The sequence below is a fragment of the Geotrypetes seraphini genome, chromosome 3 (genome assembly GCF_902459505.1).
Source record: "Geotrypetes seraphini chromosome 3, aGeoSer1.1, whole genome shotgun sequence".
Classification (NCBI taxonomy): Eukaryota; Metazoa; Chordata; class Amphibia; order Gymnophiona; family Dermophiidae; genus Geotrypetes; species Geotrypetes seraphini.
In genome coordinates, this window is record NC_047086.1 from 67,415,267 (window position 1) to 67,703,624 (window position 288,358).

The window sequence follows — 288,358 nt, forward strand, 5'->3', positions numbered from 1 at the left end:
TCCCGCGCCTCATCTGGAAGCCTTCCCTCTGACGTTGCGACGTCATAGAAAAGGCTTCTGGTTCAGGCTGCGTGTGGGAGCCTTTTCCCACGGCATTGTGCACTGTAGCACTCAGGGAGCCGGCCCGAAGACGCCGCGTTGATCACACCATGGACCGGTGGCCGATGAACACTGTCTTGGGCCCAATGGACATGCCGGCCCTGTGGACCGGCAGAAAATTTCTGTGGACGGACCGGCGGTTGAAGAACACTGCTCTTAAAGGTACCTGTCCTTTATGTAGTAGAATAGCCCATAGCACCAATTTTTAAAAAGTTTAAGCACCATGTATAAAATCTGCCCCATATCATGTAAACCAGGGCTGCCCAAGTCTAGTCCTCGAGATCTACTGGCAGGCCAGGTTTTCAGGATATCCACAATGAACATGCATGAGAGAGATTTGCATACCAAGAAGGCAGTGCAGGCAAATCTCTCTCATGCATATTAATTGTGGATATCCTGAAAACCTGGCCTGCCAGTAGATCTCGAGGACTGGACTTGGGCAGCCCTGATACAGTAAATGCTGTTTTTCCTTTTCTTTTTTGTAGTCCATGCCTTTATAGCTATACCTTTATATCCTTGAGCAATTCTTAAAAAAAAGATTATTTCTGTGCATACAATTCTGATTTACACCAGGTGGTGATGAAAGGTTCTCAGCCCAACCAAGAAGAGAATGGTTAAGACTAAGAATGTTATAATGCCCCTGTATCTTTCCATGGTGCGACCTCATTTGGAGTATTGCATTCAATTCTGGTCTCCTTATCTCAAGAAAGATATAGTGGTGTTAGAAAAGGTTCAAAGAAGAGCAATCAAGATGATAAAGGGGATGGAACTCCTCTCATATGAGGAAAGACTAAAACGGTTAGGGCTCTTCAGCTTGGAAAAGAGACGGCTGAGGGGAGATATGATTGAAGTCTACAAAATTCTGAGTGGAGTAGAACGGGTAACAAAAATCTTATGCACGAATACAGGATGTCCGGGGCTGTACTTGAAGAAACCCCCCAGGAGTACTGGTCGACAAGACGATGAAGCCAGCTGTGCAATGCTGGGAATGATTAAGAAGGGGATCACGAACAGATCAGAGAGGGTTGTCATGCCACTGTACCGGGCCATGGTTCGCCCTCACCTAGAGTACTGCGTCCAGCACTGGTCGCCATACATGAAGAAGGACACAGTACTACACAAAAGGTACTACAGAAGAGCAACTAAAATGGTAAAGGGGCTGGAGGAGTTGCCGTACAGTGAAAGGTTAGAGAAACTGGGCCTCTTCTCCCTTGAAAAGAGGAGACTGAGAGGGGACATGATAGAAACATTCAAGATACTGATGGGAATAGACTTAGTAGATAAAGACAGGATGTTCACCCTTTCCAAGGTAGGGAGAACGAGAGGGCACTCTCTAAAGTTAAAAGGGGATAGATTCCGTACAAACGTAAGGAAGTTCTTCACCCAGAGAGTGGTAGAAAATTGGAACGCTCTTCCGGAGGCTGATATAGGGGAAACACTCTCCAGGGATTTAAGACAAAGTTGGACGGGTTCCTGTTGAACCAGAATGTAAACATGTAGGGCTGGTCTCAGGGCACTGGTCTTTGACCCAGCAGCGGCAAATTCTTATGTTCTTATGACTAGGGGACACTCGATGAAGTTACAGGGAAATACTTTGAAAACCAATAGGAAGAAATTTTTTTTCACTCAGAGAATAGTTAAGCTCTGGAACGCATTGCCAGAGGATGTGGTAAGATCAGATAGTGTAGCTAGTTTTAAGAAAGGTTTGGACAAGTTCCTGGAGGAAAAGTCCATAGTCTGTTATTGAGAAAGACACGTGGGAAGCCACGGCTTGCCCTGTATTCGCAGAACCCAATATTGCTACTCATTGTGTTTTGGCCAGATACTAATGACCTGGATTGGCACTGTGAGAACAGGCTACTGGGCTTGATGGACCATTGGTCTGACCCAGTAAGGGTATTCTTATGTTCTTAGAATGATAGGGATATGGTTCAATCAATGATGTGAAACAATGTCCAAAACATAGAATTTTGTTTATACAAATGGGCACTTAAATGAAATAAGATAACACTCTTTTCAGCTACTGTGGCAAAATAACGCTCAGAAGTTGGTTGGGCCGAGAACTTTTCAGAACCGCTCATATTCAAAACAAGTTTATTAAATTTTTTTCTATGGGGAACTTTGAAAGGGAGTTCCAGTGAGAAACATGCACAAAGAAAGACTCTAAAAACAGGGAAATATGCATGTCATCTGCAGTGCACATATGTTTTCCCCATGAAGAAAAGATCCTGGATTATGCCAAGTCTGGTAAAGTGTTGAAGAGGGATTTCATTTTGAAATCTCCATATACATGGTGCCCACAAAAATACTCCTTAATTTTAAATGGTTACAAAACCAAAATTTATTGAAATATTCTTTCACCTTTGAGGCTACAGTTCATCAACTCATATGGTACATACACTCGATGGGTGCCCCACTTGTTACTCGGTAAACATCGATGCGATAATCGAGCTCAGACCAGACTCTCCAAAGCATATCTGGTGTGATCGCATTTATAGCTTCAGTAATGCAGATTATCCATTGTTGTGGGTAGTGGAGGTAGGTACACTCTGTCTTTCATGTACCCCCAAAAGAAAAAGTCACAAACAGTAAAGTCCGGTGATCTCGGGGGCCACTTGAGGAACACCTGGTCATTTTGTCACATTGCATTGTCTGAATGTTGTAACTTCTGCACCAATTGTAGCTTATAAGGGTGAAAGTGCAAGCGATTGTGTAAGGTCTTGTTAATCATAATTTTGGGGACTTGTATTTGCTGTCATTTATAAACATATTCCAATAAGTTTTGATTTTGTAACCATTTAAAATCAAGGAGTATTTTTGTGGGTACCCTGTATTATTTGCCTTGCATCTGCAAAATGTCTACCCCAATTATTTTGTTAAAATATCTTTATTGTAAGTTTCATAGTTCAACCTCATTATAAATAAGTAGAATAGAATAACAAGAACAAACATCAGAAATGAATGCAGCATCTTGAGAATCTGAAATTTAGCAACATCCAAATCAACAAAGTCATTAAGGGTTTCAATTTGTTTTTCCCAATACATAAGTGATCACAATGTCCAGCAATTGCCCTTTCAGACTTTGAAGTTACACAAACTGAGTTCCGCCCAGCTATTAAACTGGAAACCAAAATTATCTTTCCAGTTTTGTGAGATGAGCTTGTCAGGCAATGTTGACAATGGTTTGATTTTTCACTCCGTCAAAAATGACAAAGACTAGGGGACACTCAATGAAGTTACATGGAAATACTTTTAAAACCAATAGGAGGAAATATTTTTTCATTTAGAGAATAGTTAAAATCTGGAACGTGTTACCAGAGGTTGTGGTAAGAGCGGATTGCGTAACTTGTTGTAAGAAAGGTTTGGACAAGTTCCTGGAGGAAAAGTCCATAGTCTGTTATTAAGACATGGGGGAAGCCTCTGGTTCGGTAGCCTGGGATATTGCTACTCCTTGGGTTTTGGCCAGGTACTGGTGACCTGGATTGGCCACCGTGAGATCGGGCTACTGGGCTTGATGGATCATTGGTCTGACCCAGTATGGCTATTATTACGTTCTTAACAAGTACACCTTTTGCTGCATTAAGGGTTTATGAACTTCTAGTTCTCTCCATGGCAAAAGCTCAGTAATTTCTAGGATCATATAGTCACATGCCCAAACATCTGACCCCAAAATTTAAGTTAGATCATTAAAACATCATATGAGATAGGGTCTCAGTCTGACATTTGGAAAATCAAAAAGCAGCTGTATGGGTTTAACCTAATTTGAATAATTTAACAGGTGGCCACAAGGATGTGTTAAATGGAGAAAAGAAGGCTGATGAAAATATAAGTGTGATTCAGTTCCAGAATAAATTCCAGTGGTCAATGTCTATCCCAGTCTATAATATACGAGGGGCCGCTGAAGAGTTCTCAGCTCAACCAAGAAGAGAATGATGTGGAGCTATGAAACTTACAAATTATTCCACATTCTTCTTGACACTTTTCATTTCATTTCATATCAAGTTTCAAGGCTCCACATCATTCTTTTCTTGGTTGAGCTGAGAACTCTTCAGCGGCCCCTCGTAATGGGCTGCACACAGAGATCTATAGCACTTTGTATCTTCAGGCTCACAAATTCATTTGAAAGTAAAGCTCTCCGTGGAATTTTGCTTAGAGAAATCCACAGCAGAAACATCCCAAGATGGAAACAAGCCCTGTTCCACACAGCCTCAGCATCCACACCTCACCCACTGTATTCATTCAATCTCTATACCATTCTCCCAAGGGAGCTCTGAACTGTTACATGAATTTATTCATGTACTCAAGTATTTTTCCCCATCTGTCCCAGAGGGCTCACAATCTATCTAATGTACCTAGGGCAATGGAGGGGTGGGGGGTGGATTAAGCGACTTGCCTACTAAATATGATAACACACCTTAATAAAAAGGACCTCTAATATACCACTTTTCCTGAGAGATTTCAGCCTTTCCTTGTTCAATAATGGTTTTTATTGTTGAATGACTAGCCATATAAGTCAAAAGTCTTATAAAATGAAAACTTTACAAAAGGATATTCTATAATTTGACCTGTTTTGCACCTCCAGGACTTCATAATTCATTGGAAACCTCTACAGTACAGATTAAAATGCTTCGCTTATCAGTTACAAACTAATAAAGTTGACCAAAAGGTACCGACTGCTCTCTGTATCTTCTTTGTCTAAAATGTCATTTTATTTTCTCACCTTCTCAGACAGCCAGCAAGGAATTGTTGAATTCTAGATCACACTTAGGGCACCTTTTTTAAGCTAACCTATGGAATGAAAATGATGTTGATTGGCTTTCAAGGTGACTGCTCATCTGTCTCCCTTGCCCCGATAAGGTAGACATTTTATTTTTGTTCCCATCTTCACCTAGTAATGAAATAGTGCTGCAGTCAAAATGAAAGCCAACTGGAGTGAGAGACCTGAGCAGAGGATGTGATAAGTCAAAGCATGTGTCTCAGCTGGTGAATGCAGGCACCCTGAAGAAAAGGCAAATATGAAAAAAAAAAAAAAAAAGGTTTGTCTTCTAGTAATGGTGCATAACACTTTTCCTTTGATCATGCATACTGTGCATCTGTCTTGGCTTTGCTGTGCTAGAACAGACATGCATAGGCCGAATAAAATAAAGCCACTGTAACTTATTCACAAAAAGTTGCATTTACATTTTTCAGAGGGAATAACATTTTGAATTATAAACAGTACTTAGAGTTTAAAGTATCTTTTACAGTACAATTTACCAGGTAGCATTAAAACATGTTCATTGAGTGAGACTTGCTAAGCTCAATGTCTCACTGTCTCTTAATTACTTGCATGTTTATTTTATTTTTTGGAAAATCCATATAGAGAAAAGTTGAAACACATATTACAAAAACTAAATGCAACAAGAAAAGGTGGACAGTCATCAGTCCTTGCTATCCGTCGCTTTGGCAGTGAGGCTGGGGCACAAGATCATGCAGTACTAGAGTTCCCTTTTATTGTTAGGTTTGAGAGATAAAGAAGGCTACAACATGGCGTTAAAAGGCATGAGCAGAGCCTGAGACTGGGGAACAGGGTATGGGTTTTATCCCCCTTCTGATGTTGCTGCTGTCATTCAGCGTGAGACAAGTGGCCATAGGTTGGTGGGCAACCATGGTACATGTCATGGGAAAAGAGACAGGCTTTTGGGATGAAGATAAAGGAAAGGTTTGAAACTGATATCCACATGCTATTGAAGAGTCAGAAGGTGAAAGCTACTCAATGGTATGACCAGGCCTACATGAGTTTTATAGAAGAGCGGAAGTGTGTAGTGGGAATTAGCTGCCAATGTTTCTAGTAGAAAAAAAAAAAATCTTTCCATACTGGAGCACATGCATAAACATTTGTAAACAAAATAACCTCTGGTGTTTTTTTCACTTACCAAGTCCTTAAATTTCTTAGAAAAACAACTAATTAATGTTTGACAACTAGATATTTACAGTCATGTCAAATTTGATAAGTTCCGCACTCACAAATATGTTCATCTATTTGATTTATTTATGAAGTTTCCAAACTTTTGCATGAACCTTCCCAACTTATTTTCATGCGGCTGCAAAGAGCGATAAACTGAAGTAGAGTTGTAATTAGGCATGTGATTGGGCCGTACAAAATTATGCCCCAAAGTCCTGCTTTTCAGCTCCGATGGCTGTGAGTTGCTATTCTGCATATTGCTGGCCTCCGTATTGCCATCCAGCTTACAGAATGGTTCGAAGCGACTGTAAATTCTTCTATCACTGAATTGCGATCTTGCTAGAGCCTCCTTTAGGTTTGCAGTTTCTGGTTTGGTTGTTATATACATTTCCCTTTGTGGCATTCCTCTTTGTAGAATTCCCCTATGTGACATATCTCTTTGTATCATCCCCCTTTGTGATACTTCCCTTTGTGGCATTCCCCTTTGTTGAGCAGTAGAAGCAAATGGAGTTCCATAACCTGTGTGTACTTTAGTTTCTCTAGCATCTTGGTACTGAATTTGTTCAGTATTAAATCTTGGTGTAGAGGAATCTCCAATACTTTCAACATTACATATAGTGGGACTTTTACTGTCATCATCGTTGGATTTCACAGACTTGGCTGGGCTGGTACATACATTTTCTTTACTCTTATTTAAACTAATTTGTGATATACCTAACATTGATTTCTCTTTTTTGGGCGACCCATCATTCTTGCTTCCAGATTTTGCAGGGCTTTGCTTCTCTTCATCTTCAGATACCAAAGTATCTGAGCTACTACACATCCTATAAAAAGCAGGGGCTTTGTGTTTTGACAAGCTCTCTTTTTTTTCTGGTGAAAGATTAAGTAGTGACCGCAACTTTTTGGATCCCTTTTTAAGAAAATTTGGAGAACCCTTGCTTTCTTTCTTTGAAGACCAATCATTATTAGGATCCTCCTTGTTAGAATCATCCAGAGAATCATTGGATGTAGTCCTTGTTGGAGTGGCAATCTGAGATTCATTTTGCATGTTTTGATCTGCATTTGTTAAATGGTTATGCATGTTGTTGACTTTCTGATCATCTGGCTTCTCTGCTATTTGTCTTGCAGTACTCCTACCCAATGAACTATATGTGTAATTAGATGGTTGTCTGTTGGGAACATACTCTACAGCAACTTTAGAGTGTTCGTACAGAGGTAAACTGCGTCTCTTAAATATACTTTCATTTTGCTGGCTTTTAACATTATCTGTGTGATTGTTAGCACATAAGGATGTGTATAAATAATTGGTTGGCTGATGGTTGGTGCTATAATTTAAAACAGGCTTAGGACCTTCTGGAATTTGCAAACTGTGCCTTTTAGTTAATTCTGGTTGCAATTCATGGCCTCCATGACCTGGGTTAAACCTTGAATTTGAGCTGTCTCTTGGATTTATTGACCTGGGTGTTAGACTTCCTTGAGAATCAACAATAGTTGAATGTGTAGATCCTGTGTTACAACTGTTTGCTTCCTTTTGCTCAGGTAATGTTGGTTTAAACATTAATGATGAACGAAGCCGTGAATGAGCATAAAATGGATTAACTCTAGTACTTTCACTTCCTTCATAGGATTCGTATTTGTCATCTAAAATCTCTCCACCTGAATCAGCAGGAAAATCAGAATTATCATTTAAGTAAGATTCAATCCGCCAATTACGGAGGAATGACTTGGTAGTGCGTTCAAGGGTAGGCATCTTTTGCTGCAGAAAGCGAATGTGGTTGTCTGTACCATGGAAAGACCGCCGCACATTAGAGTTTCTTTCTCCTAAATTTGATACCCGATAAACAAATCGATCTGTTAAGTTTTGGCTGGATCCATTGTAAATGGCCGAATAGCCTCCTCTTGAAGATGATCCAACACTGGGAATACTTGGCTGCATTTTCCAGTTATTAGAATGATTGCTGCCCATCCTCTGATTCAAGGCTCGGTTGAGCAACATGTATGGAGAGGGTTCTGGATTCTCTCCTGCAGCATAACTGTGTCTCTTCCAATGTCCACTTTTCTCACTTAGCTGATGCTGGTGGATTTTATTTTGTATATTAAAACCTGGTAGAAGGTGAGACTTGTATGGTAGGTTTTTGGAACTGTACCTATCCTCATCATGTATTCCATATCTTCCTCGAGAATGTAAGTAAGTAGAATCTAAATTGTGCAGTTTTTCTTGTCTGCCAAATAAACTGTGTTGACTGGAAGCAGAGATTAAAGAAGTTAATGAGTGTTGATAGGTACCATTTTCCCATGGAATCTTTCGATTTTTCCCTATAAGTAATTCATCTTTTCCAAACATGCTGGGAACACTAGAGCGTGCATACAGAGTCCTAAACTCTTCATCAAAGGATTCCACCAACTGTCCACTGATTACTTGAACCATACTAAGGTTGACCTTCTCAAATGACCACATAAAACTAAAACAGAAAAGAGAAAAAACATTTATTTGTAGGTAAAATATATATAGTGATAAAAGATATTTGTTATCTCTGTAAAGATAAAAAAGGTCATTTTTATCCACAAATCAGTTTTTTAAATATTCCAATATTAATTTATTTCTAGTTCAGTTATGAGATTACTTAAGTTTTATTACATTGTCACAATCATTAGGGGATATTAAGATCCGTGTATGTTGTGAACCATTTTGCAAAAAGAGAGATGCAAGACAGTAGATAAATAAATTATAACAAAAAGTTGTTTTTCCTCAAAATGTTAGCAACATTAGGGGCCCTTTTACTAAGCTGTGCTAAAAAGTGACCTGCACATTGACTAGTACGTGGGTTTCCTGCATGCTGAGGCCACTTTTAGTGTGATGTAAAATGACCACATTTTCTATTTCCTCAATTAATGGCCATGCACTAATTTCCCAATTAGCACATGGCCCTTAGCACGTGTGCCCTTACCAACATCTACTTTCTAGGTGGAAAGGGATCTTGCACTAACCACATGCTAATTGGTTAGCATTTGGAAATGTAGCTAAAAATTTTTTTATTTTTTTTTTAATTAAAGTATTTTTAATACTTGGGAAGCTTAAACAGATCCAAAACTACTATGGGATGCCTGAGAATACCATGTGGTAATGGATTTTAACCTGTGGTAATCACATGTTAGTAAATTTAGTTTAAAAAAAAAAAAAGCCCCTTAGTGAAGAATCTTAACATAACTTACTTGAATTTTCGATAACATAATTCTACTTTATTTATGCATCTCCAAATGCAAACTTCAAGTTCATGGATCCTAAACTTGGTCATCGAGAGTCACAACCCAGTTGGGTGTTCAGAATTTCCAGGAGGATATCTATTTGAATAAAGTGCTTACAAGGCACACAAATAGATTTCAAGCATATTCTGAAAATCCAACTGGCCATAATCCTCAAGGGCTGAATTTGGACACTCTTGTTCTAGTTATATAAACTGCTCATTTTAACTGCAATTGTCCGACGTACCAATTCATTTTGAATAATATGAATAATTGCATTTGATCTACATTTGGTATTTATTTTTGCACTGGGTTCAAAGTGGATTACAGTTATTAAAAAATACATTTCATTATGTTATATCAAATATCTAATACATATCTGTTTCTAAAACTCATACACAACACAATAGAATGCTCTATAAAACACTATATTCATAATACAGCAGTCAGCAATTTAAAGGTACTTATTGCTTTGGGCAGGATATTCAATGCTGGGTCCACTGATCCCTCTAAGCTGAATGGGAGTTCTCCAACCGCATTGTTGCCAGTGTAGGGTGGTACTTAAGTTTTCCACCAAGAACGTCAGGCAGGTTTTACGGATTCCTCTATAGCTTGCCCATCCCTCACTATTGAAAATTTAATAGTGAAACAGCACCACCTACTGGCAGGCTGTAGGTGCAGGACTCCCACTCTGGGAACAGTAGCTGGGTCTAATCTGAGAACTAGCATTGAATATTTGGGTCTTAGTCAGCCGCCAGGATTTATTCTGATACCAGAATAACTGGCTGGATAAAGTTAGTACAGCCTTTTTTCTTTCTTAATTAATTAATTAATTTATTCATTCATTTCTCCCAAGGAAGCCCAGAACAGTTTACATGAATTTATTCAAGTACTCAAGCATTTTTCCCTGTCTGTTCCGGCAGGCTCACAATCTATCTAATGTACCTGAGACAATGGGGGGATTATGTGACTTGCCCATGGTCACAAAGAGCAGCGTGGATTTGAACCCACAACCCCAGGGTTAATGGTCTAAAAATTGCTCAGATTCTATTTATTTATTAGGATTTATTAACTGCCTTTATGAAGTAATTCACCCAAGGTTTTTAAAAAATATATATATTTTTTATTGAAATTTATATTAAAATACATAAAAAAAGAAAAAGAAAATACACCCATCCTATTCCCTCCCAGTAGGTTATTATCATCACTCTAAAATTTAAAACATAATTAACTAATAATATAAAATTCAGCTGTCATTACTAGATGTCTGTAAGATCAGGGCTAGCCACACCCATAAATCATTAGAAGGATTAAAACATCCATGATGTTTATCTGTCAGTTCCAATGTTTACAAAGAAATTAATTTCACTCGCCAATCCTGTATGGTAGGAACTATTGACCATTTCAATGCTATCACACATTTAGCTGCAGCAAAGCAGAGACGCTTAATTCGTCTTTGCCATTGGCACCCCTTGCTATTGTAAAGGCCTAATAGACATATCTTTAGGTCTAGTTGTACAGAAAAGCGCAGCAAGATTTTTTAAATCAGGTACTCTTAAGTATTTTCTCCTTCTGTCCTAGCAAGTTCACAATCTAACTATGGTACCTGAGACAAAGGAGGGTTTAGTGACTTGCCCAGAGTCCCAAGGAGCAGCACTGGGATTGAACCCACAACCTCAGGGTGCTAAGGCAGCAGCTCTAGCCACTAAGCCACTCTCCACTCTGCTAGGCCACTACTCTAACCTACTAACCAGATAGTTTTGCAGTGATTTCCCTGGAATTTCATTGGCACGATCTGGCTATGTGCTGCTGGAAATCCATGGAAGTAATATAATGGGTACACCTCATGTCAAACTGATTGACAGGTGAAATAAGATAAGGATTGACCAATCAGCATTCACTTCTGGGTTAAGCCCCAACCACATCATGCCCACTCTCTGCCCAAACCCCACCCACTTTCAACAAAACCCCACCCATACCACACCCAATTTTTCCTAGGCCCCACCAATACCACACCCACTCCTACACATAAGAACATAAGAAACGCCTTCACCGAATCGGACCTTTGGTCCATCTAGTCCGGCGACCTGCACACGCGGAGGCCAAGCCAGATGTTCCCAGATGAAGACCTTGTTTACCCGTATCCCTCAATGTGATTTGCAAGAAGGTTTGCATCTAACTTGCCCTTGAAACCCAGAATGGTGGTCTCCATCACAACCTCCTCCGGGAGAGCTTTCCAAGCGTCCACCACTCGCTGTGTGAAACAGAACTTCCTGGTATTTGTCCTGGGCCTGTTGCCTCTCAATTTCAGTCCATGACCTTTTGTCTGATTCACATTTGACAACGTGAATAACGATGCTTCCTGCTCTATTTTGTCGAATCCTTTTAGTATTTTAAAAGTCTCTATCATATCCCCTCGCAGTCTTCTCTTTTCAAGGGTGAATAAGCCCAGTTTTCTGAGGCGTTCTTTGTAGCTCAAATTTTCCATACCTTTTACTAGCTTTGTGGCTCGCCTCTGCACCCTCTCCAGCAGGGTCATATCCTTCTTTAGGTAGGGAGACCAGTGCTGGACACAGTACTCCAGGTGTGGTCTGACCATTGCTCTATAAAGCGGCATTATGACGTCCGCCGATCTACTCGTGATTCCCTTCTTTATCATGCCCAACATCCTGTTTGCCTTCTTCACCCCCGCTGCACACTGCACCGACGGCTTCAGGGACCTGTCAATCAGTATCCCCAGGTCCCTTTCTTGTTCGCTCTTGCCCAATGTTACACCTAACATTTTGTATTCACGTTCCTTGCTTTTCCTGCCCAGGTGCCCCTCACACTCCACACCCATGCCCTGCCCCCTCCCATAGGAATGAATGGTTGTGGCTACACCCATGCCCCGCCCCTGTCCACATCACCGGAAATGCACTTTCTGATGACATCACCGGAAATGGGTGTGTATGACCCCGGAAATGCACTTTCTGATGATGTCAGTGGAAATGGGTGTGACTAACATACCGGAAGTGCACATTCTGATGACGTAGGTGGAAACAGGGTAAATGAAGTGCCGGAAATGCACTTTTCTGACAACATCAGCGGAAACAGGGTTAATGAAGTGCTGGAAATGCACTTTTCTGATGAGATGGAAATGCATTTTCTGATGATGTTAGCGGAAACAGATTTAGTCGAACACCCCCTACCTCTACCCCACCCCAGAAATGATGTGGCCAGAAAAAAAAATATGGCTTTTATTTTAACAGCCTTTTAGTTAAAAGACAAGTTTTAAGATCTAATTGTTAGAGCAGTGGATGCAGTGCACTAGCAGCTCAGAAAAGAAAAAAGGCATCTAAAGCTGCCTTTTTATTCTTTCCATTTTTTTATTTTTTTTAAAAAGAGACACTTCAATAGGAAACCTTAATGTTTGTGGGAAGGGTAATACCCCGATTGTCATGGTGACAACTGATAAGCTGGTTAATCATAAAGGTTCTTGCAGCCTCTGATAAAGCCAAGGGGGGAAGGGGGAGGTGTGTTTAAACCTGTCTGAATATGTCCCTTCTTACTGGTGTTGTCATATTGAGGTATGCCTTAGCTCTTTAACAAGCAGAAATAAAAATTCTGAAAAAACAAACAAACTCCAACTGTCCCTAACTATCTATGTTAAAGCTAAAGGAAAATTTGAGAAAGGTTACAAGCAAACATAGACGGATGAGATATTTATAATAAAAGATGTTTTAAACAGGAGTCAGAGAACAACATACAAGATACAGGATTATGATAGTGAAGGTTCTTTTTATCCTGAAGAATTGCTAAAAGTTTCCCCTGCCCTGTTCATGTTTTAAATATTGGCTCACAAACCTTTAGTTCAATCTATCTCAAAAAATACTCCTGAAACCAGTAGCAAAGTGAGAGTGGGAAATGTATGGGGCGGTGGTGCCCCTATCACCCTCTTCTTTGCCCCTCTGCCCTTTGCCCTCTCACCTTGCCATGCCTGCGCATACCCCTTCACTTTCCCCATACCTCTTTAACTTTCTCGGTGCGAGCAGCATCTCCAATTTGCTGCTGGCGCTAGCCTCATTTCTCGCTCTGACATAACTTCCTGTCCCCGCAACCAGGAAGTGATGTCAGAGGGAGCAACAAGGCCAGTGCGAGCAGCAGGTTGGAGCCCTGTCTCCGGTCCTCCCTACCCCACCATACCATTAATGGAGCAGGAAGGATGCTCAATCCTTCCTGCTCCAATGCCTTCTCACCCACCCAAAAATAAATGGCAGGAGGGATGCCAACTCCCTCCTGCCATCCCACCTTACTCACAAAGGAAATCCCTGATTGGCCAATCCGGGACTTTCTTAGGTACTCACTAAGGAAGTCCCTGATTGGTTGAGGTGCCTCAGGCCCCTCCCAAGGGAGGAGCCTGAAGCGCCTCAGACAATCAGGGCCTTAGGCCCTGCCCTGTGCATCACATGATACACCGGGGCAGGGCCTAAGGCAGGGGTGTCAAAGTCCCTCCTCGAGGGCCGGAATCCAGTCGGGTTTTCTGGATTTCCCCAATGAATATGCATTGAAAGCAGTGCATGCAAATAGATCTCATGCAGATTCATTGGGGAAATCCTGAAAACCCGACTGGATTCTGGCCCTCGAGGACCGACTTTGACACCTGTGGCCTAAGGCATCAGACTCGTCGCGAGAGGCATTGGAGCAGGAGGAATTTAGCACCCCTCCTGCTCCATTAAAGGTACAAGGAGGGGGTGAGGAATGGGGAGGGAGCATCCGGGGGTGGTGGCAGGAGGAAGTTGGCATCCCTCCTGCCATTTGTTTTTGGGTGGGTGGGGAAGCATTGGAGAAGGAAGGATTGAGCACTCTTCCTACTCCATTAATGGTATGGGGGGGGCAAGGGGGACCGGAGACGGGATGTCCCTTATGTGACAGGAGGGAGTTGGCATCCCTCCTGCAGTTTGTTTTGGGGGGCATCAGTGCGGGGGGGGGGGGGGCGAGTTAAAACTATGGGCTGGCAGCGTTTTTTAGAATATATAAAAAAAGGAAGAATTCCTTTTTTATGTATTCTGCAAAAACACATTGCCAGCCCGTAGTTTTAAAGGGCAGGAGAGTCCGTAAGAAGTGAAGCGACTGGTCCTCAGCAGTTGCTTTACTTCAAATTGGCAAGCCCAATTGGTATTCCTTTTTCTGTTTAGTGAATTTCATCCCTGCCTATTTTGCATGCCGTTTCCCCTCATTTGCATGCATGGATCAGGTGCGGATTGCAGGAGAGGTTAGTGAATCGGGTCGGAGGGAAATCGGGTTGCAAAGGGATCGCAATCGGTTTGCTTAGTGAATCTGACCCTAGCTTAACATCTCAGCATTTAGGCCAGGATTCTATAAATGACATCTTAAATTAGGTACCAGTAGGTGACCTACTGACGCCTAACTTAAGTTGAAAACACCGTTTAAAACTGATTGAAAGTAAATTTTTAAAAAATGTAGGCACCTATGGAGGCATTTTATGACACCTAATGACACTGTAGACATGGCATCGTAAAGTGCCTCCTTAGGTGCGATTCACATCAAAGGTAGGTGCTGGAAATGTAGGCCTTGAAAACCATGTCCTACATTTCCAGCACCTACCTTTGCTGAAGGCACATTTCTATAAATGGTACCATCCCATGATTGATACATGATCGACGGCCGCTTTTAAGGTGGCCGCCAACAATAGTGTCATTTATAGAATCCAGGCCTTATTGAATCTTCCCCACTGTGGCTGAAATTCTACCGATTATGATGTTATAAATTTTCTAGCTGGGGGGGGGGAAAGAGGAAGAGGAGTAAGGGGGGTTTGTTGCGTTATATTAGATACCTGACTTTATAACGGCCTAGTGGTCAGAACTGTTGTAGATTCAATCCAAGCCTGTTCCTTGTAACTCTGGGCAAGTCACTTAGGCCTAGATTCTACAAACAGCACAGTTCTCAATCAACTGCTAAGTGCCATGTATAAAATCATGCCTAGCAGCGCCTAAGCAGATATCGGCATCATTCCATTAGGCCAGCTTTTCACTCACCTAATGATGCCTAACTCAACCACGTCTATTCTCCATCCATAGCCACACCTACTTTTTCAGATAGGTGTCCTTAGGTGTGGGAGAGTGCCTCCACTTAGGCTTTGCTAGGCATCTTAAGAGTTCAATGTCAAACTCTTAAATTGTTTCATTTTTTTTTTAACTGTTGATTTTCAAACTTTGACAGTGCAAAACCATTAATTGAACATAAAGCACTGCATAAAACACACTATTAATTACACAAGTAATACATAAAACATTCATTTTATTAATTGGCTGTGTCAATTACCATACCGATTAAGCAAATTTTTAAAAAATCAGCATGGATTCCAAATTTAGGCGTTGCTAGGCAGGGCACCTAGCAGTGCCTACTGTAGGCATTCTTTATAGATTATGGCCCTTAATCCCTCTATTGTCCCAGGTACCACAGTTACATTGTGAGCCTGCCAGGATAGATAGGGGAAATACTTAAGAGTACCTGATTACTATTAACTGTATTGAAAACTGCTTTGGGTGAATCTCCTCATGAAAAAGGTGGCCAATTAGGTCCTATTCTTTAAACAGCACTGAAGTTGGAGTGCTGTTTACAGAATACTGCTCTGCACTGCTTTGTTCCAACACTCACTTTCCAGTGTCATTTATAGAATTTATCTCAGAATATACACTCTTATTGATGGATGACATTCATTTTAAATGGCAGCCCAGTCCTACTAAACAGTAGGTAAAACATTTAGATTTGCCTTGCGTCGACCTCAGCTTCCTTGTGATGTCACTTCCTGGTCACAGGACCAGAGCATGATGTCAGAAGGGTACTGAGGCATGTGCAAGCAGTAGGTGGAAAATGATGCTCATGCTGGTGAACATTTCAAGTGATACATGGGGGCACTCAAGTGGCGGAGAAGAGTATGGGGGGGGGCGCTCAAACAGCAGGGAAGAGTTGAGGGGCACCCAAGCAGCAGGGAAGAGTGGGGGACGCACAGCACAGAAATGCCAGATGACCCCACCCCAGGTGCCAAACTCCCTTGTTATACCAGTGGATCCTTCCTTAACTCCATTTCAAAATTTAATTTGTTTTGAACTTCCCATGTATGAAACTATTTTCCACTAATATTTAAAATAGGTTTTAAGTCTTGAAATTATTGTATGCATGAGAGAAAAGGAATTGAATTTTAACTAAAATCAGTTAAAATATCTTAAACTAATTGATTGGTCTTACCTGTATGTACCAAACATGACTTTCTGACAATCAACTAGGAGAAATTTTTGTTCCATTTTTCCACAGAATTTTGCACCCGATTTGGTAAAGTACTCTTGTCCTTTCACTGTCCTTACTCTCATATTCTGTTGTGGAAACAAAAGTATGTAAGCAAATAATCAGTATTTTCTTGACCAGTAAATATTACATAAGTATATAAGCATTGCCATACTGGGACAGACAGAAGCCATTAAGCCCAGAATCCTGTTTCAAACAGTGGCCAATCCAGGTCAGAAATACCTGACAATATCCCCCCCAAATAAAACAGATTTTATGCTGCTTATCAAACAAATTTTAAACCCTGCTAAGCTAACTGCTTTTACCATATTTTCTGGCAATGAATTCCAGAGTTTAATTACACAATGAGTGAAGAAATATTTGTTTTGAATGTAATACTTAGTAGCTTCATTGCATACCCACTAGTCCAGCGGCCACCAACATGTGGCCCTGGGGTAGCTTGTAACTCCTGAAGTTCTCTACTAAGACCCTCAAAGAGTTGGCTAAAAAGTGAAAGTACTGCCAATTTGTTAAGTTCAATCTTGTTCACTCAAACAGTGAATTACAAGGATTGCTGTAGGTCAGCCATGGATGAAGGTTGTCATAGGGCAGGTACATATATACAGTACATCTAGGCTTAGGACAGTTCAAAGGTCCGGATTCATATTTAGATGCACACATAGGGCCTGATTCTGTATACGGCACCCGGCCTCAGCAACCGCCTAAGCAGCTTTTGAGAATCGCACACAGGCGTTCTATATAGAATCCCCCAGCAGAAGGTATGCCCACTCCCTCCTGCCGCTGGCACCATCATCCCCCAAACCCTACCAAACACTCCCCGACTCTACTCCGACACCCCCAAGATCCCCCTGACACTCTCCGACTGCAACCGGACAACTCTCTAACAGCCCAAAGAACCCCCTGCCACCCCTGATCCCACCCCTACCCCTCAACGCCCCCCCATACCTTTATCTGATGGCCGGCAAGAGAGATGCCCACTCCCTCCTGCTGGCAGGCACTCCAATGCAAAATGGGCCTTAGCGCGCGCTAAATTGCCACACGCGCTAGACGCTAACACCTCCATTGAGCTGGCGTTAGTTTCTCCGCATAGCGCAGGGGTAGCGTGCGCTAGTCTTCAGCATGCACTAAAAACGCTAGCGCACCTTAGTAAAAGGAGCCCTATGTGTGTAGATATGAAAAATGAAAGGAAAAATCGTATCACAATTAGTATTATCATTATTATAGTGGCAGGGCTTGGGTAGAGCTTTCCCCCCTCCCCCCCAAAAAAAGCATTCTGCTGCCTATGGCTAGTATAGGCTTAAATGTGTAAGCTTGCAATCTTTTGGTGGCCTTAAGAGCTTTGTTGTATTTAAACTGTGGCCCTTTACATGAAAAAGGTTGCAGATCACTGCCCTAGTCCTTGTATTTTTGGAAAGACTAAACAAGAGATATCTACTCATTCCACTCCACAGTATTTTATGGACCTCCATCATATCTCCCTTCAGCTGTCCCTTCTCCAAACTGACAAGCCTTAGCCTCTTTAGCCTTTCCTCACAGGGAAGTAATCCCATCTTCTTTATCATTTTCATTGCCCTTTTCTGTACCTTTTCTAATTCTGCTGTATCCTTTTTGCGATGCGGTAGTTAACAGAACTGTACACACTATTCGGGATGCAGTCATACCATGGAGCAATGAAGGCATTATAATATTCTCAGTTTTGTTGTCCATTCCTGTCCTAATAATGCCCAGCATTCTTTTTGCTTTCTTAGATTGCCGCTGCATACTGACCCCTTAATTGTATAAAAAGCACTAAAAAGTTGCACCTATAAATTTGGGCTTGCGCGATATAATTAAATAACAAGCTAATTAGCACCTATAATTAGGATCTTAACAAGTAATTATTGATGCTTAATAGTTTTAATTAAAATTTACATACATAAATTTAGGCGCAAGTCCAAAAAGCCAGTGCAGAAATAGAAGAGTCATGGACGGATCAGGACATTACTTGAATTTACACATATAGTTATAAAATAAGTGGGATCTGTGCTTAATTTAGGTACAAAGATTTGTACCCTGTTTCAGCTGGTGCAAATGGCCTTGACTAATATTAGGCATGGGTCCCAAGCATAAGCACTATTGTATACTGTAAAGTGCATTGTGTGATCACGCCAAACTGCATTTTACTGTTATTTGTTCGTTGTTAGCTGGGCAATTTTGGTGCTATACAGCTTCCCACTTTTATGTTTATATAGTTAAGTTTGCATTGAACACAACTGATATTGTATACTGGCATGATGGCTTGTTTGAATGGTAGTCTAAAAAAAAAAAAAAATATATATATATATATATATATATGAATGAATGAATATTCCCTTTGGAGGGATCAGTTAGGGCCTGGAATGTTAAGGCCATAGGAATCGGATGACTCCATAAGCATAGTCCCTTAGAGATAAATGCATTTGGCCAAACTTCTCTTCTCCTGTGGCATTAACACTATATATTTTGTGTACTAATATGTTAATACCACATATATGGTTATCAAAACTGAGTAAAATATCACACATACGCTTCAAGTATTGCACTGCTATTCCAATGTAAAAGGCACAGAAGTCATAATAGTTGTCTAAAAATAGAGAGGTCAAAAATGGTATTGGCATGAATCTCAGGATCATTGCAATGATTGCTAGGTTAGTCTGGATGCACCATACTGCAGGTATTCAGAGGCTTAATTCTGAATAGCAGCTCCACCCCCCTGACTAATCCGAAATTCATAAGGGCCTGTCCTTCAGCCCTTACCAAAGTATCTAGTGACCTGCTCAATGCCAGACCCAAGGGCCTATAAGCAATCCTTAATTTTTCTAAACCTGTCTCCTGCTTTTGTCACTCTTGATCATCACTTTGATATGCTGCCTTCACATGGATTGCAAGGCTCCGTTCCCATCACAATTTTAGCTATGCTCTGGTGGATCCTTTTAGCAGTGGTGTAGTAAGGGGGATGGGATACATCCCGGGCGCCATCTTGCAAAGGGCGCAGCACCCCTCCACCACCCCCTCTCCTCTCCTTGCCAAATGTGCCTGCCCCTTGCCTTTCTTGTACCTTTTTACTTCCCCTGCTCAAGGTTGCTGCCCGCATCGGCATCGACGCTCTCTCTCTGACATCGCTTCTAGAACTCACGCCTAGGAAGTGACATCAAAGGGCGAGCTGACACCAACCTGGGCATGCTGTTCACACTGGAGAAGGTTAAAAAGATACAGGGAAAGGGAAGGGAAGGGGATGCGCAAAGCAGGGGGACGGGGAAGAGGGCGATGGAGGGGCACCCTTGCTGTGCCACTGCCTCTTAGGCACCTAACTTAATTGACAAAATACCATTAACAGCCTCAATAACCAGTTAAAAATAAAATTTAATAGGGCAATAAGCACCTATCCAATTCAATAAATATAGGCGCTTATCGCAATGCACTTAGCAGCACCTAATGCCTAACTGGGTATTTCTCTGGGTGGAGCATGACTTAGGCACCACTAAGCAAAAATTCCCCAAAAACTTAGGGGTCTGAAATGTAGGTCTCTAAAACCCTCACCTACATTTCAGGTGCCTACGTTTTTACATAGACGCCGCTAGCCACAATTCTGTAAACATAGAATATGACGGCAGAAAAGGGCCGTTGGCCCAACACGTCTGCCTACTCAAAAGAACCCTCCCTCTAAGCAATTCCCTTAAGTGAGCCCACATGTTTATCCCATCGTTTCTTGAAGTCAAGCACATTGCTGGCCTCAACTACCTGACGTGGAAGGCCATTCCAACGATCCACCACCCTTCCTGATGTCACCATGAAATCTCCCACCCTTGAGTTTGAGCGGATGCCTTTTCGTTGCCGTAGGACCCATAAGAAAAAGGATATCTTCCTCCACCTCGGCACGGCCTGTAAGATATTTGAACGTTTCGATCATGTCTCCCCTCTCTCTGCTTTTTTCGAGAGAATATAATTGCAGCCTGCTTAGACGTTCTTCATATGAGAGCCTTGAGTCCTGAAACCATCTTAGTGGCCATTCGCTGAACCGATTCCATTCTTTTCACATCCTTTTGATAATATGGCCTCCATAACTGAACACAGTACTCCATATGAGGTCTCACCATGGACCTGTAGAATGGCATTATGACTTTAGGCTTTTGGCTGACAAAACTTCTTCAGATGCAATCCAGCATTTGTCTAGCCTTGGCCGAAGCTTTCTCCACTTGAGTGGCAGTCTTCATATCTTCGCTAATGATTACACCCAGGTCCTGTTCCGCGACAGTTCTTGTTAAGGTTTCACTATTCAGGGTGTATGTTCTGCTGGGATTACCGCTACCAAGGTGAATAACCTTACACTTTTGGGCATTGAAACTCAGTTGCCAAGTATTAGACCATTGTTCCAGTAAAAGTAGGTCCTGCCTCATAATGTCGGGCACTGTTGCGCTGTCAACCATGTTGCATAGCTTAGCGTCATCGGCGAATAGTGTAATTTTACCTCGAAGTCCCTGAGGCAGCTCTCGTACAAAGATATTAAACAGTATCGGACCCAAGACCGAGCCCTGCGGCACTCCACTGGTCACTTCCGACGTTTCTGAGGGGGTACCATTTACCACCACCCTCTGAAGTCTACCATTGAGCCAATCTTTAACCCATGCCGTCAATGTTTCTCCTAGTCCCATCGTTTTCATCTTATTCAATAACCTACGGAGTGGGACACTGTCTAAAGCCTTACTGAAGTCCAAATATATGATGTCCAGGAACTCTTCTTTGTCCAGTTGTTTCGTTACCCAGTCAAAGAAGCTTATCAGATTGGATTGACAAGACCTTCCCTTTGTGAATCCATGCTGGTGGGGATCCCTCAGCCTCTCGTCATCCAGAATCATATCCAATCTGTTTTTAATCAACGTTTCCATAAATTTACACACTATTGATGTGAGACTCACCAGCCTGTAAACCGGCCTGTAAACGGCGCCCAAGAGTGATTGACATGCAGCATTTTTAGGCGCCATTCGATTTAGGCATCATTCATAGACTCAGTCCTATGCCATCTTTCTGCTGATGACTCTCAGAGCTACTTTGCATCAGAAATTTCACCAGAGTACGAATAATTGGAAAAATTGGGATAGGCTGAATTATAGCTTTTGGTGGAACTCTTTGTGTCACATATTCAAATGGAAAAGATAATTGCCATGCAGCAGGGAAATTTTACAAAAATTCAGGTTAGTTGGGAGCCATTAGCAAGATACTGTAAAAATTGAAATTACTACATAGAATAAATATTAATTTTTTTCCCTTTTGTTCATACACATCCGGGGGAAGGTGGGGGAATATTTTATGATTTCTTTTGCTTATGAATAACTACTGTTGGGCATAAGGGAGGGGGGATATTTAATGCGAGTTAGAATTTGATGATATATTAAGTGCTGTTAAAGTATAAATGATTGTATTATACGTTACACTTATTGTGAGCTTTAAAAATGAATAAAGATTAATTAAAAAAAAAAAAGAAAATAAATTTCACCAGGAATCCATGCCCTAGTGTCAACCTGCTTGACTGACTTTGCTGCCTGAATGCGCCACTGCTATCTGAAAACTGAGCTTCTTTCCCCTAAACTCACCTCTCCTCTATCCCATTCTCTATTTTTCTAAATAATACTGTCATCCTCTGTCTCCTCGGCTTATAACCATGAAGTCATCCTTGATTCCTTTCTTTTTCTGATCACATCCAACAAACTGCCTAAATCTGTCATTTCTTTCTCTATAATTTGTTCCTTCATCTCTGAGCACAGTACCATTGTCTCTCACTTAGAGCAGAGTTTCTCAACTTCTTCAAGCTAATAACCCCCTAAGTCTAACAAATATCAACTGAGTACCCCTGCCAAAGCTCCACCCCAGACCTACATGAGCTCCGCCCCTGACCCCACCCCCATAATAATAGTACTAATTGTAATGCAATTTATTCCATTCATTTTTCATATACACACAATATAATCTTATTAACAATACATAATGATAACCACAAAATTAAAAAAATATATATATACACAGAGAAAATGTTAATTATCATTTATATTTGGGGGGTTTTCAAAGATGTTAAGGCAGATGACTTTAAAATATGCAATGTCACCTCAGTAACAACTTTAGAAAAATAGACAAATATAGTGCAAAATATAGACCGCAGATATAAATTCTCAAAACTGACACATTTAGATTACTAAATTGAAAATAAAATAATTTTTCCTACATTTGTTGTCTGGTGATTTCATTAGTCTCTGGTTGCACTTCCTTCTGACTGTGCATCCAATATTTTTTTTCTTTCTACCTTTTCTTTCTTTCTGCCTTCTACAGGCTTCCTCTCCTCCAGATTTCATTCCCTTCCCCAACCATCTCTCTCTGTCCCTCCATGAGTCCAACTTTTCTCCCTCTCTCTCTCTCTCACTGTCCTTCCATCATTCCCTCCCTTGCTGCAAATAAAGTGGAGAAAGAGAGAGAGAGAGAGATCCAGGGTGCATCTCTCCCTCTACTGCCACATCCAACATTTCACCTTCTCTCATCCCCTGGAAAATGTGCAGCATTTTTCACCACTGCCCCCATTTCCAACATTTCTCCTTTTGTCACCCCTCTCCAGGACCATGCCACATCTCTCCCTCCATCACTATGTCCAACATTCCTCCCCCTTGCATCCCCTTCAACCTGCCCCTCTGGTCCCTCTCCACCACCATATCCAACATTTCTCCTCATCCTTCTCTTCCCCATGCATCTCTACCTCACTCCTCTCTCTCATTGACCAATTTTCCTCTTTCTTTCTTTCCCCATGTGCCCATCTTTTTCCCCTCTCACTCACACACCCATGCTCAACAATTCTCCCTTTCTATTCCCTCCCTTCTTCCCTCCTGTTCCAATTTAGTGCCCCCTTCCTCCCTCCCTTGTGTCCCATGTTCATGCCTCCTCCCTTCCTTTTGTGTCCCGAGTTTGTGCCCCCCCTTTCTGTCTTCTAGCCTTTGTCCCAAATTCGTGCCCCTCCCATGTCCAAATGTGTTCCTTCCCCCCTCCATTCTCCCTTTGTCCCATGTTGATATCCCCTCTCTCCCTTACTTGCTCACTCCAGGGCTGAACTAATTCCCTTCAGAGCCATCCAGTAGGGCTGCTCCTTCCTACCTTCAGCAGCCAATCAGGCCCTAGGATCCTGTGGGTTGGGGAGGGGAGGGTTGTGTAGGGTAGGGGTGGGCCCGCCTCATTTGGACAGAGGCGGGCCTGCTGGCCAGATGGTGCAAGGACCCATCCGGCCAACATGCAGGTAAGTCCGAGGGGGGTTCTGGAGGGGTTTCATTGGGGGGTCCGGCAGAAGGGGTTGGGCACCCTCCTGCCAGCAATCTTCGGGGGGCCATTGGGGTGGTCCGGGGAAGGGGGTTGGGGTATTTTGTTTGGGGGGTCATTGGGGGGGTCCGGCTGGAGGGGTTGGGTCCCCTCTTGCCTGCGATCTTGGGGGGAGCGGGTTCTTTCGGCAGGAGGGGTTGGGCACCCTCCTGCCATGATCGTCGGGGGGAGGAGGGGAGACTGGCAGCCATAGCCATGGTCGCTATACTAATCGCGGCAGGGAGATCCCTTGCCGCGATTAAGTATAGCGGCCGCCTCTAAACAAACCCTATTCTGTAACCGGCGTCTTCAACATGGACGTCGGTTACAGAATCGGGTTTACTTTGGGCAGATTTTGTTCCGATCCTGTATAGGACGCCCGGGATGGATGTCCTATACAGAATCCGGGCCAACATGTCCAATTTATATAAAAATAGGGCAAATTATCTTCTGCTGGTGTTGCTACACTCATATAACATCTCTCCTCAGGTCACTTCATTGACCCCTTGTCCAATTAAGAATACAGTTCAAACCCCTCTTACTGACTTAAAGTGCACTCATTCTGCATTTTTCCTATGTTGTTTTAATAATTTTCAAAATAAATGCTTTCGCAAATCTCTTACTTGACCTGCCTGTCTGCCTTTAAAAGACTATACACACGGTTCAGCTGGGACTGTCTCTTATGTATTTGTGCTGCATATGTCTTGTAACTCTATAGAAATGATTAGTAGTCATTGTGATAGGATTTCCCTCCAGAGGTAAGTGACCAGCTTTCAAAGGACACCATCTGGACAAGTGGGACATAAAGAAGCAGAGCAGAACAGGAGCTTACGTAGCTTACAGTTTCAAAAACACATTAGCTCTGGCTTTTACATTAATGCACACTATTTATTGTAGATCCCATTTTAAATAATGAGACTTATTGTGGGAGGAATTGACGTTAATGTTATTAGCCTGCTAATGCAGTAGTGCACTTGATTAAATTTAAAGCAACATTTTGCATATGGGCTCTACATAAGTAATGGAACACTGAGATCAGGACACTCCCATTTCCCCCAGTGTTTTACAGAAGGTTCTGCTAAATGTGGAGCCTTTTGTAAAATATGTATAAGAAACTGCAAGAGTATATTTATGTGCCAGCATGTATAGCCAGCAATTTAGAAATTTATAAAAGCAGAAAAAAGCCTCATCATTTGCAGCTTTACACATGCTAGTGCCAGCATTTACATGCGTGTTAACCTGTAACACGTTCTGAGCTTTTGGGGGAGAACGGGATAGAAAATGAAAGAAAGAAATAAAATTCATAGGAGTGGGCTTCACAATATACTGTAAATGTGTGGAATTTTTGAGATAATATATAGAACCACCAAAATAAATCAAAATGATACTGGGGGTAATTTCTTTTTTTTCCTCTTTTTTTCTCTCTATTTATAGACAGGAACAAGCCTCAGAATACTGAGTGTTAGATTTTCACCCATTCAGGGTTCTCTTACTCACATTCAAATCACTGGCTTGAACCCATCCTCCCTACCATCTTTCAAACATTAAATATCATTTTATTTCTTCACTGGATGCCTGGAATGCGCTCCCGAGAGAGGTGGTGGAGAGTAAAACTGTGACTGAGTTCAAAGAAGCGTGGGATGAACACAGAAGATTTAGAATCAGAAAATAATATTAAAGATTGAACTAGGCCAGTTACTGGGCAGACTTGTACGGTCTGTGTCTGTGCATGGCCGTTTGGAGGAGGATGGGCAGGGGAGGACTTCAATGGCTGGGAGGGTGTAGATGGGCTGGAGTAAGTCTTAACAGAGATTTCGGCAGTTGGAACCCAAGCACAGTACCGGGTAAAGCTTTGGATTCTCGCCCAGAAATAGCTAAGAAGAAAAAAAAAAAAAAATTTAAATTGAATCAGGTTGGGCAGACTGGATGGACCATTCGGGTCTTTATCTGCCGTCATCTACTATGTTACTATGTTACTATGTTAAGATTACTGCTTAATACTTTCTCTTTGAAAGAGCCCTGAATAGGTAAAAAAATCTAATACTCAATATTCTGAGGCTTGTTCCTGTCTATAAATAAGAGAGACAAAAAAGAAATTACCCCAGTATCATTTTAGTTTATTTCGGTGGTTCTATATATTATATTCAAGTGATAGGTAACCATCAGGAATTTTTGAGATAAATACTTCCATTAAGTACTTTATAACTGTAATTCTGCATGGAACTGCCATTAAAGAATTTGATCCAGATTCTCGAACTGGCACCATTTTCGGCAGCCGCCTTAAAAGCGGCCGCCAATCGCATGTCAATCATGCATGGGTGCTGGATTCGGAATCGCACTAGCGTGAAAGATAGGTGCCAGACCTATAGGCTAGGGTTTTCCAGGCCTACATTTCCAGCACCATGAATCGTGCCTACTTAGGCGTTATAGGCATTGGCCACGCCTGCTTTGGCGTTCAGCAATTCCGGTGCCAATTTTCTAAGCACCGGTATGCACCTCAAATCTCAGTTAACAATGCCATTTGGATGGTGTTTTTAATGGAGGTATGGGCAGCTACCGGCACCTAGAAAATCGGTGCCGGTTCAAAAATCTGGTCCTCTGTGCTTAGCATCCATCATCCCAACACCTATATTTTGGTATTTCTTTAATCTAGCCCAGGGGTAGGCAATTCCAGTCCTCGAGAGCCGGAGCCAGGTCAGGTTTTCAGGGTATCCACAATGAATATGTATGAGATGGATTTGCATGCACTGCCTCCTTGAGATGCAAATCTATCTCATGCATATTTATTGTGGATATCCTGAAAATCTGACCTGGCTCCAGCTCTCGAGGACCAGAATTGCCTACCCCTGATTTTCCCCATTAGGAGCAAATCTGTAACTGGTTGCCTCCATTTAGGTACCCTGAGGCCATGCAGCAGGAGCCTGTTCTATAATGGAACATAGGCAGTAATCCTGTATACAGAATATAGGATAGTATCAAATAAAGTGATAGGCTCCGGAGTAATCTAAGGAAATACTTTTTTACAAAAGGGTGGTAGATGCATGGAACAGTCTCCCAGAAGAGGTGGTAGAGACAGAGACTGTGTCTGACTTCAAAAGGGCTTGGGATAGGCACGTGGGATCTCTCGGAGAGAGAAAGAGATAATGGTTACTGCGGATGGGCAGACTGGATGGGCCATTTGGCCTTTATCTGCCATCATGTTTCTATGTTTCTAAAGTATGATCTATGACTTGTGATCTACAGAGCTAAACTCCCCAAATAAACACATTGAAAAGTGCACTCAGTAAACACCCAGTGCAGATTTCCATTTCCTCCATTAGCTGACTCACGCGTATTATAATAACATAGTAGATAACAGCAGATAAAAATATGCCCTGTCCACTCTGTCAAATTCATGATCAATTCAAGATTGAACCAACAATCCGACAGCATTACTAACTAACAATAATTTATTGACTAAAATGTCCTTTCCTTCTCCGTTGAGTTATGCAGCGTCAGCACACATATATGATATAAAATTTGTATCCTTGATTCTGATGTCTTTTGAAGGTTGAACATGGCTGTTTGTGGTTTTCTTTTTACCCCCTGAAGAAGCCTAACTGGTGAAACAGAGATCCTTATCAGATGATAGTTGCCTTAGTTTGGACTATAACACTGTATTTCACCGTTGTACAAACTTTCAAGTATATTCAAGCATATTCATCTTAGAAAACAAAAGCCAAATTAAGTGACCTTGGGATCAATTTTTTGAATTTCTGTAGCAAATACAGACTCTATTGAGAGACCTTGTGAACTGACATCTTCTCCTGAAGATAAATGCTATGTTTGGTTCATTTTCTGTGGTATGAGTTTATTTGATTATGAAGAATGTTTGATCCATGATGGACTTGTACAATGATGGAAAGACAGTGTCCAAAATTTTCAGATATGTATGCAGTTTAATTTCTGAGCAAATTAAACACTAAGGCCCGGATTCTGAATAGGACGCCCGGGACAGGTGTCCTATACAGAATTGGGCCTACACCCACTCAAACTAAACCCCCTTCAATAACCGACGTCCATGTTACAGACGCTGGTTATAGAACTGGGTTACTTTACACACGGCTGCTACACTTATTGCGGCAAGCGTTTTTAATCTCCCACGTGATGTGTTTCAGCTTATGGGCTAGTTTCAGCTTATGGGCTAGGAGCATGCTTGCAGTGGAATCCGTGATTTTCTCCTCCAGGAGTATTATCTCCTCATGATGAAGCAATGTGTGTGAAATACGCAGCGTGTAGAGGATGAGGAACTATTTTGCACTTTGGACCCACTGACTTTGTTTTACACTTAGACCTTTCAACCAGGCTCAGCAACGTTGTTTTTTGTTGCCACCGGCAGGACTACCAATACAGAATGTGAAGTCATCACTAACCAGTTATCTGCAATAAGATAAGTTTTGTTCTATTATCTTTTTTTCCAACTGGTTTTTTGCTATAGGGCTATATATGTACTGTACTGTGATAGGTAGGAAGGGCTGGTGCCATGATGGTTTATCTATACTGATGCTGCCTGGCAAGTATAGCACACTGAGTACTTTAAGATTTTATTCTAGTTTAGTCTGTGTGAGATTTTCTTTTGGTTTATTTATAGTTCTTATATTGGAAAACAAGAAAAAACTGCAGACAAACATACAAGATGCAGGCTATGTTTATTGTATCAGTTATTGAATGCGGTTAATGTTACCACGTTTTGATAAACTAAGGGACCCGATGGTCCGTGTTTCGGTTAACACGCCTTCATCAGGGGTCCCAGGTTGACAAGGTATCAAATTAAACCACAAACAAAAATAAACATGAGCCTGTGTGAATCGTAGCTAATCGCTGACCAAAGGTCAGCGAAGCAAAAAAAAAGTTCTTATATTAGAAAATCTAAAATTGAAGTGACAGAAATATTTTTTCTCTTGCTCTTGTATTTTTTCTATTTTAGAATACAAACATAACCTGATCTGGTACCCACTTATAAATCTGCCATAAGCCTATAAATAGGCTACCACAAAATGTGTTTAAGCATTTTGCAGTATTTTGACTGTTAGCACACTCTAATTCTATATATGGTGCTCAAAATTGTATTTGCAGATTTGAGCATGCACCCAATTTGTGCATGCAATTTAATTGCCAAATAAGCCAATTAGCACTGATAATTGGGCATTAGTAATCAATTATCAGTGTTAGTTGGCATTAATTTAAATCTATGTGCACATCTTTAGGTACCAGGATCCACACGTATATTTTACACATGGATCAGAAAAGAGAACATGGCCATGGGAAGGGCATGGACAGATCAGGGGCATTCCTGGAATTTGCACACTGTGTTACAGAATAAGGAAGATTTGCGCCTAATTTAGGCGTGAGAATTTCCACCGAGTATTAATTGGTGTGAATTTTGTGCAAAGATCCAGGTGCTAAATGCCAAGCTCTGAGCTCTGTTTATGGATCTGAGCACCATTTATAGAATTGAGTCCTATGTGTTCATTAACTATTTTCCACAGACTTTCCCGCCACATTTCAAATTTGTGACCAACGAACGTTCCTGCCAAAATTCAAATTCATGATTAACAGTCCTCCCTGTTCTCAATCAGGTCAATGTGCCAACTATATATAAAACAAACTCACAGGCCTCACAGCATACCCTGTAGAAAGCCACAGCATAATGACTGAAACATTGGTTCTACCTACCCAAATATGGCAAGACCCAGAAAACAGCAACAATAATGACACCAGCCGCAGAAGTCTAAGAGAACATTCTTCCATAAAGTTTGTGTGCTAATCTTTAATTTATGTATCTTGCTGTTGTTTTTTTCTGGTGAACTCCAGACATGTCACAAACAACCTTACTTTATTTTCAAATAAAACATCAACTCAACAAATGCATGCTTCGGCCTAATGGCCTGCATCAGGTTTGTGCAAAAGTAAATGGATTGACATCCAATGGCTACTCCAACCTCACAAAGGTAGATCAAAAGAAATGTAATGTAAATATCGCAATAAAAAAAACGCCACCAATAGCGATCTACATACTTTTGCACAAACCGTTAAGACTCCTGATGCACACGTTGAGTCGATGTTTTATTTGAAAATAAAGGAAGGTGGTTTGTGAAATATCTGGAGTTCACCAATCTTTTGTTTGGACTTTTCCACTCCGTGCCCACATCATGTTTGTGGATTTGATTCTCCTGGGTTACTCTGTTGTTGTTTTTTCTTACATAATTACACTGATTTTTGCATCAGTATCCTGTCTCCTGTTTTGTTTATACCAATTAGATGGTAGATGAACTGTCACTAGACCAATTGGTGGGGACCCATGAGTTGCCTATGATGCATTTTAGGTACCCATTGTTATAGAATAGCAAGCAGCCGGTGACGGGTCATAAGCACGCCGGACAAACGGGTGCCGACAAATTGGAGCGGACAATTGAGCGCAAGACAGCAGTGCTACACAAAAACCTTATTTTAAAGAGCTCTGATGGGGGGATGTGGGGGGGAACACCCCTACTTTACTGAATACTGTTCGCGCTATGTTCGTGCTGCCGTGTTGAGGGGGTACTGGGGGGTGTAACCTCCACATTATACAGAAAACTTAACTTTTCCCCTAAAAGATAGGGAAAAAGTTGTTTCCTCTATAATGTGGGTTTATCAGCTACAATCAGTCCATCCTGAGGGTTTAAATGCCCGAATAGAATGGTCCACCTTCTTTTGAGTTTGAGTGTTTTTTGATTGGTGGCTGCATGTGGAGGGGGCGGAACTTTTGGCCTTTTTAAGAGCCGAGGTGAAGAGTCTCTCTGCGCCAGTTTTGATCGATGAAGTGGTGAGGATGTTTGAGAAGTATGGTGGGTCTGGAATATCTGGATGTGAAGCAATGATATGAACACCCCTGACGCAGCCATTTGATGCAAAACGGAGGGTTCCCCGTTGGGTGTAAGGACTGCCTGGCCTGGATTTGGAGGCCATTAGCAGCTAAGTTATTTTTTCTTGCTTTTGCTATGGATGTTATGAGCTGGACTATACTGCCTTTTGTTACATTCACCCACTGACTTTCATCTGTATTAGGTGTTCTGTTTGATACCACCTGGCAGGGTATTTTAGTTGCCTTGTTTTCTTGGACTATTTTTCAGCATTTACACATAAACAGCTTTTGTAGGAGTGGAGTGTTTTTGGCCAGATGAAGCTGAACTGAGGCCTTTTTCTCCACTTCATTTCTTTTTCCTTTTTCCCTTTCTCTTTGGGGAGTGTGAATGTTGTGGGTTGTAAGTAAGGCCTTGTAGTGTTGCTGGGTGTGTGTATCGTTTGTCCGTGTGGGGCTTGTTTTTGAGTGAATAAGGGGTTACAAACCCCCAAAACCACCCCCAACGGCAGTGCAAACAGTATTTAGTAAACTGGGGGTGCTCCCCCCACACACCCCCGTCGGAGCCCTTTAAAATAAGGTTTTGTGCGGCGCGCTGCTGTCTTGCGCTCAATTGTCTGCTCCAATTTGTCGGTGCCCGTTTGTCCGGCGCGCTTATGCCAGATTAGCACCCAAATCATAATTAATACCAATTAAGTACTTCTTAATGCCAATAATTAAATCATTGGAACCCATTAACTAATTATTTGGGGCACAGATCTGGGAACTCTTTATAGAATCTGAAGTAAGAGAAAGAAAGAAATAGCTATTGTAAATGATAATAAACAAAGAACCTTACCCTGAGCCTTTGCAACTGGATTCCTTGTTTTTCCATCATTTTAAAAAAGTGACTGAAGTTATAATCGTCAAGTAATAGGTAGACTGGAACCCCTCTGGTTGATGCCTCCATGAGTTCTTTGAATATATCCACATCAGTAAATATGTCCATAACAATGGCAATGACCTGTTTATAAAAGGAAGAGAAAGAAATGTTGTGAATCTGTATACTAGCGTGTTATATATTGGTAGATACTAATTCTTCTTAAAACAATATTTCATTTGATGATAAATATGTCTGTTTGCACATACATTCACTAATAGACCATGAATGATTTGGGTAATTCCACGTCAACTGGTCCAATTTCAAGGAGGATCCATAGTTGACATCTTCCGCAGATACAAAAGAATGGCCCAAATAAAGGGGCCCCTAACTCTGGACCTGGTTGAGATCATGCCCCCAAAACTTTGGATGTCTTCATGAGAGGTCCCAACGTATCCCTTGAAAACATTTCAGCAATTTCTGAGATGGTCGAGTGGGGAGTTCTGGACTACATGGAATGACCCATTTGTGATTTGTGAGGACCGCATGCTGCAGCGTGAAAGATTTTACTTTGGCATTTTGTCCAAATATTCAGGGAAATTCTAGAACTGAGAGCCAACTGCCTACTTTTAGGTGCCACCTGCACATGACAATATATAGAATATTGGCACTTTTGTACATTTACGAGCATAAGTGGCAGAAAAGTAAATAGTACTATTCTGTAAGGGGACACATAAGTGTCATAGCATGTACATGCAAGGGTGCATTCAAATGGGCAGAGCAGTGCTTACAGAATACTGTAAGTGATGCTCGCTCCATCCATATTTAGGTTCTCACTGTTATGTCAGCTCTATGGCTGGTGTAACTGTGGATGCCAATGCTATGGGCCAATTCTATGAAGGAATCTTGGTACCCAGATGCCATTACAAAGAACTGCCTTTCAGACTGCAGCATCAGGGCATTTAAAAGGAGGTGTTCCATTGTAAATTGCCCTCTGCCATACTGAGTCAGACAATGGTCTATCATGCTACCACTACGTGTCATTTTTAGAGTACTACTAGACATATGCAGTACTGTACACACTTTGGCCCTGATTCTATAATGTCCGCCTAAAGTTAGGCACTGATATCGATGCCTAACTTAATGATCAATAGGCTTAATTGGTGCCAATACTGGTACTCAACACCTCACAGTTGGTTTCAGTTGGTTTTAATTGAAAGGTGCCTAACTTGAAAAACTTGATTCTGTTAATTTGAACTACTGTTTTATTCTTTTAATGTTTTTATAGACTTTGTAAAATGATTGCATTGTATTTTTAATACAATTTTATTGTACACTGCTAAATACATTACATTACATTAATGGCTTCTATTCTGCCCGTACCTTGCAGTTCTGGGTAGATTACAAAAGAAACTAGCTGGACATTTCCAGGAAAATTACAATTTAGGGTTTTGGATTACAAAAAGATGACTGGACAGTTCCAGATAATTTACAGTTTGGGGAGCTGTTTACATGTTTGAGACTTTGAGGAGAAAGAAAATTATGGAGAGGGAGAGACTTTGAGGGGGAATTTGTAAGGAAGGAGGAGAACAGGGGGTAGAATTAAGACATCTGGATAAATATTTTGAATAGCAGGGTTTTAATTTCTTTTCGAAATGATTTGAAGTCGCTCGTTGTTAATAGCAAGTTGGAGATGGTGTGGTCAAGTTTCGCTGCTTGCGTCACAAGTAGATTGTCAAACATCTTCTTGCGCTGAGTGCCTTTGAATGGGGGAAAGGTAAATGGGGTCTGGGTTCTCCTTTGTCTAATAGTGAGGTTTTGATTTAGGTGGTTGTTTAGGTAAGTGGGGGCAGTGCCATTTATTGCTTTGAATAATACAGAAAATCAAATCTTAAAACCAATCTGATTCAATTCAATCGATTCTGTAAAAACTAGGCATCCAGCCCAAAGCGTCTACAATAAAAGTGGGTGTGGTTAGGTACGAATCATGGGTGTGTTTTCGAGTTAGGTGCCTCATGGTGAATTATGTGCCATTAGGCTCTGATATTGTCACCTAACTTTAGACGGAAAAAAAATCCTGGGGATGCCTAAATGTTAGGACACTGAGCACTGCCTAAACACACTTAGGTGATGCTAAGCATGAGTCTGTAAGAACATAAGAATTTGCCGCTGCTGGGTCAGACCAGTGGTCCATCGCGCCCAGCAGTCCGCTCATGCGGCGGCCCCCAGGTCAAAGACCAGTGCCCTAACTGAGACTAGCCCTCGCTGTGTTCGTTCTGGTTCAGCAGGAACGTGTCCAACTTTGTCTCGAATCCCTGGATTATGGGCAAATACATTTTAGAGAATCAGCACTGATACCTTTAGGACAGGGGTGTCCAATGTCGGTCCTCGAGGGCCGCAGTCCAGTCGGGTTTTCAGGATTTCCCCAATGAATATGCATAAGATCTATTTGCATGCACTGCTTTCAATGCATATTCATTGGGGAAATCCTGAAAACCCGACTAGACTGCGGCCCTCGAGGACCGACATTGGACACCCCTGCTTTAGGAGAACTTTATAGAATCAGAGCCTCTATGTCTCTAGTGGGCTCACAATCTAAGGTGGTTTCTTTGTACCTGGGGCAATGAACGGTTAAGAGCCCCTTTTAACAAGTTGTGGTAACTCATAAGGACTAATGCATGCTTGCCACATGATAATTTTGGGTTTTGTTTTTTTTTTAGTGCTGGGGGCAGGTCTGGAGTGGAGAGTGGGCATATTGCTGCTTGCTGATTAGCACTAGTTTAACACGTGAGCCCTTAGGGGCAAATTCTATGAGGCACCTAAGAAGAGAGGCACCTAAATAAACTTAACTAGTATATTGGCTTCAATTATAAGCTTTAACAAGCTCATAATTGAAAAAAAAAAAGAATTGGGCGATAGGTACCTATCACATGGCATGTTTAGGAATGGAGAAGGACTTAGGTACTGCTAGGCATTTTTCTCTAAAAGACTTAGGTGCCTATAATGTAGGTCTTTACAACCCTGGCCTATATTACAGGCGCCTAAGTCTTACATTAGGTTTGATTCTGTAAAGAGGCCCTAAGTGTGATTGACATGCAGTAGGCACCTATATTTTTACAGAATTTCCCCCTTTACTGCCTATATAATGGGTTGGAGATAGGGGATCATGCACTAATGGGAAAATAAGCACGTGGCCATTAGTAAGGAAAATAGGAAAATTGGTCATTTTACACCTGCAACTAAAATGGCCTTAACAAGAGTGAATGACTCGTGTAAGAGTATGCTAAAGCCGCATTTTACTGCAATTTGGCAAAAAGGTCCCTAAGTCACTAAGGAACTATGGTAGGAACTGAGCCCAGTTTCCTAGGATCTCAACTCCTAAAGTTACTCCTCTACTTCATGCCTGGTATATAATTTCTAACAGTGGCCAGCACAGGTCACAAATACCTTCCAGGATCACAAAAAATAAGACAGTTCTGTGCTATTTACCCTGACAAAAGCAATGGTTCTTTCCAGATCTACCTTAAAGAAATTTCTTCATATGTTTTCTAAAGCTAACTAGCTAACTACTCTAACAACATCCTCTGGCAGCAAATTTCAGATTCTAATTATACGCTGAGGCCCATATTCTTTACACGGCACCTTTAGTTAGGCACCGGTAGGCACGCTACTGGCGACTAACTTACTGTAAGTGGTAAAAGCCATTAAAAAAATAAAGTATCTTTAAAAAAATGTAGGTGCCTATCAGTGCCTAGAAAAGCAGCACCTTCATCGTGTCTACAGAAGCGCTTTACGATGCCTAACACCACTGTAGGCATGGCTAATGCCAGAAGTGGCATTAGGCATCGTAATGCATTTCCGTAGACACGATTCATGTGAAAGGCAGACGCCAGAAATGTAGGCCTAACAGTTAAGTTTCCAGTTTAATGAGGGCGGTTACAACCCCCCAAACTCCCCACAACGCCGCAGAGATCTGTATTAAGTAAAGTGGGGGGGGGGGGTTCCCCAACAAAAAACCCTATTGGAGCCCCTAAAAACACTCCTTTTCTTCAGCGCGCGCTTCCGTCTTGCGCTCAGTTGTCGGTGTGCGCCTTTGTCTTCGGCGGTTTTGTCTATGAACCACCTGGCCTACATTTCCAGTGCCTCCTTTCACGAACCCACAATTCTATAAGTGGCACTGTTGCGTGATCATTACACATTCGGCGGCCATTTTATAGGCAGCTGTTGACGATGGTGCCATTTATAGAATCTGGCCCTTAGTGAAAACATATTTTGCCTATTTGTTTAAAATATACTGTTTAGGGCCATTTTACAAAGCCACGGTAGAGATGTTGCCACAGGAAATGCACCGATGCACGTTCCATTCCTATAGCTTTGCAAAAGGAACCCTTAGTAACTTCATGGTGTACCCATTAGTCTTTGTACTGATTGAACAAGTATTTGAAAAGAGGCAGTTTGTTATGTTCAACCTTTGTTAGCTATTTCTGGAACTATCCTAGTGATCTAGGGTGGAAACAGAGTAGATAATTATCAACCAGAGGAGATGTTGTATGCAGGGATCAAAAACGGCTTTCCCCAAGCAGTTAAAACCTAAGAAGCTTTCAATTTAAACCAGTGACATAGATTTTTAAAGAAAATTTCATGGTTTAAAAAATAGAGCTATGGAGTTAGTGTCATCATTTTCTACTAAATTGATGTTGTTGTTTTTATATTTCATCTCATAGCTCACAATCTCAGGATTATTGAAACTTAGGGATGGGCAGCAAGTACTTTTTCTTTTGAAGTCATTTCCCATGTCATTTCCAGAAATGTTTGTTTTATTTGATTTTGTCTAGACATTTTGTAATCATTGGAGTAAAAGTAGTTGAGTCTGTATTCTTTTGAGAGTGTGCGCTATTTGCAAAGAGGGAACATTTTGGGGGTCTGTGTCGGTATAGGCCATTTGGTGGAGGATGGGCTGGGGAGGGCTTCAATGGCTGGGAGGGTGTAGATGGGCTGGAGTAGGTGTTAACGGAGATTTCGGCAGTAGGAACCCAAGCACAGTACCGGGTAGAGCTTTGGATTCTTGCCCAGAAATAGCTAAGAAGAAAAAATTAAAAAGTTTAAATTGAATCAGGTTGGGCAGACTGGATGGACCATTCGGGTCTTTATCTGCCGTCATCTACTATGTTACTATGTTTAAAGATTGCACACTCTTTTCCCCAATAGTGCATGCAAATACGCACAACTCGCACATGCACAGTGGCTTGAATGAGCCCACTATTAGGAAAAGAATATACCATCTTTCCAAACAGTACAAATGAGTGCTTACTTGTCAATTTGTATTTATTTATTTGGTTTTATATTCCGTCCTCTCAGGAGAGCTCAGAACGGATTACAAGTTTACATACATATTAAAGTGTATTTATACAAAGTGATGACAAACATGACATGGCAGGACATTATCTGACAAAGATGGCAAAAACCTAGTTAACAAAGCATGGTAAAATGTAACATGACAAAAAAGCATGATATGATGAGACGTAGCATGATGGGCATAGTATGGCAAACATAGGGGTCCTTTTACTAAGACGCACTGACTGATTTAACGCTAGCATTTAGAGCGTGCTAATCTTTAGAGCGTGCTAAATCGATTAGCGCGCCTTAGTAAAAGGACCCCATACAGTAGTATTATAAGCGTGGCTGACCTAGTATGACACGATAGTATGACACGTAACATGATAGAACCTAGCGCGGTAGGCATGGGATGGCAAACATTGTGTGGTAGACCTACAGTAGAATTTGTAGCTTGATAGATATAGTGTGGCAGATATACAGTAGTATGAAAGATACAATGAATAGAATAGCAGAGTGAGAGAGAAAAGGTGACAGTCTGTCAAAATTTGGCAAAGCATTGTATGACAAAACATGGCATGGTCAGACATAGGGCTCCTTTTACTAAGCTGCGTTAGGGCATTCACGTACGGAATAGCGCACGCTTCAATGCTGCGCGCGCCAGACGCTAATGCCAGGATTGAGCTGGCGTTAGTTCTAGCCGCGTAGAGCGGGGTTAGCGCGCACTAATCTGATGCATGCACTAAAAACGCTAGCGCACCCTAATAAAAGGAGCCCATAGTATATATAGTACAGTGGGATCTTGCACAGTGGAGACTATACATCACAGCATTATACAATGGGCAATATAAAGCACTAAATTTTGCTATTGCAGAGTTGAACAATATTAGAATTTAGAAAGCAATCGAAAACTGATTTTTTTTTTCCCAGCTGGCTCATAAAAATGACATTGAAAATTAATTTGTGGATAAAAATTATGATACAGTTTATACCATGTTACTGAAAATCTTTGTTGCATTTGATCTACATAGTGCTGACATTTTTTATCATTTGTATGTGTTTGTATTGTTTTAGATATTTGCATGTTTATTTTTAATTAATTTTTCATTTGTAATCTGACTATAGCATTAGAAGGCGTTTAATAATAATTAATAATTTCAACTTGGCAGCCCAATGACCCATCTAGTCTGCCCATCCGCAGTAACCATTATCTCTCTCTCTCTCCGAGAGATCCCACGTGCTTATCTCATGCCCTTTTGAATTCAGACACACTCTCTGTCTTCACCACCTCTTCTGGGAGACTGTTCCATGCATCTACCACCCTTTCTGTAAAAAAGTATTTCCTTACCCCATCTTTTACTAAGGTGCACTATGCTTTTTAGTATGCGTTAAATATTAGCGCATGCTAAACATGCACTATATGCTAACGCGTGCATCTTATCCTATGGATGTGTTAGCAGTTAGCGTGCATGTTAATTTAGCGCTAAAACTGTCAAAGAGGCAATAAGTCTATCCACACTCAGTATACATTTTACTATTGCACTAATTTTAAAAAAGGTGATATCTGATTATCATCCAGACTCCTGCACCTCATGACCAACATCTTCAACAACCCCACTCCTAATTAACATCACTACCCACTCCTCACCTCCAAATCCTCCCTGGCATTCTTCCTGGTGGGTTAGTGGCATGCAGGATTGATCCTCAGATATTCCTGCCCTATTGTTGTCCCAAGTTTAAAAAATGGCAGCTTTGGAAGTATTTTTGCAGTATTGCCACTAGGATTCAAGCTGACAAGGGTGCTATTTTTTTATTTGGAAGCCTGACAGATAGTAATGTGAGATTATTGCTAGGGATCAGAGTCATCATTTTGAATCTATGCTGACAACAGGGCAGGATTGATACTGCCTCATCACCAACCTAGTAGATGCTCCTTGGTAAGAGCAGTTTAAATATAGATATTTTTGGTACTATAATACAGATGCAGCTATGTTGTCTATTGCCAAATTCCAGAGTGACTAAGTTACTTCTCCAGGAGGTGGGGGGGGGGGGGGGGCTTTTTGGCCAGTCCTGGCTTTGAACTCCCAAAGGAGGGTGGAATTTGGAACCCCTAATTTTACCCATTGACATCAGTGCTGCAGGTCTCATTATGAATCAAGATAAGGTTGCCTGAAACCCAGAACTGGCCCACAATTTCCCTCTTGGAACGGGTAACTTGGCAGCTCTGAAATTTCAAGTCCTCCAACTCTGCCAGTGGAAAAGCCTAGAAGAAGTGAAAAAGTGAAACATAGGGCTGTTTTTATCAAGCCGTGCTAGCGGGGTTAATGCGCATGACTTTTCATCACGCGTTAACCCCTGAGCTGGCCAAAAACTACTTCCTGCTCAAGAGGAGGTGGTAGCAGCTAGCGCGGCCAGCGGTTTAGAGCGCACTATTACGCATGTTAAACTGCTTGATAAAAGGAGCCCATAATGTTAATAAGTAGAAAATAATGTGACAAGAGAGAATCTAATCTAATCTAAAGCATTTATAGACCGCTTAATCCCCAACAATTTGGTTCAAAGCAGTTCGCAATTAATGTACAACTATTAAAGAAGTGTCATAACTAGGGTTACCAGATGTCCAGACGTCTGGACAGCTTTTCAAAACCCGGCACTTTGTCTGGGTTTTCAAAAGCAGATTGCGTCAGGAGAGGGCATCCGCGCATGCAACGCAGTGATGTCACACGTACGCATGATAATAATAATAATAATAGTTTATATACCGCAGGACCGTGAAGTTCTATGCGATTTACAATGGTTAAAAGATGTTACAAATTGCATCGGCGCATGCGCGGATGCCCTCCCGACCAACGCGAACAGGTTGAGGGGCGAGGCTAAGGGCAAGGCAGGGGTGTGGCGTGGGTGTAATGGAGTGGGGATGGGTGGAACTGGGCTGGCCTGGGGACAGGTCTATGGGTCCGGATTTTATGTAAATAAAATCTGGTAACCTTAGTCATAACTACATATTCACAAACAAATTCAAAAATCATCCCCCCTCCCCCCCCATTTATCAAGTTGTGCTAGAGGTTTTTAGCACGGGCTGGCGAGATAAGTGCTCTGACACATAGGAATTCTATGAGCGTCGGAGCGCCAGCTGGCACATAAAACCTCTAGCATAGCTTGATAAAAGGTCCCTATGTTAGGTATTTTGAGACAAATACTGTATGTTTTCAAGAGTTTATGAAACACAAAGTAAGAAGATATTTGTTTCATGGATAACACAACTTTTCCAAATCTTCACAGCTTGCAAAATAAATGAAGATTCAAGAATTTTCTTGAAATGAGCAGTTTTAAATGAAGGAAAAAATGCAAAAGCTAATAATTTCTTATTCTGAAACTGCATCTGCCAGAAGGCAAAGTTCACAATAGTTCAAAACAGAGGAGCCAAGCCATTAAGAATTTTGGAAGTTAAAACAAGTTCATTTAAAAGCAGTCACAGGCTTACCGGTAAATAGAAAACCATGAAGACCTGTTAGCAGAAGTAAGACATGGTTTTTTGTTTGTTTTTTTGTTTAAATTATTGGTCACCATATTCTGTAGAAACTGGATTTTATTTCTGAAGTATAGCCAACACTCCAGCATAAATGGCATTGCAATAGTCTAATCAAAACAATATTACACATTGTACTAATAAAGCAAACTGTTTACTGTGTAAATATGAGTGAACTTGTTTAAGCTTTAAAAATATTTTTGCACAGATTATTAATCTGAGGTTCTGTCAAGAGTTCAGTATGATTTCCAACATTTTAGCTGGTCTTTCAATTGGCAAGGAACCAAAATGATCCTTTATGGTGGCATCAGAGGGAGAGCCGAGGCCGGCACAAACAGCGGGATAGAGATGCTACTCACGCCAGTGAAGAGTTAAACAGGGGGAGGAGAGGAGGAGAGATGATGGTGCTCCCACCAAGACGGTGCCAGGGATGTTCCACCCCCACCCCCACTCCCTCCCTTACCACACCAATGATTAAGGGAGTACTCTTTATAGAATCACACATAGCACAGCTTTCCAGGCCTATGTTTAGGGGCCAACTTATGCCTGCTAAAACCTGGTGCATAGAAACCACCTGTGTCAGTGCTTTGGGTGCTCTAGCACCACAATATTGAAATACTGAGCAAATACTGTATCAGGAGAAAAGTCATTTCCATCAGGTTTAGCATCACCAACCATTTTGAAAAGTTGGATCCTATCACCTAGCACCCAAGCTGGGTGTGTTGAGGTAGTATTCTACATGTGTAATTTTTGGTATGCCCCTGACAATCCCATGGTCAATGGTGTACCTAGCATATGTGATACCCGGAACATGATTTTTAGCAACAAGCCACACATCGCACAAGAAGAGTGTACCTAGGAAAAGGCAGCATCTTACCTACTGCAGTAGAACATAAATACACCCATTGTAAAACTAAACAAGCCAGGCTAGTACAGATTGATCCTGTACAGTCAGTGCTAACAGAGGACCATGTCTTTCTTACACACAGAAAACACTTTCACCCGGTATGGAATATGTAATCACAAACTAACTTTCCCCCCCCCCCCCCCTTTTACAAAACCGTAGCATGGTTTTAGCACCGGCCATCGTGGTAACTGCTCTGACACTCAGGAGCATCGGAGCTGTTACCGCTGTGGCCGGCGCTAAAAACCATACTATGGCTTTTGTAATGGGTGCGGGGGGGGGAGGGGGTTAAAATAGAAATATGTAGACAAAAGTTAAACTGAACTACCAAGAAGCTGGACTCTGCATACAATGCAACACAACAGAAACAGTGATGCATGTCCCCTAATATTGTTCAAAATATGAAGATAGCAGATGCAAATTTGAAACCCCCCCCCAGAAAAAAAGCAATCATCACTTTACAAATTAACAAATAACTCCCCCCCCCCCCCCTTTTTATGAAGCTTTGTTAGGTTTTTTATTGAAGGCTGTGGCAGTAGAAGCTCTGACGCTCTATGAGCGTCAGAGCTTTTACCGTCCTGGCCGGCAATAAAAAACCCTAACGTGGCTTCATAACCCCCCACCCCCACCCCATTTATGAAGCCGTGTTAGTCTTTTTTATCGCTGGCTGTAGCAGTAAAAGCTTTGGTGATCATAGAATTCCTTTGGGTGTCAGAGCTAATATTGCCTCGTCTTCATAAAAGGGGGCCCAAAGTGAGGGGGGAGGGGGGAATAAAACATAAATGGAAAATGAGATAATACCATTTTATTGGACTAATACATTTTTCAATTTGCTTTCAGAGGCCAAAACTCCTTTTCTTAGGTCGGTAAAGTATACCGCTGTTATGGTATCCTGTCTTGACCTGAGGAAGGGGTTTTTTGTCTCTGAATTAGAAAAAAAAATGTATTACAATTAGTCCAATAAAAGGATCGCCTTATTTACATTTTCTGTTTATAAATATTTATCAATACAGCTACAATATTACTTTATCCTAAAGCAAAAAAAATAAATAGAAATGCTTTTCCACCTTTGTCTTCTCTGGTTTCTGCTTTCCTCATCTTCTCATCACTCTCTTCCTTTCATCCACTGTCTGCCCTCTCTCTGCTCCTTATATATGGTATCTTCTCTTCTTCTATGCCCCTTCCAGAAACTATCTGCCTCTCCCTTCCATCTCTCCTTGCACCACCATTGGTCTGGCATCAATCATCTTCCCTTCCCTCCCCTCCCCCAATGGTCAGGCATCTCTCTTCTCTCCTTCCCTTCCCTCTCTCACACCCCCATGGTCTGGCATTTCACACTCTCCTTTCCTTTATTTAGGACTTGGATGTCTTGCAGGGATAATTAAACCTTATTGAAGACGTCTAGGGCATCATTTTGATGTTTGAAGTTAGATTTGTTTTAAAAGTGCATAAGTGCTAAAAAGGTACCCAAACTGACCAGAAGACTACTGGATGCATGAAGGCATGACCCCCCTCCCACTCCCCCAGTGTTCACGGACCCCCATCTCTCCCCCAAAGATGTGAAACAAACAGTACATACCAGCATCTATGGCAGCTGCAGATATGGGAAATCATAGTAGAGCAGCAAGCAGGTATCTGGAGTAGCCTGGTGGGTGGTGTAGTGAACCATAGAGAGAGAGGGATCTAGGTCCATATCCCACCCTACCCACTACATTTATGTTGGAAAGTGTGACGCTACCAAAACTCAACTAAAACCTACTGTACTGCCATATAGGTGACACTTGCAGCCATAAGGGCTATTGGGGTGGTAGACAGGTTTTGGGGGAGTATTGGAGGGCTCACTATACACTTTAAGGGGATTATGGTGAAATGTGTACTTGGCACCCTTTTTGTGATGTTCACAGTAATGCCCCCTAAGTGCCCTACACCTCTGTTGGCATGTCTGTGTGATCAAGTTATTAAAATGCTAGCCCCTCCCATATCCACATGGACTTGATTTGGACATTTTGGGCTCCTTTTACTAAGTTGCGATAGCAGTTTTAGTGCGCGCTTAATGTGCGCTGAATTGCCTCACGCGCTAGACCTTAAAGCCAGCATTGAGCTGGCATGTGTTCTAGCCACATAGCGCGGGTTTAGCGCATGCTAAAATCCTATGTGCGCTAAAAATGCTATTGTAGCTTAGTAAAAGGAGCCTTTTGTATTTTAGTGTTTTAATTTTTGAAAATGGCCAAAAAAGATAGACATCCTAAGGGCCAGAATGTCTAGATGAGCCATTTTTGGGAAAAATAAATAAATAAAAGGATAGACATCTTGCAGTTTTGAAAATGGTTGTTTTCCCAAGCTGACTTTTGGACGTCCTCGTGGAAACATCCAAAGTCAGACGTCCTATCGAAAATGCCCCTCTAAGTATTTAGGGACAATATTCATTGCTGGAAACAAGCACATAATGCAGTTTGAAAGTGTGCAGATGTGAGATATTCCTTTAATGGCTCCACCCTTTCCCATTTAATTAGAAGGGTGGTACAGAACTGAAAACATCCTGACACCCTGTTACTCACTCCACCTATGCAACTCTGCATCTCAAGAAAGTGTGAGTTCCAAACAAAACCTGCCACTGTTTTCCCATCCCACAAACCAGATAAATCCACATCCTGTATGCAATTTTCAAGCTGCATACACTGTGAGACAAAAAAAAAAATATTCATAGGAAAGACCTCAGAACTTTACAGTAAGCAGTCAAAACTTTAATAAAAACAGATTTCTTCAAGTTGCCAAAAAAAAAAAAAGATACAAATTGCACTAAACCATCATTTTCTAAATATAGGAAAAAAAATATTTAAAAAAAAGATTGAGATTCATCTTAAAGAATGGAAGTTTATTAAAAAAGGATTTATCCCCTCCTAGCCACAGAACGAGGACATCGTGTTTTAATACAACTACAGATTTTCTTAAAGGGAACTTTGTGGTCTGTAGTCTCTAAATTTCACAAAGCACATGATTCAACAAATAGTTTTGATGCCTAGCATATGTCATCTTTTTTCTCACTTTCCCTGGTTTTTTACAAAGCTACAGTAGAGGTTTCCACTGCAGGCAGCCATGGTAAATGCTCTAAGCCAGAATTCATACCTAGACTGCTTAAAACACCCAAATACAAAATGTCCAAATTAAGTCCATGTGAATGTGGGAGGGGCCAGCATTTTAATGGCTTGGTCACACAGACATGCCAACAGAGGTGTAGGGAACTTAGGGGGCACTATTGTGAACATCACAAAAAGGGTGCCAAGTACACATTTCACCATAATCCCCTTAAAGTGTATAGTGAGCCCTCCAATACTCCCCCAAAATCTGTCTACCACCCCAATAGCTCTTATGGCTGCAGGTCACCTATATGGCAGTACGGTAGGTTTTAGTTGAGTTTTGGTAGCCTCACACTTTCCAACATAAATGTAGTAGGTAGGGTGGGATATGGACCTTGATCCCTCTCTCTCTATGGTTCACTACACCACCCACCAGGCTACTCCAGATACCTGCTTGCTGCTCTACTATGATTTCCCCTACACACTTACCAGAACACTCCGATCTCAAAACCAACATAAGAACTTAAGCATTGCCTCTGCCGGGTCAGACCAGGGGTCCATCGTGCCCAGCAGTCCGCTCCCGCGGTGGCCCCCCAGGTCCTTGACCTTTAAGTTCCCACTACCTACGTTGTTTGTGCCCTAATCCTGAAGTACCCTGTAGTAACCCTCTATCTATACCCTGTAATCCTTTTCTCCTTCAAGAAGTCATCCAAGCCCTTTTTGAAACCCAACATTGTACTCTGTCCTATCACCTCTCATGGAAGTGCATTCCAGGTTTCCGCCACCCTCTGAGTGAAGAAGAACTTCCTAGCATTCGTCTTGAATCTGTCTCCTTTCAGTTTTTCTGAATGCCCTCTTGTTTTTGATGTCCCCGCTAGCCTGAAGAATCTGTCCCTCTCCACCTTCTCCATGCGTTTCATGATTTTATAAGTCTCTATCATGTCCCCTCTAAGTCTCCACTTTTCCAGGGTAAGAGCCCCAGATTCTCTAGCCTTTCGGTATATGCAATTTTCCATGCCCTTAATCATCTTTGTTGCTCTTCTCTGGACCCTCTCGAGCATCGCCACATCCTTCTTAAGGTGCGGCGACCAGTATTGGACGCAGTACTCCAGATGCGGGCCCACCATCGCTCGATACAGCAGCAGGATAACTTCTTTCGTTCTGGTAGTCATTTTTTGATAATGCCCAACATTCTGTTCGCCTTTGTTGAGGCCGCTGCACATTGTGCCACTGGCTTCATCGTAGTATCCACCAATACCCCCAAGTCCTTTTCTAGGTTGCCTTCCCCCAGTACCCTCCCTCCCATCGTATAGCTGTACATCAGGTTCCCTTTCCCTAGTAAAACCTTTTCTGTCTTCCTTGCGTATTTAATATTGTATTTCTCCCCTTAAGCCCATCATTTCCAGTCTGTCTATATTGCGCAATTATCTGTCTTGAACTGTATTGTAATGACTATTGTTTGTATATCCCTCCATTTCTTGATTTTATTACTGTAAGCTGCTTAGAAATTTGATAAGCGGGATAACACATTTTAATAAAACTTGAAACTTGAATTCCTATAAACTTCACAGCATTTACCTCACTGTTCTACGGTAGAAATCTCTACTGCGGCTTTGTAAAAGGAGCCCTCTGTAAACAATTTAGCTGGCAAGTGCTGCTGGTTCAAGAAACATCTGGGGGTGTTTTTTGTCAGAAATAGATTCAATTGATAAAGGTGTTAAGCTGTACTACCTGCTCAGCTACTGTTTGGAAATAGCGAGGCCATCTGAAAAAGCATTATGAATCAGCACTGGTAAATAACCATGACTCATTCTTAAGGATATTTTCTCATTCTCAATCTATAAACATTTTCTCACAGGTTTGTTTGTTGTTGTTTTTTTCAAAATACCATGGAGGGGCATTTTCGAAACGATTTCCACGTCAGAATAGGGTTGTCCAAGTCATAACATCCAAAATGGATATCCATCTTACAGGTAGTTTTGAACAGGAAATACCTCAAGATTGAATGAAAACACATGAGATGGATATCTCTGTGCTGGAGACATCCAACATGAACAGCCGTTTCACAAACTGGAACGTAGAAATTATGAATGACAACAAACAAGGACACCAGTATGGCAGCATTCTTAGCAAATAGCCACACAGACAGTCAGGAAGAGCAGAGGGGCAGCCTAGTGGTTAAGAACATAAGACCAGTGGTCCATCATGCCCAGCAGTCTGCTCACACGGCGGCCCTTGGTCTAAGACCAGCACCCTAACTGAGACTAGCCCTACCAGCGCACTTTCTTGTTCAGCAGAAACTTGTCTAACTTTGTCTTGAATCCTTAGAGGGTGTTTTCCCCTATAACAGCCTCTGGAAGAGTGTTCCAGCTTTCTATCACTCTCTGGGTGAAGAAGAACTTCCTTACGTTTGTACGGAATCTAACCTTTCAACTTTAGAGAGTGCCCTCTTGTTCTCCCTACCTTGGAGAGGGTGAACAACCTATCCTTATCTACTAAGCCTATCCCCTTCAGTACCTTGAATGTTTCGATCATGTCCCCTCTCAATCTCCTCTGTTCAAGGGAGAAGAGGCCCAGTTTCTTTAATCTTTCTCTGTACGGCAGCTCCTCCAGCCCCTTAACCATCTTAGTCGTTCTTCTCTGGACCCTTTCGAGTAGTACCGTGTGTTTCTTCATGTATGGCGACCAGTGCTGGACGCAGTACTCCAGGTGAGGGCGTACCATGACCCGGTACAGCGGCATGATAACCTTCTCTGATCTGTTTGTGATCCCCTTCTTTATCATTCCTAGCATTCTGTTTGCCCTTTTTGCTGCCGCCACATATTGTGTGTATATCTTCGGTAAATACAGATGCAAAACATGTGTTCAGTTTGTCAGCGATTGCTTTGTCCTCCTTTAGCGCTCTCTTTATTCCATGGTCATCCAACGGTCCCACCACTTCCTTTGTGGGTCGTTTCCCCTTAATATATCGAAAGAACGGCTTGAAGTTCTTCGCCTCCTTGGCTATTTTTTCCTCGTAGTCTCTTTTGGCCCCTTTTACCACCTTATGGCACCTGCGTTGATGTTGTTTGTGCTTGTTGCAGTTTCATCCGTTTTTGACCTTTTCCATTCCTTAAATGAAGTTTTCTTGTCTCTGATCGCTTCCTTCACCTCTACAGTGAGCCACGCCGGTTCTTTGTTCTTTTTCCTCTTGGATCCCTTGTTGATACGCGGTATATATAGATTTTGCACCTCGGTGACTGTGTCCTTAAAAAGGGACCAAGCTTGCTCTAGCGTTTTTACAGTGCTTATCCTCTTTTTAATCTTCTTCCCTACAATGAGCCTCATCCCTTTTCGGAAGTTCAGTGCCGTGGCTGTCGTTTTGGACCGATGTTTCTCCCCTGCGTCCAGATCAAAGCGGATCATATTGTGATCGCTGCTTCCCAGCATTCCTTCTACTTCTACATCTTGTGCTAGACCTCGCAGGCCATTTAGAATTAAGTCCAGAATTGCATTTTCTCTAGTATTTTCCTTGACAAATTGTTCCAGGAAGCAATCGCCTACAGCATCCAAGAACTTGGTCTCTCTAATGCAGCCGGAGGTGCCTAGGTTCCAGTCTATTCCCGGATAGTTGAAGTCACCCATGATAACTGTGTTGCCTCCCTTGCAGTTGCATTTAATCTCGTCTGTCATTTCTCCATCAATTTCTTTGGACTGCCCTGGGGGTCGGTAGTAGATGCCGATCTTCGTTTCCAGGCCATTTGTTCCTGGAATTTTGACCCATAGAGACTCTAACTTATCTGTCAGTTGTGGCGTTTTCTCTCCAGCAGATTCAATTTCCTCTTTGACGAATATGGCAACGCCCCCACCTTTTTGAGCCACTCTGTCTCTGCGGTATAGCTTGTATCCCGGTAGCACAGTGTCCCAGACGTTTTCCTCAGTCCACCATGTTTCCGTGATGCCTATGATGTCAACGTTATCTTTTTGTGCTATGGCTTCTAATTCACTCATCTTAATTGTAAGGCTCCTTGTGTTTGTGTACATACACTTGAGTTTGTAGCTTTTTCCTTTCTTGCATTTCCTTCCCTCTTGTGTCCTGTTCGATCTCTCTTGCCTGTAATCCGGTGAGTCATTCCCTCTATCTTCTTGCACGATATCCTCTGGGTATACCGGTTTCTGAACCATCGACTCTCTCTCTCTGTCGACTGTCGGCTTTCCCCTTCTTCCTAGTTTAAAAACGTGTCCACTTCTCTCTTGATGTTGCTTGCAAGTAGCCTCTTTAATGCAGTGGACTGTGAACCAAGGGGCTCAGGTGCACATCCCACGTTAACTTTTTTTTATTTTGTAATTGTCAGAAAAATACCTACTGTACCTGAATGTACACCACTTCAATTAGCTTTCAGGCTTGCAGGTGTCATATATATATTCAGGTACAGTAAATATTTTTCTTTTCCTATAGAGCTGACAATAAAAATAAATAAATGAGTTAACGTGGGATTTTAAACTAGGTCCTTTTGTTCACAGTCCACTGCACTAACTACTTAGGTTGCTCTTCAGACTTGCCTCCTGCTTTGTTAAGAATGCCCCAAATGCCTGATGATGTCATACAGCCTGATATCCCTTTTCAGTTGTACTTTTAGGTGAGAAGAAAGGGGGCAGCAACCACTGAGGGAACGAGGAGGAGCCAATCAGAGCACCTTTTTGTTTTCTGGATGTGACAAACAGGTCTAACTTTGGATTTCCCTCTTTTTAGACTTGGATGTTTCTTCCCATTCAATAATTGCTGTTGGGTGTCTTGGCTTTAGGCACTCCCTAATCTTACCCAAAACACACCTAAACATGTCCCCTTGCTATTTGGCCATACTGCAGTGCTGGTTGTTCATTTTTTAGCAAAATGGGCATTTGGGATGTTTCATGCACATGGACATCAATTTTAGCATTTTGAGATGTCCATATGCTTCAAAATGTCCTTAGCCTCACAGAATTATTAGCAGCAAGGAGAGGAGCGTGGGAGCCCTGCTCCCCCCCCCCCTCCCGACTCAGAAGAGCCGACTTTCTTTAAAAGAAGTCTCCGAACGGCGCGCAGCCGTGATCGTCATAAGCCTTCCTGCCCGTGAAGGTCCGATCCGGTCGGATCCGCCTGCTATTGCGCCTGACCCTTCCTTCAGCCCTTGAGGGTCACCGAAAAGACTCGCTGCCCCCTGTGACTTTACGAAACAGAGAAAAGGGGAAGCTTTCCTCCATCCTGCTCACCCTCCCACTTCTTTGTTCCAAGTTCCTCCTGCCCCGCCAAATTTGTATCTCATTTTACTTCATTGTATCTCATTGGATTCTATTAGCTGCTAAACTGTACTCCTTCCGAGGTCAGTACATATGGTTCAGCCGCCAAATTTGTGTTTCATTGTATTTCTTGGATTCTGTTAGACGCTGAACTAAAAGGAACATAGTCTCAGATAGTAATCCATTCTCATTGCTGGGATTCGGGTTTAACGCTCACCCCCTCTTGTGTTGTCCTCTAACCGCTCAGTTCCACTCCCAATAAACGTTAAAAAAAAAAAAAAAACCTGACACCTTTCCACACCCTCCTCCTGCATACTGCTTCTACCTGTCTCTGTGCTGTCGCTAAGTCTCTCCCCACTTAGCATTTTGTTCCACACACGATCCAAACAAGCTCTGCCTCTCAGCTTAAAAGGCTTCCCAAGTTTCATCATGAAGCCTCCCTTCTGGCTCCTCTTTCTCTTTCTCTGCTCTTCTCTCAAGATCTCCCTCTGCCTGATACCCCCCTCCCCCAACATACCAGACTCCCCAAATGTCACTATTACCTGCCCCGGCCTCAAAATTCCCACGCTGATGCGCACCAGAAGTCACTCTTACAAACAAAAACACCGCAAAGCCAACCTCGCCTCTTTAAAGCCTGTGCCCCCCGCCAACCTTCCCAACCACGCCCCTGACTCTCTAACCCCAGTCCCGTTACTTTACTGCAACGCCAGATCCGTATGCAACAAGACCCAAATTGTGAAAGACCTTCTCGCGGACTCTGATCCTGGATTCTTCTGCATCACAGAGTCCTGGATCACCAAAGACGATCTCTATACACAAAACGAGCTATGCCCTCAGGGTTACCAAGGCCTCTTTTCTCCTAGATTAAACCGAAAAGGAGGCGGCCTGGCACTCCTCTACAAATCTTTCTTTGATGTTCAGCTCCTCGAAAAAGGCAGCCATCATTCACTAGAATACATGTTAGCCTCAGTCAATGATGAGCTCCATCTTCACCCACTGGGTATCTTATTATTATATCGCCCACCCACCCCCTGGAGCAATTCCTCCGAGCTTGTTTACAAGACCATATCTAACGCGTTCCTCAAGTTCCAAAGACTACTGATCATCGGAGATATTAACCTCCACCTCGATGACTCCACCTGCAAGGATGCATCTGATTTCAACAATTTCCTCACATCCCTTGGCTTCTCCCCCCCTGTCCCCTCTCCAACCCATGATAGAGGCCACACACTAGACCTCATCAGCTTCCTCGATCTCACGGATTACAAAACTTCGACCGATGACACCCGTTGGGACCACGTTCCCTGGTCCGACCACTTCTTAGGAACCTTCTGCCTCCCCATCTTCATGTCACACCTTGGAACCTCACCCCATACCTCTAAGTCCATTACTTTCCGCAAGAAAATTTCAAGTGATCAGTTCTGGTCCAAATTCCTCAACAATCTCTCATCCAAGCCTAAGCCTTCAGATTCTGTAACCAACTGGCACAATTGGATTACTCTCTCAAAATCCACCTACCACTCTCATGCCCCGCTTTCCACCAAAACCGTCACCTACTCCCGTAAGGCCCCCTGGTACCTCCCACACCACAGGGTACTAAAACAAAAATGTCGATCCCTGGAACGCATCTGGAAAAAATCTAAATCCCCCACAGACAAACAAATCTGGAGAGTCAACATTAAACTTTACAACAACACTCTCAAAAGTGCTAGGAAAAACTTCTATGGCGACAAGATCTCCAGATCAAACAACCAGAACAGCATGCTGTTCAATATCTGGCGCTCCCTAATCCCCAACACCAACCCTTCCATACTCCCCTCCTCCCCATCAGCCGACCTACTAGCAAACTTCTTCAATGGAAAGGTCACCGCCTTAAGAAGCTCTTTCCCTCCCGTAGTCTCCTACAATTCTCTAGTGTTCGCCACCCCCATTCCTACTCCAAATGTCATCACCCCTGTCCCAGTCAATAGATCCTGGACTGCCTTTGAGCAAGTATCCGAATCGCAGGTTCTCAAGCTCTGCCAGAAATTGAAATCCTGCAACTGCACCTTGGATCCATTTCCATCCTATCTATTTGAGAAAATACCCGCACAGGCCATCTCATCTCTCACCAAACTCATAAATTCTGCCCTATTATCGGGCCTCTTCTCACCTGAAATGGGACACATTGCATTGACCCCCCTACTGAAGAAAGCTGACCTAGATCCCTCCATCCCATCCAATTACCGCCCAATAGCGAACATTCCGCTCCTAACCAAACTGCTTGAGTCCATTGTCTCCTCCCAACTCTCAGCCTACCTGGAAAGATTCTCTACCCTCCTACCCTATCAATACGGCTTCAGACCCAACTTCAGTACTGAAACCCTCCTGATTTCCCTAATCTCAAAGATCCAACAACTTCATTCTCACAAAAAATTTGCCGTTCTCCTTCAATTCGACCTCTCTGCAGCCTTCGACGTTGTCCATCATGACATTCTAATCTTCTTACTCTCCGAGATAGGCATTAGCTCCACAGTCCTTGACTGGTTCTCAAACTTCTTACGCTCTCGCTCTTACAACGTTACCAAGAATGGTACCTCATCCTCCCCGTGGAAACCGACATGTGGAGTCCCACAAGGCTCCCCCCTATCTCCTATCCTCTTCAACATTTATATGTCCTCCCTGAACCTCCTCCACCTTTCCCCCCTAGAAACACTCTACACTTACGCAGACGATATCCTGGTCCTCCTCGAGACCGACGCAAACCTCACCAATCTCGCAGCAAACATCTCTTCATGCATAACCAACCTTCAATCCTGGGCCCTCACTGTACAAATGAAACTGAATGAGTCCAAAACCAAACTACTTTGGCTTGGCCCTAAACTTGATCATCTACCCACTTCCATCCCACTGCCCACAGGCTCCTCTCTACAACTGGAGTTCTCTAGCAAAGTCCTGGGCATCACCATAGATTCCTCGCTATCCTTCAACGACCACCTCAATTCCCTGATAAAAAAATGCTTTTACAGCCTTCACATGCTGAGGAAAGTGAGGTCTTGCTTCCACCAAAAACACTTTGCCGTGCTCGTACAGTCCATCATCCTCTCCAGATTGGATTATTGCAATTCCATTTACCTTAGCTTAACAAAGAAAAGCCTCCACAGACTCCAACTAATCCAGAACACAGCGGCCAAACTTATCTTCTCAAAAAGTAAATTTGACCATGTCTCTCCGCTCCTGTCCAAGCTCCACTGGCTTCCTGTCATCTCCAGGGTCCACTTTAAATGTGCCTGCTTAACCTTCAAGATCCTCCACGGCATCCTTCCACCTCTTATTCCTCTATCCTGGAATTCCTCAAATCCATTCCTCACTAGATCCACGCAAAAACTAAAATTATCCCTCCCCTCCTTAAAAGGTATCTCCCTCGTTGGTAAACTCGGTTCCTCCCTCCACTTCAGAATCGCTCAGTTATGGAATAGTTTCCCTTCCCCTCTCCGCAACTTGAGCCCCCTTCTACCATTCCGTAAGCTTCTGAAGACCTGGCTCTTCTCCAAAATGTAACCTCCTCCCCTCCCTAGTATTATCACACCTAACCTCTCTTCTTACCTACTTCTATAAATCTATTGGAGTTCCGTTCCTTCCCTAACCATGTAAACCGTGTCGAGCTCCACCTGTGGAGATGTTGCGGTATATAAACCCAAGATTTAGTTTAGTTTAGTTTAGTTTAGAATTATGTATATTTCAATCTTTCCACAAGCCACCAAATAGCTGTCTCTAAATCAATGTATTGAAAATGTATTGTACTTTACAGTAGGCAGTATTCTTTCTATTTGTAGTCTACTCTAAATCTTTTTTAAAAATCTCAATCTGGAAAGAAATGAATTTATGTAATTATTTACATACTTTTCCCCCTCTTTTACATTACATTACATTACATTAGAGATTTCTATTCCGCCTGTGCCTTGCGGTTCTAGGCGGATTACAATATAGAAGATATCTGGGCATTTCCAGTAGAATTACATTACAGGAGAAGAGTGAATTACAGGTAACAGTAAAGAATTACAATACAATCAAGATCACAGATGATGTTACATAACTACTGAATCTAGTTACATCGTGTGGAGAGTAAAGAATTGCAATACATTCAAGATCGCAAAAGATGTTACATAACAAATGAATCAAGTTTCGTTGGGTAGAGAGTAGCATCAAATACCTAAAAGCGAAGGTGGTTACATAATGTTGTTGATTACATGACGTTGGTTACTTAATGTTGATGATATAGACTGTAGAGGTGTTTAGTTTGAGGGTTTTACAAAGGTGCGCTATGCTTTTTAGCGTATGATAAAGATTAGCATGCGCTAAATGCTAACGCGTGCATGTTATCCTATTGATGCATTAGCGGTTAGCACATGCATTGATTTAGTGCGCACTAAATCCACGCTAAAACGCTTAGCGTGCCTTTGTAAAAGAGGGCCTTTGTTCAGCAGTTTTGATCAAGGCATTCTGCTCCAAGGCATTTCGGTTGAATGTCCTGTTTACAGTTAATCAGACAAATTTTCTGGATAATTTTAAGAGAGAGAGTCGGGCAAAACAAGATGGCTCCTCACCTGGTATTTCTTCAAAACTATTATGTAGTCAAGAAACCCAATACGGATCCATGTTTGGACATAAACATGCCTTCTTCAGGGGTAAAACATAAAACACTTATAAAATGGGATTACTCATTAACTACAGTTGATGTCAATAAGAAATGGAATATGCCATCTAAATAAAATACCAATTCTACACCAGTATTTTAGGAAATGCTTTTGGCTGCTTTTCAGTTTCTGTACTCACATGGGATTTCTCCTTTGCCTTGCATTTTGAATATATGTAGGTATCTCTCAATCTCTCATGCATGTTCATTGTAGGTGTGCTGGGGGTCTATCTGGCAAATTAGTCCCTGGGGACTGGGTTGGAAACCACTGGGTTATACCACTGGGCTTGACATCCAAGGGTGCTCAGTTCAAATCCCACTGCTATTTCTTATGATCCTGGGCATGTCACTTAACCTTGACAGTAACCCACCTTGAGCAACTGCTAAAGAAATGTGAGCAAAATCCAAAATTATTAATAATACTTTGGGCTCTACCTGCTGAGATGAATGTTGAAATTCTTGAAAGAGTTTAATGGTAGATCTGAATAAAAATGCTGGGAAAGATCCCACCTATGAGCTCCTTTTACAAAGGCGCGCTAGCGGTTTAACGCTCAACCGCCGGACCTACTAGCCGCTACCGCCTCCTCTTGAGCAGGCGGTAGTTTTTGGCCAGCGCGGGGGTTAGCATGTGATGAAAAGTCACGCGTGTTAACCCCGCCAGCGCGCCTTTGTAAAAGGAGCCCTATGTCTGAGTGGAAGAGTCCCACTCACAAAATGTCAAATGTATCCAAAGGCAAGAAGTAGTTAAAACTTTCAGAAAAATCTGTATCTGACATGAATTACTCTGCTCAGAACTCAAAGAAAGAAAGAAGAAATAACCAAATTTAACCCTCTAAGGATAAGACCACTGAGTTGGATTTTTAAATACTTTTTTCTATTCTAAATTTTCATTATTAACACATACAGTAAGTATAAATAAAGAAAACCAGATTACAATGCTTCCGCAATACGGGAAAGGAATAAAAAGAAAATACTTTTCCACAAAGTTCACTAGTATGGAGAGAATCCCAGTAACATCAGAAAACCAAAGTTCAAAATAAAAAAAATAAAACTTAAGGCAAACTAAACACAGGGGTATATATATCCATTGCAGTCATTGGCACATTCTCTGCAGGAAGGCTATGTTCTACAGGATTAGATTCTTAAAGAGCAACTCTCCTCGCTGTTTATTATCTAACAAATAGCTTAATTGAGAAGGCTAATAGAATCTGTAAAATATGCTTTCTGAGAGCAAAACACATTCACAGGAAAAATGAACAACTCAAGATGTCCCTAAAGCAAGGGCTTCCTGTCACATTGCAAGAAACTTCTTTCTACAATTATGATATAATCCATATTTTCTGGCCCATAAATAATGTAGACTACTTCCTAAAATAGAGCCATAATTCAACCTTCTTATCTTGTGGGAAACCAAACAAGACCATTAAGGTTGACCTTTTAAATCTTTTTCCCCACTTATTTATTTATTTACTGGGATTTATTAACCACCTTTATGAGGAGATTCACTCGATGATTCCATGATGACTCCAGTACAGGAGAGAGGTCCAGGCTATCACATGAAGTGTTTCCAGATCTCCTATTTGTACCAATTGATACTCCCTCAGAATCCCTTCTGAAAGGCACATAAAACATCTTACAGATTTTTTTTTGTTGTTGAGGGAGGGGGGTGCTCTTCACTATTCACAAAATATGTGCTAGATATTTCATTAACACCTACCCCCCCCCCCCCTTTTATGAAGCCGCATTAGCATTTTTTTTATTGCTAGTCGCAGTAGTAAAAACTCCAACACTCATTGAATTCCTATGAACGTCGGAATAAAAAATGTTAACGTGGCTTCATAAAAGGGGGGTAAAAGTTCAAGTGATTGAACAAGCCAACAACCATAGATTCAAAACCTTAGCAAATTCTCCAGTTTTTCCAACCTTATATTGAATTAAGGTAGTATGACATATGTATAGCTGCACATGCTTCTTTTTGTCCAACTGCTTAACTCTTCAACTCAGCTCCACCACTCTTGTTTCATGTGACTGAATTTTGGAGTGTTTTTCAATAGGAAGAAAAGTTAACAAGAAAATAGATTGTTCCATGAAAGTATTTGCATTACACAAGCTATCAAAAGTCACTACAACTGGCTTAGTAATGAGAACTTTATTCTGCAGCCCCAAAACTGTGGCACTGACCTTCTCAGTAGGTCTCAAACCCATAACTGAACTCCATGGCGAAGATATTCCCTCTTCCCAAAGTCATCAATTCTCTCCAAATCTGACAGGTATTTCAGTCTCGTGGTTGGGATTCAGATGGGAGGGAGAAATGAAAAGGTCAGGGAGTGTGAGGTGGCGGCAGGGGGATGGGAGAGATAGAAAGATGCTGCACAGGGGATGGGAAGAAGGGAGGGATAGAAGCTGCAAGGGTTCTGCTGCACAGGGGGAGGGAGGGATAGAAAGATACTGCACAAGGTGATGGATGAGAGGGGAAGGAAAGATGCTGCACATGTGGAGGAGAGAAAGGAAATAGGAAGAATTGGGGTGGAGGAGAAGGGAGAGATTATCATTGTACATGAAAAAAAATAAGATCTACTCCGAAAATAAGACCTAGTGCCTTTTTTGTGCCCCAAATTAATATATACGTGTCTTATTTTCAGGGAAACACGGTAGCAAAAACAGAAAAATGGAGCTCCAGCATACACATCTGACCCATGTGATGCCATCTTAGATTCTCCTTCCTATACAATATGTGCTGAATGTTGAGTTCGGTCTCTTCAGTATAGATCTGTTAAGTATCGGTCATCAATAACATCTTTCTCCTTAAGATTTTTGTATTAAAGTGACATGTTTCTTTTTGCCAGGAGGATGGCTTCATGACTTCTCTGGCACGAGTGTGGTTTACAAGACGTTGATGTTTAACACTTTCTAACATTCATTGCCTTTATCTTACACTTCCTTCCTGCCAACTATTTTGTTTCTGCACAAAATATGGCAGTTTTGAAAAGGCAGATATCTACAGTATCTAAAAATGCAATAATTTTTCTAAATTTATTGCCAGCACTAAACTCAAGATCAAATTTGAAAAGTAATTCAAAATAAAATTCATTTCTTAAGACAAATTGTTAAACATATAAACTGATTTTTATAGCATTGATGCCTTCTATCCACACCTTATACTAATTACCCGGAGAATTAACAAATCTCTATGGAGTGATGTGTTAACTCTTAATAATTGACTGGCAATGATAAACGTTCTGGGACAATCATGTTAAAATTGCAAAAAAAAAAAAAAATGGTATTAGCAAATACAATGGCCCGCTGCTTTAAGCATTTGTTACTTAATTTGTACATTTGCACTTAATAGCTTTTGATGTCTACTATGAATCACTGAAAAATAAAAAGGGAAAGAAACAGAAAGAATTAAATATAATGACTCTGAAACATGAAAAACAGAAAGAATAAAATATAAAACAATTTATAAAGTATAATTCTGTGCTACATGTAGGAGGTGATTTGAGAACAGTTAGGCATCATTTATATTTGTGAAAAGCTGATTTACATATGTAAATAGGAATAAGTAACAACTTGAAAAGTGTATATGTGTATAAATAGTGCATTCTGAATTTTATAATAGAAATACATGTGGAGGGACATAATCAAAAGAAACATCTAAGTCCGTTTTCGTCCAAGTTGCAAGTCGTCCAAAGTACAAAAATAGCTTAGGACACATTTTCGAAAAATATGTCCAATTTTTTGTTCGTTTCGAAAATTGTCTAACTATACGTCCTGCTGATCTGATCGTCCAAGCCGCTAAATCGTCTATCTGTATACCATATTTTCGGCCAACTTTTTGTTCAAGTCAAAAACGCCTAGAACAAGCCCTGTTGGATGTGGGAGGGGTCTGAAAAATGATGGACTGAACACCCAAACATGGCACCTAAAAAGTGGGGTACCTTACAGGGCACTGCTGTGAAATTCACAAAACGGGTGCCATGTCATCATCTCACTACAGCACCCATATAGGTCATGGTGAGCCCCCCAAACCACCTCCAGAATCCCCTAGACCCACTTATCTACCACCCTAATAGCCCTTATGGCTGCAGGAGCCACTTATATGCCAGTAAAAAAGTTTTTTGGGGTGTATAGGGGAGAACATGATTCAGTATCAATGCAGTGATTACAGGGGCTTATGGGCATGGGCCTCCTCTCTATGGGTCCCTAATCCACCCCCAAGACGACTTAAGCTGCCTCTGTGCAGGACAACTAGGCTTTCCTATGCCAGGCTGCCAGGTGATGATGTTCTGGAGGCTGAATATTACAGGTGTGATTACGATTTTTATGGGGTGGGGGGAGGGTCGGTGATCACTGGGGTAGTGTGTAGGGGTCTGTATTGTGTGTTTGCAGTGCTTATCTGGTGACTTTAGGTGGGTTTTTGTGACTTAGACCATGTTTTAAATGGTCTAAGTCACAACGTCCAAGTTCCGTCTAGGCTCTGTTGTAAAACTTATACATGCTGTATGACTAAATCTAAGCCTGCCCATGTCCCGCACTCGGCATTCCTCCTGAAACGCCCCGTTTAGCTATGGTCGTTCTGCGGCACTATGAAGGCCTAGGTCGTTTAGAAATACATCCAAAACCCGGTTTGATTATCGGCACTTGGACGTTTTTGACTGATGATCGTCCAAGTGCCGAATTAGGCCGATTTTTTGGACGTTTTTCTCTTTCGATTATGAGCCCCATACTGTATATCCCAGAAAATTTCCACATTAAACTTGCTTTCGGTCATATGTAACTATAAGCTGTTGTCCCTTGAAGCAGAGCTTAGGAGAAAGGCTTGAGAGAAGGAGAGTTCTATCTTTCTGTGCTGAAAACCACCATGAGCTTGCAAAACTTACCCCCCTTTTTTTAAAAATAAAACCATAGTGTGGTTTTTAGCATCAGCTGTGGCGGTAACAGCTCCAACCCTCAAAGGAATTTTAGAAGCACTGGAGCTGTTATCGCTGTGACCAGCGCTAAAAATGCTAGTGCAGTTTTGTATAAAAAAAAAAAAAAAAAGGTGGGGTGGGGGTTAGTTTTGAATGATGACATTAATTAGTATACCTTGCATTAGAGAATGACACGGTGACAAAATTCATCACCGTTCCCGTCCCTGCGGATAACCGCGGGAAACCATCTTCATGTCATTCTTTAAGGAGAGAGGGAAGAATCAGAGTATGAATGGCCACAACCACTGACCTGCAAGCTTTGCTTTGAAGAATGCTGGTGTAGAAGGATTGAGGTTGAGATAGACACTACAGAATGACAGTCTCTGGTATCCAGAGCAGATATTGTGATGTCATAATGCCTCATTCCACCAGTGCCTAAGAGCCAATCACATCAGTGATGTCACAATGGCTTCATTATCCTTGGCTCACATAAGAATCAGAGTATGAATGGCCACAACCACTGACCTTCAAGCTTTGCTTTGAAGAATGCTGGTGTAGAAGGACTGAGGTTGAAACAGACACTACAGAATGACAATCTCTGGTATCCAGAGCAGATATTGTGATGTCATAATGCCTCATTCCACCAGTGCCTAAGAGCCAATCACATCAGTGATGTCACAATGGCTTCATTATCCTTGGCTCACATAAGAATCAGAGTATGAATGGCCACAACCACTGACCTTCAAGCTTTGCTTTGAAGAATGCTGGTGTAGAAGGACTGAGGTTGAGATAGACACTACAGAATGACAGTCTCTGGTATCCAGAGCAGATATTGTGATGTCATAATGCCTCATTCTACCAGTGCCTAAGAGCCAATCACATCAGTGATGTCACAATGGCTTCATTATCCTTGGCTCACATAAGAATCAGAGTATGAATGGCCACAACCACTGACCCGCATGCTTTGCTTTGAAGAATGCTGGTGTAGAAGGACCGAGGTTGAAATAGACACTAGAAAATGACATGGGATTATTTCCTGCGGTTATCCGCGGGGACGGGAACGGTGATGAATTTTGTCACCGTGTCATTCTCTACCTTGCATGTAAAGTTTTGCAAAGTGTCCCGCGTGCATGTGTAAGTGACAGTGCTTCCACACGAAGGGAGCGAAATCCTCCACCAACCCTAATAATTATCTCTACTTATTCAAGTGGAGGGCAATTCTCTATCAGAGCATCCACTGGAAGTACTGGCTATGGTGTTTATTTTAAACCTGTTCTATAAAGAAAAGCAGACTTCTATAACTTATGTAAAAGCTCACACCTAGATGTGGGCATGTAAGCATGTGAATGGATGCCACCTCATTTTGGATTAAGTTGTACTGGCTGCCGGATCATGTGAAAATCCAATTTCAATTGTTAATGTTTGATTTTAAAATTCTTTATGAATTTGCTCCCAACTGTCTCTAAAATATGGCATCATTATTAGTTGTAGACAACAACATGAGAACTTACATGTTTAGTTATATTTTATATTTCTTTTACAAATAGGTAGGAATTGCAAATCTTGCCAAGCATTTCTAACCCATCACTACCTTAGCTACTACTTTTGAATAATTTGCAGTCTGGTGATCATTCTTTTTGACGGCCCAAAATAAACTGAATTACAATAACCTAAATTTGCAAGGACTGCCACATGCTTTGTCAGCTAGGTACTTCAGCCAGGGGAGGGGGGTAGAAGTCCCCAGCTGACAAAGCTTCAATTGAAAGATAAGTGTATTAAAAAACTTTTTAAACCATTAAGTTAAATAGAATACAAGATAAATATAAAAAGAGAATAAAGTAAAATAAATATATACAGGATCAATGATGATTTCAGCAGCTTTTCCATACAAAATGTGAAGGATTACTGCTCTAAATTTCAATGATCCAAGAAGTTGCTATATGAATGGTTAAATGATTTATGAAGATCACACATAATTGTAGTACCTAGTTGGAATAACTGTTTAATTGTTTAATCATTAAATATAGTAGCCATAGAGAAGAACTTGATGCACAATTTGTGATATCATCAATATGGCAGAATGTCACTAAAAATAATAGGAATATGTGCTGCAGTACTGGACCATACTACTGAACCCACCACCTTGGGAAAATTGACGAAATGGCTTTAACTACTGAGCCACAGGAGATTGCTTTTAGGCAGAGGTTCCTGCATTGTGAGATGATACCTTGGGAATAAAATAAATTTCCCTCTGCATCCTGGAAACAACAGAGTGCAAATGGCAAATGGCAAAGTCTACAACCCATACTCTCTTATGATACCAAAAAGAAATTGTTAGGGTACTGGGACAGGGGTGGGGGGGTGGATTTCAACCTATGACCTGTGGAAGATGTGCCTTTAACCACTGAGCTACAGGAGCTTTCATTCAAGCAGAAGTTCCTATTATTTTTTGGTGACATTCTGCCATCTAGGTGCATATTTATGATGTCACAATGATGTCACAATTGTGAATCAGACATATCCACTTGCTCTGAACCACAGCTGTTGTGAATAAGGATTCTCTTCTTATTTTCATAACCTTTTGGGAATGAGGTTTTAGCATGCTATATATTTTTCATGTGCTTTGCTTAAGCAATGCATAATTAAACATCTTTTGACCTTAATATCAAACTGGAGTCCTCTATATCATCCAAAATAAAGCCCTATTCACCTATATGCAGATGCCTCCAGCACGCCTAAATGACGCCTAAGTTGCATCTACCTAAGTTGCACTTACCTAGCACCCAACTCACGCTCAAAAGTAGACCTGCTTTTGTAACGCCTACATTTTAGGCATTAGGTAGATGCGATTCTATAAATGGATGTCTATTTCAAAGCCACTCCCATGCCACGCCCATACCTATCCCGTTAGGTGCAGCTTTTTCCTATGGGAGTCCATGATATTGTAGACACCTATTTTGTGAATTGTGCCCAGCTTTTGGATGTCTAACTTCCAATTATTGCTTGTTAAAATCATTAATCGGGCTTATTATCAACTTATTTGGATACCTACGTCGATGGATGACAATATTATTATTAAGACTTAGCCAAAAGGAAGGATTTATAAACTATAAAGAGTTTTACCTCATGCAAAATTGTAATTTCTTTAATAAGACATTAACTTTTTTTTGAGGCCTTCCAAGTACCTACAAATCCAAAATGTGGCCCTGCAAAGGGTTTGAGTTTGAGACCACTGAGCTAACCTGATGAGGACTATTTAGTTGGCATTGTCAAATATAGTTGTGAGGAAAATTTGAACTCCCTTGATTCATCAACAAGCTGCATATAATCCATTAGAGATAGTAACACTATCTTTGTACAGAAATCTGTATGGAATCCAGATTAAAATGCATCTAATATACTGAATTCTTACAGAAAAATCTTGAACCTACTTCAGACTCAATTGCTGTAGCTGGAGGTAGAGGTTGTTTAATAATTTAAGGCGAGAGTGTGGCACAGTGGTTAAAGCTACAGCCTCAGCCCCCCTGAGGTTGTGGGTTCAAACCCATGCTGCTCCTTGTGACCCTGGGCAAGTCACTTAATCCCCACATTGCTCCAGGTACGTTAGATAGATTGTGAGCCTGCCGGGACAGAAAGGGAAAGCTACTTGAATAAATGCATGTAAACTGTTTTGAGCTCCCCTGGGAGAATGGTACAGAAAATTGAATGGATAAATATTGTTCACATTTAAATAAGTTTATTATTTTATGTTTTTGTACTTTAGCTCTGTGATAAAAGGTTTTAAAACACTTGTGAAGAGACCATAGGGAAAATAAATATTCATGATTGAGACAAGCTGGGTTAAAATTGGTTCAGAAGCCAAGCAAAGAAGGGATTCAAATAGACTGGATTATTCTATATTCACCAATTTCTTAATGGAGTAACCTGATCTAATGATATTAATAATCCAGGTGATTACCACAAAAATAAGGGTGTGCCAATATAAACTGAAGGCAAGCAATTTATAAAATTATGAAAAACTTTTATAGTCACCTTAGAAACATAATGGCAGATAAAGGCCACACGGCCCATCTAGTATGTCCATCCGCAGTAACCATTATCTCTTTCTCTCTCCAAGAGATCCCACGTACCTATCTCAGGCCCTTTTGAATTCAGACACTGTCTCTACCACTTCTTCCGGGAGACTGTTCCATGCATCTACCACACTTTCTGTAAAAAAGTATTTCCTTAGATTATTCCGGAACCTATCACCTCTTAACTTCATCCTATGCCCTCTCATTGCAGAGTTTTCTTGCAAATGAAAGAGACTCGACTCATGCGCATTTACATTACGTAGGTATTTAAACGTCTCCATCATATCTCTCCTCTCCCGCCTTTCCTCCAAAGTACACAGATTGAGATCTTTAAGTCTGTTCCCATATACCTTATAATGAAGATCACATACCACAAACTTCACTGGCTACTCCTGGAAGCAAGAGTGCAATTCAAGTTCGCCTGTTTCTGTTAAAATCTATCCTTGGCTCGGCCCCCCTTTACTTGGTATCCCATTTCAGCCTAGACCACCCATCCAAACTCACTCGTAGAACCCACCTGTTTAGCTATCCTACCCTAAAGGCCTGCCGCTACAAAAGATATCTAAATAGAACTCTTGCCTTCCAAGCAGGTCAGCCCAATGACTGGCTGGCCCACATCATCTCACGCACTTCATCCTACTTAAATTTCAGGAAATTACTAAAAACTAATCTTTTTACCCGAATCACACCCTAACCCTCTATGCCATTCCCTGGCCCCTTCTATCTCACCATGTCCTTTTACGCAGATCGTCTTGACCTTTTTCCCTGTACCATTTATTACCCTGATTGTACCTATCCTCGCTGATTGTACCATTCTTCGTCGATTGTACCACCGTTCGCTGATTGTTCTATTTTTCTCTGTTTGTACCATTTTCTCTGCCACCTATTTTCTCTGTTTGTACCATTGTACCAATTTTGCTGATTGTCCAGCCCTTCTTTGTTGTAAACCGCCTCGAACTACTATGGCTTTGGCGGTATATAAGAAATAAAATTATTATTATTATTATTTTAGTAGCCTTCCTCTGGACCGATTCCATCCTTTTTATATCTTTTTGAAGGGGCGGCCTCCAGAATTGTACACAGCATTCTAAATGAGGTCTCACCAGAGTCTTATACAGGGGCATCAATATCTCCTTTTTCTTACTGGCTATACCTTTCCCTATGCACCCTAGCATCCTTCTAGCTATCACCATTACCTTTTCCATCACACCCAAGTCCCGCTCTTCTGCATTTATATTTCAAACCAAATTTATACCACAATTTTAACCTTATAATTTATATAACACTGTTCCCCAATATGATATAGAATAATTTCAAAGATATTATTGTATGTGCTCATAAACAACAAGGAACTACACAGACCAAGATCAATGAACCGCACACCATTTAAATAGAATCTTCAAAAATAGCCAAAACTATCGTCTTCTTCAGAGTCAATAGTTCCCCTGTATTATACTGGAAAACAGACACAAGCAAGAATATTTCCTGCCTGGTATCCACTTATCCTCTTCTCTCTAAAAGGCTCTAAAAGAAGCATTATTTTTTAGGGATCCATTCATCAATGGCCCACTACCAGTGTAAGTGACTTTCAAATAGCCTTAGGTAGGACAGTGATGTCAGAGGAAAAATGATGGCATCGAAGTGTGAAGCTATTAGCTGAGTCCTGTAACTAGCTTCCTGGGTCTCCAGAATCTGGTCAACAAGAGAAATATACAGTATATTTGCTCAGAAAGGACTTATAGGGCTCCTTTTACAAAGGTGCGTTAGGGCCTTAATGCGTGGAATAGCGCATGCTAGATTGCCCCCATGCGCTAGACCTGAACGCCAGCATTGAGCTGGCATTAGTTATAGAAGCATAGCGCGGGTTATAGAAGCGTAGCATTGAGCTGGCGTTAGTTATAGAAGTGTAGCGCGGGTTTAGCGTGCGCTAAAATCCTGCATGCTCTAAAAACGCTAGCGCACCTTAGTAAAAGGAGCCCATAGTTTTTACTGCATTGTTAGTCTACCTCATGGCCCAGATAATAATTAATTCAGTATACCAAAGAAAAACAGCCATGTAAATAGCCAATATTGTGCTAGTAATTCTAGTTATTACTATTTGCCAGTTTCAGGTTTGCCATATAGCTTCCACGGAAGGTTTTGAAATATCGACTCCCCCTCTTAGCTTCCCAGCATTCAGTCCAACATACTCTTGCAGCATTCATAAATGAGAGTCTCTATTCCATTTGCTCTTTTATATGTGTTTTATTTTCTCCTGAGATTGCTTCTGTGCTTTTACTAAACAACTGGATAATCAATCTTGCAATAAGCTGTTTTCCTATCATGAGGACCTCATTAAAACTGTCTTCATTAAGTATGCTTCTTCATAAAGGCGGTTAATAAATCCCAATAAATATAAAAGATGTTCTAGTCCGCTTCAGCTTACATAGAACTAAGGGGCCATTTTACTAAGCTGCATTAGACTATGGGCTTGGCACATTTTAATGCGAGACTTTCTCACTTGCTAAGACCATTTCTAATGTGGCAGAATTGTAGGCATTTTTCAGTTTTTTTCAGGTGGTGCACTAATATTCGATTAGGGTGCATTACCTGAAAAAAAGTCAACACAGGGCCACTTATGAACACCACCTCCTAATTAGGATACACTAAGTGGTCCCATGTAAACACTGTGTTAACCAATTAGTACATACTAATACAAATATGCTAGCTGGTTAATGCTTCCACATTCATTCTTTACCCAAGACACACGCCCCCAACAAAAAATATTTTTAAAAAAGAGTTAAGAACAAAAGAACAGCCCTACTGGGTCAGACCAATGGTCCATTAAGCCCAGTAGCCTGTTCTCACGGTGGCCAATCTAGGTCACTATTACCTGGCCAAAACCCAAGGTGTAGCAATACTCCATGCTACTAATACAGGGCAAGCAGTGGCTTCCCCCATGTCTTTCTCAATAACAGACTATGGACTTTTCCTCCAGGAACGTGTCCAAACCTTTCTTAAAACCAGCTAAGCCATCCGCTCTTACCACCTTCACTGGCAACGCGTTCCAGAAATTAACTATTCTCTTAGTGAAAAAAATTTCCTCCTATTGGTTTTAAGAGTATTTCCCTGTAACTTCATCAAGTGTTCTCCCAGTTTTTGTAATTTTTGACGGAGTGAAAAATTGATCCACTTGTACCCCCCGTTCTACTCCACTCAGGATTTTGTAGACTTCAATCATATCTCCCCTCAGCTGTCTCTTTTCCAAGCTGAAGAGCCCTAACAATTTTAGTCTTTCCTCATACGAGAGGATGTATTGACAAACTACAACAAAACACTTCATCATGTTTTACGGTAAGCCTTGCTCAAAACACTGCAGCAAAATTGATGTTAGGAGCTCAAAATTTTATATGATACATCCCCCTTGTACATGCAAGGTCTTGTTGATCTACTGATAGAGCTGGCTTGAGGGAGTACTTGATCCTCCATTATCCAAAATGTAGTAAATTAGTTTATGAAACTGTTCATTCAGCTAACTACTAAATGGTGGAATTTATTGCCTAGGGAAATAAGATATCAGGATAATTACCGTATGTTGTTTTTAGAAAGATGTTAAAAATCCTTTTTATTTCATAGATACTTGTCTTAAATCTGATCATAAAATTTGATTTAGAAAATGTAAAAAAACACCTTTCATTTGGTAGATGATTACCTTAAATTAGATAAGTAAGGTGTTTTATTCGGGTTTGATTTATCATTCTTGATTTTTTTGGGGGGAGGGGAAGATTTAAGCCACATTGAACTATTATAGGCTAATGTGAGATATAAATGTCATTGAATATAAAATGTAAATGTAAAAATGTTAGCTCTTAATGCAGTTTAGTAAAAGAGTCCCTAAGTATGTATTAAACATACCATACTCTCAAATTTTCTTTCACTGACTGGAGTAAAATGAGAAACAGATTCATTGTTTCTTGCTTTGGACTCAATCAAAGTCAACAGACATCTCATGAAATCACATGGATTGGATTCATTTATACGAGGGGTCTCAAAGTCCCTCCTTGAGGGCCGCAATCCAGTCGGGTTTTCAGGATTTCCCCAATGCATATTCATTGGGGAAATCCTGAAAACCCGACTGGATTGCGGCCCTCAAGGAGGGCCTTTGAGATCCCTGATTTATACCATGACAGAGGAACTCACAGAAGTTGCTGGACTTAGTCTGCTCATGCCAGCAGCAGCAGGGTGTCAGCATAGCTATTGCTAGCAATCAGCATTTTTGGTTGCCCTAACTAATGTCAGCAAAGGCCTAAGGGAAATTATATCAATCTGGGATGTTGATGCAGATAGATCACATACAGTAAGCATCCAGGCAAACTGTTTCAAACAACCCTAATTCAATCAGTGCTTAGAGGACCTGGCAATAAAAAGGTGCTCTAAGAGGTGTTAAGCAGATGTGTTAATGTCTGAAGATATACAATGGGTCCAGGTGCACAGATAACTAAGATTAATCAGAAACTATTGTTAGAGGCATACTGGAAAGTTCATTTGACTCCAGTCTATTCTTCTCCAGTCTAGCACATCTCACTCCCCGTCTTGGTCAGTGAAACTAACTATTGTTTAGACAGTTTAATAAGGATGGGGATGCTTAACTTCAATAGATTCTATTGAAGTTCAATAGATTCTATATTTAGAATAAGTTTTCAAGCTATAAAAGGCTCCTCTTGCATCTTCCCCCTCTCTTGCTCTCTATCTTTGGAACCTGAAGCTCAGACCATCACCCCTCTCTCTTGCTCCTCTGGCCCCTTTTGCTCCTCTCTCTTGCTCTATCTCTGGAACCTGAAGCTTGGGACATCACCCTCCCCACCCCCCTTTCTCTCTTGATTCTAGTCCTGGTGGATCTTCTGTGAAGGTATTGAACTCAGGACCTGGCGTTTGTAAGGGCGCCTCACATAACCTCCAGCCATACATTGGGGGGCCTTGTCTATCCTTACACAGGGTTTGAATGCTTAAGAAGTTACTGATGCAACTGGAGAGTGTCATTTAAGAGGGAATCAAGGTATAGACTAGAGGTAGGGAAAATGGACTACATCAGTTCACAATAATGAGTCTTGATTCCCAGGGACTCCTGCAAGCAAATGGATTTCCACAAGGAAAGGATAATTGGACCAACACTAAGCTGGGGAGAGTGTGGTGCAGTGGTTAAAGCTACAATCCACACTGCTCTTTGTGACCCTAGTCAAGTCACTTAATCCCCCATTGCCCCAGGTACATTAGATAGATTGTGAGCCCACCAGGACAGACAGGGGAAAATGTTTGAGTATCTGAATAAACACATGTAAACCATTCTGAGCTCTCCTGGGAGAATGGGATAGAAAATTGAATAAATCAATAAAATAAAAACGCTTTGTAAGGAAAGGCATTTGCATACATTTTGCAAAGGCTCCTCTGAGTTCAGAGTTGAGCCACACTGTGCATGAAAAAAAACACACAAAGAAAAATTCCTACCACTAACCATTCTATGGAAGCTTGAACTAATTGTGCGTTAAGGGCTTAATGCCCTTTAATAAAAGGGCCTCTAAAGCTCTGGAATGTGTTAACAGAGGATGTAGTAAGAGCGGTTAGCGTAGCTGGTTTTAAGAAAGGTTTGGACAAGTTCCTGGAGGAAAAGTCCATAGTCTGTTATTGAGAAAGACATGGGGGTAGCCACTGCTTGCCCTGTATTAGTACATGGAATATTGCTACACCTTGGGTTTTGGCCAGGTACTAATGACCTGGATTGGCCACCATGAGAAAGGGCTACTGGGCTTGATGGACCATTAGTCTGACCCAGTAAGGCTATTCTTATGTTCTTTGCAAATAGTGAGCACTCTCCCAGAATAGCGTGCACTATTAACAGTATTCAGTCTTAGAAGAGCATGCACTGTTAACAATATTGCTCTTGTAATGAAAAAATACCAACCCCCCCAACAAACAAAATAAACATTCCTATAAACAAGAAAAGAAACAATATCACATGAAAATTTCTGAATTGCAAGCCCCTGGATGTCAAATTCTTTTCAATGAAGGAACTAGATGTCTTCTTTCCTTATATAGAATACTAGCAATAGCTGATATATAGTATACATGTACTCGTATATATGGGCAAAGGCGTAAGCACTTATATCAGCCATAGAGCTGGCATAAATGTATGTACCTATATTCCAGAGGTACAGTATGTGAGTAACATAGTATTCTACAAGCTTTGCTGAGGTGTATCCATTCCAGGTATGTATGTGTGTTGCATACACAACCCCTGTCAACTGATCTACATTTCCCTCCCTTCTCTCCCTCCTGCCCTCTGTGCACAGTCAGCAATTCTGACATCTCCCCCCTTCCCTTCCCTTTCTGGGCGTGCAAAGCTCTACAATTCCCTCTCTTTCCCCAGCATGCGTTAAAATCACCTCCAGTCTTTGCCCGGGCAGCACCAGAGGCTGCGGCACTCATAGGTTGTTTGTGGCCTGAACCAGGACTTTCTCTCTGAACCACTGCACTCCTGATGCAACTTCCTGTTTTTTGAAGGTGGGGAAGTTCAGAGAAAAAGTCCCAGTGCAGGCCTCAGGCAGCCTATGAGTGTTGCTGCTGCTGCTGCTGCCTGGGCTTAAAAAACCCCAAAAAACACACACACAGGTCACACAAAGCAATGTTCAGCAATCTAATAAATCGCAATTCATTTTGACTTCAGTACTAGACTGGACAGGCCATAGTAAACTAGGAATGGCAGGTATGAAATAATAATAGCATCTGTGATATTAAGGACAGCGTGTACCATTCTCTTCTTTGTTTTATTAACACATAAATCTAGTAGAATAATTACAGAAAGGCACAATGTTAGCTATATGGCCTATAAAGTAGGACAAATTCTCAAAGGAAATTAAGCAAAACAGGCAATTTACTTCCATAATATCATTTCATTTCTTTTGTTTCACTATTTCACCTGCCTTTACAAACATGCCCTGGGCAGAATACATAAAAACCATAAATAAAATAATATAGGCCCTCTTTTATTAAGCTGCGGTAGAGGTTTCTACCGTGGCCCAGGGCACTGAACGCTCTGACGCTGCTCCGACGCCCATAGGAATTCTATGAGTGTTGGAGCAGCGTTGGAGCTTTAGCGCTCTGGACCGCGGTAGAAACCTCTACTGCGGCTTAGTAAAAGGGGGGCTAGAAAAGTGTGAAACAATCCAACAACATGGTGACTGAGTTCAAAGAAGCATGAGATGAACACAGAGGATCTAGAATCAGAAAATAATATTAAATATTGAACTAAAGCCAGTACTGGACAGACTTGCACTGTGTGTGTCTGTATATGGCCATTTGGGGTAGGATGGGCTGGGGAGGGCTTCAATGGCTGGGAGGGTGTAGATGGGATAGAGTAGGTTTTGACGGAGATTTTGGTAGTTGAAACCCAAGCACAGTACCAGATAGAGCTTTGGATTGTTGCCCAGAAATAGCTAAGAAGAAAAAATTAAAAAAATTTAAATTGAATCAGGTTGGGCAGACTAAATGGACCATTCGGGTCTTTATCTGCCGTCATCTACTATGTTACTATGTAACACATTTGCAGCAACAGAAATATGAACAGCACAGTATATGCTATCATAAGTGAGATAACACTATTAAACCCTATATATTTTTAGTTTGCAACCAGGATATGTACTTTGGGGGCCGATGCAGAAAGCTTGCATTACGGATGTGTGCTGATGGCTAAGCACACGATTTCTAAAGCAAATGTAATACCTAATTTTTTGCTCACTGATGCTATAAACTAGTTATTCAAATTTGATGCAAACAGAACTTGGGAATTAAGCAGTAAGAGCATGCTGGATGCATGTACACTAGGTTCTGCATTAAGGGCAACTAGTAATTTGTATATGTTTGAATAAATAAAAAATATCACCAACATCTGTGCATGTATTGGAATGTTATTCTGTGCATAAGGATTGGCATTACAAAAGCTTCCATGCATAGACGTTTTGAAATTCTGATCTATATGCATAGAATAACCCTACCTGCACAAGCACAGATACAATCTTTTCTTCGGACACAAAATGCATCACATCTCCCTTCTAACACAGTAATGTAGTGGAGGGGCATTTTTGATAGTGTGTTTAAATCCAATTTGGACATCCTGAAAAATGTGTCCAAAATGCGGATGCTGAAAATGTCCATTTGCAAAACTGTTAGACATCCATCTGATTTTAGGAAAAAAATGGTCTATTTAGACATCTTGGCTGTCAGGACGTCCAACCTTAGGATGCCTAACCTTTTGACCATTTACAAAAACATCCAAGTTCTTATGTCCAAACCCAGGCCATTTAAATGTAGGCGGGGCCACCATTTATTCTACACTGACCATACAGACATGCAAGCAGAACAGTGAGTCACCTTAGAGGGCAGTGCTGTGAACATCACATAAAGGGTGCCAGGTGTACATCTCACCATAACCCCATTATAATGTATGGTGAGCCCTTCAAACGTCCTCCAAAACTCCCCCAAAACCTACTATACCCATCTGTTTACCACCCTTTAAAGTTCCAGATGGCACCTATATGGCAGTATAGTAGGGCTTTGGTGGCTTCACATTTTCCATCAAAAATGTAGTGGTTACAGTGGGATATGGGCCTGGGTCCACCTTTCTATGTATATGTGACAGGTTATTACTTAATCCCTCCAGTGGACCTCTGGTGAGTTTGGTTGCCTTTTTAGCAGATGCTTTTAAAACAGGTCTAGCTCCGGAAGTCTAAGTTGCATCCTGGATGTCTTAGAAAAGGCCCAATTGTCACCGCAAGACATCCAAGAGCTAAACCCGCCCAAAATCTGCCCATAGCACACCTCCAACATGCCTCCTTGAGCTATGGACACTCAGCAGACAAGGAGCCTAGCAAGACATCTAGAAAGTTGGTTTAAAAATTGACACTTCAACATTTCAGCGAGAAAAACATCCAAGTGCCAATTTATGCCATTTTAGGGATATCTTTGTGTTTTGAAAATGAGCCCCCATAGTAACATAGTAAATGACAGCAGAAAAACATCTGAATGGTCCATCCAGTCTGCCCACGAGTCACACTCCTTATCAATTCAGTGCTAAAAAGTTGTGGATACAGGTATGATCACAACAAAAAGAAGAAACAGGCATTACATCCTCACAGGTGCTACTGCAAGAGAGCGTGCACAGGACTAGCAACTTAAAGGTTAGCATTCAACAAAGGGGCCTAGCTCTGTTATGCCACAAGGTCAGCAATTCATAATGTTCAACTGAGAACTTTCCTACCTGGGCCACTCTTCTAGTTCCTTATCCATAACTTGTGGAGGCTTACCCTGAAGGATTATTCGTTCATTCTCTGAGCCTTCCTGTCTTGTTTCTGCCCTAGGTTTTTACTTCCCCCTGACTGGAATCAACCTATCGGACTATGCAGTCTAAAGCTTGAACTCTCTTAATGTGGTCCTGTGATGCAGTATACTTAAGGGGAACCATGATTATTTATTCCATATTATTTATTCCATGCATTCCATCACAGTGTCACTGGTAAATGTTGTATGAATAAGACCTTTTGAGTTACCTATTTGAGATCATGCATTGTTCAATTTGCTAATTAAAGAAAACCACTTTACACACATTCCTTTACAGCACAATACGAATTAATAAAAGCACTGAATGATTCTTTCAGGAGCTGATATCATAAAACTGCTATATTATCCTACTGTTTGTTAAGTTCACTTGAAAGAAAAATCAGCAAGGTTACATCCTATTACAGTAAGCCCTTCAAAAGAAGTTTACTTTCAAGTACTGTAATCCTTTGCTAATTTGAACAGTGGAACAGATTTTTAAAACAATTACATAGTCAAAAAGTTGCGGACAAAGGTATTGTTCAAAGCATTCTTTAGGATTTCATGTGAAATGATTATAAGCTATTATCATAATAAATCAATATTCCATCTGCAGGAAGAAGTATTCTAAAGGACAAAGACAGTGCTGTTGGCGGTGCTTGAGGTGAGCACGAGGCTTCCATTTACCTACTTTTAATTGATTTAACTAGAATACTTTCCATATGGAAATATGTAGGTAAAAAATTATGCATCAAATCTATACATGGTGCTCCTAGTTAGGGTCGTTAGGCACCTAACGGCGCCAGTTTTAATTGGTTTAATTGCCTTTAATCGGCATGATAATTGATCACACTGTTTAAAAGCAATTAAAATGTCATTAAAAAAAATAAAAGTTGGCACCTCCGCAACTGATGCTAGAACCACAACTACAGAGGCACCCACTGGCGCCTAAGGGTAAAATCAGCATGGTTAATGCCGGAAGTACCTTTAAGCATCACTAAGTGCCTCTGTAGTCGCGATTCTCGTCACAGACAGGCGCCGGAAATGTAGGCCTCAAAACTCCTGGCCTACATTTCCGGCGCCTTATCTGTGATGTAGCCTCAATTCGATGAAGAGCGCCATCGCATGATTGGCCCGTGATCGGCGCTGCTTTTCTGGGTAGCTGCCGATCACAGCGCTGTATATAGAATCCGTGTCTCCATGTGTATTAAGCCCCCCCCCGGTGGATTTTCCCAAAATAAATTTCACAGGCAAGTTTCCTTTCACAATTAATTTACAGACCCGTGAACACAAAACTGCATGCTGCTGGCCCCTACTACTAATGTGTTTCCCCGAAAATAAGCCCTACCCCCAAAATAAGCCCTAGTCACCAAAAGCCTAACCTGAATGTCCCTGGATTCACCAGCAAAAGCGCTTCCCCCTGCTCCCCCCTGCTGCTCAGCTGAACACCCGCTGACTCTCTCATCTTTCCATCTCTCCCTCCCATCAGAACCCCGCCAACCCTCCAACCACGAGACCTACAAAGAGCAGCATTGGCAGCACTCTAAACAGGCAGCTTTGCGTCCTTCTCCCGCCGGAGCATTCCCTCTGCTGCATCACTGATGATGTCATCAGTAATGTGGCGCATGGAAGGGTCCAGCGGGAGAAGGCCGCGAAGCAGTCTGTTAAGAGTGCTGCCGATGCTGCTCTTTGGAGGAAGGTATGTAGGTCTTGCAGTCGGCGGGGTTCGTATAGGAGGGAGAGATGGAAGGATGGGAGGGTCAGCAGGGGTTCGGCTGTGCTGCGGGGGCGGGCTGCTCAAGGGTTCTGCTGCATGGGAGGGATAGAAGCTGTGCAAGGCTTCTGCTGCAGGAGGGATGGGAGAGAGGAATACAAAAATGCTGCTGAGGGAAGGCTCAAGGGGATGGGTGAGAGGGGAGGAAAGATGCTGCACATGTGGGGGAGAGAAAGGAAAGAGGAAGAATTGGGGTGAAAGAGAGGAAGGGAGAGATGATCATGTACATGAAAAAAAGAAGCCCTACCCCGAAAATAAGACAGTGTCTTATATTAATTTTGGACCCCAAAAATGCCCTAGGGCTTATATTCATGGAAACACGGTATTTCTACTACTGATACTTATTTTTATAATGCTACCTGATGCATCCAGTGCTGAAACACATAAGAGAGAGTCTCTGCTTGAAAGAGTTTGCAATCTATTTAAGAAAGGCAAACAGGATAAATAAGAGGTTAGGGAATTGTATTTATTATGGGGCTGATTAAAATAATTTGGTATTGAATAGTTGAAGAAGGAGTTACAGTATGTTTTAAAAGCAATCTCAAAAAGGTGGGCTTTTATCCTGAATAGGGACAGAGACGGAGCATGACCTCCTGACTCAGGAAGTCTATTCCAGGCATACACTACTACAGCAAGATAAAATAAATAGAATCTGGAGTTGGCAGTGGAGGCAAGATAAAAAAGACTTACCCGAATTACAGCCTGCCTCCAGTTCCCCTCTAAGCCCTCCCCACAACACACACATGCAAACCAACACTCATCCCAATCCCCCCATTTCCTACCCTAGGACATACCTAGGGGTTTCCCTGGGAGTCTAGTAGAACGGGAAGGAATTGGCCCTCCTCCATTCCTGCCCTGACTGACTCCGAGTTTCAAAATGGTGCCAATGTCCCCTAGCATCAAAAACAACTAATCATATTTTTTTCATATCCCTCAAGTTCAATCCCAGCAATTTTCTTAAAGTTGTGATTGCTTGTGTTACTCTCCCTTACAGCATTAACTATGCATCAGAGAAGCAAAATTTCAATTGAAGAAATAATTGGCATGCTATTGAAAGATCTTCCAGAAAAGTATTATATAGATATAGATAGATATATATAGTCACTTGCTGATTGAAATATCCTGTAAAGGTTCTTTTCATAATTTTCCATTTATAGCAATAAGATTCTAGTGATGGTAAGACTGATTTTCATTAAGATGTCTACCAGGAATTCAAAAAGAGAAAAAAAAGTAAACCTAGAATGCAATCTTTTCCCAGGTCACAAACCTGGGAATTAAATGGAGAGGGCATGGTCAGAATATAAAGGAACCTGTGTCAATCAGAAACACAGGCACACACTGGAAGGACTTACAGGAAGTCATGATAACAAGCTGAATGGCAAAAAAAAAAAAAAAAAGGAAAGTAGGATAAGGGAGTAAAGTAGAAATCCTCATTTGAAACTATTTATTCATTTACAGCACTGTTCAACAATACAAGTGCATAATAAAACATTCAAACTTAAAGGTCAATGTTCAGTGCAATTTCACTGGGTTAGGGGCCGTCACTGATATTTTTGAAACCAGTGCGAAATGGGGTGGGAGTACAAGGAGGCTATTCCTATCTCATCTCGGTAGAGATCACTTGCAATAGTCTTAAGGGGTTGCAAGGAGTCGGGGGAGGGGAATATGAACGGGGCTTGGATGCAGTGGTTTGAAAGAGAGATCAGGGGATCAGAACCAAGGGAGAGCTTGGAAGTGAGATCAGGGAAATTGGTGGGGGTATTTTGAGGCAGGATGTAAACAGTGTCAGGGGATCTGCCATGTTGCAACAAGTGACAGCCTCCCTTAAGTGGGTCTCGGGCAATCTTCAGCTAAGTCCCAAATAAGGGCTCCTATTATTAAGGTGCGCTAGGGCTTTAACGCACGGAATAGCGCACGCTACATTGCCGCAAGTGCTAGATCTTAACGCCAGCATTGTGCTGGCGTTAGTTCTAGAAGCATAGCACGCAGTAATTTCCTGCGTGCGCAAAAAACGCTAGCGCACCTTAGTAAAAGGAGCCCTAAGTGTCTTATGCAGGTTTGGGGTAAATATTAGCTGGGTCCCGTGTGAGTACCATTGGCTAGCTCCTGTCCAGTCATGCATTCTGATTAGTTGAATAAGATATGTGGAATTGATCTCAGAAGGGTGTACAGCAAGCTTGAAATAGAAGAAAAATACAATATACAAGTTTTTTTGCTCTATGGCAAACCTTTAACAGCTAGAGTTACTAATGTGTATACCATGTTAACAATTCTTATTTATACTTGATTGCACACTTTGTTGGGAGAATTTGATTCTTTCCATGCTACAAATAATGTGCACAAAATAGAACCCAAAAATATATAGGGAGGAAAAATATATAACTGCTGCAAAACCTCCCCAACCCCAAGAAAACCAACTGACAAGGGGGAGAGACAAGAAGAAACCTCAATCTAAATTAATCAGCAAATTACACATAGTGTGAAACAGGAGAACCCTCAGTAACACAGCCACCCACTAAGGGAAAGGCTGTCACCGGCTGACACTCAGAAAGAGTGTAAACTGTGAAACATCCCCGGGTTCTTCCTGTAAGTGAGAATAAATCAAGTGCACCCCCAAAAAGTGCTACGTGTGAAAAAAGATTCTAGAAATCAAAAAAAACACACTATGAGGTTAAGAAATTCTTGTCTCTACTCCTTGCCAGGGGGGCCAAACAAGGAAGGAAAGTGTCCAAATCTGTCCAAATCAGAACCAAGCCAGTCAATAAATGGAAGTACTTAGCTTCTTTAGACTGTAGAACAGCCAGCCGATGTGTAACATCATCCGTCCAACGGGACTCCGTTTCGGGGGTGCACACCCCCTTCCTCAGGAACAACTGGACTGTAATAAGACTGGTGATTCCTCCGGCGTGGCTTGGAAAGTAAGGCAGAAAATGGCCTTTTTTTTTTTTTTATTTCTAGAATCTTTTTTCACACGTAGCACTTTTTGGGGGTGCACTTGATTTATTCTCACTTACAGGAAGAACCCGGGGATGTTTCACAGTTTACACTCTTTCTGAGTGTCAGCCGGTGACAGCCTTTCCCTTAGTGGGTGGCTGTGTTACTGAGGGTTCTCCTGTTTCACACTATGTGTAATTTGCTGATTAATTTAGATTGAGGTTTCTTCTTGTCTCTCCCCCTTGTCAGTTGGTTTTCTTGGGGTTGGGGAGGTTTTGCAACAAATAATGTGCAGCATAACAAAAAAAAAAAAAAAAAAAGAATAGCAATACCGGGTCAGATCTATGGTCCATCAAGTCCCATTTCCTGCTTCCAACAGTGGCCAATCCAGGTCACATGTACCTAGCGGAATCTCAAATAGTAGCAAGATTCCATGTCTATGTCAACAGCAGATTATAGACTTTTCCTCCAGGAACTTGTCAAACTGTTGTTACCACATCCTCTAGCAATGAGTTTCAAAGTTAAACTATCTATTGAGTGGAAATAATATTGTCTCCAATTTATTTTAAAATTATTATTACCATGTAACTTCATGGAGGAGTTCCCCTTGTGCTTGTCCATCATTTAGTTGAAGTTATACTACCTGAAAACCCCAAATACCTGGAAATACCACGAGCTTCAGTTCATGTCACATAAAACTCCCCGTATCTGAACATTTGTTGATGTTCTGTGTTTTATTTTCAGACCGAAGGTCCGTGAAGCCTAGTATCCTGTTTCCAACAATGGCCAACCAAGGTCCCAAGTACCTATAGATAGATCTCAAGTAATAAAACAGATTTTATGCTGCTTATCCTAAGAATAAGCAGTGGATTTCCCCAAGCCATCTCAATAATAGCCTTTGGACTTCCCTTTTGGGAATTTATCTAAACCTTTTTTAAACCCTGCTAAGCTAACTGATTTCACCACATTCTCCGGCACTAAATTCCAGAGTTTAATTACACGTTGTGTGAAGAAATATTTTCTCCAGTTTATTTTAAATCTACTACTTAGTAGCTTCATGGTATGCCCCCTAATGTGCCTAACTGTGGGCATGAGCATTTATACCTGCTAAAAGGGTGGTATAAATGCTGGTGCTGAACTGATGGCAAGACGCACAAATGTAGATATTCTATAATATCACGCCTAATTTCCTGGAAGACCCCTTCCCTACCCATGCCTCTCCCATGGCCACACCTCCTTTGGAGTTCCACACTATGCCATTTAGGCACATATGTTATAGAACAAGGTGTAGGGCAATTCCAAGCATAACTCCTAATTACTGCCAATTATGTGCTCATTAACACAAACAATTGATTATTAGCACCTGACAAATTAGGGCTCCTTTTACAAAGGTGTGCTAGTGTTTTTAGCACGCGCTACATGGAACATTCTAACGCCAGCTCTATGGAGGCATTAACGTCTAGTGCGCGCAGCATTGTAGTGCGCGCTAAATGCACACTAAAAACGCTAGTGCAGCTTCGTAAAAGGAGCCCTTAGTTTATGCATGGATCTGAAATCCAAGCCCAACATTGGATGGCCTATGCAGAATCCGGGGGATGTGCATATTTTCATTTTGAACATGTGCCTGTACATGCAGGGGAGAAGCATGGTTGAACTATTTATACATATGCTTTGTTTAAAAAAAAAAAAAAAAAAAATTACCCTCATAACCTGTCCAAACTTCAATCCACCCTTTAACTGCCAAAGTTCCAAAGCCTCAGGGTCATATTCACCAAGATGTTTCTTTGTAAATCATGCCTTGTGACTGAATATAGAGTTGGTTATCTGCGGAAAAAAAAATTCCTTTGCACATACAGACACAGCCGAGGCTTTGTACACAGACTACAGCAATCTCAGCTGTTTTAGCAGGAGCAGAAACCGTACAGCTCTGTACAAAACAAAAAGAAGATTCTTCTAAACTATGTCAAGCTACCCTCCAAAGTAAACACTATATCAAAGATCAGAAAAATGCTCAGCGCTGAAACCTCATCTAATCATAAAGAAAACAGCAACAGTTTTCTGTGTGGTAACTATAAAAATCACATGTAATGCATCATGTTCCCCTTTTTACTGCTGGAGAGCACAAAGGTTCTTTCTAAGTCTTTTCGATATTTATGGATCATGGCCACTTCTTTAACCAGAGTATAGGAAAGCATTCCGAGGGCTTGGAAATACAACCATACTTTGATATTTCCCAAAGTAAAATTGTGGTTTTATTCAGAATAGTATGTAGAAACATAGAAAATGACGGCAGAAAAGGGCCACGGCCCATCTAGTCTGCCCACACTAATGGCCCACCCTCTAACTACCTCCATGAAGAGATCCCACATGTAAGCCAGTGATTAATCAGCAAGGGTGAAAGTGTTTATCCTAGAATAATTTTTTCACTCTTTCTCCCTGCACTGTGATGTAGAAGAGTGGCACAAGTGGTAAAATCAGTGGGCCGAGAGCAAGTGACGCCACAGTTCAGATGCTACTGTTGCTCCTTGTCTCTAAAGGGAAATCACAATCCTCAGGTACATTGTTAGGAGTATGCTTAATAATGGACATTAGGGCTTCGAGTTAACACAGATTTTAGCACGTGTTAACTACAAATCTAAAACTTTTCTTTGTGGAGGGTATGCTAAGGTAGATGTTACCGTGCGGAAAAGGGGCCATGGCCTCCCCAAAAATTGGCGGTCATTGGTTGGTGCCCACCGTTTCCCACTGTTGTACTTTAAATCTTCGGAGCAGCCGCCGCGCAGCGTCAACGAGCAAGCCTGTCCTGGAACCCTTCATTCTACTTCTGGGAGCAGGCCTGCTTGTTGACGCTGCATGGCGAGCTGCCCCAAAGATTTAAAGTGCAATGACTGGAGGAGGTAGGGGGTGGAGTCAGGAGCTGGTGACTGGCCACGCTACAGGGTTCCACTGGGACTAGGGCAGAGCTCCTGGGGCCCTTCCAAACCAAGTAGTTCTTATTAGGTTTATCATATAGCTCCAGAAAAAGGAGGATGGATCGAGACGTCAAAGTTTTGCTTCCACTGAAAGCAACGGAAGTAAAACCTGGATGTCTCAATCTGTCCTCCTTTTTCTGGAGCCATATGGTTACCCTATTTATACTTGAAGCACTTAAGGGTTAAGTGGCTTGCTCGACATCATAGGAAGCAGCAGCAACGGTGTAGCGGAGGTGAGTGGCACCTGGGGCGCTGGTGCCCCTCCCCCGCCCTCCTCTCCAATCCCCACTTCTTCCTGACTCCCCTCTGCCGTGCGCGCGCCCCCCTTTCTTTCCCTCGTACCTTTTTAATTTTTGAAGGCGCGAGCAACCTCATGAACTTACTGCCCGCGTCATGTCGGCTATCCCTCTGACATCACTTCCTAGGTGCGGAGCCCGGAAGTGACATCAGAGAGAGGAGACACTGATGCGGGCAGCAAGTTTGCAAGTTAAATAGCTCTAAGTCAAATAGATGCTGGCACCGTCATCTCGAAGCTGGGACATTAGATCATTTGTTATTCTAGTGTCCATTGATTCTTGCTTTTTGGAAATCAATATGGGGGTCAAATAAATTGTATGTTGGAATATCCAGTGGTATTATCATATGATACTGTGCTATTTAGTATGTCAATGAGGGCTAAGAGCCAAATATCATCTAAGAACAATAGGCTTCTACTTGTTATGACAGGGGTTGCCATACAACAGATTAAGAGTAATTGGAAAAACTGGAAGAGACTTAATTACGGTTTCTGGTGGAACTCTTTATGTCACATTTATAAAATGGAGAAGATAATAGCTACACAGCAGGGGAATTTTAGAAAATTTCAGGAGATTTGGGAGCCATTAACAAAATATTGTAATGATTAAATATTATTTTTCCCCTTAAAAATGCACATCCAGGATGGGGGGAGGAGGGGAAGGGTTTTTTTTTATTTGAATATTAAATAAGGTATATAGGAATGGGGTTTATGGTAGGTTTTCTTGAATTTAAAGAATGTTATTGATTAGGGGGGAGGGGGAATAAATTCTGATATGGATTTTAACAGAATATTAAGTGTTGTATTTGAGTTTAAAATGTTATATATGCTATTACACTTATTGTAAATTTTTAAAAAATGAATAAAGAATTGGGAAAAAAAAGTTTGCAATGCTGCTCGTGCAGGGAAAATTAAAGAGGTACGAGGGAAGGGAAGGGGTGCACCCACGCACGCAAAGGGGGGGTCGGAAAGGAGCATCCCTACCAAGACCATGCTGGGGCGGACTGCCCCCCCCCCCCCTTTACTATGTCACTGCCTATTTGTACCTGAAGCACTCAAGGGTTAAGTGACTTGCTGAATATTATAGGAAGCAGCAGCAGTATTTGAACCCTGTCTTCAACCATTCTCGGTTCATTGCCCTAACCTTCGGGCTACTTCCTCCTCTCTGTAGTATAAGCAACTCTTGGTCTCAAGCTTTATGGATCAAGCTCATATTTTGCAAATCAAGGTGTAGGCTGCTTGAAAGACAATGTAAGGTATGAGGCTTTGATGGCTGTACCTTATAAATCAGCAGACAAAAAATTTCTAGTGAGACTGTGGTATAATAGCTAGATGTGTGTTGTGTTTTGTTTTTTTTTTTATTGGACAAGTTCGAGAGCTGTATATCAATTCAGGAATGCAGCAACTCTTGGGCTAATTGAGAACAGGGCTGAAAATATGGGGAGCCAGGATTCAAATCCTGCCGATCTGCTCGTGATTAATTCTCTTTCGCCTCGGGCATAGCCTTACAGTAGCCCTTTAGGGAAATACCTAAACACAATGCAGCTGCTACTGAAAAGGCATGAATTAAATCCAAATATCTAAAATGTGGCAACTGGTTTATGTTTTTGGCCATAAAAATCCATATAACATATTTTTCTCAAATGTCAGTCCTGAGTGTGGAATCATTTAAAAGGTGAGAAAGAGAGCAGTTGGATGGGGTGAGGGTTAAGACACAATTTTGGTCAACATGAGGTGCCATCCTTGCTGTCTCCTGGGTTGTGATCTCATCATTATGAAAAAATGTGACTGTCTTTAAAAAATCTTTAAAAAAACAACATAGAAACAGTCCTACAATTGTAGAAAGTTTAATAATGGATACTGAAATGTGCTCTTGGTGTTAAATTTGAATGGTTTTCTAAACCTACAGTTTTCAAATATTCACCTAATTGTCCATTTATATTAAATTAAATTAAAATATATTTCATTAGTTAATAGTCCTGGGTTTCTGCCAATCTCATCCTGGTGCATTATGGGACCTGCAGCACTGATCTCAAGGATAGAATCATGGACTACAAATACTACACTGCTTTGAAATGTAACTTTAAATCCAGGACTGGCTAAAAAGTCTCCCTTCTGGAATGGGTAATCTGGTCACCCTATTAGATAATAAACTGAGTCTAACACACTCATTCTTCATAGTTCTGACACAGGTTTGAAGGAATGGTAAGAAAACAAGCATTGCTATACTGGGACACACCAAAGGTCCATCAAGTCTGAATTCAAAAGGGCCTGAAATAAGCACATGGGATCTCTCAGAGAAAGAAAGTGATAATGGCTACCGCGGATGGGCAGACTAGATGGGCCATTTGGCCTTTATCTGACATCATGTTTCTATGTAAGCCCAGGGTCCTGTTTCCAACAGGTCCAAGTACTTAGCAAAATCCCAAAAGATTACCACATTTTTCGCTCCAAAAGACACACCCACCTGTAGAGAAGGAAAAACCCAGAAAATTTTTTTTTGAACCAAATGGTGTGCCCTGCACTCTGTCTCCCCTCTGGTGGCCTAGTGGTAGGGAACGTCAAGAGGTGGGCATGTCTAATGGTAAACATGCATAGTGGCAGCCAGCCAGCCCCCCCAGCCTCCCCCATACCTTTTTAAATCATCCCCCCCCCCAGTACTTTTAGATAATCCCCTAGGATTTTTAGATCAATCATCCCTCCAGTACTTTTAAATCATCCCCCCAGTACTTTTAGATAACCCCCCAGTATTTTTATATAATCCCCCCCCCCCCCAGTATTTTTAAATCATCCCCCCATACCTGGTGGTCCAGCATGTATCCCTTCCTTGCTAGCGGCGCACAGGTCAGGAGCACAGACATCAGCTGCAAGCTTTCCACGCTCCCGCTTGGGCCTGTGCTGTTTTCTAAATGGCATTGTCAGTTCTCGTGAGTACCGAGTGCGGGCGCAAACGGGAGCGCAGAAAGCTTGCTGCTGATGTATCTGCCAGGTATTTGTGACCTGGATTGGCTGCTGTTGGAAACAGGATACTGGGTCAGATGAACCATTGGTATAACCCAATATGACTATTCTTTTGTTCTTATAATTTTACTTGTCTGCAGTGTTTTGAGAAACTTCTAGTACACCCAGATATTTCTCATTAATTTTCCAGCTACTAAAAAAATACCACACCAAAATTGATTATTAAAATCTTCATTTAAAGAATTTTAACATTATTTTTTTGCTCTCTTCATCATGGAAATCTTTAATTATAGAGGCTATTTTAAATTCTATTTTAATAATTTTATCATCATTCTGTCATTAACATTCAATCACTTTCAGTTTAGGAAATGTTTACTCTTTGATATTTTGTGGAAACATAAATTGAATAATTATTGTTTGAACACAGTGATCCAAATAGTCTATCAACTAAATTTTACTAGTTTAATCCCAAATCTAAAGTTTGTATACCAATAATAAAATAATAAAACAGATAATTAAGCAAATTAATCACTGATTCCGGTGACTAATCAATGTTCAAGAACAATAACAAGTTCCATTTGTCTTCTGGTGCAATCTCTTTTTTTGCAAAGATTTTTTTCTTTTCTTTTTTTTTCATTTTGTAATTATGGGAAAGTCCATTGATTTATCTATTTCCATTTGTATATTTCAAATGCATTCTCTAAGGGTCTCTTCTATCAAGCCAAATAGCATGGACCAGCATGGTAAATGCACCGAACTCCATGGGAATTGAATGGGCTTTGGTGAATTTGCCATGTGGTACTCGTTACCATGAGTTGATAAGAGGACTTAAGTCTATAGCAGCATAATAATTTATGATTAGAAAACCCCCCCCCCCCCCCCCCCCCCGATTTTTCCATGTAATCTGCCTGATTGAGATTCATCCAGTTTGGGTAGATGCAAAGTCCTTAATGGAAACCAATATCAACTCCCCCCTCCCCCCCCCAATTCACCCTCCTCCTTGTATTTAACTACCTTCTCAATCTCTTCCTAACCTTATTCTCCACATCTGCCCCAACTACACCCAAAATTTGCCAGAGTGATTATCCCTACCAAATCCATCAGCTGCACATTTCTGCGATTCTTATGTTCTTATGAATCGCGCCTCTGGAGGCGCCTACTGGCAACTATCACCACTTCCAGTGTTATCCACGCCTATAGTGGTATTAGGTGCCAGAAGGTGCCTCCGGAGGCACGATTCTGGTGCCTTTTTTTAAGGTTTGACACTTTCTATGCAATAAAAGCAAAATTCAACACAGATTAATGGAGGAGTTATCCGTATGGGCTACCATTAAATCAATTTATTGATAAAGAAGGCTAAAAAAGAGTATGAAGAGAAACCTGGCACAGAGGCTAAAACTTACAGTAGCAACTTTTTCAGGTATATCAGAAAGCCTGTGAGGGAATCCATGGTACTGTTACATCATGAAGGGAGAGCAAAAGGGACACTAAGACAAAACAAGCCCATAGTAGAGAGACTGAATGAATTATTTGTTTCAGTCTTTACAGAAGATATGAAATCTACCTGAACCAGAAATGGTTTTCAAGGATGATAATGCAGAGGAAATTATAAAAATTTCAGTGAACCTGGAAGACGTACTGAGCCAAACTGACAAGTTAGAGTGATAAACCACCTGGTTCCAGATGATATACACCCCAGGGTACTGAAAGAACTCAAACATGAAATTGCTGATCTGCTGTTAGCGATCTGTAATCTGTTAAAATTGTCTATAGTACCTGAAGACTGGAGGATGGCCAATGCAATGCCAATTTTTTAAAGGGTTTCAGGGGTGATCTGGGAAATTACAAAGTGGTAAGCCTGACTTCAATTCTGGGGAAGATAGTGGAAACTATTATAAAGGATAAAATTATGGAACATATACACAAACATGGCTTAATGGGTCAGAGTCAGCATGGGTTCAGCTAAGGGAAGTCTTGTCTCACTAATTTGCTTCATTTCTTTCAAGGTGTGAATAAATATGTGGATAAAGATGAGTTGGTTGACGTAGTATACCTAGATCTTCAGAAAGCTTTTGACAAAGTTCTTCATGAGCCTCCAGAGAAAATTAAAGAGTCATTGGATAGAACACAATGTTTTGTTGTACATTAGGAATTGATTACCCCAAAAAGGGGGTGGAAATTTAAGCGAAGCGAAGATTCAAATTTGTTAAGCCGCTGCTGCCGCATCTTTAAACCCCCCCCCCCCACCGCTGCATCTTTTAAATCCTCCACCGCCACATCTTTTAAACCCGCCCGCCTGCTGCCATCGTACCTGGTGGTCCAGCGTATTTCCCAGCAAGCAGCGCATAGGCCAGAAGCACAGATATCAGGAGCAAGAACTGACTGCAGCCATTCAGAGATTAGCACAGGCCCAAGTGGGAGCATGGAGGGCTTGTTCCTGTTTTCTGCACTTCTGGCCTGTGCGTCACTGGCTGGGAAATAGAGAAAGCCGTCTAAGGAGAGAGGAATTTAAAAAGGTACCGGGGGTGGGTATGATTAAAGGTATGGAAGGGATGATTTTAAAAGATACTGGGGGGATACTTGGGGGGATTATTTAAGGTACTGGGGGGCATGTAGGGATATGGGGATGATTTAAGGAACATGGGGGGTATGGGGGGATGATTCAAGGTACCTGGAGGTATGTGAGAGGTAAGGGGCCTGCCTGCCTGTCACTAGGCCTGCCTGTCACTAGGCCACTAGGCCTGTCTGCTTGCCACTAGACTTGCCTGCTCTGTGCCCTGTCCCTGCCTGCCCTGTGATCTGTTCCGGCCTATCACTAGACCACCAGGGGGGGGGGGGGGGGACAGGGTACAGAGCCTGGCAAGGAGTGTGGGGTTGGGTGCAGAGCCTGTCAGGGAGAATTTGGTTCAGAATGTGTTTTTTTTGTTTGTTTTCCTCCTCTAAATCTAGGGTGCGTCTTATGGTCAGGTGTGTCTTATGGAGCGGAAAAATACGGTAGACAGAAAACAAAAAAAGGGCTAAAAGGCCATTTTTCTCAATTGAGGAGGGTGAATAGTAGAATACCACAGGGATCTGTACTGGGACAGGGCTATTTAATATATTTATAAATGATATGGAAACTGGAATGACAAATAAGGTGGTTAAATTTGCAGATGATACAAAATTCTTCAAAGTTGTTTAAACACATATGGACGTGAAAAATTTCAGGAAGACCTTAGGAAACTGGAAGAATGGGCATCCAAATGGCAGATGAAATTTAATGTGGACAAATGCAAAGTGATGAACATTGGGAAGAATAATCCAAATCACAGTTACTACATTCTAGAGTCCACCTTAGGGATCAGCACCCAAGAAAAAGATTTAGGTATCATCGTAGACAATACTCTAAAACTGTCCATCCAATTTGCGGTGGCAGCCAAAAAAAAAGCAAACAGGATGCTAGGAATTATTAGGAAAGGGATGGTAAATAAGACCAAGAATATTATGATGCATCTGTATTGCCCCTTACTTTGAGTATTGCATTCAATTCTGGTCACTGTATCAAAAAACAAAAAAAAACCAGAATTAGAAAAGGCTCAAAGAAGAGCAACCAAAAAAATAAAAGGGATGAAACTCCTTTTATATGAGGAAAGGCTAAAGATGTTATGGCTCTTCAGGAGAGATATGATTTAGGTCTCAAAATCCTGAGTGCTGTAGAATGGGTAAAAGTGAATCGATTTTTTACTCTTTCAAACATTACAAAAACTTGGGAATACTCAATGAAGCTACATGGAAATATGAGGAAACATTTTTTCACTCAAAGAATAGTTAAGCTTTGAAACTCGTTGCCAGAGGATGTGGTAACAGTGGTTGGCATAGACAGGTTTTAAAAAGATTTGGAGTAGTTATTGGAGGAAAAGTCCACAGTCTGCTATTGAGACAGACATGAGAGAAGCCACTGCTTGTCCTGGGATTGGTAGCATGGAATTTTGCTACCATCTGGGTTTCTGCCAGGTTTTATGATCTGGATTGGCCACTGTGGAAACAGAGTGCTAGGCTAGATGGACCACTGGTCTGACCCAGCATGGTTATTCTTATGTTCTCATGTTCTTACCACAAGTTGGGTTATTTTCCAAAAAATTCAAATTATTCAATATCTTACTTTAACCATCAAGTTCAAAGTGGAGTACAAGAAATAATCATAGGATTTAGAAAATACAATTAAGTGTTATCCTTTCAATATGAAAGAAAATCACCCTCAGTCCCTGTACAGTTTCATAAATCATAAAAACATTAACAAACTACTGTAGGGTTTATCCTAAAAATAGAGAAGAGAAGCTCCTCCAGTCCTACAATACAGTGTAAAGGATCATGCAGGTATTTTAACTCATCAAACATAACATTTTATCCTGCTAGCGCTAAATAAAATTAAGGGCTTGAAAACTCCAGTTCCAGTATATAAAAGAGAACAATTTATATATTAACTAAAAGCCTTTGAGAATACCCATGTTTTTATAGATTGTCTAATTTGCATACAATTTGAAATGGTTCTCAGTTAAAGTAGAAAGGAAGTTCATATTTCTGACCCTTAGCCACCAATATTCAACTTTTTGTTACTGACAAACAGTTGTGTTTTGTGGTTCTGTTTAACTGTATTCACAGTTAGCGCATTCCTCTTTTTTGAAAATGGTAAGTGTACCCACACCAATTGCCCAAGCGGTAGCATGTGGTAAAGGTACTGTATGCAAATTCCATAACCTGCCCAGGGAACGTGATTTTTGTGTGGGTATTTGAGCACCACTGTTTGAATGCTGACCTTTTTGCGTGCTGGACTTTTGGGCACTGCCATATTGGTGCCCGACTTTGGGGCATCCTTACAGGCCAATTGGGCAGGTAGAAGTCAGGTGCTATGGGTGGGGCAGTCCTTGGAGTATAAGGGAGGGCATAGCTGCCCCAGGAGGTACTTGTGAAAGAAGACAGAACAGAGAGCATCCTCCATCAAAGGCGGTGCTCCGATGACTGCAGGACATTGCCTATTCCATCTTCTCTCACAGGCTCCTTTTGGGGCAGCTATACTGTTACTTAAGCTTTGAGGACCACCCAGCCTATAGTATCCTGCCTCTTCAAGCCTATATAGCTCACAGTTCAGATCCTAGTGAATGTTTAGACTCCTCCTATTTGAAGTCCCAGAAGTCCAGTGCCAATGTGTATATGCACTCAAAGGGCAGTGCATGTATCATGGCACTTATTCCCTTGCACCCAGACAGTGGTGGTGTCCAAAAGTCCTGCTTCAAACTGCTTGGAGTTAATGCATTAATCGTCCAGTACAGTAACAGTTACCAAATTCATAAGATGATAGGATGCACTAATTTGCTAGCTATGGTTGCAATTCTTTAAATTGAACGGCAGGGGCCACGGGAGCCATGGCCTCCCCCCACCCCCACTCCCCAAAAAATTGGAGTGATCATTGTTCAAAGCAGGGACAGTCCTTCCTTCATTTGCAGCCCAAAAGACATCGCTGGCAGCAGCATATCACATACACTGCCCTGCTGCAGGCAACGTCATCTTCTCATTACTGCGGCCCAGCCACTCTGACATAACTTCTGTTTCATCAGAGGCAGACCCGCAGTAGAAAAGAGACACCAGTGGCAGGATAATCTATGTGATTGGCTGCCGCCAGTGATGTCCTTTGGGCTGCAAATGAAGGTAGATCATGGGACAGGGCAGAGAAGAGATGCAAGAAGACAGAGAGGGAGAGATGGATTGAAAGGGTGGGAAGGAGGAAGAAATGTCACACTCGAAGGAAGGAGGCTCATGGAACTCAAAGAGGTGCCTCCTGCAACAGAGGCTTAGTTCTACAAGATCCTCCATCTTCCATGGGGAGTAATTTGGCTCCCTGCTTTTCCTCATCATGTACTTTTTCACTCACAGATTCTCTCACTCATATACTCTCTTATTCTCTCACTCACACACTCTGGGGGTCATTGTCTCTCTTGCATACCCTTTCACACACTCTCACTTTATCTCTCTCACACTCTCTCTTACTAGCATTCTCTCACTCTCTTTCTCTGTCATTCTCACTCAGTCTTTTTTTTTTTTCTCTCCTCTCCAATCACAAACTCCTCACTACTCACAAAGAATCGTCATTACAAATGCAGGACTATATATAGACAAGCAGGATGTTGGGAACGTCCTGTTACTACCATGATGACATTTTGACATCACTGGGGACAACTAATGTAACATCTACTTTAGACAACTTCCAGGTCTTATAATAGAAATTGTAGGACGTCTATCTTGGGCGTTTTAAGGATTGTATAATCGGAACTTTTGGACAGCCAGTAGAATGGTTTTTATATGTCGATATTCATGATGTTTAGCTACTTGATTTTCAAAACGTACTATTTTTCTTGGTTGCCTTTTTGATTATGAACTCTATTATCGGATGTCCAACACTGGACATTCTGAGTCAGACTTAGACATCCTATTGAAAATACCCCTTCACATTGTTACATTGATAGGTTTATTGTTTTTTCTCATTATATTGGTAATAACATTTACCTTTTCCATATTTCCAAACAAATGATTATTTCTTGAATTGTATTTGAAAATTGCAATAAAATAAAATAGAAAAAAACCCTAAGAAAATATGATAGTGAAACAGCACCACCCACCCCCACTGGTAAGACTGTAGCTGAAAGACTCCTGCTTAGCTTGAAGTGAACAGGATCCCATTAGTTCTAAGACAAAATTACATTACATTATATATTTCTATTCCGCCATTACCTTGCGGTTCAATGAGGATTACAAAAATAGTTATAGAAGGAGGGTTACAAAGTTAGATCAAAGATCATTTCCAAGAGTGGGTCAGGTAGGATCAGGGATTAGGGAGAGGATGGTAAGAAGGAAGGTATTTGTGGTTTTAAGCCTTATTCAGGGATTTCTTGAAGAGTATAGTTTTTATTTCCTTTCTGAACATCTTGTAGTCTTGGGTTGTTATCAGTAGGTTGGAGATTTGGTTATCTAGTTTTGCTGCTTGAGTGGCTAGTAGGCCATCGTACAGTTTTTTCCGTTTTACTTCTTTGAATGGGGTATGTGTTTTTCTATGCCTGGTAGAGGTAGTTTGGATGAAGCGGTTGTTTAGGTAGATTGGGCTGTCTCCGTTTATAGTTTTAAATAGTATACAATAGAATTTAAATTGTATTCTTTCCGGGATTGGAAGCCAATGAGAATCGATGTATGCCTCTGTAATGTGGTCATGTTTCTTCAATGAGTAGATGAGTCTCACAGCTGTGTTTTGAATTGTTTGTAGTTGTTTAATCATTATTGCAGGGCAGGGGAGGTAGAGGATGTTGCAGTAGTCTAGTATACTTAGGATTAGAGATTGTACTAAGAGCTGAAATTGTGCTCTTTCGAAGAATTTTCGGACTTGTCTAAGGTTTCTCATAACTGCAAAAGATTTCTGTATTGTTTTGTTTATTTGTGGTTGCATGGTGCAGCCTCTGTCAATAGTCATACCTAGTAGTTTTAGGGTGGTTTGAATAGGTTAATTGATTGAGTTGATTTCTAAATTGGTTGTGGTTGGAACTTTGTTATTTTTCTAGGAGGATGAATTTAGTTTTGTCTGGGTTAAGTTTCAGTTTGTGGTCTTCCATCCAAGTCGTTACTGTAACTAGTGTTCGGTGTAGTGTGTGTCATTGCGAGCTTTGGTTGGTCGAAAGGTATGAGGATGGTGATATCATCTGCAAAGCTATAAGAGGTTAGGCCTTGTTTGTTCAGGTAAACACCGAGAGAGGCCGTATTTAGGTTGAAGAGAGTAGGGGATATTGGAGATCCTTGTGGTACGCCACAGGGGTTGGACCAAGGTTTGGATTTTTTTTTTTGTCTGATTTTACTTTGTATGTTCTGGATTTTAAGAAACCTTCAAACCATGAGTATGCCTATTAAGTCCAAAATTTGAAGTAAGATGCTATGGTCTACCAAGTCAAATGCAGCCGTCAGGTCTAGCTGTATGAGCAGCATTTTTTTTCCAGTGCTGAGGTGTTGTCTTACTGTGTCGATAAGGGAGCCTAGTAGTGACTCTGTGCTGAAGTTAGTTCTGAAGCCAGATTGCATAGGGTGGAGTGAGTTATGGTCTTCGAGATAGTTGGTGAGGAGTTTGGCTACTAGTCCTTCTGTTAGTTTGATATATAGAGGTATTGAGGCAATTGGTCTGTAGTTGGATGGTTGGTCTGTTGGTCCTTTTGGGTCTTTTAGGATTGGGGTGATGATGATTTCGCTGAGTTCCGTCAGGAAAATGCCGTCTGTGAGCATGGTTTGTATCTAATGTAGGAGTAGAGTACGGAACTTAGTGCTCGAGGATGTCAGGAGATATGGTGGGCAGTGGTTGAGTTCACAGGAAGCATGGTTGTACTTATTGTAGAGTTTGTTGAATTCGGCCCAATGTATCTTGGGGAATTGGGACCAAGTTCTGTCTGCAGCAGATGATTCATTTTCTGTGGGAAGTGTTGTGACATAAATTATGTGGGCTGGGGTACTATTGAGGGTAGCTCTGGTGTTTATAATTTTATTCTTGAAGTGTTCTGCTAGGAGGGTGGCTGAGGGGGAGGAGTTATTGTTAGTGGTCATATAGGGTTTGGTGTCAGTTAGCTCTTTTAATATTTGGAATAGTTTTTTGGTGTCTTGGACTTTTGTGCCTGTTAGGTTGGTGTAGTGTATTTTTCTCTTATCTTTTAATAGAAGTTTGTATTGTTTATTAATTTTTTTCCAGGCGGTTTTCGCATGATCTAGGTTGGTTTTTCTCCATTTTCTTTCCAGTTGTCTCCATTGTCTCTTGAGTAGGAGTAATTCGTCGTCGAACCCTTGGTCTGATCGTCTGCTGGTTCTGGTTTTGGTTCGTAGTGGGGCTTGTTCGTCAAGGATGTTATTGCTGAATTTTCCCCAGTGTGAAATGAAGTCTTTGGGGTTACATTCTTGGATTGTTTCATCTACTTTTGATCAGAATATGAGTTGCAGATAAGTACTAGCATAATTCAGGATACAAAATCAAGTAATCTTTCTGAACACTGTGAGATACAACAGTTGATGATCTGAGTGGGCAAAGTCTTGTCACTAATTATGCAAAAGTCATAAATTGGGTACCACAAAAAGCCATACTTACAGTAGAACCAATTCCTTAAAGGGGCCTAAATATGCCCCTAATATTTAAATTCCAGGTAGGAGTTGCTTTAAAATGAACCCAGATATTGAACTATGGGCCATACCTGGACTTTGGCATTAAATATCTGGGTAGAAGTCAGCTGACAGAAGTTAGCTAGGCACCACTGACTGTTAGGATGGTACCTAGATAAATATCTTGTGCGGACAGTTATCTGAGTACTAATGATGAATATCGGTGGTACCTGGACAACGTCTGGCTTAACCTTGGCTTTGCTCCTGGACAGCCCTGCGCTACTAGTGTTGGAGCTGTCAATAAAGATTTTCAGTGGCATTATCTGGCATTCAGTGGCATTATCTGGTACTCAATGGCATTATCTGGCAGTGACATTATCTGGCATTCAGTGGCATTAAGACTTACTTGCAATGAAACAGAATTAAATAACTATGAAGATGAAACTGCTAAAATATAAAAGTACATTACATTTCTAAATTTAAGAATGAAGTAGAACGTTTGCCAGTGTTTTGTGTTTGCGCAAGCATGCACACACATACACACACACACAAGTTTTTATGCTGTTTTCTCAGTAACCACTTTGAATTTCAACATGAGATTTAGGGCCTCTTCTAGCAAACTGCGCTAGCAGTTTTTAGCACAGAGAACCACGCTGAATGGCCCGCACTGCTCCCAACGCTCATAGGAACTCTATGAGCATCGGGAGCAGCATGGGCCATTCAGCGCGGCTAACCAGGCTACAAATGCTAGATAGAAGAGGCCCTTTATGTACTTATTTAGTCATCCTTACATATTACTATTAAGCAACATTTATGCCCCCTTTTTACCAAGCTGTGTAAGGGATTTTTTTTATCTCAGACCAGTGTAGTAAAAACTCCAATGCTCATAGAATTCCTATGAGCATCGGGTATTTTACTGCAGCAGTCTGTGATTTAAAAAAATCCCTTCTGTAGCTTGATAAAAAGGAGCCTTAATTATCTTAAACTATGTTGATGTTACTGACATTTTTCTGTTACTACCGAACAATTTTTTATGCATTAAAATGTTTGAGCTAAAACACAGTAAAATAATGTCATTCAAATCAAACAATTAACAAAGTGTCAGAATTTCTCAGTCAATGCAAATGCTCAAAGTGTTCACTTCTATCTTTAACATGGGTCTTCAGTTGCTTTTAGAAGTTCTTAACAGCCTTGTTGATCATTCCCTGAGGCAGTACTTCCTTGAGTTGATGAAGAATGATGTAGTGGCTAGAGCTACAGCCTCATTAACCTGAGCTTATGGGTTCAAATCTTGCAACAATCCTTGTAACAGAGATTTAATAGTAGCCATTCAGAATATATCCAAAAAGGGGAAGTTTTACTATAGGGTGATTTTAACATGTTGGATGTTGATTGAGGTATCCATTCCGGGATCTTCTAGAAGTAGAGAGGTCCTGGATTCTCTACAAGGAGAACTGTTCCAGCAGTTGGTAATGGAACCCATGAGGAATGGGGTCATACTGAACTTAATGCTTACAAAAGAGGACAGTGTTTCTGATGTTACAGTGAGTGATCATCTGGCATCCAGTGATCACTGCAAGGTACAGTTTAATATTAAGACGGGTATAAAGAGGGCTCATTCAAAAGTAAAGGTTTGAGATTTAAAAAAAAACTAATTTTGTTTGGATAGGGGATTACAACAAGGAAATTTTGTCTGGATAGGAACATCTGGAAGGAGCAGAAATGCAGTAGGCAAAACTGAAAGGACAGACCTTTTTCTGAGGCAAGTAAGTAAAAGTAAGAGGAAAAGAAGGCAGCTTTGGTTCTCAGAGAAGCTACATAAGCTACACAAGATCGCAGAAAGAGGAAGATGAGCAAAAATATCTGGAAAAGTTAAGAGAGGCTGGTCGAATAGTCAGGAAAGCAAAGATGCAAATTAATTTAGAAAATAGCTGACGTAGTAAAACGGAGAGACAAGACTGTTTTTTAAAACTATATCAGTGATAGGAAGAAGTGCAAAAGTGGCATTGTGACATTCAAAGGTGAAGAGGAGAAATATGTAGAAGATGATAAAGGAAAGGTTGACTTGCTTAACAAATATTTGGTCTGTATTCACAGCTGAAGTACTGGGAGTGAGATCAAAGAAGACAAATGTGAACAGGGATGGAGGAGTGGTAGACCCTTATCAATGTTCAGAAGGTTGTGTTCATGAGGAGCTAGCTAATTTTAAGGTAGGCAAAGTGATGGGGCCGGATGGTGTACATCCAAGAGTGCTGAAGGAACTTAGGGAAGTTCTGCAGACTCCATTGACTGACCTTTTCAATTCTTCTCTAGAGTTCGGTGTGGTAACGCAGGACTGGAGAAGGGCGGATGTGGTCCCTCTCTACAAAAGTGGAAGGAGGATGTAGGGAATTACAGGCTGGTAAGTCTGACTTCTATGGTAAGCAAATTAATAGAAACACTTTTATTGATTGATTGATTTTCAACTTAAATGCCAAGTATTACACTTGTACAGAAAGCAATATTAGCCTCAATACTTACATTACATTAAAGTAAAAAAACTTTAACAATCATTAAAACTAAGAAAAATAACCTAAGCTAACTTCTTATGTTCTTATGTTCTAATTATGCTCAAGTCCTCAAATGACATCCAAGATATTTAGAATTAGCGAGAAACTAAAGAAATACAAAAAGTATATATTAGAAGCATGCTAAAGGCTATAGAGCTGAGTACGGGGTTTCATATTTAAATCAACAGAGCTCAAGATTTTTCTCCCTCTAGATGGGAAAATGTTAAAAATGTTGTCAGTTGGTATGTTTCAAAGAAAACATATTTAATAGTACAGTAATACACAATATACTTACAAGGATGCCTCAAGTAAAAAGCAGCTCCCAAAGATATGACCCCAGGTCTCAAAAGAAGAAACGGAAACACTTTTAAAACAGAGAATGGTGAAGTTTCTGGAATCCGGTGGATTACAGGACAGGAGGCAACATGAATTCACTAGAGGTAAACCTTGTCAGACAAAGCTGATCAATTCCTTTGACTGGATGACCAGAGAATTGGATAGAGGGAGTGTGCTAGATGTGATGTATTTAGATTTTAGCCCTCAGGATGAGCCCCAAAGTGATGGGATTGGTCAAGAACTGGTTGAGTGGAAGATGACAGAGGATAGTGGTTAATGGAATTCGTTCTGAGGAAAGGGAAGTTACCAGTGGTGTGCCTCAAGGTTCTGTTCTTGGGCCTGTTTTTGTTAACATTTTTATAAGCGATATTGTTGAAGGGTTGAAAAGTAAGATTTGCTTCTTTGCAAATGATACCAAAATCTGCAATAGCGTAGACGCCCTGGATGGTGTGGATAAAATGAAGAAATACCTAGTAAAGCTTGAAGAATAGTCTGAAATTTGGCAGCTAAAATTTAATAGTTATAGTTTGGTGACGTATTGTCACTTCAAACTTGTATTTTAGTTAAAGTTTGTCCTTTGTTTTTACAAATTTGTGCACCGCCTAGAAGGCTGATTGGGCAGTATAAGAAAATTTTTTTTTTTAATCTATTTTATTCATTTTCACATCAAAGATCACAGAGAACACTTTGATACAGGCAACTAAATACATTCAAGAAATTATTATCAAGTCATAAATTCCAGTACAATGATCATAGTCCACATTAAAGGAGAGCGAAACCATACACAATCAAGGGTAGTTGAATTAAAGAAAAACTAAACTCGGTCATATTTGCATATGCCTCAAATGTACAGGGTTCTTTGGTTAATTATATTAGGGCCTAAGTGGTTGAAATTACAGAGGGGTCAGGAGCCTTAATGGCAGCCTTACCTTCCAAGAAATATTGCAATTGTTCTGGATCATAAAAAATATACTTGTTTGTTTGATAGGTAATACAACATTTACAAGGAAACCTAATTTGAAAGGTTGCTCCCAAAGCCAAAACTGACTGACGAAATGTCAGAAATTTTTTACGTCTAAGCTGCGTCCACTTTGAGACATCAGGATAAATTGCAATTTTGTGATTGTAAAATTCAACACTTTCAGTTCTATAATAGAGGCGGTGGAGAGCTTCTTTATCTTGTAAGAAAACAAAAGTTACTAGCAAAGTAGCTCTCGCTGAAATCTCAATCCGTGAAGATTCTAACATCCCAGTGAGGTCTAATTCTCCGGGATGAACAGTTGACTTGTCCTTATCCTCTTCAATTATATTAAGATAATATAGTTTTTGCAATGGTGGCATATTTGTCTCTGAAAATTTTAAAACTGAAGTCAAAAAGGAATGGAAAAGTTCTCTCGGTGATAGTATTCTAGATACAGGAAAATTTAAAAGTCTCAGGTTTAAATTTCTATTTGCATTTTCTAAGTTTTCAATTTTTCTGATCATTAAGTTTTTTCTTTCATTTGAGAATTTGATACAAGTTTTATTTCTGAGACTGTCTTCTCAATATTGTCCATTCTAGTTGCTTGTTGTTGAATTTTCCCTTCACAGTTTTTAATTTGAACTGCAGTTTGTTGAGTTGAGGAAATAAATTGGGAGCATACCTGATGAAGGCTCTCCATGGCTCCCCACAACGCCTCCATATCCACCACTTTGGGCTTAATCAGGGGTTTCAGAGGTTGAAGTGGAGAAGAGACTCCATTTCCCACACTTGTTGCTCCCTGAACGCCTCCTCCTCCCTCTGCCGTTTGTTGGTGACCCGGCATAGCTTGCATCACCTCCGGGGTCAAAGGCAGCATCATCGGGTCCAGCAGGGATTCACTCCCCGACGTCTCCCGTTGACCCGCAGGACTGCCCGACATCATCCCGGGATGGGGAGGGATCGCAGGACCCAGCGGGCTCAGCGAGAAGTCACTGTCCAGCTCCGAGGACTGCCCCCCTCGGAGCACGGATTCGCCCAGACCAAAGGGAACAGCAAAAGCTGTTATTGCTGTCTGGCGTGTTACCGACGAGGCAGAGGAAGCCGGGAGATCGCTCCTCTGTTTCCCCCTGCGTTTCGGCATTCCTTTAAAGCAAAGCCGGTAAGTCAATCTCGGGGAAAAAACTTAGAACGCCGATGGAAGGGGAGCCTCTCACAACACGTCTGTCCCTGACGCCATCTTGGTTCCTCTCTCCAGTATAAGAAATTTTAAATAAACTTGAAACTTGAATACTAAGAAACTCAAATTTGTGCATTTGGGCTGCAAAAACCTGAGGGAATGGTACATTTTAGGGGGTGAAGAAATGTGCTGACAGAAGAGGGGGACTTGGGTGTGACTGTACGTGATAATCTTAAGGTGACCAAACAGGTTGAAAAGGTGACGGTGAAAGCTAGAAGGATATTAGGGTGTATAGGGAAAGGTATGGCCAGTAGGAAAAAAGGAGGCATTGATGCACCTGTATAATACTCTGGTAAGACCTCATTTAGAATATTGTGTGCAATTGTGGAGATCAAACCTTCAAAAAGATATACAAAGAATGGAATTGGTCCAGAGGAAGGCAACTAAAATGGTGCATGGTCTTCATCATAAGGTGTATGGAGATAGACTTAAAGATCTCAGTATGTATACTTTGGAGGAAAGTTGGGAGAGGGGAGATATGATAGAGATGTTAAATACCTACGTGGCATAAAGGCGCATGAGTCGAGTCTCTTTAATTTGAAAAGAAGCTCTGAAATGAGAGGGCATAAGATGAAGCTAAGAGTTGATAGGCTCAAGAGTAATCTAAGAAAATACTTTTTTATAGAAAGGATGGAAGAAGCGTAGAACAGTCTCCCAGAAGAGGTGGTGGAGACAGAGACTGTGTCTGAATTCAAGAAAGCGTGCAATAGGCACGTGGGATCTCTTAGAGAGACGAAGAGCTAATGGTTAATGTGGATGGACAGACTGATTGGGCCATTTGGCCTTTATCTGCCATCATGTTTCTATGTTTCTATTGTACTGAGAGTTTGGGTGAAGCTTGTGATAAGCCCCCAATTTTGCTCACCAGACAAAAGTCTTTATCACTGTGATGTCATTAACAGTAAGCTGGCCGTCCTTTTCTTTTTCAAATAATGGTCACTGGTAGGTCACATTAAAACGTTTGTAACTTTGCCATGCTTAAAGATAGTGCACCCTCAACCCCCTCCCCAACCCTACTCTACTGCCATATAGGTGCCACCTGCAGCCATAAGGGCTATTGGGGTTGTAGACAGGTGGGTATAATGGGTTTGTGGGGTGTTTTGGGGGGTTTACCATAACCTATACGGGAGTTCTAGTGAGATGTTTATCTGGAATCCTTTTAGTGAAATTCAAAGCAGCGCCCTGTAAGGTGCCCCACTGCTCTGTTGCCATGTCTAGGTAATCAGTTCATTACAAGATTGGCCCCTCCCATGCCTAAATGGTCTTGTTCTGGACATTTGGGACTCAGACAAAATTTTGGTCAAAAATGTGGTATAAAGATAGACGTACTGGCGGTCTGGACATCCAGATAGACGATTTAAAAAAAAAATTCTAGATGTATTTTTTGAGAATGGGCATTTTCCCACTGCCGACTTTGGGCGTATAGCACCATACAATCAAATTGGACTTAGACACATGTTTTGATTATGCCCCTCCACATGTCTATCCTTCCCTGATTTCTTCTTAGGTGTTATTTGTACACTTTCTTTGCACACATATATATCCCCAAGCAATGTTATATGAACACACTTGAGCAAGCAAAATGCTGTTTTGCATGCTCAAACTACTTATAAAAAATATCTGTATTATGGTGCTCATTTTCGAAGCAGATGGACTACTCAAAATGAACCAAAAAACATATCCATCTGCTAAAATATCCAAATAACCAAATTTGGAAAGGAAGAATTTGGAAAATGTCCATTGCAGTTCATCCAAATAGCAAGGAAGCAAATTGGAGGTGTGTTTTGGGTGGGTCCAAAAATAGGACGTCTTTAGCATCTTTAGCGATAATGGAATGTGAAGAAACAGTCAAAGAAGAAAAGAAGGATGTTTTTTTATCTAGCCCTAATTCAATCATGGATGTCTTAATGTCTATTTTTGGACAAATCATGCCTGGCATTTTTAGCCTGCCTTTTTTGCCGTTCATACTTATTTTGTACGTTTCATTTTGGAATGCGGCTATTCATTTTGGATGTTTTCAGCACAAAAACGTCCTTCATACTTATTTTTGAACAGGAAATTCTGAGGTTTTTTCCTATTTGAAAAAGACTGAAATGGGAGGGTTGGACATTATGAATAGGCCATCCCAATTCTTTCAAAAATGCCCCTCCAAGTCTACTGTCCACTCCAGTGTCTAAAACCACATTCTACTACCCATGTAACGATAATCTAATCATGTTGAGTAAATGTACTCTGGAAATCTCCACTGGTACCCAACAATTTACTTTATAGTGATACTGTGTTGAGTGCTGGCAGAGCCCCAGGAAACCTATTTATTCTTCAGTGATATCACTCATAGAATCCTGAGTTCCCCCTGGAGCCAGTAAGTAGAGGGTTGAAATGTTACAAAGCCCTATAGCTGTAATGAGAAAATCCTCAAATTCCCTATTCTTTCAAAACTCTATCTACTAAGAACATCTATATAATAAAACCGTAGGCGGCGCATGCGCAGTCTTATCAGCGTGCTTCCATGATCCGTATGTCCGTGGCCGCCAAGACTGCAGCATGCCCCGCGCTTACTACGGCCCCACGCGCAGCTCAGTTTGGCACGGCGGTTTCCCCAGATAGGGGAAGCCGAAAAACTCAATCCCGCCTCATGGTCCTGCCGCCGCTCACGAATTCCCCCTCCCCAATCCTCCTGCAACAGCCGCTACCGCTCCTGTTCAAAGCGGCCTGCTGAGGTTCGCGGCCGCTGTAACGAACCTCGCAGGCCGCTCTCCACATGGTAGCACGTTCCCTCTGACGCAATCGCGTCAGAGGGAACATGCTACCGAGTTGGAGAGCGGCCTGCGAGGTTCGTTACAGCGGCCGTGAACCTCAGCAGGCCGCTTTGAACAGGAGCGGTTGCGGGAGGAGGAGGGGGGGGAGTTTTAACAGGAGGAGTCGCCGAAAAAAACCTTCAGCCGCAGCAGGCCAGCACACGGGAAGGGGGAGGGGCCGAACGGAGCAGGGCAGCTCAAGGTAAGAAGGGAATGGGGGGTGGGGGAAAATGTTTCTACTACTCAGCAGGGACCTGGAGGGGAAGGGAAAACCGCTGCTGCTTCTGCAAAGGAAAGTGGGGGGGGGGAGACACAGAAAGAAATACAGACAGACAAAGGAGGCTAGGGAGAGAGACAGACAGAAATAAAGACAGACAGGGGACCAGAGAGACACAGAAATAAAGACAGACAGGCAAAGGGTGCCAGGGAGAGAGAGAAAAAAATTGCAGGAGGGAGAAAGACAGAAAGAAAGGAAGAAAGAAACAGGAGCAGGGAGAGAGACATAAAGAAAGAAAGACAGACAGCCATATATTCTAGCACCCGTTAATGTAACGGGCTTAAACACTAGTAAGGATATAATAATATAAAAATTGCCATACTGAGACAGACCGAAGGTCCATCAAGCCCAGTATCCTGTTTCCAACAGTGGCCAACCCAGGTCCCAAGCACCTAGCTAGATCCCAAGTAGCAAAACAGATTCTATGCTGCTCATCCTAGGAATAAGCAGTGGATTTCCCTTTTAGGAAATTATCCAAACCTTTTTTAAACCCTGCTAAGCTAACTGATTTTACCACATTCTTCAGCAACAAATTCCAGAGTTTAATTATACATTGTGTGATGAAATATTTTCTCATGTTTGTTTTAAATCTACTACTTAGGGCTCCTTTTATTAAGCTGCGGTAGCGGTTTTAGTGCACGCTAGACGCTAACGCCTCCATTGAGCTGGCATTAGTTTTTCCACGTAGCGCGGGGGTTAGCGTGCACTAATCTGCAGCATGCACTAAAAATGCTACCACAGCTTAGTAAAAGGAGACCTTAGTACAGTGGTTCCCAAACCTGTCCTGGAAGACCCCCAGGCCAGTTGGGTTTTCAGGATAACCCTAATGAATATGCATGAGAGCGATCTGCATATAATGTGGGTGCCAGGCATGCAAATCTGCTCCATGCATTTTCATTACAGCTATCCTGAAAACCCGACTGACCTGGGGGTCCTCCAGGACAGGTTTGGGAACCACTGCCTTAGTAGCTTCATCGCAGGTCCCCTAGTCCTAGTATTTTTGGAGAGTGAACAAGCGATTCACATCTACCCTTTTGACTCCACTCATTATTTTACAGACCTCTATCATATCACCCCTGAGCCATCTCTTCTCCAAGCTGAAGAGCCCTAGCCACTTTAGCCTTTCCTCATTGGGAAGTATATTTATTTATTTAACAAATTTCTCAACTGCCTATTACTAGACAGCTTACAAATAGCGACATTCATAAAATAAGTAAAACCATACAAAAAATAGAATTTATCCAGTCAATATACATTTCAAATCCCTCAAAAAGAACAATTTATCCACAGTTGTCCCATCCCTTTGACCATTTTTGTCTCCCTTCTCTGTACCTTTTCTAATTCCGCTATATCTTTTTGAGATATGGTAACCAGAACTGCACACAGTATTCGAGGTGCGGCCATACCATAGAGCGAAATAAGGGCATTATAACATTTTCCTCTTTGTTTTCCATTCCTTTCCTGATAATTCCTAACTTTCTATTTGCTTTCGTAGCCACCGCTGCACATTGAGCTGAGGGTTTCAATGTATCCTCAATAATGACACCTAGATCTTTTTCGTGGTCAGTGACTCCTAACACAGAACCCTTCTCCCTATCATACTTAGGGACCCTTTTAAAAAATCCGCTCCAGGAATTGCTATCCAAATGATAACGCAAAACTGGAAAAGTTATGACTGACTAAATTACACTTTTTGGTGGGCAAATTTATGTTCCATGTATAAGTATGAAAAAATGAATGCGGAATGTTTAGGAAATAGTAACGCATTTAAAATGGTATGGAACCAATTGACTGCATTTTTTGAATTATAATAACTGTTATGTACCTTTCCTTTTATTTGACTCCCTTACACATCCGGGTGGGTGGGTGGGGGAAGGGGGATGTATTATTGTTTGTTATACTTACGTTATCTATATTATTGAAATTAAATATGTATTTCTACTTTTATTAGTTGGCGAGGAGGGGGAGAAAATGATTGTTTTTTTTTAAAATTATTTCTGTATTTAAAGTGCGTTTTGTGAAATGTTTATTTTAAATTCATTGTATTGCATTGGTAACATTTGAAAATTAATAAAGATTAAAAAAAAAAATCCGCTAAACTTTTCAGCTAAGTCAGGAATTTTACACATACTAACTGCAAATTTAGTCCTTCCTTATTTTTTAGGACATTTTCATTTGTGTTTTCTTCAGGTTGTGCACCAATATTGCCATTAATGTGAGACTAATAACTTAATATGGGATTAGTTACTACATTCTGTTTTGGAGGTGCTAAGTGCTCTCACATTAACTTATCACAAACAGGCAAAATGCTTCAATGCATATTAAGGAATTAGCACTATTTAATAAAAGGAACCTTTAATGAGCAACATCTAGAGAGCGACATGGGAATGGTTACCATGGTAATACTTGAGTACCTGAATAAATTCATGTAAACCGTTCTGAGCTCCCTTGGGAGAATGGTATAGAAAATTGAATAAATATATAATTCCCCGTGAATACTGCAGTAACATCACAGTGCTGCAGTAACAGGGACAGTTAGTGCATTATTCCCGTGGTAATGGGGAAGCCCTCCCCGGGTACCCAGCTCAGCACCAGCAGTCATATCTCTCTCTTCAAGCTGACTGGGTCCCCCAGCAGCAGTAACAATTCCCAAACACTGCTTGATGCTGACCCAGAAGCTTCCCTTCTGCTGCAACCTTCCTACAAATTTATATTTTTAGTTTGTGATTACTTATTTTATTCTGGCTGTGGGAGCATTTGTATTGTACATGAATCAATGTTATGTTATGTAATTCTCTCGGTAATGTCCAGATCTCTTCTAATTTGTAATCCGCCTAGAACCGCAAGGCACAGGCGGAATAGAAATCACTAATGTAATGTAATGTAATATTGTGAGGATATGAAAAAGATGATTTTCTGCTAGAATTGACAGTGCACTGACTTCTTTTTTCTTAGAGAGTCATTTAACAGGTGCATTCTAATTATAGAGGAGATTGGTGATGTATTAGGCTAGTCTAGAGTAACGTAAAATTTTCCTTTATGCTTTGAGTGGGGAGATGCGGGGAAGGAAATTAAAGACTGCAAGGATGGTGAGGGGTAGAGAATGACACGGTGGCGGTTTACCCGCGGCCACCGCATTTTAGCCGCGGGTCACCCGCCGAAAACGGGGAAGAAAACTAGCAGTCGCTGCGGCGACGGGGACAAGGCCATTCACCGCCCGCGGGGCGGTGAATGGTCTTGTCCCCCGCAGTGAGGCATGAAGGATCGCGCGGTCCCCGCAGCTCACACCCGCCCGCCCAATCGATTCCAGTGTCCAGCCAGCTCTCTCCCCTCTCCTCACCCCAGTCCGCAGATCCTCCTCCTCGGCGACCCGCACGCTACCAGAGAGCCGCGCACACCCGCCGCTGCTCAGCCTCGATCTTCTGCTCTGACGCAACCGGAAACAGGAAGTTGCAGCAGAGCAGAAGATCGAACACTGAGCAGCCGCGCGTGTGCGGCTCCCTGGGAAAGCGCGCAGGTTGCCGAAAAAGAAAACCCACAAACCAAGGTGAGGAGAAGGGAGAGAGCCGGCCAAACACCAGGATGGACCGGGCAGGCAGGTAGTGGCCGCGGGGACCGTGCGATCGCTAGTGTTCCCGGCTCAAATTGGAAGGAGGGAGTGAAAGGAAAAAGGCTTATATGGATGCAGCGGGGACGGTGACGGGGCGGTGAATGGGATGGCAGTGGCGGTGACGGGGCGGTGAAAGGGATGGCGGTGACGGTGACGGGGCGGTGAAGGGATCGGCGGTGACGGGGCGGTGCAGAGGATGGTGGGCCGGTGACGGGGCGGTGACGGGGACAGATTTTTTCCCCGTGTCATTCTCTAGTGAGGGGACAAGGATGAAAGATCTGAGGACGGTGAGGGGATGGGGTTACAAAGTGTGCTTCACTGTGGGGATGGGGTGGGAACGGGAAAAAAAACTTTTGTTGTGGGGAGGGAATGGGGATGAATTTTTGTCCCTGCATCACGCTCTATAATGTACAAATACTATCAAAGAACTGACCTGCTCCTTTCCAATCTGGTAGACACTACTTTTCCCTGTAACCCAGGGAAAGAGAATGGGACTTGATATACTACCTTTCTCTGGTTTGCATATTATATACAGGCACTTATTTTGTACCTGGGGCAATAGAGGGTTAAGTGATTCCCAGTCCACTGCACTAACCATTAGGCTACTCCTCCACAACCTAGTAATACCATGAGGCCCTACAAAGACAGTCTGGATTGTCCTGGGGAGACTCCTGTCCTAGCTCACTTCCCTCTATCAGTTCAAATAATAATTTTCCAAGCTAGAAAGTCACAGAAACATGCAGAGGCCCTGAAGGAGGGCCTCTATACAAGTCATTGGTGAGGACCCATTTGAAGCGTTGTGTTCAGTTTTGGATGCCTTATCTTGCAAAGGACATCAAAAGACAAGGTGGTTCAGAGGAAGGTGACAATTGTGACAATTTGTTGTTTGTGCCAAAAGATATCTGAGAAGAAATTTGGGGCTCCTTTTACAAAGCTGCAGTAGAGGTTTCTACTGCAGGCCAGGAGGTAAATGTACTGACACTCAAATATTGTCAACGCCATCCAGTTCAAACACTCTTCCAGATCTTGGTCCGGAAGAGTGTTTGAATTGACGATATTGGGAAGGGTCCTTGAAAAAGCTCTATGCGAAACATGTTGGATGAAACTTCCTGGTCGTTTGGACCAGTAAAATTAAGTTAAGTAATAAAATATTTCTCTGAGTGAAAAAATTAAATAAATTGAAATTGAAAGGGACCAATGATGATTTGGCACATAAAGCTTATGACAATTAAATTTGTTGAGCCTTCAGTGGTGTTGCTGAAGCCCTATGAAGATATTGATCAATATTGAAGATTTGTATTACTCAGGGTATTGAGAAGAGGTACGAGTAAACTTGGATTTAAACATCATATCAAAAATGGCCTCCACATTACTATGGTCAGTTTGAAATCTTGAGAAATCCATAATGTAGCACAATATAATACAATGTTTATATTCCACAGTATACTAAATTGGTTCAGTGTGGATTATATCAAAAGAAGCTAGCCATTATAGGTCTAGGAATTACAAAGATAATCAGTTTGTGATTCTCCCATATTCATTTTATGCTATATCATTCATTTCAATTAAGTTGACTTTGATTTCCTGCATACAAGTGATTTGCTCCCGAATGATACAAACAGGTTTATTTATGTGTTTATTTATCAGCATGGTGCATTTATTAACTGTCCATCAAATACTGCTCTGAAAAGCATTTGACAACAGTTTAAAATGCTAACACTATAAGCAAAAATGACAAGAATGGAAAATCCAATATCATCATTTTGAGATTCTGAGCCACTACTGCATAAATTAGTATATAAAAGTCACCTTGTATTAAGGGCAAGCTCTTTTTATAAAGTGCTACATAGATTTACACTTGCTCAACAGCCTATATATGTACACATGATATTCATGATCACGTGTATTCTGTAACATATGACTACAACTCATGACTTTTCTTGTGCTCCACCCAAATTCTGCTTCACAGTACATCTATACCAAAGTCATATACTGCAAATACTACCACTCTTACGTTGCAAGTGCTTTTCTGCACAGGACATTCTAAGAGGAATTTTACACCTATATAAAATTACTCTTCTCATTTCTACAGAAAAACCAATTTTCTATTTAAAAAGCCTTTCAATGCAGTTCTTGTCAAAGGTTTTACATTCTTAGTTGAAAGCTTTGAAGACTTGCTGTTATTTTCTTTCTTTATTTATCCCTCCTTTTACTAAACTGCATTAGCGGTTACTAGCACAGGGATCCACGCTGAATTCTTCACGTTACTCCCAGCGCTCATAAAATTCATACAGGAATAGAATGAGCCAAATTCCTCAATGGATCCTCTTTTGATGCTGTTACGATGAGTTTATAGTATGATGTGGAATTTTTGTACAAATGGGACCTGTTTTAGTTTTTTATGCTTTCAGAATCTCATGCTGGGAGCCTCGACCCTGAAGAAAAATTTGAAACACAGCATGTCGGTAGAGGCGCTGTCGTATAATTTAAGATAAGGGCAAACAGAATGCTAGGAATGATAAAGATGGGGATCACGAACAGATCGGAGAAGGTTATCATGCCGCTGTACTGGGCCATGGTGCGCCCTAACCTGGAGTACTGCATACAGTACTGGTCATCGTACATGAAGAAGGACACGATACTGCTAGAAAGGGTCCAGAAAAAAGTGACTAAGATGGTTAAGGGGTTGGAGGAGCTGCCATACAGCGAAAGATTACAGAAACTGGGCCTCTTCTACCTCGAACAGAGGAGATTGAGAGGGGACATGATCGAAACATTCAAGGTACTGAAGGGAATAGACTTAGTAGATAAGGACAGGTTGTTCACCCTCTCTAAGGTAGGGAGAACGAGAGGGCACTCTATAAAGTTAAAAGGGAATAGATTCCGTACAAATGTAAGGAAGTTCTTCTTCATCCAGAGAGTGGTGTAAAACTGGAACGCTCTTCCGGAGTCTGTTGTAGGGGAAAACACCCTCCAGGGATTCAAGACAAAGTTAGACAAGTTCTTGCTGAACCAGAACGTACGCAGGTAGGACTAGTCTCAGTTAGGGCGCTGGTCTTTGACCAGAGGGCCGCCATGTGAGCGGACTGCTGGGCACTATGGACCACTGGTCTGACCCAGCAGCGGCAATTCTTATGTTCTTAATGTTGCTGAAGTTGCACAAATTGCAACGTTTACAATTGCTGAGTTTGCACATTGGTTGCTAAGTTTGCACTTTAAAGGAAAATGAAATAGAAATCACACATATTTAAAATAACAAAAAAAAAGGACCCATTGAGGAATTTGTCTCACTCTATTCCTGTATTAACTTTATTGAAAGGAACAGCGAGCCATCTGAGGATTCTACATCTAACTAAAAAAAATAATTTGATATAATTAAAAATAAATTTGATACGAGTATATTTATTGTATGAATATATAGGAGTGTACTGGGAAAAATTGAATGATTTGGATGATTGTACTTCCCCAGATGAATTAGCTTGAAGTGTATTGATTACAAATGGCAAGTTAGGCATAATTGGATTCTGGGTGCCCTGATACATAGTATATAACACTATACTAGCACACAGATTTTGGATATCTAATTTTTAGTTCCCCTTATAGAATTGCCCCTATTTCTGTAGGATTTGTGCTAGATTTGATGAAAAAAAAAATACTTACATGCCTATGGGGCTCATTTTCTAAAAATGTAGATTTCTAAAAAATTAACTCAAGTCCAAACATAGACCTATCATTCCTTTTTCCAAATAGATCTTGTCATACAAGTATAGTATATCTCATTCTTCATTTAGAAAAAGGAATGATAGGTCTATGTTTGGACATGAGTTAATCTGATATATTAGACCTGTCTAAGATTTTTGCAACCAGTTTAATTGATTGACTTCTTAAAAAAAAATGACATAAACCAGCACTTGGATGTCTTAACCACCAAAATGAACAGGTACCAATTTTCAAACTGATTTTCAGAACATCTTGCTAGGCCTCCTAGCCACTGTGTGTCCACAACTTAAGGAGTCATGTTATGAGCGGGCTTTTGGTGGCCTTAGACTTGGACATCTTGCAGCGAGAATTGAACCTTTCCCAAGATGTCTTGGATTCAACTTAGAAGTCTGGAGCTAGGCCTGTATTAAAAGCATCTAAGTGCTAAAAAGATGCCCAAACTGACCAGAGGACAACTGGAGGGATTAAGTAAGGATCTCCCACCCACCCCCTAAAATCTAAATGAAACAGTATATATCTGTCTCTAAAACAGCAGCACCTGGTATGGGAAGGCCTAGTAGAGCATCACACAGGTGTCTTAAGTAGTCTGGTGGGTGGGATAGTGAGCCACAGAGAGGAGGACCTAGACCCATAAGCCCTTCTAACCACTACATTTATGGTGGAAAGTGTGAGTCCACCAAAATCCTTCTTTACTGCCAAATAAGTATCACCCACAGCCATAAGGACTATTGGGGTGGTAGGCGAGTGTAGTAGGTTTTGGGACGGGGTTTTTTTTTTTTTAGGATTCACCATACATTATAAGGGGGTTAAGGTGAGATGTACTTCTGGTACCCTTTATGTGAAGTTCACAACATTGCCCTCTAAGGTGCCCCACTGCTCGGTTGATTTATCTGTGTGGTTTACAATGCTGACCTCTCCCACATCCAAATGATCCAAATTTGTACATTTTTGTGGTTGAAAATGGCTAAAAAAATTAGGTGTCCTAAGGTGAATGACCTGACAGCCAAGTTGTCTAAGTAGGTGATTTAAAAAAAAAAAAAAAAAACGTGGAGATTTTGCAGTTTTGAAAATTGACAGTTTTGGCATTCACATTTTGGACATCCTTCTCAGGATATCCAAAGTTGGACTTAGATGCACTTTCGAAAATACCCCTCCACGTGTCTTGGCAAAATCTGCTAAACATAGGCTGTTTCCTTCCCTATTAGCCTAGGAAACCTGCTATAAAATTATCTCCACCTGCATTATTTGGTCGAAGAACACAAAATAAGGCCCTCTTTTACTAAGCCTCAGTAGAGGTTTCTACTTTGACCTGGGGCGCTATATGCTCGCCAATGTTCCCTCTAAGGACCAAGTTGATGCAAGCAAAAATTTTTCTTCATGAACAAAGGACTGAGTCAATGTGAGCAAAAATGTTCTATTACATTACCTAGCATTTCTTCTCACACACATACGTATCTATAATAATAAAATGCTAATCGCGCATGCATACTCCTACCTGCGTGATCCATGATCCGTAGGTCCTTAGCCATCAGGAGTGTACATGCGCGCTTAGCTGTGCCAATGGCCAGCAGAGAATCTGTAAAGCGCGGGCCTCCCTGCTCTTCAACTCCTCCAGGCAGCGGCAGACCTCTCCACAGCAACCAGGGAGCACTGTAAGGCCCGCTGCTGGTCTTCTGTCTGCCCTCCTCTTCTAAACAGCCTACTGAGGATCGCGGCTGGCTGTAGCGAACCTCGCAGGCCACTCTGCACCACAGTAGCACGTTCCCTCTAATGCACGGGATCGCGTCAGAGGGAACATGCTACCGACGTGGAGAGCGACCTGCAAGGTTCATTACAGCTGGCCGTGATCCTCACCAGGCTGTTTTTAAGAGGAGGGCAGATACGCATGACCAGGAAGCCAGATGCTGGACAGGGATAGCAGGTAAGGGGTGCTGCAGTACAGGGGGAGCAGGCAAGAGGTGCTGCTGAACAGGGGGGAGGTAACAGGAAGGGAGGCCTACTGCTGGACAGGGGGAGCAGGGAAAAGGTGCTGCTAGATGGGGGGGGGGTAAAAGAGAGGTTCTGCTAGACAGGGGAGAGGTAAAAGGAAGGGAGAAGGCCTACTGCTGGACAGGGGGAGCAGGGAAGAGGTGCTGCTAGATGGGGGAAGTAAAAGGAAGGGAGATGGCCTACTGCTATTCAGGGGGAGCAGGGAAGAGGTACTGCTGGAGAGGAAGGAGGTAAAATGAATGGAGAGGGCTGCTGCTGCACAGGGGGAGCAGGGAAGAGGTGCTGCTGGAGAGGAAGGAGGTAAAATGAATGGAGAAGGGCTGCTGCTGCACAGGGGGAGCAGGGAAGGGGTGCTTCAGGACACAGGGAAGGTAAAAGGAAGGGAGAAGGGCTACTGCTGGACAGGGGGAGCAGGCAAGGGGTGGTGGTGGACAGAAAGAAAGACAGACGGACAGAAAGCGGCCAAGAAGAAAAAAAGAAAGAAAGACAGACACACACATCTGTTCTAGCACCCATTAATATAATGGGCTTAAAGACTAGTGTATATATATATATATATATATATATATATATCACTAATAATAAAACCCTAAGCGTGCATGCGCACTCCTACCTACGTGATCCGTGTTCTGTAACTCCGTGGCTTTGCATGCGCAGTAGAAGGAATCAGCGGTGGTTTCTTTTGCGCATATGGATGCACTTTAAACAGGGATGCATGGAGGCCACTTCCCCCTCCCGCCCTCACTCTGTCTAACACAGCGCGGCCTGTGGTCTGGCTGACTCCCTTACAGTCCCTTGCCAAAGTTATTTTTAAGTTCAAAGCCACCACTGCGGCTCCTCTCACGAGCCGCACCAGTGTCGGAAGCCTCTCTGATGCTACGCAATTGTTTTGGGCAATTAGGGGCTTCCATAGACTCCTCCCTAAGGAAGTCCCTGATTGGTTGAGGTGCCTCAGGCCCCTCCAAAGGGAGAAGCGCGAGGCGCCTCAGCCAACTAACTGGGGGTGCAACCTGGTACAACCCCCAATTAGTTATTTAGCTCTTTTAATTAATTAATAATTAATTAATTAAGGTTAGGAAGGAGGTTTTGAAGTAAATGATTATATCATATGCATTCAGGATAAGGATTTGAAATAACATCTAAGTTATAAGAGGTCTCTTTACTGAGAACAATGCATATTTTATGATACTTCAACCTCTCTATCAAATTTGGGGACGAGTTCTATTGTTAAATCAGGGTATTATCTAAATGATTAGGATAGTGGGTGAATAAGAGTGAAATATTAACAATAAATAAATTAAGACACTGATGTGCAAAAGAAGATTGTTTAAAGTAAATATCATAAATTATCCTTTATGCCCCCTTCCTCTTTGCTAATAGGTAACTCAGTTACCGACAGGTCTGCAGCAGTCGGGCTTGTCAGTAGTAAAACCTGACTCAAAATAGCCAAGCAATTGTTAGCGAAGCAATCGCTTAGCTATTTTGCATGGGGTTTTGCAAAATTGCTTGGGAGGATCGGGATCAGATCGCTACTGCCTTTAGTGAATAGTGCAGGAGGGAAATTTGGTCACAAAGGGCTCGCAAACCAATTGGTACACGATCGGTTTGCTTAGTGAATCTAGCCCCATGGTTAGAGCAGCAGTCTGAGAACCAGGGAGGCCGGGGCTCAAATCCCACTGATGTGGCTCGAAATCTTGGACACGTCACTTAACCCTCCATTGCCTCAGATATAAAACTTAAAAACTGTTAGCTCTCCAGGGACATAAAAACATCTACTGTACTTGAATGTAATTTGTCTTGAGCCCTTACTGAGAAAGTTGTGGTCAAAATCCAAATCCAATACCAGGCATAGTGTGAAGTAATGCAAAATACTGCAAATGTCACTCAGAACCTACAGAGCAATTCCAACATACCATTTATTATTTATTTAATTTCCTAAAAATTCTTAACTGCCTATAACTAAGTGGTTTACAGCGTAAAACATTCACAATGATTCAAAGAACAACATATAATGATACTTTCAGTACACACATTTAACCCACTAAAAATAGCAGGGAACAGTAGTAGGATTACATATCATCAATTGTCAATGACTCAGGAGCATTGTTCATAGCTTACACAACTTCCATAGGTCACACAACAAACATCTACCTAAGAAAAGACTACCACAAACACTGCTGTGAGCACTAGATCATCACTAAACCCATTGGAAAACTAAACAAACCAGATTAGGATAGATCAATCATGCAGCTCAATCGTGCAGACAATACTAACAGAAAACTAAATCTCTTTCACACATGGAGAACACAGACATTTGTCCAGTATAGAATAAGTAACCACAAAATAAAAATTAAACTGAACACTCAAGAAACCAGAATCTTCAAACAATGTAATCCCAAAGAGAAAGAGAAGGCAATGTGTGTCTCCTTGTACTATGCAAAATATAAACACGGCAGATGTAAATTTCCAAAACTGACATATTCCAGCTACTATATAACAACTTAACAAATGCAAGAACATTAAAAAATGGAAAATATATTTTTCAATTAGTTTTCAGAGGCCAAAACCTCCTCCCTCAGGTCAGGACAGTATACTGCTGTTATGATTTCCTGTCCTGACCTGAAAAAGGAGATTTTAGTCTATAAAGTTAGTCAAAAAGGTATTAAAATTAATCAATTAAGATACCTTATTTCCATTTTCTATATTTACTTATTAATGTTTATTAACTAAAAATAAAATTATTTTTCTACAGTTGTTGTCTGACTATTGTCAATTGTGTTGGTACCAGTCCCTGGTTTCTGCTTCCCTCATCTTTCTAGGGTTTTCTGTCCATATGTCAATTTTTTCTCTTTCTTTTAGCTTTCTTCAATTTAATTTCTGCCTCGGTCCAATTTTTTTTCTTACAATGCAAGCCTTAATTTCCCTTTGTTAAGCGTATCTACTTATAGCTTGTCACCTCTTTCACTTACCGTGGCTCTCCTATTTCATTTCCTCTTATTCTAACTGTATCCTCTCCCCCATCTAGTATCTTCCCTGTCTTTTCCCTCTTAAATCCAGGATCTGCCCTTTTTTTTATCCTCTCTTCCACACAGCATCTGCCCCTTCTCTCTTCACTTCTGTTCAGCATCTGCCCCTTCTCTCCCCACTTCCATCCATCTGCCCCTTCTCTCTTCACTTCTATCCAGCATCTGCCCCTTCCCTTCCCACTTCCAGCCATCTGTCCCTTCTCTCTTCACTTCTGTTCAGCATCTGTCCCTTCTCTCCCCACTTCTATCCATCTGCTCCTTCTCGCTTCATTTCTGTTCAGCATCTGCCCCTTCTCTCCCCACTTCCATCCATCTGTCCCTTCTCTCTTCACTTCTGTTTAGCATCTGTCCCTTCTCTCCCAACTTCCATCCATCTGCTCCCTCCCTCCTCACCATTTCCATCCAGCCTCTGCTTCCTTTTTTCTTCCCACTTCCATCCAGGTTCTGGCCGCTCTATCCTCTCCGCTACCATCCAGTCGTTGTCCCCTATCTCCTCCCTACTTCCATTGAGCATCTGCCCCCTCTCCTTCCTGCTTCTATCCAGCCTCTATCCTCTCCGCTACAATCCATCCATCTGCCCCCTCCCTCCTCCCCATTTCCATCCAGCTTCTGCTCCCTCTTTCCTCCCCACTTCCATCCAGGTTCTGGCCGCTCTATTCTCGCCACTACCATCCAGTCATTGTCCCCTCTCTCCTCCCTACTTCCAATGAGCATCTACCCCCTCTCCTTCCTGCTTCTATCCAGCCTCTCTCCTCTCCGCTACTATCCATCCTCTTCCCCCTTTCTCCTTCTCACTTTCATCCAGCATCTGTCCCGTCACTCCCCCCTACCTCCTTGAAGCACCTGCCCCCTCTCTCACCCCTGCCTCCATCCATCATTGGCTCTTCTCTCCTCCTCACATCCATCCAGCATCTGCCCCTCTTCCTCCCCACTTCTGTTCAGCATTTTCACTCTCTCTCTCCTCCTTGCTTCAATTCAGCATGTGCCTTCTCTCTTCCCTTCTAGTATGTGCCCCTCTACTACTCCATTTCCATCTAATAAGCCCAGCATGTGCTCCTCTATCCTCCCCAGTTTAATCCAATGTGCCCCCTGTCCTCCCCACTTCCTTCCAGTATGTGCCCTAGTCCTCCCCACTTTCTTCCAATATGTGTCCCTTTATCTCCCCACTTCCATCCAATGTGTTCCTCTGTCCTCCCCTCTTCCTTAAAGCTTCTGGTTCCTTTCCCAGTTGCCTCCGCCACTACTGATTCCCCAAATCAGCCACAGCGGCAAAACAAAATACAAGCAGTGTGGGGCTGTACAGCACTTATCCGTGACTGCCAGCTCCACCTCAAAAGAAGAAATGACATCAAGGGGGCGGGCGCGGCAGCCGCGGGTAAGTGCACTATGGTCCATCGGTTTGCATTTTATTTTGCTGATGCTGCTGATTTGGGGAAATCAGCAGGCAGCGGCAGATCGAGGCAGTGGGAAGCTGCAGGTTGGCATGCTGGCTGTGTGGCTAGCCAATTCAGCTGCACGGCCTCCGGTGCATGGCCATGCAGCTGTGCAGCTTACAGGGAACACTGGATCTGATGCTCATAGGAATTATATGAGCATCAGAGCATTTAGCACTCTGGGCCATGGTAGAAATCTCTACTGTGGCTTAGTAAAGATGGGTGGGGGGTAAATTTGTATTTGGTTATCCTAAGAACTAGGCTTGTTTTGGACAGATTTATTGCAGCTATTTTCAACAGTAGTACAAATATGTTTTCTATTTCATGGTAACAACTAATTAAAATGTAACACAAATCCAGCTGGGTTCTGACTCAGACACCCAGAATCTCAGTTGACCTGCTTCTTAGAATATTATTACGGTTAATTAAAATTCTAGTTCGCTAGTTTTAATATTGCTTTAATATTTGATTAGATAGAAGGTTGATTCATTTCCCAAACCTTCATACTGTATATCATTTATTGGCTAAATAAGTTGACAATTTTCAAGTTAAATGCTGTTCCAACTTTGCAAATATTGCTGTAATCATTGATTTTTACCAAACTGAGTCCAAACATACTTGCTTGATTTACTTTGTTCATCTTTTTGAAATGTTTAAATGTAAAGTGTACATATATATAACTATTTTGTTCAACCAGGGCAATATCAGCAGTGTGGTTTAGGATAATCTGGCATTGCTTTCTGTTTGTATACCAAGCTTAAGAAACAAACTTAGCATTAATGAGGAAACTTCATAAAACTGGTTATAAAGCATGGATGATGTAAAAGGAATGAAGTAGTTGGAAAACGTTGTAGAAGAAAGAAAAAAGCGAGTCAGAAAAAGTGGAAGAGGTGAGACAAGATGAGAGAGAAGTCACTGGAAAGAGACAAGAAGGGAAAGTTGAATTGGATTGAGTTTATAAAGAGAAAACCAGACTGGAAAAATGATGGAAACGAGAGACAGATAAATCAGTGGGGGAAATGTGAGTAAGGCAAAATCTAGAGAAAGAAAGGGAAGGAAGGAAAAAGATAAAGGTAAAATGGGAAAGAAGGGAAACTGAATGTAAGAAGGATGAGAAGAAGAGGAAGGAAGAAGTTTGGGTGGAAGAGAGTGACATTTTTTGCAAAGTACATAGAAACATAGAAAAGGACGGCAGATAAGGGCCGCGGCCCATCCAGTCTGCCCACCCTAATGACCCTCCCCTATTTAACTCTGTGTAGAGATCCCACGTGACAATCCCATTTCTTCTTAAAATCAGGCAAGCTGCTTGCTTCGATCACCTGTAGAAGTAGAAGTGTTGTGGCCAAAAAATAGGCAGAATAGGAAGAAAACTCCAGTTTGTGGAAATGTTAAGAGGGAAGGAAGGCAATAAGAAGAGAGACAGAGGTTGAAAAACAAAGGAATACAGAAATTAGGTAATAAGTAAGTAATAAAGTGGAGAAACCAGACATACAGATAGGTAAGGAAAAGAAAACTGGTGGATAGAGTAACATAGAATGCACTAGAAATGTTTAAAGCAGGGATCTCAAAGTCCCTCCTTGAGGGCCGCAATCCAGTCCGGTTTTCAGGATTTCTCCAATGAATATGCATTGAAAGCAGTGCATGCACATAGATCTCATGCATATTCATTGGGGAAATCCTGAAAACCCGACTGGATTGCGGCCCTCGAGGAGGGACTTTGAGACCCCTGGTTTAAAGGGTGAATCTTTTATTTCTACAGTTCAATATATGCAATATCAGCATTGTCTGACTACAGATCTTCCTCCGTATGTGACAAGTATTTGCAAAGCATCTAATAATTAAAAATATGCCTATGACAAACTCTACATTGTGATCATGTCTGTATATGAATAACATCACAAAACTACTTGGTGACTCCTTAACAGCCTGAATATCTATCTAAATAGTATATAAACGCTGTTGAATTAACTGCACAAGTATTGGTTTAAGTGCGGAAGTATTGAAATTGTTGAAAGCTATTCCTGACCATTTGTTTTATGAGTAGGCCTATGTGCATAGTTCATATAAATCAGTTTAATTTATTAGCCAATCTTGTTCACAGAAGCTTTTTTAGGTTTTTCCTGGGAAGAGAAGAAGGTGAACCCATCCGCTAACACTTCCTTTCCCCAGGTGGCAGCACCGAGCACTAACCGAGTGAGGAACCGATGGAGACTGACTTCTGGGAACTCCAGGCAGGTCAGGCTCCGGACCCAGAGCTACCCTGAAGGGGATGTTACCAAAAAAATGCTTTGAATATTGGGCTCCTATTTCCTTTAGTTGTATTCTAGGTCACAACTATATAATGCACTCACTATAGCTTACAACAGCTGTAGCCAATAGAGGAGTACAAATAAGCTACTCTTCCTTGTACCTCAAACCTGTAGTAAATTATTGGTAACATATAGTAACATAGTAGATGATGGCAGATAAAGACCCGAATGGTCCATCCAGCCTGCCCAACCTGATTCAATTTATATTTTTAAAATTTTTTTCTTCTTAGCTATTTCTGGGCAAGAATCCAAAGCTCTACCCAGTACTGTGCTTGGGTTCCAACTGCCAAAATCTCCGTCAAAACCTACTCCAGCCCATCTACACCCTCCCAACCATTGAAGCCCTGCCCATCCTCCCCCAAGCAGCCATATACAGACACGTGACTGTGTAAGTCTGCCCAGTACTGGCCTTAGTTCAATGGTAATGTAGAAACCATAAAATGGGCTTTTGGGTCAATATTCAGCTGGCAACAGTGAGCATTTTATAAAATTTTCATTTCTGCCAGCTAAGTTAAACCCAGATATTCAATGCTGGGCCAAGTCTAAGCACGTGGGATCTATTCACAGAGAAAGGTAGGGGAGGGTCATTGGGGTGGGCAGACTAGATGGGCCGTGGCCCTTATCTGCCGTCTATTTCTATGTTTCTATGTTTCTATCTAGGTCCAGGGAGACACCCAGAAGTTATACAGGTACAGTCAATATTTAATAATAATAATTTTATTTTTTATATATCGCCTAACCAGGAATGGTTCTAGGTAGTTCACAACAAATGAAAACCGATATTTAGTGCTATATCTTCGCAGCTAAGCAGGCAAAATTAGGACTGCTATTTAAGCATTCTTACTTGCCTGGTTAGCTATGCAAATAAGGACACTGAATACTGCTTGTGTCTGCATAACTTCCAGGACCGCTCTGGATCCATCTCAGCCCCTCCTCCTCCTCCCCACTCTTCCTCTGGAAGTTAGAGAGGATATTCCCTGATATTATCCAGTTAACCCTCTCTGGTTAAAATCTTTTGAGTACCAGGTTCTCTGAATAAAGTCAATGGCATGTACTATCACAATGCTGTAATCACTGGATCATTTGAAAGCAGAACTGCTAGATTTATGTCTGGGCTCCCCGACTTCATGTTGGGACCCATAGTGAGTTGGTTTTTCAGAAGATCTGCTATGGATATGCGTGGGATAAATTTCCTTACATTGAAGTCTTTTGTTAAAAATAAAAAATGAAATATGAAGGCATTTGATGGAGTCAGCTGACAGATGTGGTGGAATCAAAACCTTTTCATGGGACTTAGTGATATATTTTTTTTAAATTGTTGATGTTTTGTTTGTTTTAACTTACTTTATTGAATTTTTTTCTCATTTATGTCTCATACAACTCAAAGAAAAGCAATACCACAAAACAAGTAGTACTGAAGAGGATAGACTTAGGGGTCCTTTTATCAAGCTGCGGTAGGGGTTTAATGCACGTAATACCGTGTGTTAAACCATCTGCTGCACTAGCCGCTAACACCTGCATTGAGCAGGCATTAGTTTTTTAGCCGGCCGCGGGGGTTAGCGCGTGATGAAATGTCCGACACGCTAACCCTGCTAGCGCGGCTTGATAAAAGGAGCCCTTAGTAGATAAGGACAGGTTGTTCACCCTCTCCAAGGTAAGGTGAATGAGAGGGCACTCTCTAAAATTGAAAGGGGATAGATTCCATACAAACGTAAGGAAGTTCTTCTTCACCCAGAGAGTGGTGGAAAACTGGAATGCTCTTCCGGAGTCTGTCATAGGGGAAAACACCCTCCAGGGATTCAAGACAAAGTTAGACAAGTTCCTGCTGAACAAGAACGTACGCTGATAGGGCTAGTCTCAGTTAGGGCGCTGGTCTTTGACCAAGGGCTGCCGTGTGAGCGGACTGCTGGGCATGATGGACCACTGGTCTGACCCAGCAGCGGCAATTCTTATGTTTCTATATGTTTAATTTTGTTCTGTCAATGAATTTTCTTATAATATTAGATTGTACACAACCTTGGCCTGCCCGTAGAAAGTACTAATAAACTATATACAAATTTATTGTATGCATATTCATTGTAGATAACTTAACAGCAAATCAACCTCCCTTTACAAAACCGTAGCATGGTGTTTAGCACTGGCCACGGCGGTAACAGCTCTGATGCTCATAGGAATTCTATGAGTATTGGATCTGTTACCGCCACGGCCAGAGCTAAAAAAAAATGTGCTACGGTTTTGTAAAGGGAGGGTTGATTTACTGTGGGATTCCCAGAACAGATTAAGAAACCCCTTCTTAAGGATTTATCCAGCCTCATATGCATGAAACACAACAGGAAAGTGTCAACAAAGGAACCAAATGTATTATCTCAGCTTGGCTGCATACAAATGTATGACACGGGGAAGCTATTTAGGAGGCACTGGAAGCTGTGCATGCAAATCTATCTTTTCCATATTCATTATGATTAGCTAGAAAAAGCTAGCTAGCAGGTAGCCCTAGAGGCTCAGAGCACCCATCTTTTTCTGAAGGTCCAGTAAAACAAACCAGCAAATGCCATATACTATCATTTCCTCTCTCTTAAAGTGCTATTTATTTCCAGCCAGAAATGACTCCTGGCTGGTTAAATAGTGTTTGATCCCTCACTCATCATCTAGGGCCCTCTGATCTAATAATCAAAATCTACTCTCTATACCGTCAATACGGGAATTTTTTTACAATACTACTCGCAAATCCATCTTTTCAGTCACCATCCCCTCTCTGTGGAATGCCCTCCCATTAGACGTTCGATTAGAGAAATTTAAAGCCAAACTCAAAACTTTCCTCTTTAAAGATGCCTGTACTCTTTAGTATCAGCTTCCGCCTATTAATCCCTTGACTCTTGTGAAGCTTTGAAACATCTAATGCTTCTTTTGAAGTTATTCCCATCCCAATGTTTTTGCCACTCCCCATTTACCGTCCTTTTTTTAAATTAATTTTACTTCGATGTATTTTAAACAACCTTTCCCTCCCCTACTTTCCTTCTGTTTCATGTACGTTAACCTAAATTCATCTAGTATTTTTAATATTTGATAAAATATTGCTTTTATTTATCTATTTTAATTGGTTTTTTACAATCTTTTTTATATTGTACACCATTTAGACACTTGTTTTGATAGACGGTATATCAAAAATAAAGAAAATTGAAATTTGAAACTTGTTCGACCGGTTACCTGCTAATGTTTAGTGGGAAATAGCTGGCTATCTCCGCAGAATGTTTGCGCTTAGTGGCCAGCCGCTAGCTGGCTATGTTGTATGATTTAGCTGACTAGCCACAAATAGTCAAGTGCTAGCCAGCTGTTTAGTGGCTATATCAGGCTTAGTTAATAGTAGGCCTATTACCGTATATGGCTGTTATTAACTTAATTGGCTAATGCTGAATAGTGCAGGCCAAAACATCTCAGATAGTCAATGCTAGTCACTTGGAAATGGCCCAGCACTGAATATCCAGGCTCACTGCTGACTGTGGGACTTAGCCAGGCTGCCTCCTGTGATCTGAATATAGGCCCTAATGTGGTCAGATACAGTCTTTGTCTCAACCACATCTACCAGGAGGCTGTTCCATGAATTCACCAGATCCTCCCACCCCCCCTCTCATTCTAGAGCTTCCTTTGAATTGACAGAAACTTGTTTTCTGTACATATATGCCACAGCATATTTAAACATTTAGTTTAGTTCAGGGGTCTCAAAGTCCCTCCTTGAGGGCAGTAATCCAGTCGGGTTTTCCGGATTTCCCCAATGAATATGCACGAGATCTATGTGCATGCACTGCTTTCAATGCATATTCATTGGTGAAATCCTGAAAACCTGACTGGATTGCAGCCCTCGAGGAAGGACTTTGAGACCCCTGGTTTAGTTTATTAATTTATATTCTGCATAATTAACCATGTAGATAACAAAAATTACATATATAGTCATAAAACACATCCAATATAGCTAAAAACACAAACAAAATCAAAAACATTGATTTCCACAACATACGTAACACTGCACAACAAAGTTTTTGCTTCCTGAACACTGCTGGGTGTTTCTTATAGAATTTTGGGTGCTGATCATGAATATTACATCAAAAATTACCCATCACGTACCATTTCAGAGAAATCTTCAATTTTGTCGTGATTTTTTCTTATATTTGGATGCAAACAATTTTTTCTCCCATAAGTGTCTTATCAACAACGGTTTGTGCCGCCTGGGTATGTCCATGCATAAAATCTAGCCAGGTTGGAAGCTGTTTTATGGAAGATGACATCCTGGGCATGTCTGGGCAGGTCTGAACGAGCTTGCGCTGTCTCACCATGCTATAATGGTGGCTTCCATACACCGATCCTGCTCATTTGGTTAATATAGATAGTCCGTGTGTGTATATAGTATCAGTATAGTAAAGTATAGTAGTATAGTAGCTGTAGCAATATAACAGTAAGTAAGCTTGATGCTATAGACGTTTTGGTGTCGGGCAATATGTCTCGTCGGTGTCGTAACAGCCGCGACACATTCTGCTATATCTGTGGGGAATATACACTTACGCCTCAGAGACGTTCGATGACTGCCCTTGTAAAGAAAGCCTATCATCTGTATTTTGGCTGCAAAATAGGTGATCAAGACAAGCAATGGGCGCCTCACATTTGCTGTGCGACATGTGCTGTTAGTCTGAGAGCCTGGCTCAGAGGTACTCGAAAGACGATGCCATTTGCTGTTCCGATGATATGGCGAGAACAGAAAGACCATGTGACGGACTGTTATTTCTGTTTGACTAATGTGTCTGGTTTCTCTGCCAAAAACAAGAAGTCAATTGAATATCCTAATCTGCCTTCAGCAATGAGACCCATGCCACATGATGACAGTCTTCCAGTTCCGAAACCACCAGAGGATTGGACCTTAGACGAACCAGATGAAGAAACTGCAGTGCAGGGTTCTAACAGTGACATTGACCCGGATTTTGAACCATCCTCATCAGGCGATCCACATCTGATAACACAGTCCGAATTGAACGATTTGGTCAGAGATTTGGGTCTGTCAAAAGCAAAAGCTGAGCTGCTAGGTTCGAGACTGCAGGAATGGTGTTTGCTATCACCAGGTACGAAAATTTCTGTGTTTCGAGACCGGCATCATGATATAACCAAATTTTTTGCACAAGTCGACAGTCTCTGTTTCTGTTGTGACATTGAAGGATTGTTCTCGGTCTTTGGTTGTGATCACAACCCGGAAGAGTGGCGTCTTTTCATTGATTCGTCAATGTTAAGCCTGAAAGCTGTTCTGTTGCACAATGGCAACGTTTATCCTTCAGTACCTGTTGGCTATGCAGCACATATGAAAGAAACATATGAGAATATGGAAATGTTACTAAAGTATGTCCAGTATACCAGGTATAACTGGAATATCTGTGGAGACCTCAAAGTCGTTGCTCTGTTACTAGGACTGCAGCTTGGCTATACAAAGTACTGCTGTTTCATCTGCGAATGGGACAGCCGAGACAGAGAGTCGCACTATTCTAGAAAGAACTGGCCACTCCGTAAAAAGTTAGTTCCAGGACAGAAAAATGTAGCACATGAATCGCTTGTTGACCCGACAAAGATATTTTTGCCTCCTCTTCACATTAAACTGGGACTCATGAAGAATTTTGTGAAAGCAATGAACAAGGAAGGGGAAGGTTTTCGTTATTTAAGACAGATGTTCCCAAGAATAACTGATGCCAAGATCAAAGAGGGTATTTTTGTTGGCCCCCAGATCAGACATGTTATGAGTGACAAGCGATTTGAAGATCTGTTAGTTGGGCCGGAAAAAATTGGCTGGAAAGCCTTGAAAGACGTTGTTGACAATTTTCTGGGCAATTACAGAGCCCCAAACTACATTCAGCTGGTAGACAAACTTCTCAAAGCATACAAGAGAATGAAGTGCAATATGTCACTCAAGATTCATTTCCTCCATTCACACTTGGACTTCTTCCCCGCAAATCTCGGTGCTGTGAGTGACGAGCACGGTGAAAGGTTTCATCAAGACATAGCTACGATGGAGAAACGATACCAGGGCAATTGGAATCCGTCAATGCTTGCCGACTATTGTTGGATGCTACAACGTGATGCACCAGACACTGAATATAAAAGAAACTCGGGAGCAAAACACTTTTAATTCTGTTTCATTTAGTCGCTTGTGCGAAACGTAAACTTGACTATATATTTTATTGTCAGTAAACATAAAAATGTCTATTTCTCATAGTTCTTACGTGATGCAGTAAAACCAAAACCATATTTGAGCATACCAAGTTGGTACCTGTCATAATCACCAAAAACTTTTCAGGAATCAAGACTTAACCAAAAAATTGTTGTGCAGTGTAATCAGTTTCTTAACAAATCTTCTCTTTGTCTCATCTATTTAATATGAAAATAATTGCCAAAGATCAACTTTATAATGATTTTAAAGGGCAGAAGAGTCAGCCAGGATAGAAGCGACTAGTCTTTTCTGATCGGCAAGCCCAATCGGTGTTAGCTAAAGTGTTTAGTGAATCGCTGTCCTCCCAAATTTGCATGCCATTTCCCTCATTTGCATGCACGGATCGAGAGGGGATCGCTAAACACTTTAGTGGATTGGGTTGGAGGGAAATCGGGTCGCAAAGGGCTCGCAAACCGATCGGTGCATGATCGGTTTCCTTAGTGAATCTAGCCCTTGGTTTTTAAAATTGCATGCACAAATTTGAATGCTAGGCCTAAATCTGGGTGCACAAATTTATAGAATTAGAAGGTTTATGATGAAGACCACTGACTATTTTAGTAGCCACCCTCTAGATCAGTGGTCTCAAACTCAAACCCTTAGTGGGGCCACTTTTTGGATTTGTAGGTACTTGGAGGGGCCGACCAATTCACGCCACCCGACATCAATTCTAATGTCGGGAGGAACTTCCGGGCCAGCCAGGCAGTGATTTGCTGGCCCGGAACTTCCTCCCCGACGTTAGAATTGACGTCGGGTGGGGTCACGTGATGCACTCATCCTGATCAGACGTGTCTGAGTACCTCTCCCGAACTCTGGGCTGATTTTTAGCCATATCCCGCTATATATCTGCATTTCCAGCCTGTTTTCTTTGGCGGCCGGTTGGGGCAAGGTCTTGGCTGCTCGTCTGTACCAATTCTGGCAGGGGCGCTTCGTTATGCCGGCCAGAGTCCAGAGGTCTACTAAAGTTGTAAGAGGCCCTGCTACACCAGCTAAGATGGCGGACAATACTCCATCTGACCGCATGCAGCTCACCCCCACCATCATGCTGCAGGCGGATGCAATCGAGGAGCTGAAAAAACACCTTACAACCTTTTTGGATGACAAGCTAACGCGATTGCAATCCACGGTCGACGGTCTTAAAGACTCGGTGGAGCGGCAGACCACTCGCCTGCAACACGTGGAGGACAGGGTCTCGGCGCAGGATGATCGCACGGTGGCTCTGGAGGCGGGAGTCCGAGCCCTGGAGGAGAAGTGCCGCAAACTGGAGGACCGGGCTGAGGATATTGAGAACAGGAGCCGTAGAAATAACATACGGCTTATCGGACTTCCAGAATCAATTTCGGGTGCGAGTTTGCATGACCTGGTCTCCACGTGGCTGCCTAAGGAGCTGGAGATGGATAATGGAGATTCGCCCCTCCTGGTTGAGAGAGTGCATCGGATCGGAGCCTACAGGGAGGGAGAACGGAAGCCGAGGCCGGTCATTGCACGTATTCTTAATTTCGCTGACAAGACTAAGCTTATGCTTCATTATAAAGCGAAAGGCACAGTCTCGTATGAAGGCCAGCGGCTTCTCCTGTTTCAGGATTACTCTCCTCGGGTCTCTGAGCAGCGCCGTGCTATGGCTCCGTATTGCACGCAGCTCCACACGAAGCAGCTGCGTTTTGCCTTGCAATACCCGGCAAAACTGAGGGTCCACCATGCCAACAAATCGCATTATTTTAACACCCCGGCGGAGATTCGAGCCTTCCTAGAGAGCTTGCCAGACTGAGTATCCTGCACTTGCCTGTACATTACCTTTCCAGTCTGCACTGCATCGGAGACTCGATCCAGCTCTGTGCCTTGTGAGGATGATACCCTGCTGTAACATTGCTGATCTGGACATTTTGTGATGCTCACCTTTCTGATTTGGCTTTTTTCCTCCCTTTCCCTCTCTTCTTTGCTGTTTGGGGACCTCTGGGATCCGGGGGTGACCTGTTGTCTCCAGTTGGGAGTGTGAGCTGGTGATCCCTGGGCCCTAGATTGAGTGGAAATGGTCTCGGGGTCCTATCTTTTATTTTTCCTATTTCTTTTACTATCTTGCTCATGTGATCTGGCTATGGTTATTCTTCTTGCTCGGCGGGGGCTCGAGGCTATGTGCCCCTTTTGTGAGCCTGCTTCTGCTCGTTGCTGCCTTCATGGCTTCTGTTCTCAGCTGGGCAGTGAGTGGGGCACGTGCTGTTGAGTCCCCCACGCTTTTCTGATTTCCTCCTTATCTGGGTTTTTGCTTGCTGTATCTAGCGTCTTCTCACTCTTCTCTCCTGGACCTTGGGGTGGGTTGGAGGGGGGATCAGGGTCTGGGGTGGATTGTTTGGGTATGCAGGGGTAGCCGTTCTCTGGCTCTAGTGGGTCTCTGGGAGATTGTAATGTGAAATACCTGTGCTTTGCTCCTATCTTACTGTGTATTTGTTTATTGATTTCCCTGGTTTGCCCCCTGATGGGATGCTGTTTTTGGGACTGCTGGGCATTTCATCGGGGCATGAGGGGATTTCTTTTCACTTATTTTTGGGAGGTAGGGGCTTTCGGGTTTGTTGGGAGTATTGCTTTGTTGGGTAGGAGTTTGTGGGCAGGGGTTTGGTAGCTACATAGAGTGGGTATAGACTGGGGTGTTTTGGGGTGGGATCGGGAGTCAAGGTTCGGTTAGCGGGATGTCCTTTTCTGCCAGATATCGGCTGAGGGTAAGGGAGGGGGGAGGGGTGGTTGTGTGCAGACAGTTTTCCTTGGGATTGGGGTATTGGAAAGTCAGGGGAGGACTTTCCGGGAGTAGGGCGTGAGGTGGTAGAGGGGGTAGGATGTGTGTTGTATGGCTGTGGATGCTTGTCGGGGGGTGTGTGAATGGGGGGGGTGGGGTGGTGATTAAGGGTCGTGATGACTGGGGGACCGGAGGGGCTGCGGGACGCCTGTTTTTCTCTGGAGCCGGGCTTGGCTGGGAGGTCCGGTTTCTGGCATGCTTTTCTTTCTGTGCAAATAGATTGCTATGGTGGCTTTTTCTGCTCAGTAGTTATGGTTAACTTAACTGTAGTCACTCTGAATGTAGATGGTATACACTCTCCAGTTAAACGCAAGAAAATTCTCACTTGGCTTCGGCAACACCACGTTGACGTAGCTTTCCTGCAGGAAACACACCTGACGGGTACTGAACATGAGAAACTACGGAGAGAATGGGTGGGAGATGTGAGTTACTCCGCTTACAATGGAAGGCAGAGAGGGGTGGCCGTTTTACTGCACAAACACTTACCATTCCACACTCATAAGATTATTTCAGATAGAGATGGCCGATATGTCATTGTGTTGGGAGAGGTCTGGGGTTCTCAACTCCTCTTCTGCAACCTATATGCCCCAAATGTTTATAGTCATAGTTTTTTTTCTGAGCTGCTGGGAATTCTAGCTCAATATCCCACTTATCACTTGATTGTGGGGGGGGATTTTAATATTACTGCTGATTCGACCTTGGATTGCTCTCCTGCCAAGCCGCGGCCTAGACACTATGCTCGCATGGGGGTGAATTTTTTATGTGCTCAGCTGGAGGTAGTGGACGCTTGGAGAACTCTTCATCCATTTGATAGGGAATATACCTTTTACTCTAACCCTCATTCTGCGTATTCCCGTTTGGATTACATTCTGGTGTCCACCAATTTTTTCGCCTGCGTGGATAGGGTTACTGTTGAAGATGTCCCCTTCTCTGATCACTCGGCGGTGGTGCTTACTTTAGGGATCACGGGCCTGAAGGGGGATAGAACTTGGCGGTTCCCGGCGGCTTTGTACTCAGACCGAGATTTTGGACTCTATTTGCGGACCCATTGGCTGGAGTATATTGCGCATAATGATACCCCTGACGTAGACTCCGAGGTGTTCTGGGACGCTTCTAAAGCGGTGATGCGGGGCCATATTATTCAATATGTGGCCACTAAAAGGAAACAGCAGGGAGAGAAACTTCTTGCTCTTACGGACCGCTTGGCTGTGTTACGTGCCCGTCACCGGACGTCCTTGACGGCGTCGGATGGACAACAGATCAAATTATTACGCCGTCAGATCAATGAGATATTGGACTATCGGGCTCGTCAGAATCTCTATTATCAGAGGTTTCGGCTTTATCGGTGGGGAGGTAAGGCGGGTAAACTGCTTGCGAACCTAGTTCGGCCTTATCGGAAGAAACAAATCATCCGGCAGGTGAAGAATGCTAGGGGGGATAGCGTTACGCAGGAAGCCCAAATCCAGGAACAGTTTGTGGCTTTTTATAGCGCTCTTTATGCGCGAAGGGATTTTACGGAGGCGGACCGCGATTCCTTTTTCCGGGATATTTGTCTCCCACGGATCTCCGTTACTCAGGCTGAACACCTGAGTGCCCCTATCTCTCTAGAGGAAGTTCGTTTAGGGATCCGAAAGTTGAAGCTTACTAAGTCTCCGGGGCCGGATGGTTTCGGTCCGGAATATTACAAACTCTTACCTGATCTTCTTGCGCAGCCCTTGGGGAATTTCTTTAACTTTTTAGCTGCGTCTACATCTGGTCTCCGGAGCAACATAGCCCACATCACCCTGCTCCCTAAACCCGGTAAGGATCTTACCCAGGTAGGATCCTACCGACCGATTTCGTTGCTGAATCAAGATGTTAAATTGTTGGCTTCCATCCTGGCAGCACGACTGAATATGGTCTTGCCCCAGCTTGTCGCGGATGATCAGGTTGGATTTGTTCCCCAACGGTATGCTTCTATGAATCTTCTTAAGGCTTTGACGGCGATCCATGAACATCGCGATGGAGGGGGCACCTCTGCTATCGTTGGGTTGGACATGGAGAAAGCCTTTGACAGTATTTCGTGGCAGTATCTCTTTTGGGTGCTTCGGGAGTATGGCATGGACGGGAACTTCCTTATGTGGATCCAGGGCTTATATACCTTGCCGCAGGCCAGACTTATCATTAATGGAGGCCTTTCGTCCCCCTTCTCGCTATGTAGGGGCACGCGTCAGGGGTGCCCCCTTTCCCCTCTTCTGTTCGTCTTGGCACTGGAGCCACTCGCCATTAAGATCCGTAATACTCCTTTGTTGCGGGGAATCCAGATAGGGAGCGTGGAGTGCCGTATCTCGTTGTTTGCGGATGATATTTTATTATTTTTGGATCAGGCGCCCCTTCATTTGCCGGTGGCGTTGCGTTTGGTAGAGGAGTTTGGTGTATTGTCGGGTCTCCAAGTAAATTGTGCTAAGTCCGAGCTTCTTCCTCTATCTGGCCTGGGTCCTGAACCTTGGCATGCTAATTTGCAGATACCGCCGGTGCGGAAGCCGATGAGATATCTAGGTATTTATCTTCATACTAATCCTCGGGTTATGTACAAAAGTAACGTGCTAGCTGCTATTGATAAAGTTCAAAACTTGTGCTCTGCCTGGCGAGATCTCCCACTGACCCTGTTGGGGAGGGCGGCTCTGGTTAAAATGATCCTCCTACCCAAATTGCTGTACCCTTTACAAACTGTGCCCTTTTGGGTGCTGCAGCGAGATGTGGGGCGGCTACGGTCCATTTTTACCTCGTTTTTATGGCGCCAGAAGGCGGCGAGGATAGCTTATGCGAAATTGACTCTCGCTAAAGGGGAGGGGGGCTTGAGCCTCCCGGACATCCGTGCGTATAATGTGGCGGCTCTCTTGCGTTTTGTACATGAAGGGGTGACTGGAGTTGCTCGTTTTTCTCCGTCTGGATGGCTGACTGGGTGGTGCGCACCCTACACTTTTATCAATCTTCTCCATGTGTCTTCGAGTAAGGCGGGGGGCGGAGCGTTGCCTTCTAGGTTGCGGTTCTTGCGCCCCTTCCGTTTGGCCTGGCAGTGGTGGCGTAGATTACAGGACAGGTCTCCGATTGCCTCCCCATTTTTGCAACTTCAGGGTAATCCTGGCTTCACACCGGGTCTCGGCCATTCTCCATTCGACTCCTGGGCATCTAGAGGGGCCTCTAACCTATCTTTTCTGATTGCGGCTGATACGGGTACTTTTGTCTCGTTTGCCTCTATTCGGGAACGATGGGGCATCCCTAACCAGCAATTTTTTGCTTATTTACAGGCCCGGCACTATTGCCAGACTTTGCATCAACAGTTTGGAGCGGATTGGCTGTGCGGCTCTTTGGATGATTAACTACTTAATATCTCGGCTTCTCAGAGCTCCTTGTCGGTATGGTACAGGGTGATTCGATCTGTAGCCTCCCCGGACCATTTAGCTGCTCTCAGAGACCGGTGGAACCGCGATCTTGCCGCTCAATATACCCATGATACGTTTCTCGATCTTTTTTACACTTTGCATGCTTTTGTGAAGTCTGCGGCTTGGCAGGAAACTCAATTTAAAATCCTCCACAGGGCTTACATTACTCGAGAGCGAGGGGCGGGCATGGGATTATGGGAAGACCCGATGTGCACTAGGTGCTCAGGAGCTCCGGGGACGCTCATCCATTCCTTTTTGGAGTGCCCTGGCTTATCTATCTGGAATTTTTCTTTTGCACAGTTGCAGTTGGTCTTGCAACGATCAGTTGAGTGGGATTACAAGACATTGCTCCTCGGGGACCAGTCTCTGTTGGAGGAGCAGGGTTTCACGATGCCACAAAGGCGCTTCATCTACATGACTGTACTAACGGTTAAACGAACGATCTTACAATATTGGGTGCAGGTGGGACCTGTCCCCTTGGATAGCTGGCTGACTCAGATGATTGAGCTGGCGCGGTTCGAACTTTGTTATTTTAACGGTTCTTTCAACCCTGAGATTCTGGCTTACATGGCTCTTTGGAGGGTGTTCCTGCAGCTACCTCTGGTTCTCCGGCGTGGGGGGGGGGGGGGAGGGGGGGATGGTGTGACTGGATGGGGGGTATGGAGAGTATGGAAGGGGTTTGCATGTTTGGATGCCTGATCTGCGTTGGTTGGTATGAGTGTTTATTTCTTTGTGGGACCTTATAGGGGGTGGGTTGGGTCTGTTTTCCACTAACATAAAAAAAAAGTCTTGAGGCTTCCATAAGAGGTGGGCTGTTATTATTGGGAATGACCTGTGCTTGGTGGTTTCTCTTGTCCTTCTGTTGAGGTTTGTTCTGCCTCTGTATTGCCAGCATGTATCTGCAATTTTGTATTGCACTGGTGTTCTGTATTATTGGATTTATGCCTGTTTCTATTGTGGTCTCTTGAATAAAAATGATGTTCAAAAAAAAAAAGAATTGACGTCGGGTGGCGAGAATTGGTCGGCTCCGAGCTGGGGACGATATGTAGGGAGAGTTAAGACCTCGGCGCTGGCCTGTTCTCCGATTGCGGTGGCTTGGGGGAGGGCAGTGGGAAGGGAATCAGATTGGGGACCCCTGCTTTAGGCGAGACAGATTGCGGGCCGCAAAATAGTCCCTGGGGGGCTGCATGCGGCCCTCGGGCCACGTGTTTGAGACCGCTGCTCTAGATTGACTCCATCCTGTTTGTATCTTTTTGAAAGTGCAGTCTCCAGAATTATATGTAGTACTCTAAAGGAGGTCTCACCAGAGACATACGCATTATCACCTCTTTTCTCCTGCTGACCATTTTTCTCCTTGTACACCCAAACCCTAGCTTTTGCTATTGCCTTTTCTACCTGTATAGCCACCTTAAGATCATCACATATGATCATTCTGGACTAATAGTTCAACTTTCAGAATATTTACTAAACTGTTATTCCTCTTTCATTTGTCATCCGTGACATCACTATAAAAGCGATTGTGGTCCCTGTTTACTGAAGTATGCTAAGCAGTTAATAAGTGAATTAGCATGCAATATCGGTTAGCCCACAAACATAACAAGAGCCATGTTGGCCTAACAGCACTTGATAAGTTGCATGATAACTGCACAGTTTGTATTGTGGTGTAGGTTGTGATTAAAGAATAGATGTGGACTGCAAATTGCATGGTATGTTACTGTACACCTGAGCTAACTGCACAACTGACAGGCCCTTTTCTAAAATACTGTCAGAATTGAGCATGACCTGAACTGGACACCTTGGTTCCAATTTCTACATTATAAAATGGGCCTTCACACCTTTGGTAGAAGGAAGAAAAGGATCAACATCAACCTTTGAAGTAGCTCTCTATAATACACATTTAGACATCTAAGGCAATTTCTTCAAATGGATTAGATCAGCACACTATACACACCAAAAAGTAGAAACGATGTGACCACAATTGCCTTATTAAATGGTTAATATTGAATAAGAAGGGGAAAAAAGACCTCGGTAAGTGGGACAAACTGCAATGTATAAGACTAAAGCCTCCTTCTATGAAGGTGCACTAGAAGTTTTAGTGCACGCTAGCCGAAAAACTACCGCCTGCTCAAGAGGAGGCAGTAGCGGCTAGCGCGCTCTGTAGGGTCATGAAATGGTTAACTGTTGTTTAAAATATTGCTCTGGCCTACATAGCTGAAAACAGTGTACAATCTATTGACCTCATCTGCCTAAAATGTAGGTCCCTACCTTACCAGATAAGAGTTTGAGCCATGAGGTACCCTGCCCTTCTGTACATTTAACTGTAAGAGTTAGATAAGTGTCCTGCTAGTGACCTGCTAGTGTGAGCTTAGAACCAATGAGTGTTAAGAAAAGTAACACGTGAAAAGCTTTTTTTAGAATTCAGTTGTATAGCCAGAAAAATGAATAAATATCTCTGTAACTTCCTGGTTTCGGCACTTCTGAGCCAGCTTGCAGCTCAGGGGTCCAGCATGCATTCTGTAATAAACCTCTTGTACTTTCTTCACGCTTCTGACTTTGTGTGTCCAAGTGACCTTTCAGTGCTATTCCACACGTTAAGGCCCTAACGCGTCTTCGTAAAAGGAGCCCTAAGCAGCACTGTTACCCCATGCCTTAAAAATAATAATAATAATTTATTTCTTATATACCGCCAAAGCCGGACTGGACAATCAGCGAATATAGGTACAGTCAGAGAAAATAGGTACAACAAGGAAGGCAGGACAGTCTGCGTAAAGGTTCAATCCATGAATGCCTTAGTGAATGTAATGTGATTTATTTATTTTTAAAATTTCTATACTGTCTAATTCCTAAGCGGTTTACAATATATCCACGTACCTAATACTTTAAAACAGTACAAAACAGGGAAAAAAATCATCAAAACCTACATTATACAGTCAATCCTCGATCAGAACAAATCAGACCCTATAAGAATGCGTTAACAAACAATTGTGTTTTGAGAAGTTTTCTGAAAGTTACTCTATTGGCACATTTTCTCTATTGCCCTACCATCGAATTCCATAATTTCACTCCAGCACAACAAAAGGTCATTGCACTAGTCTCTACATATTTCGGACTAACATTAGCCTTTAGCAGAGCAGAATTTTCAGAACGTAACAATCTTTTGGGCTGGTAAATGGTCATCCTACACTTGAAATGACTCTGGTAGTGAATGTAATGCAATGTGAATGTACCCTATGGCATTGTGAATGTTCCCTTTTTCGTATGCCTCAAAAACACTGTGAATGTATCGCTGTAACCCGTTCTGGGATCCTGGGGAGGATGGGCTAAAAAACCTCCAATAGTCAATACTTAATCATTAATTGCACAATAGGAATAGTTCATGTCCCATATATCCCTACAGGAACGCTCCAGGGTCTGACACTGAGATTTGTTACTGCACAAAGTTGTAATATACACAGCTGTCCAGTTCCCCTGAAGAAACTATTGGTGAAATGGAGACACTCCATAGGGATAAATGGGACATGCTCCATAGGGATAAATGGGACATATCCCTATAGGAACGCTCCAGGGTCTGACACTGAGATTTGTTACTGCACAAAGTTGTAATATACGTCCAGTTCCCCTGAAGAAACCATTGGTGAAATGGAGACACTCCATAGGGATAAATGGGACATGCTCCATAGGGATAAATGGGACATATCCCTACAGGAACACTCCAGGGTCTGACACTGAGATTTGTTACTGCACAAAGTTGTAATGTACACAGCTGTCCAGTTCCCCTGAAGAAACTATTGGTGAAATGGAGACACTCCATAGGGATAAATGGGACATGCTCCATAGGGATAAATGGGACATATCCCTATAGGAATGCTCCAGGGTCTGACACTGAGATTTGTTACTGCACAAAATTGTAATATACACAGCTGTCCAGTTCCCCTGAAGAAACCATTGGTGAAATGGAGACAATCCATAGGGATAAATGGGACATGAGCTGCTTTATTTTTATATTGGACAGTTTATGATTAAGTATTGTCTATCAAAGGGTTTTTTTGATCGATGATTGAATCTTCACATGGGGAAACAGTCTTGGACATCGCAGTCGCTTAGTCTTGGACATCGCAGTCTGTCCCACTTACTGAAGTCTTTTTTCCTCCTTATTCAGTATTAAGCATTTAACAAGGCAATTGTGGTCACATTGTTTCCACTTTTTGGTGTGTATAGCAATATATTTGTTAGTGGATTCTGCCTTATTTTTTGAATATAGTTGTTAGATGAACCTCATTCCTAAGTTACGACATGTGGAGCATGATCTCAATTTTTCAAATATACTGCTAACTGTGTTTTACCTGGCGTGCTTCTTTTATCATCTTCCTGACAGTTTCCTTTATTGTGTATGGATGCCCTTGCGGTGGATGAAAATATAGATCAATGTGTGTGCTTCCAGATTGTCCAGGCATTGAAAAAGGCCATCCCAAATCAAGATTTGGAGCCTCTACATCAGATTCAATAGGCCAGTAAGTTCCAGAAGAAGAACCATCATCATTGTTGTCATCGCTTCCATATTCCGTATTCTCTGGAATTTTCTGAACGTTATTCACAATGTAGTTTAGCTCTTCCTCTGCCAGAAACTCTGCAACCTGTTCCGTTTTAAGAAACTCTTGGTACGCTAAGATACCTCCTTCTATCAAAGCATCAATGGCTACGCGATACCATTCTTTGTAATGAGGCTCAATTTGGTTTTCTGATTTGCAATCATCATGCAGAGAAGAAAGGACAGATAATGACTCCATTTTAAAGGTAATAAAAGTAAAACACTTAAATATTCATTCGAGCAAGGCCCATATAGATCTGGAAGAAAAAAACAAGTTGATTAGTTTAGACACTTTGCAGGCAATAATACTATAGAGCATAAAACAACATTCTCACTTGGTTTGGAAACTGAATTTATTGATATGACTTCTAAAGCAATAAATAATTATGGGACCCATGTACTAAAAGCTGCTAAGCCTTTAATGGGGGGCTAACATGCAAGAACAGGTTACTGTAAAATGTGTTAAAGCCTGTTAACATTCATGGTATTTTGTTTTGTTTTTTAATTTGGGGGAGGGTGTGTGGTATAGACTGAAAGTGGGCATTCTTGTGTTATCCAGCTAGTGCATTTGGATGAATATACACTAACCAGCAGATTCTGTATAGGTTACCCAAAAGTTGGGCATGCAGTTTTGGGCACAGATCACAAATATGTGCTAAACTAATGTCTAATTGCAAATATATGCTGACTAAAGGAGTGCTAATAATCATGGCAGCCATTAGTAGTTAATTGTGGATCTGGCCAATGTCCCTAGTCTTCAATAACATGCTTCTCAAACTTATATCATGCACAACTCCAAAGGGGGCATGACCAAGGTGAGTCATAGGGTTCCTAGGATTTAAGCGAGTGGTTATAGAACACTTGAATTTCTGCATCTAACTGACAGCAGTTGGGTGTGAGCATTCACATCAGCCTTTGGCTGCAGTTAAGTGTTTGCACCCGTAGGTAAGCACAAAATCGTTCAATAAGGCCCAAATTCTATATATATGGTGTCCTAAGTTGTTTGCACAGATGATTTGCACATGCAACTTTTAATTGCTTCACAAGCCAATCGGTGCTGATCGTTATTAATTAACACCTACTAATTGACTCTGGCACTAATTAGAAGTTTCGCACACAACTTGATAAGCACATTCTATAAAGCGGTGCATGTCACTTCTGGTACACGAATCTCAGAAGGGGATGTGGCCAGGGGAGGAGCATGGGTAGATCACGGGTGTTCTAAATGTTATAAACAATCCTGAGTGGTATAAATATTTAATGCATCACAAAAGGCAAATCTCCACTCCTATGAAGAAGTCTATACTCAAACACTCGCACTCCACTTTTATAGTTTATCTATACTTGGAGCTTGATATTCGTTCAGGAAAAGGCCTCAGAAATAAGGAGTACTACACTTGTAATTTCAGTGGTGATCATTACCAGCGTAAGTGTATTCCAAAAACGTACTTCGTACTGCAATCACTGGCCAAAAACCTGTTCTTGTATTTCATTATCCATATTATGCTTCTGCTAATTTAAACTCTTTTTTAAAACTCTTTTTTAAACTTTTTTGTTATAACTTATATCTCTTATTTTGCACATTAACTGATTGAGTGCAGACCGCTTCAGAATTTGAAAAACCTCACAGAAAATTACTTATCTTTAGTGTTTTCATTATTCTGTTTCCATTTCTGAGCTTCTTCTGAAAGAACACTAAGAAGCAACGTTACTGTGCTCTAAAATCGGCCCTGAAGCAGCGGACAAACCAGTGGTCCGCGAAATGCCGGCCACGTTGGCTCTGGCTCTAGTCTCGAAAGTGTTGAAAGCTCCGGTTCTGGTCCCGAGTACAAAATAGCACAAAATTGAAGAAGCTCAGAAATGGAAACAGAATAATGAAAACAGTAAAGATAAGTAATTTTCTGTGAAGTTTTTCAAATTCTAAAGCGGTCTGCACTCAATCAGTTAATGTGCAAAATAAGAGATATAAGTTTATAACAAAAATGTTTAAAAAATAGTTTAAATTAGCAGAAACATAATATTAATAATGAAATAAAAGAACAGGTTTTTGGCCAGTTATTGCAGTACGGAGTAGAGAGTTGCGCGGGGACAGAAATCAAATCCATCCCCGCCCGTTCCTGGAGGAATCAAACCCATCCCCACTTGTACCTGTTGGAATCAAACCCACCCCCACCCGTCCCCACTGGAATCAAATCCGTCCCCATCCGTCCCCGCTGGAATCAAATCCGTCCCCACCCTTCCCTATAAACTTCAGAAGTAGTTATTTCATTTAATTATACTACTGAATTAAAGGCTCTGGTAGAGACCCATTTCCATATAAGCAAAGACACTTTATTAATTTGGAAATGTTAATTGGGAAGAATACATACTTTGTAAACGGGTTTCTACCAGAGCCTCTGCCTCTAATGTAAATATAAAATATAAATACTCAGCTGATGAGAACCCCCAAGCTGTCAGCTGAGGACTTCCTTTGCAGTTGGCCGGGGGTCCCTTTTGCCAAGCTTGGCAGGCAACAGTAGCGTCCGAGTCACAGATGCTGGCATCTCTGTGGCTCATGGATGCTGCCAGCGACTGCTGCGCTTGGTGGAGGGGAATTCTGGCCATTTCTAGAAGAGGTCCTTTGCTGGCGGAGCTTGGGAATCCCCAGCCACAGCAAGGGCCAGCAATTACTTCAACACTGTAGAAATAAAACTAGAAATGCATTTCCTTTTCTTTTGAACACAATACAAAGACATCTGCTATATACATTTCCCAAACCTAATATATTTTAGTCAGTAAATTCCGTTTTTTACCTTTGTTGTCTGGAAACTTATTTTTCCATCAAGTTGGTCCCAGTTTTTTGTTTTTTTTCACACTATCCCATCTTCTGTAAATTCTTCTGTTACTGTCCATTGGTTCCTCCTACCATGGTCCAGCATTTATCCCTTTCTCATCTTTCGCCCCTGCCCACCAGCCCCAAGCCTGACATTTCTCCTTCTGTTCTATCACCCTTCTCCAGAACCATGCCACATCTCTCCCTCCATTCCCTTTACCATTATGTCCAACATTCCTCCCTCTTGCATCCCTTTCAATCTGTCCCACTGTTCCCTTTCCACCACATTTCTCCCTCTGATCTTTCTCTTCCCTTTCATCTGTACTTCATTCCCTCCCTATGACCAAAAATTCTCCTCTTTCTTCCATTTTTTGTGTACACGACCATCTCTTTCCCTCTCACTGACACACCCACACCCAATTCTCCCTTTTTATTCCCTCCCGCACCTTAGCATCTCTTTCCCTCCCTTCTTTCTCCCAAGTTCATGCCTTCTGTGTCCAAAAACGCACTCCCTCTTCAACCCCTCCCTTCTGTGTCCTGTGCTGGCCTCCTACATTTGAGTCCAGATAACAGCAGGGGTTGGAGGCAGCTCGAGCCGAGAGGCTCGTCTTCTTTTCCTGCCTGCAGCATGCCCAAAGTAACTGACCCGGAAGTCTTCCCTTCATCTTAGGGAAGGCTTTGCATCAGTCACGTGCAGTGAAACTTGGGATCACCAAAGATGAAACTTCAAAAACTTTTTCTGGGTCAGACCATATTCTAAAACTGTGCAATCAATGCACAGCACAGCTATCAGTAACTTATTTCTTTGGTTCTTGAACTCAGAGAGAGGGGAGACATGATCAAGATGTTCAAATATCTCATGGGCCGTATCAAGGTAGAAGACGATATCTTCTTTCTCAAAGGTCCAATGGCAACAAGAGGACATCCATGGAAAATCAGGGGCGGGAAATTGCACGGTGACACCAGGAAATATTTTTTCACTGAAAGAGTGGTTGATCGCTGGAATAATCTTCCACTTCAAGTGATTGAGGCAAGCAGCGTGCCTGATTTTAAGAAGAAATGGGATCGTCACGTGGGGTCTCTTCACAGAGTTAAGTAGGGGAGGGTCATTATGGTGGGCAGACTGGATGGGCCGTGGCCCTTATCTGCCGTCTATTTCTATGTTTCTATGTTTCTATAGAAATTCTACCCAACCCCATATGGAGCAGCATTGAGTGGGCGGAGTTTCATACTGAAGAATAGAGCAGAGGTAGATTTCAGGAGGCGGAGCGCTCCTTCTCTGTACTAGCACTATGCTTTCTCCTCAAGCATAAAACTCCACCCACTCAATGCAGTTTCTAAGTTAGGCAGCCCTGGGCAATTAGCCGGGTTCACTGTGTTGTAGCTAGGCCCCTATGTCCAAGCCTTGTGAAATCAGAAAATATTCATTTGAAGGCTCTCTCAATGTCTATGCCCCCTTTTCTAATAGTAACAGCAGCCGACTCTGTGAAGGAAGTGACATTAAAAACCTGCACGGCAGAGTGCTTTTCATGAGGTTTCTTTCACAGAGAACCTCCCATCACATCACATGCTACTTCAATCGATGCATTCTATGGGGGGGGTTCAGGGTTCTACTCCCAGTCCCTGCCCTTTATACCTGCTGCCGGAACTTTCAAACTGCTACGTTAAAAGACAAAAGCTGTGCAGGTCGGTAAGTCGCAGAGCTTAGCAATGTCCACATTCGGCCCTGCACGTGACTGACGCGAAGCCTTTCCTCTAAAGTCAGAGGAAGACTTCCGGGTCAGTTACGTGTGGCATGCTGCAGGAAGGAAAAAAAAGAAAATGAGCCTCTCGGCTCGAGCTGCCTCCAACCCCGCGGGATCCCCGAGACCACGAGGGGCGTCCCCATGGGATCCCTGCGACCCAAGGGGGCATCCCCACAGGATCCCCACGACCCAAAGGGGGAACCCGCGGGTCCCGCAGGATTCCCGTCATCCCCGTTCCCTTGCAGCTCTCTAGTACGGAGTACATCTTTGGAATACACCTACGCTGGTAATGATTACCACTGAAATTGTACTCCTTATTTCTGAGGCCTTTTCCTGAACCAATATCAAGCTCCAAGTATAGATAAACTATAAAAGTGGAGTGCGAGTGTTTGAGTATAGACTTCTTCATAGGAGTGGAGATTTGACTTTTGTGATACATTAAATGTTCTAAAAGTTAGGCACACTGTTATAGAATACACCCAATGACAGTGCTGAATGTTTTTATGCCATAGAATTTGAAAACAAGAGATGGGCATTTTTATCCACGTATCTGTGCCATAGGACTTCATAGGGACCCCTGAAGAAGACATTCTGTCAAAACACGGACTGTGTTGAGTCCAGGGTTCCAAAGCTTTTCAGCAGACTGCATTCTAGATATTTTTATGTGGTTTGCCAAGTTTTTTTTTTTTTTTTTTTTAAATATGTTTATTAAAGGAACATTCCAAACTCAACTGAGAGAAGTTATCTCACTGCTTTGCTAGACTTCATTCAAGTAAAGTTAAAGCTTTATGTTCACTGGTCCTCAGCGGGCCACCACGCACTCAAACATTCTCATTAGAACCAGCATACATTATCAATTTTTTTAAAATATTTTTAAATAACTAAGTGTAAATACTAAAAGTACTTAGCTTTTAGTAAGACGCTGTTCAGGGGGGGGAGGGGTCACCATTACACCGACATGTTTCGCCCGTGTGAATCAATGGGCTTTATCAAGGTTCCCACTCCCTCTTAGTAACATTCAGCCACCATTGCGTCAAAACGTTTTGGCGAAACATGTCGGTGTAATGGTGAAAAAAAAAACCCTGAACAGCGTCTTACTAAAAGCTAAGTACTTTTAGTATTTACACTTAGTTATTTAAAAATATTTTTAAAAAATTGATAATGTGTGCTGGTTCCAATGAGAATTTTTGAGTGCGTGGTGGCCCGCTGAGGACCAGTGAACATAAAGCTTTAACTTTAGTTGAATGAAGTCTAGCAAAGCTGTGAGATAACTTCTCTCAGTTGAGTTTGGAATATATGATATTGTCTTCATTCTAAAATATCTTACCATATTAGTGCTGGTGTCTACATATTAAAGGAACATAGCACAGAAGGAATAAACAAGTAGTACAGAACAAGTAGCAAATGCAAAATGAGAACAAGAGCAGTGAACACTACAAACTGTCAGAATCAGGGATACAACCTCTATAGGGTTTGCCAAGTTTTAATAATATTTTAATATTAATAAAGTCCATCTCAAGAACATCATTTCTCCACATTGTTTTTTGTTTCTTCATATATAGAATTTGGCCCTAAGCTAATATTTTATAAAGACAGTTCTGTGCGCATATTATCCCAGCACCTAACTTTGGATGTCCTTTACTAAATTTCTCCATAACTGGATAGCAGAGGGTTAATGTGGGAGCACTTACCACCTCCCAAATAGGAGAAGATAAGCGTTCACATTTTAATTATACGTCATTCTTACACACTAATCAGAACATTAGCATGACCAGCAAATTAAAAGAAAAAAAAACCCTAAAATGTGTCACATTAAATCTGAGCTTAGCATCTAGGAAAGTCCCACATTAATGTGTGCTAAGACCAAATTTTACCACACATTAGTCTAAGATCCCCTACATTAATTGCCATCAGATTGGCTTGAATAAGGAAACTTATGCAATAAAGTGGGCAATAGGATTACAGAATAATTTTCTTTTTTGTCAAACTGGTATTTATTAGATTTTATCTAAAATCATGTTTAATGAGTCTCTATTGTGATATTCCCTTCATACACTTTTCCCTTAATCTGAGTGAAAACAGTTATTCTCTGTACACGAGGAAGCTATTTTGAGGCTCACAAAACAGAAAAAAAATCTCCACAGAAATGATCTGCGTGCTAGTCAATTTGCATAATATGCAAATGATTCCCATGACAAAATTAGAGGAAAATAACATGCAAACAATCACCAGCTTTTTCACAAAATATAGTTTCTTGCAGTGTAGTTAGTTTTGGTTGAACATTAGGCAATTATGTTTTTGTGCCCTCCTGCCCCGGTGAGCCGCGACCTCCACCCCCCCCCCCCCCGACATCAGGGCAGGAGGGAGCCCAAGCCCTCCTGCCCCGGTGAAACCCCCTACCACCCACCACCTCTAAGATATGGGCAGGATGGATCCCAGGCCCTACTGCCCTCGTCGCCCCTCCCCCATGATCACCCTTCCCAACCCCTGCTCAGTCCCCTGAACTCCACGGACCCCCCATCCATCCGGTGACTCCCACCCCCGACACCCCCTCCCCCAGTACCTTAAGAAAGTTGGACGGATGGACGGGTCACAAGCCCGTCCATCCAGCAGGCCCGCCATCCTCAGAATGGTCTTGTCAGGGGAGGGTGGATTGCTGCAGGGGAGATGAGCCATCTCTCCTGCCGTGATCGTTGCGGGAGGGGGGGTGGATTCTGTAACCGGTGTTCTTTTTGGCAGACACCGGTTACAGAATCCAGCTTTTAGTCAAAGGACTGGCTCCTCCTTTGTCTAAAAGCTCTTGTGTTGGGCGTTTGGGACTTAGGCTTTTTTTTTTCAATGATTATATGTGGTAAGTGTAGACGTTGTGGTGGTCTGGGCATTTAAACAGCTGAACATAGAGGCAGGCCATTATCAAAAGAAACCTCCTTTTGGACATTTTTTTTTTGAGAATGGACATTTTCCCTACTTCTACTTTCAGCGTTTAGGGCCTAAGCCAAAAGGGGACTTAGATGTTTTGTTTTGTTTTATTATGCCCCTCTACGTCAGAAGATCCTGTTCTAAAATATTAGAATTTGAGATGTCCTTACCTGGATGTCTCCTTCCCATTTGTAAGCCCTTTCTGAAATCCACCTCCTCATGTGCTTTAAATTTGATAATGTTACATCATATTTATTTATTTAAAAAAATTCTTACTCACTAACATCCTACAATTCTGAGCGAGTTACAAAGAAACACTCATAATAAAATTGACAAACTAACATAATACATATGAAATTTAAGTATACTAAAAATCCCAATATAAAACATAACATTACACTGATTAAAAACTCAAATAAAATAACTTAACCTTCCAACTTTCAAGAGAAACATAAGAATTGCCGCTGCTGGGTCAGACCAATGGTCCATCCTGACCAGCAGCCGCTCACGCAGTGGCCCCAAGGTCAAGACCAGTGCTCCAAATGAGACCAGTCTCACCAGTTTAACATGAACTTGTCCAACTTTGTCTTGAAACCCTGGAGGGTGTTTTCCCCTACAACAGACTCCGGAAGAGCGTTTCAGTTTTCTACCAATCTCTGGGTGATGAAGAATTTCCTTACGTTTATACGGAATCTATCCCCTTTCAACTTTAGAGAGTGTCCTCTCGTTCTCCCTACCTTGGAGAGGGTGAACAGTCTGTCTTTCTCTACTAAGTCTATTCCCTTCAGTATTTTGAATGTTTTCATCATGTCCCCTCACCGTCTCCTCTTTTCAAGAGCCTGCTTGCTGGTCTGCTGTGGCTGTTCTCTGTGTCTGCCTGGCTGTGTCCTCTGCGCCTGCTGTGGTGTCCTTCTGCTCTCCTTTAGCATCCCTTCTCAGCGAGCTTTGGTGGTCGATATCAGGGGTGGGCGGAGCTAACTCTCACCAATTCCCCCCTGTAGTCTCCTGCCTCTTCTTCCCCCTCGTACGCTTTTCTGTTCTTGCTTTGCTTCCCTCTAACTCTTTCTCTCTCTTCTGCTGCTTCTTTTCTCTTTCTTGCCTGCCTAATGATTTAATTGACTTCCTAAAATTTAGCAGACTAGGTGCACTTTTTGCTTCAAAAGGTAATGCGTTCCATAATAGAACACCTTGATACATCAGCCACATAAGCTACATTAGTCAGATTGTGAGTCCACCAGGACAGAGAGGGAGAAACGCCCGAGTACCTGAATGTACACAACTTAGGCTATAAGTAGTGTATAAATACTAAAATAAATAAGTGACACAAAATACAGATAAATAAATAGATGGTGCTGAAAAATTGGTGCCAAAACCTCCCTAGCACTAAGCACAATTCTATAAAGGGGCACTCTCCCATTATAGGATTGCGCTTAGAACCGATTCCTGCGCCTAACTTGAGATGCCAAGCTTATGCCGGCTGAATGGTGGCGTACAAGTTAGGTGTGCTGGAGCCATATTCTAAAATTCCACATGCACCTTTTCAGAGTGCCCCTGAAATGCCCATGGCCACACCCCCTTTTGAGTTATGCGCTAACAGAGTTAGGTACCATGCATGCCTTATAGAATAGCGCGCAGCCAGAAGTGCACACAAATTGAAATGAGTGCCAATCTGCATCAATAATTGGTAGTTAGCACCCAATTATTGGTGATAATTGGCTCGTTACTCAATTATTTTGCAAGCACATATTGGCTACACAATTCTGGGCACCATATATAGAATCTGGGGATTAGTACCTTCTTTATAGGAGTACTAAGACCCAGATTCTGTAATAGCACATTAAGTGCCATTTATAGAATGTTAGGACATATGCATATATAAGATAGTGGTACTATCTTATATATGCATATGCCCTAAAATTCTATAAATGGCACCTAAAGTTGTGCATGTAGCCTATGAACTCGCAAAACATAATTCACTGGCAATTAACACCTCATAATTGATGCTAAGTGGGACTAATTAAAAGTTACATGCACAACTCAGAAATTTTGATTCTGTAAAATTATGCGCTAGTTGCAGTGTGTAAATTTGATAAGGGACCATGCCTAAGGGCAGATCAGGTATGCTCCTACAAGTTACAAATTAACAAAACAGAAATCATTCGCCGTCATGCGAAACGTATGAAAATTATTCAATAGAGAACAATTCCGACTCCTGGTCCAGTCCCTAGTCCTGGGACTTCTAGACTACTGCAACAACCTATACCTACCATGCCCCACAGTCATGATAAAACAATCACAAACAGTACAAAATACAGCTCTCAGACTGATCTATTCACTGAACAAGTATGACCACATCACCGCCGCATGCCTAGACACTCATTGGCTCCCAATATAAGCATGGATACTATTCAAATTTTACTGTCTACTATTCTAGGAGGGGGTCTGGATTTTCCAAATGGAAAATCTGGTAACCTTAACTTAGGTGCAGGTATTTAAGCAACTAAAACCAGGCCTAAATGCCCGCACCTAACTTATGCATTGCACAGTGTTTCTATAAAAGGTACATGCTCCTTGCAGAATTGATCTAAGCGCCATTCTAGTTGGCACTGATTTTTTTGGGAGCAATATATAGAATCTGACCCATGCTGCGCAGTTATTTTAAAAATGACTTATTTTTTTTCACCAGAAGGAAAAATGTGTCAAAACACCCCAAACTGTTCAAGAAGAACATTTTGGTCTGCGTTATAAGTTCCAATTCTGGGTCCTCAAAACTCAGTTTTGTTTGAGGGCTTTCCTTAGAGGTAACAGTGACATTCCTCTACCCAGTCCATGCACTCATTGTACCTGCCCCATAACATTTTACACCTCTGCTGAACCTGGAAGGAGATTTGCATGGCAAGCACTGAGCTTACCACTAACACCCCTCCTGCTGCCAGGGGTGATCATGTCATTCATTTGAAGAAGGCTGGAAGGCAGCATGGTAACACTGATAGAAGAGGGAGTGGGCATTTCTCCTGCTGCCAGGGGTGTCGGGGGGGGGGTAGGGGGGTTGCTTGGCAGTGGGAGGGAGTGCACATCTCTCCCGCTGCCAGGGGGGTGTTGCTTGGTATCTGGAAGGAGTGGGCATTTCTCCCGTTGCGTGGGGTGGGGGAGGGGTGTTAGCAGTGTTGGGTGATAGTGTGACATGGCAGGAGAGAGTGGGCATCTCTCATGCAATCTTCAATTTGGGATTTTTTTTTTTTTTTTAATTATTTTAATTTGCACGGTTAGGGGTCTGAGCTGTCAAACCTTATTTTCCTGTTAGTACCTGAACCAATCAACACTCAGGCACTGATCAGAAAGTAAGGCAATGGCAGCTCTCAGATTTGTCGGCAAATTTTGGCCACAAATGTGGCACAAGGTTAGAAAATCACTCGGCCATTGTAGAGTGATCATTTTTAATATTAATGACCTCATTGTACTACCTTTGAATGGCAATATTGGAGACTGCTAGAAAACTCAGAAAAAAACCTCGGTAAGCCGTTTTGATAATCCGTCGCTAAAATACATGCATGCTAAACCGGCTGGAACTGGTTTAGTGAGCACGTTAATGGCAGATTTCAGTTTTGAGAATCCGCCCCTAAATCCAGTACAAGGCAGACTTGTATGCCTTACATGGCAATCCAGTTTAGGCTGGGCTGGAAAAGGCTTTGATGGAAACTCCGGTAATTTGAAATGTGAGGAAAGTGCCAAGCAGACTTTTACAGTGTGTTCCCTACAAATGACAAGATGGTCTGGATAGGCTAGAGAGGACTTTGACAGCAATTCCAGTCGTAAGAACCTATAGACAGTGCCAGGGAAACTTCTGCGGTCTATGGGCTAGATTCACAAAGCAAACCAATTGTGTACCGATCGGTTTGCGACCCCTTTGCGCCCTGATTTCTCTCCAGCCCGATTCACTTACCTCTCTGCCGACCATCCTCCAATCTGCGCATGCAAATGAGGGCAACGGCATGCAAAGTAGGCAGGGACGTGATTCACAAACCAAAACCCTGCAACACCGACTGGGCTGGATGATCACAAACAAGCGACTGCTGAGGACCAGTCGCTCAAGCCCTTTCTGACTGCCCTGCCTTCTGCCACTATGCTCTCTGCCCTGTCAGCCCCAATCTCCTGCTGCCCCGAACGCCTGCCTGCCCCAAACGCCTGCCTGCCCCGAATGCATGCCTGCCCCGAACACATGCCTGCCCCGACTCTCCCACCCTTCCCCGCAGTGCAAGCCTGTGTTTTTAACCCGCGGGCTTAAGTGGATTAAAACCACAGGCTCCAAAGTTAAAAATAGAAAAAAAAATCTCTGCCAGGCCCGGAGGTCCAGCGCATGCGCAGACCATCTAAAGATGGTCTGCGCAGGTGCTGGGATGCTATTGAGCGATCTAGTCAGGCAGATGGGGGGGGGGGTTCCTCCTATCGCCCCCATCTGCATATTGAAGTTTTGGAAAATTCATCGGACTGTCCGGATCGGTCCCGATCGGGCAGGCTCGTGAATCCAGCCCTATGTCTCACAAATGCCAAAGAAAGACAATGATCAAGTATTTTATTTCACCCTCATTGTTGGCATAATCATGAAATGACAATGAGCGTGACTGCTGGGCAGACTTGATGGGCAGTTCAGGTCTTTATCTGCTGCCATCATTTACCATGTTGCTATGTTACCCTGTCAAGCTCAGCACTATTCAACCCCCCTTCCATTCAACCATAACCCAGCTGAATCTAAGAGCTACATTTTTTTGCTTTCCAGATCATTTGCTTGGATAGCAAAATGCAACATGAACGCAGCCAGCTAAGCCGCAGGAAGTCTGACAGGACAGCACATCAGCCTTTGTAAACCTATTGATAGCACAGAAACATTGTTTTCAAACGTATACAAAAGTAAGGCATCACTGCGTTTGTTAAAATGGTAGGAGGAGGAGTGGGAAGGGGGAGCGGAGAGGAGGAGGGATGCCGGTGCCAGAACAAGACAGCGTCCAGGGCAGACTGCCCCCTCCACCCCTTTACTCTCCTTTAGAGATCCTCTGTGCTTGATCCATGCTGTCCTTGTCTGTTCCACAAGCAGGGTCTCACTAAGGCCCAGATTCACCAAGGGCACGAATCGGTTCTGATCCGTGTCCGGGAGGCTGATTCCCGAATCGCCCTCATGCAAATGAGCGCGATCGGAATCACGCCCCCAAACCGACCGCCTGGATCGCTCTGTAGCGATCCCGACGCATGCGTAGACCATTTGCGCATGGTCTGCACATGCTTAAAGAGCAGCAACTTTTTTTTTTTTTTTTTACTTTTAACTTTAGCCCAGCGAGCCCGTGGTTTTAACCCGCTGTAAACCCATGGGTTAAAACCACGGGCTCGCTGTGCGGGGGAAGGCCGGGGCAGAAGCAGTGCAGCGCTCGGGGCAGAGAGCGGGAGAGTTGGGGGCAGAGAGCGCAGGAGATTCAGGGCACAGCAGGATGGCAGGAGAATCGTGGCAGAGCGCAGGAGATTCGGGGAGCAGAAGAGAGCAAGGCGGCAAGAGAGCTGAAGAATCGCGGCAGAGAGCAGGAGATGCAGTCGGAAACCACTGATCGACTGGTCCCCAGCAGTCGCTTGTTTGTTGATCGGCCAGCCCAGTCGGTGTTGCAGTTTTGTTTTTTTTAGTGAATCACTGCCTGCTTACATTTGAATGCCGTTCCCCCTCATTTGCATGCGTGGATCGGAGAATGATTGGGACAGAGGTTAATGAATTAGGTCGGAGGGAAATCGGGTCACAAAGGGGGGTCGCTGAGTGGTCGAAACTTGATCAGTGGCCTTAGTGAATCTAGCCCTTAGTCCTGACTGTGGAATTAGCAGAAGAGGAAGCAGCAGGCAAGAGGGTTTGGAAGAACATGGAGACCTCTCAGGGCAGTTCCCCATTCACTTTTCTTTCTGCTAGAAGATAATTTACTATGACAAAATTCTGCCTTGGGTGCAATTGGATTATACATCTGAGAGTGTCACTATTAAAACATCAGGGCGTAATAAGATGATCAAAAAGATTTTTGTTTTAACTACTTCAAAAACAATTATAATCGCTAGAATCTACTGATCAAATATGCATTTGACAACACCTGAAGACAAATCTTTATATTTCTTTCACTTTCCAAGTTTGAAAAAAACCCTTTTCTGTTATGGGTTTATACAACAGTGATACTTTATGTACGGAACTGGTGTTTAGATAGCACTTATGGATTATTTAGTAAGGTAGGGAGGGAGGAGTAAGCATACCTGATTAAAGAATAGAGCACAGGATGAGGACTTGATATCTAAATCAGTGTTCTTCAACCACCGGTCCATGGACCAGTGCCGGTCCACAGAAATTTCCTTCCGGTCCACAGGGCCAGCACGTGCATCAGGCCCAAAATAGCATCCTGCGCCTGAACCAGAAGCCTACTCTCTGACGTTGCAATGTCAGAGGGAAGGCTTCCAAATGAGGTGCGGGACACGTAAGGAGCTGCTGCCCGCAGCTTTGTGCACTGCATCAGTGAGGAAGAGGGAGCCGGCTTGAAGATAACACCGGGGGCGGCATAAAACAGCCAGGCAGGAGCAGGCCAGAAGGTAAGGCATAGCATGGAGGGAGGGAGACAACAAAGGTAGGGGGAATGATTTTATTTTTGAATTTTGTGATTGAATGATGTTAATTTTGAGAATTTACATCTGCTGTCAGTGTGCTTTGTGTAGTTTAATGTTGTGGTTAACCATTATGTGCTGTTAATAAGATTATATTGTGTATCTGTGACAAATGAATGGAAAAAAATAGTGTTACAATTAGTACCATTATGGGGGCAGGGTCTGGGGTGAAGATTGGGTAGAGATGGACAGGGTCTGGCCCACGAATTAGCCCAGTGTTCTTCAACCGCCGGTCCACAAAATAATTCTTTTATTTCTGCCGGTCCATAGGTGTAAAAAGGTTGAAGAACACTGATCTAAATCATAGTTCTTTGAATTTTATGATATACTCACCTTCCATAATATATGGAGTGTTTAATGAGATTTTTTTTCATACTTGGAAAGTGAAAGAAATATAAAGATTTGTCTTCAGGTGTTGAAGATGCTAGCGATTATAATTGTTTTTGAAGCAGGTAAAACAAAAATCTTTTTGATTATCTTATTACCCCCATTTTTCTAGCAAACTTTTGATATGGGTAGGATGTTATTCTAAGAGCCTGCATTTGATTATCTAGTATTAAACATCAGGGCATGGGCCTAGTTTGTCTATGCATTAATCCTTCCCTGTTTACAGAGGCACTATCACTTGACTATTTAAAATATTTAAAATCCACCACTCTAAACAGACTACAGACTTATATTCACAGTCCTCCCCCTAATATTCAGCCGGTAAGGCACTAAGGGCTCCTTTTATCGAGCCGCGCTAGCGGGGTTAACATGCGCAACATTTCGTCACACGCTAACCGCCGCACTGGCCAAAAACTACCGCCTGCTCAAGAGGAGGCAGTAGCGGCTAGTGCGGCCGGCGGTTTAATGCGCGCTATTACGCGTGTTAAACCGCTGGCGCGGCTGACTATCACTAGCTAAATAAGCCCCCGATACTTAGTGCTGGGCCATGGCCGGACACCGGCACTGAATATTGGGAGCTAAATGTGGGTGGGCTGGGTGCTGGAGCTTATGCAGGGCCTGGCTGAATATCAGGCCAGGACCTATATCAATTTTTTTTAAACAATTTGAGCCCTTCCTGCCTCCCCGACAAAGCTCCCTCCCTCCACCTCCTCTCCCCTCACTTCATATAAATGGCCTATCTAGTCTGCCTGTCTGCGGCATCCCCTATCTCCCCCTCTCCCTAAGAGATCCCACCTGCCTGTCCCACGCTATCTTGAAGTCAGACTCAGCCTTTGTCTCCACCACCTCTACTAGGAAATTATTCTGTGCATCCATTCTAAGTTTCTATGGCGTGGGATAGGCATGTGGGATCTCTTAGAGCAGGGGTGTCCAATGTCGGTCCTCGAGGGCCGCAATCCAGTCGGGTTTTCAGGATTTCCCCAATGAATATGCATGAGATCTATGTGCATGCACTGCTTTTAATGCATATTCATTGGGGAAATCCTGAAAACCCGACTGGATTGCGGCCCTCGAGGACCGACATTGGACACCCCTGTCTTAGAGAGAGAAAGAGATAATGGTTACTGCGGATGGACAGACTAGATGGGCCATGTGGCTTTCTTTGGCATCATGTTTCTATCTACCACTCTTTCTGTTAACCAAAAGAATTTCCTTAGATTACTCCTGAGCTTATCACCTCTTAACCTCATTCTATGCCCTCTCACTCCTTGCCTCATGTGTATTTATGTCACGTAGGTATTTAAATGTCAATCATATCTCCCCTCACGCGCCTTTCCTCCAAAGTATACATATTGAGATCTTTAAGTCTGTCCCTGTACGCCTTATGACATAGGCCACCGACCATTTTAGTCGCCTTCCTCTGGACCGACTCCATTCTGTTAATATATTTTTGAATGTGTGGTTTCCAGAAAGCCACCCCCAAACCCAGCCTCCCGCCCATTTACCCTTGGTGGTCAAGTGGGGGTCATTGGGGGCAGGAGCACAGCCCCCCTCGTGGATGTCAGTCAAAATGGCTGCTGCAAGCTCTCACGACAGCTAGCAGTACTTTGTGTACTGCACTCCTGTCCCCAACTGCAGGCTTTGTTGGTGGGGTGGGGGAGGGGGGCAGAAAAGGTTTGAGGGGTTCATTAAAAAAAAAACCAAAAAATTATGCAGGTGCTGACTTGATATTCGGTGCTGGCACCTGCATCACTTAGCGGCCTAATTTAGGTCAGCGATTGAGCCGTCCTAAATTAGGTTGCTGAGCTATGTGGCTGCTAGCACTAACTATAACCCCGGGCTCCTCTCCAACATCACTTCCTGTCCCACCCCTGACCAGCCCACTTTATTGTCAGCGGTCTGAGATGATATTCAGTGGCACCAGTGGCGTATCTAGCATATGTGACACCCGGGGCCCTTCATTTTTTGACACCCCTCCCCCCATCTGTACGAAAAACATGATTTTTAGTAACAATCCACACATCACAAGAGTGTACCTAGGAAAAGGCAGCATCTTATATACTGCAGTGAGCAGTACAACATCAATACTCCCATTGTAAAACTAAACAAGCCAGACTAGTATAGATCAATCCTACACCATCAGTCCTAACAGAAAACCATGTCTTTCGAACACACAGAACACAGAAAACACCTTCGCCTAGTATGGACTATGTCATCACAAACTAACCCTTCCCCTTTTTACAAAACTGTAGTGTGGATTTTAGCCATGGTGGTAACAGCTCTGACGCTCATAGAATTCTGAGCATCAGAGCTGCTACCACCACGGCTGGCGCTAAAAAACGCTCCACAGTTTTGTAAAAGGGGGGATAAAATAGAAATACATAGACAAAGGTTAAAATGAACCAGTAAGAAGCTGGACTCTGCATACAGTGCACCACAGAAACAGTGACACATGTCTCCTAAAGCAATAAATAAATAGAACATTTTTTTTCTACCTTTGGCTTCTGTGGTTTCTGCTTTCCTCATCTTCTTGTAACTCTCTTCCTTCCATCCACTGTCTGCCGTCTCTCTTCCCCTATATGGCATCTTCTGTCCTTCTAAGCCTCTTCCAGAAACTGTATGCCTCCCCCTCCCATCTCTCCTTTCACCCCCATTGGTCTGTCATCTCTCTCCTCTCCTTCCCTCTCCCACACCTCTCATCTGCAATCCCTTTCCCTTTTTTCCCTCATTTTCCTTTTCAATTTATTTTCTGCATTTGTCTAGATTACGTTCTTACTACCCTCTCATCAATGTCCTTTTTTACTGGCTACCTAAAGCTTGCCACCTCTTTCCCTCACCCCTCCAGTGTTTCCCTAACTCAATCCTTTTTCTCCCCATCATGTGCCCTCCTTTTATTTATCCCCTCCTTCTATCATGTACCCTCTTTCTCAACCCTTCCATCTAGTACCTTCTCTTCTCTCTGTCCACTTCCATCCAGTGTCTGCTCCCCTCTTTCTCTCCTCCCATTTCCTTCCTGCATTTGCTCCCTTATCTCTCCCATCTGCACTTCCATCCAGCATAGGCTCCCCACTACCATCCAATGTCTGCCCTTTCTCTTGCCATCCACCCCTCTTAAATCAGCACCTGCCCCTTTCTCTCCCTCCAATATCCTTCCCCCTTATGTCTCTCCCCTTTCTCTATACATCAATTCTATCAGTACCACCCTTCAATACCACCCTGCCCCCTTTCTTTCCCTCTACCACTCTTCCATTCCAGCAATCCTGCTCCATTCTCTCTCTTCATGCAGCAAGGTCCCACGATGATTATAGCTGCCGGCTGCCAGTCCACCCCACTCCGACGTACTTGCTCTGGAGCGGACTCAGCAGCCACATGCTGGAAGGTCCTGCGATGACTCGTCTGCTGGCTCTGCTCCGGAAGAAGTAAGTTATGTCGGAGGGGGTGGACCCGGCAGACGCAGACGTAATTTACTTCTTCCGGAGCAGAGCCGGCAGACGAGTCATTGCAGGACCTTCCAGCATGTGGCTGCTGAGCACGGCTGCCGACTCTGCTGCAGAGAAAATAAGTCAGAGGTAACGTGACCATTTATTTTTTTCATCAAAAGGGGACATCTATTAATTGACTGTGTACCCTTTCTTTCATTTCTTTCTTTCTGCACTCAGGTCCAACAATTGTCCCTTTCTATTCCCTCCCTCCTTCCTTCCCCTGTCCTTAGTGCGCCCCCAGTGCCTGATTTGCTACATACAGCTCAAATCGTAATAGTGATTTTGAAGTCAGATTCCTAACATCATTAATCAGTGTTGAGGCCAAGATCTTAGTGCCCCCAGTGCCTCCTTCTTGTGTCCATAATGCCCCCAGTGCCCCTTCCCGTGTCCTTAGTGCTCCCAGTGCCTCCTTCTCATGCCTTCATTCTGTGTCCATAGTGCCCCCAGTGCCTCCGTCCCGTGTCCATAGTGCTCCCAGTGCATCCATCCCGTGTCCATGGTGCCCCAAGTGCCTCCTTCCTGTGTTCATAGTGCCCCCAGTGTCTCCTTCTTATGCCCCCCCCCCACTATCTTCCAGATTTTGGCCACCCCCAAAGCCAGCCTGCCTGTCTATCTATCTCCCTCCCTCCCTGCCACGCTAAAGCCAGCCAGCTTGCCTGCCTACATCCTGCCCTCCCTGCCGCGGAAAAAAAAAAGCGCCTCTCCCCTTCCTTTCCTCCGGTCCGCGCCTGCAATCTTACCTCCCCCCGCCGACAAGAAGTCTGCCTGGCTGGCCCGGAACGTCCTCTCCGATGTCAGAATTGACGTCGGAAAGACTTCTTGTCGGCGGGGGGAGGTAGGATTGTAGCGGCGCGGCCGGGGAAAGGAAGGGCAGGAGGACCCGGACCTGGCCGGCTGTGCACCCCCCAAACCATGCATATGGGGCGGACCGACCTCCCCCTTGATACGTCACTGAGTGGTACTGCCCGGTTATGTGGTTCCAGGGGATTTAAGCGGCAGGAGACTCTCCAGCCCACTTATATCGCTTTGAATATTGGCTTGAGTATTTTTTCAAATGGGACATACACCTCAGGGTCAATATTCAGTCAGCAGCAGTGAGTGATCTGGTGACCGTCAGCATTATTCAGAGATATTCAATGCTGAGCCAAGTCTGGGCTTCAGCAATGAATATCCGGTTTAAGCGGAGATAACTCATAGCTAGTTAAATTGATATTTAGAACTTAGTCAGTTATGAGTTTCCACATCAAGACATACTATTTCAGCATTCAATTGACCAATAGTTGACTCTACCCCGGAACACCCTAAAATAGCTGGTTTTTACTTATGCTAATTTTCAGCGTCAACAACTGGATAAATGCCACTGAAAATTAGCAGATAGCTCCAAACAAGTCAGTGGCCATTTAAGCAGTCAGTGACCATTTCAGACCAATAAAATCATTTTGAATATTGACCAGCAACTCTTTTTTCCTGCTGGTCATTCCTCTCCCTGCATACCCATGCATCCTTCTAGCTTATTCTGTTGCTAATCTAGCTTTAAAGATAGAAACATGATGGCAGATAAAGGCCAAATGGCCCATTCGCAGCAACCACTATCTCCTCCTCTCCCTATTGGCTAAGGCTCTTTACACCTGCATTGTGATGTCATAGAACTTTATGGTTATAGAAACATGATGGCAGATAAAGGCCTAAAGGCCCATCTAGTCTGCCCATCCGCAGTAACCATTATCCCTTTCTCTCTCCAAGAGATCCCACGTGCCTATCCCAGGCCCTTTTGAATTCTCCTCACCCTGCTCTTGTTTTGCACACTGAAGAACTTTAACACTTCAACTGTACCATGTCCCTGGATGTTTGCAAGCCAAATGCATGGCCTTACTTCTTCTTTTTTTTGCATTATATTTTTGTTGACAAACTCTATATCGTTTCTCAAGCTTTATTAAATCACACTCAAGTTTTTCATGCTTTTTAGGGAGTCTGCCATGTTGCAGGTCATTTTTGTCTATGAAAAGGCAAACATTTTCATAAAACCTTTCTGCAATATTGTTTATGAATATGATACAAAGAATGAATCAAGGACAGATTCCAGCAGACTAGCCCTGACAATATATTCCTTTCCTTGGAGTATTATCCATTTACCACTCAACCAGTTTCTAACCCAGTCAGTTACTTTAGCTCCATAGCAAGGATGCTCAGTTTATTTAAAAGTCACCTGTGGGTATGTTAGATACGTTATTTAGATCTTTTATAGCATGTATAGTGGAGATTATTACCGGATTCTTAAGTGTATCTTGTATTCCAGTCATTGCAGGCATATATTTTAAAGGAAAAGGGGAACTATCAGATTCCAGAACCATCCAAAGGGGTGTATGTGATGCCTGAGACGGATGAATCCATAAGACGCTTTGGCGTAAGAGGAAAGCCATATGATAGTCTTGTATACTAGGGAAATTAACCCCTCCTTCCATTTTTGAGCATTTAAGTTTCCGCAAACTTATTCTAGGGGTTTTACCAATCCATAGAAAGGATGTCAGGATTTGTTCCAGTTTTTTATAATCAGAAGATGAAAGGACACAAGGAAGCATACTTAGAGTGTAATTGATAATCGGGACCATCATCATTCTTATAGTATCTAATCTGCCCCACCACGATAGTTTAAGAGGTGACCAACTCGAAGATAAGTGGTTGAGTTTAGTAAGAAGATGTTCTATATTATGGGCGATTGTATCTTCTATAGATGGACCAAAAAATATTCCCAAATATTTAATCTTATTAGGAGACCATGTAAATCCGTATTGTTTGATTTCTGTGTGGTAATCTGGGCAATTAAGTGGCATAATTTCAGTTTTAGTCAGATTTAATTTGTAACCAGAAATAGCAGAGTATCGAGAAATTAAATCCAGTATAGGAGGGATAGAACCTGGGGTGGTGTAAAGGAGAACATCGTCTGCGTATGCCGATAATTTTATTTCCGCAGAGTTCAGTTTAATACCTACTATATCAGAATTGACACGGATCGCAGTCAAAAAGGGTTCTAGCGCAATGTTAAAAAGTAGCGGAGAGAGAGGGCAACCTTGTCTAGTCCCTCTCTTAGGATGAAAAGGAGCAGAGTACAAATCATTAATAAAAATGCGTGTCATAGGAGCTGTATATAGGATCTTAATCATGGAGATGATGTAATCTGGGAAACCGTACCAATGGAGTACCTGAAAAATATAGCCCCATTCTATACGATCAAACGCTTTTTCAGCATCTAGTCCCATGAGTACTAAAGGAGAATGTATAGAGTTGGCAATATGTATTACGTCAGATAGCAGTCTAGTGTTGTCTCCAGAAAAACGGTTAGGTAAAAATCCAGTTTGATCGGGCGAAATAATTTGTTGTAAACTCGGAATCAATCTGGAAGCAATAATTTTTGCAAAGATTTTCGCGTCAGTATTGATTAAAGATAGAGGTCTGTAGTTAGTAACTTTTAAAGGGGATTTATCCGGTTTAGCCAACACTATAATTGTAGCTTCAGTGAATGTACCAGAGACCTCACCAGACTGCAAGATATCAGAAAAGAAGGCAAAGATGTGAGGAAGTAATTGAGGCATAAATACTTGGTAGAATTCTGCTGTAAGTCCATCCGGTCCTGGGGCCTTGTTTTTTGCCAATTGACGAATAGAAAGTGAAATTTCTTCTTTATGTAGAGGGCGCGCTAATTCACGGGCATGTGAGTCATCAATTGGCGTAGAAGGGAGAGAGTTCAAGAATGAAGAGGCAGAAGAGTTAGTGCTCATTTCCGATGAATACAAAGACGAGTAAAACTGATGAAATTGAGTGAGTATATCTCCAGAATTAGTTACACTCTCCTCTTTTTCATCAGTCAGGGCAGCAATGTATGTTTTGGAGTGTTTTCCTTTCAGGTATTGTGCCAGGCTATGTCCACATCTATTGTTTTCCATGTAATATGTAGCGTTTCTTAGAAGTAACGTATGTGAAGCCGTTTTGCTTAGTAAGGCATTATATTCTACTCTGACAGCTCGTAGCTGTAATAAGCCTTGATAATCAGAAGGGTGAGCTATATGATAAGATTCAAGTTCTTTCAACTTTAACTCTAATTCTTTGATTTGTCTCAGGGATTGCCTCTTGAGGAAAGCAGCTCGAGATATTATTACTCCTCTTATATAAGCCTTAAAGGCGTCCCAAAGCGTTGCCCAACAACTGGACGTGCCAGAGTTGAATAGGAAGAAATCTGTAATAGCTAGGGAAATATATTCTACAAATTCATGGTCTTGAAGAAGTGAATTATTCAGTCTCCATTGACGGTATGGAATAGCATTAGAAATGTTATTAAATGAGAGTAGAATAGCTGCGTGATCCGATATGGCAATTTCTTTAATGTCAGTATGAGACAAGTAAGTAGCTAATGAAGCACTTATTAGAAAATAATCTATACGAGAGTACGTAGAATGAGGGGGTGAAAAGTAGGTAAATGAGCGATCTTTAGGGTGTGTGAGTCTCCAAGAGTCAATTAAATCAAAATGAGTGATGAAATCACGTAATTTAAACCATGATCTAGATTTTCTATAAGAAGCATGTGATTGACGGTCTTTGGTAGGGTCAAGGACTAGATTGAAATCACCTCCTACAATATAAGATGTACCTTCAGCAGCAGAGAGGATGTCAGATAGTGTATCAAAGTAACCAGGGGTGTCTACATTAGGAGCATAAATATTCAAGCAGGTAAGGGACTTCCCATTCACCTCTAAGGAAAGCAAAATCCATCTGCCCTGAACATCAGAGCTGTGATCAATAATCTTAATGTCATGCCTACGTTTTATGATTATCATTACCCCACCCTTTCTATCTACAGCTGGAGAGAACACAGTAGGGAAGGCCCCTGAGATCTGGAACTTAGATGAGTCTTTAGCCGAGAGATGAGATTCCTGAATAAAAGTTATATCTGTTTGTAATCTAGTGATATAATCTCTTATTTTTTGAAGTTTAATAGGATTGTTAAGTCCCTTAACATTAAGGGAGCTGAATGTAAGAGTCATCCAAATAATAAAATTCCAATATCATAGTATAAAGGACACACACATACATAACCAATGAGTGTCAGATATAATTCCTTCTCTAGACTTAGAGCAAAACAATGCAGAGTTGAGTAGAAGGAGTGTGAAATTGAGATTAAACAAAACAGAGAAATCAAAATCACTTCCGATAATAATGCAAGTAAGAATAGAATACCAGACCCTGCTACAAAAAACAGATATGTAATGTAGAACAGAAGTGTTACTTGATGGGAACAGACCAATACCAACTGCAGAGTTACAATAAAAGTCATCATAAACCCATGAAATAAACAGCAGCATAATGAAGAAATGGATTCCATTAGCACGTGAATGAGCAGGATATCAAAAAACAAACAAAACATAGGGGTTAAGAAAGCAAAACCAATTCGCATATCATTCTGATTATAGAAAGAAAACTGTAGAGAACAGACATATGGTAAAATGAGTAGAACGGGATAGAGAGGCCACATAGGCAGACCTCAGCCAGCTCAACGCAGACCAAACATTGTATTACAAAATATTAGGTATAACTAACAGTTTAAACCAGTTCAAACCAGAGCCTTGAATGCATATAAAGACTAAATATAGAAGCACTAAAATAGCAGGAGTGCTACTAAGCGCATATACAAAGGGAACAAAGCCATAACATAAGCAACAGTTGTAGAATCATGTAATGTAAATATCAGCAGAGAGTCTCAGCACCGCAGAGTCCCAGGGAAAACTTCTTCTGAACAAATAAGCAAAGATATTCAAGTTTTATCGATGGTGCTTGGGGCTTGCGCTTCCAGATAGTCAGCCAATTCGTGAGGGTGAGAGAAATTCTTTGTGATATTATTATAAGTAATACGGAGAGTTGCAGGGTAAAACATGCCATATTTGGCACCGATGTGCTTCAATTTAGGGCGAAATTCCAGTAACAGCTTGCGACGCTTAGCAGTTTGCTTGGACAGATCAGGAACGATGAAGATATTATGCCCCTCAAATTTTAGCGGTTGTTGAAGTTTCGCCATTCTCATGATTTCCATCACCTGAGTGTATCTCAGCAAGCGTGCCACTATGGGCCTGGGACGTGTGTCAGCAACATCAAGCTTATGTGTGGGTACACGATGTGCCCGATCAATTTCCATATCATGGGAAAAGGTAATGTTGAGTAGCTTGGGAATCATTTGTTGGAGAAATGCAATAGTGTCTTTTCCCTCACGCGATTCTGGGACACCCAGAATACGCAAATTATTTCGCCGAGATCGATTTTGAGCGTCTTCCAGCTCGTGTTCCAAGATGGCGATTTTTTTCATTTGCCGTTGTAAGTCTTTAATATTAGCTTCGTTGATTTCAATTTTTTGTTCTGCCGTATCGATTCTAGACCTGCAAACCGCCATCTCCACATTAAGGGAGGCCAGTTCACTTTTTATATCTTCTGTGTTCTGGTTGGTTGTAGTGAGAAGATCGCGCATGGCTCTAAGTTCAGCCATGACCGCGTGGAGCGAGTCATCGTCCTCTTTGGACGGCACGGATTTTTGCGGCGAGATTGGCTCGACGCTCTTTCGCTTGCCAGTTTTTGAAGTAGCCATCTCTAGAGCGATCCGGGATGGTATAAGCAAAGTTTGCAGGTTCGGATATACCGATTTTGGAGGCTTTTAAGTAGTTCGGTCTGCGGAGCACAGCTTTCAGGCAGCCATTTACTGTGGTGCTCACTAGCTCACTCTCTATTTGCTCCAATATGGAACAACTCCACATTTATGATTCAGAATAAACCGATTTCCTGGAAGGTATGGCAAGCTCAGGGAATTTGGACTGTCTCTCAAATTTTTGATGGACAAAGTTGGACACCTTTTGAAACTTTATGCCGAATGTATAATTTACCTCCTTCTCAATTCTTTAGATGGCTACAATTGACCCACTGCATTAAAAAGGTTTATAAGTTACACAATGTTATTACTGATACTCCTACTTATATGTATTGGTGTGATTTACTTGTTTGCTCACCTAAAGCAGCTTCCCGCTGGTATAAGATTTTGCAAAGTAGTAAATTTTCCTATGACCGGAACATTAGAGAAACTTGGCATAAAGAACTTGACCTAACACTGGAAATGGAGACATGGTCGGAGATATGGTTATCAGCGGGCAGAGCACTTCATTCTGCCTCAATTCTACAATCTTCGTTCTTTGTTCTACATAGAGCATTTTGGACTCCTTGTAGACTGGCAAAATTGAACACTTCATCCTCCAAACTATGCTGGTCTTGTTCTTTACAGGATGGTACACTTAAACATATGATTTATGACTGTTCTATGCTTGGTTCTTTCTGGCAAAAAATTTGGTCAGATATATGTGATATAATACATATTAATGAACAAATTTCTTATTCAGTGATCATTGTAGGCGCCCCTGCGCTAAAGATTCATTTACCTAATTCTGAAGCTATACTTCTGAGAGCACTTCTTCTTTTAGCTGTTAGAGTCATATTCTCCAATTGGAAAAATTTGTCTGCAGTTTCTCATGCTGCTTGGTGGTCTAGTTTATCTCTCACTGTTAAATATGAACTTCTATATGCCAAAAAAGTGGGTTCATTGATTCGTTTTCATGATGTATGGGATCCTGTTTTGCACTACTGCTCAAAAAATGACTGATATTTTTATTTTTATATTTTATGTTGATATTGAGATGCTCTTGCTGATTTAGTTTACTTCTGGATATCTTGTTGTATTCTATTTGCTACAATTCTGATAATTTTATGTTTACTTCAAACACGTGATACTAACTCCTGCTATGTTCTGATTATTTTATGCCTCTAATACCCTACAGACATTGGTTTACTTCACTGTATTCGATATTGTTGAAATGTTTTTTGTTCTTTCTTATAATACAATAAAAAATTTTATTGAACTTAAAAGTCACCTGTGTAGAACTATGTCAAACCCCTTGCTGAAATCCAAATACACTTAGCCCTGTCCCTGGTTCAATCTCTGGATAACCAGTCAAAGAAATGCAATAAGTTTACCAACGTACCTCTGGTAAATCTTTACTACCTCAGATCCTGTTGTGCATTGTACTAGGAAAAACTGCACTGGCCTCTGTTTTAGCAGCAGTTACTGATCATCAGTAGCGCGGCAGAGTGAATTCACGGGTGGACAAGGCCGAGCAGCTTGTTTAGAGTGCTGCCGGCCCAATGCTGCTTAGGGAGGTATGTAGGGCTCGCTCACGGTCGGTAGGGTTTGGATGGGAGGGAGGGAAGGATGGGGGTTCGGCTTCAGGGGAGGGTTCTTGGGGGGGTGCTCGCTCAAGGGTCCTGCTGTACGAGGAATGGGAGGGAGGGAAGGGTAGAAGTTGGGCAAGGGTCCTGCTGCACGAGGGATGGTTGGGAGGGGAGGAAAGATGCTGCATATGTGGGGGAGAAAAAGGAAAGAGGAAGAATTGGGGGTTAAGGAGAGGAAGTTTCAAGTTTATTAGGATTTGATATACCGCTTATCAAGGTTATCTAAGCGGTTTTTACAATCAGGTACTCAAGCATTTTCCCTATCTGTCCCGGTGGGCTCACAATCTATCTAACGTACCTGGGGCTATAGAGGACTGAGTGACTTGCCCAGAGTCACAAGGAGCAGCATGGGGTTTGAACCCATAACCCCAGGGTGCTGAGGCTGTAGATCCAACCACTGCGCCACACACTCCCACATATACATACCCCGAAAATAAGACCTAGTGCATTTTTTGAGGCTGAAAATTATTATAAGACACTGTCTTATTTTTGAGGAGACATGGAAATAGTCTCCCATGAAAAGATAGGGGTAAGAGTGGGGGTGAGAAACAGGGAGAGAAGGATGGGTGATCACAGAGTAACATACGAACATAAGAATTGCAATACTGGGACAGACCAAAGGTCCACCAAGTCCAGTATCTTGTTTCCAACAGTAGCCAACCCAGGTTCCAAGTAGTAAAACAGATTTTATGCTGCTTATCCTAGGAATAAGTAGTAGATTTCCCCAAACCATCTCAATAATGGCCTATGGACTTCTTTGGGACGATTGCCTTAAAGAGAGCCTTTTTAAAACCCTGCTAAGCTAACTGATTTAACCACATTTTCCAGCAATGAATTCCAGAAGAATAATTTCATAGTTTATATTGCAATAGGAAACCCAGACTTTGTTAAATCCTGTCTGGTGTGTGTCAAAATATTTTGTCATTTTAACTTCAAAAATCTTACATTCTTGGATTGCCTGCTTTGAAAGAAATCAATGTTCCTTTCCCTCTTTCCAGATTAACCCACAATGTTTCCTCCTTACATTGGCGTTCCTGCAACAGTGTTTCTTTAATATTGCGTGTTGTTTACAGTGCCACTCCTCCCTTTCTTCCCAGTCTGTCCTTCCTGGATAGATTGTAGCCCGGCATAATTATATCCCAGTCATGGTGCACCATATACCACAGCCCCAACGCCTGCTATAATTCTGTCGACTGCAAATAGAGAGACGATTACGCTTGCATCAGGCTTCCAGGAAGAGGAAGCAAAGTTTGCCAGCATAAGACTGCAGCACAGTTCTGACACATTCTTAGACATGTAAGCCAGACAGATATTGTACTTTGTAAACCAAAAGGCTTCTTATCTGCTGGTGTCTCCTATAATGCTGTGTAGCTTTATTGCTGTGGAATGTTCGATCGAAAATGCTAGATTTAAGGAAGAGTGATTATCTCACAGCGCTTCTGGACAAGTTTTTGCTTGCATCCATGTTTGGCCGAACATTTTCAGTTCCAAAAATTGCAGGAAATTGTCATGTTATCTTTGTTTATTGTAAGGACTATGGCATGTGTTTTACCTCCACAGAGAATCTGATTATGCAAGATAAAAATGAGATCAACAAATAAATATATTCCCAAGAAAAATATTTTTTTTTCCAAGCACACTACACAGCAAGCTTTTATTTAGATCTAGCTTAAGTGTTTCATCGGTAGCTTAACGTAAATTGCAGTACATTCAGATGTCTTATCATGCGCCCCATTCTTCCACCACACATGTCTGTGTCCTAAATTTAAAGCTTGTGTTCATTTATTATTTCATGGGTGGGGCAATATATTTTAAGCCATATTTAGGCAATCATTCAAAATGATGAAATGACACTTTCAGCCATAACATGCAACTGATTTCTTATAAATCGCTATTTATCCTTTCTGGTATGTTTTGCTTCTTTTTCTACAGATATTTTTTTAAAACCTCTTTGAAAATATAAATTATGATGGCTCTTGTCTCTGCATGGTATACTTTTAAATAATTTCAAAAGACTAGTAAACAAGCCATGAATATGGACTGAAACCTTGTCATGTAATGTAATGTAATGTAATTTTTTTCTTATATACCGCTAAACTCCGTTAGGATTCTAAGTGGTTTACAGAAAAAATAGACAATAGGGTGCATTAAAATTATAAGTAAAAATAGGTACTTAGATATTCCTTTACTGTCCCGAAGGCTCACAATCTAACTAAAGTACCTAGAAAAATGACAATTAGTAGAGTAATGAAAAAATAAAATAGAGATAGATGAGAAAAAATAAGAAAATAAACATTCTAATAAGACTACAATGGTCTAAAGGACTTTGAAAGGTTGAAAAAGAGGGGAGATAGGAAATAGAAGCAGAAGGGAGAACCGTTGAAACTATAGAATTCTTGGGAAATTTAAATGAAATTTAAATAATAAAGTAGGAAACGCACATGACCATTTTCAATATTTGAAAAATAACAGTACAGTGAGTATAAACTTTAATACTGATAAAGAAGAAATTTCTTAAAATGTACTTAGCTTCTGAAAGCTGATGAGACACACACTAAGGCTTGCTTTATTAATATAAAAAAAAATAATGTGGTTTTTATCCATCTATAAAATAGAAAGGGCCTTAACAAAGAAACCGGCTTTCTTGTGTTCTCCCTGTCTTTGTTTCTCTTTCTGTCTCTTCCCATAACAAAGGTGTAAGCTTTGAATGCTTCCTGGAATTGTCAGGACATGCTTTTAGATTGAGAGTTTTCAACGAGAGGTGCAATTAAACTGTTAGACAATGACTATCCTTGCGATGCATCTGTTGCAAGGAGTGTTTGAAAGAGGCTAATTCCTATGGTGATCTCTGAAAAAAACATACAGCTCATGACCGTCGAGGAGTGGAACTGACACATTCCTGGCTTCTTTTCATTCAAAAATACAGTACACTGAATTAAACAACAAAAAGCCTTGGGTATGTTTTGGTTTTATACCCACGAAAACAAAATTATTTTGACTATACAACTTGTAGAAAAAAATATCCCTGCAATAAAAAAAACTTGAGCATAACCACTTTTGTTTTCATTATTACATAGTACAAAGAAATATAACAGCAGGAAACAATAAACCAAAGGTTCTTTAGAAGTTTAAGATAAGTATTCTCACAGGATAAAAAAAACCAAACAAAAAAGTTAAATGTCTTTACTTACTGTCTAAATATTCCTCAATGTGAAACAATTTGGAAATGAGCTTGATTCTTCAGTTCCACGGTGTTGCCCTGTACAATATCCAGTGATAGACTAAAAGCAAAATGAATCTACTAACCGTCAAAAGTCAGCAAATTATTCCAGGTCGTTCACGTCACTTGAGGAAAGTGCTTGAGGCAGAGGGGTGGGTAAACTAGTCACAACATGCAAACAGGTGTCACACGAAACTTTTCACAGTCAGGCAGGCTGTGCAGAACCTGTTTAAACATAAAACCCCGCCCTCTCAGAGCAAAGTACAAAGCTGTACTGTACATTCAACGGCTGATAGAAGAGCCATGGGCGAGGAAGAGGAAAGCTCTGAAGATTTGGGAGAGAGTCTGCTGCTGCTGTTACTTGACTGAAGGGGTGGAAATTTTCAATTGGGGATTGTCATTAAGATGGGTTATTTTACTCTTAACCCCAGTTATTCGTGACTGGGGTCTCATAGAAACATGATGGCAGATAAAGGCCAAATGGCCCATCCAATCTGCCCGTCTGCAGCATCCACTATCTCCTCTTCTCCCTATTGGCTAAGGCTCTTAACATTTGCATCTCCTCTTCCTATAGGCTAAGGCTCTTTGCACCTGCATTGTGTTGGTCATAGAGCTGCCCATCCGCAGTAACCATTATCTCTTTCTCTCTCCGAGAGATCCCAAGTGCCTTTCCCAGGCTTTCTTGAATTCAGACACGGTCTCTGTCTTCACCACCTCTTCTGGGAGACCTTTTCATGCAACTACCACCCTTTCTGTAAAAATGTATTTCCTCTTAACTTCATCCTATGCCCTCTCATTGCAGAGTTTTCTTTTAAATGAAAGAGACTCGACTCATGCGCATTTACATTAAACGTCTCTCATGAAAAATATATAGAGTAACAAAATAAACTATATTGAAAAATATATATTACTCGTCAGAAATGGGCTGTAATCCCTAGATAACCATTTGCTACAAGCAAACAAACAATAACACTGGTTAGACAACTGCATTAATGGAGCAAGACTGACCTATGACGCCTTTAGAAAAGCCATAAAAACTGCCTTACTTGACAGAAATACCACCTAAAAAGTATCTACACAAAACATTAAAATCAATTTCTAATATTTCAAACATGTCCACTCCTGCGTATAAGGCTAAAATTTCTAACATCTGTTATTGTATTTTACTGCCTTTTTTAAGATTCTGCATGCTGTATTTCTCTTACCTCTGCATATTGTAACTCGCTGACTATCCAGCTCTCTTCAATGTAAACCGCCTAGAAGTCTCACGACTATGGCGGTATAGAAGAATAAAGTTATTATTATTAAAGTTATTATTAAAAAGCCTCAAATTGCATAAATATTTCAGCAATCAATAATGACTCAAAACTGCATCATTTCTTTTCGTTGGCAAAAAAACTCAACCACCACCAATCGGATACTACACCCATCAGTGTGCACAGGGAAAAAACAAAAGTTTACTTAGCTTGAGACCATGGTCTGGTGAATCGAAATTAGAGAATGACACGGTGACAAAATTCATCACCGTTCCCTGTCCTGCGGATAACTGCGGGAAATAATCCCATGTCATTTTCTAGTGTCTATTTCAACCTCAGTCCTTCTACACCAGCATTCTTCAAAGCAAAGCTTTTGGGTCAGTGGTTGTGCCCAATTATACTCTTATTCTTCCCTCTCTCCTTAAAGAATGACATGAAGATGGTTTCCCGCGGGGACGGGAACGGTGATGAATTTTGTCACCGTGTCATTCTCTAATCGAAATCACAGCCAGTAAGAACTCCGTGGTTCCACTTGTCAACAATAGCGACGGCTGCTAGATAAAGTCCAGAACACATGCCCTAATCCAACAAGTGCCTTGTTTCGCTTCAGTAAAGCTTCCTCAGGGATTGAAAAAGAACAAGAAACTCCATCGGCTTTCTCCACCTTTTTGTAGCAAATGGTTATCTAGGGATTACAACCCATCTCTGGCGAGTAATATAAATTTCTCAATATAATTTAAACGTCTCTATCATATCAGTGCGTAAAATGGGAACTGTGCTAAAAGAGCACAAGTTGTGATACATTAACCTGTCCTAATGATAGGACATGTTGATAACTTCACCCCTGAGTGTTGTTGCTGTTTCTGAAATGCTTTTGAGGAGGGGGGAGGGGTTTTAGTGGTCATAAGTATTAATGTCTGATTTGACATTTCCAGATGATTTAAGGGCACAGTTTTCAATGTGGGCTACTATTGAAACGTTATGTCACCACTAATGTGCTTTTTCCAGTGCAATAGGGATGGTATGCTGAACAGTAGGGTTATCTATGCGTGTTCGCGAGCTCTGTGCAGAAGATATCAATTGCAGCTTTTCACTCCTCCTCCTTCTCCCCAGGCTGTGCTGCCCCATCAGTTTTTCCTTCTGCATTCGACCATGAAGATGCCATATAAAAGGGGCAGAGAGAGAGGTTAGACAGTGGATGAAAGGAAGAGAGTGATAAGAACATGAGGAAAGCAGAAACCTGAGAAGACAAGGTAGAAAAAAATTCTATTTATTTATTTTTTTGCTTGAAGGGAGAGGCATCGCTGTTTCTGTGGTGTTGCATTGTATGCAGAGTCCAGCTTCTTGGTGGTTCAATTTAACCTTTGTCTATGTATTTCTATTTTATCCCTCCTTTTATAAAACTGTAGAGCATTTTTTAGCGCCAGCCATGGTGATAACAGTTCTGATGCTCAGAATTCTATGAGAGTCTGAGCTGTTACCACCATGGCTAAAACCACACTACAGTTTTGTAAAAGGGGGAGGGGTTAGTTTGTGATTACATTTTCTTTACTAGGCAAAGATGTTTTTTGTGTTCTGTGTGTTCGAAAAGGCATGGTTTTCTGTTAGGATTGACTATGTAGGATTGAACTGTACTAGTCTGGCTTGTTTAGTTTTACAATAGGCGTATTGATGTTGTACTGCTCACTGCAGTATGTAAGATGTTGCCTTTTCCTAGGTACACTTTTGTGTGACATGTGGATTGTTACTAAAAATCATGTTTTTCATAGAGATGGGGGGTGTCAAAAAATTATGGGCCCCAGGTGTCACATAGGCTAGGTACGCCCTTGCCCAGGACACCGCTTCTGTGCACCATAAGGGCGTAGAAGTTTGCAAGCCAAGAAAAAAATGGCTTACGTGTCCCAAGGGGGAAGAGGAGTTTGTCTTCTCAGGCTTTTGCTGTAGAATTTGTTAATCTCCTGTAGCATGCTTCCACACAAGACAGAGTCCCACATGACAGGGTCACTCCAGAGCGGTCCAAAGCGCAGGCATGTCTAGACAGAGCACTTCGGTGCTAAGAGCAAGGGCTTTTTTGTAGTGCAACACTCTGTCAGGGACTCGGAGGATGAGGGGTCAGAATTAATGTCCCTAATGTCCCAAAGAGAGACTTCCCAGAGGGGAGATACAAAGTCTTGGAAGGTCAGGAAACTGGGTTGACCCTGGATCATGGAGAGGTTCCCATATTTTGTAAAAAGTGGTCTATTTGTACGCAATAATCTGTTTGTTTGTTTAAATAAACTCTGCCTGCATCTTGTACTTCTGTCTGCAGTTTCTTTCTTTGTCCTTGGTTCACTGGTGAGCCAGCCAGAAAATGCTGAAAAGGTCTGGACCATGGTGCAAAAGTTGCCAGATATTCAAGCAGTAGAGCCAGTGCCCCCAGAAGACTCGTTCTCTGGCAGATACTCCATATACTTTGTCATGCTCAAGCAAGACTCAGATGAGTACCCATTCTGGATATCAAATATCTCAACACAGCTCTGAGAGTTACTCAATTCCACATGGAGACCATTCAGTCCGTAATTGCTGCAGTGGGTCCAGGAGAAATCATAGCCTCCTTGGATCTGATGGAATCTTACTTCCATATTCCAATTTTCCTAAAGTATGGAAAGTTTCTGAGATTCCATGTGTTGGAAAACCACCATCAATTCTCATCATTTCACTTCAGACTAGGTAAGGCACCCCAAACTTTCACCAAAGTTATGGTGTTAGTCATGGCTTACTGCCACAGATCGGGCTAGAAAGTGTGCCTGTATTTAGATGATTAGGTGATCAGAGCCCCTTCGATGATGGAAGTAGAAAGAGCAGTTGCATCAGAGGTACAGGTATTACAGATGCTGTATTGTGAATTTCCAAAAGAGCCAACTGGTCCCATCTCATTCCTTGGAATATCTAGGGCTCTTATTCAACACGGTGGAAGACTGTGTCTTTCTTCCAGAGGCACGCAAACAGAAATTTCACAGACAAATCTCAGACTTGTTATCTGAGTCATCTCCAAAGGCTTGGCAGTTTCTAGAATTCAATCTCAAAAAAATATTCAGTTATTAGCCTAGTGGTGAATTCCTCAGGTTGATAGCGACCTCAATAGAGGTAGTGCTCTGGGTGAGAGCACACATGTGTCCATTTCAGATTGCATTGTTTTCTTGGTTGTCTCCCCAAAGGGACTCTCTACAACTAGGCTTCCTTGTACAACATCAGCTAGGAGCAGTATGAGATGGTGGCTCTACCCAAAGTCTCTGGTGAAGGGAATTCCCCTCTGGATCTACTCCGAGATCACTCTAATGATGGATACCAGCTTGTTTGGCTGGGGGACTCATTGCAACAGTTACCCAGTCCAAGGACATTGGGCCCCATCTTAGCGGCAATGGTCTATCAACAGGCTGCAGCTTCGACTCGTTCATCTGGCACTACAATGACTGGAGATCTTGCTAGGGGGCAAAGCAGTCGGAATCTTCCCAGGCAACACCACTGCAGTGGCCTATGTCAACCAGTAGGGAGACACCAGGAGTGCATCTCTCCATCAGGAGACAAAAGCTGTGTTCTGTTGTGCAGAGATTCACCTGTGAGCCATCTCGGCAGTGCATGTGGCTGGAGTGGATCATGTCCAGGCAGATTAACTCAGCAGACAAACCCTAGTTCCAGGAAATTTGACATTCACCCCCAATGCATTCCAGGCCATAGTAGGAAAATAGAATCAGCCTACTTTCGACATTATGGTGACAGGAAAGAACAAAAAGGTGAGTCACTTCTTCATCTGAAGAAATGAACCTGGAAATGCTGGGCTAGATGCTCTAGTTCAACCTTGGCCAGAATCCGGGCTAATTTATATGCTCTAGCCATGGCCTATCATCAGAAGGGTGATTCATAGGATTGTAGTGATTCTAGTGACACCAGACTGGGCAAGGTGTCCTTGGTACATGGATCTGGTACACCTTCAGAGGGAGTGGCCTCTCAGATTTCTGGTAAATATAGGCTTGCTCTCCCAGGGGCTGATTGCCCTATAAGATCTGTATTGCTTTGGTCTTATGGCATGGCTCATGAGTGCGCTGTGCTAGCCCAAAAAGGATACACAGAGGTGGTCATTGCTACCCTCTTTGAGCCAAAATAAAAAGCAAGCAACAAATTCAGCATATGCCAAGGCATGGGATGCATTTCATCAATGGCACCGATCTCATCTATCCTGGCATTCCTACAAGAAGGCCTTGACAAGGATCTGGCAGTGGCATCCCTTAAAGTCCAGATGGCCAGGCTCTTCTGCTTATGAGGCCGAGAGCAAAAAGCTTCTTTAGCGGACCATATGGACATATTCTAGGTCCTGAAGGAAGCCCTAAGACTGAGGCTGCCAATTCAAAGTCCCTTCCCATCTTGGAATCTTAATATAGTGTTGGAAGGGCTTAGTAGGGCTTTGTATGAGCTTTTGAAGGAATCCTCTGTTTTAGATCTATCAGTCAAAGTGGTATTTCTAGTGGCAATTATTTCTGCCTGAAGAGTTTCAGAACAGCAAGCACTGTCATGCAGAGAACTGTTCCTCAGGATCATGGAAGCAGGGATAACTTTACGTACAGTTCCCTCCTTCTTGCCAAAGGTCATCACAGCATTTCATATCAACCAAGAGGTTAGACTATCAGCATTTCACCTCACAGGGTCTAAGAAGAAGGACAAGGTCTTAAAGGTCTTGGACATCTGAAGAGTTCTCACTAATGAGCTTTGCCTTTCAGATCATCTTGTTGTCCTGACAAACCAGGTATGAAACAGCAGACCCAAGATACAAAGAGCAATATCCTCTGCATACGTCGGTTGCAGAAAACAACCACCTGTATCATTGAATGTGCATTCAACAAGGAGTGTGGCCTCCTGATGGGCAGAATGTTGAGCAATTCCACCTGAGGAGATTTGTAGATCAGTGACTTGAGCCATTCTGTGTTCCTTCATCAGATTCTACAGAGTGGATGTAGCAGCAAGGGAAGATGTCGCTTTCAGCTCCTCAGTACTGTGCGCATGTTCATCAAACCTGCCCTACACTTTGGGGACTGCTTAAGTATGTCCCTATAGTTCAGCATTCCATCCTTATTGCATTGGAAAAAGAGATTAGGTTCTTACCTAATGATATATTTTCCAGTAGCTAGGGATGGTATGATGAACCACTTGCTCTGTCAGTTTTGATACGCCTTCTTCCTGTTTCAATGCTGTCAGCTCAAATGTCAGCTCCCTAGCTGAGTTTTTTCTGTCAGTCAGACTTTAGGTCTGGGAAGAGTCAGTAGTTTTGAGGGGAATGTTTGAGTTTCATAAATTTTCAGACTGATGATGTTTCTTTAGTGAAATTTGTTGACTTTTCTTGAAAAATTGTTGCACTTTCTTGCTCCTCTCTAAACTGTGCTGCTATTTAACTATGGGTGAGCAGATCAGAAACATGAGTTTAGGGAGTTTCCCCATGTCCCTCCTCTTTTCTTTTCATTCAGGTTCTCGCCAGTTTTGGTATGAACTGAGGGGGCAGTGAAAAGCTGTGATTGACATCTTCTGCACAGTGCTCACAAGCACACATGGATGACCCTACGGTTCAGCATACCATCCCCATCTACTGGAAAAGATATCATCAAGGTAAGTACGTTATCTCTTTTTATAGCATAGATCCCATTTTATGCCAAGAGTCTCAGTTATTAATAATTGAGGTTAACAGTTAATTGTAACCTGCCTAGGTGTTAGGCAGGCAAGAATTTTTAAAATAAATAATTATGTATCTTAACAATAGTCCACATTGATAACATTCTTCCTTATATGGCTGCAGTGAATTTTTAGCCATCTATGTCTACCTGGTTTAAAATCCCCATTCCCACCCACATCCTCCACCCATCATCTACTCAATATATAGCTAAAATGTCTTAGCACAGTACAAACAGATTTAGCTGAACAAAAGAGGGGCAGGGATAAAGTGTGCCCAAAGGTAGTATATCAAAGTTGTTGTTTTTTTCAAATCTTTGTTCATTTTTAAAACTCACAATAAGTGTAACATAGAATACAATCATTTTATACTTTAACAACACTTAATATATCATCAAATTCTAACTCTAGTATCAAAATTTTTAATAAACCATAAACCATAAATGCAACAACACAAAAGACAGAGAAAACATATAATCATAATAAAATAACATAGGGTAGTTCTATAAAGCAGGTGCTAATATTTTGGTGCAGATTTCACATGTAAATAATTAAGGTGTCCTAGAATGAACTTGAAAACTGAGGCAAGGAGGTGCAGCAATCATATTCCCTAGGACCTGTGAAGAGAAGGGCATCCTAAGGCACACACATAGAGATAAGGCAGCACCAGCAACAGTTGAATAACCAGTATTCAAAGAAAGGTGTACAGACTAAGGAGAAAGACTAATCATCTATGCGCAATGACTCTGACCGCGGAGAATTTACACCTAATCTAATCTAATCTTTGATTTTTTTATACCGATTCATCCCAACAGGAGGGCTTGACTTGGTTAACAAAATATTAATAAAATTATACAGATTAGAACAGAAACTATGGGCTCCTTTTACTAAGTTGCAATAGCGATTTTAGTGCGCATGCGCTAGACGCTAACACCAGCATCGAGCTGGTGTTAGTTCTAGCCGCGTGGCGTGGGTTTAGCGCGTGCTAAAATTCTGTGCACGCTAAAAACGCTATCGCAGCTTAGTAAAAGGAGCCCTATATCTTTTAGGCCAGAATTTTATCTTGTATGATTCATTATTTGAAAAGGAAGGATCGTTAGTAAATTTCTGAACTAAATATCTCTTCAGTACTTTACGAAAAGTGGGTAGATGAGAGAGAACTCTAATTATAGAAGGAAGGCCATTACAAACTTTTACGAATAAAAAAAGAAAATGATCGACAAAAAATGGCCATAGTTTTTATTCCTTTAACAGTGGGAAAGCCAAGTTTATATTTCTGAGAGCTCCTAGAATTAGAGATTTCTTGTAAATTACAAGAGACAGGAACCAAAGGAGAAAAATAAATACCTACAGTATGATTGGTCAGATTGAGATGGCAAAACTCCAGGGTCATGTCCATGCAATGTTGCAGTGATTGTAGAGAATGGAGAACGGAATAGCAGAAGCTTTATACCAGGAACCTCCCCAGTGACAGCTTAAAAACCTGTTCTCCAAGTACATGCCAAAGCATATCCAGGTTTGATTCCTCTACATCCATTGACTTTATCTATCTATTTATTTGCATACTTATTTCTTTATTTATCAATCTTATATACCAGTGATTATACAAAAACACTCAATATGGTATGCAATACGAAATAATAAAATATACAATATAGAAGTTAAAACAATACAGAGATAAAATTTGATGACCAAACAATTCTATGCTTAAAAGAAGCAATACATACTAAGGGCTTCTTTTACTAAGCTGCGATAGCATTTTTAGCATGCGCAGAATATTAGCACATGCTAAATCCACGCTAAGCGGCTAGAACTAACGCCAGCTCAATGCTAGTGCAGCTTAGTAAAAGAAGCCCTAAATAAAACCATCAGCTAATAATCTGTCCATGGCATCCCTTTCAAACCACTTAACAGCTTCTACATCATTAATAGAAGAAGCACGTCTACTATTCCCTCCTGGTCGGAGCCTCCGACTAGAAACTGCCAGACGCAGATCTTACTAGCACTTCTTACCAAAGTACTGGAATCAACTGCTTCCACACATCACATTCCTCGGACTTTTGAGCTTTAGGAAAGCAATAAAAACCTTCTAATTCCCTTAGCCAAGTACCCGTACAGTATAGCATCTAGACTCCAACATCCTCCCTCATCAATATTGTTAAACTGTCTACCAGAGCATACATCCGCTTTCTTCCTCCTCCTGCCAAACATTCTGTATCACACAAATTGTTTATATCTCATCTGTTTAATTATTATGCATTATACATTAAGGCCCTGATTCTTTAAAGGGCGCCTAATTCATGCCTAAGGTTGGGCGGTGCTTTAAGCGTCCAATCTAAGTGGTTAATGAGCCAATTAAGGGTCTTAACAAGCGATAATTGGTACTTAGGTGTCCAAAGGACGTAGACGCCACTTTGTAGATGCAGCCACAACGTAGATGTCTGAACGACGCCTAACTTTAGATGTGTTTTGCAGAATCAGGGCCTAATTGTCTGTATTTTGTTTGTTTAATTACAATATTTTTCAGACCATAAGACACACTTTTTCCACCCCTCCAAAAAGGAGGGTGCATCTTATGGACTGAATACACTGCCCCCCACCCCCGGGTACCTTTTTTAGTGGCGGTGGTCCAGCGCAGTCTCCTGGACGGCTGCCTGTGTCTTAGAAGAGTGACGCAGAATGCCCTTTTGCTTGTTGATCATCCAATGGTCCAATGGATTCCCTCACAGGTTTCCTGCTTCTGATGTACCTAAAAAAAATTTTCTGTGAGTTTTTGCCTCTTTGCAAGTTTCTCTTCATATTCTTTCTTAGCTTTCTTTATCAATGCTTTGCATCTAACTTGCCAGTGCTTAAGTCTCTTTTTAGTTTCTTCATTTTGATCCTTTTTCCATTCTTTAAAGGATGGTTGGGTTTGTTTTTTTTTTTGGGGGGGGGGCTCTATTAGCTTCTTTCACTTCACCTTTTAATCATGATGTCTCTTATTTTCTCTTCTTTCTGTTAATACATGCTATCTAAGGGAAGAAACTAATTTAGATAAATTTAAATGTAAACTAAAAACTTTCCTGTTTAGTGATGCATTCATAAACTAACTAGCTCCTAAGTGACTTTTTAATAATCATGAGAATCTCTTAAAGTTATTCTTTCAAGTCTCACTTCCAATTTTTATCTTCCTTTTAAATTTTATCTTATTAAAATTATTATCATTACCCTCCCCTTATGTGCCTTCCCTATATGTTTATTTTACCTTTATTTAAATTGTAACTTCTTCCCTATATTTTCCTTTTGTTTCTAGTTTTGTCAAATTTGTTATTAACCTTGTTAGTATTATCTACTATGATTTTGTTTTTACATTGTAATTTTATCATAATGTACATCGCTTCGAATTTAGATGAAGCGATTAATCAAATCTGTATTAAACTTGAAACTTGAAACTTGGAATATATCTGGTCTGAGCTTCCACAATAGTATTTTTAAATAACATCCATGCCTGGTTTACAGTCTTTACCTTTGCCACTGATCATTTTAGCTGCTTTTTAACCATTTTCCTTGAGAAATACTTGTTTTAAACTCAATATTGTTTTACTTGCAACTCCTGTATGTTTGGCTGTATTCCTGGTAGTTCCAGTTTTGGCCAGGATCCATATTACGACACCTTGTTATACTGACTGGTGGAATTGCACACTCCTAAATAAATGTAAGGCACATCAATTCCAGGTTACAATCATATTCTGTAGTAAAATATGGGCACCATGATGCCATTGTAGAAAATGCTCTATGTGGCATCGGGACACCTAAATGGGGGCATCCACTTATAGAACTGACCCCATAAAGGAGAATTCTGTAACTGGGCAGACACATTTTTACTCCAGTTGTGCACTTAAATGTACAGAATACTGATACTTTCTTGGGTGAGTATGCACTTACATGTAGCAAAATGACTTAGCTCTGTTCTGTAAGGATGTATGTAGGTGACAGAGAACATAAATATAAGGGCTGCTCACAATGGTGAAGCATGGGAGGGGCCTGGGATATAAGTAGATATAAGTTATGCATGTCCTTCCTGCATTTAAGCATCGAGTTAGGTTAAGTCTGGTTAGGTTAGGCTGGCACAACGGTGGATGCATAAATGTAGACATGCCAATGTCGGGTTATATTATTATTCTATAATGGAATCTGGGTGCTATTGAATATGCTGCTATAGAATAGGGTCTCATCGCATATTATCGATGCCTAAACAGAGGTGCTTACTTATAGAATAGGTCCTATAGAGCAGTGGTTCCCAACCCTGTCCTGGAGGAACACCAGGCCAATTGGGTTTTCAGGCTAGCCCAAATGAATATGCATTAAGCAAATTTGCATGCCTATCACTTCCATCATATGCAAATCTCTCTCATGCATATTCATTAGGGCTAGCCTGAAAACCCGATTGGCCTGGTGTTCCCCCAGGACAGGGTTGGGAATCACTGCTATAGAGGATAATTCTATAACATGTCTTGTACTTTTTGCATTGAAATGTATGTCTACTTTAGGATACAGTATTTTAGTTATTCACGCATGAATGTGGTCATGTACATAAGTGACCTCTTGTAGAATACCGTCCTGCACAAAAATACACCCTTTGATATAATGGCTCTAGAGATTATGTAAATAGACTCACCTTCCACTTATGCTGCGTAGTAGAGGCTCAACATAGGTGCCGTAAAAGGTACTTTAACTAGGTGCCCCCTTATAAAATTACCTTCATATTTCACAATTTCTACTATACATATGTAGTTAGGCACTCATAAGCAGGGCTGGATTAAAGGGTAGGCCCAGTAGGCACGTGCCTTGGGCCCGAAAACATCAGGGGGGGGGGCCCACCGGCGTTAGGGAAAGGCAAACAGGCTATCCGGGCATCTCTTCCCCTTCCTCTTCGTTAGTGGTGGCAAACAGGGCAGCTGCCCTGGGCCCCACAGCTCAAGGGGGCCCCGTGATCCAGGCAGCTTACGTAGCTGGCAACAGCCCTGCCTTCGGCTGCGGTACTGCTACAACGGACGGCAAAAATAAAGACATAAGCCATGGGACTTTTCCTCTTGCCTGCATCACTATAGGCTTTGCGATCTTGATCCCGCTCCCCCTCTGAAGTGACTTCCTGTTTTTGAGGGGCAGGATTGAGACCGGCAGAAATTATAGCGAATAGCAATGCAGGCAAGAGGAAAGGTCCAACGGCTTCTGTCTTCGTTTTTGACGTCTGATTTAGCAGGACCACAGTTGAGGTAGGGTAGGTTTTGTCTTCGTTATTGCTGCCCAGTTTAGCAGGATCAGGGTCGAAGGCAGGGCTGATAGCAATCGAGTGCTGGAAGAGTGGATCGGGGCCAGCAAGCCAAGGGAGGGAATAAGAGATGCTGGATTATGAGGAGAGGGAAAAATGTGATATACGTGTTGAGGGAAGGGGATAGTAGACCGGGGGGGGGGGGGGTGTAACAGAAGGGAGATGGTAGATCCCCTTGGGGGAGGATAGTTATTGGAACTGGGTGGGAGTTGGAAGAATAGGGACACAAAGACAGCTGCTGGACCTTGCAGGGGGCAGAGAGACATGGAAAATGCTGAACACAAGGGTGGAGTATGAAGACAGAAGTAAAATGTTGGACATGGGTAGAGGGAGTAGGGAGACAGAGGGGATATGCTGGACATGGTGAAGGGGGAATATGGAGACAAGGAGAAGATGCTGAATAAAGAATGGAGGGAATAGGGTGATGGAAGATATCTGCTGGTTTAATATGAGGAAAAAAGGGGAGGTAATGGGATGGGGGAAGATAGTGGGTTGGCTGGCTCAGCAATGGGGAGAAAAGAGCTGCTTAATCAGATAAGGAAGAAAAAAGAACACAGGAAGATGCTGGACATGGAGGTTGTAGGGTGAAGGAAAAAAGCAGACACCTGAGGGCGGAGCTCTTGTGTTGGGGCTTAGTGTAGTTTCTAGTCCCAGAGAGATCGCCTCCGTTCCGCCCATTTGGGGCATCTCTAGCGGGACAACCTCCGGCTGCTGAAGGGCGCTCTGCATGCGGTGGATAAGCTCATCTAAGTTGCCCATTCAGGGTGCTCTGGAGCTCCGTAAAACCCCAGCTGTGCTCCTTCCTCTCCGTTAGGGCATCTCGAGGTAAATTTTAATCCAACAGATACACAATGAATAGTGAGCTCGCTGATGTGTGATGCTCAGCTAGATCAGTTGGCAGCCATAGTTGGCAGCCATCAGTTGGCAGCATAATTTTATTTTTAATTTCATGAACAGAAAATGCAGTTTTACATTAAATTTACACTGTTTTCTTTTCCAAAATGTAGAGTACTGTTTCTCTTTCTCTAGTGCTGCACTTTATGCAGCATATGGCTTCTTCCGGTTTAATTTTTTGTCTACATATTTTAAATTTGTTATTGCTTACAGGGACCTTTTTGCAAATATGTCTGCTTTTTTGTGGGTTTATTTATTTGCAGATAGCAGATGGGAGGGATGGGCAGTGGCACTGAGCCCAAAGTGGGTGGTTACCAAATTTTCTCCCCACTCTCTCCCTGCCTCCTGCTCAAATGTAAAATATAAATTGGTGGGCTTCCCAAAGCCCTGTCAGCTGAAGATCCTCTAGGAAGGAAGGGGGGATTTGGTCAGAGATGTTTGGAGGCTGCATAGAAGAAAAACTATACTGGCACTGGTATGGTAATCTTTGTTGTTTGTTTTGAATTTTAAACTTTAAGAAATAAAGTGAAAATAAAGAAGTAAATAAGAAAATGGGTAAATAAATGGGGGCGAGGCAAGGGGTGTGGAAGGGGTGGGGCAGAGGGCCCCGTGGTCTTGTGTGCCTAGGGGCCCTCAAAGAATTAATTCTGCCCTGCTCATAAGGCCAAATATTTATGGCCTAGTAATAATCTTAAATGATTTAATAGATGTGACAACTTTAAATGCGTATACGATTCATATAACATCTGGTTCATATGCAGTTAAGTGTGTGTAGTCCCTCTCAGATCAACCCTGTGACGATATTTGCATGTATTATTTAGCGGCGTTTAAACAAATATCCAACTGAAAAAGCAAACATGTTAAAATTTCCACTCTCTAATGCTAGCATGTTATTACACCATAATTTTGAAATCACTAATGGAGTGAAAAAAAATCAAGCAAGAACACTGTTCTACTACTGCTATTATTAAATATTTTTTATAGTAGTACAAAGTGTATATAGCACTTTATAAATATATAGTAGAGGAAGTCCCTGCTCTGGGGAGGTTACAATCCACTCGACCTATGAACACTAAGGACAGATGGAGATTGAGAACAGATGAATAGTAAGGTGAAAATATGGGTTATGAAGTACAGACAGGATATTGGACCAACATTTCCTCTCTTTTCTTCTTCTCTTCAACCTAATAACAGATGGTTAGGACACGATGTAGTTTGTAATAGAAGTTTTATTAGAGGGAATTAGACCAAAGAAAACTGTAGTTACTGTATGAAAGACAACGACTACTATCAATGCTATGGTATTTTTCTACTCAAAGTGCCTTCAAAGGCACTAATAAGAAACAACTCTTCCAGAGAATTTCCATATACCTATTATTTAGTTAATATAAATAAGAAAATATTATATGGTAATAATGATTCCAAAATAGTGTATTTACATATTATGCATAATTAAAAAAAAAAAAAAAAATAGTAGTCATGCAAGTGGCAGAACGCAGCGATTTATTTGGCCATATGGAAGAAGAAGAGGGATCAATGCCACGGTACCATTCAAACTATGGTTCTTCAGGGTTGGCTCCTAGGACAGCAGTGTCTACCAGGTAGCAAAAAGCAACTGCCATCAAAACAAAACAGTAGGTCCTGACCACCACATAATGCCGGTGCTGGTGAATTTTGTAAGGGCTTTACTACTGGAAATAGAAGGCCAGAGCCCTTGAGATAGCCTGTAGCCAAACAGGGTCATTGTCGAGCTTTTTTGTTTTCTTTTTTCCTCGTGTTTGTTTGGACTTTTGCCTTTAAGGAGAGGAATTAGAAACATAGAAAATGATGGCAGATAAGGGCCAAAGCCCATCAGGTCTGCCCACACTACTTACCCACCCCCAAGTCTACTTTCTTAGAGATCCCACTACTAATGACTGATCTCCTTAACTTAACCCTCTGAGGGATCCCACATGGGCATCCCATTTGCTCTTAAAATCTGGCACGCTGTTGGCCTCGATTACCTGCACCGAGAGCTCATTCCAAGGATCAACCACTCTCTCGATGAAGAAATGCTTCCTGGTGTCACCATGAAATTTCTCGCCCCTGAGTTTGAGTGGATGGCCTCTTGTGGCCGTCGGGTCCCTTGAGAAAGAGAATCTCCTCTTCCATCTCGATATGGCCGGTGATATACTTAAACATCTCGATCATGTCTCCTCTCTCCCTACATTCTTCGAGCGACAGGATTTCTTGCATGCTAGTGATCGACCGTCCTTAACTAATATGACAACTATGAAGATATGTACTCGGCTTTATGTGACCAAATTTGGGTAATTTTGTTATTAATTAAGAGTGGAGTTTTTTTGAGAGACCAATGACTTTGCTAAGCTCTACTACAGGACTTGGATGTACTGGAATATAGGGCAAACTGATTATCTTTGAACAGTTTAGTGTCATCTGCAAATTTAATCACCTCACTTGTTCCAATTTTAAGATCATAAAGCAAGGACTGTCTTATACATGTTTAGTGTGCAGTGATGCATACATCTAGCAGTGCTACTGAAATGGTAAGTAGAAATAGTAGTAGTTCACATTTGTTTTCCTTAGGGACTTTCAAGATAGGGCCATCCTAGTCTGTCAAATCCATTCCTGCTCACTGAGGTTTCTCAGCTTTGTTGAATATATTTACAGAGTCTTTCTAATTCTGCAGCGTTGTTATTTAAATTCTTTTATCAACTTTTGAATAGCATGTTGTACATTATTTCTGTCAGGTGCTGAGCTCCACACCAACAGTGACATTTTGGAAGGCAACAGTACTACAAAATGTGCCTGGAACTATAATGATTTATTAGTGACCTTTACTGTGCTAGACTTTGCATCCGCAGAGTCATCCCTGAAATTCTTTCAACTTCTAAATTGCACTTTGTATTTTATCACTGTTGGCAGTGGCATACCAAGGGGGGAGCCGGAGAGGGGGCGGTCTGCCCCAAGTGCAGCCCATAAGAGTGTGCTCCAAGTGAGGGCTGGCATCAAGGTCTGACTGGGAACTTTTTCTGGCAGCGATAGCTTCAGAACTCGCTGCTCTGCCAGCATTGGGCCTTCCTCTCTGCTGGGTCCTACCTGCGTAAAAACAGGGAGTAGGTGGTACCTAGCAGAGAGGAAGGCCCCATGCCGGCAACAGCAGTGAGTTCTGAACATTATGCTGCCTTCTAAGGGTGGGGTGATAAAGAGAGAGAGAGAGAGGAAAGGGGGAGAGAAATTTTGCACCCAATTGGGGAGAGGAAGGGATGGAGAGAGGGAGAAGGAAGACCAGTGAAGGAAAAGGAGAGGAAAGAGAGATGCCAAAGGAGGAAGGAAGGGATTGAGGGAAAGGAAAGGCCAGACCATGGAAGGGCAGGAAGAGATGCCAGAGCATGGGGGAGGGAAGGTAAGGAGAGATGCTAAACCAGGGAGAAAGGAGGGAGGGAAAGTAAAGAGAGAAGATACCAGAGCTTGGAAGGAGAGGAGAGATATGCCAGGGAATGGAGGGTGGGAAGGGAAGGAGACAGAGATGCTAGTCCATGGGGTGGGTTGGGAAGGTAAGAAGGAAGGAAGGAAAGGAGAAGAGAGAAATGCCAGAGCATAGGAGAGGAAGTGGAGTCAGAGAGGAGGTGAAGCTGAAATGTATCATGTACAAAAGAAAGAAGAAAACAAGCAAAAACCTCCCAAACCCCAAGAAAAGAAAATGGATAGGGGGAAGAGACAAAGACAAACAAAGAACTCAGCTAGCTTTAATATAATTTATTAGAGCGGGAGAGCCCTCAGTCACACAGCCACCACTGGGAATTCCCAGGGGAAAGGCTGTCACAGGCTTACACCCAGAAGAGTGTTAACTGTGAAACATCCCTGGGCTCTCTCCGCGTGAATAAGTAAATAAAGTGCAACAATCGCGTGCAATGTGTGAAAAAATATATAATAAATCAAAAAAACACACACAGGTAACTAAGTTTGAGTTTGTCTCTGTCCCCTAACCAGGGGGCCAAAAGGAAAAACAAGTGTCCAAATCTAGCCAAGCCAAACACAATCTGGAAGTACTTAACTTCTCCGTGTGAAAACAGCCAGCAAATGATGACTTTGTCCTACGGGACTCCATTTCGGGGGTGCACACCCCCTTCTTCAGGAACAACTTGACTGCGCTGAGTCTCTTAATTCCTCTGACACAGCTTGGAGAGCAAGGTAGAAAATGGCACCCAACTGAAGAGGACGCCTCCGATTTAAACTGCAGACACAAATGTGATTGGTTGAATAGGTCAGCTGACTAAAACAGCTGACTTACCAGATCCACATCTATTCAGAAAAATGAATGAATAAAGAAAATACGCTGGAAAAACACTAGTGAAAAGAAAACTGGAAAAAGAAAACTAGAAAAAGGGAGGGTAAGTATCTGCCATAACAGGGACAGCACAAGCTAAACTAAACCCCTTAGTAACCTATACTAGAAGGTATATTGCCATTCGATGTAATCATTAAGTCCACTGGGGGGTCAAAGCTTGGAGTTCAAAAATCCAATACTGTTCCCTCTGTTACAACCAAGATAATTTGTCCCCCTGGTAATCATCAAACAATTGTTCCATAACGAACCAGCGGAGATCTTGAAAAGCATGCTTGAGCTGGATACAATGTAGAACCATGGGGGCACTCATAGATTGAGTGTTTATCCGTGACCGATGCTTGATTAAGCGGGTCCTAACGGTTCTCCGAGTCCGACCCACATATATCTTGCTGCAGGGGCATATGATGACATATACAGCCCACTTAGATTTGCAGGTAGTGACTGATTTAAAAGTGTAAGATTTATTGGTTCTAGGGTGTTGCCATCTCTTGCCTTCGATGGTGGTTTTGCAAATATCGCAAGTATCATTGCATTTAGAGTCCCTGTTATGGCAGATACTTACCCTCCCTTTTTCTAGTTTTCTTTTTCCAGTTTTCTTTTCACTAGTGTTTTTCCAGCGTATTTTCTTTATTCATTCATTTTACTGAATAGATGTGGATCTGGTAAGTCAGCTGTTTTAGTCAGCTGACCTATTCAACCAATCACATTTGTGTCTGCAGTTTAAATCGGAGGCGTCCTCTTCAGTTGAGTGCCATTTTATACCTTGCTCTCCAAGCTGTGTCGGAGTTGTTCCTGAAGAAGGAAGAAACAACATTAAGGGAATCGGCAGATTTCCAATTGTGAAGAATCATTTGCTGGCTGTTTTCACACGGAAAAGCTAAGTACTTCCAGATTGTGTTTGGCTTGGCTAGATTTGGACACTTGTTTTTTCTTTTGGCCCCCTGGTTAGGGGACAGAGACAAACTCAAACTTAGTTACCTGTGTGTGTTTTTTTGATTTATTATATATTTTTTCACACATTGCACGCGATTGTTGCACTTTATTTACTTATTCACGCGGAGAGAGCCCGGGGATGTTTCACAGTTAACACTCTTCTGGGTGTAAGCCCGTGACAGCCTTTCCCCTGGGAATTCCCAGTGGTGGCTGTATGACTGAGGGCTCTCCCGCTCTAATAAATTATATTAAAGCTAGCTGAGTTCTTTGTTTGTCTTTGTCTCTTCCCCCTATCCATTTTCTATTCTTGGGGTTTGGGAGGTTTTTGCTTGTTTTGTGATTTTTCTACCTCCCTTACTTTAGGGTTCATTTTTGTTCAAAAGAAAGAAGAGGCACAGGGCCGACAGTTTATGGAAGGGACATAGAGGTAAGATGCCATATGGAAGGGGGTGAGGATGGATACTGGATGGAAGAAGCAGTGAGAGAGGGCAGATGCTGCATGGAAGGCCCCATGGCAGGACAGATGCTGGAAGGAAAGAAGACATTGAAGAAGATGATTAAAGCAGAAATGACAATAGGTAGATAAAGTTTTTGTTTGTTTGTTTTTGCTATAGAATAAAGTAGTATTGTAGCTGTATTGATAAATGTTTATAAATAGAAAATGGAAACAAGGTAATATTTTTATTGGACTAAATTTTAATACATTTTTTACTAACTTTTGGACACCAAAATCCCCTTCCTCAGGCAGTAGCATAACAAGGGGGGTGGTCCACCCCAGGCTCAGCTCCTAGGGGGTGCTTGTCTGATCTCTTTTTATAGGGGGGGTGTTAATTCATAATCAGCCCCAGGTGACACTTCCCCTAGATATACCACTGACTGGCAGTGAGCTCTATGCCACAGCGATATTATTCGAAGCTGACTCAACACACCACCTTGAGTGAATTTCTTCACAAAGGCAATAAATAAATCATAAAAATAAATACAAACCATAAAATGCCACAGGAACTCTGGTATGCCACTGTAGGTGTGTTAATGAAAGGGTGCCCCTTTGTGCAGATCGAGAAATGCTAGTAAACATATTACACTATTTTGAATAAGAAAAATGTCCAAAAGGTGTTTTTTCTTGCTAAGCCCTTCAAATTCATTATTTTTGAAACCCATTTCTAGATGGATTTCTATGGTGGTTGTTTACATCTAAATCTGAAGGGGGCATGTTGGAGGCATAGCTTGGGTGGACTAAGGAGGGATTAAGATTTGGATGTTTCTTATTACAACAAACAGAGGGGAAATAATAGAAAAAACAGTGAGAATGACGATGCCTCAAGTTTTAATATATGATTTTAATGACACCTGTGGCATCTTATAGACTCGACACTGGCCACAAATGAGATTATCTATGCTATTGTTTGCCGTGCTCATCAATGTACATTGGCAAAACCAAGAGAAAGATAAAAACAAGGATAATTGAGCCATATTTCAAATAGCTATTTTATTAACCCATTTGTATTTCAAAAATCATACTATTTAAGAGTTGTGATTGTTTTAAAGAAAATACAGCTGAGATGGCATGAAGGCAATATAAAATTTTGCTTCAAAAGGAAGCACACTTTATTTTTTTGATATGAACACGATGGCACCAAACGGGTTGAATTCAGAATTAGACCTCAGATGTTTTGATTTGATTTCAAATATTTTTATTGAGTTTTCAGTAACAAAAAGAAAGTACAACAATAAAACAACAAAAAAAAACCATCAGATAGCAATTGAACAATAAGGTTCAACAGAACCAACTAGAACTCCAAAGGAATGACATATAGAGTATCTCAAAGAGTATCTTAGGGGAAAACCAGAAGAACTATTAGAACCAAAGGAGAACCTGAGGAGGAAGCAATGAGAAGAGAGAGATGGAATAGAAGAAAAAGAGGGGCAAGAGCTTAGAAACAGTAAGAGAGATAAGTGAGTGAAAGAGTGTAGGACGGACATCCCACCCCCAGAAGAGGGAGCAGAAGAGAAATAGGGAAAAGACGGGATCGGTGAAAATTATGGGGAACGACACCGGCTAAGGAGAGAAATGTTGAATAGGTTCCCATATACGGGATATAAGCAGAGTTCTGTTGGAGAATTCCACGGCTTTCAACTCATACAAATGAATCATAAGGACAGAGTTCCACCAGAAAACAACATTAAGGGAATCGGCAGATTTCCAATTGTGAAGAATCATTTGGATCGTTAAAGCGATTAGAATATTAAGAAGAGATTGTTGACGGGCAGAAAGAAAGTCTGGCACTGCTAATGCTCTGTAAAGGAGAACATCAAATGAGAACTCGGAAGAGATGGGAAGAATGCGTTTGTTAAGGCGCCATATGCGTGTCCAAAACTCCAGGATGATAGGGCATGCAAATATCATGTGGTGAAGATCCCCCAGCTCCAGGGTGCAATGCCAACATAAATTGGAATCTCTGAGTCCTGCCATAAAGATCTTATTAGGCGTCCAGAAAACTTTATATGCAAGAAAGTATAAAGATTGGGATAAGCTGGCAGATGCCGATGGGCGAACGATTTTGCTAAAGTAACGATTCCAGTCTTGATCAGATCCACGCCAGGAGGTATGGGAGGACCAAACATCAGTAGATCTCCTAGATCTATAGATGTTTTCTCTCAAAGTAAATTCTGTATTAAATGTTGTAGTTACATGACATTCTTTAGATACAAGGTCATTTTCACTCAGTTTTCTATTGTGATCCTCACCGGTTGAATGAACCTATGGGGGCTCATAATCAAAAAATATAAATGTCCAAAAAGCATCCTAAATTGGCACTTGGACATCCTAATCGTCAGGACGTTCAAGTGTCAATAATCCAAACTGCCTTTCTGGACGTCTAGAGAGGTGTCCTAGCCTCTGTGTATCCAGAGCTCGAGATGGGCATGGTGGAGGCATGTTATGGGGCAGGCTTTGGGTGTGCATAAGGACAAGTTAGACTTGGTCATCTTGAAGCAATAATCAAACGTTTTGAAAGACGTCCTTGACGGAACTTGGACATTTGGAGTTAGACCTCTTTTAGAAGTGTCTAAATGCCACAAAGGTGCCCAAACTGACCAGATGACCACTGCTTGCATCGAGGTAGGACACCCTCACACTCCCCCAGTGTTCACTGACCTCCTTCCACCACACAAAAATGAGAAAAAAAGGTATATTCCTAGCTCTAGTACAGCAGCATCTGGTATGGGGAAGCCTAGTAGAGCATCAGATGTGCAGAGTTACTCAGTGGGTGTGCTAGTTAACCATAGAGAGGAGGACCCAGGCCCATAAGGCACTCTAACCACAACACCTATAGTAATAATAATAATAATTTTATTCTTACATACTGCCAAAGCCAAAGCCCATCAAAACCCACCCAAACCCTATTATACTTCCATATAGGTGCCACCTGACTATATAGCGAGGAAGCTTCTAATCTACCACCGCTCATTCCAAAAGGATGCTATTGTATTTAAATTTAAGTTGTCAAATTTTGGAAGCCATCTCCACTGTAGGGGTCTGATGATATACTGCTTGCAGTGTCTTCAGCTGTTGCTCCAGATCCAGCAATACCCATTTTTGAGTCTTGAGATGCTGGGCGGAAAAAACACTTATCTTCCCCCACAAGTACGCCTTGTACGCATCCCAGACAACAGGGAAGGAGACCTCTGACATATCATTAAGAAGAAAATATTCCTCCATCCATGCCTGTACTTTAGTAGAAAAACTAGGATCTTCTAGCAAGGCTGACTTAAAGCGCCATGAGCAACCACGAGTAGTACTTCCCGCTAGCAATAGGGACAGGGTAACCCCGGCATGGTCAGAAATGTGCAGTGGTTCGATTGTAGAAGAAGTCACCAAGGGAAGCAGAGTGGGTGAAACAAAAAAATAATCTAGGCGTGAAAAAGATTGATGGAGCATGGAATGGAAAGTATAATCAATCTCAGTGGGATGTTGGAGGCGCCAAATGTCACAAAAGCCAAACTGGGAGATAAAAGAAAGCCAAGCCATATGGGCTCTGGATTTCTTAGGAGATGTGGTGGATTTCCAATACAAAAGAGAATCAACGATTAAACTGAAATCCCCACCCAGGATAACATAGTCGGAAGAGTGAGAGGCTAGAACAGTAGCGAGATTGAAATAAAAGTTTGGGTCATCAAGATTTGGCCCATAAAAATTCAAGAGGGTATAAGTCTGAGAGTCAATCATTAAATTGACCAAAATCCATCTGCCATTGGAATTGGCTACATAAGAACTACTCTGGAAGGAAAGTGTTTTGGAAATTAGTATAGCAACCCCTGCTTTCTTGCCCTTGCAGCAGAATAGAAACAACCTTCATCCATCTTCTTTGTAATTTCTGAGACTCAAGTTTATTCAAATGGGTTTCCTGTAAGAAAATCACTGAAACGTAGATGTTTACAATACGATACAATTTTCTTTCTCTTAATGGGATTGCTGATACCTTTCACATTAAGGGAGAGAAAATGCTGATCACTCATGATCAAGAACAGATAACATTAGTGCACCACATGAAGAAAACAGAAAAAAACATAGAAAAGAAAAAGCCATCCAGAAACTATATGATTTACTTCTAAATTAAATTGGGGGGGGGGGGGGGGAGAGACATACCGGTATTTGAAATTCTATTGAAATTAATATCATTTCATAAAAGAGTAACACTCCTTTGAATTGCACCATCCTTCTTGTTATTATGCTTTTGTCTGAACATGTAATATTCCAGAATGTTTTATGAGTACCACCCTTCCCTTAAGAAGTATTAAGATAGAAATAACCAACCAGCGTACAATACTTCAGGTTTTCCTACCGGTATCTGTAGTATTGCATGTAATACAGATGAATCGTCAAACTTTAACTCTTCTGCACCACATTTGTAACAAAACATTATTTCAATTACCCCGATATTGACTGGGTAAATGTAACATCGGGGCATACTAAGGAGCTAATATTCCTTGATGAAATCATGAACTGCTTTATGGAGCAACTGGTTCAGGAACCAAAAAGAGGTGAAGCAATTCTAAACCTAGTCCTTAGTAGAGAAATTAATTTGGTAGAGGAGGTAATGATGCTGGGGCCATTTGATAACAGTGATCATAACATGATCAGAGTTGATATAAACTCTGGATAAATGACACACAAGAATCCAATACTATAACATTTAATTTTAAAAGAGGAAACTATGACAACATGAGGAGAATGATAAAAAGAAACTAAGAGGAGCAGCCGCAAAAGTCAAAAATTTACATCATATGTGGAGGTTATCCATCTAATATAATAGAAGAAAAAAGCGTTCATCTCCTACAAACATACAGGATCTCAGGACTCTAGAGAAGTCTATTTGACTAGGGCAAGAGCCGTCAAAACAGCAGTTAGAGAGGCCAAAATCCGAATGGAGGAAACTTTAGCAAAGAACATCAAGAAGGGCGATAAATCCTTCTTCAGGTACATTAGCGACAGAAACCGCAGCACAAGCGGGATAGTACGCCTTAAGAAACCAGACGGGACCTATGTAGAAGAAGACTCGTAAAAAGCTGAACTGTTAAACGAATACTTCTGCTCGGTCTTCACCCGCGAGGCGCCAGGTTCCGGCCCTCAACTACAAAAAAAGGATGGCTCAGTAGACCCGTTTAGTAACTTCAAGTTCACAACAAGCAGTGTCTACTGTGAGTTGTCAAAACTCAAGGTTAACAAAGCAATGGGGCCAGACAACCTACACCCCAGGGTGCTCAGGGAGTTAAGGGACGTCCTGGCGGAACCACTATCCGCGCTCTTCAATCTCTCCCTTAGTACAGGTAGAGTCCCGTTGGACTGGAAAACGGCTAACGTCATTCCACTCCACAAAAAAGGTTGCAGGACAGAGGCTGAGAACTACAGACCAGTGAGTCTCACATCAATAGTGAGCAAACTAATGGAAACTCTAATCAAACACCAATTAGATATGATCCTGGATGAGGAGAATCTGCGGGATCCCCATCAGCATGGATTTACCAAGGGGAAATCCTGCCAATCCAACTTGATCAGCTTCTTTGAATGGGTGACGGGGAAGCTCGATGTTGGAGAATCCTTGGACGTTGTATACTTGGACTTCAGCAAAGCATTTGATAGTGTCCCTCACCGCAGGTTATTGTGCAAAATGAGTTCTATAGGATTAGGTGACACTTTGACTAAATGGGTTGGGGACTGGCTTGGTGGTAGGCTTCAGAGGGTGGTGGTGAACGGCACCCCCTCCATAACGACGGCAGTGATCAGCGGAGTGCCACAGGGCTCGGTCTTGGGCCCGATCCTTTTCAATATTTTTATAAGAGACTTGGCTGAGGGGCTTCGCGGTAAAATAACGTTATTCGCCGATGACGCCAAACTGTGTAACATAACAAGCAAGAGCACAACGGACAATATGAAACACGACCTACTCCTATTGGAGCAATGGTCTAGGACCTGGCAACTGAGTTTCAATGCCAAGAAATGCAAAGTCATGCACCTTGGCAGTCAAAATCCATGCGAGACTTACACCCTAAATGGCGAGATCCTAGCAAGGACTGTTGCAGAACGGGACTTGGGGGTAATCATCAGTGAAGACATGAAGACTGCCAATCAAGTGGAGCGGGCTTCATCTAAGGCTAGGCAGATCATAGGATGTATACGTAGGAGTTTCGTCAGCCGCAAGCCTGAAGTCATTATGCCATTGTATAGATCCATGGTGAGGCCTCATCTGGAATACTGCGTACAATTCTGGAGGCCTCATTACCGCAAGGATGTACTGAGGCTTGAGTCAGTCCAGCGAATGGCCACCCGGATGGTCTCGGGACTCAAGGATCTTCCGTACGAGGAACGGCTGGATAAATTACGGCTATACTCACTCGAGGAACGCAGAGAGAGGTGAGACATGATCGAGACGTTCAAATACCTCACGGGCCGTATCGAGGTAGAAGAAGATATCTTCTTCTTCAAAGGTCCGACGGCGACAAGAGGACATCCATGGAAAATCAGGGGCGGGAAATTGCACGGCGACAACAGGAAATACTTTTTCACCGAAAGAGTGGTTGATCGCTGGAATAGACTTCCACTTCAGGTAATCGAGGCAAGCAGCATACCTGATTTTAAGAACTAAACTAAACTAAACTAAACCTTAGGTTTTTATACCGCGCCATCTCCATGGTCGTGGAGCTCGGCACGGTTTACAGGGATTGTAATAAGAAAGGAACTCCAGGGAAAGGGTTAGATGAAGATCGGAGGGAAGAAGAATGTTAGAGAGCTAGGATATCAGAGAGGAGGAAGAAGTTAGATTTTAGAGAAAAGCCAGGTTTTCAGATGTTTGCGGAAGGGTTGGAGAGCACTCAGGTTCCGAAGGGGGGAGGTGAGGTTATTCCAGAGCTCGGTGAATCTGAAGAGGAGGGAAGTCCCCAGTTTTCCTGGGTGGGAAATGCCTTTTAGTGAGGGGAAGGATAGTTTCGATTTTTGGGTAGGTCTGGAGGTACTAAGATTCGAGGAATTCCAGGAAAGTGGAATTAATGGAGGAAGGATGCCGTGGAGGATCTTGAAGGTTAGGCTGATGCATTTGAAGTGGACTCTGGAAGTTATCGGAAGCCAGTGAAACTTGGAAAGGAGTGGAGAGACGTGATCGAATTTACTTTTAGCAAAGATAAGCTTGGCCGCGGCATTTTGGATCCGCTGGAGTCTGTGGAGGTTTTTCTTCGTTAGGCATATGAAGATGGAATTGCAATAGTCCAGTCTGGAGAGGATGATGGATTGGACGAGAACGGCAAAATGTTTTTGATGGAAACAGGATCTTACTGACCTCAGCATGTGAAGGCTGAAATAGCATTTTTTTACCAAGGAGTTGAGGTGGTCGTTGAAGGACAGAGTAGAATCAATGATGACGCCCAGGACCTTGCTGGAGAATTCGAGCTGCAGAGAGGCAGTGGGATTGAGGGGGGTAGCTGAGCTAATTTTGGGCCAAGCCAAAGTAGTTTTGTCTTGGATTCATTCAATTTCATTTGGACGGTGTGGGCCCAAGATTGGAGGTTTGAGATACAGGAGGATATGTTCAATGGGAGATCAGTGAGGTTCGAGTCGGTCTCGAGAAGGACAAGGATGTCATCAGCATAGGTGTAAATTGTTTCAAGAGGGGATAGATGGAGGAGTTTTAGGGAGGACATATAAATGTTGAAAAGGATAGGAGAAAGAGGTGAACCTTGCGGGACTCCACAGATTGGTGTCCAGGGGGAGGAAGAGGTACCATTCATGTTGACAATGTAGGAGCGGGAACGAAGGAATTTTGAGAACCATTCAAGGACAGTGGAGGTGATGCCAATCTCGGAAAGTTGGTAAAGTAGAATGTCGTGATGAACAACGTCGAAAGCGGCAGAGAGGTCAAATTGCAAGAGGACAGCGAACTTGTTGCGGGAGTGAAGTTGTTGGACCTTGGAGATTAGGGAGGTCAGTAGGGATTTGGTGCTGAAATTGGGACGAAAGCCATATTGGTAGGGTAAGAGGATGGAGAATTTCTCTAGGTAGGATGAGAGTTGAGTCGATATGATGGACTCGAGCATCTTGGTTAGGAGAGGGATATTTGCTATTGGGCGATAGCTGGATGGAGTGGAAAGGTCGAGGTCGGGTTTTTTCAATAGGGGGGTTAAGGCGATATGGCCCATTTTGGGGGAGAAAAGGCCCGAATGTAGCGCGGAGTTTAGGAGTTTGGTAATGGAAGAGATGGCTTGAGTGGGTATTTCCTCGTAGAGGTAGGAGGGGAAAGGGTCTAAAGAACAATTGCAGGATTTCATTTTGAGACAGAGTTTGAGGATGATGGAATCGGATACTTGGTCGAAGGCAGCCCAGAGTCTGTTGGCTGGGATAGCGCTGGAGGCCGGTAGAGTATGGTTGGGGTCAGTGAACACCAGGGAGTTGTAGGAGACTGCAGGTGGGAAGGAGCAACGTAAGGTAGTGACCTTATCATTGAAGAAATTTGCCAGAACATCGGCTGAGGGAGAGGAGGGGAAAGAGGTGGAGTCTTTTTTGGAGGTTAGAGAGTGCCAGATTTTGAAAAGTGTACTACTCTGGTTATTGGATCTGGAGATTTTCTCGATTAGAAGTTCTTTCTTGCTTTTTTTAATGTAGAATTATAGTGCTTAATGTTGGCTCTCCAGGATTGTTTGTCTGTAGGGGAGTTAGATTTTTTCCATTTGCGCTCCAAAGAAATGGGATCGTCACGTGGGATCTCTGCACAGAGATAAATAGGGGAGGGTCATTGGGGTGGGCAGACTAGATGGGCCGCGGCCCTTATCTGCCGTCTTTTTCTATGTTTCTATGTTACACTAATTAATACCACTTAAGGGCTATTATTGGTGCCTAATTTAATAAATACGTAAGTTAGGTATACAACTTGCACTATTTTATAATTTGTGTGCCCAAAAGTAAATGTTGATGCATACTTAATTCATGCTTTTAAAAAGCTAACACAGCCTGGTAGATAGTCCTTTTAATTTTCAAATATAAATATGCCATTTTATTCCCCTATAAATAAAACATCTATATCAGGAGCAAATGGATATTTTAATGTGCAAAATAGCTTAGATAGTTTCTCTTTGAAATTCTGCATGAAATACACTTATCAAGCACCAATATAGTCTTTAATTATCTGGGTTATTTAAACATTGTTCTGATGAATAATATTATTATTTTCTATTACTGCAGGAACATGAGCTCTGTTGAGATAAAGATTAATATTGATGTAGAATAACAAGCTAAGGGAGTGGAGGAGTAGCAGAGTGGTTAGAACACCAGGTTGAAAAAGAGAGCAGCCAGGGGTCAAAGCATATTTCATCAGCTGATGCTTCTTGTGATTGTGGGCACCTCTCTTAACCCTCCATTGCCTGAGGTACGGCTTTAGATTGTAAACGTTTTGGGGAAGGGAACTATCTACTATACCTGACTGCAACTCGCCTTGTGTCTGCATTGAAAGGTGAGTAATCCAAATCAAAATATAGTTTTTTGAAAAATCAACAAAAACAATAATTTTTTTAAAAAAATCCTCTACAACAGAAAAACTTTCTGCACAGTGCGCAGCAGCCTCGAAAAAAGCCAACAGGATGCTTGGCATCATAAAGAAGGGCATAACAACCAGAACACGGGAAGTCATCATGCCATTGTATCGAGCGATGGTGCGTCCACATCTGGAATACTGCGTTCAGTATTGGTCGCTGCACCTCAAGAAGGACATGGCGGTACTTGAGAGAGTCCAAAGGAGAGCAACGAAAATGGTAAAAGGGCTGGAACACTGCCCATACGCCGAGAGGTTGGATAGGCTGGGGCTCTTCTCTCTGGAAAAGAGGAGGCTCAGGGGAGATATGATAGAGACCTTCAAGATCATGAGGGGCATAGAGAGGGTGGATAGGGACAGATTCTTCAGACTGAAGGGGACAACAGGTACGAGGGGGCATTCGGAGAAACTGAAGGGAGATAGGTTCAAAACAAACGCAAGGAAGTTTTTTTTCACCCAAAGGGTCGTGGACACTTGGAATGCGCTACCGGAGGAAGTGATCAGGCAGAGTACGGTACAGGGATTCAAACAGGGATTGGACGGATTCCTGAAGGATAAAGGGATCATGGGATACTGAGGGAGGAGCTGGGATGTAACACAAGTATAGAAAGCTAACCAGGTAATGAGTATAGAAACCAAACCAGGTCGTGCATGTGCAAGACCGGAGGGTTAGGACTTCGATAGGAAGACAGGACTTAAATGAGAAACCAAGGTGGCAAGGGAGCCCCTTCTGGTGATACAGACAGGTCGTGACCTGTTTGGGCCGACGCGGGAGTGGACTGCTGGGCAGGATGGACCTGTGGTCTGACCCGGCAGAGGCACTGCTTATGTTCTTATGTTCTTATACACACAGCCACAAATTGTCCTCAAACATAGTAAAATGAATCAGTAAAGAATCCATTTAAGTTCAATGCATTAGCAAACAATGCAATGAGCAGAACTTCAATAGAGAACCAAACAAAGGAGGTTATTGTAGAACTATCTCCAGTGGGTGACCAGGTTACCCATTCCAGAAGGGAGACTTTTTGGCCAGTCCTGGTTTTAAAATTACATCCTAAAGCAGTGTAGCATTTGTAGTCCATGATTTTGTCCATTGATATCAGTGAAGCAGGTCTCATAATGCACCAGGATGAGGTTGGCAGAAATCCAGGACAAGCCAAAAAGTCTTCCATCTGAAATGGGAAACCTGGTCACTATAATCTCCACATGTGAATAGCAGCATTTGTATGTACAGTATAGTTTGCATACAGGTATAAATGTCAATTTCAGAAATCCACTGCATCTGTCTATACCCAGCCCTCCAACTGCACGTAGTCAAGTGGGTGATGTGCAACATGCATTTCTGGCAATTTTGAGCCAATCAGGGCCTTAGGCCCCTCCCACTGCAAAGGAGTGGGCTTCCTTCCTGCCAATTTGTCATTGGAAGGTACGGAGATATCGAGGGATGTTGGGGAGTTCAGGAATGTTGTAGGATGTGTCAGGAGTCCAGGAATGTTGGGGGGGGGTTCCAGGAATGTTGGGGGATATCAGGGGGAAGGGTATAGGGCTTGGCGGCTCTCTTTGTAAGTGTACTGGAGAGGATCAGTGCCTATGAGGGAGGGAGGGTTAGAGGAATATCCCTGCCAATTCAGCTGATTGTAGCAGGGGGAATCCCCATCAACTGAGTCAGCGGAACCCCCCCCCCCCAACCAATTCAGCTGTTTAGGATTCCCCTGCCACGATCAGCTGAAGGCAAGCCCTCATGTACTGTGCCCCCACCACCACCACCACCATCTTTGGGTGGTAGAAGAGGTTCAGTGATCACTGGGGGAGTAAGGAGGGATCATGCTTTAATCCCTCTAGTGGTCATCTGGTCAGTTTGGGCAGCTTTGGGGCACTTAGATGCAACTAAAACAGGTCTAACTGTGGGGGCAGCGCAGGATTAACCAATAGGCCAAGTAGGCATATGCCTAGGGCCCGAAATGGTCAGGGGGGCCCGATGAAGGAGGGCATCAATATTGTTTTTTTCCAAATGGTGATGGGCCCCTCCAGCATTGATCGGCAATGCCCCCCCCCCCCCCCCATCGACGGAAAGTAAGACAAGCAAGCAACGCAGATAAGAAAGGCAACGGGAACTGTAATTGTGCAAGCGGTGCTGCTTGCCCAAAGCTTCCCTCTGACGCAGCTTCCTGTTTCCGCCTGGGCACATGGTGGGGTGGGGCGGAGCAGGGGGCCCAGTGTACTTGTGTACCTAGGGGCCCTCAACAAATTAATCCTGCCCTGTGTGTGTGGGGGGGTCTAAGTTCCGTCTAGGACAGTTCTGGGAAAGCTGCGGTTGTCCCTGCAGGTCATCCAGGTCTAAGCCTCCCAACACGCCCCTTTGAGCTCTGGACACACAGTGGCTTAGAAGCGCTGCCGGGCATCCAGAAAGTCAGTTTTGATTATCAGCACTTGGACGACCCAGCTATTAGGACATCCAAGTACTGATTTAGGCTGGTTTTTGGATGTTTAAATGTTTTAATTATGAGCCTGAATGTCCTAGTATGGATTAAGAATTGGTTGAAAGACAGAAAACAGAGTAGATTTAAATGTTCAATATTCTCGACGGAGAAGGGTAAATAGTGGGGTTCTAAGCCAAAAAAAAAAATGCAGATTACTGAGAGAACAATCCAATCAACCAAAAATATACCTCTCATAAATATATTATTATAATTTTATATTATTTATCTTGTCTATTGTCCACACATAGAAAAGACCAGCTTATGTTGAACACCTTCAATAGGAGGAAAAGTCTCAGATCCCCGCACGCCACCAGAACCTACCTTGCAGGCAATGCTAGATAGGGAAACTACTTCACAGGCTAAACAGCCTCCTTGTTATAATGTCATCCTTGCATACTTTGAACTCATATATTCAAAATTCAAACATTAAAACCATGAAGCAATAATTCTTTCACTGGCATGCAGCTTCTCAACAAACTTCAAATAATGTTTTCAGGAAATAAAGCTGTACTCACCTTTAAATGCTTGAACATTTTGGGCTCCTTTTATCAAGCCACGCTAGTGGTTTAACATGCGTAATACCGCGTGCTAAACCGCCAGCCGCGCTAGCCGCTGACGCCTCCCTTGAACAGGCGGTAGATTTTAGGCCAGCGTAGGGGTTAACGCGTGATGAAAAGTCACGCGCGTTAACCCCGCTAGTGCGGCTTGATAAAAAGAGCCCTATGTTTCACTTGCTTTCATGCTGTAGTCTCTAGTCACTCCTTGCCGTTTCTGAGGTCCCCCGCCGATGAAGGCAAGCCACCATTTCGCTTTGTGCTGTGTCAGAGCAGACGACCAGCAAATGTTCTTTCTTTTTTTTTTTTTTTTTTTAATAATCTTTATTCATTTTGAAACACTTGCAATAAGTGTAAACAACATAGAATATACATTTAACACTTTAGACCAGTGTTTTCAACCTTTTTTGGGCAAAGGCACACTTGTTTCATGAAAAAAATCACGAGGCACACCATCATTAGAAAATGTTAAAAAATTTAACTCTGTGCCTATATTGACTATATATAAAGTAATTCTCTTGAATAGGAATCAAATAAACACAAAGAAAGTATTTTATAATTACTTTATTATGAAATATTAAGTAAACAGAATAGCGAAAAATTATAAAATACTTTATTCAGTGCGAAACCTGGGCCTGTTTGGCTGAACACAAAGCTGATATTCTGGCTGGAATCGAAGAAAGACACACACGTAGCTCTTCGTCAACAGCCGTTCCCTTCACCGCCCCGTCACCGTCACCGCCATCCCTTTCACCGCCCCGTCACCGCCACTGCCATCCCATTCACCGCCCCGTCACCGTCCCCGCTGCATCCATATAAGCCTTAGTACTGTAATATTTAGCTTATTCCTTTCTTATAAATCAAAGTTCCTGCTGCTGAACTAGAGAAAGAGATGTTCAGCTGGCAGGGCTTTGTTTATAAATTTTTATCAACACAACTAATATACTATTTTATCCTAAAGCAAAAAATAAATAAATAAATATAATTTTTTTTTCTACCTTTGTTGTCTGGTTTCTGCTTTCCACATCTTCTCATTCAATTCCTTCCATCCACTGTGTGTCTTCTCTCTACGTCTACCATTTGCTGTTACTGTGCCTCTCCCTTCACCCCCCCCCCCATTGGTCTAGCACCCATCTTCTTCCCTCCGCTCCCCCATAGTCTGGCATCTGTCTTCTTCCCACTCTGTCTTCCACATTTCCCTTCGGGGTCTGTTCCTCTCCACCCTCCTTCAATGTCTGTCCTATTCCTTTCCACCACCACCCTTCCCTCCCTCCTTTACCATCTGTTCCTTTCTACTACCCTTCAGCTCCTCTCACGTGGCTTATCTATCTACCTTCCTCCCTCTTATTTTCATGGCATGTTACAATGTAATTTGTGCAAGCCACTGGAGCCTGCGAGCTCGGTCCCTGTCCCATCCCCACAAACCATCTCGCTTCTGTGCTCCTATTTTCTCCATTTCTAATATCTCCCCTATGTATCTGTCATTGCCCCCCCCCCCTGTGTCCATATACCATCCCCATGGCTTGTCCCCTTTATGTCTCTGTCCCTATGCCCCATGCACATAATTTCCCCTCTTTCTGTTACCTTCCTGTGTCCAGATTTCCCCTATCTTCCTCTTCCATACCAGTGTGTCTCTTCTTTTCAACCCCATCTAGCTTTTTTCCCTCTTTCTTCCCCCCCCCCCCCTGCTTCTAGCATCTGGCTCACCTGCCTGTCCTTCCCTTTCTTTCCTGCTGTGGGTTTTTCTTTCTGTCTTCATCCCCTTGGCCCAGAATCCTTTTCCCTTTTACTCCCTCCTTCCAATTTGAGCCGGGAACACAAGCGATCGCACGGTCCCCGCAGCCACCACTCGCCTGCCCAATAGATCCTACTGTTTAGCCAGCTCTCTCCCTTCGCCTCACCTTAGTTTGTAGGTTTTGTTTTTCGGCGACATGCACGTTTTCTCAAAGAACCGCGCATGCGCGGCTGCTCAGTGTTCAATCTTCTGCTCTGCTGCAACTTCCTGTTTCCGGTTGCGTCAGAGCAGAAGATTGAAACTGAACAGCAGCGGGGACCGGGGGAGTCTCATGGGAGTGCGTGCGGGACCCGGCCTGAGGCCTAATCAGTGTCTGCACCGTACGGCACACCAGGCAACATCTCGCGGCACACTAGTGTGCCGCGGAACAGTGGTTGAAAAACACTGCTTTAGACATCACTTATAATTTTACAAGATTCATTCAGAACATTACCCTCGCTCACCCCTTCTAATCATTATACATATTTAAAACTTAAGTTATTCATATGATAAATCAGGCTTATTTATCAAACCTCAAGAAAAAACAACACCCTTCTTTCCTATTATCATCTGTATAAATAATCAATTAAAAGCCCTTATAATCCACCCCCCCCCTTGAATGTGTATTTTATCTAAGAACAAAAAATCAAAACTATAATAATTCTACAAAAGACGACAATGGGCCCCAAATTAAGTTAAAGTTTTTTGTATTCCCTAATAAATCAGCGTTCATTTTCTCATATTTGTAAATTAGACATAAACGTGACCACCAGAATGTAAAGTTAAGATGATCCCAGTTCTTCCAGTTTCGTGTAATCATTTGTATAGCTGTACTAGTCATAATTAATGAGACATCTTTTATATTTATCTAAGGGATCCTTGATATGTAAAATGGTACCACAAATTACTTTTACATAAGAACATAAGAAATGCCTCTGCTGGGTCAGACCCGAGGTCCATCGTGCCCAGCAGTCCGCTCACGCGGTGGCCCAACAGGTCCAGGACCTGTGCAGTAATCTTCTATCTATACCCCTCTATCCCCATTTCCAGTAGGAATTTGTCCAATCCTTTCTTGAACCCCAGTACCGTACTCTGCCTTATAACGTCCTCTGGAAGCGCATTTCAGGTGTCCACCACACGTTGGGTAAAGAAGAACTTCCTAGCATTTGTTTTGAATCTGTCCCCTTTCAACTTTTCCGAATGCCCTCTTGTTCTCTTATTTTTCGAAAGTTCGAAGAATCTGTCCCTTTCTACTCTCTCTATGCCCTTCATGATCTTGTAAGTCTCTATCATATCCCCTCTAAGTCTCCTCTTCTCCAGGGAAAAGAGACCCAGCTTCTCCAATCTCTCAGAATATGACAGGTTTTCCATACCTATTATCAGACGTGTTGCTCTCCTTTGAACCCTCTCGACTAACGCCATATCCTTCTTAAGATACGGCGACCAATATTGGACGCAGTACTCCAAATGCGGGCGCACCATCGCCCGATACAATGGCAGGATAACTTCTTTCGTTCTGGCTGTAATGCCCTTTTTGATTATACCAAGCATTCTATTCGCTCTCTTAGCGGCCGCTGCACACTGTGCCGACGGCTTCATTGTCATGTCCACCATTACCCCCAAGTCCCTTTCCTGGGTACTCTTATTCAATAACATCCCTCCCATTGTATAGTTGTACCTCGAGTTTCTGCTCCCCACATGTAATACTTTACATTTTTCAATGTTGAACTTCATCTGCCATTTCGCCGCCCATTCTTCTAATTTGTTCAAGTCCCTTTGCAACTTTTCGCAGTCCTCTGTAGTCCGAGCTCCATTAAATAGTTTGGTGTTGTCCGCAAATTTTATTATCTCGCACTTCGTTCCTGTTTCTAGATCATTTATGAAGATATTAAATAGCAGCGGCCTGAGCACCGAGCCCTGCGGGACACCACTCGTGACCCTCCTCCAGTCGGAGTAGTGACCCTTCACTCCTACCCTTTGTTTTCTACCCTCCAACCAGTTTCTGATCCATCTATGTACGTCTCCTTCCACCCCATGGTTCTTCAGTTTCCGGAGTAGATGTTCATGGGGCACCTTGTCAAAGGCTTTTTGGAAATCTAGATATATGATGTCTATGGGGTCTCCTTTGTCCATCCGTTTGTTGATCCCTTCGAAGAAGTGCAATAAGTTTGTTAGGCACGATCTTCCCTTGCAGAAACCATGCTGGCTGGTTATCAGAAGTTCATGTTTTTCAAAATGTTGATCGATGTTTTCTTTTATCAGTGCTTCTGCCATTTTCCCCGGAACCGAAGTCAAGCTCACCGGCCTGTAGTTTCCCGGGTCACCTCTTGATCCCTTTTTAAAGATGGGCGTAACGTTGGCTATCTTCCAATCTTCCGGGATCTCGCCTGTTTTCAGGGATAAGTTGCAAATTTGCTGCAGTAGTTCCGCTATCTCCTCCTTTAATTCCTTCAGAACCCTTGGATGTATGCCATCCGGACCCGGGGATTTGTCAGTTTTTAGTTTTTCTATCTGCCTACGAACGTCCTCAAGGCTCACGTCTATGGATGTTAATTTTTCTGCCTGACTTCCGTTGAAGAATTGCTCAGGTTCCGGTATGTTGGACTTGTTTTCGTTTGTAAATACAGACGAGAAGAACATGTTAAGCCTTTCTGCCACTACCTTCTCCTCCTTCACCACTCCCTTCCTGTCTCCGTCGTCCAGCGGTCCCACTTCCTCTCTAGCCGGCTGCTTCCCTTTAACATATCTGAAGAATGGTTTGAAATTTCTTGCTTCCCTGGCTAGCCTCTCTTCATACTCTCTTTTGGCTTTCCGAACCTCATGGTGACATTCTTTTTGATGCTTCTTGTGCTCTTTCCAGTTCCCCTCAGTTTTGTCCTTTTTCCATTTATTGAATGATTTTTTCTTATTGCCTATCGCTTCCTTCACTGTTTTGGTTATCCACGCCGGGTCTTTTGTTCGATTCTTTTTACACCCCTTCCTGAATCTGGGGATATACAGATTTTGCGCCTCGCTCACCATGTCCCTGAAGAAGGACCAGGCATGATTTACCGTTAGCCATGTTTTGGAAGTGTTCCTAAGTTTCTTCCTTACCAATTCCCTCATTGCTTCGTAGTTTCCTTTCCTGAAGTTAAAAGTTGTCGCAATGGATCTCTTGCCTTTTGACACTCCTACCTCAACCTTGAACTTGATCATATTATGATCGCTGTTTCCCAATGGTCCCACTACTTCTACTTCCTTTGCAGGTCCCCTTAACCCATTTAGGATTAGATCCAGAGTGGCATTTCCTCTCATCGGTTCTCTAACAAGCTGTTCCATGAAACAATCCTGTGTAGCTTCCAGGAATTTTGTCTCCCTAGCGCATTTACATAACTTAACGGAATCTCAGATTCTAAAATATTATTAATATGTCCCCAAATTGATCTCCAGAAAATCAATATCTTAGGGCAATAAAACAGTAAATGATCGAATGTTCCTATGTGTGGGTGACAGTGCCAGCACCCATTAGAACTAGAATTATCTAACTTATTTAATCTAACTGGGGTCCAAAAAGAACGATGTAACAAAAAGAACCAAGTTTGTTTCGTAGATGCTGAAGCTATATACCTCATCCTCCAAGACCAAATACGTGGCCATCGAGATGCAGAAATATACTGCTTAATCTCAATGCTCCAAATATCTGTAAGAGCGTTTTGGGGTTTCTTATTCATAAGTTCAGATATGAATTTATACCACTTGGCGGCTTGATGTCCTAGAATGTCTGCCTGAAAACAGAGGAATTGCCGATGAAGGCAAGCCACCATTTTGCTTTGTGTTGTGTAAGATCAGGCGACCAGCAAGTGTTCTTTCAAAAAAAAGAAAAGAGAATAAAGTCAGCATCATTCTCCAGCCACTATGCAATTCTTTTCATAGTTGTGGACAAACTTACCGATTGGCACCCAAACTCTGTGCTCACTATGCAGTAAAGATGCTGTTTTAGCGATCTATGGTACAGCTGCACCTTGAATACTGTGTGCAGTTCTGGTCACCGTATCTCTAAAAAGATATAGCGGAATTAGAAAAGGTACAAAGAAGAGTGACATAAGAACATAAGCAATGCTTCTGCTGGGTCAGACCTGAGGTCCATCGTGCCCAGCAGTCCGCTCACGTGGCGGCCCAACAGGTCCAGGACCTGTGAAGTAATCCTCTATCTATACCCCTTTATCCCCTTTTCCAGCAGGAAATTGTCCAATCCTTTCTGCCCTATTACGCTCTCTGGAAGCGCATTCCAGGTCTCCACCACACGTTGGGTAAAAAAGAACTTCCTAGCATTCATTTTGAATCTGTCCCCTTTCAACTTTTCTGAATGCCCTCTTGTTCTTTTATTATTCAAAAGTTTGAAGAATCTGTTCCTCTCTACTCTCTCTATGCCTTCATGATCTTGTAAGTCTCTATCATATCCCCTCTAAGTCTCCTCTACTCCAGGGAAAAGAGACCCAGTTTCTCCAACCTCTCAGCGTATGAAAGATTTTCCATCCCCTTTATCAGACGCATCGCTCTCCTCTGAACCCTCTCGAGTAACGCCATGTCCTTCTTAAGGTACGGCGACCAATATTGGACGCAATACTCCAGATGCAGACATATCATCGCCCAATACAATGGCAGGATAACTTCTTTTGTTCTGGTTGTAATACCTTTCTTGATTATGCCTAGCATTCTGTTTGCCTTCTTAGCGGCCGCTGCGCACTGTGTCGTCGGCTTCATTGTCATGTCCACCATTACCCCCAAGGGACGAGACGACTTCGCTATGAGGAAAAGCTAAAGCGGCTAGGGCTCTTCACTTGGAGAAGAGATGGATCAGGGGTGATATGATAGAGGTCTATAAAATAATGAGTGGAGTGGAAAGGGTACATGTGAATCGTTTCTTTACTCTTTCCAAATATACTAGAACTAGGGGGCATGTGAAGAAGCTACTAATTAGTAGATTTAAAACAAACTGGAGAAAATATTTCTTCACACAACATGTAATTAAACTCTGGAATTTGTTGTCAGAGAATGTGGTGAAATAAGTTAGATTAGTGGGGTTTAAAAAAGGTTTGGATAATTTCCTAAAAGAAATGTCCATAAGCCATAATTGAGATAACTTGGGGTAGATCCACTGCTTATTCTGACTTGGGGTAGATCCACTGCTTATTCCTTGGATAAGCAGCATAAAATCTGTTTTATCCCTGGAGATCTAGCTAGGTGCTTGGGACCTGGGATGGCCACTGTTGGAAACAAGATACTCGGCTTGATGGATCTTCGGTCTGTCCCAATATGGCAATTTTTATGTTCTTAATTTTCAAATCCATTGGCTTTTGTAAGTAGACATATATGCATGAAAATTGGCCATCTGGATCTTACCGTCCATTAATGCTGCTAAATACTCCATTATTCCACAAGTCACTTAATTTAAGCTACTTTGATAGGCTGCTTTACTGAATAACACACACTTATGTTAATGTAAGTTAATGCATGTGTTAATTGACATGAGCCTGATTGCTTTCTAGAGGACTCATTCATTAAACAATGTGTGCATAATGCATTCTAAAATGAGTGTGGGACAGCTTACATTCATAGCTCTCTAGGAGAAGACATTCTTTGAGGTATGTTTTGATCGTGACAGGAAAATAATGCATGCAGATTGCATTGTGAAATCTTTCTACATCATTTTTCACAAAAGGCAAGCCAATGGCAGGTTTCAGTGCAAGGAGGGTTTGAAAATTGTGGAAAATTCTAAACAATGGCAGTACCAAAACATATAGTAATCTATGTACTAAGCTGAATTATTAAACATGTCTTTTTAGTGCATTCTAATTAGTGTAGCATATTAACTGCCGAGGTCTATATTTAATGTACTTTAGAATGTAAACCGCTGAGGTCGGTATGCGGTATCAGGGCCGCCATCAGAATTTTCTGGGCCCCTTACTGAGCAATCCTATTGGGCCCCCCACGTACCCCTTCCCCCCTTGACCCCCCCCTTCTTCCATGGGCCGAATACGCACATACTTTTCTCTGTCGCCGCACTCTTTGACTAAAAGATTTGTAAGCCTGCAACCACGTCAAGGTAGACTCTTTCAGCAGCTCCCCTCCCTCCCTCCCCCTTACCTTTGTGGCCAATCAAAATGATCGACCAACAATAAAATTTTAAAAACACAAAGCACGCTGTACGCAGAGAAAATGTTAATTATCATTTATATTCCGCGGGTTTTCAAAGAGGTCAAGGCAGATGACTTTATGCAATGTCACCTCAGTAACAACTATACAAAAATAGACAAATATTCCTCCTCCCTTTTTACTAAATCGCGATAGCGGTTTTTAGCGCAGGGACCTGCGCTGAATGCCCCATGCTGCTCTTGAAGCTCATAGGCTCCCTGCGCTAAAAAATGCTATTGCGGTTTAGTAAAAGGGGGCCATAGTGCAAAATATAGACAGCATATATAAATTCTCAAAACGGACACATTTTGATCACTAAATTGAAAATAAAATCATTTTCCTACCTTTGGTAATTTCATCAGTCTCTGGTTGCACTTTATTCTTCTGACTGTGCATCCAATATTTCTTCCCTTCTTTCAGCCTCCTGTATGCTTCCTCTCCTCCAGACCTCATTCCCTCCCCAAACTTTTTCTTTGTTTCACCGTGCCCCCTTGTTTCTTTTTCTCTCTCTCCATACCCCCTTTCATTCTGTATGTCTGTCTTTCTCTCTCTCTCCATGCCCCATTTTTCTTTGTTTCACCCAGCCCCCTTTCTTTTTTTTTTTCTGGCTCCCTGTCCCCCCCTTTCTTTCTTTCTCCTTGCCCTCCCCTATGCCACCACCATTGGGAAAATGCTGCCACCGCCACTGGGTAATAGGCTGCCACTGCCGCTATCGGGAACAGGCCGGCGCCGAGTTCGCCCTGCTTCTCTTCCCCGCGGGGCCGACCAACTCTCGCAACTCGACGTCAATTCTAACGTCAGAGAGGACGTTCTGGGCCAGCCAGGCAGTGATTGGCTGGCCCAGAACGTCCTCTCCGACGTCAGAATTGACACGGGTGGCGAGTGTTGGTCGGCCCCACAGGGAAAAGCAGGGAGAACTTGGCACCGGCCTGTTCCCAATGGCGGCGGTGGCACTCAAGTGGCTAAAGAGACGCAGTTTGCCAGCCTAGGGAGAACACTGGAGGGTGGCCAGCTGTGCACCCCCTTGGGGTGTAAACCCGGGGCAGACCGCCCCCACCCCCACCTTGGTATGCCACTGTCTGTACCTCACTCCCTCCCTATGACCAAAAATTCTCCTTTCTTCTATTCCCCATGTACACAACCATCTCTTTCCCTCCCTTCCTCTCTCCTAAGTCCATGCCTTCTGTGTCCAAAAACCCATTCCATCCCCCACCTCAGCATCTCTTTCCCTCCCTTCCTCTCTCCCAAGTTCATGCCTTGAGTCCAAAACGCACTCCCTCCCCCTTTTGTGTTCCCCGTTTGCCTCCCAGCCCATCTTAGCAACTTTCTCAGCAAAATGTAGCTCGAGCCGCCTAGGCTTGTCTTCTATTTCCTGCCTGTCCCGCCGCGCACACATAGCCGACCAGAAGTCTTCCCCAACTTCAGCGCTGACGTCGGAGGGCGGGCTTTGCTTAAGCCCTCCCTCCGACGTCAACGCTGACGTCAGGGAAGACTTCCGATCGGCTGTGTGAGCGGCAGGGCAGTCGGAGTAGAAGACGAGCCTCGCAGCTTGAGTTATATTTAACCCCGCAGGTCCCCCATCGTCTCCGTTCAGCTCTCTCTCCTGCGCACCGCCCCCCCCTAGGTACGCTACTGGCCCGGGCCCCCTGTCAGCTTCGGGCCCCTGAATGCAGGACTGGTAGTACTGCCCTGATGGTGGCCCTGTGCGGTATACCAAATGATTAGAAACATAACATATATTCACCTTAGACGGGCAAATGTTCCACAACTTGTAAACATGTTTCAGTTCCAACCTGAAATGGGTGAAAGGCTTTTTCTTTAATCTTCTAATGTGATAGGGCAGCTACATGTTTTTCAGCATCACCCCCCCTACCACCACCACCACAGTATGAATTCTGTTCACAATTCGCCTGCTCCAGTGAAAATAACAACCTGAATCCAGCCAGTTCAAAGTCAAACAATTGATATGAATCTAAATCCAGAGGTGATAGCCAGATGGAAGTCTGCTCATGTTCTCATCTTGCTGCTACAATTGTCTGTGGTTCCCTGCTGGGTGCAAGTGCTAGATGAAATGGCTGCTGGTCCAATCAGACACAATAATATGGACTGGGTGTGCCCTAGGACATTACAGGCAATACGATTCCCTGGCCTCCACACTAAATAACACAATACAACTTCAAATTTAATTTTTTTTAAAATGAGGAGCACCCTCAGCGTGAGTTTGTAAGCTCTAAAGAGCAGCTCAGAAGAGTAAAGCTGGCAAATACCGGGCAGAAAATACTATTCCCGCTGGCCGCACACCATCATCTGGGTGCTCCTGTGTGCTTTAAAGTGCAAATTCAGTACAAACAATGTCCAATAAATAAATAATGGTGGAAAGGCAGGAAATCAACTGTCCTGTAATGCCTCAAATGCCTGAGCCCACTGAGCCAAAGACAGACAGTATAAAATCACTTGTCCCTCCAGGTACTTAGCTGAATATAAAATGCTGTTATCAAGTGGTATCGAAGGAAGCCCAAATCCTTTTCAGTCGAAGGCAGAAGTTAAAGTGCAGTCCTATTTCAACACGGTTCAACCCAGCAGGGTTTCAGGGCCGTAGCCCCTTCTTCAGCCAAACACAGCTGTAGGTCAGAGTAATTCCGGGCAGGCACGGCAAAAGGGGTCTTTTAAGCATTTATTCCTTTTATGGGAGGCTTTTTTTGTACTACTGCAGGTGCAATCAGAACATACTATGGTAACTACAAATAAATTTCCTGTACATTTTGTTATTTCTTTAAGCATCCATATTATAATCATAAAAGCCTTTCCAAGAACAACCTTTTGATAAATGTCTAAGAAGAAAGCATTATGTACACCCCTGTAAGCTCTGCGCTGACCTTTCTCTTTGCCGGGTCCTCCTGCTTTTGAAGGAAATAGAATTTAGGTGGGACCCGGCAGAGAGGAAGGCCTGAGTGTGTGAACGCTGATGCTGCTGACCCTCGAGGAGTTCGTGGAGCACCGTATCATAAGAACATAAGAATTGCCGCTGATGGACCAGTGGTCCATCATGCCCAGCAGTTCATTCTGAACTGACTGGGCTGGCCAATCATCCCAAGAAGCAACTGCTGGGGACCAGTCAAAAACGTCTTTCCGACTCTCCAAAGCCCTGCTCTCTGCACGCCCTGCTTTCTGCTGCCCTAAATTTATCCTGCCTGCCGCCCCGATGCTTTCTCTGAATGCTAGGAATGATTACGAAGAGGATCACGAACAGATTGGAGAAGGTTATCATGCCGCTGTACCGGGCCATGGTACGCCCTCACCTAGAATACTGCGTCTAGCACTGTTCACCGTACATGAAGAAGGACACAGTCCTACTTGAAAGGGTCCAGAGAAGAGCGACTAAAATGGTTAAGGGATTGAAAAAGTTGTCATACAGTGAGAGATTAGAGAAGCTGGGCCTATTCTCCCTTGAAAACAGGAGACTGAGAGGGGACATGATTGAAACATTCACGATAATGAAGGGAATAGACTTAGTAGATAAAGACAGGTTGTTCACCCTCTCCAAGGTAGAGAGAACAAGAGGGCACTCTCTAAAGTTAAAAGGGGATAGATTCCGTACAAACGTAAGGAAGTTCTTCTTCACCCAGAGATTGGTGGAGAACTGGAATGCTCTTCCGGAGTCTGTTATAGGGGAAAACACCCTCCAGGGATTCAAAACAAGGTTGGACGAGTTCCTGCTGAACCAGAATGAACGCAGGTAGGGCTGGTCTCGGTTAGGGCACTGGTCTTTGACCTGGGGACTGCTGTGTGAGCGGACTGCTGGGCACAATGGACCACTGGTCTGACTGTTCTTATGCCTGCTCTGCCCCGATGAAAAAAGCAAAAAAGTTTTTTAAAAAGTTGTGGCACCAAAAGCCTCCTGCAGCCCCAACTCTCCCTGATTCTCCCGCTGCCCCAGATCCTATATTTATGTACTTTTTGGTTTTCTTTTCTGTATCCAAATGATTTTTTTTCTCTTTTTTCCATGATTTTCTCCTATGTTTTCTAAGATTCTCATTTACTTTCTCTTACTCTTTCTCCCCCGGATCGCCTGCCTGCCCTGACTCTCCCACCCTTCCCCGCAGTGCAAGCCTGTTTAAGTGGGTTAAAACCATAGGCTCCTTAAAAAAAAAGAAAAGAAAAAATCTATTATGCACGGGTTTATGAGGAAAAAAAAAATCTATGCTGGGCCCGGAGGTCCAGCTCATGCACTGGGATCACTATCAAGTGATCCGGGCAGGCAGATGGGGGCGTTCCTCCGATCGCCCCCATCTGCATAGTGGGGTTTTGAGATCAGGCCCGATGGGGCAGGATCAGGCCCGATGGGGCAGGTTAGTGAATCTAAACTTTAGTACAGTACAAGCCTGGATTATTTGTATTCAAATTTAAATTGCTATTCTGCCAAATATAAACAATGTAGTTGGGAAAATATTCAGGGCCGAATATGAATATTCGGTACAGCCCTAGCATAAATAGCAGTCCTATATTTAATTGCTATAGCTTAACTCTGGTATCTGAAGAGGGGTTTTGGAATTACCCTGGTATGAAAAGGGGTTTACAACTCCCCGAAGTGTGAAAGGGGGTTTGGAAGTGCCCTGCATTGTGAATTGGTGTAGAAATGCCCTTGATTGGAGAAAAAGGGGAATGTTTCTTGGGGAACTGTTCTTGGGTGTAAAGATTATCTCTGAGGTAACCCAGCTAAGGAGTAGTAAGCTTGGACAGGAATTCTATGAGCATCAGAGTAGAGTCGGAGCATTTAGTGCTCTGGGCCGCAGTGTAAATCTCTATCACAGCTTAGTAAAACGTGGGGGGAAGTTCATTTATGAGAATTATATAATTTAATTATCTGTATCAGGCAGTATCTTTTGAACATGGCATTGTGCCATACTATAAGCACATTATTCCAGTCAGCTTTTTAGCCTAATGGTTAAAAGTAGCAGCCTGAGAACCAGGGAACCCCAGTTCAAATCCCACTGTGATTCCTTGTGATCTTGGGCAAGTAACTTTAAATCCTCCATTGCCTCAGGTACTTGTCTGGATTATAAATCCTTCAGGGACAGGCACCTTCTGTACCTAGATGCAATATACCTTGAGTGCAAAAACAGAAAAAGCATCCGCTAAATAAAAAATTAATTCCTCTTTATTCTCTTTCTTTCAATTTTAGATTTATTCATGCTACATTATCAAACCCTCAAATATATCCAATAAACTTAATCCGATCCCCTACCCATTGAAGATAATGTCATTTAGAGACATGAAAGTGAGAAGAGGAACAAAGTCATACCACCCACCTTTCTATTCATTATAAAGCATAGTAACATATGATAAAAGCAATGTCAAGATAGACAAAGGACTAAATTGAAACAAAAAAAGTCAAGAAAACCCTTCCTACACAATCTAATGTAATTGAATTTAAATTCATTTCTAAATTCTTCCTTCTACTTTTAAAATAGACTTAAGCATGTCAGGTACCCCACACATCTTCTTAGAATATCACTTTAAAAAGCAATTACAGTAGAACAGATTAAACATAAAAATTGTTTCCAAATTGCTTTCCTTTAAAAACTAGAACATCACTGCATCTCTTCCAGAGTCTTTTGAGCTTTCCTTTTAGCTAGAATTTTTGCATTTAGAATTGAACTCTGTCTATTTTCTAAAATCTTCTCTGACAGTAATTTAAAATAGATATTTTCCCTTGTGTTTAACAGTATGAGCCCCACTTTACATGGAATGGAGAAGAAAGAAGTGTCACAAATCACAACTTCAAAAGTAGAGGAACTAGAGTAAATATGAACCATAAATAATCAAAACCACCTCCAGTTATATATATGCTGAGTGTCTTCCATAAACTTTCCCAAATAAATTTTTGAAGGGGAAGCTGTTTAAGGGCAAAGGCTTCAGAAGCCACGAGGTGCTTATCTTCCACCGGGGCTATGAGAGAGAGCACTGGATAAGTTTATTGGCTCCCCCTCATGCTTCGATCATCGGCCAAAACCCCCTTATACTAAATAGAGCATAATGCAGTTTGAAATGAAACAGTTCACATAACTCTCTTAATGAAAAGCAAACAGGACTTATCTCTCAATTGCTTTGGTACTGCTGATTTCATCCGCTGCTGCAAAGGGATTGCTGCTACATTGGTGAAACTGTTCAGATGCTAAAGACTAGGATCAGCTTACACAGATATCATATTTAAATGTCAGTGCCAACTAGGATGATGACACCTTTGTTGGACAATACTTTGAAAAAACTGAGAACTGCACCAATGATTTTATGGTGAGAATACTAAAAAAAGATGTTTTAAGACAATCCAAAAATGTAAGGCCTTTGAAATTAAAATGATGAAATATTTTGTTATCTACCAGACAGGACTTAAGAAAGACCTTGGCTTTCTTTCATACTTATCTGCTCTGGTGGGCTCAAAATCTGTCTAATGTACCTGGGGCAGTGGAGGATTAAGTGACTTGCCCTGGGTCACAGGAAGCAGCATAACATTTGAACCCACAACCTCAGGATGCTAAGGCTCTGGCTCTAACCATTACACCACAATTAAACTGCTTTGTTACCTCTCTGTCTCCTATTTACCCCCCACCTTACCCCTTCCTGTGAAACTGTCACTGGGATTTTTCATGTTTCCATTATATATACTGATATTTGTCAACATTTGCTTATCTCTGATCTGAGGAAGAAGGGGTTACCTTTGAAAGCTAATCATAAAATACATTAACCCCCTCTTTTACTAAGGTGCGTTAACCGATTAGTGTGCGCTAATCAAATTAGCGTGTACTAAACGCTAACGTGTCCATAGACTAACATGCATGCATTAGCGCACCTTAGTAAAAGAGGGCCTAAGTTAGTCTAATAAAAAAGGTATCACCTTATTTTCTTTGTTTTTGTTTTATTTCTGCATATTACCATGAATATTTAAAAAATGTGATGAAATTATGATTGTTTAGGAAAGACGAGTCATATGTAGAAGTTTAAGAAATGACTGATGAATTAGCCTTCTGCTCACAAGTTCAACCAGTTTTGGGGTTTTCTGTGTGTGTGTCTTTGTCAAGAATTCGACAAGAAGAAAAAGGAACTGGAAGATTCTCTAAACAAGTTTCGAGATTCTATTAAACAAACCAAAATCAAGAAATGGAAATGGGACGAAAGAGATTACCACACTGGAAAAGTCTATACATGGAATTTAAAAAAAACAAAACATAATACAATCAAAGAAAAAAGTAGCTTTTGGGCTTCCTCAGAGGAGTCGGACCTTACAAGCGGAGATTCAACCGACAATGTATCTACATGGACATCGGGGGATGAAACAGCACCCCAAAGAGGAGCCAGACCCAAGACAAGGGGAAGGGGAGCACCCAGGAGCAGGGGGAACAAGATGAGACAAGAAACTTAGTGGTCAATATTTCATCTACCACACTTACTCAAATACAGATGGAAGTGTTACAGCTTGGGTTAGGTTTTGTTAGACAAGATTGTCCAGATTTCTTTAGGTTAAAGATCGCGATTCACCAGTTTTTAAGAAAACTTCAAATCAAGTTATATTTCAAAGAGGGAAACGAAACAGGACCTCGGGTAGATCTTTCCGTTGTCAAAAAAGATTCTAAGTGGATACCCCCGGGACCTATGGACCCAGTACTGGCTACTTTTCGGGATCTAGTGTTAGCAGGTATTACTGAGTTGAAAATTTCTATGGGCAAAAGCCATCCTAGACACAATTTGACCTACTGTCAACTTCAAGCTCTTAAAGAATTATCAAGGACAGATGAGCTGGCTATTAAAAAAGCAGATAAGGGAGGAGCAATTGTCGTACAAGATAAACAAGTTTATCAAACTGAAGTGAGACGTCAATTGAATATCACAACCGATTATCATCCTCTCACGGAGGATCCTGGAGGAACTTTGATGAAAGAGATTTTTTATTATATTACTCATTATTATGAGCAGGGAAATCTGACTAGGAAAGAATATCAGTTCCTCCTGGAGAAGTATGCACAAACTCCTAAAATTCAGTTTGTCCTGAAGATACATAAGAGTTTGGACAATCCTTCGGGAAGACCTATTGTAAACACCAGGGACAGCTTATTGGAGCCTCCATCAAAGTTTTGAGATGTGTTTCTGAAGAAGGAAGCTGTGAAAGTACCATATTTTTTAAAGGACTTTTCTCATCTGCTCCAATTGTTAATGGACGAGGTCCAGCTTCAGGACATAACCTGGTTTGTCACTTTGGACTCGTATTCCCCAGAAGGTGGCTCTCAAAATTATTGAAGACACTTTGAGAGCAAGAGAAGGACAACAGAGAATCTCTATGAAATTTCTAACACAGTTGGCAGAATGGGTGATTACCCGAAACTGTTTTGAATACGAAGGAACATTTTATCAACAGGTATAGGGAGTAGCCATGGGGGCCACTTTGGCCCCTTCTGTGGCCACTTTATATGTGGGACAATTTGAACAACAGAAAATGTTTTCATCTGAGAAGTTTAAGACTCATATACCTATATGGAAGTGGTTCCTAGATGATGTTTTCTTTTTATGGAACGGGACTAAACAGGAACTGGATAATTTTATTCAATGGATTAATACTAGAAACCAAAATTTACAGTTTACAGCATCTATAGTACCAGTCAAATTGAATTTTTGGATATTCTAATTGGGATAGAAGGTAACAACATTACCACCACTGTATATAGAAAGGAAGTATCACGTAACACCTTTTTACATTTTAATAGCTTCCACCCCCATCAACTTAAATGCAGCCTTCCAATAAGTCAATTCTTAAGGGTGAGGAGGATTTGTTCCTCCATCCAAGAATTTAAGAGGGTGGCCAGTGATCTTCAGGAGCGATTCCATAAGAGAGGGTATCCTGAGGGGGCCATCCACGAGGCTTACTTAAGAGCCTGTTATGCTGAATGGGAATTACTGATCTGGGAACGTCAACCAACAGACCACACACTAGGGGATATGGGTAGAGTTATTTGTGTTCTTCCATACTCGGATGCTATTCCTAAAACTATTACCCTCATTAAAGAGCATTGGTCTATTTTACAGATTTTGAAAGGATTCAAATCCATGCCTATGTTTGCCTTTAGTAAAGGGAGAACTATTAGTCAAGTATTGGGACAACAAAGTAACAAGGATAATATGGTGACAACTGGAAATCATACAGGCTGCGGCCACTATCAATGGTGTCGATGGAGGAACCTTTTTGGCAGGATCCACAATCTGGTCCGTACAATCACAGCCCAATACAATACTAACTGTCAATCTAGTAAGGTGATATATATAATTACGTGCTCATGTAATTTAGTTTATGTGGGACGTACTAAAAGAACTATTCACATACGTTTAAATGAGCATAAATCCTGCATCACTATGGGCAATTTGCAATCCCCTTTAGTACAACATTGGACACAGCACAAGCATACAGTAAGACTGATTAAATGGAGGGTAACTGAAACCTTGGAAGGAGGGAAGGAGGGAGGCAATTGGGAGAAGAGATTGAATTTTCTGGAACAGAGGTGGATATATCGTCTTGATACAGTGATTCCAAAGGGTTTAAATCTAGAATTGGAATGGGCCTCATTACTTTAAAAGTGTGTGGAGGGGGCTCCTTAAGTTTATTAACTAGGTTTCAGTGCATTTTACCATTTGATTTCACCCCTAATAAAAGAAACCGTAAGGTTTCCTCCAGCACCGCGATTTCCTAATGATGTAATGATGTCACCTGTATCTCACTCCACTGGAGGTTAATTTAAGAGACACACAAGAACGCGGCAGCCATGTTAACATATATTGTGGTCGGTTGGAGTAGCGCAGAGCTTGCTTAAGGTAAACTATATTTCTCTCTGATATCGGGATGAAGGGATTCTTGGATTATCAGGGAAGGATTTAGGAGGATGTCCAATAAGATGTAAAATTGACAGATGGTTATTTCATTTGTTTGCAGAGATGAACGGCCTTGATAAAACTTCTTAGTGAAACAAGTTGGCAAAGGCCACATTAAGATAAGTTGAACTATTAAGTCACTATGCTAAATTATTTATAAAAGTCTTAGGGCTCCTTTTACTAAGCTGCGGTTTTAGCATGCACTTAGTGTGCGCAAGACGCTAACGCCATCATTGAGCTGGCATTAGTTTTTACGTGTAGCGCAGGGGGCAGTGCGCGTTAATCTGCAGCGCACACTAAAAAAGCTAGCGCACCTTAGTAAAAGGTAGTACAAACTTAAAAAGGATCCGGTGAGGAAACAGCACTTAAAGCCTAAGACAATGAATTATAGGAGTCTAAGATGGTGTTTCTGAGGACCAAAAAAATCAATAGATTAAGATATTTGAATGAGAACCAGAGGTGGAACAAAAAGGGATTGTCCTACAATTAGAGTCTATTAATTGGTCTCGTTCTGAATTGAATTTTCACTTAGGTGCTTTGATATAATTTGTCAAGTCTCTGACACTTCTTACAACCTACACTATACTTTTTATATAAAGGTAAAATTCATGAAAGCTCAGCAATCTCTTTGTATTCCTTTTAACAGCTCAAATTGGCTCTCGTCTCAGATGACATGACTTCCATAAAAGTTTGTGAAACAACAAAAACCAAAAAAGGTAGTTGAACATCTCAAGTTTGCAGAGCTGAATAATGGAAATGCTGTAAAATGAAAATAATAATAATAATAATTTTATTCTTATAGACTGCCAAACTATTAGTTCAAGGCAATTTACAGCAAGAAGGAACTGCACAAACAGTGAATTACTTACATAAGCATATCAAAATTTCTCAATAAATACAAAATCGCAATTAAGTCACATTTATTGAACAGGTAAGTTTTAAGAATTTTTTTGAATAAATATTAAGACTGAGCTTGGGGAATAAGCATATTCCAACATGAATTCATTGCACTAGCCTGAAATGCAAAAGTTTTTTCCTAAGAATCTCTTATAACGACATGCTTTTACCAGTAAGTTTTTCATGTATTCTTATTTGAATTAAAAAATTCAAAGTGGGAAGAGAGGTAGGTTGGAGTCAATCCAAATAAAACTTTAAAACAGATACAGCCAAATTTAAACAAAACTCTAGCCTCAAATGGTAACCAATGGAGTTTTAAATAATAAGGGCTTACACGAACATGTCTTTTTAAGAAACGCTGTTTAAAAAGGCAAAAAACACAGCACTTACTGGCACCTAAATAATACACGTCGGAATCGTGCCTACATAGACACTTTAGGCCGCCGAGTTCCACTATGGGTGTAGCTAATGCTGAACATGGCATTAGGTGGTCTATAGCACCTACGTAGGCGAGATTCATGTTAAAGATAGCCGCCAGAAATGTAGGCCTGGAAAACCCTGGCCTACATTTCTGGCGCCTATCTTTCATGGAGGTGCAATTCTCCATAGGGCACCATCACGTGATTGACATGCAGTTGGCAGCCACATTTTAGATGGCTGCCGATATTGGCACCGTACAGAGATTACGAGTCTTAGGGAGCAATTCTCTACCGATACTCTAGTGACAGGTACTGGTGATCTGGATTGGCCACTGTTGAAAACAGGATACAGTAGACTCTCTGTTAACCAGAACTCTCAAACAACCAGCGTTTTTTAGTGCAGGCCAGCATGCTGAATGCCCTGCGCTGCTCCTAACACTCATAAAGTTCCTATGAGCGTTGGAGGCAGTGCAGAAAATTCAGTGTGCCGGCCTGTGCTAAAAAAATGCTATCGTGATTTTGCAAAAGGAGGGGGGGAGTTAATTAGTAAATTGGCTTCAACAATGAGTTTTAACAAGCTCATAATTTAAAAATAAATACAATTTAATTGGGAGATAGGCATCTGTATTCTTAAGCGCGATTCTACAAAAGATAGGGGCTTATTGTATGGTGCCTATCAGCGCCTAACACCAAAGCAGGCACATTTAGGAATGGAGAAAGACCTCTAAAGGACCTATAGGCGCCTATAATGTAGGCCAGGGGTGCCCACACTTTTTTGGCTTGCGAGCTACTTTTAAAATGACCAAGTCAAAATGATCTTCCAACAATAAAATTTAAAAAAAACCACAAAACTCACTGTACGCCAGGGGTAGGGAACTCCGGTCCTCGAGAGCTGTATTCCAGTCGGGTTTTCAGGATTTCCCCAATTAATATGCATTGAAAGTAGTGCATGCAAATAGATTTCATGCATATTCATTGGTGAAATCCTGAAAACCCAACTGGCCTCTTTAATCAGACTGTCCTGATCTGGGTGACCAGGTGCCTATATCCCTTAAAACTGTGGAGCTTAATTGTTGTGGGCTGTTTGCTGAAAGGCACTCCCTTACAACAAAAGTCTAGGCTGGGAAGCAGAACTAAAGGGCAAAGTTTGAATCTTACACAAGGGATTTAAACTTTCCTCCAAAGGATCATGGATTTGATATGCCACCTTTCTGTGGTACAAACAAAGCAGTCTCTGTTTATTATATGCAGCTACTTTCTCTGTTCTTAGAAGGCTCATAATCAGTTTTTGTACCTGTGCAATGGAGAATTAAGCGACTTGGTCAGAGTCTCAAAGAAATGTAGAGGGAATCCAACCCGGTTCTCCAGGTTCTTAGCCCAGGTGGACTCTTTGGTTAGAAAGGGGTTTTTTTTTTTACTCTCTGGAAGCTTCGGTCCATTAGAGCATATTTTGATGCTTCATTATTTAGAATTTTGGTACAATCCCTTATACTGAGCCAACCTGATTACTGTAATATCGCCTATCTGGCAATTTCACAGAAGAATATGCAGCGATTACAACTGGTACAAAATGCGGTGGTCAGGCTGATTTTTGGGTTGAAGAAGTTCGACCATGTAACTCCTTCCTACCAACTCCTGCATTGGTTGCCGATGGAGGCACATGTGAAGTTTTAGTTTGGATGTTTTTGTTTAAGGTACTATTCGGTTTAGCCCCTAAATATATATAACTGACCTTTTCTCTTTCAAAACCAACAGACATACGATAAGCTCACACTTGAATTTTATTTCTCCACCGGTTAGAGGATGTAAATTTAAAAGACATCATCAACATCTTTTCTCACATCAGGCAGCGTTATAGGGTAAAGATCTGGAACAACTACTTATGCCTACTAATACTTATGGGGAATTTAGGAGACACCTAAAAACATCTGTTCCTGAAGTACTTAGGTAGCTGATTTGTACAATCTTTCCCACAATAACTGATCTCAAGAGCTGTTAGTCACTAGTTTTTAACTTTGTTAGTTCTACTCAGTTTGTAGCATTTTTAATCATTGTAAACCGCATAGAACTTCATGGTCCTGCGGTATATAAACTGTTGTTATTATTATTATTATCATCCCTTGTTCTGGAAGTGGCTGAACTTTCCACTGAACACGTAATCCTTTACCCAGTGTCCAGTGATGTCAGACAAAAGGACTTCACTTCTTTCCTCAGCCACAAGTGATACCACTCCACAATTCAAGTTATAATGCTGATGGTAGAGCCCTAAAGATTACTGCCAAGTATCTCTACTGCAAACATCCTAAGGTCTCCCCACAAGCATTTTATTTTCTCCAGATTCAAGTTTGGAAAAGATACTGGCAGCTCTTTAAAACCTTTTAACTTCTGAAGTACATTGTCACTCATCGTATTCCCAACATGAAATTATTAGATGCAAATTCAATATGAGGCTTTTGCCATTTCAAGACCTTATTCTGCAGAGTTTTGTGAAAAGCTTCATTTAAAAATCACTCACTCAGTGCATGACTCTGGGAGCTGCAACTTTCTCACCATATAAGTCAGTTGCTGTCATATGCTGCCATTACCTCACAGTTTTTGAGCAACAACATAATTTCAGATATCTTTTCATCATTTCTTAACACTTGCTATAATCACAATGTCAAATTTCACTGTTTTCTGCATTTCACTCTCTGTCAGACAAGGCAAACTAATGCACACCCTCATCACATGAAGTCTTGATCCCAACTGCCTATTGTTTCAAAGGACACATCTTTTGCTTGAGCTCCCTTTGCTTTCCTTTCAGGAGTTTAGCAGTAGGAGCTACACATAAGTCCTTGGTTTCAGCTAGATGCATTTTCCCCCTCTTAAATTTAAAATTGCACCATCATTAGCCTATCCACTGTTCCCTCCAATCTGAGTGGGAGTCTTCTAACTGCATTGCTACCAGTAGGGGGTGGTGTTTCAATATTGTGTTTGCAATTTCTAGAGTCCTGCAGAGCTTGCCTATCCCTCACTATTGAAAATGTGATAGTAAAATGGTAATCCCACTGGCAGAACTGTAGATTGATAGCTCTCACTCAGCTTAGAGGGAACAGTGGCCATATCCATCCCTATGTAATTTACATGTTGTCTCAGATTCTTCCCTGTATAATTAAAGCCACTTTGCCTGCCCATAGTAGCATTGTCATCTCTGCATCCCATACAGACCTGATCCTCACACACTCTCCAGGATCTGTTGCAGGCAGCCTATGTATCGGAGGCAAGGCTTCGCGTCAGCCACATGGAGCGTGCAGGGCTGGTTGCCCTGCGAAGAAGTGCAGCAGCATTCGGGAGAGGTAGTGTCTTTGGGGGGGGGGGGGGGGTAGAAAAGGCAGGGCCAGCTGCCCTGCGAAGAAATGCAACACTCGGGAGGTACAGTCTTGAGGGAGAGAGCTTCAGTGCACTTTCAGTATAGTTTTAGGATGTTTTCCATTTAAAACAAAGAATTAGTTTGATGAAAGAAAGAAAGAAACATAATCCAATTTTTCAGAACATGAGATCCACAAACAGACTGGAAGGGGTGATAGAACAGAAGGAGAAATGTCGGGCATGGGGCTGGTGGGCAGGGGCGAAAGAAGAGAAAGGGATAAATGCTGGACCATGGTAGGCGGAACCAATGGACAGCAACAGAAGAATTTGCAGGAGACGGGAAAGTGGAAAAAAGAAACTGGGACGAACTTGATGGAAAAATAAGTCTCCAGACAACAAAGGTAAAAAATGGAATTTATTGACTAAAATATGTTAGCTTTTGAGATGTATATAGCAGATGTCTTTGTATTGTATTCAAAAGAAAAGGAAATGCATTTCTGGTTTTATTTCTACAGTGTTGAAGTACTTGCTGACCCTTGCTGTGGCTGGTGGGGATCCCCAAGCACCGCCAGCAGAGGACCTCCTCTAGAGATGGCCAGAACTCCCCTCCACCAAGCGCAGCAGTCGCTGGCAGCATCTATGAGCCACTGAGGTGCCAGCATCTGTGACTCAGGGACGCTAATGCTGCCTGCCAAGCTTGGCAAAAGGGACCCCCGGCCAACTGCAAAGGAAATCCTCAGCTGACAGCTTGGGGGTTCTCACCAGCTGAGTATTTCTATTTTATATTTACTTTAGAGGATCTAGTAGTAATTTTTGATAGTAAACTTAATTATCATGATCACATTAGTAGTATTGTTAAAACTACCTTCTATAGGTTGCGTAAAATTCGATCTATCTCTAAATTCCTTTGTCCCAAAGCACTTAATATTCTTATTCACTCTTTGGTGATGTCTAAAATCGATTATTGCAATTCACTATTTACAGGAATTGCTTTGCAAGAAATTAAACGATTACAAATAATTCAAAATGCTTCAATTAAATTAATAACAAAATCTAAAAAATTCGATCATGTGACACCACTCCTTAAAAAGGCTCATTGGCTACCGGTCATTCATAGAATTACTCATAAACTATGTACAATTATCTTTAAAACATTAGAAAATAAGACTCCAGCATTTTTATTTAGGTTGCTCATCCCCTATTCAATTCAAAGAACTTTGCGATCGAGTGAACGAAACCTTTTATCAATTCCTTCGCTTAAAATTATTAGTACAAGAAGACAATTTATCTTCTCATGTACAGCTCCTCAGACTTGGAATGCGCTTCCCATGTTTTTACGGGAAGAGAAGGTGTTTGGGAAATTTAAAAGCGAGTTAAAAACCTTTTTGTTTAAAGATGCATTTGCAAATTAATTATAAATTTTATTTTATTGAGTTATTTTAGTGAATTATTTTGCTTTTACTTGTCTTCCTACTTCCTTTTGTATTTCCCTTGTATGTTCTCTCTTTACTATAAATATGTATTTCACCCCCTCATACCTTTTGTTTATATTATAATTTATTAAGTGTATGTTATGTTTTGGTTTCCTTAAAATGTATATTTTGCTGTACATCGCTTAGAAATCCGATTAAGCGATTCAACAAGCCAATTAATAAACTTGAAACTTGAAACTTGAAACTTGAAAACAGTTTCTAATTATGAGAGACTTTAAGGACTCCTTTTACAAAGGTGTGTTAGGGCCTTAACGCGCGGAATAGCACGCACTAAATTGCCACGCATGCTAGCCACTACCGCCTCCTCTTGAGCAGGTGGCAGTTTTTCGGGTAGCGTGCAAATCCGGTGCGTGCGCTAAAAACGCTAGCGCACCTTTGTAAAAGGAGTCCTAAGTGTGCTCTCTTGAATTTACCTTGAATGTGTTAAATTTAGGGGTCCTTTTATCAAGCTGCGGTAGGGGGTTTAACGCGCGTAATACCGCACGTTAAACTGCCTGACGCACTAGACGCTAATGCCTGCATTGTGCAGGCATTCGTTTTTTTAGCCAGCCGCGGGGGTTAGCGCGTGATGAAATGTCCGACGCACTAACCCCGCTAGCGCGGCTTGATAAAAGGACCCCTTAGTTTAAAAGTTAAATCAAAGGCTTGGTTACTTCCTATAATTGAAGGGATATACAGTATATGAGACTGAAGAGCCTTTTAAATGTTGGGAATTACAAATTCCTTTACAATACTGAATTGACTGGCTCCAGGTATATTAATGAGAACAGTCTCATTTAATATTGGAGACTGCTTTTATGAAACATTTGGATTTCATTTGTCAGTTTGGGTGTTACTTTTGCTGAGAGTGGTTTAGTTTAGGGTTCCTTAATTATTAGTTTATTTTTTAAGTAGAGTCAGTAAAACTATTGTTTTAAAAGGACAAAAAAAAATCTATATATATTTTTTAAATATCTTTATTGATTTTCAAAACTTCAAAAGTGCAAAATAACAAATGCAACTTATAATTATACAATAAAAGCACATTCAATTTATACATGTTCATAATCAACCATTTTCCGCCACCCAATGATTATACAATAATACACAAAAACATATATTACCGCAAAAACCTTACCCTATTCTAAATACTGATATCCTCCCATCCACCCCAAATGTACATATTTAAAAATCAATTAATGACAAAAATAACCCCCTCCCCTTCCCACCCTTCCCTGGATATGTACCAAAATAATAAAAACTGACTCACAATCAATAATTATTTATAATGAGGTAACATAAGATGTCAATGGGCCCCATATCAATTTGAATATATTAAAGTGCCCCAAATTCTCAGCGTTCATCCTTTCAAATCTATAACTAGAGCAAAGACTTGCCGACCAGAATGAAAAATTTAAACGATCATAGTTCTTCCAGTTTCGGGTGATCATCTGGATGGCTATCCCAGTCATTATAAGGAAAAGACGGCCTCTATATTGATCTATAGGGAGGCTTAACATGCAATATTGTACCACAAATGACTGCCTCATACATTAGAGGAATTGATGATTCCAAAATGTTATTAATTCTACCCCATATTGACCTCCAAAAGCTAAGCATCAAAGGGCAATAGAACAACAGATGATCCAGTGTCCCAATGTCTAAGGTCTCCTTTTACGAAGCTGCGTTAGCGGTTTAATGCGTGTAATAGCACTCGCTAAACTGCCGGCTGCACTAGACGCTAATGCCAGCATTGAGCTGGCGTTAGTTCTAGCCGCGTAGCAAGGGTTTAGCGTGTGCTAAAAAGCTAACGCGGCTTCGTAAAAGGAGCCCTAAATGACAGTGCCAGCATCTATTAGACTTAAGATTATGTTTTAGGGCAGACTTAGGGTTTTGCCTTAATGATTTTTTAAAGATAGGTCGGTAGGCATCATCTTTTAAGAACTACAATCAAGCATAACCTATCAAATCGTGCACTCAGCACTGTAGCTCTTACCCCTCATTGTCTAGCGTGGCAGAAAGATGACACTCAGGCGTTTATCAACTCATGTGGAATTTATTTGGCCGCAGCCATAACAGCACAATTACAACAACTGTTGTCAACAGAACATAATAATCAAGCATGAACGGTGATGAACTGTACACTGTAACCGCACTTCTGAAGATGGCATAACACGCAGTGTACATCACCAGGCAACATATAACCAAATGATGATCAGGCGCACAGCATATGCCTCTCTGTCCTCGCACAATGTGGGGCGCCGTACAAGCTTCCCCAGCTCACCGGACCCTTCCCGTTCAAGGAGGTGTCCCCTCGTCTTCGGTACGTTGCTATGAAGATCATGGCCTGGCCTCCCTGCCATCCAAGCAAGGCGACGTGCCCCATGTCTTCACCACAATAAAGATGTATGCCTTCTACCCCTATGCTGTGCTTACCTGCTAGACTGGCTGCGACAGTAGTGATGGGTGGGCGGGAGGGAAGCCGCGTCTGTCTCCCCGGATCCCAGTCAGGAAAGGGCGACCTCCCTTCCGTGTCCCACTCTTCTTCTATCCCCCCTCCCCTACCCCACTCCCCTTGCTGATTGGCCTTTCCTTCTCCTCCTTGCCCCCTCCCCCCTCCCATCTTCTCTGCTCTGGCTTCGGCCGATTTGGCCGCGCTCGTCCCTATACGGGATCGGAGCTTGTTCTAAAACTGTTCTTTTAACTTTCAAAGTGATTGAAAGCAATCAACCTGATTTCCTTAGCAACATTTTTATTCCATCTGCCCTGTCCAGAATACTCAGATCCCAGTCACAAATTCTACTAACCATTCCATCTCTTCAAATTTTGAGCATCACACGTACAACGAATTTTGCAGTTAGCGCACCAACCATTTGGAACTCATTGCCTATCAAATGACGCAACAAAATCGCTCTTGAAAAATTTAAAGTAAAATTGAAAACATTCCCCTTTAAGGATGCCTTTAATCTTTAAATCTTTCCTGCTTGAGCATCCTGACTCCTCTTTGCTCCGGTTTTCAGATGAGATTACCCCTCCCTCTTGTATTTTCCTTTCTTTGGATTACTTTACTTTTTAAAGATGGATTTCTTACCTTCAATCCTCTTGTTCCAGTTAGTCTTGCTAGTCTCATGTTTGTTATCTTCCTTTTTAGTGATTTACCTGATGTAATTATTTTACAATGTAAAATCGCCTAAAAGTATGATAGGCAGTATATGAAATTTTTAATAAAGTTGAAGCATGTACCCTCCGCAAGACTGATAAACAAGAAAAAGAGGACTACTTACTGGATCCAGATAATCTGCCAACATCCATCTTCAGCTGTACCTGCAAGTGAAAAAAACAACAACACAAAGAATCAGACTCTTACCCTCTCTTTCACTAAGGTGCGCTATGCTTTTTAGCATGCGATAAATATTAGCACATGTTAATCATGCGATAAACGCTAATGTGTGCATGTTATCCTAAGGACGCGTTAGCAGTTAGCGCACGCTAAAACGCTTAGGGCTCCTTTTACAAAGGTGCGCTAGCGTTTTTAGCGCACGCACAAGATTAGCGTGCATTACAGCGCGCTAGCTGAAAAATTACCGCCTGCTTAAAAAGAGGAGGTAGCTGCTAGCGCGCGTGGCATTTTAGCGTGAGCTAAGTGCGCGCTAAAAACGCTAGCGCACCTTTGTAAAAGGAGCCCTTAGTGCACCGTAGTAAAAGAGGGCCTTAATGGTACTATTTATACGTTATAGCTCAATTTTAGGAGAATTGTGTTCTACAGAAGGACATTTACAAGTTACTTATTGGAGTTAATACTTATACTGAAGAGAGTTGATAGCTTTGAACATTCTGGCTTCGCTGTAAAAGCCTAGAAAACAAGTTTAAAATTGTTATTGCTATTTTCTGAAATTGTAAGAATGTCTTGATTATAATTCTATTTAAGTTTAACATTTTAAGAAAAACATAATATTGTAACATCTTTTCTTGGATCTTCATTAGATTATATTTCCTCCTACTATTTTAGAAATCGTAATACGAGGCTAGTTTATTTTATTTGTACTCCACCCCCATTTAGGGTTGTTGGTATCTTACGGCTACTAAAACTATCCTGGGGGCGGGGTCCATATATATCACCACTGCACGACTCTGATGGAATCCTAACAAGTGAAATGTTAGCGCCTAGTGACAATGAGTGAATCCACATAGAGGAGCATCAGACTGCCTGAACCGTAGTACTGCTAAGTAGGTTTCCTGTTACAGAATTGCCTTTATATAATTACTTTCTGTAACCGCAGATATTTCTAGAAAAATCAGTTTTGCTTTGAAGATTCTCTAGGAAAGCTAATAATGCAGCAAGAAAATTAGGCTAGGTGATCCTTAGGAGAATGGGAAAGTAGTCAGGTTTAGCAGGTTTTCTTATTACCTCTCCAGACCTGAGGCATGTATGGGTAATTTTGGACTTGCCCATCTCAAGTTTCAATGAGCAACAAGAAAGAACTGAAAAGACCTGGGTTTCCATTGAAAAGCCACTTATGAATCAACCAGTTAGACCTCAAAGATAGCGTGGCTGTATCAAATCTCAGTTTCATTATGAGCAGAAAGCTTTTAGAGATCCCTGAAGAACCTCAAAAATGGCTGCACGCTGTATCCTGGAACAGACTGCCTGAATCAGTATGTCAGGCTCTGTCACCAGCAGTATTCAAATCCAGGCTAAAATCCCACTGACTTTGATACTTATGTCCATCCTGTCACTCACTGTAAGATATTTATGTCCATCCTGTCATTTCTCTCTGCTAGAAACTCTTCAACCCCTATATGTCCTGTCTGTATGTCCAAATTAGACAATGAACTCTTCTGAGCAGGGACTGTCTGTTACATGTTATAAAATGGTGCTGAAAAGTTCTCAGCCCAACCAAGAAGGGAATGATGTAGAGCCATTAAACTTACAAGTTATTCCACATATTCACCCCAAAGTTCAACACACTTGGTTTATAGGGGCAAATTCTATAAATGGCGTCCCAATTGTAGGCAGCAGTAGGCGTCCTACCGCTGTCTAACCAGCCAATCGGGATGCACATTTAAAAAAAAAAACATCCTGAGGCAGACTGCCTACATTGTAGGCATCTTCGTGAGCCTAGAAGGTGTGTAGGGCTGGCCAAGCTCGCCCAAGGCTATGCGTGGGAATGGTTTTGCCTGGAAGTGGCCTCAGGTGAGCTTAGGTGGCTATAGGCATCTCGCTAGGGCCGCAATAGGTGCCTGAAATATAGGCCAGTAAAATGCTGGCCTACATTTCAAATAGACGTTGCTGCTGAACTGATAGTAACAAGGGACTCTCCCTGCCGTGATCAGTTTAGTGGCAGTGGCAGGGACCCGCTTCCCCCGCCCCCATGAAGACCACCGGCAGGAGGGATGCCCAGTCCCTCCTGTCAGAACTTCAAAACTGTCCAACCCCAAATGTCTGCGGTAGGAGGAATGTCAAATTCCTACTGCCGCCAGCCCCCAACACAAACCCCAGCAGGTGGAAAGCCCAGTCCCTCCTGACAGAACCCCCCCCCCTCGCAAATAATATCAGCAGGAAGGATGCTCATTCCCTCCTGCCGGAACCCCTCCTCCAAGCCCACATGAACCCCAAAGTACCTAGTTTTAAGTTGGCCAATTGGATGGACGCTTCCTCCGGCTGGCACCGGGGAGGGGCCTAAGGCCCTGATTGGCCCAGGCCCTTAAGGCCCCTCCATTAGGAGGCATCTTAAGCACCTGGGTCAACCATAATTTTAGGCTTCTCTCCCAATGCATTCTGGCCTAAGATGTTCTTTGCGAGGGGTGGTGGGTTCCTGGCAGAAAGGACTGGGCATCCCTCTTGCCGATGTTCTTTGGGAGGGGGGTTCCGGCAAGAGGGACTGGGCATCCCTCCTGCCAGAGGAATGTCTTAAGAACATAAGAACATAAGAGTTGCCTCTGCTGGGTCAGACCAGAGGTCCATCACGCCCAGCAGTCCGCACCCGCGCTAACCCCTTACTTTGGTGGCGCTAACCCGACCGACCGACAACAGCCCTGGTCCGACAAACCTCCCTGCCCTTAACCGCGAATCTAAATTACCTTCTTACAGCAGCTGTAAGAAGGAAATTTAGATTCGCGGTTAAGGGCAGGGAGGTTTGTCGGACCTGGGCTGTTGTCGGTCTGTCGGTCGGGGAAGCGCCACAAAAGTAAGGGGACCTGGCCGGCTGTGCTGCACCCGGGGCGGGAGAGAAGGAGGGGGGAGAAGGATGCTGAAAGCACTGGGGAAGACAAAGGGGTGGAAAAGGACGCTGAAAGGCCATGGGGAAGACGGGGTGGGGGGGAAGGACACTGAAAGCATTTGTGGAAGACAGAAGGGGGAGAAGGACGCTGACAGGACATGGGGAAGACGGGGGGAGAGAAGGACGCTGAAAGCACATGGGGAAGACAAAGGGGTGGAGAAGGACGCTGAAAGGGGGAAGATGGGGGGGTGGATAAGGACGCTGAAAGGCCATGGGGAAGATGGGGGTGGAGAAGGATGCTGAAAGGCCATGGGGAAGACAGAGGGGGGAGAAGGACACTGACAGGACATGGGGAAGATGGGGGGGGAGAAGGACGCTGAAAGGAAATGGGGAAGAGAGAGTGGAGAGAAGTCGCTGGCAGGGAAGAAGACAGAGATGCCAGACTATGGGGGGAGCGGAGGGAAGAAGATGGGTGCCAGACCAATTTGGAAGGGGGGAGAAAGGGAGAGGCACAGTAACAGAGCAAATGGAAGACGCAGAAGGAAGAGAGACAGTGGATGGAAGGAACTGAATGAGAACATGAGGAAAGCAGAAACCAGGCAACAAAGGTAGGAAAAGAATTCTATTTCTTTTTTTCTTTTTTTTTTGCTTCAGGATAAAGTAGTATATTAGTTGTGTTGATAAAAATTTATAAACAAAAGAGGCTCTGGTAGAAACCCGTTTACAAAGTGTGTATTCTTCCCAATTAATATTTCCAAATTAATAAAGTCTTTTTGCTTATTTGTAAATGGGTTTCTTCCAGAGCCTTTAATTCAGTAGCATAATTAAATGAAATAACTATTTCTGAAGTTTATAGGGACGGGCGGGGACGGAGGGGATTCCTCACGGGGACGGGCGGGGACAGAGGACATTCCTCGCGGGGACGGGTGGGGACGGAGGGATTCCTCACGGGGACGGGTGGGATTCCTCACGGGGACGGGTGGGGACGGGTGAGACTTTGGTGGGGACGGGTGGGATTTCTGTCCCCGCGCAACTCTCTAGTCCACAATTAAGATATGCGGCGCGGCGGGAGGCGAGTGTGCCGGTGTCTGCTTTGCAGCTCACCTGGCAACAGGGCCGGACTGGCCATTGGGAGGACCGGGCATTGTCCCGGTGGGCCGCAGCCCATCCTCCTGTGCTGGCTGCAGTCCTGTGAGTGGATGTTTAGCCTGCCTGTCTTCCCCTTAGTATCCTATGAGCCAGGCAGTGTGTGAGGGGGAAGTGGGGGGAGGAAGAGAAGCTTCACACTGAGTCTGTCACAGGAACTCAGTGAGGCTATAGTGTGACTCCACATGTGACATCTGTAATCAGGAACAGTTCCTAGTGCTCCCATGCTAGAGAGGTGAGGATATGGGGGGATGTTAATGTGTCTAATAATGTGCTCCTCTGTAAAAACCTCTGTATCTTCCATGGGGGACATGCTAAATTCGAGGAAATAAAAAAGCTGCTTATGATGATTGCATAGAGAAGTTCAGTAAGCTGAGAGGAGGGCTGGGCTCTCTGTGAACAACCAACACACTAATCCTCTGCGCTGTACCTTATGGAAAACTCAATATAGCAAAAAACAGTAAAGTGTATATGTGGCCCTTCACAGTGCTTTTGTAAACATCATAATAAAATAGCAAAGGCTCCAATAATGAAAAATAAAAGTCCTTTTCCCATACACTCAGGTTGCACAAGTCCGGTTTTCACCCGGACAGTATATTTTTTGACCAAAACGGATGTCTACAATTAGTAAAATTCCCCAATCACATATTTTTTTATGGGGACGGATTTGTATACAGCACTTCATTAGATTTTTTTTATTATACAAATTTTAGTGGAAGACCATTCCAAGAGGCCTGGACAGAGACATATGGAGTGACTGAACGCAGTGGGAAAGCATTGTGTATTATGTGTAATGAAAGTGTCGTGTCTCGCACATCAAGTGTCAAACGTCACTTTGAGACCAACCATAACAGTGTTGCTGAACTTGGTTTAGCTCAAAGAAAAGAGTTCCTTGTAGGAAAATTAAAGAAATATCACTCCCAGTCTCTTAGTTTTAGCAACTATCTTTCAAAAACTAATCATCTTACAGTTGCCAGCTTTCAAATTTCACTGTGCATGGCAAAACATGGTAAGCCCCTCTCTAATGGAGATTTTATCAAAAAGGCAATTTTGGCTGGGAGTAATTCACTCTTCCATGATTTCCAAAACAAGGATAAAATTGTGCAGCGCATCTCTGAGATGCCGCTAAGCAGAAATACTGCAAAAGATAGGGTTCTGCGAATGGCTGCTGATGTTAGTCAACAGCTTACTTGTGACTTACAAAAAGCACCCTTCTACTCCATGTGCTTGGATGAAAGTACAGATATTACTAACCATGCAAGACTAGCGCTCATTTTGTGTTATGCTACTGGTGACATCATGAGAGAAGAGCTGGTAAAACTGCTGTCTTTGCCTGGAAGAACACAAGGGATAAATATCCACAATGTTGTGATGGAGGCTTTTTCATCACTAGACATAAGTCCAGAAAAAGTAGTTTCAGTTACTAGCGATGGAGCACCTAGCATGGTGGGGACAACATCAGGATTCATTCATTTCTTTGCTAAGGAAGCAAAACATCCACTGATTCAATTTCACTGCATAATACATCAAGAGGCTCTCTGCGCCAAAGAAAGCAGCAAAAAACTTGACGATGTCCTCAAAGATGTAACAAAAATGGTGAACTTCATCATGGCGTGTGCTCTTAATTTTCGACAATTTCAAGCCCTTCTTGATGAGGTTCAGGCACAATATAACACTTTACTGATGTACAATAATGTCCGGTGGCTGAGCAGAGGACGAGTGTTAGAGAGATTTGTGGCCTGCTTGGAAGAAGTTAGGCTATTTATGAACGAAAAGGGGGAAGACTATCCTCAAATCACCAACATGGCCTGGCTTACCAACCTCATGTTCTTTACAGATTTTAATGTACCACTTTAATGTACTAAACAAAAAATTACAAGGCTTGGGAAAAACAGCAGAAAGCATGTTTAGTGACATCAAAGCTTTTGAGAGAAAATTGCATGTGTTTGAAAAAGACTTTGAGAGTGGACAGCTAAAATATTTTCCCAACCTAAAAATACATTTGGATAATTCTACAACATTTGTGGACAGTCATAAAAAACACCAGGTAATCCACAAAGCATATTCTACCATTGTAGCTGAAGCAAAGGAGAATTTTAGTAAAAGATTTTCTCAGTTCCATAAGATGGAGACAACCCTTTCATTTATAACTTCCCCAGAAAAGTCCACATTTGAAGATCTTGATCTTTCCTGCTTACAGTGGTTGGATATTCAAAATTTGGAAATGGAGCTACTGGAATTTCAAGAAAGCTCTATCTGGAAAAGTAAATTCAATGAACGTATTGAGTGTGAAAGGGTGACAAATGAAATCCTAAAAGCGTGGAATTCTCTGCCAGACAATTTTAAGTCCATGAAAGCACTTGGGATTGCTCTTCTTACTTTGTTTGGGTCATCCTATGCTTGTGAGCAGCTGTTTTCGGCTTTGAATCATATAAAATCTGATGCTAGAAACAGATTAACGGATGACATGAGTGCTGCATGTGTTGCTCTGAAATTAACGCACTATGAGCCAAGGATTGACAAGTTATCAGCATGCATGCAACAACAAAAATCACATTAATTTTTTTCAGAGCATGCCCAATGCATATGTTTACACGAAGCAGTGTTTTCAGTTTGCAGTTAAGACACTTTCTAACTTATTTAAATATTATTTAAAGATGTTATTTAAAAAAGGGACTTTACATGGCCCTGTTGTATTCCAATCTGGAATTTCCAATAAAAACGGTTGGTTTAATTGAAAGCTCTTTTGTTTTCTTTACATCATATTATTAGAAATGTAATGATTTAACTATTTTCTAATTTGATTGTAAATTTTACAAAAAAACATGTATAGACTCTTTGGGAATACACACCGAGTCTTGACACAGTTAACAGTTTTAAGAAGTTTATCTTTTTTTTTACTCAGGATACATTTGACATGTTATGTGAATAATACATTTAAAATATATTGTGTAACTGAATCAAATTCTTCCTAAATTCATTAAATTGAATGAAATAATTAAAACATTATAAATTGCCAATAAATTGAAATGAAAACCAAAGGATTGTGAATCAAATTGATTCTCTGACAATACAAAGATTCCAACCTTTAAAAATGATGTTACATAGTCCAGGCAACTTTATAAAGAGTTTTTAGATACTAAAATCTTGTTATTAAGGTTTAATTGACGTGCTGGCACTTTGAGGAAATTCTTTGGTTTTGTGCGGCAGTTTGGGCACTCGGGCTCAAAAAGGTTAGCCATCACTGTGTTAAGTGGTCCCTGCCTTTTCCTATAACCTATCTCAAAATCTATCTGTACCCTCTAATTCTATCTGTACCCCTCAATCCCTTTATCCTTCAGGAATTTATCTAAACCTTCCTTGAACCCCCATAGCGTGCCCTGCCCTATCACAACCTCCGGGAGCGCATTCCAGGTGTCCACCACCCTCTGAGTAAAGAAGAACTTCCTAGCATTTGTTCTAAACCTGTCCCCTTTCAATTTATCTGAGTGCCCCCTTGTACTTGCGGTTCCCCGCAGTCTGAAGAATCTGTCCCTGTCTACCTTCTCAATGCCTTTCAAGATTTTGAAGGTTTCTATCTTGTCTCCTCTAAGTCTCCGCTTGTCCAGGGAGAAGAACCCCAGCTTATCCAACCTGTCAGTGTATGAAAGGTTTTCCATACCTTTTATCAATTTAGTTGCTCTTCTCTGGACTCCCTCAAGTATTCCATGTCTTGGGGCTGGCGACAGGAGGAATTGGGCACTCTTCCTGCTGCGGACATTCAGGGGTGGGGGGAGGCTTCGCGGTTCCAGCAGGAGAGTCTGGGCATCCCTCCTGCTGGTAGTCTTTGCAGGGGGTGGGGGAGGACAGGTCCCTGCCACGGCTGCTATACTGATCGCAGCAGGGAGATTCCCTTGCTGCGATTAGTTCAGTGGCAATCCGATTCTCTAACCAGTGCCTGTGACATGGATACCAGTTAGAGAATCATGGTGTTAGGTGGGCTTAGGCATCTGTCCGTGAGGACAGATGCGATTCTATATAGGACGCTCATGTACGATTCTGAAAAGCCGCTTAGGTGGCTTCTGAGACCAGGCATCCTATACAGAAATACTCTGATGTTTGGTCACTGAAATACTATTCCACTGCTGCAATCACCTCCGAAACGCTTTGTGAAGCGCATAGAACTTAATGGTATTTGCGGTATACAAGTGAGTTTTATGTTATGTATGTTATGTTATGGTCTATGCACTGAAACCCCAACTGCATCAAAGACATCCATTATTGTATTAGCATTGTGAGCAGGCGCATTGTCTTGTAAAAAGAGAATTCCTTTCTGTGGTGGCGTATCTAGCCTATTTGACACCCGGGGCCCATCATTTTTGACATCTCTCCCCCCCCCCACATCTGTATGGAAAACATGATTTTTAGTACAATCCACACGTCACACAAGAGTATACCTAGGAAAAGGCAGCATCTTACATACTGCAGTTAGAAGTACAACATCAATGCACCCATTGTAAAACTAAACAAGCCAGACTAGTACAGATCAATCCTGCACAGTCAATCCTAACAGAAAACAATGTCTTTTGAACACACAGAACACAGAAAACACCTTCGCCTAGTAACCAAACTGTAGTTTGGTTTTAGCCATGGTGGTAACAGCTCAGACTCTCATAGAATTCTGAGCATCAGAGCTGCATCAGAGCTGTTACCACCATGGCCGGTGCTAAAAAATGCTCTACAGTTTTGTAAAAGGGGGGATAAAATAGAAATATGTAGATAAAGGTTAAATTGAACCACCAAGAAGCTGGTCTCTGCATACAATGCAACACCACAGAAACAGTGATGCATCTTCCCTAAAGCAAAAAAATAAATAAATATAATTTTTTTTCTACCTTGTCTTCTCTGGTTTCTGCTTTCCTCATCTTCTTGTCACTCTCTTCCTTTCATCCACTGTCTACCCTCTCTCTGCCCCTTCTATATGGCATTTTCTCTCCTTCTATTCCCCTTCCAGAAACTTTATGCCTCCCCCTTCCATCTCTCCCTTCACCCCATTGGTCTGGCATACATCTTCTTCCCTTCCCTCCTCCAATGGTCTGGCATCTCTCTCTTCTCGTTCCCTTCCCTCTCCAACATCCATGGTCTGGCATTTCACTCTCTCCTCTCTCTTCCCCCCACTTCCATCAGCATCTGCTCCCTTTTTTTCCTTCCAACCCAATTACATCCAGTATCCTTTCCCCTTATGTCTCTCTCTCCTTTCCCTGCACACCAATTCCATCAGCATTTGCCCCCTTTCTCTGCTTCCACCACCCTTCCATACCACCTTGACCCCCTTTCTCTCCCTCCACCACCCTACTATGCTCCTCTCTCCCTCCAAACCAGCAAGGTCCCTTGACGACTGCTTCTGTGCCTCTGCTCCGGAAGACGTAAGTGACGCCAGAGGGTGTGGGCCGGCAGAATCAGGGAGTTGCAGCAAGGTCCCGCAATGACTGCGGCTGCCGGTCCACCCCCTCCGACGTCCACCCCCCTCCGACATCCACCATGGGCTCGCAGTGCGGGGAAGGGCAGGAGAGATTCAGGGCAGCAGGCAGGAGAGATCCAGGGACAAGCAGGGCAGCGATTCAGGAGAGAGCAGGCGGTGATTCAAGGCAGAGCAGGCAGAAGAGATTGGGGAAGAACAGGGCGGCGTTTCGGGGCAGAGAAGGTAGGAGAGATCCTGGGAAGAGCATCGGGGCAGCAGGCAGGAGAGATTCAGGGCAGCAGAGAGCAGGGCTTCAATGGAGCTGGAGAGTCAGAAAGCCATTTGCAACTGGTCCCCAGCAGTCGCTTCTTGGGTTGATCGGCCAGCAGAGCAGCCAGGTTTGCTCATAGGTTGGTAGTGTACATGAATGATGGCACATGACGCAAAGTATTAATTTTATTTATTGTCAATGTACAAGATGCAGGCAAGATTTATTGTACCAAATTAAAATGCAGTAATATAAAAACCTTTTTACCAACCAAGGGACCCGACACGGTCCGTGTTTCGGACAGTACACCTTCGTCAGGGGTCCATGGTAAATAAGGTATAAAATATACCACAAAGAATAAGGGTAACAACAAATGCCTGTGTGTTCAATTCGGGTCCCTTGGTAGGTAAAAAGGCTTTTATATTACTGCATTTTAATTTGGTACAATAAATCTTGCCTGCATTTTGTACATTGCCTGAAGTTTCTGTTGGTTTTTCCGTTTTGGTGATTTTTTACTGCAGCTTCAGTTGGATTTTTCTGTTGTTGCTCTTAATTTTATTTTTTTCCATAACATCCATCAAAAGATTATTTTTGCGTCATCGGTGGGATTTTTTACAGGCGCCAAACACTAGCATTTCTGGCAAAGAATCCTCACCCGATAATTTGTTGCTCACCAATATATATTTTCTGTCCAGTCTGACATCACACTAATCAGCCAATCACCTAATAGAGGCTGTCCTTAAGTTTGAACAAAGAAATTCTTTTTTGACATCGAAATAAAAGTTTCAGAAATCATATTTTTGTTTACATTAATTTCTAAATATGCATAAACCCGCTATTACATTACATTACATTACATTACATTACATTAGGGATTTCTATTCCGCCATTACCTTGCGGTTCAAGGCGGATTACAAAAGGTTAATTTAAAAAAGACAGAATTACAATGATTAGCTAGAGAGGTAAGTTGTAGATCTTAAGAGCATTTAGAGGTCGTGTTGTTATTGCTGTTTCAGGAATTTCTTGAAAAGTGTGGTTTTTATTTCTTTTCTGAATGTCCTATAGTCTGGGGTGGTCATCAGAAGGTTGGAGATCTGGTTGTCCAGTCTTGCGGCTTGAGTGGCTAGGAGGCCGTCGTGTAGTTTTGTTCTTTTTACTTCTTTGATTGGGGGGGGTATGAATGGTGAGTGCGTTTTTCTGTGTCTGGTACTGGGTGCTTGGATGAGGCGATTGTTCAGGTATGATGGGCTGTCTCCGTGTAGGGTTTTAAATAATATGCAGTAAAATTTGAAGTGGATTCTTTCTTGGATTGGGAGCCAGTGTGAGTTGATGAAGGCTTCAGTGATGTGGTCATGTTTTTTCAATGAGTAGATGAGTCTCAAAGCTGTATTTTGGATTGTTTGGAGTTGTCTTATCGTAGTTGCAGGACATGGAAGGAAGAGTATGTTACAGTAGTCCAATATACCTAGTATTAGGGATTGTACTATAAGTTGGAATTGTGTTCTTTCAAAGAATTTTCGGACTTGTCTCAGGTTTCTCATGATTGCGAATGATTTTTGAATTGTTTTATTTATTTGTGGTTGCATTGTGCAGCATCTGTCTATGGTCATGCCTAGTAGTTTTATGGTGGTTTGGATGGGATATTTGGTTGCGTTTATGTCTAGGTTGGTTGTGGTTTGGATTTTGTCATTTTCTAGGAGGATGAATTTGGTTTTGTCTTGGTTGAGTTTAAGTTTGTGATTTTTCATCCAGGTTGTGACTGCTTCAAGTGTTTGGTGAAGTTTGTCTGTCATGGTAGGTTTAGAATGATCGTATGGGACGAGGATGGTGATGTCATCCGCATAACTATAGGAGGTTATGCCTAGATTATCCAGATGCGTTCCTAGAGAAGCAGTGTAGAGATTGAAGAGGGTAGGGGATAGTGGAGATCCTTGTGGTACGCCGCAGGGGTTTGACCAGGATTCTGACTTTTCTTTGTTTGATTTTACACTGTAGGTTCTGAGTTTTAGGAATCCTTCAAACCAGGAGTATACTTTGTCTGAGATGCCTATTGCATCTAAGATCTGTAGAAGGATGTTGTGGTCTACTAGGTCGAATGCCGCCGATAGGTCCAGTTGTATGAGTAGCATTTTTTTCCCTGTACTAAGTTGTTGTCTGACGGTATCCATAAGGGAGCCTAGTAGTGTCTCTGTGCTGAAGTTTGTTCTGAAGCCTGATTGCATGGGGTGGAGTAGGTTATGGTCCTCTATGTAATTGGTGAGGAGTTTGGCTACAAGGCCTTCTATAATTTTGACATATAGCGGAATTGAGGCTATAGGTCTAAAGTTAGATGGGAGGTTTTGTGGTGCTTTTGGGTCTTTTTGGATTGGGGTGATGACAATTTCGCTGAGGTCAGCAGGGAATGTGCCTTCTGTGAGCGTGAATTGGATCCATTGTAGAGTTATGGTGCGGAATTTTACACTGGAGGTGGTAAGGAGATATGAGGGGCAATGGTTGAGGTCACAGGAGGCATGGCTGTATTTTTTGTAGAATTTGTTGAATTCTGACCATTGTGTGTTAGGGAATTGAGTCCAAATTCTGTCTGCTGCGATTGCCTCTTTTCCTGTAGGGTGGATTGTGGTTGGATTTTGATGGGATGGGTTAAGGATGAGTGTGGCTCTGGTGTTGGTGATTTTGTTCTTGAAGTGTTCTGCTAAGAGGGTGGGTGATGGTGGAGGTGTGTTCGTGGTGGTAGTGTATGGTTTGGTGTCTGTTAATTCTTTCAGGATTTGGAATATTTTTTTGGAATCTTGGGTTTCCGTGCCTATGAGATTAGTGTAGTAGCTTTTCCTCTTATCTTTTAGTAGATTTTTGTATTGTTTGTTGATTTTTTTCCAGTCGGTTTTTGTTTGATCTTGGTTCTTTTTTCTCCATTTTCTTTCTAATCTTCTACACTGTCTTTTGAGTTGGAGTAATTCATTATCAAACCATTGGTCTGATTTCCTGCTGGTTCTGGTTTTGGTTTGTAGGGGTGCCAGATCATCAAGGATGTTGGTGGATACATTTTTCCAGTGGGAGATGAAGTTTTTTGGGTCATTCTTAAAAAGGTGAAATCAAACAGCTTGTCTGTGTTAAAGTCAGCTTGCATTTGTTTTCAGCATCTGCTGAAACGTTTGTGTCCCTGTCAGCACAGAAGAAAGAGGGGATATTCCTCTCACAGAGTAGAGAGAGTTGCTTAGCTTAAAGGTCAGAAAGGTTAAATTACAGATGTGGTACTTTTCAGAATTTCCTTAGGTTTAAAATATATAAAATATGTTTTTCAAAACCAATTCTCGTGTTTAATATACATTCACACACATAATCACTCATGGGATCCCATCAAACACCCACATCACACACAACACGGTATATTGCATTCAAACCTATTCAAGATCCTTCTATACCCAACATTGGAATGTGAAATTAAATATGCTCCAACCTAACCAGCTCAAGCACATCTGTTATCAATTAGACCATGAGGCTCAAAGCTGGAAAACTGAACAAAGAAAGACAGAAAATCACTGACACAAAATGGAGTCACTGACTCAAGATGGAGTTCTTAATACCTCTAGAAGTATCTTACACATTACCTGATTTCCTCTATGATTCTGCCCCACCTAACACCTCACACAAATAGTGAATTCCCCTTTTCCTATGCTTTATATCGGTTTCCTGGTCTTTTGTTTTATCCTGACTTTTTCAGTTTTAAATGTGTTTGCGTGTATACAAGACCCTCTGATCAGAACTAGGAAGATCTCTGTCACGCCCTGCTAACGCTTCTTCGCCGTATGCGCCAAACCAGGCCTGTTCACAGCCCAATCGGTTTTAAAAATTTTGTTGGTGAATCATGTCCCTGTCTACTTTGCATGCGTTTCCCCTCATTTACATGCACGGATTGGAAGCGGATTGCAGGAGAGGTTAGTGAATTGGGACGGAGGGAAATCTGGTCGCAAAGGGGTCGCAAACCGATCGCTACACGATCGGTTTGCTTTGTGAATCTAGACCAAAGACTGTGTCTGAATTCAAGAAAGCTTGGGACAGGCACGTTTTCGTAGAATAGGAGACAGTGGATGCTGTAGAAGGACAGACTGGATGGGCCATTTGGCCTTTATCTGCTGTCGTGTTTCTATGCCAAAAATATTTTTTGTGTACCACTATTAGGTCACCAATGTCATTTATTTTGGATTTAACTTACATGGTTTACAAGCATAAATTCCAATACATGCATTTGCAACATGTAAACCTAAGTTTGAAGAACTACCAGAATTTACACATACTGCTACAAATGTTGCATTTTTTCCATGCAGAAAATTTTCCTATGCTATTTTGACAACACCAAAAGAGAAACTGGACCGGCTGCAACTAACTGGTGTGATTAGCAGATTCACAAAACCTACATTTTGGTAAAAATGCTGTAATTAGAAACGGAGAGAAAAATGGAGCTCTTAGGTTGTGTTTGGTCCCTAGACACCTAAATAAGTCTGTTAAAGGACATCATTTATGCTGTTTTCCAAAACTAAAGGAGCTTCACAATTATCTTTCAGGCAAAGAGTTGTTTACTGGTTATTTGAAGCAGGTGTTTATTGTCAGATCAGACTGGACGAAGAATCGGAATACATTCAGCACCCCTCAGGGGAAGTCATAATTGGGCACAATTCTTTGTAATGTAAGATCATCAAATGGCATATATTAGCAGAAAATCATTGAACACTTTTTCAGCTCATTCTAAAGGTAATAGATAGCAATAAAACAACACATAAAGGAAATAAGGTGTTATCTTTTTTATTGGACTAACTTAATGCATTTTTTGATTAGCTTTCAAAGGGAACCCTTCTTAAATTGAAAAATGCATTTAGTCCAATAAAAATGTATCACCTTATTTCCTTTAGGTGTTGTTTTATTTCCATATATTACCCTTAAAAGCAGACTAACATAGCTGCCACACCATTCCCCTCATTCTATAAACTGCTTCTTAAATATAGACACCAATAATGCACCAAATTTATGGAATACTATCACTTAAATGTGTGATTGGTGCCAGTAATTGGCAATTACACATGCAAGTGTTAGGTGCTATTCGATAAACAGTGTGCTGAATTCATATAGCATGGACCGGATGTTATACCTCCCAAAGTATTTATAGAATTGAAAAATGAACTTGCAAAGCAATTGTAAGTAATTTGCCATTTATCTAAGACTGGAGGGTGGCCTATGTAATGCTGATTTTTTTTTTTTTTTTTTTTTTTTAAAGGTTCCAGAAGTGATTTGGGTAATAATAGAGCAGTGAGTCTGATGGTGGTGCCAGGCGAAAATGGTAGAGACTGTTACAGTCTAAAAAACAAACAGAATGACAAAACATTTATATAAATTTTCAACTGTGGCTATAACACTCTTCAAGCCTTCCCTTGTAATATCTTGTTCAACATGCAAAAGTGTGGAAGGTCTCAAAACATTTTCAAAATAAACAGTAGCTTGTATCTCACGGACCTCAGTGGTACCGTCTGCATGCCACTAAACTTTTAGAACATGCAGAATCAATGGCACCCCTAATCGTCATTGGTCCCTTATATTTTTTAACATTTTTAAAGATAATTTTTTTTAAAATTTATATTTCAAAAACGTATTACTTATCTTTAGCTACGCGGGTGGGGGGACGCACTCCGACGTAGACTACGTTTCGCCCCTCCGGGCTGTATCAAGGAATCCCCCTGCAAAGTAGTAAAATATATTATATATATTGTATATAATAGTGTCAATTCACTATAATAGTTTTAACATAATTCTGAACAGTATATAGTTAATTAGGTTACCTCAAATATACCAGCTCATGCTCCCCGCGTCAGGTTTAAAGACAGGAAACATGGCCGCGGCGTTCACACATTTAAATATCCTAAATCCTTTTCAAAACGTGATGACATCAGTCTTAGCGTAAAACAACGCCCCCTTTTTTTTCTTTTTGGCCTCATAGTAAAGTAGTCCATTCTATTTCGGCATTCAAGCCAGTAGGAGTCACTGAATTTAAAGAATAGATCCATTTTTGCTCCTTATAGTTTAGTTTACTCTTAGAGTCGCCACCCTCCCACCCTACATGAACCTGATCAATAACCCTCCATCTTAAATCTGTAATTGTATGTTTATTATCCCTCCAGTGTTGTACTAAAGGCGCTTCAATATTACCGGTATTAATACGAGACTTGTGTTCGGTCAAACGAACACTAATCTTACGACTAGTCCTCCCAATATAGGGGAGTTGACATGGGCATTGGATCATATAAACGACCATGGAGCTCTGACAGGAGGTGTTAGAGATCGCATGATATATCTTATTGGTCCCCGGATGTCTCCAATTGGGACCAGTAATAGCGTACTCACACCATTGGCAATCATTACAAACTGAATGCTCAAAAATAGTAGATCTATCTCGTGTTTTTATTTCAAACCTATGATAAGATAAAATCTCTCCTAGAGTTCTCCCTCTCCTATAGGAGGCAATAGGGTAGTTTTGAAACTGAGCATCAAGTTGAAGTATTGGCCAGTGACGTTTAACAATCTCAAAAAAAGGAACACTTAAAGTTGTAAAAGGAAGCACCATAATCATACGGTCTTCTTGAGCTTCTATCTGTTGTTCATTCTTATCCGTGAGTAAAAGGGCCCGTTGAGCATATTTAGCCCTTAAATAGGCTCTACGAATAGCTTTTTTAGGGTAACCCCTTTTATAAAATCGCTCACTTAGTATCCTAGACTGCTTCTCAAACTCCTCCTTAAAAGAGCATAATTTTCGAATTCGCAAGAATTGGCTAACGGGAATATTGAATTTCAGGAAATACGGATGAAAACTAGAGAAGTGGAGAAAATGATTTTTATCCACTTCTTTCCTATAGAGAGTTGTATATAGCTGGTAGTTTTCATCTCTCATTATCCGTATATCCAGAAAAGGAATATTGACAGAATGGTAGGTCATGGTAAAAGATAAATGAGGGTTAAGGAAGTTAAGCCAACCCAAAAATATTTGCAATTCAAATTCAGATCCATCCCAAAAAATCAGAATATCATCTAAGTATCCTAAGGACTGAGTGGTCGTACGTGCTGGCAGCTTAATACTGGGGGGGTTTTCCTTGATAAAGCTACTCATAGCGAAACATGTCGGTTTGACATTCCCCTTGCCAGAGGCCACACAAAAAAGCTAAGTAACAGCTTTTAAATATCAATCTGAATATTATATAAACTCTGATATAAAGCAAGAGTAAATAATAGAACGTGATAATTAATATAACAACAGGACCCGATGACGAGTAGACACATAAAGCTTGGAGCAATGAAATGTTATTGAGCTCCAAGTGGTGCCGCTGAGGATCCTTGAAACTTGACTAAAAGTCTTGAAGGCATAAGGGTATGCTAATGGTGGTGAAGTTGTGCTGCCATTTGAGTTATAGAATTTAAGATTAGCATTTTATCAAATTTTTAATAAACTTGAAACTTGGTAAGCAGAACTGGTACTACGGGATGAACCGAACGCTGGGTTAAGGCGCCCGATGCCGACACTCATATTTGCTTATCCAAAAATTAATGGGTGTAGATATAAGACCTTCTTAGACAGGACCCTAGCATTTCAAGCTGGTAGGCAACAATCTTGGTTAGGTAAATGTATTCAGCAAGCTATGTTATCCTATTGCAGTTTTCAGAAATTAATTAAGACCACTTTGTTTGATAAGTTTATTACTTAGTGAGTTTTATTATTGAAATTCAGTTTTACAAATATTTGTATTTTTTACTGTATTATTGTATTTCACTGATTGTCCAGCTCTTTTTAGTGTAAACCGCCTAGAATTTTTGGTTATAGCAGTATAAAAGAATAAAGTTATTATTATTTTGATTTTCAAAAGGCATTTGTAAAATACTTCATGAGAGACTCCTGAAGAAATTAGAATGTCAAGGGATAGGAGGAGATGTCCTATTCTGGACTATGAACTGGTTAAAAGATAGAAAACAGAGAGTAGGGTTAAATGGGCAATATTCTCAACTAAGAAGGATAGATATTGGGATTCTCCAGGGATCTCTCTTGGGATCACTGCTTTTTTAACATATGTATAATTGATCTAGAGTTAGAAATAACTAGTGAAATAATTAAAGTTGTTAAATCACAAGACGATTGTGAAAAATTGCAAGGGGAGACTAGGCACTCAAGTGGCATTTAATATGAGCAATTGCAAAGTGATGCATTTAGGAAAGAATAACCCAAAATTTAGCTCCATGATGAAAGGTTCCACATTAGGAGTCACAGCCCAGGAAAAGGATCTAGATGTCATCATTGATGATATGTTGAAACCATCTGCTTGAGGCTCTTTCCTATTAGGGGAGGAGTCAAGATGGCAGCTATTGCATAATATCATCTCCTGACCATACCTTTCACTATGATGAAGAAGGGGAAAATAAGGGTTTTTCCCTCAGAATCCTCTACTCACCCTTCTATTCTAATTATAAAACCAAGGGATACCTTTGTCAACTGCAAAAGTCCATAGCATTCAGAAACCAAAGTGTTACTGGCTAATGAAATGCCATTGCTGGGTAGATCAGCAGTGGACTTTATCTTTAGCATCTCTTTAACCCCTTATATTACATTACATTAGGGATTTCTATTCCACCGTTACCTCGCGGTTCAAGGCGGATTACAAAAAGAGTTATGGAAGGTGGATTACAAAAGATGTCTGGTCAGGGGTTGGGGAGTAAGTGGCGGGAAGGAAGTGGACTTCTGGTGGTAGGTCTTTTTCCAGGGATTTCTTAAGCAGTATATATGCGGTGTTAGGTCTTTTTCATGAATTTCTTAAACAGTATAGTCTTTATTTTTTTCTGAATGTTTTGTAGTCTGGTATCATTATCAGTAGATTGGAGATTTGGTTGTCGAGTTTTGCTGCTTGAGTGGCCAGGACTCCTCCACCACAACTATTCTCAGATAGCCCAGGCAACTTGCTACCACGTGTTCAGCAACAACGGAACTGCCGAGATACACCTACAGATAGTGAGGACCATCTGGAAGACAACCACAAGGAAGATAGGGTGGCACAGCAGTGAGATCTGGAAACATCAGAGGGAGCCCACAAGAAGACAAGTCTGGTGCAAGCCAACGCCAGGATGAGGGAATATGGAAGTGCACAGAGGACACAGACCTACGGCTGGAGAGATGGGCATACACCAGAGACAAGAACCTGCGGCTAGAGAAGCAAGAGAAGATAGAGAGGACAGCAATTTTCGTGGGGTACTCCATCATCAGACAAGTGACAGCCACATAACGGGAGGAAGACAGGATGGGCTGGTGACCTGCCTACCGGGAGCCAAGGTAAAAGACATAGTGAACCGCATCGACAGGATCATCGACAGCGTGGAAGAGGAAGATACGGCGGTGATAATCCATATGGGGACAAACAACATGAGCAACAGGAACTACAACAGGGAAGTACTGAAGGACCAGTTCCGTATGCTAGGAAGGAAGCTGAAGACCAGAATGCAGAGGATAGCATTTTCGGAGATCCTGCCGATATGCAGGGCCGACAAGAAAAGGCAGACAGAGCTGCAAGCAGTGAACGCGTGGATGCAGCGCTGGTGTGAGGAAGAAGGATTCCACTTCGTGCACAACTGGACAATGTTCTGGAGGAAAAGCAAGCTATTCAGGAAGGATGGACTCCACCTCAGCGGAGACGGAACAAGGCTACTTTCAGGCAACATCAAGAGAGAAATTAAGAAGTTTATAAACCATGAAGAAGGGGAAAGCAAATAGTCGACCGAGAGTTGATGGTTCAGGAATCGATATACCCAGAGGATACCATGCAGAAAGAGAGTGGGGAAGACTCACCGGATCATAGGCAAGACAGAAATCCTGATGGATCAAAAGGGACACAAGAAGGAAGAAAATGCAAGAAAGTAACAGGCTGTAAACTCAAGTATATGTACACGAACACAAGGAGCCTAAAGAATAAGATGGGTGAATTAGAAGCTATGTCACAAAAAGATAACCATGACATCATCGGCATCACAGAAACATGGTGGAACGAGGAAAACGTCTGGGACACTGTGCTACCAGAATACAAGATATACCACAGAGAGAGAGAGTGGCTCAAAAAGGTGGGGGCATTGCCCTATACATCAAAGAGGTAATTGAATCTACCGGAGAGAACACGAAGAATAAATTAGAGTCTCTATGTGTCAAAATTCCAGGAACAAATGGAATGGAAACAAAGATCAGCATCTACTACCGACCCCCAGGGTAGTCCAAAGAAATTGATGGAGAAATGACGGACGAGATTAAACGCAACTGCAAGGGAGGCAATGCAGTTATCATGGGAGATTTCAATTATCCGGGGATAGACTGGAACCTAGGCACCTCCAGCTGTGGTAGGGAGACCAAGTTCCTGGATGCTGTAGGCGATTGCTTCCTGGAACAACTTGTCAAGGAAAATACGAGAGGAAACACAATTCTGGACTTAATTCTAAATGGACTCCGAGGACCGGTGCAAGGTATAGAAGTAGAGGGGATGCTTGGAACCAGTGATCACAATATGATCCGCTTCGACCTGGACACAGGGGTGAAACATTGATCCAGAATAACGGGCACAGCGCTGAACTTCTGAAAAGGGAATTATGAAGAGATGAGATTCATGGTGGGGAAGAAGATTAAGAAAAGGATAAGCATTGTAAAGATGCTAGAACAAACATGGTCCCTTTTTAAGAACACAGTCACCAAGGCACAAAATCTATATATATTGCATATCGACAAGAGATCCAAGAGGAAAAAGAACAAGGAACCAGCGTGGCTCACTGTAGCGGTGAAGGAAGCGATCAGAGACAAGAAGACTTCATTTAAGGAATGGAAAAGGTCGACAACAGATGAAAACTGGAAAAATCACAAACAGCATCAAAGCAGGTGCCAAAAGAGAAAACGCTGAAAAAAATAGCCAAGGAGGCAAAAAATTTCAAGCCGTTCTTTCAATATATTAAAGGGAAATAACTAGCGAAGGAAGCAGTGGGGCCGTTGGATGACCATGGAATAAAGGGAGTGCTAAAGGAGGACAAAGCCATCGCCGACAAACTGAACACATTTTTTGTGTCTGTGTTTACCGAAGAGGATATACACAACATACCGGAAGCTGACAGGCTATACGCGGGAAACGAAGATGGGAAACTGACAGGGTTGACGGTCAGTCTAGAAGAGGTATGCAGGTAGATTGATAGACTTAAAAATGATAAAACCCCAGGACCAGATGGCATCCATCCAAGGGTAATCAAGGAACTGAAAGGGGCTATAGCTGAACTGCTTCAACTAATAGCCAATCTGTTGATCAAATCAGGAAGGATTCTGGAAGACTGGAAGGTGGCGAATGTTAAGCCAATTTTCATGAAAGGTTCAAGGGTTGATCCAGGAAACTATAGCCCAGTGAGTCTGACCTCAGAACCAGGAAAGATGGTAGAGGCGCTGATAAAGGACTGCATCATTGAGCACCTTGACGGACACAATCTGATGAAGACCAGCCAGTACGGCTTCAACAACGGAAGATCTTGCTTGACAAACTTGCTGCACTTCTTTGAGGGAGTAAACAGGCAGATAGACAAAGGTGACCAGGTTGACATTGTATATCTGGATTTTCAGAAGGCGTTCAACAAGATTCCGCATGAACGACTACTTCAAAAAATTGTGAGCCATGGGATCAAGGGTGAAATACTCCCTTGGAATAAAAACTGGCTGGCGGATAGGAAACAGAGAGTGGGAGTAAATGGACAATATTCACACTGGAAAAGTGTCACCAGTGGAGTGCCGCAGGGTTTGGTGCTTGGGCCTGTGCTCTTCAACATATTTATAAACGATTTGGATATTGGCACGAGTGAGGTGATTAAATTTGCAGATGATACTAATTATTCAGAGTAGTGAAGATGCAGGAGGATTGCGAAAAACTGCAACGTGACATAAACACGCTCGAGAAATGGGCCACAACATGGCAAATGAGGTTCAACATGGATAAGTGTAAGGTGATGCATGTCGGTAATAAAAATCTTAAACACGAATACAGGATGTCCGGGGCAGTACTTGGAGAGACTCCCCAGGAAAGAGACTTGGAAGTACTGGTCAACAAGTTGATGAAGCTGTCCATGCAATGTGTGGCGGCGGCAAAAAGGACAAATAGAATGCAAGGAATGATTAAGAAAGCCATCACAAACAGATCAGAGAAGGTTATCATGCCGCTGTACCGGGCCATGGTATGCCCTCACCTGGAATACTGCGTCCAGCACTACATGAAGAAGGACACGTTACTACTCAAAAGGGTCCAAAGAAGAGCGACTAAAATGGTTAAGGAGCTGGAGGAGTTGCCATACAACGAGAGATTAGAGAAACTGGGCCTCTTCTCCCTTGAAAAGAGGAGACTGAGAGGGGACATGATCGAACCATTCAAGATACTGTAGGGAATAGACTTAGTAGATAAAGACAGGTTGGTCACCCTCTCCAAGGTAGAGAGAACGAGAGGGAACTCTATAAAGTTAAAAGGGGATAGATTCCGTACAAACGTAAGGAAGTTTTTCTTCACCCAGGGTGTGGTAGAAAATTGGAACACTCTTTCTGAGGCTATTATAGGGGAAAACACCCTCCAGGGATTCAAGACAAAATTAGACAAGTTCCTGCTGAACTGGTATGTACGCAGGTAGGGCTGGTCTCAGTTAGGGCACTGGTCTTTGACCTAGGGGCCGTGTGTGAGCTAGGCACAATGGACCACTGGTCTGACCCAGCAGCGGCAATTCTTATATTCTTATGGATTTACCAGTTGGATGGGGAAATCTTCTGGAATGAGTACAGAGATGATTGCTTCATTTCCAGGACAATCTTTAGAAGGAACGGCATAAGTCAGAGTAGTGGCTGCCCCAGGCAGAGTCCACACCAATCTGCAGTAGGACACAAAGAGTAGGTTCTGGCGATGTTTCAAATTCAATTCCAAAGGTCTCTAGTATTTACTCTGGACAGCAGTGCCTGAACTTGGCAAGGCACTCTGTGTAATTTGCTGCTATGAATGTTAACGTTCAGTCTAATACTAGTAATATTGAAGCTATAATGAATCAATTATCTAATATAACTCAAACTTGGAAGGGTCATACTCAATAAATACTCAATAATTGACTTCAAATACTCAATAATTGAATTCAAATAAGGCACGAGCTTTAGAATTTGGAAAATGCAGTTAGGTTTTCTCACCTCTGCATGATTAATTTTCTTAAGTCTCCTTTTTTTTTTTTTTTTTTGAAAATCATTTTTATTGGGAGACAACAAGAGAAACAAGCATAACACCGAAGAAAAAACAAGCAAACAATGGCAATCAGGAAAAGAGAATAACAAGCAGCACCAAGAAAAGAATATGCAATATGACACTGCAAAACTGGCCAGAAAAAAGAAAACAAAGGCTGCCAATCTCTCATGTCGGCTCCATCCTTTTCAATTCCCCAGACAACAGGACATTCCCCCCCCCCCATACCACTAGGAGGGAGAAAGCACACCCACCAGACAACAACACCCATACAGACAAACACACGCAGACCAAGAACACATCGCAGTCACACCCCCCCCCTATCCCCGCCCCCAACCCCATTCCGAGAGACCAGAGGCAGCTGCAAAAACACCCTCCATAATGCCAGGTATGCCAGCACCTCAGGGTTAGTGGAGTGAACATTATAACATAGTTCAAAGCGGGCCAATTCGATCATCTGGTTGATCCAGTAAGTCAAAGAAATAGAGTCCTCCCGAGTCCAGTGATGCAGAATTGTTCTCCGAACCACCAGTAAGGTCAGATAAATGAAACGCCGCTGAGATATCGAGAAACCCTGGTCCTCCAACAGGACCTGATCCCCAAGAAGCAAGGTTCTGTAGTCCCACTCAATATCCCGCTGCAAGACCAAATGAAGCTGCGCGAAGGAGGAGTTCCACAGAGACAGTGCAGGGCATTCCAGAAAGGAATGTAGGAGTGTTCCTTTGGCCCCCTTGCATCTACTGCATAAAGAGTCCCCCCACAATCCCATACGGGCTCCCCGTTCTTTAATGATATAGGCTCTATGTAGGATTTTAAATTGGGTCTCCTGCCAGGCCGCAGATTTCACAAAGGCATATAAGGTATGAAAAAGGTCCAAAAAGGATTCAGGGCTATACTGTGCAGCAAGATCCCTATTCCACCCGGCACATAGAACATCCAGCGACCCGCTGGCAGCAGAGGACTGAACCACCCTATACCAGACTGAAAGGGATCCCTGGGACTCCGGGATTCTAAAAAGGTACTCATCCAAAGATCCGCAAGTCCAGGCCTCCCCAAACCGTTGATGAATGCTCTGATAATAATGCCTTGCTTGTAAATATGCAAAAAAATGGCGATTGGGAATGTCCTATTGGTCCTTAAAGTGAGCAAACGAAACAAAGGCCCCTGTATCTCCATCCATCAGATGAAATAAAGTGGAGGCCCCCCAAGCGGCCCAGGTAGTAAACAGTGATCGACTCAAGCCCGGAGGAAAGCTAGGATTACCCAGGAGTTGCAGAAAAGGGGAAGCCAGCGGAGAACGAGCCTGTCTCCTATGCCACCATCTCCAGGCCAGGCAAAATGGGCGCAAGAACCGCAATTTAGAAGAAAGGGTTCCCCCTGTACCTCTGGGCATATGCAAAAGATTCAGAAAAGTAAAGGGTGCACACCAACCCGACATCCACTCCGCAGAAGAAAATCGAGCCCGCCTGTCACTCCCTCATGAACAAATCGCATGAGAGCCGCCACGTTATACGCTCGGATGTCCGGAAGACCCAGACTCCCCTCCCGCTTAGAGAGGGATAACTTTGCATAGGCAACGCGTGCCGGCCGATGACGCCACAAAAAAGTAGAGAAAAGTGAACGAATTTTCCGAATGTCACGCTGGAGCACCCAAAAGGGAACCGTTTGCAAAGGATACAATAATTTAGGTAGAAACATCATTTTAATCAGGGCAGCCCGCCCTAACAGAGACAACGGGAGATCGCGCCAAGCAGAACAGAGGCTCTGTATTTTGGTTATAGCAGCCGAGACATTACACTTGTACATCATCGCCGGGTCCACATGCAAATAAATACCGAGGTAACGCATCAGCTTACTCACCGGGGGAATCTGCAACCCCACGTGCCAGGGCTCCCAGCCTAAACCTGCCAAGGGCAATAATTCAGACTTGTCACAATTCACCCGAAGGCCCGAGATGGTGCCAAACTCAGCTACCAAATTCAACGCTACCGGTAAATGAAGAGGTGCTTGGTCCAAAAAGAGCAGGATATCATCTGCAAACAAGGTAATACGACATTCTGCCCGTCCAAGAATAATGCCGCGCAGCTCTGGACAATGTCGAATCTTAATGGCAAGGGGTTCAAGGGCCAAGACAAATAACAAAGGGGAGAGGGGACACCCCTGTCGCGTCCCCCGACACAATGAAAAGGAAGGTGAAAGCCCCCCGTTGATAATAAGCCGAGCCTGTGGAGAGGTATAAAGAGCCTGGATCCAGGTGAGATAAGTCCCTTCCAAACCAAACTCCCCCAGGACCCAAAATAGATACTCCCAAGAAATACTATCAAAGGCCTTCTCCATGTCAAGACCGACGATCACCGACGTGCCACCATCACCCCTGTGTTCATGGAGTGCCGTCAAGGCCTTAAGGAGATTCATAGACGCGTACCGTTGGGGGACAAATCCCACCTGGTCACTCGCAATTAGCTGGGGTAGAACCAAGTTCAGCCTGGCTGCCATGATAGAGGCCAGCAGCTTAACATCTTGATTAAGTAACGAAATAGGGCGATAGGAGCCCACTTGCGTAGGATCCTTCCCCGGCTTCGGGAGCAAAGTAATATGAGCTAGGTTAGTACGAATACCGAAAGCAGAGGTAGAAAGAAAATTGAAATAGCGCTTCAGAGGCTGAGCCAGAAAGTCCGACAAGAGTTTATAGTATTCAGGGCCAAACCCATCCGGTCTCGGAGATTTGGTAAGTTTCAGCTTCTTGATCCCCTGCCGTATTTCCTCCAGAGAGATAGGAGCATTCAGCTGTGCCACTTGCGCTTCAGATAATCGGGGGATCTGAATGTCCCAAAAAAAGTGATCCCTATCCTCCTCTGTGAAGTCCCTCCGCGCATAGAGGGCGCTATAAAATTACACAAATTGTTCTTGGATGTGAGCTTCCTGGGTAAAACTCTCTCCCCGGGAATTCTTTACCAATTTTATGATTTGTATTTTCCGAAAAGGTAGAACCAAATTTGCGAGGAGTTTACCTGCTTTACCTCCCCATCGATAAAGACGAAACTTCTGATAGAAAATATCTTGGCGAGCTCGTTCATCCAGGATCCCATCGATCTGAAGACGAAGAGATTTAATTTGCTGACCGTCCTCCTTCAGAAGACCAACCCGATGCCTCCGTCGTACTGCTGCCAGTTGTTCCGAAAGAGCGAGAAGTTTCTCCCCCTGCTGTTTCCATTTAATGGCAACATATTGGATGATATGACCCCTCAGTACTGCCTTGGAAGCCTCCCAAAACACCTCCGGATTCACATCAGAAGTATTATTGTGCGAGTCGTACTCCAGCCAGTGAGTACGTAAATATGCCCGAAAGTCCTTATCAGAATATAGAGCAGTGGGAAACCTCCAGGTTCTATTCCCCCCCTGTTCTGTAACTCTCAAAACCAGCACCACCGCCGAGTGGTCCGAAAGCGAAGTGTCTTCGATAGTTACTTTATCCACCCGAGGGAAAGTTGAGGAAGATACTAAGATATAATCCAGACGAGAATACATAGAATGCGGATTAGAATAAAACGTGTAATCCCTGTCAAAGGGGTGGAGAGTCCGCCATGCATCCACCACTGCCAGATGGTCACATAAGAAATCCACCCCCATACGGGTGGAATTTCGGGGTAGCGGCCTGGCAGGAGAGCAATCTATGGTGGGATTAGCTGTAACATTAAAGTCGCCCCCCACAATTAATTGGTATGTAGGATATTGTGCTATCAGCCCCAACAGCCCAGAGTAAAATCTGTGATTATAGACATTCGGGGCATAAAGATTACAAAAAAGGAGCTGAGAACCCCAAAGCTCTCCCAAAACAATTATGTAGCGACCTTCCTTGTCCTGAATAGTCTTATGAATGCATAGAGGAACCTGTTTATGGATCAGAATCGCCACCCCCATTGCCTACTATTATAAGAGGAGTAGCAAAAGTCGCCCACCCACTCCCTACGCAGCTTCTCATGTTCGCCACTGGTCAGATGAGTTTCCTGTAGGAAGGCTATATCAACCTGGTGTTTCCGGAGCCATGTAAGGATTTTCTTGCGCTTAATAGGAGAGTGTATACCATCTACTTTGAGAGTGAGTACAGTCAAGTTAACCATAACTACTCAGCAAAAACAACCACCACTGTGCCCATGAGACAAAAAAGGGAAAACAGACCAGAGACCAAGCCCCCCAGCCAGGCTCTTCTCCAGAGAATGGCAATGCCCGGACAGCACCTCCAGTTTCTCTACTACAAAGGCCCACCCCCCTACCCTGCTGGTGACCCAGCCACCCCACATTCATCCACAGCCACACCACAAACATACTCTCAAACCCACCCGCCCCCCCTCCCCCACCCCGGAAAGTCTTCCCCTAACCCTCCAAGTCCCCATTCCAAAAAAAAAAAAAGGACTACAGCTCTCAGCCCTCTAGCCCCTCACCCGAACCCAGGCCAAAAAAGAAAGATATTTTTTTAAAAAATCCCACGGAGCCATATCAAGCACCCCCCCTGTCCGTACCCATCCCCCAACCTGTGATCAAGGCAGGGAACTACCCCTACCCCAAGAAACCTCCAAGCCATCCACATCCCACATCATCCCCCAATTAGACCCCCCCTCGCAGCCCTGTCCAGTCCGTCCCCCCACCCTCCATTCCAGCATCCCACCAAAAAGCCCCTCCCACTAGGAAAGAGAAGAAGAGCCCACAGTGCTACATTCCTAACCTTCATACCAAATCCCAAGAGAAAGGAAAAGGAAGGGTCAGAACTGGAATACGGTATGAGTTAAACAAGTTGATTACATCTAGCAAACAGGGACTGCTGAATAACCATGCACAGAATCAATATAACATCATAAAGTGTTATGGCATGAAAAGAGCAGTTGGTAGCCCCCAAACCAGCTAAGAAGGATCAGTCAGTACATGGGTGGAAAACGGACCCCCGACTGCACCAGCTCACAGGCCCACCTCCCCAACCATGCAGAGACCCAGACCCAGAAAGTGAGAGAGCAAGAAAATAGGAAACAGCACAAAAGGGTTCCAGGGTGCCCGACCAGGGGAGAGCTACATCGCAGCCACAAAGAAAGGGAAGAACCTGTCTCCTGATATGAGGGCCCCGGTAGTGAGCATCCCCCTGGCCAGAAAGACGAGAGAGAAAACAAATAAAAAAATTAGAAAAAAGCAAACAGATCCCCAGCACCAAGCCGGAAGTGGTAGAGAGGAGTAGGAAAGAGAAAGAGAGCAGAAAATCGAGAAAAGTTACAGGAGGCCAGGGAAAAGAAAAGAAGATAGGAGATGTGACAAGGCAGCCGAGTGGGGCGGCACCAGAAATAAAGCGGTGGTCTCTTGTCAGAGAAGCCGCCGAGCTGATTCGGTGTGTGCCACAGAGCAAAACAAGGGCCACCCGCTCAGCGCCTCCCGCCTGGGGGCACAAGGCGCACCCCGCAGTGCACAATCGACTGCCCCACCGTTGGGTGACCACCACCGGGCCACATACAGAGAAAACAGTGAGGAGCAAAAGGGGACAGAGAAACGAAAGCCTGCTCAGCCCCGCAGAGTCCCCGCACAGCACAGATGGAAGCAGGAGAAAAAGGGGGGCAAAGGACGTAGAAGTGGAAGGGCAGGGCCCCCAGTCCAATCCCCACTGGGGAAGATGATAGTCAGGCACTAGCCGGCTGCAGTCTCAGCGGTACCGAAGTCAGGAGGGATGTAAAATAAAGGCTCCTCGGGATTCTCGATCTCAGCGTGCTCATGTCAGTCAGCCCGGTAGTCCCTCCAGAAAGGTGCAAATTTCCGCCGGTGTGGAGAAATATAGTGTCCTGTTGTTATGGTGCACTCTGAGCTTAGCGGGGTACTGCAAAGGCAAAACGTAGCTGACGCTGATGAAGCTGCGTGCAGTACGGGGCCATCGCTCTTCTCTGCTCCGACACTCGAGGAGAATAGTCCTGGAACAGCAGAATTTTATGCCCCTCATAGGAGATTGTGCTCTTCGCTTTATAGCTGGCCAGAAGTTGCTGTTTATCAGCAAAGTTCAGGAGTCGAGTAATCACCGGACGCGGTCTTTGAGCTCCCTCCCGACGGGTCCCCAGCCTGTGCGCTCTCTCAATGGTCAGGGGGAGGCCTCCGGGGTCCATGCCCAGTTCAGCAGGCAGCCACGTGTAGATCACACGGGACAGATCTGCAGGCAGGAGAGACTCCAGTAGGTAGATAAATCGAAGATTGTTCCGACGACTCTGGTTCTCAAGATCTTCCGCCCGCTCCTCCAGCCAATGGCACTTCTCCTCCAGTAATTGGGCTCCCGCTTCTAAAGCCACAGTGCGATCTTCCTGTGTGGACACCCGATCTTCCACGTGCTGGATACGGGCGGCTTGTCTCTCTACTGTATCTTTTATGCCATCGACGGTATTCTGCAGCCTGGTAAGTTTGTCATCCAGGAACGCGGTCAGCTGTTTTTTGAGCTCCTCAAAAGCATCAGCCGGCAAAGTAATGGTCGGGCTTATTTGTACTTGGGCAGGAGACTGTGCCGCCGCCATCTTAGCCGGACTCGAGGGGCCTTTCTGACTTTTAGTAGCCTTCGTGATTTTTCTCGGCATATCGTGTTTCCTCAGCAGAAACTATGAACTGCAGGAACCCTGCAACCTGCTCCAGCCGACTAGGGCAATTTCAGACCCCCCTTAAGCAAGAATGGGCAAAAATAAACAGATAGTGCAGCTCCGGGGTCGGGAGAGGACGCCAGAAACGTCTGTTCAGGCTGAGAGCATCACGTGACCCCCTTAAGTCTCCTTTTACTACTGCAAGAGACATGTTTATAAGATATCTTAAGGAAATATTATTGGTGCGGCAAGCTAGAGACAATTCCATCGATTACATGTATTTATTATTGGCCTATTGCTAAGAAAAACTTGTTACAAGCTCAGCCTGCTATAGATCCAGTTCCAGATGCACAGGACATTTTGAATATTTCTGAAATCTTGGAAACCTGAGAGTCAGAGCTGATGGACAAATCTACAATGCTGGTTTCCTTAGTATTAGCATTGAGTCAAGAATGGCTTTCATGAGGTTTCTGTAAAAAAACAGAGATGTACCTTTCCTGGAACTGCAGGTCTGAATGTTTCCAAATTTAGCTACAGAGAAAAAAAAAAAAAAAAAAGGAAAAGTTTTATTTTGTTTAGAACAGCAGTCATTCAGATGGGCACACTAAGAGGATGTAAAACACAATATTAATGAGTGACTAGGGCTCTAAGAAAAATGGTGTTAGTAGCCATGGCCAATTTAGGAGCCCAACCTTAACCCCAAACTAGATGGTACAAATCACTAATATCATTCACTGAATCCTGGATTCAGGGAAGGAATGAAACTAAGGGCTCTTTTTATGATGCCGCGTTAGCGGTTTTATTGCACCCAACTTTTTAGCCCGCGCTAGCCAAAAAACTACCGCCTGCTCAAGAGGAGGCAGTAGTGGCTAGCGTGGCCGGCAAATTAGTGCGCACTATAACGCGGCTTCGTAAAAGGAGCCCTAAATTTCAGGATTTTTCCAGAAATGACCCACATAAGAATGTAAGAATAGCCCTACTGGGTTAATGTGATGGTCCATCTAGCAATGGTCAAACCAGGTCACAAGTACCTGGCAGAAACCCAAGCAGTAGCAACATTCCATGCCAGCGATCCAGGGCAAGCAGGGCTTGCCCTTACCTCTGTCTCAATAGCAGACTCTGGACTTTTACTCCAGGAGCTTGGCAAAACCTTTCTTAAAACCAGCTAGATTAACTGTTATTACCACATCCTTTGGCAACGAGTTCCAGAACTTAACTATTCTTTGAGTGACAAAACTACTTCCTCCTATTTGTTTTATTTGTTTTTATTTTTTTTTTTAATTCTTTATTTATTCATTTATATATATACTTCAAACATTATAAATATGGAATAGAGCTATGCCACATTAATAATTAAAGAAAATGTACAATTTTAAGTCAAAACAGACCATAAAGAAGAAATTAACAATATTCAATCTGTTGAAAATCCACATATGGGGTGGGGAGACAATACACATTAACAGAGCGAATGTATACCTCCTATTTATTTTAAAAGTATTTCCTTGTAATTTCATTGAGTGTTCTCTGGTTTTTGTACTTTTTGAAAAGGTGAAAAATCGATTTCAAATCTTGATAAAAATGTTTTTCAAACTTACCCTCTCTTTCACTAAGGCACTCTAACCGATAAGCGCACGCTAACCGAATTAGCATGTGCTAAACACTAATGTGTCCATACACTAAAATGCACACGTTAGTGTTTAGCGCACGCTAAATCAATTAGCGCACGCTAATCGGTTAGTGCACCTTAGTAAAAGAAGGCCTTAGTACAGTTTTTCTAATAAAATTTCAGCTAAACTTTTCAAACATTGTGTAACATCTACCTTCAGGAAACAAGCAAACAGTGCCAGCAATACAACACAATTAAAGTAGATTACTTCAGTGACTATGTTCTAATATATTGAACTCTGCTTACATTGCTCACACTAAAAAACTTTTGAAAAAAATCATTGAAAAATATTAATTGTGCATGAATGAAAACTATTTATTTAAATGTATACGGAGTTTTTTCATAAATCAGTGATGATGTGAGTTGGCTCGGGTACTTGTGTAGTCCTGGCCTCTCACAATTGAGGTTTATTTTTCTCCGTTGTTTTATATTTTGTTATATTGATGATGTGATGTTAACAGTCTCTGTTAATGTGGTATGAATGATTCCCTGCTACTAAACACTATTTTCAATACGTTTCATATACATTATGGTAATTCATAAACACATCAGGTACAGTAAGTTAATTGTCTCAGTTTTTAAATTAAAGTGTTTCTCTCATCACACGTCTCAAATAAACTGATTCTTTCCACCCAATATTCAGAGCTATTTAGCTGGCCAGGCCCTTTGTGATATTTTTATTTTTCAGGTGTCCTGGACTCAAGATAGGGTCATCAAACATCCAGGAAAACCTGGATATGTCACTTTTTTAAGGTCTGTTCGAGTGACCAGAACGTTTTTCAAAAATGGGGGAGGCTGTCCAGGTTTAGCTGGCTCTCCTGACTTCCTCACCTACCTCTTCCCAGTGTAAGCTGAATCTTTGGGCAGCTGGCAATAGCAATGAGGTAAGCCTGCTGCCGCCAGCATGCCCTGGAAGCCACCCCTCTGCAAGCCTTGCCTACACAGGAACCGGAAGTTTCTGCAGAGAGGAGATCTCTGGGGCAGGCTGGTGGCAACAGGCTTACCTCGGCTGTCTGAAGATTCAATTACAGTGGCTGGCCGGTAGGTGGGGGAGTCAGAAGCTATAGAGCAGCATCAAAGCGAGGGAGGGTAGGGGAGAAAACGGCATGGCAGGTGCTGGAGAAATCACATGAAGGGAAAGAAGGAGGGAAGGGGCTGGAGAAACAACACAGATGAGGGAAAGAGGGAGTGAGGGCTGTAGAAGCATTATGGAAAGGAAAGAGCGCTAGAGAAAAGAGCATGGAGTAGGGTGATGATGGCTGAGAGGTGACAGACAGAAACATCAGGAGAGGAGGATGGAAGAAGAGAGAGGGTCAACCACAGGAGGGGAGTTGGAGGTTGGAAGGAGAGAGAGAGAGAGAGAGAAAGTGACATTAGATTGTGAGCCCGCCAGGACAGACAGGGAAAATGTTTGAGTACCTGAATAAATTCATGTAAACTATTCTGAGCTCTCCTGGGAGAATGGTATAGAAAAATAAATAAATGAGAGAGAGAGAGAGAAGCACCATGGTTGATGAGGGTTAGAGGAAGGGAGAGAGAAGCACTAAAAGGGTATATAGGATAGGAAGGGGTAGAGTTACCAGATGTCTGGATTTCCCCAGACATGTTCTCCTTTTGAGGTTTTGGGGGGTCAATCTGGCAACCCTAGGAAGGGGAAGCAAGGAAATGGGTGGGGCTGTGAGTGGAGTGTTGGCAGGGTCATGTGTCCTCTATTTTGTCTTCACAAATAACCCTAACTCAAGAGAAGACTTCAGGGTATTCAGGCAAATTTGAACCCTTCCCCACACTTCATGTTTCAGCTTTTCCTTAAGAATAACTCAAATAAAATCTCTGTATTCACTTTGCTCCTCAGCAGCGGTCTCCTCTTGCTTGGCTAGGCTTTGATCTTGAACAGTGGGGCCCTGCAACTTCCACAGCAAGATCAGGAAAAAGATGTTCACACTGTTGGCAATCTGTTGCTTCCAAAAGGGCTACCTCCCTAACTTCAAGAAATCAAGGAAGCAAAACCATAACTACTCTCAGCTTTAGATTAACTAGTTGGGGATTAAATCATTGAACCTCTGGGCCTTATTAACTACTTAAAGAAACAGCTAATTAAGTGTCTCTTACACAAAGCCATGGTAGTGAGTCCTGGTGCAGCAAATATGATGCAGCCCATAGAAATTGAATGGGATGTGTCACATTTGTTGCGTGGGAATTGCTGCCATGGCTTTGTAAAAGGGGCCCTAAATTCTCTATCTACTGAGGTCTATTCTGTGTACTGCCATCAATCTGGAGAGCTGTTCATTTGGTGCAAGTACAATAATCACAAGCCAGAAGTCATGCAGTCCACTGACTAAACTGCTCTCCTCCCCACCCCCCATGAACTTTATTTATTGGGTAAGTCCCTCTTATCCATACCCTTCTCCACTATTGCCAGCTCCAGACTCCATCCCTTCTATCTTGCTGCACCATATTCCTGGAACATACTGTCAGGCTTTGTCTCTAGTAGTATTCAAATCCAAGCTAAAAGTCCATTTTTTCAAGGCTGCTTTCAACTCCTAACTCCCACTCATATATTCATCCTACCATTATATCTGCAAGAAACTCCCCACCCCCTATATGTTCTGTCTGTCTGACTAAATTAGATTGTAACTCTTCTGTACATGTACAGCACTTTCAGAGCTATAGAAATGATAAATAGTACTAGTGTAGTAACATAGTAAATGATATCAGGTAAAGAACTGAATGGTCCATCCAGCCTGCCCTATAATTACATGCATTACAATGTCATGATTAAATGAAAGTGCCATTTTTCTTTATTTCTTAGCCATAGATCTTAGAAGTCCACCTGGTACTGTCCTTAGGATCCAACTACTGGAGTTGCTCACTCCAACTCCTGGAGAAGCTCCCTCCAATCTATCCAAACCATCTCATCATTTCCAGGATTCAGACAGTAAAAGTTTGTCCAGCACCGTCCTCATGTTTCCTTTTTCTCTTGTTTTTACTTATTTTCCTCATATGAAGGTCAGCAGCCATTTTTATTGCTCCTTTGAGCTTGGACCACTGTTTTTACACTTCTCTTATTTCCTTCCATCCTATCAACTCTTTCTTCAGGTACTCCCCCATTTTACTAAAGTCTGCACATTTGAAATCCAGGATTTCGAGTTTTGTGTGGCCACCCTCCACTTTAGTTGTTATATCAAACCAAACCGTTTAATGATCGCTACCGCTCAGGTGGGAACCCACTCGGACTTTAGAGACACTTTCTTAATCATTGGGTTCAAAGAAGAGCGACCAAGATGATAAAGGGGATGGCACTCCTCTCGTATGAGGAAAGACTAAAAAGGTTTGGGCTCTTCAGTTTAGAAAAGAGACGGCTGAGGAGAGATATGATTGAAGTCTATAAAATCCTGAGTGGTGTAGAACGGGTATAAGTGGATCAATTTTCACTCCATCAAAAATTACAAAGACTAGAGGACACCCGATGAAGTTACAGGGAAATACTTTTAAAACTAATAGGAGGAAATATTTTTTTCACTCAGAGTATAGCTGGTTTTAAGAAAGGTTTGGACAATTTCCTGGAGGAAAAGTTCATAGTCTGTTATTGAGAAAAACATGGGGCAAGCCATTTTTTGGCCTGGATCGGCAGCATGGAGTATTGCTACACCTTGGTTTTTGCCAGGTACTAGTGACCTGGATTGGCCACCGTGAGAAAGGGTTACTAGGCTTGATGGACCATTGATCTGACCCAGTAAGGTTATTCTTATGGGTGAGGTATGGAGTGGGTGGATGGATGGATGGGACTTGTCCTTACTTCTGCAAAGAACCAAGCAGATGAGAACCAAACTTCCCAAAACAGTAAAGGAACAGAGGGTTTTTTTTGTTTTGTTTTAAACCAGTGGTCTCAAACTCAAACCCTTTGCAGAGCCGCATTTTGGATTTGTAGATACTTGGAGGGCCTCAGAAAAAAATAGTTAATGTCTTATTAAAGAAATGGCAATTTTGTATGGGGTAAAACTCTTTATAGTTTATAAATCTTTCCTTTTGGCTAAGTCTTAATAATAATATTGTAATTTATAGCTAAAGAGACATATGATCAAAAACTCTTTTATTTTACTTGTGCGATTATGATAAACATACCGAGGGCCTCAAAATAGTACCTGGCGGGCCGCATGTGGCCCCCGGGCCGCGTGTTTGAGATCACTGTTTTAAACTATCTGAAAGCAGTGTAGAAGACTGAATGGGAAAAGGGAAAGTATAAGATGCTATTCTAAAAGCAAGTTCAGAGATACAGTAGACAATTCAGGATTATTTAGCTCCTAGAAATTTGCAGTGCTATATAAGCACATATGTTCCCACCAAGGCTTTGTCCCAGGAAATGAAAGTACCCCAGGAAATGTCACCTCCTAGTTAGATTCTGGTCAAAGGCAAGTACCAGCAGTTAGTAGTAAGAGTGCACTTTTAATTTTACAGTTTAACATTTGGCTTGTGTTTTTGTATTAGAATGAGCTGTGCTTTACTTAATTCACCCCCACCCTGCAATCTAATCACATTCCAACTCATCCTCTGTATTGCAGTAGATAGTCCAATGCAGATTTTGAAATTTTACCTTCATTATTATATAATGCTTGTATGATCTGTCAGTGAATCATTGTCACGTGTGCAAGAGCGTAAACTCATTTTCTCATGCTGGGTGTGGGACTTGAATATTTGAAGCCACTGAAGCTTTAAATCAAACAAATCGCTTCAGGTAAAGGGGTGTTTGTTTTTGTGTGGCAGGTTTGAAAATGAACATATTTTAGTCATATTCAGAAACTTTTTCCACCCCTGCAATAGATTAGCAGCCTCACGTTCACAACCACTAGCCTTCTTATCCCTGACATGACCTCTAAATGTGATGTCAGCAAGCTAGGAATTGACACAAAATATGAAGAGTGGATTGGAAAAAGGCCTATGATAGGCCATGAAACCAAAAGTGCTCACTGCATTAGGAAACACTTTTCAATCACATATGAGCATTAGCATCATTAGAATGAATGAAAGAAATATAGCACTACCTGGCTATGGGGGTCTTTTTAATAAGACATGCTAACCGATTTATCATGCGCTAAATGCTAAGGCATCCATTATATCCTATAGGCATCTAAGCATTTAGCGCCCACTAAATTGGGTAGCGCACCTTAATAAAAGGACCCTTATATGTAGTGTTGTTCAGGAACACCAACAGATCGTGTTCCTTAGAGCTCTCATTCAAGTCATCAGAACATAAGAATCACCATACTGGGACAGACCGAAGGTCCATCAAGCCCAGTATCCTGTTTCCAACAGTGGCCAACCCAGGTCCCAAGTACCAGGCAGAAACCCAAAGAGTAGCAACATTCCAAAGCTGAGATTATGATGTCACAATGCCTCATTCCACCAATGCCTAAGAGTCAGCCTCATCAGTGATGTCACAATGGCTTGATTATTCTACACTTGACTCACATAAGAATTGCCATACTGGGACAGACCGAAGGTCCATCAAGCCCATTATCGTGTTTCCAACAGTGGCCAACCCAGGTCCCAAGTACCTAGCTAGATCCCAAGTAGTAAAACAGATTTTATGCTGCTTATCCTAGCTAATTAGTAGCTTCATCACATGCCCCCTAGTCCTAGTATTTTTGGAAAGAGTGCACAAGCAATTCACATCTACCCTTTTTATTCCACTCATTATTTTATAGATCTCTATCATATCACCCCTGAGCCATCTCTTCTTCAAGCTGAAGAACCCTAGCCACTTTAGCCTCACCTTAGAGGGAAGTCGTCCCAAACCTTTTATCATTTTTGTCGCCTTTCTCTGAACCTTTTCTAATTCCGCTATATCTTTTTTGAGATACGTCAACCAGAACTGCACACAGTATTCGAGGTGTGGCCGTACCATAGAGCAATACAAGGGCATTATAACATTTTCATCTTTGTTTTCCATTCCTTTTCTGATAATTCCTAACATTCTATTTGTTTTCTTAGCAGCCGCCACATATTGAGCTGAGGGTTTCAACGTATCCTCAACAATGACACCTACGGTAGATCCTTTTCCTGGGCAGTGACTCCTAACACGGAACCCAGCATCGCATAGCTATAGTTCAGGTTCTTCTTTCCCACATGCTCACATTAAGATCTTGCACTGTGCTATGGCAAATCTAACCTGTAAACTGTCCATGTGTCAAATTAGGATAAAACTTGTAGTGAAAACCTTGCACTGTAAGGATAACTATAGCAAATTGTAACCAGTATCTGTATTAATATTAGACCCCTAGTATGTGTCAAGTTAAGATAAAAACTTGTATCACAAACTTGTACTGAAATTATGTATGTTTTAACCTGTAACCCATTTTGAACTCTTTGGGGACAACGGGAAAGAAATAAAATTAAATTAATAAAAAAAATTAAATGTCATCTGCCATTCTGACTGACAAAGCACAGAGGAATAAATTTGTGGTTTGATGTTAAAATAGGGAAGCAGTGATTGAGAGCCTCAATTTCAAGAGCCCTCTTTGAACTAAGTTAAAGATCTTATCACTTGCGCTCTTAAATCAAGCACTAAGCTAAATCCTTGTAATCTATCATTGATTAGGTCAGGAAATACAGTTTTATATCCACCTGTACTGGAAATTGGGTGTAAGTCATTAAGAGAAGGATATTTACTTGATTTTTAAAAAATTATCAGTTGTTAGACCTCTTATTAAAAACATTCTTTAGACCCTTTCCAAATTGGGAATTATAGGACAATTTCCACATTACCTTTGCTGGCAAAAGTTACTGAGATATGATCGAGACTTTCAAAATACTGAAAGGACTCGACCAAATAGAGCAGGATAAAAAACTATTTACAATGTCCAATGTGACACAGACAAGAGGACATGGACTAAAGCTAAGGGGGGACAAGTTCAGGACAAATATCAGGAAGTTCTCGAGTGGTAGAAATCTGGAATGCTCTCCCAGAAGAGGTAATTGTGGAATCCACTGTTCTAGGGTTTAAGGGTAAGTTAGATGTACATCTCCTTATGAGTGGCTTAAGGTGACATAGGTAAGCGTAAGCTCGATGCACATCTCTTATGAGAAGCTTAGAGTGATATGGGGACTAATACTATGCTAGGGTACACCTGGCGGGGCCTCCGTGTGTGCGGATCACCGGACTTGATAGACCTAGGGTCTGTTCCGGAGATGGCACTTCTTATGTTTTTATGTGTTGAATAAATAGTTTATATTTCACTCATTATATGACACCAAATCACTTTTGATTTCTATGTTAGGCTTAATTAAATCAGGTTTTGATAAGGGAAATCATTTCATTCTAGTAAGATTAGATATGTCTGCAGCATTTGATTCTGTGAATCATCAGATTTTATTGAACAGGCTTCAAGTGTCTGGGATTGGTGGCATGGTTTTTAAGTGGTTCCAATCATTTGTATCTGATAGGAAATTTTGTGTTATTGATAAAAATATGAAGTCAGATTGTTTAGATTATGATAATGCTTTATCTGTGACACTATTTAACATCTTTATGAAACCTTTGTGCAAGACCGGTAAGCCTGACTCCAGTTCCGTGCAAAATAGCGGAAACAATTATAAAAAGTAAAATTGTGGAACACGTACACAAACATGATTTAATGGGACGGAGCCAGCATGGATTCAGCCGAAGGAGATCTTCCCTCACCAATTTGCTTGACTTCTTTGAAGGTGTGAATAAACATGTGGATAAAGGTGAGCCGGTTGATGTAGTGTATCTAGATTTTCAGAAAGCTTTTGACAAAGTTCCTCAAGAGAGGCTCCTGAGAAAATTATAGAGTCATAGGAAAGGAGGCAGTTCATCTGTGGATTAGGAACTGGTTATCAGATAGAAAACAGAGGGTAGGGTTAAATGGCCATTTTTCTCAATGGAGGAAGGTAAATAATGGAGTGCCAAAGGGATCTGTACTGGGACTGGTGCTATTTAACTTATTTATAAATGATCTGCAAATTGGAATAATGAGTCAGATGAATAAATTTGCAGATGACTCTAAACTGAGATTGTAAGACTCGGCATCCAAATGGCAGATGAAATTTAATGTGGACAAATGCAAATTGATGCACATTGGGAAGAAACACCCAAATCATAGTTACCAGATGCTAGGGTGCATCTTGGGGGTCAGTGCCCAAGAAAAAGATCTGGGTGACACTGTGGACAATATGCTGAAATCTTCCATCCAATGTTATGCGGCAGCCAAAAAAACAAACAAGATGCTAAGAATTTTTAAAAAAGGGATGGTTAACAAAACTAAGAACATTATAATGCCTCTCTATCACTCCATGGTGCAACCTCATCTTGAGTATTGCATTCAGTTCTAGTTGCCTTATCTCAAAAAAGATATAGCAGAACTAGAAAAAGTTCAAAGAAGAGCAACAAGGATGATAAAGGGGATGAAACTTCTCTGGTATGAAGAAAGATTAAAGAGATTAGGGCTCTTCAGCTTGGAAAAGAGATGACTGAGGAGAGAGATGAATGAAGTCTACAAAATCCTGAGTGGTATAGAACGGATACAAGTTGATTGATTTTTCACTCCATCAAAAATGACAAAGACTAGGGGACACTCAATGACGTTACAGGGAAATACTTTCAGAACCAATAGGAGGAAATATTTTTTCACTCAGAGAATAGTTAAACTCTGGAACGCATTGCCAGAAGTTGTGGTAAGAGCAGTTAACATAGCTGGTTTTAAAAATCCATCGTCTATTATTGAGACAGACATGGGGAAAGCCACTGCGTGCCCTAGATCAATAGCACGGAATGTTGCAACTATTTTGGTTTTTGTCAGGTACTAGTGACCTGGATTGGCCACTGTGAAATTGTGCTACTGGGCTAGATGGACCATTGGTCTGACCCAATAAGGCAATTCTTATGTTCTTATGATCTTTAGGAATTATGCTTGATTCAGCATTAACTATGAAAAATCAGGTTCAGAAAATGATGGGTAATATTTGTATGAAGCTGAAACTATTAAGGCGGTTAAAAAATTATCTTGATGACTAGAATTTCAGGCTAGTGGTGCAAAGTATTATGGTAAGCAGTTTCTTGGATAGATTCCCAAAGAAGGCTGTATGGAGCCTACAAATTGCTCAAAATGTGTTTTATATGGATTGTCTAGATTTGAACATATTTTCCCTGTTCTCAAGCAATTGCGTTGGTTACCAATTACTTTTTGTATTCAGTATATGAGGTTTGACAATTAAGTTTGAAAAACTCATCCACGAAAAAGTGCTACTACATACCTCATTGCTGACTATCACTATGGTCACCCTTGGGAAGCTATACACCGACTCCAGTACCTAGTCCACCCTTCAAAGCAATTTTGGAACTCTTTTAGAACATAAGAACATAAGAACATAAGAAATGCCTCTGCTGGGTCAGACCCGAGGTCCATCGTGCCCAGCAGTCCGCTCACACGGCGGCCCAACAGGTCCAGGACCTGTGCAGTAATCTTCTATCTATACCCCTCTATCCCCATTTCCAGTAGGAATTTGTCCAATCCTTTCTTGAACCCCAGTACCGTACTCTGCCTTATAACGTCCTCTGGAAGCGCATTTCAGGTGTCCACCACACGTTGGGTAAAGAAGAACTTCCTAGCATTTGTTTTGAATCTGTCCCCTTTCAACTTTTCCGAATGCCCTCTTGTTCTCTTATTTTTCGAAAGTTCGAAGAATCTGTCCCTCTCTACTCTCTCTATGCCCTTCATGATCTTGTAAGTCTCTATCATATCCCCTCTAAGTCTCCTCTTCTCCAGGGAATGCCCATCAGAGCTGTCTCCATATTACCCTCGATGTTCTGAATGTCATAAAAATGTCTTCCTTTCAATATTTCATTTATCTTTGGGTAAAGAAAAAAAGTCATGGGAGGGGGCAGATCAGGTGAGTAGGGAGGGTGTTCCAATACAGGTATTTGTTTTCTGGCTACAGACAGTGCTGTGTGAGCTGGTACATTGTTGTGATGCCAGAGCCATGAGTTGTAGGCAAAAAGTTCAGGTCGCTTTCATCTAACTTTTTCATGCAGCCTATTCAGCACTTCCGTAGAGTATACTTACCCCCCTCTTCTATTAAACTACGCTAGCAGGTTGTAGCACAGAGAGCCACGCTGAATGGCCCACACAGCTCCCGACGCTCATAGGAACTCCATGAGCATCGGGAGCCGTGCGGGCCATTCTGCGCGGCTCATCGCGCTAAAAACTGCTATCGCAGTTTCGTAGAAGAGGGGGCTAGTTGTTTGTCCAGTTGGTACAAATTCATAATAAACAAACCCTCTGATATAAAAAAAAAAGATTAGCAACATCGTTTGACTCTTGATTTGGACTCGTGGGATTTTTTTTGGTCATAGAGAATTGGCTAACTTTCACTGTGCACTTTGATGCTTTATTTCAGGGTCGTATTGGCCCACCTATGTTTCATCACTAGTGATAACATGGCCCAAAACATTGTCTTGCCTCTCCAAACTTCGATTCTCCTTTGCTTTTGTTCATCGGTGAGCTCTTTCAGAACCATTTTTGCACACAGCTTTCTCATGCCAAGATTTTCCTGTTTCTCTATCAGTGTTTACTTGGTCTGCTTTGCTTCTCACAGTCAGCCGATAATTTTGACGCACAATTCTATGAATTTTTGCAATGTTTTCATTAGTTTTGCTCTGAACTTTCTTCATCAGTGACACTTTCTCTCCCCTCAGAAAAACGTTTAATCCATTTGTACACTGCCATTTTCTTCATGACATTATTCACTTGGACTAACATGACACTGATTTCACTTCCATTCTTGCTAAGTTTACCAAGAAATTTAATGTTTGCTCATTGCGCTAATTCAAGCTACGACATTCTTGCGACAGCACACAAAAACATACAAGAATAATGAATGCCACTCAGCAAGACACAACCATACATTGACATGAACGCAGCTGTGAGACACTGATATACCAAGGCTATAAAATCTTACTGAGTTGTTTGTACAGTGCTGCCAATGTAAGCACACATAGGCAAGTTTGTTAACTTAATTGTCAGATCTCGTAAAATCTTACTTTTCGTTTTTAAGGTTGTTACTGGTCAGATTTCTGTTGTGATGGCTTCGTCACTGCATTTACATCATCCAGCTGGTTTACTTAGATCTGAATCCAGGAATTTATTGGATGTGCCTTCTTATTGAACTATGTTTAGGGTTGAATGTAGGTCATCCATTTTTTTACATTATTGGTCCTCAGTTATGGAATGAATTGCCATTGAATTAAAAGATTAGATGATTTAAAAAAAAAAAAAAAAGAATCTAAAGACATTTTTATTTCAGAAAGCTTTTGGGATATAAGATCTGGTACCAAGTATTTTGTTTATGAAAGTTCTGTATTTGAATATGTGGCTTTAAGAGCCTTATGAATGTTTGGGCCCCCTGTTATTGACTTTGTATTCTAGTAATTTTATGCATGTTTCAGTTGCATCCCACTTAGACTAGTAGATAGTAGATAGTGAGGAACATATATATATATATATATATATATATATATTGTGACCAGTGCCTGCCAAGATTCCTGTGGGTGCCGAGAGGAAAGGTGATAGGAAACTCAAAAAGGGGATGCCCAGGGCCCGACCCCGTCACTATCGGGATGTCCTTGAGCCTAAAAAAGAGCGACCATGTTAGCCCCTACTACAGACTGCTTCACTGGCTGCCAATGGAGGCATGAATAATTTTCAAGTTCTCTTGCATATGTTTCAAATTGGTTTGGGGACTAGCTCCTACCTACCTGCTACCTTACTTCACTCTATACAGCCCTACGAGACAAACCAGAAACAGCAACTTATTTGCATACCCAAGCATTACCGGCTGCAGATACAAAACCTTCCTGGATAGAACTTTTATGTACCAAGCTAACAAACAACAACACTGGTTAGACAGCTACATAGATGGAGCAAGACTGACATATAATGCCTTTAGAAAAGCCATACAAAACTGCCTTATTCAACAAAATCACCACCTAAAAAAGTATCTATACCTAACACTACATATATCCACTCCTGTTTTTAAGTCTGAAATGCCTATCATTAATTTTGCTGCCTTTTTAAGATTCTGTTTAAGTTTCTGCTTGCTATATTTCACGGCCTTTTGTAAGATTCTATATGCTATATCTCTCTATCTTTCTGTAAGACTCTATATACTCTTTGTAAGATTCTATATTCTGTATCTCGGACCTTTTGTAAGATTCTATGTGCTTTTTTGTAAGTTTTCTACATACTGTATCCCGGATTTCTACATATTGTAACTCGCTGACTGTCCAGCTCTCTTCAGTGTGAACCGCCTAGAAGTCTCACGACTATGGCAGTATAGAAGAATAAAGTTATTATTATTATTATTACTAACAATCCAGAGTCAGGGGTTAGCCAAGGTCCTATTATCTAGGCCACCATGGGGGAAGCTAAAGAGAAGAACTTGCTGACTCAGGTAGATCAGGGTGTGTCCCTCCTCTAGAAAGGCCAGCAGTCCTCAACAAACTGTTAGGCAGGATAGGGAGGAAGCTGAGGGCTCTCTCCCAGGAGGACCTGCCTGGCTCAAGCAGGGGTAATGGCTCTGTCCCCATGGAGGTGGAGGAAGCTGGAACACCTCCAGAATTATTAGGAGCTGATGAAGAAACTCCCATGGAATTACAAGGAGAGTTGCCTGCTGAGGAGCTGTGTGTGATTCCAGAACCGATAGATGTGGGAGTGGTGATCAGCTCAGACTGAGCAAAGACTGTGAGGGTTTGTTCCTATTTTTGTGGCTGGGTTCTTTTTTTCTGCTCCCAGTCATTTAGCAAGGACTGTCTGAACTGTGCAGTTGAGAGTAGAGCTAAGAGTGAGTGGAGGGAGTTTTTGAAAGCTGTTTCTGTGCTTTTGGAAAGGCAAACCTATAGAACTCCTCATTGCCCAGCCCTGATATGTTTTAGGCTGGAGGTTTTATGTTTTTTGTTTTTGCACTTAGGATGTTGGAGTCGAAAAAGCATATTCTACAGACACTGTTTTGAATACTGTGGACTGCATTTACCTGAGCTCTGCTGTGGAGCAGACTTGGGGAAAAGAAGTTTGGGATATAAGCAGCCCTGTGAAAGAATATATCACAGGCAGGACTGGTTCATTAAGAGAAAAATCCTGAACGCTGTCAGGGTTTTTCCCTCTGCCTTTTTTTTGTGTTCTTTTTTCTTGTTTGAAATTTATTTGCTACATTGAACTGTGAGCCATTTTGATTCTTCGAGCCATTCTGACTTTATTTTGCAAAGTAAATTTTCTTTATTACCATTCAAACAACTGTGTTGGTGTTTTGTTTGAGTTCCTTAGAAATCCTGCAGGGTGACTCCAGTCTGAGTCACATGCTGGTGCACGTTTTGTTGGTGGCCACTGGAGGCACTGCTGAGTCCCGGCCTAGGGCTCCAGTGCTGGATACCATATATATATATATTATACTAGTGTTTAAGCCCATTACATTAACGGGTGCTAGAATATATGCCTGTCTGTCTTTCTTTATTTATGTCTCTCTCCCTGCTCCTGTCTCTTTCTTCCTGTCTCTCTCCCTCCTGCTATTTTTTTCTCTCTCTCCCTGGCATCCTTTGTCTGTCTGTCTCTCTGGTCCCCTGTCTGTCTTTATTTCTGTCGGTCTCTCTACCTGGCCTCCTTTGTCTGTCTGTATTTCTTTCTGTCTCTCCCCCCCCCCCCACTTTCCTTTGCAGAAGCAGCAGTGATATTTCCCTTCCCCTCCAGGTCCCTGTGAAGTAGTAGCAGCATTTTCCCCCACCCCCCATTCCCTTCTCTCCCCCCCACACTTTCCTTTGCAGAAGCAGCAGTGATATTTCCCTTCCCCTCCAGGTCCCTGCTGAAGCAATTCCCTTCTCTTACCTGAGCTATCCTGCTCCGTTCGGCCCCTCCCTGCGATCTGGCCTGCTCTGTTCGGCCCCTCTCCCTTCCCTTCCCACGGGCTGGCCTGCTGCGGCCGAAGGTTTTTATTTTAAGCTTTAAAAGTGCCGGCTGCGGCTCCTCTCAGCTGCTGATCCTCCTGTGAAGAGCAGCCTGCGATGGTGGCCGGCTTTAGCGAACCTCGCAGGCCGCTCTCCAGCCTCGGTAGCACGTTCCCTCTGACGCACGGGATCGCATCAGAGGGAACGTGCTACCGAGTTGGAGAGCGGCCTGCGAGGTTCGTTAAAGCCGGCCACCATCGCAGGCTGCTCTTCACAGGAGGATCAGCGGCGGGGGCGAGTGAGGGCCGAGTTGTGTTCCCTGCCGAGGACGCGGGCAGGGAGAGAGCTTGCCTGGCTTCCAGGGTGAGTGAGGGCGGAAGGAGGGGAGTGGCCAGAATGTTCCCTGCCGCCGGATTGGCTGCCACGGATCAGAAATCACGGCGGCAGGGATCACAAAATTTCAAGAGCGCATGAACGCTCTAGGGTTTTATTATATAGGATATACAATATATATATATTATGCATTCAACCTTTTAGAACTCTCTAGACATGCCCATGGCTGTATCCACTTTTGAGATACACACTATTAAAGTTAGGCACCTAACATGTCTTATAAAATAATGAACAGCCAGAAGAACATGCAAATTTAATGAGTGCCAATTAGCATCAATAATTGGTTGTCAGCACCCAGTTGTTGATGGTTAAGAACTCATTAACCAATTAATTTTTGTGACCATCTAGGTCTAGGGCAGGGGTGTCAAAGTCCCTCCTCGAGGGCTGCAATCTAGTCGGGTTTTCAGGATTTCCCCAATGAATATGCATGAGATCTATTAGCATACAATGAAAGCAGTGCATGTAAATAGATCTCATGCATATTCATTGTCACTGGATTGTGGCCCTCGAGGAGGGACTTTGGCACTGGTCTAGGATGAGCACTCATGGGTGTACAATTCTGAGCGCTATATATAGAATCAGGGGGACAACAGTGCAACAGTAAAGTATTTTATAACAGAATCAAGACATCCTGATTTCATTATAGAATTGGTGCTCTCTGCAATACTAGTATATATATTAGATTAGATAGATATATCTCTTCTAACAGCATTTTTTACAAATGCAAACTTTCTAAACGTGGCTTGAACTTAATTTCTTCTCTCTAATCTTGAAACCGACATAGTAAAGCATGTTGGTGTTCACATAACTGTTAAGAGTGCAAAAAATAATTTTAACACCCAAAAATTTTTTTGTGTTGTTTGCTGATTTTGTGAACTAATTAGTTAAGGCAAAAAGCCAGAGCAAAACCTATACTATGTAGTTAGTGAGCTATAAAATTAGGCCATCAAGCTTGTCCACTATTATTTTGTAGAAAATATGTGCATTAAAACACTCAAAATATATCACAGATGTATTAACGCAAGCCTTGTGCGTTAATGTTTAATAATTCAACTCAATGAGCTGTTAAACCTTTTTGCTGCTGTGATATCAAAAATGCTCAAAAAGAGGTCACATTAATGGTAAAAAAAATATGTTCAGATATGTTGTTTGTGCAACAGCAATCATATGCCAGCAACACGATCACAGGGAACAGCAGAAGACATCAGAACTAGCTAAGTGATAAATTATAAGAGCTGCAGTAGAGAAGCCAGCAGAAGGAGCACACAGCCTGGGCAGATAATGTGGGAAAAACATCTTCCTGGGGGATGAAGCAGCAAAGAGATACTAGTTATGCTTTATGGTCATTCTGGCCATTTGCAGTAGGTGTAAATTTAGGGCTCCTTTTACTAAGGTACATTAGGGCATTAATGCGTAGAATAGCACGCACTACATTGCTCTGCGTGCTAGACGCTTACGTCAGCATTGAGCTGGCGTTAGTTCTAGCCATGCAGCGTGCGATAATATCCTGCGTGCACTAAAAACGCTAGCGCACCTTAGTTAAAGGAGCCCTTAATATGACCTAGATGCCCTAAAAGGCAAGTTTCATGCCAGAACTGTCCTTGTCAAATTATTGCACTTGCTACATTTTGAAGGCAATTTTCAAAGGCATTTCCATGGGTAAAATAGTGTTTTATTTATGAGAATTGGTATTTTTGAAAATTGCCTTCAAAATGTAAATGGCCATTAAAGAACAATGCATTTAGTAGGGCTGGGCATCCAGCACATTTTTTTTGTCATGTTTTCTCCTGTCACACTGGATCTAGTAGAGGGGGGGTGTAGTCATAGCTTAAAGGGCAAAGAAGTCAAAGTAATACTGTATAACTGGATAAGATTTCTCAGTATACAAATAAGCAAAATATATGTCTGGCTTATAAAGTAAGTAAAGTGTTCATATACACTCAGAATTGTGAAATTTGACCAAGAGCGTTAGCTCCTATAGCCAAACCCACCGCCCCATCACTGTGTATGACTTATTTTGAAAAAGAGCTTGAAATGAACATACTGTTCAAATGCTCAGTTGAAAGCTAAGTGGGAACTTCTCTTTCTCTCTTTTGCCATTGAAAATTAGTTGAGCATTTGAACAGTATGTTCATTTCAAGCTCTTTTTCCACACACAGTGATACACAGTGATGGGGCGGTGGGTTTGGCTATAGGAGCTAACGCTCTTGGTCAAATTTCACAATTCTGAGTGTATGTGAACACTTTACTTACTTTATAAGCCAGAATGTTTTCTCCTGTGTCATGTTGGGGAATGTTCATTATTGATATTGGAAAATGCTTAGATATTAGGCGGTATATAATTTTTTAAATAAATAAATAAATACATTTTGTTCTGGGGTCCTCCCCCATTGTCATCACAAATTTTCTGGACCTCCTTCCTGCCTACCCCACCCCTACCCAGTGCACCTGGCATCCTTCTTGGGTTTCCCCTCTATGTTACCTTCACTCCCATAGGCCTCCCTGGCCTACCTGAATCCACAGTGATCCAATGGGGGTCTGTTGGGGCAGGAGCAATGCCAATTCATGCCTGCCTATGACCACAGACTCATCCAATATGGCAGCCATGATTATTTCACTCTAGGCTTGTGATACGGAGAGCCGGATCAGTGATTATGTTAAGTTACCCCACGGCAATAATGACTGAGCTCAACATAGGCTTCTTTGCTTTGTTTGGGTATAAATATGATGGGACTTTGATTGCACACATGTAGCCTTGTTACCACTTGGTTAAGGGTAGAATTCCTTCCCAATGATAACCACTTTCATTCTCTAAATGTGCCAGTGAAATGACATGCATTCATGAACATTCTAAATATGATGACCATCTTCCAGGGGCGTTATCTTGATTCGTGTGTCCCTGCCATCTTCTGTCTGCTTGTGCAGGTGAAAGTGGCTTCATGATAAGTACTTCTTATTTCCATTACCTCACTGCATGTTCCACCACATACACCACATACATACATACCCTCTTATATATCCCAGAAATGACCTACAAGACAGAAAATCCTAAATATATCCAAAACAAAGAGGAAAATGCCTAGAAACCTAAAAACAAATTTTATATAATAATTGCATCTTTATGAAATAAATTTTATATGTTTTTAAATATGGAATCAATAAAGTTATGTTGATTAAACGCTTTATCGATTCTGCAAAGCGTTGTACAAAGTATTAAATAAAATAACATTTCAACCAACAAAATTACAATTAAAACATACTTTCAAAAAAGAACTGTAAGACAAACTACAACACATACTAGGTTAATTAAGGACAAACGAACAGAAGACACACGAAGGAAAAAGGGAAGAAATACAATAGCTATAGTAAATGAGAGAAACATTAAGGGTAAGTACAAAAGGGCAGGAATTAATAGAAAAAAAAAAAGGAGACTAAAATAACTTTAGTTAAAATCAGCTTAAAAAAAGAAAAAAAGATAAAACTTCAGTTAAAAGCATCTTTAAAAAGGAAACGTTTTAAGTTGCTTTTGAACGTTTTTAAAGTATTTTCCGTTTTTAGATAGAGCGGAAGAGCGTTCCAAATCGTAGGAGCTGTTACAGAGAAAATGGAGGTTCGACGTGTGCCAATTATTTTTAAGGAAGGGATAATTAGATTAGATTGGGATATGGATCTTAAAGATCTCGGTGGGTCATAGGGAATCAATACTCTATCTATGAAAGCTGGGGAATTAGTCTGCATAGTTTTGAATGTCAAAAGGGCTATTTTATAAGTTATCCTATGTGAGATTGGTAACCAGTGGGCGTCTTTTAGCAGAGGAGTAACATGGTCATACTTTGTTGCTCTGGAAATTATCTTGATGGCCGTATTTTGAATTAGCTGCAGACGTTTAAAATCTTTATGATATATACCTTTTAAAAGCGAATTGCAATAATCTATTTTTGAAATTATGAGTGAATGAATCAAAATGTTGAGAGAACTGGTGTCAAGAAAAGGGGCCAATGATCGAATCATTCTTAGTTTGTAAAAACAGTTTTTAACCAGAGCACTTATTTGTGGACGGAAAGTAAGCTTATTGTCTATAAGGACCCCTAAGATTTTTATAGTTGAGGTTGTTATGATGCCTCCAGACTGCGGGCCGCAAATAAAACCTGGAGAGCCACATGCGGCCCGCGGGCCGCGTGTTTGAGACCCTGATCTAATGTATCTTGGGCAGCGGTGAGTTAATTGACTTGCCCAGGGTCACAGGGAGCAGTGCGAGGTTTTAACCCACAACCTCAGGCTGTAGTTCTAACCACTATGCCACACTGATTTTCAAAGCAACAATTCTTTCTGTAAAATATAATCTCTTACTTTTTCTCATCCCCCACCCATAAATTATAAAAGTAACCTAGAACCATGATGGCAGATAAAGGCCAAATGGCCCATCTAGTCTGCCCATCCGCAGTAAAGCATAGTTACTTGTCGTAACAGGTGTTATCCAGGGACAGCAGGCAGATATTCTCACGTATGGGTGACGTCACCGATGGAGCCCCGGTGCGGACCACTTTGGAGGTTCATCGTCACTTTGAGTCTTTGGGGGGTTTGCAGTGGCCCGCACCGCACATGCGCGAGTGCCTTCCCACCCGATGTAAGCCTATTACATCGACCGGACAAAGCCTCATCGTACTACTCTCAACTGTTCATCTCATTTGATCCAAACAAATTGAGGCACCCTGTTTCCAAGAGAATGATTTCCAACTGGCTGGCTGCCTGTATCTCATTTTGTTATGCTCAGCCTGGACTGACACTGGAGAGTCATGTCACAGCCCACAAAATTCGAGCTATGGCAGCTTCTGTCACTTTCCTCAGATCTACTCCCATTGAGGAAATCTGTAAGGCTGTCACCTGGTCCTCAGTTCATACATTCACTTCTCACTATTGTCTGGAGTCATTCTCCAGACCGGATGGGAACTTCGGCCAATCTTATTACAAAATTTATTTTCCTAAGGCCAACACTCCCACTTGTTAGCTTAGAGGTCACCCATATGTGAGAATATGCTACCTGCTTGTCCTGAGATAAAGCACAGTTACTTACCGTAACAGGTGTTATCCAGAGACAGCAGGCAGATATTCTCACAATCCACCCACCTCCTCGGGTTGGTTTCTTAGCTGGCTTATCTTAACTGAGGGACTGCGCGCCTACGTCGGGTGGGAGGGCACTTGCGCATGAGCGGTGTGGGCTATCGCGGACTTTCTAGGGACTTGGAGTGGTGATGCACTTTTGAAGTGGTCCATGCCGGGGCTCCGTCGGTGACGTCACCCATACATGAGAATATGCTGCCACTATCTCTTCCTCTCCCTATTGGCTAAGGTCTTAACATTTGCATCTCCTCTTCCTAAGGCTAAGGCTCTTTACACCTGCATTGTGATGCCATAGAACTTTAGTAACATAGAAACATGATGGCAGATAAAGGCCCATCTAGTCTGCCCATCCGCATTAACCATTATCTCTTTCTGTCTCTGAGGGATCCCACGTGCCTTGGCAAGTAAATGTCGGAATACTACCCCCCTATCCACGTAAACTAAGATGAGTATTTTTCTTTACTAAATCTATTTAAAAGTATATTTATAAAAAGTATATCTATAATCATAAGATTTTGCAGACCAATGACGAGTTTGGTGCTGACTCGCTGTATGTGAAAGTTTAATATTCATACAGCTGCACCGCTGAGGTCTGAGGCATTACCTTAAGGCTTTACTTAAATAGTGGGCAAGTAAATGTCATTTAAAATATATTACAATTTAGAAATGTTTAATTGCTAAAATTTGTGCCTGAAAAGCAAAGACTCACAGTTCCACGCTCACATACTGACTGCTGCTGGCGACGGCCTTGGGAGCATGGCTACTCCACTGCTTTTAAAGGGACAGGATAGAGCAGATTGAGCAGAGTAGGTACAGCAGATTGAGGGAGGACAGGAATAGTGCTGTGATTGTGAATCTGTAAGGGGGGAACATATGAGAGTGTCCTGGTGAAGCTGAACTGAGACAGGAGTGCAGGACTGGAAGTGTGACAGTGATGGGGGACTTCAACTACCCGGGGATAGACTGGAGTACGGGTCACTCCAACTGCACTAGGGAAACAGGATTTGTAGAAGCTGTGAGGGACTGCTTCATGGAGCAACTGGTCAGGGAACCGACACGAGGGAGTGCTACTCTTGACCTCATCCTGAACGGATTAGGGGGGCCTGCAAGTGGGGTAGAAGTGGGAGGACCACTAGGCAACAGTGACCACAATGCGATCAGATTCACATTAGAAAGGGGGACACCCACAGTAAGGAGGACCGCAACAACTGCGCTCAACTTCAAGAAAGGGAACTATGTTGCTATGAGGGAAATGGTGGGGAGGAAGCTCAAAAACATCTTTAGGATGGAGACTGTGGAAAGCGCCTGGACCCTATTCAGGGACACCCTGCAGGAAGCACAAAGAAGGTACGTCCCCAGTTTCAGGAAAGGCTGCAAGAACAAGAGGTCAAAGGACCCAGTTTGGATCTCAACAGAAGTAAAGAGGGCAATAAATGACAAAAAAGTATCCTTCCGGAGATGGAAAAAGGACCCAACGGAGGAAAATCACCAGGCGCACAGGAATTGCCAAAAGGAATGCCACCGAGAGGTTAGAAAAGCAAAAGGAAAATACGAAGAGGGGCTGGCCAGGGAAGCGAAAAACTTCAAGGCATTCTTCAGTTACGTAAAGGGGAAGCGACCAGCGAGAGAGGAGGTGGGGCCGTTGGACGATGGGGATAGGAAGGGAGTGATAAAGGAGGATAAAGAGATAGCTGAGAGGTTGAACACGTTCTTCTCGTCGGTTTTCACGAGAGAAGATATATCTAATATACCGGACTCAGAGGAGCTCATGAGTGGGGAACAGGCTGAAAAATTGGAGCACATAGAGGTAAGTAAGGAGGATGTCCTCAAACAGATAGACAGGTTAAAATGTGGCAAATCACCGGGTCCGGACGGGATCCACCCAAGGGTTCTGAAGGAACTAAGACAAGAAATAGCGGACACAATCCAGCATGTTTGCAACCTATCCTTAAGAACTGGAGAGGTACCAGAGGACTGGAGATTGGCGAATGTCACACCTATCTTCAAAAAGGGATCGAGGGGTGACCCCGGGAACTACAGGCCGGTGAGCCTGACTTCAATTATAGGGAAGATGGTGGAAGCTATGATCAAGGACAGCATTTGCGAGCACATTGAGAGAAATGGCCTACTGAGAAAAAGCCAGCACGGATTCTGTAAGGGAAGGTCGTGCTTAACGAACCTTCTGTACTTCTTTGAGGGAATAAGCAGTCGGGTGGACAATGGGGAACCCGTCGACATCATTTACCTCGATTTCCAAAAGGCTTTCGACAAGGTTCCACATGAAAGGCTGCTTAGGAAGCTGTGGAACCACGGGGTGGGAGGGGATGTGCACAGATGGATCGAGCACTGGTTGTCGGGTAGACTGCAGAGGGTCGGAGTAAAGGGCCAATTTTCTGACTGGCGGGGAGTCACGAGCGGTGTGCCACAGGGATCGGTGCTGGGGCCGTTACTCTTCAACATATTTATCAATGACCTGGAAAAGGAGGCAAAGTGCGAGGTTATAAAATTTGCAGATGATACCAAACTGTGCGGCAGAGTTAGCTCCAGGGAGGAGTGTGAGGACCTGCAAAGGGACCTAGGCAAGCTGGAAGACTGGGCAAACAAATGGCAAATGCGCTTTAACGTGAAAAAATGTAAGGTCATGCATATAGGGAAAAAGAACCCGTTGTTCAACTACAAAATGGGGGGGGGCATTGTTGGGAGAAAGCAGTCTTGAGAGAGACTTGGGTGTGCTGGTGGATGCATCACTGAAGCCATCTGCACAGTGCGCAGCGGCCTCGAAAAAAGCCAACAGGATGCTGGGCATCATAAAGAGGGGCATAACAACCAGGACGCGGGAAGTCATCATGCCATTGTACCGATCGATGGTGCGTCCTCATCTGGAATACTGCGTTCAATATTGGTCGCCATACCTCAAGAAAGACATGGCGGTACTTGAGAGAGTCCAAAGGAGAGCAACGAAACTGGTAAGAGGGCTGGAACACTGCCCATACGCCGAGAGGTTGGACAGGCTGGGGCTCTTCTCTCTGGAAAAAAGGAGGCTCAGGGGTGATATGATAGAGACCTTCAAGATCATGAGGGGCATAGAGAGGGTGGATAGGGACAGATTCTTCAGGCTGAAGGGGACAACAGGTACGAGGGGGCATTCGGAGAAACTCAAGGGAGATAGGTTCAAAACAAATGCAAGGAAGTTTTTCTTCACCCAAAGGGTCGTGGACACTTGGAATGCGCTACCGGAGGAAGTGATCGGGCAGAGTACAGTACAGGGATTCAAACAGAGACTGGACAGATTCCTGGGGGATAAAGGGATCGTGGGATACTGAGAAAGTATAGAAACCCAACCAGGTCGTGCATGTGTAAGACCGGAGGGCTAGGACTTCGATGGGAAGATAAGACTCATCAGGAAACCAAGGTGGCATGGGGGCCCCTTCTGATGATTTAGACAGGTCATGACCTGTTTGGGCCGCCGCGGGAGCGGACTGCTGGGCTAGATGGACCTATGGTCTGACCCGGCGGAGGCACTGCTTATGTTCTTATGTTCTTATGTTCTTATGTTATTTATTTCTTATATACCGCTAAATCCGTTAAGTTCTAAGCGGTTTACAGAGAAATATACATTAAATATACAATAAAGGATATAATAAAATAAGATAAATAAATAAAGAATGGGTACTTTGAAATTCCCTTACTGTCCCGAAGGCTCACAATCTAACTAAAGTACCAAGGACAAATAAATTAGCAAGTAGTAGATAGGAAAATAAAGATAGCGGAAATGAGATATAAAGCTTCCAACAAGAATACATAAAACTCTCAATATTATACTGTTAAAAAACAAAGCGTACATATCAAAGTAATAAAGTAATGGAAAGAAACTGATTAAATAGAAAATAATTTTAAGAATTAATCAAATATAGGAAGAAAATAAGCATTTGAAGTGAGGAGAAAAGAAAAGGTAGAGGACGGCATATGAGTAGAATGGAATGAAAAAACAGTTAAACAATAGAATTCTAAGAAAATTTTAAATGAAAACTAGACAAAATAAATAAAAAGAAATAGATATAATATGCATAGTAGAACAAAAGTCAAGAAGGACTTGATTTATTTCCCTCAGTCATCAATGTTATCGTCTCCAGAGCTTTAGTTGTTTCAGCCAGGCAACCACCATCAACGATCTCTATACATCAGCCATGGGATCACTTTTTTAAAGCAGAGAGAAGCATTTCTCGATTTTCAGGAATACTGTTCATTATATTCAAAGTCTTCAAGAATATCATAATCCAATCATATATCAAATGTAATGCACAAATATATCAACTGATCACTAATGGAATATAATCACCAAAAATGTGGGAAAAAAAAGGGAGGGAACTGAAAGAAAACAAGGCAGATCTTACACCATACTGGAAAAATAGTCATCACTCTACCAAAATAACCATTGCATGCAAACTCACCGATTCAATCGCTCAGTGAGCGATTGAGTCAGTGCAGAGCCCTGACAGTAGTGACAGAAGAAGCAACCTCCTGTAATTGCTATCAGGGCTTCTGCTTTTTTAATGTGACTTAAATGCGCACCCTCTGTCCCATTAAAAAAGCCCTCCCCCGCGAACTCCCAAAAATGGCAGGAGGGATGCCCGCTCCCTCCTGCCGCCAGATGCCCACCGCCACCACAAACAAATGGTAGGATGGATGCCCACAGATACAAAGGGAGGAGCTAAAGCTATAAAACCCGATACAAAATAACCAAGCAAATGCTACTGAATCAATCACTTGGCTATTTTGCATGGGGTTTTACTCATTTTCATGGGTGGATTGGATCGGAAAATAGGCGGTGGACCATTTAGTGAATCAGGTGGGTAGCAGCGATCGTCCTAAACCTGTGAATCGGGGCCGAAGTCTAGAATTGGCAGTGAAGGAGAAGGGTACAGATAAAAGCAGCTTATTTGAGGAATGGAGTTCTCGGGGAGGCATATAAAGAGAGATAAGAGAGGAAAGATACTGAAGGGCTGTGGCATGAACACACAAGTTTGTGCTAAGCAAGTAAATGATGTTTTTAGTAGCAAGTGCTCAAATACTGAAAAAATTTACTTCTGTAGTAGCATAACAAAGCAGCATAGTAAATGACGGCAGATAAAGACCCGAATGGACCGTCTAATCTGCCCAACCGTACCCTCTCTTTAAATTACTGATTTAATTTAAATTGTCCTTTTTCCTAGCTATTTCTGGACATGAAACCCAAAGCTATGCCTGGTACTGTGCTTAGGTTCCATCTACTGAAGTCTCCGTCAAAACAAACTTCAGCCCAAGCCCTCCCCAGCCCATCCTCAAACTAATTGCCATATATGGACACAGGCCGTGCAAGTCTGCCTTGTACTGGCCTTAGATCTTCAATATATACCATAATTTTCTGGTGACCTTGCCAGAGCAAGTTGTGGATTTAGACAATTCTCCACCTCCCTTTCTACTTAAAAATATAGGGGTCCATATTCAAAGCAATTTAACCAGCCAGAAACAGTTTCTGACTGCTTAAATCGCTTGTGTGGGGCTGTCCACTGAGCATCATCACAGTGAAAGTCAGATATATTGGTCCGGATTCTCTAAAGGACACCGTTGTCAGCGACTACCAATTGTGTGTCAAACGCACGATGGCACTGTTCAGAGAATTACGCCTCTGGCAAAGGTAGGCCTTGGAAATGTAGGCCAGGGTTTTAGACCTACATTTCTGGCACCTACCTTTGATGTGAATTGTACCTATAGAGGCACTTTACAGCACCTAATGCCACTTCCAGCGTCAGCCATGCCTACAGTGGCATTACACATCATAAAGTACCTGCGTAGGCGCAATTCCAGCATCATTTTTTATAGGTGCTGGTAGTCGCCTGTAAATATCTTTTAAAAGCACTTTTAAATGGTATTTTCCTCTTAACTTACATGCCTAAGTTAAGGCACTTTTTATGGCAGTCTGGAGCTGAAGTTCACAATTAAATGCCAATATAACTTAACTGCTAAAGTTAAACAGCCATATTGGACCACATAAAAGTCAGTCCTATCTTTATGCGGTCCTGCTTAGGCAGATAAGTGCTGAATATAGCACTTAACTGCATTAGAGATACCTGACTGCATAAGATATTTCCTATGGCATAAAAAGAAGTCTTACATAGAAAACTTTACCGACTAATATTAAGCAACAATCTAATTTTAAGATTTTCAAAAAAGACCTAAAGACCTATCTTTCATGAATTTGTTATTAATAATTCCTAAATACTGTATTGTAATAGTATTTAATAATTTGTATTCCCATAATTATTTATGTAAACTTCTGTGAATTTCAGAGAGGTATTGGTTGTATATAAATAAAGATTGTATTGTATTGGTCATCAGTGCTCACTCCAAGTGCTGAGTGCAACTGAGTCATAGAAAAAGAGATGGAAAGGAGAAAGATGAGATCAAAGTGAGTAATAATATGAGTGGCTTGCCTTGTAATCCTTTTGTGCACTGATTTTTCACTGCCCTCTATGACAAGTATATGAATAAGATAATGAAGGGGTGAAAGAATGGTTGCTTTGTTTCTCTCTTTATATTTTGTGAAGGTAGAGTGAGGCCACATGGTTGGGGAGAAGAGAGAGTAGAATGAAGTAAAGAACTGTGTCTGTTCATGGTTACTGAATGCATGTGAGAGGGGAATATTTGGGTAGATCTATCAGTGAGGAGAGAACCGTGAATGTCCTATGTTCATAGAACTTCTTGCATTTTTATATTATGCTGCCACCTAGAGGATGCAAACAGACTGCATTGGCATTTCTTTGTGTTTGTGTTTATGTTTTAAAATGGAAGCCATGCTTCATTTTCATTTGTGAAGCTTAGGGCAAGAAGCTGTGCATTCTAGGGCTTCCAAATTCACCGTGGAAGAATCCTCAATCTGAAGCCAGCAATGCTGAGCCAATGTTGAGCCAAGCTTGTATTCCCCTGTTATCTCTGTCTTTCTGAGACACCTAATTCGGGGACAGTTTCCAATAGCATAGGTTTTTTTTTTCTTTTTGGAGTTTGATGGGCCAAAATTACAAATAAATGAACTTTTATGTTCAACAGTATGACTGCAGTTCTTTATTTTATGTACTTTTCATTTTTAGTTAGTATGATGTGAAGATTTTCTTCTTAGATTTTTTTTCTATTAACATGCAATTTTATTGTATTTCTTTTAAATTGTTTCTAGACACAGTAAAAGTCAAGATCCTTTCTTCAATCAAGCAGATCCTCAAGTTTTCTAAAGCATGCAGGACCATTTTGCTTTCATTCCTTCAGAAAGTCTCACATCTGCTAGACTCTCAGATCAACTCAAAATTACTCCATTTGGTAGGTCTATAGCAGTGGAGTGTGGTGAGGGCTTTCAGGGAATTTGGTTTCTTTGTTTAGTTTTTGCTTGATGCAGTTTGATTTATGCATATAGTTACTGGGTCAGACCAATGTCCATCAAGTCCAGTGTCCTGTCTTCAGAGGTCAATCCAAGTCACAAATACCTGGCAAAAAAACCAAATAGTAGTAGCATTCCATGCTACCAATCCAGGACAAGCAATAACAGACTATGGACTTTTCCTCCAGGAAACTGTCCAAACCTTTTTTAAAACCAGCTACACTACCTGCTCTTACCACAACCTCTGGCAATGCGTTCTAGAGCTTAACTATTCTCTGAGTGAAAAAAATATTTACTCTTATTGGTTTTAAAAGTATTTCCTTGTAACTTCATCGAGAGTCCCCTAGTCTTTGTAATTTTTGACGAAGTGAAAAATCGATCCACCTGTACCTGTTCTACTCTACTCAGGATTTTGTAGACTTCAATCATATCTCCCTTCAGCTGTCTCTTTTCCAAGCTGAAGAGCCCTAACCTCTTTAGTCTTTCCTCATACGAGAGTTCCATCCCCTTTATCATCTTGGGGGAGAAGAGGTGGCCTTGGGTGTAAAGGAGAGCTTTGAAGGGGCTGGGATCAGGGAGAGAGGTTTGATCATATGTGCTTGGAATCAGGGAGATGGCTGAATAGGGGGGGGCAGCTGGAAGTGGGGGGCATTATAAGCAGTCCTGCTGTTCCTTTCACCTCAGGTCCTGGAGCATTGGGTTGTGGCTTTGCAGCTTGATGTTGCCAGGTACATAGAATAACATTGTTTCTGAGATGGCTCGCAAACAGTTTTATTCTATTAGCACAAAATTCTGCAAACTGCCTTCACTCTCCCTTTTTGCCTTATGGAGTGGGGCATCCCTCTTCCGTGAGGCAGGTAAGTTGTCTTCATGCCCTTCATTCTGGCCAGAGTTCTCTGTTGTGTCTGAGTCAAAGGATGAGTCCAGTCTTCTGCCTCTCTGGCAGCTACAGCAAATGGAGAGAACACAAGGTGGGATCTTGGGGACTGATACTGTACTGTATAGTTAGTATGTCTACTCCCAGATATCCTCAGCACAAGCCCTGTGCATTAGGGGCATAGCCTGGGCTTGTCCACATTTGCCCCAGGCCCACCCAGCAGCTGCTGGCCTTCCCAATTTTCACAATGGAAAGTCAGCAGATCGACAGTGTCACTCCCTCTTCTAGAGCCACTGCTGTTTGCTCCAGATCAACTGAAGATGTGCAAGCAGTAGCCAGTCATCCTCAAAAGGCAGTACAGGACCTTTCTAGCATCCTGACCTCAGGAAAACAGGAAGTTTGTGTTCTAAGAAGGGGGACGCCTGGTATTGACAAAGTTTATGTCGCTGTTCTTGAGAGTGTATTAGAAACAAATATATTTTTTACAGCATGTTATATGGGGAAATGTCTTAGCTGCTGTACACCAGTTGTTGGGGGAGAGCCAAAATGATTCTGTGAATGCAGAATATATGTTTGGATTTGATACTGTATAAAGGAAGCATATGTATATTGATGGGCTATGCAGAGAGATGAAGAGAGCAACCGTTTGTATTTCCCCTTCCCAGCCCTCAAGGTAGCCTGCGGGCACTCAGGTCCTGATGCTCTAAACTTACCATGCTTTTAATGTTTGTCACTAAACCAGTTCTAACTGTTTTAGCATACAAGCATTTTAGCTTCCAGTGCACAAAATGGCTCTGCGCGGACATTTCCGTGCCCCATAGCAGCCTGTGAGAATAGTATGGAAATGAAGTAAAATGAGCTTATTAATATTAAAATGATGCCCAGACATTGCCAAGTGATACACAGAATGAAGTGCTGACCTGCAATGCTCCAAAATTACAGGCAGGTCTGGAGGTGCCGGTAGCATTGAATCGCGTGTTTTAAAAGTATGTCTCAGGCGCATGTGTTAAAAGTAATGTCTCAGATGCTTTCATAGAAATATGATGGTAGATAAAAGCCTATCCAGTCTGCCCATTCACAGTAACCATTATCTATTCCTCCCTCTAAGAGATCCCATGTGACTATCCTAGGCTTTCTTGAAATCAGACACAGTTTCTGTCTCCACCATCTCTTCCTGGAGACTGTTAAACGCATCTACCACCCTTTCTAAAAAAAAGTATTTCCTTAGAGTACTCCAGAGTCTATCACCTCTTAACTTCATTCTATGCCCTCTCATTCCAGAGCTTCCTTTCAAATGAAAGAGACTCGACTCATGCGCATTTAAATCATGTAGGAATTTAAACGTTTCTATCATACAAATCTCCCCTCTCCTGCCTTTCCTCCAAAGTATACAGATTGAGATCTTTAAGTCTGTCCCCATACGTAACGTGACCATTTTCTTTCCTCAAAAAAGGACAGGACCCCTTTCCCCCAGACACCCCCTCCCCCTGGATTCCTCCCCCCCCCCGATCCCTTTAAATATAGTACAAAATATAGACAGCAGATATAAATTCTCAAAACTGACACATTTTGATCACTAAATTGAAAATAAAATCATTTTTCCTACCTTTGTTGTCTGGTGATTTCATGGTTGTACTTCCTTCTGACTGTGCATCCTTTCTTTCTTTCCTTCATTTCTTTCTATTTCTTTCTTTCTCTCTGCCCTCCCCCCTTTCTTTCTTTCTCTCTCCCCCCAGCCACCACTGATTTCTTCAAGCCACCACCGCCGACGCAGCAACAGGCCAGGTGCGTGCAATGACTGCACAAGCCTCCACCCCCCCCCCATGTCAATGCTGATGTCAGAGAGGAAGTTCCGGGCCAGCCAGGCAGTTAGGGAAGCAGGGAGGAATACCGGGTTCCGCGATTGCCTGTCCCGTTGTTCCCACGCACAGCTTCGGGACGCTGTTTTTGAAAATGGAAATTTCAACGTCTCGAAGCTGTGTGTGGGGACAACGGTTTAGGCGATCTAAAAATGGGATGATCCCATTCAAAACAGGATGTATGGTCTCATTACCCATACGTCTTATGATGAAGACCGCACATCATTTTAGTAGTCTTCCTCTGGACCGACTCCATCCTTTTTATATCATTTTGAATGTACGGCCTTCAGAATTGTATATAATATTCTAAATGAGGTCTCACCAGAGTCTCCTTTTTCCTACTGGCCCTACTTCTCCCTATGCACCCTAGCATCCTTCTAGTTTTGCCGTCATCTTTTCATTAAAATCATATACCAGCAGGACTGGGGCTGCTGACTGCATGGTGTAAGTTTTAAAAAAATACATTTGCATGGTTTGCTGGTAGTTCTTCCCCTCCCCCTTTCCTCCAGGATGCTTATGATGTGTACCTAAGACGCTCTACAATAAGGCATGCCTATGATTTAGCTTTTCCTGGCACATGTTCACAGTTATGTCTGTTTCCGTAAACTATTCTACACATGTGTCAGTTCCTTTCTCCAATGACTAACCAGATCTGTGGACCTCATTTGCACCCAAAGTTTTTGGAGCATCTCTCATTGATTAGAAATCGGATAACTTACCACCACTACAATGACTCAGAGGATTTTAATGGTGATTTTAGAGCTTTGAGGCTTTAGTTCTGTACTGTTGCCCTCACTGTTGGGAGTGGGATGAGGTGCAGCAAGGTCAGGACAGCAGTGGAGCAGAGTGGATGCAGGTGCTGAATTTTTATCTTTCAACAAGTTGGCAACCCTTGGTGTAACATTCATGGCAGGCATATCCAAGTCCCACCAGCTGAAGAGATCTGCATTCTGACAACCACCCCTCCATCAATAAACTGTGACAGTCGGTGGTGCTGCTCCAAATTGCTGACAGTGGCATTATGGGCATACTCAGTTCTCATGCTTTTTTGGTTCATGCATGAGAATTGAGCATGCCTTTGGTGCTGGTGTCAGTGGCTCAGAGCACTGCTTTTGACTGCTATAGTTTTCTAAAGATGAGATGGAAGGCTGTGGATGTCTACAGATGGTGGGGCTAGGGATTTTTGTTAGCTAAGGTATTTAATTTTTTAAATTCAAGTGAGGGGGGGGGAAGAGAAGAGGAAAATGCATGCTCTCCTAAAAAAAATTGCCTTATGAATATTCATTGCGGCTATCCCGAAAACTTTTCTGGACAGATTTGGGAACCATCTATTGCAGTGTCACATAGAAACATAGAAAAAGACGGCAGATAAGGGCCACGGCCCATCTAGTCTGCCCACCCTAATGACCCTCCCCTATTTAACTCTGTGCAGAGATCCCACGTGACGATCCCATTTCTTCTTAAAATCAGGCACGCTGCTTGCTTCGATCATCTGAAGTGGAAGTTTATTCCAGCGATCAACCACTCTTTCGGTGAAAAAGTATTTCCTGGTGTCGCCGTGCAATTTCCCGCCCCTGATTTTCCATGGATGTCCTCTTGTCGCCGACGGACCTTTGAAAAAGAAGAAATCTTCTTCTACCTCGATAGGGCCCGTGAGGTATTTGAACATCTCGATCGTGTCTCACCTCTCTCTGCGTTCCTCGAGTGAGTATAGCCGTAATTTATCCAGCCGTTCCTCGTACGGGAGACACTAAACCTAGTATCCCCGGCTTGAGACACCTGGAAATGCGCTGGCGTCAGCATGATGATGTCACGTGCATGCATGACGTTAGCATCATGCATGCACCAAAAGAAGGACCTTGCGCCAAGAGAAGGATCTGGAGAGACAGGTCGGCAGAGAGAAGAGGTGCCGGAGTCAGCCGGCGCCAGCACCTCTCCTCTTCCCCAGTGTACCGCGGCACACCTGAAATCTCAGGAGACACACTAGTGTGCCGCAGCACACAGTTTGCGATACACTGGTCTATTATATTTAAAAAAAACTGCTGATAGATCTAAAACTGTAATGATACAATCTGACTCACTATCCAAAGTTCTTTAAAGATTATCCATTAAAGATAACAATGCAGTCTCAGTACTGTAACCATTACAAATTCATGACTGACAGAAAAAGATGACGGCCCTCCAAATATTCATTTATCTGCCTTTTCTATTATCTTCCTTATGAAAGGCAGATGCGAGATACGCCTAAGCACAACAGGGCCATAATTAACCGAAGCATAATTACTGCCTGTTTCAACTTAGTTTGAAAAACACCCTCATGTAAAGAACTGACATAAGATGGAAGTGAAGGTAACAAAATTGTTGGCTTCTTTAACCAAATGCACTGGGATCTAGTTTAGAGAATAATGTAAATGAGTCCACCAGGAAGTAATACGAGCTTTTCCAACGAAGAAGGGCGAAATCATTCATAGCTGCACATTCTGTAGAGCAGAGGACTGATTTTTATCTTATACAGCAGAAGATATAAGAACATAAGAATTGCCGCTACTTTTCCTCCAGGAATTTGTCCAAATCTTTCTTAAAACCAGCTACACTATCTGCTTTTACCATAACTTCTGGCCACTTCATTTTTAAGTTTAGATCTTTCCTTTCAAACAGAGACCTTGCTAGATGTCAAATACAGCACAAGGTAACTTCACATGGACTTAGCTGTGCAGGAAATGTGAATCTCCTCATGCACCCACCATATCCATAATCTATTATTAAGACATGGGGGAAGTGTCTGCTTGCCCTGGATCGGTAGCATGGAATGTTGCTACTCTTTGGGTTTTGGCCAGGTATTAGTGTCCTGGATTGGCTACCATGAGAATGGGCTACTGGGCATGATGGACCATTGGTCTGACCCAGTTAGGCTATTCTTATGTTATGTTCTCATCTGTAGGGGCCTTTGTTTTCACTTCTTATTTTAATGTATTTTTTTTCTGGGAACTTATCAGTGTTTTTTATAATGGGAACAAAAATGGAAGAGAATTAATGTGTGTGGGATGAGGGGGTAACTAATTTCTTCAGCTAAATAATTCAATCCACTTCAAACAGACATAGGAGAACTCACGCACCATTCACACACCCTCCAACCAAAAACGTCAAAAGAAAAAAACTATTCGACAACCTCCTAGCCATTCGAGCTGCAACACTCGACCCCCAACTCTACAACCAATTGACATCGACCACAGACTGCAAAACCTTCAAAAAGAAATAAAAATCCTTCTATTCAAAAAACACATAAAACCGAACTAACACAATCAGAACTGTTCCAAGCATCACCATAAGAACATAAGAACATAAGAAGTTGCCTCCGCTGAGGCAGACCATAGGTCCATCCTGCTCAGCGGTCCGCTCCCGCGGCGGCCCATCAGGCCCATTGCCTGAGCAATGGTCTATACCTATCTATACCCCCCAATCCCTTTTTCTTCTAGGAATCTATCCAAACCTTCTTTGAAACCATTTAATGTTTTCTTGTCTACAACAGCCTCTGGAAGCGCGTTCCATGTGTCCACCACCCTCTGAGTGAAAAAGAACTTCCTAGCGTTTGTTCTGAACCTGTCCCCCTTCAATTTCTCCCAATGCACCCTTGTGCTTGTGGTGCCCCTTAATTTGAAAAATCTGTCCCTGTCTACTTTTTCTATGCCCTTCAGGATCTTGAAGGTTTCTATCATGTCTCCTCTAAGTCTTCGCTTTTCCAGGGAGAAAAGTCCCAACTGCTTCAATCTGTCGGTATATGGGAGATTTTCCATTCCCTTTATCAGTTTGGTTGCTCTTCTTTGTACTCCCTCAAGTACCGCCATGTCTTTCTTGAGGTACGGCGACCAGTACTGGACACAGTACTCCAGATGCGGCCGTACCATTGCACGATACAGTGGCATGATGACTTCCTTCGTCCTGGTCGTAATACCCTTCTTAATGATACCCAGCATTCTGTTTGCTTTCCTAGAGGCTGTGGCGCATTGCGCCGATGCCTTCAGTGTTGCGTCTACCATCACTCCCAGGTCTCTCTCCAGGTTACTAACCCCTAGTGGTTTTCCCCCCATTTTGTATGTGAACATCGGGTTCTTTTTCCCCACGTGCATGACCTTGCATTTCCCCACGTTGAAGCTCATCTGCCACTTTTCGGCCCACTTTTCCAGCTGCGTTAGATCCTTTTGGAGATCCTCGCAGTCTTCCTTGGTTTGAGCCCTGCTGTATAGTTTGGTGTCATCTGCAAATTTAATGACTTCACACTTAGTTCCCGCCTCTAGATCATTTATGTAGATATTGAACAAGAGCGGTCCCAGCAACTACTCCATATGTACTTCTGATGTCATGACAATTCAGACATAATTTATGTTATGTTATGTTATGTTATGTTTGGAATATAAGAAAATTTTCACTGCCTGTTTCTATTCTGACCATTTATTCCGTTTCATGGTCATTACAAAAAATATTTTTTTACATGGGGGGGTGTCAAAAAATGATGGGCCCCGGGTGCCACATACCCTAGGTACGCCACTGCTAGGCATGTCCCTTTATTATGCTTTAATTTAGAAACTATTTTATAGAATTGCTCCCTAAGTACAAATGCTAGGAAGTTCTTCTTCAGCCAGTGGGTGGTGGATACCTGGAATGCGCTTCCGGGGGAGGTGGTAGAGCAGAGTACGATTTTGGGTTTCAAAAAGGGGTTGGACATGTTCCTAAAGGAAAAGGGGATTGAGGGGTATAGCTAGAGGAGTACTATAAAGGATAAAATGTCTTAAGTGAAAGAACACCACAGGTCATGGACCTGGGGTGCCGCCGCGGGTGCGGACTGCTGGGCACGATGGACCTATGGTCTGACTCGGCAGAGGC

At 42.3% G+C, this 288,358-nt stretch overlaps 1 protein-coding gene across 1 annotated transcript; it reads right to left on the reverse strand.

Annotated features, from left to right (window-relative positions):
* Positions 1-3,538: 3,538 nt before the first annotated feature.
* Positions 3,539-163,757, reverse strand: FAM83B (family with sequence similarity 83 member B). The gene is made up of 5 exons (XM_033935581.1): positions 163,675-163,757; positions 133,909-134,410; positions 31,657-31,821; positions 16,535-16,659; positions 3,539-8,505 (listed from the first exon to the last, which is right to left on the reverse strand). Exons 2-5 carry the CDS (start codon positions 134,350-134,352, stop codon positions 6,114-6,116), a joined length of 3,126 nt encoding a protein of 1,041 aa, XP_033791472.1. The 5' UTR covers positions 134,353-134,410; positions 163,675-163,757; the 3' UTR covers positions 3,539-6,113.
* Positions 163,758-288,358: the final 124,601 nt, after the last annotated feature.

What these genes read in the sequence shown, in the direction of transcription:
- FAM83B (XM_033935581.1), bottom strand. Translation starts at nt 134,352, where the DNA reads ATGGAGTCATTATCTGTCCTTTCTTCTCTGCATGATGATTGCAAATCA. An exon ending in TGATAAAAGAAGCACGCCAG is followed by an intron (nt 31,822 to 133,908) that starts GTAAAACACAGT and finishes TTTTATAAACAG; the next exon opens with GTCATTGCCATTGTTATGGA. An exon ending in GTCATGTTTGGTACATACAG is followed by an intron (nt 8,506 to 16,534) that starts GTAAGACCAATC and finishes TTTCTGTTTTAG; the next exon opens with TTTTATGTGGTCATTTGAGA.